The 287,741-nt window shown below is 49.2% G+C and overlaps 2 protein-coding genes and 2 long non-coding RNA genes across 11 annotated transcripts; 3 read left to right on the top strand and 1 right to left on the bottom strand.

The window, feature by feature from the left end:
* Positions 1-22,034: 22,034 nt before the first annotated feature.
* LOC139187182 (uncharacterized) lies at positions 22,035-28,467 on the top strand. Its single transcript, XR_011570794.1, has 3 exons — positions 22,035-22,215; positions 26,591-26,663; positions 27,016-28,467. It is a non-coding gene; the product is annotated as an uncharacterized lncRNA (long non-coding RNA).
* A 113,626-nt stretch (positions 28,468-142,093) lies between these two features.
* On the top strand, positions 142,094-184,272 carry SYT13 (synaptotagmin 13). 2 transcript variants are annotated; one of them, XM_019974550.2, is made up of 6 exons: positions 142,094-142,394; positions 169,039-169,264; positions 172,172-172,306; positions 173,792-174,093; positions 178,448-178,577; positions 180,382-184,272. In XM_019974550.2, exons 1-6 carry the CDS (start codon positions 142,212-142,214, stop codon positions 180,684-180,686), a joined length of 1,281 nt encoding a protein of 426 aa, XP_019830109.2. In that variant the 5' UTR covers positions 142,094-142,211; the 3' UTR covers positions 180,687-184,272. The 2 variants fall into 2 exon arrangements, with proteins under 2 accessions (XP_019830109.2, XP_070660215.1); XM_070804114.1 differs by lacking the exon at positions 142,094-142,394 and adding an exon at positions 164,670-164,795.
* Positions 184,273-190,364: 6,092 nt separating this feature from the next.
* PRDM11 (PR/SET domain 11) lies at positions 190,365-286,808 on the bottom strand. 7 transcript variants are annotated; one of them, XM_070804107.1, is made up of 8 exons: positions 286,028-286,808; positions 245,721-245,845; positions 245,271-245,374; positions 244,430-244,692; positions 220,204-220,271; positions 204,854-205,041; positions 200,322-200,948; positions 190,365-199,321 (listed from the first exon to the last, which is right to left on the bottom strand). In XM_070804107.1, the coding sequence occupies exons 2-8, from the start codon at positions 245,837-245,839 to the stop codon at positions 197,157-197,159; spliced, it is 3,534 nt and encodes a 1,177-aa protein (XP_070660208.1). In that variant the 5' UTR covers positions 245,840-245,845; positions 286,028-286,808; the 3' UTR covers positions 190,365-197,156. The 7 variants fall into 7 exon arrangements, with proteins under 7 accessions (XP_070660208.1, XP_070660211.1, XP_070660210.1 ...); XM_070804110.1 differs by having other exon boundaries at positions 286,347-286,808; XM_070804109.1 differs by lacking the exon at positions 286,028-286,808 and adding an exon at positions 279,072-285,457.
* LOC139187367 (uncharacterized) lies at positions 246,827-248,559 on the top strand. The gene is made up of 2 exons (XR_011570929.1): positions 246,827-247,776; positions 248,426-248,559. It is a non-coding gene; the product is annotated as an uncharacterized lncRNA (long non-coding RNA).
* Positions 286,809-287,741: the final 933 nt, after the last annotated feature.

The following is a 287,741-nucleotide window of genomic DNA, read 5'->3' as shown; positions in this document are numbered from 1 at the left end:
GGCCCTGGGCATCTAGAATGATGGGAGTGGTGACGTGAAGGGGAGCCCCAGCCCCTGACCAAGGTCACACCTGAAGGAAGAAAGACCCAGTGTGAAGGGTGCTGTCCACGGGACCCGAGCAGCAACACACCGTGCGATCAGTGACTCCGTGGTCAGAACTCTTCCACAGCACCGCCAGCCTTCCTTCTCCCCACCTTCCCAAGGCCGGGCTCCGCCGGCCTCCTCTGATCCCGTCGGTGCTCCTCTTGCCCACGGCCCTCCACACACGTCTCTGTGCCGGCACCGTCCTCTCTGCTTTAGGGTTACTCCCACGGCCTGTTTTGTACTCTAGTCGTTCAGTCGTGTCCGACTTTTTGTGGCCCCATGGACTGTAGCCCACCAGGCTCCTCTGCCCATGGGATTCTCAAGGCAAGAATACTGGAGTTGCCTTTTCCTCCTCCAGGGGTTTTATACTCTGTGCTCTTCCTGAGGACAGAGTCTGCCCTGTCCCTCCGCGCTTCCAAGCGTGTCAGCCCGTTCGGGCCTCAGTAAGCCAGGGATGGTGCTCCCCACTAGTCAGCTGGTTCAGATCACCTTGACCTGAGGGGCACCAGAATTCTGAGACCCAGCTCCATCCTGACTCTGTGCACCCCCTTCCCAGCGTCTCCCCAGCTCACTCAACACTAGGTTCTTCGGGCCATCCTGGCTCCACCAGAGGCATTAGTTCTGGGGTCACAGGTAGCTCGCTTAACTCCTCTGGGCCTCCATTTCCCCACCTGTCGCTGTTCAGTTGCTAAGCAGTGTCTGACTTTTTGTGACCCCGTGGACTGTTTATAGCACACCAAGCTTCCCTGTCCTTCACCATCTCCCAGAGTTTACTCAAACTCATGCCCATCTGTAGAAGGGGACAATCACACTTGCCGTCCTAAGCCATCTAAGGCTGTAATAAGCAGCCATTTAGCAAGAGCTTGCAAGGCCTGACACAGACACCCTGGGCAGTCACCAGTTCCCTGCTGGTCTTCCGTCCCAAACTGCCATAAGCAAGTGGCTTCCATTTGCCCTGCTGGTGTCTCTCTCTGTTTCTGGGCAGTGCAGGGCTCCAGACCCACCCTGCAGGCCCCCCTCTTAGCCCCCTTCTCTGTGAGGGGCATGGGAAGCCTGCCGCTTAGAGGTGTCCCAGGACTCCTGCACTGGACCCAGTTCCTCCACGGGGCAGGCATCTTGGAAGTGCATCCAGGGAGGGAGACATCTGGGCAGAACCTAAAACTGGTACTGGTGGTGGTCGAGTGCTCCCATCCCGCCCTGAATCCCAGCAAACCTCCTGAGAGGCCTCCAAGCTCCAGCGTCAGTGGCTGAAATCCCTCCTGTGTAGAATCGAGCCACACAGACAAAGCCAAGCAGGGACGTTTGGACACCCAGAGTGGCTTCCAGCCCTGGAACCCAGTGTTCAGAACAGAGCTCGGAGCAGGCTCTGTTCCACAGAGCGGGGAGGGAAAGCATTTGTCTTTTTTGTTTTTTTTTCCAAGCAAAAACAGAAACAGTTTTTTTTTTTTTTTTTCCCCAGAGTTTACTCCTCACCAGTTAAAGGAAGGTCTGCTTCTGCCACCTACAACCTGAAAACAAAAAATAAGGGGAGGAGGGGGCGGGACACAAAATTCAGCGAGGTGTTTTTTTTAATTCCGAAGACAGCCCTTCAGGGTTTGTTTTTACATTTACAAATCCCTTCTGTCCTCTGAGCAACACAGAGGGAGGTGAATGCAATTGGTTTTTTTTTGTCTAATAGATGGCAAACTGCAAGCTCTGAGAGGCTCAGGTACTTGCTTGGTGACCCAGCCAGTGAGTGCTGGACTAGGATTTATACCCATCTCACCACCAACTAGGGCCTTTCCAGATGGCACAAGTGGTTAAGAACCTGGCCACCAATGCAGGAGACTTATGAGACAGATGTGAGTTCGATCCCTGAATCAGGAAAATCCCCTGGAGGAGGGCATTGCAACCCACTCCAGCATTCTTGCTTGGAGAATCCCATGGACCAGAGGAGCTTGGCGAGCTACAGTCCATAGGGTCATAAAGAGCCAGACATGACTGAAGTGACTTAGCACACAGCACCAACCAGGAACTTTCTCATTGTGTCCTGGGGGTGCTAGGGATTCTGGGGGTTGGCAGAGGGAGTTGCCGGGAAAGAAGGAGCATGTCTGGGCTGTAGTGATTGCTCACACAGAGCAGAGCCCTTGAAAGGCTGTCCAGAAAGCAGAAAGCGTGGGATGGCAGGAGATGTGATATTCACACATGGGTTAATTTCTGTTCCTGTTGCACATTACAGATATTTATTCCTCTGACATATCAATTGGGCTTCTACATTAAATTTCATTTGAAAAAAGGGATAAACAGCTTAAAAATAATTGGAAACCAGTGCACCAAGCCAAGTCATGTCTGTGGCTTGTGCCTCCTGGATTGGTTTGTGATGAGGTGGTTTTCTGCAGGACGGTATGAGGATAAACTTACTGATCAAGAGATGAGGCTGAGTGGCAGAGAAGGCCCACACCAGTCGGGTAGGAACAGGGCCTCTTCACTTATTTCAAATTTAAAATCTTTAGCTGTTAAAAAATGGGCAAGAGTCTCCTTGATGTTGGCTAGACTGGAGTAGCCAGCTCCCAGGGCAAAGCATGCGGGAAGCTTTTGTAAGATCTGGGCTGCAAGGCGTGGCCCTCCAGGCAGGCCAGCTCCTGAGACTGTGCCAGTGTCTCTGAGCTCCTGGCTGAGCTAAGAGGCAGAACTGACAATGGCCAACACCCAGCCATCGAGCCCTGACCCTCAGGCAGTGGGAAGGGAGGTTGCCCTCCTCCAAGCAAAGCACTTCAGTCTTCTTGGGCCCCTTGGGTCAGCTGGGCAGATGAGCTGGCAAGGCCACTTAAGGAGTTTAAGAAAGTCTCTGATGTTGCTCGGACAGCTGCAGAGGCTAAAACAGCAATTTCCTCTCGGTGGCTGGACACGGCGTTCCCAGAGGAACACGTGGCCCCCAGGTGCTTGTGGGCAGCCCCTGTGGGTCCTGACCCTTTCCCTGCTGCTTGGCCTGCTCCCAGCCAGAGTCAACCTGCTCCAGAGCTGACGGTTCACACAGCAGTGAGAACCAGGGCCAGAGTCACCCAGATCGATAAGACAAGCCCGTGCCCCTGAAGAGCAGAGGACATGCCAGAAACACCCATCCACCAGACAGTGAGATCTGGAGGAGATGAGTATAGTCATGAATACAATTTATTGAGAGCTTTTTTTTTTTTCTTTTTGGCTGCGTCTGGTCTTAGTTTTGGCCCACGGGAACTTCATTCTTTGTTGAGGCGTGTGGGATCTAGATCTTTGACCAGGGATTGAACCCGGGCTCCCTGTACCAGGAGCATAGAGTCTTAGCCACTGGACCACCAGTGAAGTCCCTTTTGGGAGCTATTATTATCATGTGCTAAGTACTGTGTATGTATTACTTAACTGAATTATCATTAGCATCCAATGTAAGGGGAGTCCTGTTTCTAATTCCATTTACCAGATGAGGAGACTGAGGTACAGACAGCTTAACTCAAATAGTAAGAAAAAGAGTGGAGCCTTGAATCCAAGTCAGATGTTCATCCTTTACTTCAGGGTGTCCGGAGTGAGACCCCACCCCCACCAAGTCTATGAGCCTCAGTTTCCTACACTAGACATTCTCAGTAGGGGCCATGTCCCCGCCGAGCGGACAACAATCGATTTCGTGGGGGTTGCAAAAAATCTGACGTTTCCATATATAAAGCGTACATACAGATACATAAGGCTTCCCAGGTGGCGCTAGTGGTAAAGAACCTGCCTGCCAATGTGGGAGACATAAGAGATGAGGGTTCGATCCCCAGGTTGGGAAGATTCCCTGGAGCAGAGCATGGAAACCCACTCCGGTATTCTTGCCTGGAGAATCCCATGGACAGAGGAGCCCCATGGGTGGGCTACAGCCCATAGGGTCACAAAGAGTCAGGCACGACTGAAGCAGCTTAACACACACACACACACACACACACACACACATAGCATGTTGGTAGTATCAAAAAATTAATGTGGAATGCAATCAAGAACTATTAGCGAGTGCCTGGAACATAGTAGGAACATCATAGGTGCTCAATAAATGGTTGGTGCCCCCTTTCACTGCCCACTGGAGCCAAATGTGAATTGGTTCCACTTTGAGCTTTTGCGTCAGCCTTAGTCTCCGCCTGGTCCCACCCAGCTCTCCCCCTCCATCCTTTTATCCTTCATGCTGAGGCCCCTGCATGCTTCACACCTGAGTCTGCACCCAGTAGGACCCAAGTTCATTCCCAGCACTCCTGGTTCCTCCCTAGAGGCCCCTGCTCCTCAGAGTTCCCTGCTGGGACTTGTTACAGGTTAAACAGATATAGACTTAGCTCAGCTCAAATGAAACGTGAACACTTCAGGTCATTGTTGTCAATTCTCCCAACACAGGGAAAAAGGTAATTGTCAATTAATGAGCCCATCAACTGAGGCGGGAGAAAAATCGATAACACGGACCAATACAGAGTGTTCTAATGCCAGTGAGGCTTCCAGGAATGGGAGCCTTTCAAATAGGTACATGGAGTAACTGGCTTCTCCCTTGTGACCCATCCCGTGGACTCTGCAACTCTCCAATTAACATGTACCGTTGACAGGCACACAATTATTTGGGTTCACTGTGCCCCAGCCAGTATTTGTTCAATCAGAACTTGCAAATACGTGGAAAGTGCACAGAATAGCAAATGCAGGGTGGCTCTAGGCGAAACCGAACAGTGAGCGGAACTTAAAGGAACTCTGAACCTGGGATTTCTCTTTCAGAGAGCTGCCCCGAGTCTCCCCTCTGATGCTGGCTCAAGCCTCCCCGCCTCCCCATGCTGGCCAGTTTCTCTAGACCTGTCCCCATGTGTGTGTGTGTTAGTCACACAGTCGTGTCCAGCTCTTTACAATCCCATGGACTGTAGCCCCCTGGGCACCTCTGTCCATGAAATGCTCCAGGCAAAAATACTAGATTGGGTTGCATTTCCGGCTCAAGGGGATCTTCCCAACCCAGGGATCGAACTTGGGTCTCTGCATTGGAGGCAGATTCTTTACTGTCTGAGCCACCAGGGAAGCTCATTTTTCCCCATCCCCACTGACAAACTCAGAGAAGGTTGCCTATGACTTGCATGGCATTGATTCCTGCAATCTAACAGAGAGAAGGGGAAGCCATCCCCCTCCAAGTCCCATTAAAAAGGTGGGTCTGTGCCTTTGCACAGGAAGCTCCTTCTGCCTGGAAGATAATTCTGACCATCCATATCAGCCTTTACATCCTCAGAGTTTTTTCCTGGTCTGCCCCAGGCTACTTCTGGAGCCCTTCTCCCCAGTCAGCCATAGCACCACAGGCTCACTTTGTCCTTAGTACTGACACCACTGGGTTACCCCACTGGTTCATCTCCCGGTTTACCATCACAAGAGTAAGCCATTTGATGTCAGAAGCTAAGTAGCATTCATCTCTAAATATCAGCACTCAGCATAGAAGGTGCTTAGTGAATGGTTGTTGGGTGGATGGATGGCTGTGTAGGTGGTACAAAGGAGGGTGGGCAAGTGGATGGATAGATGTACGGGTACATAGAAAGGTGAGCTTCCCTGGTAGCTCAGTGGTAAAGAATCTGCCCGAAATGCAGGAGACCCAGGTTTGACCCCTGGGTTGGGAAGATCCCCTGGAGGAGGTCATGCAACCCACTCCAGTATTCTTGCCTGGAGAATCCCATGGACAGAGGAGCCTGGCGGCTGCAGTCCATGTGATCACACAGAGTTGGACACAAGTGAAGTGACTAAGCAGCAGGAGCAGAACAGGTAGAGAAACAACTAGCTGGGAATGAAGATGGGTGAGAGAGTAGAGAATGAGTGGAGAGGGATGCACGGGCTTGGGTGGATAGTGTGTGGGTACTCGGAAGGCCACTTAACACAGCGGTTGGGTGTGTGGGCTCTAAAGTCAGAGCTCTAGGTTTGAATCTTAGCTCTGGTGCTGTGCTATGCTGTGCTTAGTCGCTCAGTTGTGTCTGACTCTCTGTGACCCCATGGACTGTAGCCCACCAGGCTCCTCTGTTCATGGGGATTCACCAGGCAAGAGTACTGGAGAGGGTTGCTATGCCCTCCTCCTGTAGATCTTCCCAACCCAGGGGTAGAACCCAGGTCTCCCACATTGCAGGTGAATTCTTTACCATCTGAGCAACTAGGGACGCCCAAGAATACTGGAGTGGGTAGCCTATCCCTTCTCCAGGGGATATTCCTGACCAGTAATCAAACCAGCGTCTCCTGCATTACAGGCAGATTTTTTTACCGGCTGAGCTACCAGGGAAGCCCCTGGCTCTGGTATATCCTGATAAGTGAATTGCTCTTTTTGAGCCTCAGTTTTCTTATCTGTAAAGTGGAAACAACAATAAAATTTCCTCTTAGGCTTGTTGTGAGGACTAAATTCCACCTATGAAAAGCCTAAAACAGTGACTGGCACAAAAAGAGGACTGAATAACCATTAGCCATCATGATTTTATTATTATCATTATTGCTATTAATAAGATGAGAACTGAATCGATGCATGGAAGGATGGATGAATGTGCAGATGGTTGGGTGGATGGATAGATGGATGGATGATTTGATAGGAGAATGGGCAGATGGATGAGAACGCATACACAGATGGGTGATAGGTGAATGGATGGATGATGAGAATGGAGAGGACAGGATAGAGGAATAGATCTCTGGGCCAAAAGTAGCGGATGGACCTGTTGCACCGGAAGCCCTCCTCTGAACTCACCCCCAAGCTATCAGAGATGGTTGTCTACTGAACTCCCTCTACTTATCCAAGTTTTATTGTGGGAAGTTCTATGGGATTCCTGTCTCACAAATATCAAGGCTGGCTCCTTGTATGGTCCATGATAATTCACAAACCCAAGCTGTCCTTCTCTGAGGGTCCTACTGGAGCTGACAAACTAGCAACGTGGTCTCTGCCCTCCTCTCGTAGAGCCATGACCAAAGCCCAGGCTGACTCTTCCTAGAGACTGACACCCTGTGAGCCAGGTCTAAATACGTCGGAAGTCTTAAGTGTGGATGTGTGGGAGCAAGATACAGCTTTGCTTCCATCACTCGTTATTACTCTTAGGTCATGTAATTGTCCTCAGGCTCCCAGACAACTAAAGGAATTGACTGAGCATCTACTGTGTACCAGACCTGGCGTTTATTATCATATTTAATCCTTATTAGAACCCAAGAAGGTACAGTATAATTATCCTTGATTTAGACACAAAGTCAAGGGCTCATATCACAGCATAAGCGGAAGAGTGGGGATTTGGACGTGGGTCTTCTGCTCCAATACCAAGCCTCTTTCTACAATCCCAGTCTTCTTGGGGTCCTCAGGAGAAGGTCTCATCCCATTTCCAGGGTGCATAAAAAGTGCTGGTTGGGGACAAAAGCTGGAGCTGTGCCACAGTTCTAGACAAAACAAACAATGCCTTCTAGGCATAAAATTCTATTTCTTAATGATTTGATGTTAGAACTACTTGGCTGGAAGATGTTCTGTTTATCTGTTTAAAGAGTTTGACTGTCCCCCACCCTCCACCATCCTCCAAGCCGATTTGATATTGATAGTGAAGAATATGGACTTATAACTCCTTCGCTTGCCAAGGATCCCGTCATCTAATGTGTTATCTCCACAGCGGAAGTGGTCCTTGTGCTGGTAAAGTGAGCGAGTCAGCCCGTCTCTGCCCTGCCTCCTGGGACGCTAATCCTGAAATCAGCCCGTCTCTGCCCTGCCTCCTGGGACGCTAATCCTGAAATCAGCCCGTCTCTGCCCTGCCTCCTGGGACGCTAATCCTGAAATCAGCCCGTCTCTGCCCGGCCTCCTGGGAAGCTAATCCTGAAATTAGCTTCAGCTGTAACCCACTCTCAGGGCTTCTCGGATATTAATGGGACTCTTGAGGACCAAAGACCCTCAAGAATCATGGATATATTCTGAATTGTGGAATTCCAGGTACTGTGCCATCCAGGCATCTCACATTGTCTCATGTATAGAATCCAACATACCTTCTGGCCAGGTAGAGCTTCCTCTTCCTGAGCCAGTCTAGAGATTCTTGGAGGCAATTATTAATTATCTAAGTATTTGGAGTGCCATATAATGTTCAAAGCATCTTGTTATTGGATCTTCAAAACAGCCCCAATACAAAAAAGAAATTATAGATCTATCTCACTTATGAACTGGAGCAGGAAAATTTTAAATAAAATATCAGCTAGTGGGACTCAGCAATATATTTTAAAAAATACATCATGATCAAGTAATGTGTAACTCAGGAATTCAGAGTTAGTTCAATATCAGAAAATTTATTATATAATATAGCATAGTAACAGATTAAAGGAAAAAAATTAGAGGGTCATCTCAAATAATGCAGAGAATGCACTTAATAAAGTCAACACGTATTCATGATTAAAAAAAAATCTTGGCAAAGTAGGAAAAGAAGGGCATTTTCTTAATCTGATCAAGTGTATCTGCATTATTAAAAAAGTAAGCAAGCATTGTGCTCAATGATAGAGCTTTAGACGTAGTTCCACTAAAGTCAGGAACAAGATAAAGACGCCCTCTCTCATTGCTTCTGTACAACATTGAGCTAGAGACCCTAATCAGCACAATCAAGAGCAAATTGCACAAGAATTGGGAAGAAGGAAACATAACCTGCTTTCCTTAAATTTCTGTATAGATCCCAAATGAACTACAATCTTCTGGGATGATTAGGAGAGTTTGCCATGGTTGCCCAGAATAAGTTCGCTATCTAGGTATCAATTTATTTCCATTCACTTCCAGTGACCTTCCATTCTAGTAGAATGGAGGACTTGGAGGGTGGAGGGTAGAAGCCCCAAACTGAAAAGAAGGTGCTTCAGCTGGACACCAGGCCTAGCACAGATGCAACTGCCATTATTACTTCCCCGTGGGACCCATCCTGGGGAATATCCACTCAACTGCTGTGGAATGCTAACCCTCCAGCTAAGTTTTGACCAGGAATCCCCATTCTGGCAGAGTGCTCCAACCTTGCTGAGGATGCGGGGGCATCTGAAGTCAGTCAATCAGACAACGTCATGTCACACCTTTGTAGCATAACTGGCAGCCAGAAACTTGGCACATACTCGCTTAATTTTTGTTTACAGTTGGGAGCCTGCCTTGTGGAAATTAACTTGCTCCTGGCCTGTTTTAGCCCTCTTCTCTCTGAATCACAGGGTTTTAGCAACACAAGGGAATCCAGAAGCTATGTCATTTGTCACTGGAGAAGCTAAAGCAGAGTAGGAAGGTAACCAAGCAAATGGCTATAGCCAGAAGAAGCAGGGCCTGGGTTATCCATCCATCCGTCCATCCACCATCCTTTCACCCACATGTACGTGTACATTCAATATGCACACACACCCACCAAGTGCCAGGCACTATGGTAAACCCAGGGGAACTGCTGTGATTAACACAGACTCTACCCCTGATCTTTTAAATTGCACAATCGTGTAGAAAAGACCACCAAGAACAAATAAATTGCATTAATCAAATGTGCACAAAAAATTAAATAACCCCAAATGAAAAACGCACAAGTCCTGTAGGAGACATTCATGCTGCCCAGAGGCAGTGGGGTGTCAAAGATTGCTCCAAAATGGACCTAACGTATAAGCTGCAATCCAGAGAAACCTCCACTAAAAAACAAACAAACCAAACTGTAATAGGAAAAAAAAGAAATATTCCTTTTAAAATAGCAAGCCAATCTGAAAGACACCTAGGGATAAAGACAGCAAAAGACGTGCCTGACTTTTATGGAGAAATTTATAAAGCATTACAGAAAGAACTAAAAGAGCTGGGATGACGGAGGGGATGATGGGGAATTAGGAGGACAGAGAGAAGGCGGGCAAGGGGGTCCCCAGTGCCGCTGCCGGGTGGACTCTGCACGCACTGAGATGAAAGTCAATGGAAAAAGCAAAGAACAATTTGGATGCTGGACTCAGGGCTCTTGAGGAAGATTTTCTTTCTGGTAATGGACCATAAGTTCATGCTCACTTGTTACAAGCATAGCTAATGCACAGGCGATTTTGTAACCAGTTTTCTTCCCACTTAACATATAGCGTGGATATTTCCCATATCATTAAATAGCGTTTGATGAAAAACCATAAGAATGGTTCTCCAAGGCAGACAAGCAGGGATGTTTCCTCTATTTTAGAAATGAAGGAGGAACCTGAGGGGTGGAGGAAGGAGGTTCACATTCATGCAGCCTCTATTGTGGCTGCTCTTCAGTTGCTCAGTCATGTCCGATTCTTTTGCGATGCTGTGGACTGTAGCCCGCCAGGTGCCTCTGTCCGTGGGATCTTCCAGGCAAGAATTCTGGAGTGGGTTGCCATTTCCTCCTCCAGGGGATCTTCCCAACCCAGGGACTGAAACTGAGTCCCCTGCATTGGCAGGCGGATTCTTTACCAAGGAGCCACCAGAGAAGCTCACAGCATCTATTACATGCCATCTAATTCTCACACCCACACTGGGATGTGGAACTTATCCCTTTATGTTGCAAAGGAGGGAAGGTGGGTGGGGGTTCAGATTCCGGCTGCTCAGTCGCGGGCTGGGATTGGAACCTGGGTCTCCAGGAGTCTTGGCTCTGGGTGGTTTCCCTAGCTGAGGGAGGGGACACCCCACGCCTGTGCTTCTTGGTCTCACTGAGTGCTGTCCCCCTGCTGTGCAAAAGGACATTTGTTCAGTCACTCTGCATGTGGATGATCACTCTGCCTGGCATGGTGCTAAAACTGGGGATGCCACGGGATGAAACCAAGATCTCACCTGAGTTTCCTAGGACTGATACAAACGGCCCCAAACTTGATGGCTTAAAACAAGAGAAATGTACGGTCTTGCAGTTTTGGAGGCCAGCACTCTGAAGTCAAGGTGTTGGCCGGGCTTTGCCCGCTCTGCAGGCTCCAGGGAGAGCCCGTCTTTGCCCCTTCCGGCTTCTGATGGCTCCTGGAATTTCTTGGTTTCTGCCAGCATTGCCTCCTCTCTGCCTTCATCTCCAAGTGGCCTTCTTCCCAGTGTCTCTGTCCCTCAACTCTCTCTGTCTTTTCTTGGATTTGGGGTCCACCCTAAATCCAGCATGACTTTATCCTGAGACCCTTAACTTAATTACATATCTGTAAAAACTATCTCAAGATAAGGTCAAATTCCGGCCACAGGGCTCAGGACTTGAACATATCTTGTGTGTGTGAGCGTGCATGCTCGTTCATTCAGTCGTGTTTGACTCTTTGTGACCCCATGGACTGTAGCCCGCTAGACTCCTCTGTCCTGGAATTTTCTGTCTAAGAATATTGGATCGGGTTGCCATTTCCTACTCCAGAGGATCTTCCTGACCCACCGGTCGAATCTGCATCACTCGCATCTCCTACCTTGGCAGGCAGGTTCTTTACCGCTATGCCACCTGAAAGCCCTGGATGTATCTTTTGGGGAAACACAATTCAACCCATTATATAGACCCACATTCTAGTGGAGGGAAGTGAAGAACAAGTAAATATATAGCATGTTGGATGGCAAGAAGTGCTCTGCCACAGGAGGTGGGGTGGGGGGAGGAAGACGAAATAAGTGGGGGCAGGCATTGCAGTTCTAAATAGATGCTTAGGGTAGGGCTCACCATGAAGGTAACATCTGAGCAAAGATGTGAAGGCGGTGACAGAAAAAGCCAGGTAGGTGTCTGCATGGAAAGCATTCCAGGGAGAGAGAATAGCAAGTTTAAAAAGTCCCAAAGAGGGAATAAACCTGGAAAGACTCAAACATGGAGAAGTGAAGGAGGAAGGAAGTCCAAGCAGAGATGAGACAAGTACCAGGAGGGTCTGTGGAGCTTGGTTGCCCTGAGAGAGGCAGGGCCACTGTAGGGTTTGAAGTCAAGGTTGATATGACTGTTGCGGAGACCAGAGCGGAGGGAACTATAAAAATCCAGGTGAGAGATGCTGGCTTGGACTGGGGTGGCAGGAGCAGGGGTGGGGAGAGTTGATGGCAGTCCAGGTACATTTTGGAGGCAAGTTCAACAGGATTTCCTGATAGATGGGGAAGGTGAGAAAAAGAGAGGAGTCCAGATAAGAGCAAGCTGTTTGGGTCTGACCAACTCAAGGATGGAGCTGCCACTAACCGAGTTGGAGGAGAACTGCAGGGAGAGCAGAATTGTGTGAATGATGAGGATCTGAGTTTTGGGCATATTGAGTGTGAGGAGGAGATGCTGGTTGGGCAATCAGATATTTGAGGCTGAAGTTTGGAGCAAGGTCTGGTCTGGAGCTGGAAAGGTGGGCGTTGCCAGTCTAGAGACGTAGTTTATAGTCACCTCAACAGGGAGAGACTGAAGAGTGGAGCCAACACAGGAGGTGGGAAGGCAGGACCGGTGAGGCAGGAAGAAAGCCCGGGACGTGTGGCGCCTGGAAACCAATTAAGAGCGATTTCAAGAGGAGGCGGTGATAAATTATGTCAAACGCTGCTGCCGGGTCAAGGGAGATGAGTGTAGAGGAGTGGCTCTCGGGGTCTTAGAGGTCTTTGGTGTCTTTCTTGAGAGCAGTTCCACTGGAGTGGTGGGGTGGAAGCTGATTGGAGTGGGATTGAAAAGGACTGCAGGAAAGAAATCGGAGACAACCCGCAGGGACAGCTCTCATAGTGTTTTGATGACAAGGGGGAGAGAGAAGTGGAGTAGGACCAGGGTAAAGAGTGAGGTCCAGAGATGCTTTATAATTTTCTAGGAAGGGAGAAATAACAGCATGTTTGTATGCTGATGGTGATGATCCAGCAGAGAGCAGAATTGGCGACAGAGGATAGAACAGAAAATCTCCGAACGCTGAGCTCCAGGGAGCCAGAGGGGCTGGGTCCAGGGAACAGAGAGGGGTGGCCTTAGTTTCAGGGACAGTCCATGCTGGTAATGGGGGGAGCAGGGGAGGGAGGCAGAGGACTCGGACATATGCGCTGGAAAGTGGATACAGGGGAGGCAGGGGCTTGTGGAAAGCCTCTATTTTGATTGCTTCTATTTTCTAAAAGAACCGAAGTAAGACCTTCTGCTGAGGATGGGGCTGGAGGAGGAAGTGCTGGGGGTCTGAGGCAAGAGGAGATGGTGGGTCTAGGAGATGGGGGACCAGAATGTGATGGAGAAATAAAAACCTCAACTGCAGATACCATCAAGAGCCTGCTTGAGAGTCATTTTCTATGTGCTGCTTGGAAGGATAAGTGAATGAATGAGTGATTTTGAGATCCATGAGGTCAGAAAACCCTCTCCTGTGATCATGGCTACGTATGTTTCCAGCCCCCAGCACAGAGCCTGGCACTTGGTTCACTTTATTGATGACTGAACAGGTGAACAAGCGTGTGACTGGCAAAAAAAAAAGGGCTGTTCTAATCATTTGAGAGTGTTTTTCTCTTTGTTGTCGTTCAGTCACTAGGTCCTATCTGACTCTTTGCAACTCCATGGACTGCAGCATACCAGGCTTCTCTACAATAATTGTCCTTTATGGCATCAGACTTTACTTTCACCCCCAGACACATCCACAACGGGGTGTCATTTCTGCTTTGGCCCAGCCCCTTCATTCTTTCTGGAGCTATTAGTAAGGGCTCTCTGCTCTTCCCCAGTAGCATATTGGACACCTTCCGATCTTTTGAGCACAATAATCTCTAATAAGATGGAGCGAGACCCTGGGCAGCTGTAAGACCCACGGCACCAGCCATCTTGCAGGAAGTTAATTACCTCTGGGCATTTCTCCTTTCTGTTCTTAGTGGTGGAGAGCAAGCCTTTGTCCCTGACAACCTCAATTATTTCTTGCTTCTCTTGAGCTCCCCTCCCTGACTAGAAGGCTGACGTTCTGGTCACCAGCCTGCTTCTGGGCAACCAAGATAGCCTGGCTTCCCTTGAGGCTGACCCACCCTCTCAGACTCAAGACAGCCCCTGTGCTGGATGGGCCCAGGGATAACAGCAAGATGGTGCCTGACCTCACCCAATCCATCCTTGTTGGTCAATGGTTTGGACATCGAGGGACTGCCCTGGGCTCACAGCAAAGCCCAGGCTCCTGGCCCCACCCACCTCTACTACAGTCCTCCTCACTTGTGATGAAGCCCCTTTCCTGGGCTCTTCCCCCAACCAGGTCCTGCCTGAGCATTTGCTTTTTCAGCACCTTGGCAGCAATTCTCATCTTCTCCAGATGGGACCTTTGGCCAAACACACTGGGGTTAAACCCCAGGAAAAGTTGAGGCTTTAGGGGCACTCCAGCACCTGTAATTTAAAAAGTTCCCCAGATGTTTTTGAAACACAGCCATGGTTAAGAACCATTTCTTTATCCATAAAATCAGCCTTGTTGTTCAGTATCTAAGTCATGTCTGACTCTTTGCGACCATGTGGACTGCAGCACATCAGGCTTCCCTGTCCTTCTCTTGGAGTTTGCTCCAACTCATGTGCATTGAGTTGGTGATGCTCTCTAACAATCTCATCCTCTGCTGCCCTCTTCTTCTTTTGTCCTCAATCTTTCCCAGCATCAGTATCTTTTCCAAGAGTCAGCTCTTTGTCAAAGTATTGGAGCTTCAGCTTTAGCATCAGTCCTTCCAATGAATATTCAGGGTTGACTTACCTTCAGGATTGACTGGTTTGATCTCCTGGTAGTCCAAGGGACTCTCAAGAGTCTTCTCCAGCACCACAATTTAAGGGCATCAATTTTTCCACGCTCAACCTTCTTTATGGTTCAACTCTCACACCTGTACGTGACTACTGGAAAAACCGTAGCTTTGATTATATGGGCCTTTGTCAGCAAAGTGAGGTCTCTGCTTTTTAATATGCTGTCTAGGTTTGTCATGGGCTTTGCTGGTGGCTCAGATGGTGAGGAATCTGCCTGCAATGTGGGAACCTGGGTTCAATTCCGGGGTTGGGAAGATCCCTGGGAATAGGAACTAGAAGCCCACTCCAGTATTCTTGGCTGGAGAATCCCGTGGACAGAGGAGCCTGGCAGACCATGGGGTGGCAAAGAGTCAGACATGACTGAGCAACTAGATGACGTGATGAGGTTTGCCCGAGCTTTCCTTATCATTATGAGGATTTTTTTGTTGTTGTTCCCTTTCTCATTATGAGGAATGAAAAGCAAAGCAGAGTGGACACTGTTGATCCAGCAGTCTTGATGTACCCAGAATGTTAGTTGCTGCTGCTGCTGCTGCTGCTAAGTTGCTTCAGTCATGTCCGACTCTGTATGACCCCATAGATGGCAGCCCACCAGGCTCCCCCATCCCTGGGATTCTCCAGGCAAGAACACTGGAGTGGGTTGCCATTTCCTTCTCCAATGCATGAAAGTGAAAAGTGAAAGTGAAGTCACTCAGTCGTGTCCGACTCTTCGCGACCCCACGGACTGCAGCCCACCAGGCTCCTCCGTCCATGGGATTTTCCAGACAAGAGTACTGGAGTGGAATGCTAGTTACACCTTCTTTAACTTCCATAGCAGATGTGGGTAAATATCACTAGTCCTGTTTTACAGGTGGGGAAGCAGATTCAAAGAGGTGAGTAAACTTGCCCTTGGGTATTGAGCTGGTAAATGGCAGAGCTAGGGTTTGAACCCAGATCCACGTGCCTTCAAGATAGCTGTCCATCTGTACCTGGCACATAGTAGGCCTTTACTCACAGAGGATGTCTTCTTTCTCTTCTGTCAATTATCAATATATATAGATAATGATAATCCCAGGCAGGAAGAGTAAAGTGGGCTTTTTTTTTTTTTTTTTTCCTACTGGTCTACAGATACAGTCCTATAAAAGTCAGATGGTTGATGTAGTCCATCCTACCTAGAAGGTGTCAAGAAGGCTTTGTGAAGGAGGGAAAGGGGTATGTGAACTGGGAATTTAGGAACCACTGAAGGACTTGAAGGAGGAAAGGGATGTGATCAGAGCAGGAAGAATCAAGTTTAAGAAGGGAACGAGAACAGACCATAGGGAGACCAGTCGGGAGCCTACCGCACCGACAGGGTGTTCCAATGGTCCAGGCGCGGAAGCAGGAACAGACAGGAGTCGAGATGCAAACAGGCCAGCAAAAAAGGCATAAAGGGCAGGACCTTGTGCCTGGCTGGCTCTCGGCTGGACAGCCACACCGTTTTCACAAGGCAGCTGGAAGCGCTCTTGGGCAATCTCATCTCCAAAACGACCGCATTTCATTATCATTTAAGTCTTTCTTGGGCTCCACCAAAGGCTACGAGTGTCTTGAAAAAGAGAAGCGTCTCTTTCCTCAGGTGAGGGGAGAGCATGCCAGAGCTTTCTCTTCTAATATAAACTAGACAAGGAGATGCAGCTGAACTTGGCAGAGGCTGCCGGAGAACACTAATAGACTCGACGAGGAGAGAATTATAGGAAGAGACAGCTCCAGAGGGTGGTGAGGCAGGGAGAGGAAGCCGACCTGGGAGTGCCAGCCCCAGGTGGCCTCACAGGGAGCCGGGTCAGCGTGGGCAGCCCAGACAGCCCCAGGGCCTGGCCAGGCTCAGCTTTTCACCCAGATAGAAGCTTCTCCCTCAGGAGCAGAGATAAGCCCGCTCGCCCCCAGCCTCCTTCTTGGTGGGTTTCTAAGCAATCTCATTAATTATGGAGGCTCAGGGACTGGAATGGAATCCACAGCGTTTCCTGCCTGGGAGTTCCCATTGGGGGAGTATAGCAGTGACCTAGAAACATTTAGCTAGGAAAAAAAAACCAAAACAAACAAACCAGCCCCCGCAGGTTTGACACTCCCACCAGAGACAGGGAAGGGCTGGGGGTCTACTGCGTGCAAAATATCCTCTCAGGCAGCGAGCTGTCCCATGGAACGCTTGGCTTTGACCACGGTGCTTAGCTTTTATAAATCAGATTATTTTCCTTCTGCCTTTAAAAAAAAAAAAAACAAAAAACCCAGCTTTGGTCTCTGACTCACAGGCTCAAAACAGACTGCGCTGGTTACAGAGGTTGGGAATTTCAGCAGTGGCACAGGCTGGAACTGTTCTCCAATAGGAAATCGAAGACCGGGAGACAAAGGAGGGGAGGTGGAGCGGGGAGGGCAGGCAGAGCAGGAAATAGTGGCGGAGATAATGTTCAGCTGGGGAAGGAGCTGGCTCCCGGGTGCCCCCCAACAACCGAAAGGTTGCTCAGACCCAGGAGTGAGTGGGGCAGGGTCTTGGCTCCCCGCGGGTAGCCCGTTAGTCCCCTGTGGGCATCAGTGGGCTGCTCATCCCAGCTCCTGGGTCTTAGGCAGATGCTGAGCTGAGCGAGAGGCTGTCACCGCCCCCAGAGGGCACCGTCACTCACGGCTGATAAGGTGGCATCAGGGTTGCGATCAGCTGGGGGCTGCAGAGGCGGGGCTGGAGGTGGCGGGAGGCCCGGGGAGGCCAGAGCTGGCTGCTAAGAGAGGTGTCCCCTGTTCTGACTTGTGTCTCTCCTCTCTCTGTGCCTCGCTTTGTCCTCCTTTTTCTACCTTCCTTTGAGTCTCTGGCTCATTTTAACTTGCTGTCTCTCTCATTCTTTGTCTTCTCCCCTTCTTTTCTCTGCCTGAGTCTCTTTTACTCTCTGAAGAAAAATGGCTGAACTGGTGAAACCAGAGATCACACCGCCACCCCCGCCCCTACTCCCACCCCCAGGCTGGATGTGTGAGAAAGGAGCATGGCTTTCACCTCCAGGCTCTTGTTCTGCCGTGTGGAGGGTTCCCTAAGGAGAAGAGGAAGGGCTGGGAAAAATCAATGCAAACTCGTGTCATTTTCTGGGCCTGGTGACAGGGGGCTGGAGGGCTACGGCGGGCAGGGAAACCCGAGAAGGGCCAGGCACTGGCTCTGACCGAGGCTGGACACAGCCAGGGCAGGCCGCCACCCCGCGGGAGGAAGCTGGCTGTCAAGGCCAGGATGCCCCAGGGAAGTCAGGAGGCAGCGAGACTGCAGTCGGACGACCGGGCAACCTGGTCAGATCCCGCTGCTGTTGCACCAAGTAAAACAGGGCATTTCTGGGGGTGAAGTGCAAGGACAGAAGGCCCCAGAACTAGGGGCTGTAGGATCGTCATTGCATCAATCCTTCTAAGAGCCCCGTGAAGGGGCAGGGGTTCTCATCTGAAAGGTCAGGGAGGCTCAGACAGGCCACGGACAGTGTCCAACGCGCCCAGCTGGGAAGAGCAGGGCCGGCTCCTCATCGTGGGCTTTTCCTACTAGTGCTGCTTCCTGGAGGAGCCAGATACTCAGCCACTGGTAAGTTCAGAGTAGAGGGAATCAGGTGAGGATGAGCCCAATGGTGGAGAAGATGGAGGGAGGAGGAGGACGGGAGAAAACTGCCCTCCAGATCTCTCCCTCTGGAGACCGCTTGGGAAGGCAGTTCACAGTGTCCACGTCTGCTTTGGGAGATGGAAATATTCTGCCGCTCTGAAGAAAGCAGAAGGGGAGGACAGAGACAGAGAGAGGGAGGCAGAGTCCTTCCCGCTTACTCCGGTCCCCCGCTCTCCTCCCTGGAATGCAGGCCTGTGGCAGACAGGACAGACACAAGAGAACGGTTACTGAGCCTACTGTGAGCCTGTGCTGTGCTAAGTGTGATCACAAAGGGGCTCTTCTGTCATAACACCCCCATCTCTATGTTATAGAGAAGTGAGCTGAGGCATGAGGTGGCTTCCCTCGTGGTTCGGCAGTTGAGAATCCGCCTGCCAATGCAACCTACTCCAGTGTCCTTGCCTAGGAAATCCCATGGACAGAGGAGCCTGGCAGGCTACACGATGTCGCAAAGAGTCAGACACAACACTGAGAAACAACAAGAGGGAGGCACAGAATGCAGTTCGCTCACGATCACACAGCTAGGAAGTGGCAGAGCCGGAGCTGACTCCCTCCGTTTTCCTTGGCCCCAAGCTCTGTCTCTGTCCCCATCTTCTAGCATGGAGCTGGGGGTGGGTGGTCAGGGTGAGAGGGGACATATCAGCTGATCTGCTCAGTCCCCAGGGGGTAGCGGAGACTGAGCCAGGCCTGCTGGGGTGGTACCCTCCGCTGGGAGGGGAGGAGACCAGTGACAGAGCCAGCCCACGGGCAGTCCAAGCCGCCTCCTCCCCACTGCCCTGCGCTGCCTGGAGAGTGGCAAGCCTGTGTGGGGCCCTCCTTGGCCAGCTGGAGGAGCAGACTGTGTCCAGCATCTTCTCCAGGGAGCATAACAGAGGCTGCACGTGGCCGTGGCAGGTGGAGCAGCTGAGTGTGGAAGGGGGCTGCTATCAGGGGCCCAGGGAGTCCGTGCCACAGTTTCTGGTGGAGAGCTCTACTCTTTAACACCTTGGGGCCCCCAACCCTGCGATTCTACCTGGACAGGCTCTGAGAGGGAGAGGGGACCATCCACGACGGGCGCAGAGAGCCAGATGCGGGGCTGCAGCCGAGGGACATGCACCTCGCACCACCCTGTGAGCTGACATGCGACCCTGAGACGTTCACGTGACGTGAGTGCACCCACCACGTGGCTCGAAGATGAACCTGCCGCGTAGCACTAGCAAAGAGCTGATGTACCCCGAACATCACTTCCTCCCCTACCGACCCGCACCCAACTCAGACACACTGGAAAGGGTGTAACTCAAATATATTCTGACATTCAACGCTGTTTATTTAACCCATGACTGATATGTTGCTTTCACCCATATTAAAAAATTTTGGAACCGATTTTTCAAATTCAGGGTATTCACGTACAGATCAGAAGCTCTGGCTCTCCTGGGTGCCTGTTCCCCACAGGGCTGCACTGGCTGGAGCTGAGAAGGGCACCCCCTCCAGGCAGGGCAAGCTTTTGAAACTAACCGGGAACTCTGTCCTGCCCACTTCACTCTTTCCCACTGCCTGCGGGCCCCACAAACCCCAGGGCTTGGGACAAAAGTCTGACATACGCCTGTGGTGGCCTTCATAACACCGTCTTTCTGGTCCTTCTCAAAAACGCAGCCACTTTTCAGCTCAGGAGAGGATGGAGGCAGCCTGCTACAAGCTAGGAAGCCTTATCGCGGGTCCTTCATTTCTGCCACTCTGCAGATGACAGACAACGTATTTCTCCGAGGGACACCCAGAGTGGGCAGGCAGAGCCTGTCATGGTAACAAATGGAGTCCCCATTGCCTATTCCTGAGCTGCCAGGGAAGCCTCTCGGCCTGTCCATCATGCTCAGAGAGTCAGGCCAGGCCATCCTGGGCCTAAGGGGGTGGTTGCCATGGGAACCAGAGCTGGCGCTGGACTGAGGCAGTCAGGGTCTTAGCCCTTCAAAGGTTGCATCTCCTTTTTCAGTTCTGGTTTAAGGAATGTCTGTCGAGCGCTGGTGACTTAACAAGCCCTGTTTGAGATTTGGAAAAGAGACTAAGATTCATCCCCTTGCCTTAAGAAACCCATGGTTTGATAGATTAGGAGTTTAGGATTAACATATACACACTGATGTACGTAAAAGAAACAACAAGGACCTACCATATAGTACAAGGAACTATATGCAATATCTTGTAATAACCTATAATGGAAAAGAATAGGAAGAAGTTATATATACATACATGTGTATGCGTGTGTGTGTGTGTGTGTGTGTGTGTGTAACTGAATCACTTTGCTGTACACCTAAAAATAACACAACATTGCAAGTCAACTACAGGGGAGAGACGAGAATGGATCACACGTCCTGGCTGGGTTTACAGTTCAAGGTTGGGGAGAAGCCCAGTCAAAGGCTGAGGCTGAGAAAAGTCCTTCAACTGGGGCAAAATCAGGACAGTTTCATGGGGAGTATGGTTTTGAGCTGGGCCTTAAATATCTCACTAAGGAGAGGGGGTGAGAGCGGGTATTGGGAAGGGGCTGGGGTCTGGGGGAGTGAGAGGAGGAGAAAGTGTGGAGACAGCAAGTACAGGATAGGGAGCAGCCATCTGGCTACAGGAGCGGGTTCATAGGGACTGATCTGCAGGCTGTTACGGTCCTCCATGGTCAAACACATATGGGGAAGACTGGGTTCATTTCCAGGAAGGAAACAGAGACTCTTCCAGGTACATTTGCCCACAGGCCGTCTCTCTGCCCGTCCCTTTGCATTTGCAGCTGGGGGAGCACCACGGGGTAGGGGAAGGGAGTGGCAGGGGAGGTAACACACAAAAGGCAGGTCATGCAGAGCCTTGGGTGACAGGTAGCAGCTAGCTTTGTTCTGCAGAGAATGGGAACACTCAAAGTTTCTAAGCAGAAAGTGACTTTATCAGGCTTGCTAATATTTTAGAAAGATCAGGGACCCCTGGAAGAAGAAGAAGAACAAGGTGGGGAGGAGAAGGGGCAGGGAATGTGGACGAATCCTCCAGCCCTGGAGCACATGTGAAGGAGCCGGAGGGGAGAAGCGTTGGCTGGCTTCCCGCGGGCCTGCAGAGCCTACTCGAGGAGAGTGGCCAGTGGCTCCCTTCCCAGTGATGTGGAGCATGCCAAGGGTCTGAGAAGGCTGACCACCCACCTGGGAGAGCTGGGTGGTCAGGGATGGATGCCTCGTTTATAAGGGCATTCATCCCTAAAGGTCGGGATGCACCCCTTCTCTGCAGGAGTGTAGGGGCAAGAAGAAGGACTCCACAGCTGTGTGTGACCTCCTGTGCCTCCATTTCTTCAGATGAAACAGGGATAGAGACAAACTGGAGGGGAGGGGGCTCCTGGAGGGCAAAAGAGCCATGAGCGCCTTGTGGATACTCAGGGGAAGATACTCCCATGATGCTCAGCTCCTAGCCACTTCTTAGGTGCTAAGGTTCTGGAGTCAGGCAGAGTTGGGATCAAAACTTAGCTTTGCTCTGGGCTAACTGTGGGGCCCTGATCAAGTCACCTCCACCCTAAACCTCAGCCTCCTTGTCTGAAAATGGGGCCGCATGAAGCTCTCCCCTCAGGAGTGGTAAGGGTTAAGAGAGATTGCACTATCGTTTAAGGGGCTAAATGGTACCTGACATGGTAACTGTTCAATAAATATTAGCTATCATTAACTTTTAATATTAATGAAGTGTTAGACTGTTGGTAGTAAAAGTCCGATTTGGATTCTATCACAGAACTTCTAAAAGCAATTTTACTACTTTCAGGTACAAACAGCGACCCCTGTTGGACGACGACGGTGTTGGCAGGAAGAGTCTTGGGGGCCGTCTTGGCCCCTTTGAGCTGCTTACGGAATACCACAGACTGGGTGGCTGACAAATAACAGAAGTTTATTCCTGACAGTTTTGGAGGCTGGAGGTCCAAACTCAAGATGCTAGCAGATTCAGGGTCTGGTGAGTGCCCGTGTGCTGATTCGTAGACTAACATTAAACTCACATGGTTGGGGGATAGGGGGCAAGAAATCTCTCCTGGACCTCATTTAAAAATGGTATTACTCCCTGAAGGCCCACCTCCTCATAGCATCACAGTGGGCATTAGGATTCAGCCTACGAATTTGAGGGTTGACACAAGCATTCAGTCCAGAGGTCTCTGTTAATCACTGGATAATAAAAATTTGACTCATTCCTGTATCTTCAAAGGTGCTTCTCAAGTACTTAAAAGTTTCTCCTGTTTTCCCAGTCCCTATGAGCCCTTAGAACATGGACGCCAATGCTAACCTGCTGCCCAGGGTTCTTTACTGAGCAGCAGCACCAAGGCCCAGGTCTGGTTCAGGGTCACCACCAGCCAGGAACGAATGGTCAGCTGGGAGGGGGGCTGAGGAGAGGCCCGGCCACTGAGAGCATTGTTTACAGAAAAGAGCAGACTAAGGTCAGAAGAGGTGGGGAGAGAGGTGGTGGTCTCTTCTGAGGAGTGAGTCTCTTTGTTATGGCAGCTTAGCTTCCTCTAACTGATACAAGGAGCTTCCAACGAATGTGACAAAAAAGAGTAAGAAAGTGCTTGGCAAGTCACTTCTGAATCTGTGACTCTTGGTTTCCCTTCTGTAAAGCAGAGTTAATGTCCAGCATCACCAGCTCACATCTAGGATTTTTTCACTGAACTTCCACCATATGTCCAGGATGAAAAGAGGGCTAGGGATACAAAGAAATAGAAAACAAGAAAAATCTTCAAATTCCTTGACCCATCCCAGTAGGACCTTAGTGAACGACCCAGCTCACCTCGTCCAATCTCATGACTCACCTGTGTCCCAGTTTTGCGGGGTCCACACCCTCTCCCCACGAAGGCCTCTGCTCAAGCGGGGCGGTCTACCTGGAATGCCCGTCCCCTTCTTCCTTGCTGCAGAAACGTCCCTCATCCTTCCAGACTTCCTCTGGGATAGAGTCAACTCTCCCTCACTGGGTGATATGACCAGGAAGGTACCCGTCCTTCTGGCTTCTCTTTAGCTACTAATCAACTTTCAACTGTGCCAAGTCACTTTAGTCATTTCCGACTCTTTGCAACCCCATGGTCTGTAGCCCGCCAGTCTTCACTGTCCATGGGATTCAACTTTCAACTACTAAACGTTGAGTGACCAGTACTGAGCACAAGGCCTGTCAAAGAGCAAGTGCTGAAAAGTGTACATTCACTCAAAAGGCCCTATGAGGCCCTGAGCTACAGATCAGAGGCATCATCGTGAAGAAAGCACACACCTTTGCCCTCAGGCAGCTTATATTCTCATGGGGAAAACAGACATTTTCCCCTGGTAGCTCAGATGGTAAAGAATCCACCTGTAATGTAGGAGACCTGGGGTTCGATCCCTGGGTTGGGAAGATCCCCTGGAGAAAGGAATGGCAGCCCACTCTAATATTCTTGCCTGGAGAATCCCATGGACAAAGGAACCTGTCGGGCTACAGTCTGTGGGGATCACAAAGAATCAGACGTGACTGAATGACTTTCACTTTCACACACACACACACACACACACACACACACAAGCAGGTGTGTAATTACACACAGTGGTGAATGATGTAAGGAAACAGGTAAGGCGTGGTCCCAGAGCATCTCCGCGTGCTGACTGATTTTAGGTAGGATGTCAGGGCGGGCCTCATTGAGGAAGTGCCATCTAAGCTGAGACTTCAAGGGAGTGGGCTTTGAGAAGGTGGAGGAGGGTGTCTGGGGTAAGGATGGTGTTCCAGGCGAAGGCACAGTGTGTGCAGAGACTCAGAGTCAGACAAGAACTCCGTGTGAGATTATAGGCTGATGAGCAGCAGAGAGTGGAAGGAGCTGGGGCAGAGTGGCTGGAGGATTTGGGGTTTTATCTGCTGAGCACCCAGCAGCCATGGAAGGGCTTTAGGTAGTGGAGTGACCTGTGTGGCTCCCATGAGCAGGAGAGGAGGTTACTGCCATGGTCCAAACCCAGCAGGCTGCAGCCTTGGGCCTAGGAGGTGGCCGTGGGGGAGGAGACAGGTGGGCAGGGCAGTGCTGTGGGAGCAAATGGAGGTACTGAACGGGACCGTTGAGGGAGAAGGTTTCTGGAAGAGGGGAAGGACGGATATCAGAGAAATAATGAGGAAGGAGAGAGGACCTCCGTCTTCAAGAATCGTATCTAGAAAACCAGTTGGAGCTGGAACAGATGGTGCATGAGGAAAGCTGAATGACTAGGCAGAGCTTGCCAGAGAATGACACCATTGGCTTCTTTAAACAAATGCTGTCAACATCTGGGTGAGGTGGAATGGAATTTGTTAAAGACTCAGGCCTGGGACTTTCCTGGTGAACCAGTGGTTAAGACTCTGCCTTCCAGTGCAAAGGGTGCAAGACTGATTCCTGGTCAGGGAGCTAAAATCCTACATGCTTTGTGGGATCTTATACTATCTCACCTTAACAATGGTCCACATAAAAAAAAAAAAAAAAAGACTCAGGCCTGTAAGAAATGAAAACAATCAGCACATCCATCATTAGGTAAATACGCCAGGGGCCCTCTACAACAGACAGTGCGGCCACATCAAAGAACAAGGGGGCTCGACACAGACAAGCAACTGTCTCCAAGAGGGACTGAGGAAAGGCCGGGCCCAGATGGTGGGCATTGCACGTGGCCATTTATATTATATTGGGGGAAATGTACAAATGCTGCTTAGTGCAAAGTCACTTTAGTTGTGTCCAACTCTTTGTGATCCTGTGGACTGTAGCTCAGCAGGCTCCTCTGTCCATGGGATTCTCCAGGCAAGAATACTGGAGCGGGTAGCCATTCACTTCTCCAAGGGATCTTCTTGACAATATAAATATACAAATATAAACTATAACTATATTTTCTTCTGGAATAAAAGTAAACTATCTCTTAGAAGCACCCAAGAAACTGAAAACATTTGTTACCTCCAAGAAGTAAAATGAGATAGAGGAACACCTTTCACTCAATATCCTTTTGTGCCTTTTGGATTTTCAATCATGATAATGAATTAACTGTTAAACAATTAATAACTGTCATTAAAGAATAAGTTCTGGCTTAAAGATTAACTGGCTGTTACACAAAATGTATAGATCTAAGGAGCTGCTCTTAGGGAGGAAGTTTGCTTGCTCTGGTGAGGCCCCATCTACTAGCTGCCCCCACCGCCATTGCCTTACCCCCACCTTCTGGCGGTAGGGAGGCAACAGTGAGCTGGGGGTACCCTGGCTCTTTGCCTCCCTATCCCATAAACCAGTGTAGAGTAGGACAGGTACCAGTTGCAGGGTTCTATAGTTTTGATTGGTGCTATTAAAATTGATTTTTTTTCTTGAAATCACCTAATATTCAGAAAATATATGGCCAGTTCCACAGCAGCATAGAGCCTCAATCAACACACTCCAAGGTCAGAATCCCAAGCCAAAAAGTTTCCACTGAAAGCGGTCCACATGTCATCCAGAGGGGACAATCCTCCTCGTGCCCTTGGAGGCCGAGTCTGGTGAACCCAGGGAGGGCCCAGCCACTGCTGGGTAGCCCCCTGAATTCTGCACATGGGTGGCCCCTGGTGGACCAGTGATGGGCCCTGGTGCCTAATCCAGAGCAGGACAAGGCCGGAGATGGGAGAAAAGAAGGTGTGATGTGGTCTGCAGGACCCAAAGTTGAATGAAAAGGAGAGACTGCTCAAGACTTAGTAGAGATTCCAAGATGGCAAGAGCACAGCATGAACGCAAGTGTAGGGCTCTGTGTGATCGCAGAAATCCCACACCCACGAATCAGGTCTCGTAACGACCCTCTAGGGTAGGCCACCCAGAGGAGGCTCTGATGAGGTTCAAAGAGACGTCTAAGGTCACAGGCACCTTAGTGGAGGTAGCAGGATTTGAACTCAGGTAAAGGCCATGCTTCCCGCACACACTGCACCCTAACAATGGTAATCGATGTCATGGGCACTCACTCCATGCAGGGCCCTGTTCTTAACGTCAGTCACATATTCGTTTAATACACACAACCATCTGCTACATACATTAGTATCTGTTTTGCAGATATGGATGTAAGTACAGAGAAGTGCAGTAACTTTTCCAAGAACACACAGCTAGTGAATGGCAGAACAAGCATTCAGCCCCAGGTGATCTGATCCCCAAAGCCCAGTTTCACCACCACACTCTCCTGGGAAAGGTGGTTCAGGGGGTCAGGGGCCTGAAATCGACCAGTCATCCAGAGTGGGTGGGTCAGACTTGGGAGCAGAGAAGAAGACTTTCCTGTGACCAGATTCTAGATTAGTCTGGGACAATTCAGGAAGTTCTGTATCATCGCCGCAGGACAATCGTGCAGGTTCGAAACACTTCGTCTCTTTGTAGGAAAATGGGCAGGCACATCTTCACTGACGGCCTCAGACTGGTGGGACAGCCGCTTGCAAAGAGGAGGGATAAGGTAATGGAAAATGCTGAGAGAAGCTTGAATGTTTATTCCTGCTCCAGTGTTTCCTCCATGAGCCAAACAGTGACTAACACCAGGGGAAAAGTCCCCTCGCCTCCCCAGGTGGCATCCCCACGGGCACATCAAGGGCCCCCTCCCCAGCCCAGGGCCGCCTGCGTGTCCTTGCCCAGTCGACGGGACGCTGAAGTTGGGTGAGGACGAGGAGTGGGCATCTAGCAGTATAGGGCAGGAAACTCGCATTTTGTGCCTGTGGTTAATGGGAAAATCAGCACTTTCGTGGGAGACAGAGTGGATCCCAGAGAAACAAGAATGAGACTGACTAAATCCTCTCTCCTCCTCATCACAGTGCTGCGGGATCCCCGAGCTGTGCTCACCGTGTGGTTCGTGGCAGCCTCACCCAAACCTTCAGGAATAACTATGTGAGTGTTCCAATGCTCTCAGTGGGAAGGCTCATGCACTTGAAACAGGAAGTAACCTGTCCAAGAATACTCAGTGGACAAAGGCCAGAGCTGGGATCCCAAAACCGGTCTATCTGACTCCAGCTGGTGCATGGGTAACCACCATGTTATGCCCCAACACTAGGTCACCTGGGCAAGGTTCTACTTCCGCACCGGAACATGAAGACTGAATAGGTATAGCACGTGGAACCATGTGAAAGCTAAAATAAGACCCTGCGTGGAGAGCTCCTGGCACAGCAGCTGGTATACAGTAAGTGCTCAAGAAATGAGCTGCAGAAAAGAGCGCACTCGGCTCCTGGCTGCTCAGACCTCCCGTATTAGATGTGAACCCTCTTGTAGCACGTTGTATGATTTCATTTTATCTCAGACACCTGAAGTTTGGACCCTAGACTTCTGCACACTTGTGAATGTAAATGAGATGCAAATCAAACTGCCCCCCGGATAAACAGGGAACCAACTAGCTGGAGATCAAGGGGATGGGCTGCCTCTGAAGACGAGCCGATGCTCACATCTGTCTGGTTTATGGGTCATCACCAGTCTTCCCTAGCAGATGATGGCACCTCCAAGCACTTAGTGAGGCAGAGCTGCCTTCACAGCCCGATTCTGGGCATCTCCCTTCTTCTCTGTGCCCTTGTAGGAGCCAGGTCCTCACAGGTCTCCATCACACCTGCTCAGAAGATGTGGAGAGATTTCCTCTTGCTCTGGACTTAGTGACTGAGATTCACTTGAAGTGGCAGCCCTATCAGAAGTGTCCACACCACAAGAGAAGTTAGGACAATCCCAGGGGTAGATGGAGCTCTGCATAGAATGATGTAATGCAGAGAGGCAGTGTGCTAATGACATGCAAATACCCAGAGGTAACGTGGGCAATGAAGCCAGGTAGGTGGGAGGAAACCACCAGCGCAACCCAAGGACCCTCATGTCTGGAAGCGGTAGGATCTGGGGTAAGGTGAGCACCTTCCCTGTGCCCAGCCGGCCACCCCCACTGTGCAGAAGCTGCAGACCCAGACAGCCCAGTCTTTCCCAAGAAAACTGCAAATCTTTGAACGTGACAGTCTTGATTTCTGGTTCAGTTTGCTCTAAATACCATTAAGCTTAACAAAAGTTTGAGGTTTTCTGGCTCACAGGCCTCCTGCTTATAGAACTTCTTACATGAGTGGTTCTCAACCTTCCCTGGGGTCATGGGCCTTTTGAAATTACAGTGAATAAACTCTAAAGAAAAGCCATGGTGTGAGAAGATTCTTGCAACTCCGATAAGGGCAAAGGACTGATGTCTAGAGTACTTTAGTACAAGAACAAACCAAAAGTCCAATATGAATCGATCATTAAAAAATAATACAACTCAGTAAAGAAATGGGTAATAGACCAGAGCTCTGCTTTCCAGAAAGGAAACCCCAGTGGCCAAAGGCATAGGAAAAGTGACCACTCTTACTAATCATCTAAGAAATACAAATTAAACAACAGGGAATTCTCTGGATGTCCAGTGGTTAGGACTCCGAGCTCTCACTGCCAAAGGCCTGGGTTTGACCCCCAGTCAGGGAACTAAAATCCCACAGGTCACATGGCATGACATAAATAAGTAAATAACATTACCACCCCTCCACCACACACACACACATACACCAGATTGGTAAAATCAACAGGCCTGACAGTGTGGACCACAGTGAGATATCAAGGAATTGGAACGTTCCTCTACTGCTGATGGGACTATAAATTGGAAAAAACACTCTGAAAAACAATCTGGCAAGGCCTGGGAAAGCTGAACGGACACACAGCCCAGGACTCAACAGTACCCCCAGTTACTTTCCTTAGACAAACTCCTGCACGCACACAAGACAATGTCTACAGAACATTGCTCATAAAAGTCAGGCCCTAGAACTAGCCCTCATTTCCAGAAACCGGTGAGCTGCGGCTGAGTTATGCAGCACAAGACCACAGAGCAGAGAAAGGGAGAGAAAGTCAGGTTCACACTCGACTTGACAGATCTCAAAAACAAACGTCATGTGTTTCTTGGGAAGCAAGTCTGGATATTCACGGTCAGAGTTCAAAAGCAGGTGCCGCCGAACAAGCTGTCATTTAGGAATAGGCTCCTAGGTGAGAAAATGATAGAGGCAGCCAGGAATGATCATTAAAAAAACAAACAAACAAAAAAAACAGGAGAGTAGTTACCTCAATAGAGAGGAGGGTGATACAATTAAAGTGGGGCTCACTGGGGACCTCCAGCTATGGACAGTGCCATGTTTCTCAGTGCAAGGATTGATCCCCAGCACTGTCTCCATTATTCTTTCCATTATTTGCGACCCCATGGACTGTAGCCCACCAGGCTCCTTTGTCCATGGGGATTCTCCAGGCAAGAATACTGGAGTGGGTTGCCATGCTCTTCTCCAGAGGATCTTCCCAACCCAGGGATCGAACCCACGTCTCCTGTGGCTCCTGTCTCGCAGGAGGGTTCTCTACCACTGAGCCACCGGGGAAGCCCCCTCTTTATGTGTATTCCATCACAAAATAAACATAAAGATTATTCTTCTTTCTGCTATTTAAAAAAAGAAAAAAGATCTGATGAAATCTAGGGATCCTCCTTACAGAACTATGAAAAAACATCATAAATTTCATCTAAATGCAGGGGGCTCACAGGGCCTTTTGAGGTCCTCTGTAGGAGGAACCCACCTAGGCTGCCACAGCTGACTTACACACTTGTCATCCCGGGAGGTGAGCGGCCATCCTATGCCACTGGTGCAGGGACGCAGCTCAGGCAGCAGCCGGGAAAGGAATGTTCTAGGACCGGCGGAGCCAAGCTGGCACCCCGAAGAGAAGGTCTCCTCATCTGCACGGCTTCATGCCACCAACCTCGGCACACTTCCCTGCCTTCCTGGAGCATTTCTGCCTCCAAGACCCCAGTATTTCCGTTTGCCGGCTCTGGCTGTCACCCCTAACCTGCAGCTTCCCCAGAGTTCAGTCCTTTGGGGGAAGAAAGAAGTATGGAAACACCAGAAGGTAGCTAATTGCTTGTGTTACAAATAGTAATCTTGCTTTTTAAACCTTAGGAGGATAATGATCTGTTTTTGGTGTATTAAAGCTTAATTGTTTAAGTAGGGGAATAAAAATCAACTTCCAAACAAGGGAGTCTAGAAGCAGAACAGACTTCCTGCAGAAGCAACGCTGTGAGGCGCTGCAAGAAGACTCACCGTGCGGCTTGGGGAAGACACTTCTTCCCCTTGGGCCTCAGCTGCCCATCTGTTCAGTGGAGACGCTGGGTTTCTAGAAGACTCCTGAGAAGTCCCCAGCCCTGACATCCCGGGGTTCTGACCTCCAGCTTCGTTTGCTCCCTCCTGGAATTAGGTGAGGTGAGCATGGTCTTCCTCATCACCGTCCGGGGCCAGGCACATGGTGGATACCGACTGATAAGGCTGTTGACCTTACTCTACGTGCTCCATATTCCTCACAGGGCTAATCACAGACAGAAGCCTCGCTGTCTTCATCTATAAAGTGAGAAGTACCGTGTGGGGCCAACGTGAGCCACGCAGGGTGTGAGACCCCTTGCCCGGTTCCCTAGGACACAGTAGGTTCCATCTGGTTGGTCCCATCTTACCTTGGCCGCCTGAAACACTGCTCCTGCCCTGGCTGAGCTCACCCTCTCCCAGCACACACAGCGCAGCTGCTCACCCCTGGGTCCCACCGCCATCCCACTAGATGGGCCAGGCCATGGGCAGACAGGCCCTATGCTGTACTCCAAGTGCAAATAGAATACCAAGCCTCTCACTCCCAGGAGGTCCTAGGAGCCTCTGTTTGTTGGACATGGTTTCCAGAGCTTTCAGGGCCCCAATACCCAAACAACTAACTGCACACCCCTCTCCCTCGGGGCCAGGGGCCACAAATGTTGGGTCAAAAGTGAGGGCAGTAAATCCATCTAGTAAATGAAACACTCTGTAATAGACCCATCAAGCGCCTTGAAATGTAAAGACAAGTAAAATAATGAAATTAGCAAGCAAAAAGCAAGAGCAATTCTGACTGAAGAGTGGCTCTTTTGAGGTGTTGGCTATTAAAGGAGGTCAAAAGTGGGAGGTGGAAAGACAGAGAGGAGAGAAAAGGAAAAAAAGAAGAGGAAGAAGGAGGGGGAAAGGAGGCAAGGAAGCAGAGAAAAGAAGAGGGTAGAGGGAGACAGGACATAGAAAAAGATAATTTCAGGTCCTGGTGGTAAGGGCTTTGAATAAATCTGATTTGGTGTCAGCATCTTGCCGTGGCTTCTCTGTCTGATTTGTTTTGGGTGAGGAGGCTGGAGTCAAGACTGTGAGTCCATGCTGACCTTCAGGTAAGCTGATTGTTGGCTAGGGAGGTCCACTGCCTTGCTCACACCCCAGAGGAGACAGATACTCAGTCTCCTGGGGCATAGAGTGATGAATGGGGAAGTGGGGTAGCCGCTGTGTTTCTAGACTGAAGGTCACAGCTCCTGCCAGGTAACCTTCCCCACACAGGCCTGGGGTGGCAACGGGAACCACAGTCCCCCAGGGCACTGCACTGTTCATTGAGATTTCCCTGCATCCCACCCAGGTCTTCGTGAACAGACCCTTTATTAAACTCTTCTCCAGTCACCCAACTTGAGTGAGCTGTCTGCTTCCTGCTGGGACCTGCTTGAAACAAGCACACAGACAGTGATCCTCAAGTCAGCCCTGCCTGCAGGGTATCCCATTTCCAGGTAAGAACACTGAGCCCAGAAGCTCAGAGAGGGCAAGTGACTTGTCTGAGGTTGCACAGCTGGTAACAGAGGAGTGGGGTTACCACCAGTATCTACTGGTTCCCCAACCTGCCATGAGGTTTCCAAACTAGAGAGAGGGCTTCCCAGGTGGCTCAGTGGTAAAGAATCGCCTGCCAATGCAGGAGATGCAGGTTTGATCCCTGGGTCAGAGAGATCCCTTGGAGAAGGAAATGGCAACCCATTCCAGTATTCTTGCCTGGGAAATCCTGTGGACAGAGGAGCCTGGCAGGCTACAGTCCATGGCGTCACAAAAGAGTCAGACATGACTTAGTGACTAAACAACAGCAAACCAGAGAGAGAAAGAAAGAGAGTGGTTCAGCGATGAAAGACTGGGCCAGAAGTCGGGAATCTCGAAGGCTAACAGTCACTGCCCACTTGAGTCCTCTCTAAGCAGGAGCCTCAGAGGCTGCTGGGAAGCTGCCTTCCTTATCTCCCAAAGCCCTGTCAATTCCCTGCATCAAATGTCTCCATCAAATCTTCCATCTCCACTGCCAGTGTCCCAAAAGACTCTTCTTTGTCCCCTCCCACCTGGTCAAAGTCGCCTGGCTGCCTCTTACCACCATCAGCTTCTCTACCATGGGAGGGATCTTTCTAGAATACCCGCCTCACTCTGACATCTCTTCCTAGAATCTGTCTCTCCTTCTCCATTGCCTACGAGATCAAATCTAAACTCCTAGGCATCAAAACCCTTTTCAGCTTGGCCTCTGCTGACCTTACCTCCCCCAGTGACCTCCTCACCGCCCGGCGTGGCAACCTTTGGAATATCTGCAGTTAACGTGCGCACCCTGCCCTACCCACCTCCGGGCCTTTGTACAGACTCTCTCCTCCACTCGGAGTGCACTTCTGAGCTTTCTGTTTGGGGCAAACTCCCATTTTTCTTTCAAGATCAAGCTGAAGCATGATCAAGAGGAAGATCTCCTAAGTTCCTCCACTGTCATCCCTTTCTCTGCCCTCAATCTCCCTCCCTGACTATCTCTTTCACTATTGTCCTCAGAATCTTTGTTCCTGCCTCGTCACAGCTTTTGGTTTTTATTTTCTGCATCAAAAATCCTTCAGGAAATAAACCGTGGCAATAAATCTAAAATGAACCATGAATTTCTTTGCCCCACACAATAATTGCTACCCTGCCTTTCTCCCTTGCTGTTCTATGAACGTCTGAAGGCAGGGATGTATCTTCATCCTCTAGGTTCCCAGGTCAGGGCCTGGACACCTGTAGTGCTCAGTACATCTTGTTGACTAAGCCACTAAGATCACTGATCCTTGACCGCGTGATTAAAGAGCCTTTGGACCTGAGGTCACTGTGTGGCCTGGGGCAAGTCCCTGAACCTCTCTGTTCTTCTTCCTAAAGTCTCAATGGTAAGCCCTTCCACTTATTCTTAGATATATAACTACCCTTTTCTTCCTCTTCCTCAGAGCCCAAGCCCTCTCCCAAGTGCTATAGCACTTTATATTTTATGTTTATACCCAGAGCCCTCTTTTAAATTCTCCTCTTTGAGTTTCCCTAAGTTCTCCTGCTGTTGATTTATTTATGTTTGGAGGAGAGCTTGTTGGATCACAGAGGTGCCGCTGGCAGAGCCCGGGAGCCCCCACGCATGCCCACAAAGAGTTTTCTCATCCATAAAGGATTCTGGCTCCAAGGCAAGTGTGATGGGCCATGGGAACACACAGGCCTTCTTGGTACCCACAGGCGTGTGACGGCATTCTGGACCAAGACTCAGGACTCTCTGAAAACCCAGCTGGGGGTGTGGGGCATCCTGAGCAGCACTCCACCTCTTCTTAGGATCATCAGGCAGCATCTGGGGTGACAAATACCATTCTCTGCTTGCGATTTACTTTTCCCTGTTGCCACACCCCCATCCCACCTCCCCTAGTCTTCCAATAAATGTGCTAACCCCCCTGAGGCAGAAGTCATCCAGAAGCAGGGCTGTGTGAAACATCAGGCTGGTAGTAGACACCCCCTGGGAAGACCTGGCCTCTCCTGTCGCCTCATTATAGCAAGCCTTCCCACACACCGCCACCGAATCACCAATCCCAGGAAGCCAGGAAGCCATCCCCTTACAGTAACGTGACTTATGATTTATGGTTGTGATTGCGATTCCCTTCTCCACTCCCCCCCCCCATTTTTTTTTTTTTTTTTTTGCAAAACATCTGATTTAACGGAGAAAATGCTATTCAGAGGAGCCTTGAGCTGTAAAATGCAAAAGCAGGGGAAAATGCTAGTATATGGTCTCTACTAGTAACGGCTACAGGGATCAGCTCTCAGATCGGAAACAGAGGCTTCTCAGGAACTGGCCTGTGACATTCCTGCCGCTGGCTGAAAGAGACCCAGGCTCAGCCCCAGCCTGAAGAGGCAGTCTGGAAGGAAGGCCCGTCTCCGCCTCCTTAGCTGGCCCCTGCCTTTCATCACCTGCTGGCCCTCCCTGGCTTGCGCTGTCAGCAATGGGAGAGGGGCAGAGACCTTAGACTCTGGGGCCAGTAGCTTCCTGCCAGGCTCCTTGGCTGAAGGAGGCAGCCAGCAGCTGCTGACAGGGCTTTCAAACCTACCTCTTTCCTCCAATTACAAGGTGAACAACCTTGACTCAGAGGTGCGTTTAGCTACTTTAACTCCTATGAGCAGCCTGGGGTGATGGGAGCTCTGCTGGCTAGCGCCCAGGACACCTGGCTTCAGGGACTTGTGTGACCCTGGGTAAGTCCCTTCCCTCTCTGGGTTTGCTTCTCTGTAAAATGGGACAGCTGGACACAGTCTTGAGAGCCCCTTGGACTGCAAGGAGATTCAACCAGTCCATCCTAAAGGAAATCAGTCCTGAATATTCATTGGAAGGACTGATGTTGAAGCTGAAACTCCAATACTTTGGCCACCTGATGTGAAGAACTGACTCATTTGAAAAAAACCCTAATGCTGGGAAAGATTAAAGGTGGGAGGAGAAGGGGACGACAGAGGATGAGATGGTGGGAGGGCATCACTGACTCAATGGACATGAGTTTGAGTAAACCCCGGGAGTTGGTGATGGACAGGAAAGCCTGGCGTGCTGCAGTCCATGGGGTCACAAAGAGTCGGACACAGCTGAGCGGCAACTGAACTGAACTGGACAGGACCTCGGGGTAAGCAGGATGACCTCTCTTCTCTCTTCACTGGAACATGAGCTCCAAGAGGGCAGGATTCTCTAACCTGCTGAGTGTCCAGCACCTAAAGTACAATGCCTGTCACCTGGAAGTCACTCCAAAAAAAAAAAAAATAATAATAAAATCTGATGTATGAATTCTGTAGAGCCGCAGACTCATAGCCTGAAGGTTTATGAGCAGAGGTTTGAGAAGGACCTCAGAGTAACTCAGAGATCCCAGCTGAGGCGAGGGCTTTTCCAAGACTCCTCTGCTCCCTCACCAAACCCTTGTTCCCCCACAGGAAGCTCCTTCATTTTCCTTGAAGGAAAGTCCTGTTCCTGGAGCTGATGCTCCCAACCCCAGGTCAGCCAGTGGGGCTGACTCCTCCCTCCCACATCACAGGGAGAGAAGCAGGCCTGGCCAGTGGGCCTGGGTCTCAGGCCATAGCGGCTGCCGCCCCTTCTAAGAGGCTTGGTCCTGACTTTGAGAGCCAATTGCTCTAAGCCCATGTCTGGATGGGCCTCTTGAAGCTCTGCCTGCTTTAGCAAGCAGGATAGCAACTGGGCAGTTTCCAAAAATCTTAAACTTTGGCCTTTGATGGTTGAAGGTTGCGATGGACACACAGATTAAGGAGATCTCAGGACACAGGAGGATATGAGGCGCAGGGCCGTGACTATGCGGTCATTCAGTGCCCTGCTCCCCCGTGTGTGTCGGCGCCAGGGAGCTGCAGGGACCTGGAGGGGCTAAAGGAGAGAACGGAGGACCCCAGGGCCTCCTCCAGGGCCTTCCCCAACCCCTACAAGCGCCCACTCCCCAGGAGTGCAGGCATGGCTTGGCTGAGGGGCTCAGCGCTCCCTTTGTCCAGGCCTCTCTCTTGAGCTCTGCTGGTTAGACACTTGCCCCTTCTGCTCATCCCTGCAAAGTGTCAGAAATCAGACTCAGCATCTCCACCCAAACCTGGTCCTCTGGGAGCTCAAGATGCGGCTCTGCCTTGTGGTTGAGGAGAGAGATGGCTCAGAGATCAAGCTGGCAGCGGCAGCAACAACCCTAATATTAGCGTGAGGCAAGCCTGGACAGAGGTCCTTCCCGTGGGTCTGGGGTTGGGTACGCATTGTGCTCATGGCTGAGGGTCTCTAGACCCCCTGGCCCGGCCCCGCTTGAGAGGATCAGTCCCTTTTTCTGCCCTCGGACGGGGCGCTCCAGGGGCCTGGGAGCCCTGGGAGCCAGTTTGCAAAGCACAGAGCAAACAAGGGTGCTGCCTCTGCCTCCTCCCTGCATCCCGACACACAGTCTGGTCTTTGTAACAATCACTTGTTCACGACTGTCTCAAATTCTACGGGTGGAAACACCGTAATTGAACCAGCCGCAACAGGAAAACGCTTAGGACAGCGAGGGAAGAAACCAGACGGCCAAGTGGTACGTTCATTCCAGCTGCGCCTGTCTCACGGGCCACCCCACCGCACCCCTCCACCCCGCCCTGGAAGGGGATCAGCCAACACAAGCTGTTTTCCGCCGCCCTTTCCCACTGGGCTCTTTAATATTCTTGCTGCGCTGTGTTTTTGCTTTTGTTTTTAAATTGTGTTTCAAACCTTCCTGAAGCCGTGACAACCTTCCAGCCTCTTTTGCAAACTCTGAAAGTAACTTTTGGGGGAAGAAGAGGTGGAAAGAGGGCAGAGTTGGGTTTCAGTAGAGCAGAAGCCAAGGTTCCGAGTGAATAAATACAGAGACTGGTGAGAGTTCCCTCACCTCCTGTTTGCACCGTGTGAGCTGGGAGTGAGCTAAGGTTCACGAGGGAGAGAGGCAGGGGCAGAGTGCCCACGTCCCTAACCAGGCTCTGTGGGCCTCCTGGGGCTGGGCTGTCAGGGCAGGGAGCAGCCTTGTGACTGCTGGTGGCTTTCCTATGTCAGGGGTGCCAGCGAGTGCAAAGGGAGGACCCTGCTTAATAGCTTTTAATTTTAAAATCCCGACTTTACAAAAGGAATCTCCCACCATAATTCCCTAACTATTCCAGGGGCTCAGGGACAGGATGAGACACCTTCCCCTCCGGAAATAAAATCACATTTCCACAGAAGTAACTTTAGGACTCCGAAAGTGAAGATATAGCCCCTCATCCAGAGATCCCAGAGCTCAGACCCGCATCTCCAAGGCTGAGACTTGTCCCTCAGGAAGAGGTTGAGTCATCCAGGACAGAAGGCAGGTCTCCTCTGCGACCAGACAACCTGAAACCAAATCCTAGCTCCTGTAAGTCAGGGAACCTCTCTGAGCCTCAGTGTCCCCATCCGTAATATGGAGCTACTAGTCCCTGGCCTGACCATCTCCCGGAAGCCCTGTGAAGCTGTCAAATATGGGCATGCATGGATGTGGCAGTGCTTTGGCAGTGGTTAAAACTTGTGTGCTGTCAGAAGGGCTTGTTCCTCTGCAACTGGTAGGCTCTGCTCGCCAAAAATCACAGCGTTTGTGAAATCTGCACCAACCAAGTACACGTGGCTGCAGATTTTAGCTTGTCTCCTTCTGCTGTGGATGAGGGAGTGGCGGGGTGGCGGGGGGGGGGGGGGGCGGTCCTGGCAAAGCCTACAGGCAATCCGAGCTGATAGAGAGTAACGGAGGCTTTTGTGGGGGAAGGAAGGGTTGATCATCAAGCAGCACAAATAAATAATGACAAAAAAATGTTATTTTGAGCATTTCCTCTGTGCCATACACTTTACATCTGATATCTTTTCCAGTCCTCATCCCAACCCTATGGCAAAGGAACCATGCTTTTTTCAGATGAGGACATTAAGGCTCAGAGTGACTCAGTAACTACTTGCAGCTCACCACAGCTGGGATGGGATCCCAGCGCTGTCTGAGCCTGGAGGTCACACCCTCCACCACTAGGCAAACTGCCTCTCTGTTAGGACAATGGCCCTGGTGACCCCCAGGGAAGAGGACACCAAAATGTTGTTCTATCTCTTCAAGAAGAGTACAAAGATCAAAGAGGCTGTGGGGCAGATATAATCACTGTATCAGTTAGCTATTGCTGCGTAACAAATCATCCCCCAAATTAGTGACTTAAAACAATAGCTATTTGTTAGTGTTCACAGTCTGAAGTTTGGCTGGGTGACTCTTCTGTTCTCTGTGGTAAGGCGCAGGTGGGGAGAGCCCTGCTCTTCTGGGCTGTTGGCTGGTCTGAGATGCCTTGAGTCTTCTCCACAGTCTTCTTCAATCCTTCCAGCAAGCCAGCTGGGACATATTTGTGTGACCAAGGCAGAGGAGCAAGAGGGACATGGAAATACTCAGGTGCTTTTTCAAGCCCTGCCTTGCATCAAGTCTGCTGCTGTTCCATTGGCCAAAGCAAGTCCTGGCCAAGCCAGAGTCAGCATGGGAGGGTGCTACCCAAGGGCAAGGAGACTGGAAGCAGGCAAAACGGGCAACAGTATTGTCAGCAGCCCCGTCTGGCAGCACAGTCTCTGCCCGTTCACAAGACCCTCCTTGGTAGATCCCCAGAAAGCTCATCCAGGCTCACAGACGATACCCTTATAAGCACTGGGAAGTCTTTGCACTTTCCTAAGAGCCTCCTGGTCTTCACTCATCCACAGGACAACCCTGAGGGTCTGGGACCAGGAACCCTTGTTACTGGAGAAGAGACTGACAGACCTTTACAGCCAGTCACAGAGCTAGAAAGTGATCAAGTCTAGTCATGCGTTCATTCCACAAACGTTTCATCAGCACTCACTCTGTGCCCTTGACACCCCACTCCTGGTAGCTGAAGAGCCCAGGTCACCTGCTTCAGGGGCCAGAGCAGCTGGAGAGGAGTCTCCTGCAGGCAGGAACCCCTTCCAAAGCCTCTCCCACCCTCTCAGCTGTGAACTTCCCACTGCAGCTATGTGAAGGCCATTTCCTCTCATTTACAATTGACGACACAGAAACCCAGAAGGGACTAGTGATCTGCTTGCCTGGGGTCACACAGCAAGGGCACCAGAGGGTCCAGACTGAAACCTGGGTCTTCTGGAACCCACAAGGGCACTCTCCAGAACACCAGCGCTTGATTAGTCCAAGTCTGCAGATTCTTTTTTTTTTGTTGTTTTTAAAGAACTTCTGTGGAGTCCTATTCCCTCCTCCCCGACCCTAGTCATTCTCAGCCTCTCTGCCCTCCCATCCCTGTTGCTGCAGGATTCTGCAAGAGCCCGGCTGAAACAGGGAGGCATGGCCATGGAAGGGGTTAAAATCCTCAGAGTCTCTTATAAATATTTCATGAAAAATATCTGCTGAGATAACCCCAGACTGTTGATGTCGACATTATGGCACCTGCACATTTTAATTGGTCTGAGAGAGCTGGCCCGTAATTGGTGCCTGGAAATTGGCACAAACCTGACTTGGTTGTAAAAGGGAAGAGTGGATTCTCCAGAGAACTGGGCATTTTAACTCCTGCCTGGCTAAGGGATGGGAAAATGTGGAGGAGAGTCATCAGGGAGAGGAGGAGAGGGACAGGCCTGCCCGAATGTGCCAGCCCCCAAGCTAGTCCAAGCTTCTGACTCTGCTGGAGTCAGGAGAAAAGGGAGAAATGAGTCAGTAGTTAGGAGCGCAGGCTGGGGGCAGGCTGTCTTAACCTTTTCTATGTCATGACCCCTGAGACTATTTGGTCAAGACTGTGGACTCTTTCTCAGAGCAATGTTTTTAAATCATAAAATATGTATGATTACAAAACAAGCCAACTTTGTTGCTTTTTTTAAAAAAAGTTATCAAACAATTTTAAATTGGGCTATAGCAATGTATTTGTCGACAAAAGTCTGTAGAGTCAAAAGCTATGGTTTTTCCATTAGTCATGTATGGCTGCGAGAGTTGGACTATAGAGAAAGCTGAGCGCAGAAGAATTGATGCTTTTAAACTGTGGTGTTGGAGAAGACTCTTGAGAGTCCCTTGGACTGCAAGGAGATCCAACCAGTCCATCCTAGAGGAAATCAGTCCTGAATATTCATTGGAAGGACTGATGCTGAAGCTGAAACTCCAGTACTTTGGCCACCTCATGCGAAGAATGGACTCATTGGAAAAGACCCTGATGCTGGGAATGATTGAGGGAAGGAGGAGAAGAGGACGACAGAGGATGAGATGGCTGGTTGGCATCACTGACTCGATGGACGTGAGTCTGGGTGAACTCCGGGAGTTGGTGATGGACAGGGAGGCCTGGCGAGCTGCAGTCCATGGGGTCGCAGAGAGTGGGACACGACTGAGCGACTGAACTGACTGTGCTTCCTTATCCCTGTTACGTGACAAGATCCAATGTCAGGTGTCACAACCACTGTGCTTTCAGAGTAGAAATGAGCACAGATGGTATTTCAGGATCTCTGCCACGAGAGTGACATGGAAACACCTGTGATTCCGACTGGTGACAAAGTCAGAGGTGCTGTTACTATAACTGGGGTGTTGCTTACATTCGCACTTGAAGGAAATACTAAATTTCAGTTAGAGGAGAGTGAACATAAAGTTGTATTTCTTCCCACCCATGTTCATAGACCCCAAGCTAAGGATCCTGGCCTCAGAGCCTCACAGCTCTGATATTTCCTAGTGAGTGGCCTTGGCTTTCCCTGGCCTTGGTTTCTTCATCTGCAAAGAGGGCTTGGGAGGTGGGCTGAGCTGGCTTTAAAAGCGGCTCTGCTGCTCGGGTGTGTCTGCTGCTTGGCTGGGCCTGGCTAAGCCTCACTGGCTGCGGAAGGGGGCTCCTGGCAGTAGCACCCTCAGGCTGATCTGGGATGGGATGAGATCGTGCAGGCAAAGTGCCCAGCAGAGTGCCCAGCAGAGGAGCTCAGGACGAGGTAGCAACCCCAGGATGAACCCGGTGCTTTGGTGGCCAACCCAGCCTTCCCAGAGGAGATGAGAAGCCCGTGTTTCCCCCACTAGACCTCAGATGCTCAATCAATACACTTAATCTACCATCCTGTGCGCATCTACTGTCCTGGCCTCTGCTGCTTCCTGCCATAGCCCAAAGAGGGTCCTAAACTCCGGAACACATCACCTCCCGAGTAGGGCTGCTCTGGGATGTTTTCAAGTCGGTACTCACGAAGCCAGCTGCGGTGGGGAAGCCAGACCCATGTGGTGACTGATACATCCCTGCCTTGGGCAGAAGTGCCAACTTTAAGATTGTTCCTAAGTTCCCAGCTCTCCTGCAGCGTGGGCAGTGATGTCACCTCCCCTCCCATCCCCCATGCCTGCTGAAGGGCCTCCTGTGCAAGCCTCAGGCTTTACCCCAACACCATGCTAGTGATGGGGAGGCAGGACCATCCTCAAAAGAGTCAACCCCTTTAGGGCAGTAAGGTGGGAGCAGTGACCGACCTTGGCCCCACCAGTCCTCTCTGGGGCTTCTCCTAGACACAGGAGGTAGATGGACATCTCCTGTTTTGGAGTGACACGAAAGGTTGCCATGGCTACCTGCCTGTTCTGAATCCCATCCAGCCCAAGCCCCGCCCTCTTCCTTGACTGGCAGCTGCAGAGCTGCAGCAGCCCCTCCTGGTCTTCCTCTGCTCTTGCAAAGCCAGCCAGAGTCCCTGGAAGTCAACCCTCCACCCCCATTCCTGGAGAAACCCTCCATCCCCAGGAGACCCCTCTTCCTGAGACTTTCTGTGGGTTCTGGGGGAAGCCATACTCTAATTTTGGACGTGTTTAGAGCCCATCAGTGCCAAAGTGAGCAGAGAGACAGCGCCTTGGGAGAGCAGAGACTGTGGGCCTGAGATGGTGGGGGAGCTGGAGACATCCTTGCGAAGCCCAGGCTGGGTAACTGTGGAGACACAACAGGGGACAGATAGGCAGGGGGCTGGGGGGCCAATGGCCCTTCTGCGACCAGGTGCCCTGCCCTAGGGTCCTGGGCCTTTGCAGGCTCCTGCTCCCCGGCTCGCCACAGCCCCCCTGGAAGGAGGGAAAGGGGGGGCTACTGAGCCTGGATGCCTGCTCTGTGCCTGGACACCTCGTGCCACATCCCAGTGACTCTCTGGGGCAGTAGGAGGGCTGATTTGAGGCCCACTTTACAAACAGGACGCTGAGGCTCCGAGAGGCTCCGTGATTTGCTTAAGGTTACGGAGCTAGGAAGTGGCAGCCCCAGAACTCAAACCCAGGCCTCCCTGATGGGTGAGGCTTCCATGAACCACAAACTTCTCACTCCAAACCTGACCCTCAAAAGCCAGCCTGCCAGTTTCGGAGTTGTATCTGTGGGCCGGGCACTGTTCTAGACTCTCCAGACACCGTGGATATTCCACGTTAGCAAAGTGAAGAGGGACTCAGAGCCCAGTGTCACACAGCCTTGAACCGGAATTTAATCTGATGTGTCTGCCTCCAAAAACTATGATCTGAGTTCAATTCAACCAACACTAACTAAGCATCTAGTATGTGCCCAACCTTGACCTTAGTGGGGCTATGGCAGCAAACACAAAGGAAACACCCCAGGCCACCCAACCCTCGCCCCGTGGAGCTCACTTTCTCATTAGAGCTTACTCTCTTACAAAAATAGTAGACAAAAGGTAAATCACCTAATATATTAGGTGGTGGTAAGTGCTGGAGAAAAATTCACACAGAGTAAAGGAGGGCTGGTGGGCCCAGAGTGGGGTAGGAAGGGGACAGTATTCAAGACGGTGGACAGAGGAGACCCCAGTGAGAAGGTGACCTTCCAGCAAACACTCGAGAAAGTTGAGGGAGGGAGCCAGGTGTCTTAGCAGTACTTGGCACATAATAGATGCTCAGTAAATCTTTGCTAAAAGGAGGAACTAATTCCAAGACCCACTGGGTGATGGTATTTGCAGGTTACCACCCATCAGCATAGATCTGAGTTCCCTTCTGCATTCTGTGGACTTCATTTCCGGCATGTGTGGACACGGCATTCTATGCTCAGTAAACGTCTGTGGACTTGAACATGAAAGGTGGGCAGGCTCGGAGGGAACGCTTAGTGCATCACATGGAACAGCCCGGGTGCGAGTTCCCCCCCAAGATGGCTAAACCTAGTGCTGTCTGCAACTCCTGACTTTTCTGCAGGGTGAACCACTGCTAAACCCAGACATGCATGCTGGGCAGAAACCTGTGGACAGGCCAGACAGTCTAGGGTGGCTGGTAGGTGATTGTGGCTTTGTGGTTGGGTGCTAATCAGGGGACTCTAAAAGGGGACCCGGGTCCCTCTCAAGCCTGCTCAGGGCACTTCAGCACAGCCTGGCCCACTGTTTGCAGAGAGATCAGCTGAGATGGTATTTCTGAGGTTAATGCCCAGTGGGATGTGGGCAGGGGCCTGGGGGTTGGAATACTATCTGCAGACTCTGCTTGCAGGGGGAAATCCTGACAGTGCTACAAAAGTAGACTGTGCTTCCCTATAGTTAGATACATATTTATTTAAAGAGGTTATAATTTCCTACTGGTTTGCTGCTTGATAAATACCGAGTTTATTATTTTTTTTTTTTTCTTAACTGCAGCTTTGGAAAAAAACAAATCCAGGTTTGGACTTGAATAGGGATGTATGTCATGACGATCCCAGGCAGCAATTCTCCTCCAAACTCCAGCAAAGCCAAGAGCAAAATGGGGTGGAGCTGGAGTGAATGTGGGGTAAACAAGATGTGGCGGCAGGGGCTGGGGGTGGGAGGGAGGCCTGGGTGTAACTGGAGTGACAGCATTACTGCCCTGCAATTCCCTCCTCTGTGCTTCCACTCCTTCATCCCCCTCTGCCCGGAATGCCTTTCTTTCTCCATAGCTGCATGTCTAAATCCTACCTATTAATACATGGCTGAAAGGCCACCTCCTCCAGGAAGTCATCCTGGATTCCCCTGCTTGCCGAAAGCTGTCTTTAGCCTGATTTCCCAAAGTCCACCCTCAAGTCATCTAAGATGGTTGCCACAGTGCATTGTGGTTACTTGGTGTTGTGGGTTGAACTGCGTCCCCCTCTCAAAAAGACACTTTGATGTCCTAACCCCTGGTTCCTATAAATGTGATGCTATTTGGAATTTGGGTCTTTGCAAATGATGTTAGTTAAGAAGAGGTTATACTTAGTTTGGGGCGGGGGGCAAGTCTAGTAGTATGACTAGTGTCTTCATAAGAAAAAGAGGAGAGACACAGAGACGGACACACACACAGAGCCCCATGCGACCACAGACGCAGAGTTTGGACCCATGCAGCTGCAAGCCAGGGATTTCACAGCCTCCGCCAGCAGCTTGGAAGAGGCAGGACAGGATTCTATTCAGAATCTCAGGGGGAGCATGGCCTTGCCCACACCTGTACTTTTTTATTTTTAATTGAAGGGTAGTTGATTTACAATGATGCTGCTGTACACCTTCATTTTAGTTTTCCAGCCTCACGAACAGTGAGAGGGCAAATTTATGTTGTTTTAATCCATTCAGTTCATGCTGCTTTCTTACAGCAGTCCTAGGAAATGAACACCCTGGGGGACAGGCCTTTTCTTTCTCCTGGAAAGATCCTGGCTGTAGCACAGCGGGCACAGTATCGGTGCTCAGTTAACACTGATTGATGAGTGAATGGCTGGATGGGTGTCTCCCTGGAGACGGGGATCCACACCTGGTCTTTGTGTCCCCAAATGCCTTGTGTGGACTGAGGTCCTGGCCTAGTTCGTGTCCCTGTGGCTTCCAGTCTGGGTCACCACAGTAGATCCTCAACTGGCCTCCCTGCCTCCACTCTTGTCTTCCAACCACTTCCTCAAGCTTTGCTGAGCTCTTAGGTCATTGCACACTGAGAGGACTTCCCCACCTCTGGGCCTTTGCCCAGGCTGTGTCCTTGGCCTAGAGTGGTCCCCACCCCAGGCAAACCCCCACCCATCGTGCCAGCTACCCTGTGCCTTCTGTCTGTTCTGTTTCTAGGATAGCTCCTTTCACCCTGCGTTCCAGTTACTTGTCTCCTTCTCTGTCCACCCTCCTGGCCTGTTAGTACCTTATTTTCCGTCTGTGTCCCTGTGCCTTCCTACTGAGGAGGGGCTGGTGGAAGCCTGAGAGGTGAGCTAGGGCATGGATCTGGGCCGAGTGGTGAGAGGAATGGTCCTCCCTTACCTTAGCTTGTTGGGTGATTTTCGCATCTGTCTCACCCGCTTTCAGGGCTCAGGGTCCCAAAGAACAAGGCTTGTGGGGAGACCTGTTGGGCAGGGCTGGAAGTGGCTCTAGAGTGGCTTCCTGGCCACCCTTCTCAGGTCTGAGATCACAGGAAAGGAAGACACTTGTCCCCTCCCAAGGGACCATGTGCCCAAAGCCCCAAGATCTGCTTGGAGCCTCTGGTCTGCTTACTTAGTAAGACTCTCCAGCCTTAGAGGCTAGAATTGAGGGAGCTGATGGGGAACGAAGGAAGGAGAAGATAACCAAGTTCCTCAAGAGGAGATGAGAGTCAGACTTACATTACATCGGCCACGTGCCAGGCCCTGAGCAAGCTGCTTTGACACTTTATCTGGAATTCTCAGCATAGTCCTAGGAGGCAGGTACTATTTACAGATGAAGGAACTGAGGCTCAGGTGCCCCAGGTCCTGCAGCTGCTAGAACTGGGATTTGAACCCAAGCTTTCTTGGCCCAAAGGCTATGAGCTTCCTACTACACTGTGGTGTCTTCCACGAAGGGCACCAGCATCTGAGTCAGGCCACGGGCCCAGAGACGGCCAATCCAAAGGGGCAGCCAACCCTTTGCTCTCAGATGCCTGGAGGACCTTTGGTAACCTATGTTTTTCAAAATGGAAGAGAAAGTTCTGGGGTGCTCAGGCCCTTGAGGAAACTCTTCTTTCCAGTGGAACAATTAAGTCAAATGGAAGAGGGTAAGGATCCAGGCTCAGGGCTCAGACTTGGAGGATTCCATTCACAGCATTGAAGGGACTAATACAAAGGTCGCATTAATGGGGGTGTAGTATCCAGAAGGAGGAGGTGATTATTCTGCTGGCCTTGCAGGGGCCCAGCAACGGTCTGAGCAGGGTCCACTCCTGGGAACTCATGTTGCCTGGTGAGGGGGCTGGGGATTTTTCACCCAGAGAAGATACATCGGGAATTGAGAAATGTCATTAATACCTCAACGGCTCTCCAGTGGATGAGCAATTAGACAGATTCCTTCTGGTCCTAAGAGCTGGAGCGAGGACCAGCTGCTGGAAGGCACAGGAAGCCAGACCTCAGGTGTCTCCTCTAAAAACACAAGGGGCTCCCTTGGTGGGAATTAGATCTCTATGGCAGGAGTCATTCAAGGGAGATGGTAAAAAGTTGAATCGGCATGAAATTTTGAGTTGGACCAGGTGCCTCACCACAGATGAGAATGTCCGGCCTCAGGAGATGCTAAATAAGTCCATCCTCATATATTTTCTATCGCAATACATTAAGTGCTTGCTAAAAAGTCAGAGGCTCTGGTCTTTTGAATCAGGCATTTCCCTTGAGAGCGGGGTTCTGGGAATCTGCATTTTAAGGCGGTCCTGTTATGCATCCAGGTTTGAAGGTCACTGTCTGTGAGGTCATAGGGGCAGCAACATCCCTCAACCCCTTCCCCTAATTCACATCACAGAGATGCTCAGTGTCTCTCATTCAACCTATGAGCCTCTCAGGTCTTCTGCCCCAGACCTGATCTGCTGCAGGCCAAGGGACGCTGACTGCTCAGGCTGAATTTAAGCCTGCTCGTTGGTCCCTTTCCATCATGATCCTCTGGGGAAGCAGGAACCAAGTGTTGCTATTACCTGGTCTGGAATACAGGGTGAGGAGAAGCATCCTTGAGGCCCAGACTATTTCTCCGGTATGTCTGGCAATAACAGGCTGCTGTTGTTATTTATGTTGCTTTGGTCACGTCCGACTCTTTTGCGATCCCATGAACTGTAGCCCGCCAGGCTCCTCTGTCCATGGGATTTCCCAAGCAAGAAGACTGCAGTGGGTTGCCATTTCCTTCTCCAAGGTATCTTTCTGACCCAGGGATGGAACCCACAATTCCTGCTTTGGCAGGCAGATTCTTTACCACTGAACCACCAGGGAAGCCCCATCAATAACAGGGAATGGTGGTTAATTATCTGTGTCAAACTGGCTGGGCTGTGGTGCCCATATATGGGGTCCAACATCATTCTGGATGTTTCTGTGAAGGTATTTTCAGGTGATATTAACATTTAATTTGGTGAACTTTGAGCAGATTTGCCTTCCATAATGTTGGGCCTCATCCAATCAGGTTAAGGCCTGAACACAATATTGACACCCCTTCCCCCACCCCAAGTTCTGCAGCAGAAGCCTTCAAGCTTGAGTCACATCCTTGGCTCTTCTCTGGGTCTCTAGCCTATTGACCCATCCTGCAGATTTTGGACTCGCCAGCCTTCATAATTGTGTGAGCCAACTCGTTGAAATGAATCAAGTGTATGTACACACACATATGTGTATGTTGTTCAGTCGCCCAGTTGTGTCCGACTCTTTGTGATCCCACGGACTGCAGCACGTCAGGCCTCTCTATCTCTCACCCTCTCCCGAAGTTTGGGAACTTGAACTGCCCAAGTTCATGTCCATTGCATCCGTGATGCCGTACAGCCGTCTCATCTTCTGACACCCTCTTTTCCTTCTGCCCTCAATCTTTCCCAGCATCAGGAACTTCTCCAGTGAGTCAGCTGTTCACATCACATGATTGAAATAGTGGAGTTTCAGCTTCAGCATCAGTTCTTCTGTTGCAGGAAGGGGGTTCCCTTCCAGGGCCCAAAACTGGGCTCTCGTCTAACACTCGGAAATGAATTGTCCAAGGAGATGCATGTGCTGACAAAGCAAGAGATTTTATTGGGAAAGGGCACCCAGGTGGAGAGCAGCAGGGTAAGGGAACCCAGGAGAACAGCTCTGCCAAGTGGCTCGCAGTCTCGGGTTTTATGGTGATGGGGTTAGTTTCCGGGTTGTCTTCAGCCAATCTCTCTGACTCAGAGTCCTTTCTGGTGGTACACGCTTTGTTCAGCCAAGATGGATGCCAGAGAGCAGGATTCTGGGAGGTGGTCAGACATGTGGTGTCTCCTTTTGACCTTTCCCGAACTCTTCTGGTTGGTGGAGGCTTATTGGTTCCGTGTTCCTTACCAGGACCTCCTGTCGTAAAACTTATGCAAATGGTTACTATGGCGCCTGGCCAGGGTGGATGGTTTCAATCAGTGTGCTTCCCCTAACACTTCCAACAAGTGTTAAGGGTTGCTTTTCCTTAAGATTGACTGGTTTGTGTGTATGTACATAGATATATGTGTATATACACACACTCATACACCCCGATCACTATAGCTGGTGATGTAGTATATATATACACACAATGTCTCACACACACACACACACACGCACACACCCTATTGGCTCTGCTTCCCTGGAGAACTGTTACTGAAACACAAGATGACAGACCAAGGCAGTCCACAGAAGCGTCCGCAGAGTCGAGCTCCCTGGGCCCCGGGAGCTGCCAGGCATAGAGGCGGCACAGACAGTTGCGGAAACTCAGTCTGCAAAGCCCTGTGCCTCTGCTCTGAAGTCAGTCTCAGAAACACAGAGCGCTGGAAGGTGCGGCGATTCCATGAAGCTCCTCAGAATCTCCTCGGGAAACACAGAGTGAAGCAAAGCCAGAGGCCCAGTAATTGGGGAGTCAGCAGGTAGGCGGGGAGGGCTGATTGAGAGGCATGCCTTCACTTGTCCAGACACAGGAGGGGATGCTGAGAGCAGGGGATGGAGGAACGGAGCCTCTCGAGAACCTGGAAAAATTAAATAGAGACCCCATAGAGGCCAGCTTTCAAATCACCCCAAGAATCAAGGGAGGAAAGTTCACAGAGAATGTTCCCAAGCCTTTGAGGTCCCAGACTCCCAAATCAAAAAGACCCGGGGCGGGGGGCGGTCATCCAGTCCAGCCCTCTGCCTCCAGACTGGACGGCTGGCAGCCCAGGCCAGAGGGACCCCTATATTGGTAGTATTTGCAAAGGAAAGTGGAGAATCCTGATAACATGATGACCATGACCTTAGCAGATTTTGAGCACCCACTGGGTGCCAGCCAGTGAGCTCAGAACTTTTCAAACATCATCCCACTGAATATGGGCACTAATAATATGCAGTAGGTACTATTGCTGTGCCCATTTGACAGATGAAGAGACGAAGGCCCTGGTGAAGAAGCATCTGTCACGCGAGCGTATGTTCCTCAGCTCTTTGTCTCATCACAACAAAGATTTGGAATGACGGACATTAAAGCCCCCTCGGCGTGTCACAGCTCTCAGGTCTTGGATAGACCGTGTTATAGCTCTCAGGTCACGAAAGAACCATGTTATAGCTCTTAGACAAATCAGTGCTACAGCTCAGTGTCGCAGCTCTATTTTATTTAGAAGATAGCAGGAAAATCCATCTTCGAGGCGTGAGGGCACGGTGATCCAAAGACGTGAAGAGAAGAGCGCCCAGCGCGTGGGAGGGAGAGAGAGAGCGCTAGCTTTGGCTCCTCTTTTTATATGTTTATCTCTCCCTGGGCCTGTCCTATGTAAACTGGGCCAGCCAGGAGTGTTGTTTGTTTTACCTGAGGTCCTCACTCCTGTCCTCGGACCTTCCTTTGTTCTATTTTCATGGGCTTTCCCTTTCCTTGTCTTTTAGCCACCGCTGTTTTGGACTCCTTTTCCCTATTCTATCTACCTGACACATCCAAATAGAAAGCGATGAAACTGAAATTCACACCAGGTCAGCCTAATTCCGAAGCCCTGCTCTTAACCACTAAGGAAGGAGGATCAAAAGCGGATGGAGGGGAAGAAAAAGAGCCTAATCTTGCCGTTTCATGAATAAGGATGAGAGCCCAGGAAGGACAGAGAACTTTGCTGGGGACTTGAAGTTGGTGGTGCGGGCTTAGTGTGAAGGTAGGGGGTCAGTGCGGAGAGCGGGTGCAGGGTACATTCTTGAAGACTGCAGAGCTGGACAAGCAGGCAACCAGGAAAAGATGCCAGAAGGAAGGCTCCAGGCCTGACCGGTCTACCAACGCCAGCGAGTGTGTCCTCAGGCCCCAGAGACACGATGGGGTGACCCCCCCAAATCTCCCTCCTCACAACCCTGAAGTTCCACCTTTTGAGTAACTTGTCTAGATTTCTTTTTTGAAGTGCAAACACCGCAGAGAGGCAGCACACGCTGGGATCCAGTTTGAGCACCTTCGGCAGAGGTGCGTCTCTGCTCGCTTTTTACACGTGTCTGGCACCTGGAGGTGAAAAAGATTAGCCTACCTTCAGGCCACCCCTTGAACACAGGTATAGGCGGTAAGTCTGAGAAAGATCCACAGAGAGGGGTTCTGGGGAGAAAGGGGGAGAGGAGGCAGGGGCTGCCCCAGGCACCCAGGGGTATCTCCCAGGCTCCTCAGATCCGTATTTCCTAAACAAAATGCCATCTTTCCTCCCCAGACCTCATCTCCACCTTGGCCGACGGCACTGAGATTCTCGGAGTCATTCTGACCTGCTCTTTCCCTCACCCGTCCCGCCAACAACTTGTCCTGCAGATCCGCCCTCCCAGATGGTCCTTGAATCTCTCCACTTCTCTTCCCTCCAGCGCTATCACTGAGCCATCACGTTTCACCCAGACAATCGCTACCACCTCCTGCCTGGTCTCTCTGCTTCGCCTGTTGCCTTGCAACCATCCATTTCCACTCAGCAGCCCAAGTGGTCTCTTTAAAACACAGATCCAATCAGGTTCAGGCCTCCTAAAACCCCTTCCGTGGGGGCCCACTGCCTGCAGGACAAAGCCCAGACTGCTAAGCAGTGCTTACTGGGTCTTCTGCGATCTGACAGCTGCCCGCTTGCCTGATCCCACTTCCTGCCAATGCCTAGGACCCCCTGCAATCCAGCCATCAAAGCTCCTTGGGGCTCCTTCCATGAGAACTGCTCTCCTGCACCTCCCTGCCTTTGCAGGCGCTGTTCCACCCCGCCTGAATTTCTCCTTCTTTCCCATCCCCTGTCCTTTTGTGGAGCCCACCCTCTAAGGCATCGTCCCCTCTAGGAAGTCTCCTGGGTCTCCCCCACCCCCACCCCAACCCCAGGCAGATGGCCCAGCCGCTCAGCATTCAAGGCAATCTGCGCATTCCTCCACACTGCGTTTTAATTATGTGTTGACTTGTCTGTCTCTGCTAGACTGTGAGCATGTGCGCTCTTTAAGTAACACAGGAATTGTATCTTTCTCATCACCAGTGACTAGCTCTTGGTCTGCCACGTAATTGGAGCCCGATGAGCATCTCCGAGATGAAGGCAGGTGGAAAAGCCACCATAATGCCAGGTAGAAGGTGGGAAGAGGAGGGGATGATGAGGGGTACAAGAGAGAAAAATGGGATTGATTCTAAGTCTTTCTGGAAGTGGTCGCATTGGAGAGGGGGCCCAAAGCATGGACAGGGTTTCAACAAGCACAGATGGGAAGACAAGAGGCAGCTGGGGGTCTGCTGACCATTTGCACAAACATATCATAGATTCCAGGCTTGCCTGGTGGCTCAGATGGTAAAGAATCTGTGTGTAGTGCAGGAGATCTGGGTTTAACCCCTGGGTTGGGAAGATCCCCTGGAGGAGGGAATGGCAACCCACTCCAATATTCTTGCCTAGGAAATCCCATGGACAGAGGAGCCTGGTGGGCTACAATCCACAGGGTCACAAACAATCAGACACGACTGAGTGACTGACACTTTCATTTTCGCTGTAGATACTAGCACTGCAGGCTCAGAGGCAGGTCTGAGATCCCACCTTAGCACCCACCAGGGTCTCAGTCCTCCCCCTTTCAACCATGACGTAAGGGATCTGTATCTCCAGGGTGGACTGCTATTCCTTTGGGCCACTGGAAAAAGCAATACATTTGGGCCTTTAAATAGCTTGGCCAGATTCTCCGTTGTCCTGAGTTGCCTTTATTCACCATGCTGCTTGGTACTACTCAGCGCTCTTTTCTATTTCCTTATCTTATCCTCTGTGGGCCCAAGGCCTGCAAGCAGCTGGAAGGGAACCAGAGCCTCAGGGGGAACACTCAGTGACTTGGCCTTTCCTGTTACTTCTTGAGACCCTCTGCTCTTTGGGGCTATGAGCAGAGACTGATGAGAAGACCAGTTTCTGTGCTAAGAAGAGTATTTGGACATCTTGACCAGGTCTCTGTATTAACCAGGAACTTGAGTGTATCCAGAAAGCCACAAACAAGAAAGCATGTTTTCTCCCAAATTGGTTGTTTGTATTCAGGAAGCTGGCCATGGGCTGGGGGTCAGCACGCATGCGTGCAAGTAGAACCCAGGCAATCGTGCCCCTTGGCTGACTGGCACTGGGAGCTTAGCTGAGCACAGAGGCTCACCTGGTGCCCAGGAGCACAGGATCAAGAGATTTGCTTTGCTGGCAATTCGGCTGTGCTTTTGATCAAGGAACAAAAAATGTGAAAAGCCAAACCGACAACAAAACAGAGCAGAAAAGTGGTTTAAGGCGAAATGGTCGAGTTGGGTGGATTTCAGGTGTCTGAGAAACTCCAGCGCACTGTTTCTGGGGCCCGCCCACTCCTGGGAGCATGAAGTGGGTGGGTGAGGAAGGGAGGGACTCGCCAGGGAGGGAGGGAGGGGCCTTTCTGGAGCACCTACACGCTAAGCACTGGGCTTTGCCTAAATTGAGAGGCCAAGGGGCAGAGTGGTTACGGTGGTGGAATTCTCGAGCCAGTCCACCTGGGCTCAAAATCTGGCCCTGTCCTCCCCAACTGAGTGTCCTTGGACTCTGCTTAATCATTCTGAGCCTTTTTCTACAGTAGCGAAATACAAGTTGTTATGAGGATTCTACGTGTTTCCTAAATGTTCGTAGTGTTATTATTATAATATTCACTTGTTTAATCTTAACCATAACCTATGAGGTATGTGCTTTTATTCTCCTTGGTTCTCAGACCAGGAAACAGGCTCAGAGAGAGCGATTCCCTGCCAGGCCACACAGCTGGTAAGAGGCAGAGATGGAGCCATCCCCTTACACCTGCGGGAGGAGTTGACTCCACCCCGGCTCTGGTTGATGACGGGACTGGTCCTGGATCCTGCGACCTCAGTCCCATGACGGGGGCTCCACTGACCCCCCAACACGAGGCCCCACATGATGGGGATCATGGGGCAGAATGGGTCTCCCTTGATGACCCCCTTCCCCTATTCTCCTCACAGATGCAGGAATCATGGACCAGAAGGATCAAGAGAGCATCCTGCAGCCCTCCCTTCCCATCTGGGATGACAGAGCCGTGGGCTAGCAGTCAGCAGCTCTGCCACTAACCAAGGGTGACCTTGGCGAAGTCGTTTCCCCCATCCCTAAATGGAGCTGGACTCAATCCTGGGCCCTTTGAGGCTCTGCGTTTACAGTTTTGAGGATCAGTATCACATCTCACATAGGAAGATGTAAAAGTGAGTGTTTCAGCCAGTCTGCCACAATGAGAAGTGACAACCTGTTCGTTAAGTGCCCCTTGGAAGCATATGCACGTGGCACATACCATCAATTCCACGGGCTTCGAGAAGAGTTAGAGCAGGGAGAGGGTCAGCCGGGTTCGCTGCGTCCCCGCACCAGCACTCACATAATCCCCGTCCCCAGCAGCAGCCCGGTGACGTGGGGACTGTTCATGGTGCCATTTTACCGAGGAGGCAGCTGAGACTCAGAGAAGCCAGGTCAAACGCAGAGATGACCTTTGAGCCCGTGGATTTCTGACTCCAAATCTGTGCTGCTCACAAGATTTCAGACAAACCGAACATTGCAAGCAAACAAACGACTTCACTTTTTGTTCTTTTTTTAAGCATCTTGCTGTTCTTCCACAGTCCCTCCTCCACCGGCAAAGCAGGGCTGAGATCCAGTTCATGTTTTACAGCCCCAAACCTTGGCTGCCCTGAAACAAAACAGCCTGATCAGGGCCTGGAAAGCTTGAATCTGAATGTCTAGCACATGTCCGGCTGGTGTCTTCTGAAGTCCACCGCGCTGGAGCCTGCGTGGGGGCCGAATGGTCGTGTCCCCGGGGGCACAGAACGCACTCCCCACGTGTTTCCTCCTGTCCTATATGGGTCCCTTCTTTGCAGGCAGTTTCCCAGATCTCCAGCATCAAACATGTCCTGTATGTCGGGCCTGGTCCTCCAGGCAGCACGGGGAGCCACAGCCCCCATCTGCCCCTCCTTAGGAAGCAGAGCACCCACTGTCTTCCAGGCAGAGTTGGGGGCTTTGGAGTCAGGCATGCCTAGGTCCACAGCCTGGTTCTCCGTTTTATTCATTATTTTATTAATAATCTTATTTTATTAATCATGGGATCCTGGCAAATCACCTCACCCCTCTGGGCCTTAGCCTTTGTATTTGAAAAACAGGGAGACTATCTAATTCTTTTAAGAGTTGTATGCAGATAAACTGTGCATGATGCTTTAGATCCAGCTTGTGTGGAAGCACCAGGGGGGCTGCTGGGGGGGGGGAAGGGGGTGGGGCCATGAGGGGCAGGGTCCTCAGTGCCCATCCCCCACCCCACCAGAGCAGCTCCCCTGGTGTGTCTGGTTTAAGTAGCAGGTTGGGCTGGTGATTTTGATTGGCGGAAAGGGTGATGCTGCTGGAAGTATACAACTCATGGCTATAGCTATGTGGAGGTGCTGGGCACCCAGCGGGCACTTCATAAACCTTAGTGTTTTCCACTTCCCTTCTCCTTGCCCCCATCATTCTTTCCCCCTGGGCTTGTTATTCAGCGTGTGCTTGCTAAGTCGCTTCAGTCAAGTTTGACTCAGTGCGATTGATCCTATGGACCGTATCCTGCCAGGTTCCTCTGACCATGGGATTCTCCAGGCAAGAATACTGGAATGGGTTGTTATGCCCTTCTGCAGGGGATCTTCCCGACCAGGGATCAAACCCGCATCTCGTGTGTCTCCTACATTGGCAGTCGGGTTCTTTAGCACTAGCACCACCTGGAAAGCCCCCGTTATTCCGTGGCTCAGCTAAAAGATGAACCCAAATGAATGGAGAGAAGGCAACAGTAGAAAGAGTATGGAGTGCTTTCAAAATGTCATCAGCCCAGGGTGTTGCTGGGGGTCGGAGGTGTGGGTCCAGGAGGCTATGTCAGAGACCCCACGGGGCTCCGCACCAAGGGCCCCCTGCAGGCACTGAACACCAGGGAACACCAGCAAAGACCCCCACTCCACCCACAAGCCATTTGCAACAGGCTTTCTTCTTCCTCTTCTGAAGGGAGGACCAAGAAGGAAACAGACCCCTGAAGATGTGTGAAGGGGGTCCAGCAGGTGCGGAGGCCGAGCGCGCTGGCCCGGGGGCTTCTTGCAAACCAGTAGGGTCTGCTGGACAGCGAGGGCCCCGCGAAAGGAGAGAACCTGCCCTCAGCAGTGCCCAGTCCCCACCGTGCTCTGAAACACGCAGACCCGCTCCGGAGAGCAGCTCGGCAACTGGAGCCACAGCGCCACCTTCAGGCTTGCATCCACCTTGCATTTCCCCTGCAAAACCGTCTCGGCTAAAGCGAACCCTGCGGGGGCACTCAGATCCAGTCCACTAATCCTGCAAGATGTTGTGCTGCTGACGTGCTGAGACAGATGAGCTTAGAGTGGGGAGAAAATGTAACGGAGCTACAAGCGCATGGGAGCCAGAGTGTCAGGGCTATGCTCCAGGCAGACACTGTCAGAGCTGGAAGCCGATCTTCCCTCTCAAAGATGGGGAAACTGACCTTCAGTTACCTAGTGAGTTGCAGGCAAAGCTGGAAACTGAACGCAAGCTCTTAAGCATCCCATGCCTCTCAACTCGGATGGCTGTTTACCTCTTAATTGCAGAATGACTTTGCTGTGCAAGAGACACCTGCCACGAGCCTGCAACACACAACTGCAGAATGGTTTCTTTCCTCTCTGAAGGACCAGAAGATGAGGCTGAGGAAGCAGCCAGAGATGAACATTGGAACATGGACCCCAGGAAGCCCAAGGAGAGGCCTCCGCTCTCATAGAGGATGTGAAGAGGTTTCATTCACGGGAGTCAGCTACCTTCCTACATACCCTCGCGCGTGGTCTCCCCATCTGGCAAACTCCTACTCCCCTTCACGATCTACTCACAGATTTCTGTCCGCGAGGCCTTCCCTTTCCTCATTCCCGTGGAATGCATCATTTCTGCCTTGTACCACCACCGTACCCCCTTGAGACTTTGCATGTTGGAAGGATCCCCCTCCATTAGGATGATTTCTGTGTCTATTTATGTAGATGGGGGATTCTGGCCAGGAACCAGATCTTGTTATTCCCTGTGTCTCCAAAGCCCAGCCAGGCACAGAACAGGCGAGGACTAAATGATGGATAATGGATGGATGGATAGGTGGGTGGGTGGTGAATGGGTGGATGCATTGGAAATGGAGTAAGTCTAGAAGACGGGGTATCACTCTAAATTTTGTATCCTAAAAACAGTGATGGCATCTGTCCTAAGGAGACATACATCCAAGAGCATCTGTTTCTAAGTCAACATGAAAAAAGCATAACTGAGGATATATGTGTGAAGAGGAGTGGTGTGCTGACATCACCTATTAGCTCCTCCTTCTGCCTAACTCTTTCTCCTGGTTTCCCAGGGACTCTGTTGGAATTCGGTGATAGTGGAGGTGCGGTTCCTGAGATGCCTGTACCAGAATCACCTGGAGAGTTCATTAAAAGGCAGGTTCCTGGGCCCTGCCCTCAGGAATTCTGAGTATCTGAATGTTTAATTGGCCCCACCCAGGTGACTCTGATGCATAGGTAAATTGGGCCACCACTTACTAAAGAGGAACAGCAGGCAGGGACATGCCTTTGTTGCCTAGTCCATCCAGAGAGGTTGACAAATTGACCTAAAGTCCCACAGATATGACGTGGCAGGAACTGCCTGGAGAGTCCTCCAACACCTAGAGGCCAAGGGGAAAGGAAGGGTCTCTGACTCATTCCCGCACCCCAATGCTGACCTAGCCTGAGGAGGCTGGCACACTCCCTGAAGAGCTGGCCTTCCCCTACACCCCGCAGGCCATGGTGAGCAGGGCCTGCCTGGCGCTCCTGTCCCCTTGCAAAGCCCAGAGTGGCCAGGTTTACTCCATGTTTACCGCGGCAGAGAAGCCAGCAGCTGTTTTCAGTGTCTCTACCTAAACAGAGCTGTCTCTCCCAAATACAGGCTCTGCCAGCAAACATGTCCAGACCTGGAACACCAGCCCCGGCTGTGTTCAGGCTGGAAAGAACTCAAGGATGACAACAGAACCAGAAGACCATTCTGGACCCGGGGATGACCAAACATCCTAGCAACTCTGAGTGGGCAAGCAGCCCTCCCAGGCCAGCTGGTGAGTTCCTGGAAGGAAAGGGGAAAGGCCCGTTGGAAGGCAAAGGAAAATGCACAGCATCACCCAACCCCCTGCCTGCCGTGTGTTCCAGAAGGACCTACCCTCCTGCCATGGCGGGCCTTTTGTCGAGCACCTACTATGTGCAGGCCCTACATTTGGTGCCTCACTGTTTTGATTCATCCTCGTAATAACCCTCGGGAGACATAAGGCTGTTATGCTTGTTTCACGTATGGGGCTTCCCTGGTGGCTCTGTGGGGGGTGCCTGCCTCCAATGCAGGAGACTGTCTACACTGCAGGAGAGGCACATCTGAGCCCTGGGTCGGGAAGATCCCCTGGAGAAGGAAGCGGCAACCCACTCCAGTATTCCTGCCTGGAAAATAACATGGACAGAGGAGCCTGGTGGGTTACGGTCCATGGGGTCACAAAGAATCGGACTGAGCAACTAAACCACCACCAGCAATATCCAGAAAGGTAAAGTGACTGGCCTAGATCCTGAGCAGGTCAGACTAGGAGCAGGGTCAGAACTCGAATTCAGGCTTCTCTGCCTTTTTCCAGGCTCCCTTGCAGCCAGCTGTGCTGTTCCCCACATCAGCCCAGGCTGTCTGACCCCCCTGCCTCTGTCCAGCTGCTCCCTCAATCCAGAAGGCCTTGTCCCTAATTTCACTGGGAGTCATCCTTCGGCTTCTTCAGACCCACGTCACAGGCCGCTTCTTCCCTAAAGCCCTCCTGGATTCCATCTCCCATCAGAGTAGAGAAATTAATTGCTATGTTCCCAAAGCACATTGGGAAATTCCCTGGTGGCTCAGACGGTAAAAGGTTTGCCTGCAACGCTGGAGATCCAGATTCGATCCCTGGGTCAGGAAGATCCCCTGGAGAAGGAAATGGCAACCCACTCTAGTACTCTTGCCTGGAAAATCCCATGGACGGGGGAGCCTGGTGGGCTACAGTCCATGGGGTTGCAAAGAGTTGGAACACGACTGAGCGATTTCACTTTCTTTCTTTCAAAGCACATTGCTCAGACTAGTATTCACCTGCATTTTCATCTGCCTTCTAGTCTCTGATTTCCATGACCATCTGCCTAAATCTTAGTCTCCACCTCCCACCCCCAGTTCCTGCCCACCACACCCCTGCCCCAGGGTCTAACTCAGTCATTTTTTTTTTTTCCCTCAGCAGGCAGGCTTTCAGGCTGTCCCTGTGGTTGAATCACACATGGGGCCCATGTGTAGACTGAGTAATGTGTCCCCATCTCCCACCTCCCTGGCCACCAATGAGGGGGATATGTCTATTGGTCTAATGGAGGAGCCCTGAATTCTAAGTTAGAAGACCTAGGTTTGAAACTTGACTCTGAAGCTGAGTGACTTTGCCTAGGTCACTGAGCTTTCCTGGGCCTCAAGTTCTGTTGGTGGGATGTGTGGGTGGATGGAATAGATGATCTCTGTGCTCCGTGGCTGTCCTACACTGACCACGCATTGAGTGTGGCTTCCTACATGGGGCATTTGCATCTTTGATGTTGTTCTGTTGCTCAGTCTTGTCCAACTCTTTGCGACCCCATGGACTGCAGCACACCAGGCTTCCCTGTCCTTCACTATCGCTCTGAGTTTGCTCAAACTCATGTCCATTGAGTTGATGCTGGCATCCGACCATCTCATCCTCTGTTGCCCGCTTTTCCTCTTGCCTTCAATCTTTCCCAGCATCAGGGTCTTTTCCAATGAATCAGCTCTTTACATCAGGTGGCCAAAGTATTGGAGCATCAGTCAGCATTAGTTCAGCATCAGCCCTTCCAATGAATATTCAGGGTTGATTTCCTTTAGGATTGACGGGTTTGATCTTCTTGCGGTCCAAGGGACTCTCAAGAGTCTTCTGCATCTTTATCAAGAATCTAATCCCCTGAGCCCTCAGAGAGGCTGTGGGGTGCCTGCCTAATGGAGACTAAATCAGGCTCAGCCGGACAGGGGGGTTCAAGTGTGAAGAGATGACTTTGGGTGGGTCAGCTGAAGGGCCTTGAATGCCAAGGAAGAAGAGTGGGCTTGATGCAGTGGCTGCTGACCCCTAGCAGGGAAGGACAGGGCAGCGGGGCTGGGCGCCACTCACAGGGTGCCAGCATTGGGGGTGATGGGAAAGAGAGCTCCGCCCTCCCTTGGACACCACTCAGGAGCCTGAGAGACCAGGCTCTGGGCCAGCATGAGTGGCAGCAGGACTGAGAAAGGAGAGGTTCTGGAAACATCTCAAGAGAAGAATCTATAGGGCTCAGTGATGCCAGCATGGGGCAGAGAGGAGGAGGGGAAGCAAAGATGGCCCAGGGGTTTGATCCTGGAAGATCAAACCATTGATGAAGCCCGGAAGTGACAAACAGATGAACCCGTGGAGGAACAGCTGAGGGGCTGGGAGCCTGGTGTGGAGGGGAGAGGGGGCAGGGGGCGGGCCCAGCACAGAAGACTCAGCTTCCAGGCTTCTCTGTGAGCAGGTCAGTGTTTTGAACCTCTCTGTCATCCATGAAATGGGAGGAAGAATCCTACCTGACAGGGATGATGGGAGGCTTTTAGCCACTGAGGCATATACGGTGCCTTCCATGATAAGCCTCGTAAACAGTGACGAGTTCACCATCCATTTGTATTCCACGAAGTGATCATAATAATAGCTAGCATTAATTGACGACCTGCCAGGTGCCAGGCAGCGTCATAAGTGATTTGCTTATACACGTGATCTAAACTCTTCCTCCCCCAAATTCTACAAGACCCCCTGCATTTTCGTGGATGGTAATACTACAGACCAGAGAAGTGAGACGACTTTCCCCAAATCTCACAGCTCGAAAGGGGCAGTCACCTCCACCGAGCTTCAGTAAGCAGCTGGAACACGGAGGGTGAAAACCCAGCTGAGGTCTTCTAGGTACCTCGTGGCAGCTCCCAACCTACAGCAGAACAGGTCTCTGGGAGCTATTTGCTCTGGAATTCTATTCTCTCTGCCATGAACGCTGCTAGACAAGGAACAAATATCTCCTGGCTTGACTCTCTGCGAGCTGGGCACTGGGAAAGGATGTCAGGCCCGAGACCATTGTTCACGATCCGCGGCTGCACCAGCCCGCCCGCCCGCCTTTCATGCAACTTCGCTGGGTGCTATTATTCAGCTCTGAGCCATCACCAGGAGCTGCAAAGCAGTTAATTACAGAAGTATAATCCCCTTCTTCACAAGAAGCTGATCTTCGAGGGTTGCAAGAAGATAAGATTTATGCCTCTTTCAGTTCCTTTATTCTCTCATCAACATAGATTCATATTTCAGTTTCCCGCATCGGAAACAAAAGAGGAAACTGCTCAGCGCACTGCTGCCGGAGAGAGATAAATTAGGTTACACAAAGAGCCAGTCCTATAAACTCCATCTCTTTCCCTTCCTTTCATGTTGGTGATTATAAACAGAGTCAAGGGCAGTTGAAATAGATCCCTCTGCCTGCCTGCCTGCCTTGTCTACTCAGACAGGAGACAAATGGGATGATAGCGATCCGCATGGTACCAGGGAAAGAGGCCTGCCACGATCCAGTGCCGGCTTGCTGAACAGATCAAATAGAAAGACCTTTGTCTCCTGCCCTTCCCTGGTCACAAAATTGTTTCCAAAGGCCACAGAGAGAAGCTGGACGCTGTGCCACTGTGAATGCTTTCATTTTCTCGATGGCAGCATGTGCGATGCTATTTGCTCAAAAGAAAGGGCTTGCGATTTGGCGGCCCACGTGGCCTGACGGTGCCAGGGCCCCCGGCCAGTTTCAGTAAAGTGGACACAGGTCGCCAGCAGATCAGACCGCAGAACAAGGCCCGATTTAGCAGCCCTGGGGAACAGGTTCCAGCCTCTTCAGAGAAAAAAAAAAAAGACCCACTTACTGAGAGCAGTCGCCAGTGACATATTATCCTTCTACAAAGGAATCGGGGTGGGTTATTTTGATCATTGGCCTTTATGCCTCTTGTGGTGCTTTTCTGGGCTTCGCCGGAGCTATTAGCTGTCAAGAACTCCGTTGGTAGGAGGAACAAGGGGACCCCAGGATTGACCTGATTTGCCCTAGGAAACAGAGCAAGTTGGTGGCAGGGCTGGGGATGGCAGAGGTTCTGAGGGTAACAATTGACTGGGCATCAGTGCAGGGTGCCAGGCACAGTGCCAATGCCCAGAGTCCCTGTGCCAACCTGCCACGTGATGCCACCTCCCCAGGGTGCTCTTTTCAGACATCCTGGCTCTCCTTGGAGGTTTTCTTTATTTTATTTATTTTTTTAATTTCTGGTTGGGAGAAGGGAAAATCTAATATTTGAAAGATACAAAAGGGAAGAAAAGAAACTGAAAGCAAGAGCCAAGTTGGCCTCTGTAATAAAATGTCAACCCATAAGACACAAGACAAGAGTCTTTAATAGACTTGGAGATTCAATTATGCCTTTCTATTTCCAGCTGAGTCGTCATCATCTAAATCATTCTTTCACTGTAAACACACCCTAATTCACAAATAGAATATAAAACAAATCATGTTTGAAAGTCATGTCGCTTCTGAGCCATCCCTCTTCAAAGACACACACCTCGGCACTGGCTCCAGGGAAGAAGGTTAATGAAAGCCTTGGGCACTGTCTCCAGTTCAAAGCCTGTGGTCCGTCTCGCAGATGACTAGAGGTGTGCTCAGAGGCTGAGGCTGGATCCATCTTTCCCATTCTGGAACTTTTAAAGGCTGTTCTCCTCTCAGCTGCTCGTCACCCTTCCTCAAGCCCTCAGAGTGCGTGCGTGCGTGCTAAGTCGCTTCAGTTGTGTCCAATTCTGTGCAACCCCATGGACTATAGCCCACCAGGCTCCTCTGTCCATGAGATTCTCCAGGCCATGCCCTCCTCCAGGTTCCTTCCCCACCTGGGGATCCAACCCCGCATCTCTTACGTCTCCTGCACTGGCAGGCAGGGTCTTCACCGCTAGAACCACCTGAGATAACAGCTCCTGCCTCTGCCTGGATCGTTCCAATTATTTTTTCCAGAAGCCGTTTCAAATGTGATAGTGCAGGTGAATGCCAGCACAGTTGATTCTCTACCAGCTGCCAGGGGAAGGACACAGCCAACCCAGCCCCACTTGTCTGGGAAGAGGGGCCTTCCTCTATGGGATGAACCCATTTCGCCAAGAGGGGATACCCAACCCTGCAGGGCACCTGTCAACCAGCTCCCGAACCAAGTTCCCTTCTCAGGCCATTCCTCTCCACTATTTTTTTTTTTCCCTTTCTTGGGGCTTTCTTTTATTATTTTTTTTATAACTTACAAAAGTAATGGCTGCTCTTTGTAACACATTATTCAATTGAGTCGTGTAAAGCCGAGGTCTCCTCAGTCTTCTCTGACCCAAATTCCACATTCCTAAGGAGCCAGTTACCAACAGTCTCATGTATGTTTCTTCATGTATTTCTTTCAGTTCATGTAGATAGTAAAGAGTCCCCTGAACTCAGTTTTTGCCTTTTTTAATGTTTTTACAAATATGGCATCAAACCATACATACTTTTCTACAACTTACTATTTAGAATAACAAAAGAACCTGGATATCTTTTCAAGTCAGTACAGAGATGCTGGGCTGATTCTGTTTAATAAGGTTGTTTGCATGGGATTGGACGAGTATGGTATGAGTATGGCTGTACTACAACTTTCCAAACCAGCCTGGAACCCTTGACTCTTCTGGATGTTTCCTGGATATTTTGATATTGTATCATGTCTGACCCATCCTATCTAAAAAAGCCATGGTTTCCCTCCATTGATAAACTGTCTTTGGCAAGGCCTTTTCCAGGCTGACCCAGCCTTAGGAAGAAAATTCCTTACTCATATGGTGTTCCCCAAAGCAGTTCCTGCCAAGGGTCTGGCTTTTTGAGGCTGGACTCAGATAGACTTGTAAAAGCAGGTTTCATTGCCATGAAATCTGAACTTCCTTTTGGCAATGAAACACACACACACACACACACACACACACACAACCATAAGGCATAACTAAACCCTAAAGACATCATGAGCAGGCATGCGAAAATTCTCCATGCAATTCTAGACATAAACCCAATCCCCACCAGAAAGACTACTTCAGAAAACAATCCTTGAGAACACAAAAAGAGACTGTTTACCAAAGAACACTTTTTATAATGCTGTTGCCGCATTTTATTAGAGCAGGAAGAAGTCTGAAGTGGAGACAGGCTACAGAAGATTTCTGCGCTCATTTAAACTGAATGCTAAAACAGTCGGGGCCTGAAATGTTTCAAAACTGGAAGTAAATTCTTGGAGGCAATCTGCTTTCCTGGAGCTCTTTTATGGAAGTCACATTCAAACAGTTTTAGAAATCAAAATGAAATCTCACAAAATGTCTTAAGAGTTTGTATCCCCTAGAACTAGTGATTCCTTTTCTGGGGCTCTATCCTAAAAAATAATCAGCAGTGCCAGCAAAGATTCACATCAAAGGATGCTTATCCCAGAATTATTTATAATTTTGAAAAAAATAAAATAAGCAAAATGGTTTACAACGGGGAAATGTAATACTGCACAGCTATTGAAAAAGATGTGCGCAAAGGGTTGAACACTAAGAATAAATGTTTATGTTACAATGTTAAGTAAAAAAGAAAGATAAATTGCATATTTAAACTGTGCACGAATATACATAGAAACACTGGAAGGACATACAGCCACATACTAACAGTGGTTATCCCTGGGTGGTGGAGCGATGTGTTATTTTTAATTTTTCTGTCTTATTTTTCTGTAATTTATAAATTTTTCTAAAATGAGCCTGTGCTATTTTTATAATGGAGTAAATTAGATAGTCTTAAACCACACACAAAAGATAGAGCTGACTTTACCATTTTGGGGAACATAGGGTGGTATGTGTGAGAGGAGATGGGTGTGGTTAGTTAAGGGTTTTCTGGCTTTGGGGGGGCTGCAATGAAGCAAGTCCCCCCACTTTCTGGCATCTTTAAGAATGTGGGCCATAAAATGAAATATCTTCTGCAGAACAAGCAGCAGAAAGGCCAAAGTGATGATACTGTCCACTCACTCAGCATGTGGCGTGCACCAACTGCCTGCGAGGCACTTGGGGAGATAGCTAACTTTGCATTCTAGTTTATTAAAAAACAAGACTACATTTCATCTCCATCACCAAACAGGTAGGTAGCATTAATGATCTTGATTTTCCCTCTACTGTTCTCAGAGAGGCAAGCAGAAAGATAAATGAACAAGTTGTGATTTGTAATGTATTCCCTAAAGAACATATTGGAAGTAGCCCGTAGCCCTGGGACCTTCATGACTCTGCTAAGACTGTGCATTTTTCATTAGAGCCAGCTTGGGGGAAAGATGCAGGGAGGCAGTTATCATGCTAAGGTCTGCAATTTCTCCTGTCTGTTCTGAAAATTCTTGACTGATGGGTGATCTCAGTAGGACCAGTAAAGAGTTATTAACCCATTCATTTAGCAAATATTTATTGAATACCTATGATGAATTGATGCTATTCCAGGGGCTGGGCTAGTGCAGCAAACAGAATCCTCCACCTGACAGCATTTATATTCTAGTTCAGAAGTGGGCGATAAATAAGACCGTAAACTAAAATCAGCCAGGGCATGATCACTGTTATGAAAAAAATAAATAAATAAAGCCAGGTTAAGAGCAAAGACTGTGACAAAGGGTTATTTTCTAGATAGAGTATTTTAAAAAGTGCTCCCTACAGAGGGGACATCTGAGCCACTACCTGAATAAACTGATCGAGTGACACGACCATCTAGAGGAGAGTTTTATGTGGACAGAACAAATGCAAAGGCCCTGAGGCAGGAATGCAGCTGGAAAATCAGTCTGGCCGGAGCGCTGTGAGTGAGGAGGAGAGTGGATGGAAACTCAAGTCAAGGAGGCAGCCAGGAGCCAGATCATGTGGAGCTTGGTAAGGACTTCAGGTTTCATTCTAAAAGTCAAAAGGGGATGGTTTTGAGATGGGGAGTAAAGTGATCTACGTTTTAAAAGATCACTCTGGTTACCATGTGGGGGATGAGCATATAAACAAGAGTTCAGGCTAGGAAGCTATTGCAGAAATCTAGTGAAATGTGGTGATGGAGACGGCGAGAAGTAGTAAGATTCAAGATATATTTTGAAGATAGAATTTGTAGGATTTGGGGTTAGACTGAATGTGTGGCAAGAACAAACAGACACAAAACAAAACAAAAATCCAAACCAAAAAATATATCGAGGAACATTATAAAGTCTTCGGCATCAGAAGCTGGGTATATGGAGGTGCGTTTAATGATAGGGGGAGCCCTGGGGGAAGTTTGGATGCTTTGCTTGTTTTAAGGGAACACAGAGGATGTTATTCGTGCCCATCTCACAGCCTTTCCACTTCAGTGAACACTGGTTGGCTTCTGACTGCCAGCATTTGCATCTTTGCCTGAGAGCTCTCTCCCAAGCTGTGGAAAACACTTTGGGGCCCAGCACACCTCATGGGAACATGTCAATCCCTGACACTTTGCAGCTGATGGATAAATATCCCAGCTTCCTCCCCTGGCTGGGATGAGGGGCACTGGATGATTCTGACATGTGCCTGTGTGTGTGATCAGTTGCTCAGTCGTGTCTGACCTGTGGAATTTTCCAGGCAAGACTACTGGAGAGGGGTGCCATTTCCTACTCAGGGTAGCTTCCTGATGCAGGAATCAAACCTGTGTCTTTGGGGTCTCCTGCATTGGCCGGCGGATTCTTTACTACTGGCGCCGCCTGGGACCACTGCATCTCAGGGGTCACTGGAGCTCTAGTTCCTAGTCACCAGTATCAGCTAGCTTGATAACACACTCCTTTATTGACCTTTTTCCTTTTCCAGCTCATTCTCCCCAATTCCCTGCCTATGGTTTCTGCACCTTCCAAATCAATAACCTACACTTGAATCCTTGATTCTAAGTCTAGTCTGGGGGATTCCAAACTAAGATGAGGAAAACAAGAGCATCTTCCAATTTCTTATGCCCTGTTCTTTTTCACAGCCACTAATCATATTACCTTTGGCCATTCTTTCTCATCACCTCTACCAGAATGGTAGGAGTCAAGATAATCAGTGAACTATATGTGGTAGAGACAAAATGGAATGATTTTAATAAACCAGATAGTCAACTGACCTCCCCATCCCAATCCCTGGCCTTGTTAATAATCAGTTTTCCTTTCTTTTCCAACCACTAAGTGCAACTACTCCACGTTGCTTTTTCATTTTCAAAACTGATTTAAAAAACAAAATAGAAAGCTCAATCACCTAAGAACACCAAGGGAGATGTCAAAATGGAAGAGGCAGGAGAATGACAGAACTTTTCATCCCCTCCTTCACTGGACAGTTCAGCCAATGCCTGGCAACATGAAGGTCACAAAATATTAGCAGCAGCAGCAAATGTTATTTACTAAGCATTGACTCTATGGGCTTCCCTGGTAGCTCAGCTGGTAAAGAATCTGCCTGCAATTCAAGAGACCCTGGTTCGATTCCCGGGTGGGGAAGATAACCTGGAGAAGAGATAGGCTACCCACTCCAGTATTCTTGGGTTTCCCTGGGGGCTCAGACAGTAAAGAATCTGCCTGCAGTGTGGGGGACCAGGGTTTGATCCCTGGGTTGGGAAGATCCCCTGGCGAAGGGAATGGCCACCCACTCCAATATTCTGACCTGGAGAATTCCAAGGACTGTACAGTCCATGGGGTTGCAAAGAGTTGGGCAGAACTGAGCGAATTTCACTTTCACTTCACTTTCAAGCATTGACTTTAGGAGGAACTAGAATCTCTCATCAAATGCCAGGGGAAGGGAGACCTGACTTGCCCTATGCTGTACCTCTTGGGGAAGATGCTTGTTTGTAAAGTAGGTTTTATATGTCACAAATGATTCAGAGTCATCACTTTCCATTTTCCTTCTGTTGACATGAATTGACTGTGGGAGGAGGTGGTTTAAAAAAGCAAAAGCTGCACAAAGATCTTTCGGCTTGAACAAAAAAAGGCTTGTTGCAAATGCACTGCTGTCAGCGACCATCAGGCACAATGTGATCACCAGTGTCCTTTCTACAAATGAGAAGACGACAGAGGCACAGTCCCATTGGTGGCGAGGATGCTGGAATTCGGACCCCCTGGAGGACCAAGGGGTCCTGAAAACCTTGAAATCAGTCAGATCTGGGATCAAGCTCCAGTTTAACCACTTACCAGCTGGTGACTTTGCATATATTATCCACTCTGAGCCTTGGTTTCCTCATGATCTAAGTGAGGAAAACGTACCCACTTCACAGGGTGGCTGAGATAAATCACGGAGAGCAATAAGCACACCATCAATGTCAGCTCCGTTTTCTGGGTAACTATTTGTGCTGAAGGCAGCCTGGCAAGTCTACCCTGACTCAGTAAAAACTTGAGAAAAATCAGCTCAGTGATTCTCGGGCAAAAAAAGGATGACACCCAAGTAGTGGTTCCTCCCCAGGCCTTCTGCGCTGCTCCCAAAGCCCTCCCATGCGGGAACAGCAGCTCCTCCTGAACCCGCATCTTGTGCTTCAGTGTCCTCAGCACTGATCACGCGGCTTGGCCCGTAGAAGGGCGCGAGCTCGGTGTCGTGGAAATAACACGGTTTTGTGTTAGATAGGCCAGGGTTCAAGTCCCGGTTCTGCCACATGTCTTTGAGCAACTTGCTTCCTTAAACTTCAGGATCCTTATCTGTAAAACGGGTGATAACATCTACTTTTTAAAATAGAACTGAGACGACAGATGTAGAGCCTAATACCAGTGCCAAATTGTAGACACTAGAAAAAAAAGTTAGCATTTATTAACAAACATTTGCTGAATTAACTCATGGACCAAAGAACTGAACTCCATTCAGTTGTCAGTGTACACCCCCCTATCCAGACACAGTAGAAACCTGCCTTAATACCATTTTCTTTCTCCCTCTCAAGATGTAGCCACAGGTCTTTCTTACAGCAACAAAGTTTTGTTAAAAGCACACCACCTGCCCCGATGTGCACACAGAAGGAACATCGGGTTGCAAATAACACCCAGCGAGCCACACAGCCTCTCCCCCAGATATACGTTAATTACAAATGGAGTTCTCCACCTTACAGTGAAGATCCGACAGACACCTAAGCCCAGTAGTCACGGTTGTCATCACCAGAATGAAACATGCTGACATCGTGGGCCCCCAGCACGGTACACTGAGGACGCGTCACTTCTGTGAAGGTTTCTTGCAGAGACTTCAAAAACCCCGTCTAACCGTGAGAAAACATCAGACAAGTCCAATCTGAGGACAGTCTACAAAATAACTCAACAGAGCTCCTCAGAAGTGTCAAAGTCGTGAAAGACGAGGAAAACATGAGAAACTGGCACCGGTTGGAAAAGACCAAGGAGACGTGAAAATGGGATGCAACGTAGGAAGCTGGAGAGGTTCTGAATAAAGTTTGCGGTTCAGCTTTAAAAACAAAAATATACCGCAAGCAGCCTTGGAGGGGTAAAGATTGACAAAGGGTTCAACCAAGAGGTGAACAGAAGAGAGAAGGCTAATCCTAGTCTTCGTATATTGAAGACTATTTGGGGCTCTGGAGATAGAGTAACACACAAGAAAGACAAAGATCTTTACTTTCATTGTTTATGTATTATTAGGGCGGGGTTAGTCCATAAACAATCCATAGGGTCACAAAGAGTTGGACACGACTGCAGCGACTTGGCACGCAGTCAATAAACAAAGGAAGAAAGATACAAGAAGACAGCTGTAACGAGGAGTGTCATGATGAAAGGGAGTTGGGATGGTGTGACAGGGAGCACAGGGGGCCACTGAAGTGTGGCTTATTTGAGGAGATAGCATTTAAACTTAGATAGAAACCAAGAGATTCAGCTCTGCAAACATCTAGAAAAAAAGAAGTGAAACTCTCTCAGTCGTGTCCGACTCTTTGCGACCCCAGGGACTATACCGTCCGTGGAATTCTCCAAGCCAGAATACTGGAGTGGGTAGCCTTTCCCTTCTGCAGGGGATCTGCCCAACTCAGGGATCGAATCCAGGTCTCCCGCATTGCAGGCACATTCTTTACCAGCTGAGCCACAAGGGTTCCAGGTGAGTAATTCGTGCAAAGGCCCCAAGGCAGGTCCAGACTTGGAAGATTGACAGTGCGGTGGATCACAGTGAACAGAGAGGAGGAGGGTGGTCACAGGAAATCCAGGTCACGTAGAGTCTTATAGGGCTTGGCAATTAGTGTGGGACGACAAAGAGAGGTTCAAGGTAGAGGAGTTACAGAATATAGTATATCTGTTTAATTAGTCGTTTTTGGCTGTCCTGGGTCTTGGCGCTGCCCGTGGGCTTTCCCTAGTGTGGTGCGCAGGGGCTTCTCGTTTTTGTGGCGCGTGGGCTTCTCACCATGGGGCTCCTCTTGTTGTGGAGCACAGTCTCCAGGGTGCTCAGGCTCCGTAGCTGTGGCCCTCGGGCTTAGTTGCCCCACAGCATGCGGAATCTTCCCAGACCAGGGATAGAACCCGTGTCCCCTGCATTGGCAGGCAGATTCTTAACCGCCGGACCACCAGGAAAACCCCTAATACAAGTTTTAAACGAATATTTTGACTCTTATGTGGCAGATGGACTGAGTGGGTGCTGGAGGAAATGTGTCATCAGATTAGAAGCAGGGAGTCCAGATTAAGAAGGGTTGCAGTTAAGCAGGTAAAGGATGATGGTGCTTGAGTTACGAAGGTAGAGATGCAAAGAGCAGGTGGGTTTCGGATATGTTTTGGGAGAAAAGCTGATGGAACTTGTTAATGAACAACCTGGGGGGGAATGAGAGAAAGAGGATTTCAAGATTACTCCTGGGTTTTTGCTTTGAGCACACCAATGTGTGGTATTATCACTGGTTAAAAGGAACGAACCCTGGGAGGAGAAGAGGTTGGCAAATGGAAACAGAAAGTTTTATTTTAGACATGTTGAGTTTTTTATATTAATGAACTAACTTCCATCTCATACTTTATATGTATCACCAGACAAAGGACTTTGAGATCCCAGATGCTGCCTTCCTTTTCAATTCCTTGTTAAGCAGGAATAAAGAGAAAGATAACTGAGTCAAATATTCAGTCTTTTGCAAAACACTTTTATGTTCAGAGGTTTGGTAGTAGAGCCACATCCTTCCTGGGCAGGCGTAAGTAGCCAATCAATCACTGTGTCACACCAAGCAATTGTTCAGGGGGCAAACTAATTAAAAATTTAATCCCATGATTTTCATCTTAATCTCTTTTTCCCATTAGCTTTGATCAATGCCCACAAATACAATATAACAGAACTTTTCATTTAGATAAATGACTGAGTGGGGTTCCTAATTAATCTGTTTGTTACGAACCAACTGATAACTAAAATTATATGCTAATTACTAAAAATTTCACACTAATTTTTAAAGCACTTTGTTAGTACAAAAGCTATATTCCTGTTATCAAACGAAATGTCCTGTCTATGGTACGTTCACCCATTGTTCAAACCTATCTCTCTTGACCTTCTAAAGTCAAGTGGCAGCTTGCTGCATTCATAAACAGTGGCCTTGAGAAACGTCTGCTCACCCTTACCCCACACTATAACACAAATAATAGTGTAAGTTGTGCCAACGAAGAGATTCCATGAACTTCTCAGCTACTTAGGAACTTCTGCTGTACCCTGACAAAACTGCAAACAATCAGGCCGAGAACCATGTAAAACGTCAACGAGGATGTGACGAGTATCTGAGGAGGAGTGAATTTTACAGCCTGTCCCAACGCCAAGGTCATTGCTAAGGAGGCTCATGGATCCTCACTAGATCTTGAAGGCAGGGAATGCTCATTTGGTGACCATTTTATCATCTATAACAAAATGTCTACTGCCTTCAAGTCCCATAGCACCTCTTGGGATGCCAAAATCCTTAGGTTCCTTCAAGTAAAAGAGCTCTTCACTTAAAAAATAAAAGTGGCTCTGAAAGTGAAGTTGCGCAGTCATGTCCAACTCTTTGCTAGCCCATGGACTGTAGCCTACCAGGCCCCTCTGTCCATCGGATTTTCCAGGCAAGAATACTGGAATGGGTTGCCATTTCCTTCTCCAGAAGATCTTCCCCACCCAGGGATCGAACTCAGGTCTCTCGCATTGCAGGCAGACGCTTTCCCGTCTGAGCCACCAGGAAGGCTCTAGTCTCCTGCAGTCTTTTCAATCCTCTTTACAGTGATTTCTCCCCTTGGGTTTTCACTGCCATTTCAGCAAAAGATGAGAGGGGTGAAGAATGGTGCCTGCCATTAACGAAAACCCGTACAGACCCCTCCTCTTGCTGGACATGACCCCAAAGACAGGAGGAAAGCTTACCACAGGTGTGCCCGTTTCATGAATGACTCTTAAGGGAGAAGAGAATGGTTTTCAGGCTGCTGAATCCAGTGTACACATACATTTCATGGAGATAAGACCCGGCTACTAGGCATCATTGTATCTATCCATATATAGCATCTGCCATTTCCAACAGCCTGATAATCTCTTTGGGGTTAGTTTTCAACTTACTTAACCTGACTCCCTCCCCCACTTCTACCCTCTCCTTTCAGCCCCTCCTCTCATCACTGGCCTGGCTGCTTAATCAGGCAGGGTTGGAGCTGAAGAGAAAAGGAGCAGAGGCCTCTGAGGTTGTCAGCTTCCAGGGGGCTTCAAAGGGTCTCCCAGGAAACAGGAGAGGAAGTGGTCCAGGCTCAGCGCCAGAAAAGGAGGTTGGGTGGAGGGCCGGGTCACTGCCTTGCATGTGATGGTTGGGACCACACAGCCTGAGGTGCTGAGTTCCGGCTGCCCTGAAGAGGGTGGTAGTGCTCCCTTTCATTCTCATCCCATCATTCTAACCAGTATAGAGAAACCAAGAGAACTCGAGAAAAACATCTACTTCTGCTTCATTGACTACGCTAAAGCCTTTGACTGTGTGGATCACAACAAACTGTGGAAAATTTTTAAAGAGATGGGAATACCAGACCACCTTACCTCTCTCCTGATAAACCTGTATGCAAGTCAAGAAGCAACAGTTAGAACTGGACAAGGAACAACAGACTGACTCAAAATTGGGACAGGAATATGTCAAGGCTGGGTATTGTCACCCTGCTTATTTAACCTTCATGAAGAGTACATCATGTGAAATGCCGAGCTGGATGAATCACAAGCTGGAATCAAGAGTGCAGGGAGAAATATCAGCAACCTCAGATATGCAGATGATATAATTTTAATGGCAGAAATGGAAGAGGAACTAAAAAGCCTCTTGATGAGGGTGATAGAGGAGAGTGAAAAAATTGGTTTAAAACTCAACATTCAAAAACCTAAGATTATGGCATGTGGTCCTGTCACTTCATTACAAATAGAAAGGGGAAAAGTAGAAACAGTGACAAACTTGATTTTCTTGGGCTCCAAAATCACTGCTGACTGTGACTGCAGCCATGAAATTGAAAGACGCTTGCGCCTTGGAAGAAAAACTGTGACAAACCTAGACACCCTCTTAAAAAGCACAGACATCACTTTGCCAACAACGGTCCATATAGTCAAAGCTATGGTTTTTCCAGTAGTCACGTATGGATGTGAGAGTTGGACCATAAAGAAGGCTGAGCACTGAAGAACTGGTACTTTCAAACTGTGGTGCTGGAGAAGACTCTTGAGAGTCCGTTGGACTGCAAGGAGATCAAACCAGTCAATCCTAAAGGAAATCAACCCTGAATATTCATTGGAAGGACTGATACTGAAGTCGAGGCTCCAATATTTTGGCCACTTGATGCAAAGAGCCAACTTATTGGAAAAGATCCTGAAGTTGGGAAAGACTGAAGGCAGGAGGAGGAGAGGGCAGCAGATGGTGAGATAGTTAGATAGCATCACCTACTCAATGGACAAGAATCTGAGCAAACTCCAGGAGATAGTGAAGGACAGGGAAGCCTGGAGCACTGAAGTCCACAAAGAGTTGGATATGATTTAGTGATACAGAAACAATGCTGGGTACAGGGCAGTATGCTAGGCACCAGAACCCAGTGAACAGGACCCACTGGTCACTTTCCCTCCTTGCAGTCAAACCTCCTAAGACAGACCCAGAAGCACTCATCCCCTCAGGAGGATTTGGAGCACAAGGCTCAAGGTCTGCACAGGCCCAGGTGGTCTAGGTGCATCTTTGGAAGCTCCTTGGAGTTTGGTGTCTTGGGCTAGGGCCATGGGGTGGTGAATAGAAGCAGGTTTGGAGAAGAAGTTGAAATGGGTGCAAGGGTGATTTGAGTGTGTGGAATGTGAAGGGTTGGGTGACTGCTGAGCTTCTGGGCTGATAGCTAGGTGAATATTGAAAACTAAGATCATGGCATTCGGTCCCATCACTTCATGGCAAATAGATGGGGAAACAGTGGCTGACTTTATTTTTCTGGGCTCCAAAATCACTGTAGATGGTGATTGCAGCCACGAAATTAAAAGACGCTTACTCCTTGGAAGGAAAGTTATGACCAACCTAGACAACAAATTAAAAAGCAGAGACATTACTTTGTCAACAAAGGTCCGTCTAGTCAAGGTTATGGTTTTTCCAGTGGTCATATATGGATGTGAGAGTTGGACTATAAAGAAAGCTGAGCACCGAAGAATTGATGCTTTTGAACTGTGGTGTTGGAGAAGACTCTTGAGAGTCCCTTGGACTGCAAGGAGATCCAACCGGTCCATCCTAAAGGAGATCAGTCATGGGTCTTCATTGGAAGGGCTGATGTTGAAGCTGAAACTCCAATACTTTGGCCACCTGATGCGAAGAGCTGACTCATTTGAAAAGACCCTGATGCTGGGAAAGACTGGGGACAGGAAGGGACGACAGAGGACGAGATGGTTGGATGGCATCACCGACTCAATAGACATGGGTTTGGGTAGGCTCTGGGAGTTGGTGATAGACAGGGAGGCCTTGCATGCTGCAGTTCATGGGGTTGCAAAGAGTTGGACACGACTGAGCGACTGAACTGAACTGAACATACTGGAAGAGAACACAAGAGGGGAAGCAGATGTGTGGGAGTAGTTTGGTTTGGGAGCCTTGAGCCTGTGGGACCCTCTAGAGCAGAACATCAACAGTCATGGGATGTGCCTGTTTGGGTCCCCTTGACAAGAGACCTGAGCTGGAACTCTTCATCTTGGGTTTGGGGAGAAGGATGGAGTAGGTGCATGGAAGAGATTGCTTGATGGTGAGAATACTGTTTGAGAAAGAGTCCCAAAACAGCTCCCAAGAGCTTCTCTATTTAAAGGAGAAGAGGAGAAAGATCAGGCAGCCTTAGGAGAAAACCAAGGAGAGTATGACACTGCAGAAGGCAAGAGAAGAGCACTTCAAAGAAGTGTGGTAGGCTGAGTCAGTTTTCTTGAGAAATTAAGTGAGATGAAGGTTGAGAGACACTATGACTAGGCATTTAACTAGAGCAAGTTTATTGGAAGAGTGGGAGGAGGCCAATTTGAAGTGAGTAAGTGAGGATGGTGGTGAGAAAATGGAGACAACATAGACAGGCCTTCCAAGCTCAGTTCAGTTCAGTCGCTGAGTTGTGTCCAACTCTTTGCCACCCCATGGACCGCAGCATGCCAGGCTTCCCTGTCCATCACCAACTCCCGGAGCTTACTCAAACTCACATCCATCGCACTGGTGATGCCATCCAACCATCTCATCCTGTATCGTCCCCGTATCCTCCTGCCTTCAATCTTTCCCAACATCAGGACCTTTTCCAAGGAGTCAGTTCTTCCCATCAGGTGGCCAAATCCAAGAATTGGCCTGTAAAGAAATGAGAAAGGTCCTAGATGGAGGATGTTAATTTTTTCTTTTCTTCTCTCTCTCTAAGACTGGAGAGACATAAGCTTGTTTATATGTTGCTGATGATAAAATTCATATTTTAAGGTAGGACAAGACAAATTTCAATGACTTTTTTTCCTGCTCACGTTGGCCATCTTTGTCCCTGCTGGTGTGCATTGTGCATTGGCGTTATGCATTAATCAGACCTCCCTGATGGCAGAAATAGCTGCTCAACCATAAAGATCAATTTTTCTTCTTCTAGGGCGAAGTATGTAACTCCTTAGAAGATGACATTACTTACGACCATTTTAACATCACTAGGCATGGAGCTTGCACTCTGCCTACTTTACATTATGGTTTCACGTACTACCAGGTACCTGACTGAGTCTCTGATAAAAATAAAAATGACTAGGCAACTTGAAACAAGTGACCCAGTGTATAATCCTATAAGATCAATGATTATAACGTGTAACTCTAGATATGAGAAGAAGCAATAAGAGGGAACCATTTCCTGGACCGTGATAGACTGCTAAGACAAGGGATCTGGAGGCTTTGGGTTACTGTGAAGAGGATCCAGTCCAGTAACAGCACGTAGAATGACCTATCAATGAAATCCTTGCCTGACCTGGGAATGGGCATTCCTAGAGCTGAGAGACAAATTGGTCATGAAAACCTTGATCGAAATTAAGACCAAAAGGGAGGGGGGTTGTAAAATAAACAGTGTTGTCCACCATCAAGTTCTGCAAGAATCAAGTCATTTGCTACTGCAGTCACTGACCTGCAAAACACGGTGAAAGGAATTCAGGGCTAAGATCGGGAGGCGACCTTTTATGCTCCGGGAAAACTGGCAGAATTGGCCTCTGGATGGTTAGATATTTTCAAGAGAAAACTGTATGAACACGAATTCTCGCATGTTCCCATACTTAGAAAAGTGCTAAATCCATTAGCAGTGGTATCTATTCCTTACAAATAGCAGTAACCTACCAAGATGTGTGCTTCATTGCTTGTACTCCTTCACCAAAATCATATATATCCTGGTCTCCCCACTTGCCTCTTTGGAAGAGTCCTCAGAGCTTTCTGAAAGACCATCTTTTGGGCTATATTCCTCAGCATGGCTCAAATAAATGTTTCCATTTCTTTCTTAGATTGAGTATCAATTAATTTTTGTTTATTTTTTGGCTGAGAATGAGGAGGAGCCAAAGACTTTTGGTGTGGATTAACCCAAGGACAAATTGACCCCTTCCTAACAGTAGCTCATGAGAAAGATCCTTAGTAAGACAGGATGAGAGAAGAAGCAGGTATGCAGGAAACAGGTGGATGGATGGATCTCAAGTAGCAACAGGGACTTCCTGGGACAGGAAGATGGAAAGGGGCAGGCATGTAGAGTGTAGGATCTGTGCCATTGAGCAGGTTTTGCATTTCATAAATCCAGAGGGTACTATTGACTGCAAGGCCATCCTAATTTTGAATGGTAACTATGACTATTAAGGAAAGAGTGCTTCTTTCTAACTCACACCAAGTGGCCATAGCAGCCATGGGTAGGGGTGTTCGGTCCTGAAAGTTAGAGGTGCTTCTGCTCTCACGATGTGTATCTCACCTGGGCTAAAGTGTTGAGATCATTGAAGGAAGAGAATAGTGTCTTTGAGAGGTTTGGGGACAGTGGAGAAAGTGTGTGTAATTGTTGAAGTCGGAAGGCAGAGAGGAACAAGGGGATTTTAGCCGTGCAGATCCCAGACTAAACAGTAAAATAAAATAAATTCAACTACTAAATGGGCAATAGACATGAAGAAGCATTTCACCAAAGAGAACATATAGATAGATGGTACATGAAAAAACCCCAACATCATTAACCATTCAGTTCAGTTCAGATCAGTCGCTCAGCTGTGTCCGACTTTTTGCAACCCTGTGAATCGCAGCACGCCACGCCTCCCTGTCCATCACCAACTCCCAGAGTTCACTCAGACTCACGTCCATTGAGTCGGTGATGCCATCCAGCCATCTCATCCTCTGTTGTCCCCTTCTCCTCCTGCCCACAATCCCTCCCAGCATCAGAGTCTTTTCCAATGAGTCAACTCTTCGCATGAGGTGGCCAAAATACTGGAGTTTCAGCTTTAGCATCATTCCTTCCAAAGAAATCCCAGGGCTGATCTCCTTCAGAATGGACTGGTTGGATCTCCTTGCAGTCCAAGGGACTTGAAAGAGTCTTCTCCAACACCACAGTTCAAAAGCATCAATTCTTCCCGCGCTCAGCTTTCTTCATAGTCCAACTCTCACATCCATACATGACCACAGGAAAAACCATAGCCTTGACTAGACGGACCTTTGTTGGCAAAGTAATGTCTCTGCTTTTCAGTATGCTATCTAGGTTGGTCATAACTTTTCTTCTTCAGTGATTTTGGAGCCCAAAAAAATAAAGTCTGACACTGTTTCCCCATCCATTTCCCATGAAGTGATGGGACCAGATGCCATGATCTTCGTTTTCTGAATGTTGAGCTTTAAGCCAACTTTTTCACTCTCCGCTTTCACTTTCATCAAGAGGCTTTTTAGTTCCTCTTCACTTTCTGCCATAAGGGTGGTGTCATCTGCATATCTGAGGTTATTGATATTTCTCCCGGCAATCTTGATTCCAGCTTGTGCTTCTTCCAGCCCAGCATTTTTCATGATGTACTCTGTACAGAAGTTAAATAAGCAGGGTGACAATATACAGCCTTGACGTACTCCTTTTCCTATATGGAACCAGTCTGTTGTTCCATGTCCAGTTCTAACTGTTGCTTCCTGACCTGCATATAGGTTTCTCAAGAGGCAGGTCAGGTGGTCTGGTATTCCCATCTCTTTCAGAATTTTCCACAGTTTGCTGTGATCCACACAGTCAAAGGCTTTGGCATAGTCAATTAAGCAGAAATTAGGGAGATGCAAATTAAAACCATAATGAGATTTATCACAATCAAGATTTTTAATTATGATGAAAATCTGAGTCTAATAGGTTTAGCACTATTTATCAGTGGAAAAATATTTGAAAATAAAAGAATTTTTGGATTCTATAGTTCTTGATTAGTTCAGGTTTGAATTTCTTGTCTGAGACTCTGAGTTAGGTTGGAAGCTTTCAAGAGGCCTTTTGTAGGATCCCTGAACCAAATTCACTTCACTATCTGCCTAAATTTTTATGATAATTCCAAGAGACCTCTAATTATAATTGCCGAAGGCAAGAGAACACTGACTTTCTTTAATCAATGTTACATTTATGAATAAATTAACGAAATGTTGGGGTGAATTGAGTTCTCCACGAGAAGTGAGGTTCACCACGATTAGGTATGTTGTCCAAGGTGAGTGATGAAGGCAGAATAAACCCACGTCAAAGCTGGAGCTTCATAAAGTGACCCTGGGTCCTCTAACGGGCAGGGAGATTTCCCTCCGGCTCAGCTTGTGCTTCCTGGTGCTGCCACGAGCCGCCCTCTTCTGGGTTATTTGCTCTTCTGGACCTCTTTGGTTTGCCTGGCTCTCTCTGGTCAAGTCAGGCCTCTCCTTGCCATATCCAACTTCCCATCAGAGCCAAAGCCCAGACTCTGCAGCCTGTCCTGCTTTTGACATGGTTCTCCCTGCCCTATCCAATCTCACCTCTTCCTGTCCTGATAGTGTTGCAGGCAGGGGGACCCCTTACAGGGACCGAGTGGGCTCTTGTCTAAGTCAGAAATGAATTGCCCGAGGAGACACACAAGCTGACTAAGCAAGAGACGTTATTGGGAAGGGGTGCCCAGGCAGAGAGCATTGTGTGTGTATGTGTTAAGTCACCTCAGTCGTGTCTGACTCTTTGTGACCCTATGGACTGTAGCCTGGCAGGCTCCTCTGTCCATGAGATCCTCCAGGCAAGACTACTAAAATGGATTGCCATGCCCTCCTTCAGGGGATCTCCCTGACCCAGGGATTGAACACGCCTTTCTCACATCTCCTGCATTGGCAGGTGAGTTCTTTGCCACTAGCACCACCTGGGAAGCCCACGGAGAGCAGCAGGGTAAGGGAGCCCAGGAGAACTGCTCAGCCACGTGGTCCGCAGTCTCAGGTTTTAAGTTGTTGCTGCTGTTCAGTCGCTTGGTTGTGTCTGACTCTTTGCTACCCCGTGGACTGCAGCACGCAAGGCTTCCCTGTCTTTCACCATTTCCTGGATCTTGCTTGAACTCATGTCCATTGAGTCAGTGATGCCATCCAATCTCATCCTCTATCGTCCCCTTCTCCTCCTGCCCTCAATCTTTCCCAGCATGAGCATCTTTTCCAATGAGTCGACTCTTCGCATCAGGTGGCCAAAGTATTGGAGCTTCAGCTTCAGCATCAGTCCTTCCAATGAATATTCAGGACTGATTTCCTTTAGGATTGACTGGTTGGATCTCCTTGCAGTCCAAGGGACTCTCAAGAGTCTTCTTCAACAACCACAGTTCAAAGGCATCAATTCTTCCATGCCCAGCCTTTTTCATGGTCCAACTCTTACATTCATACATGACTGTGGGTTTTAGATAGCAGAATTAGCTTCCAGATTGTCTTTGGCCAGTCACTGACTCAGGGTCCTTCATGGTGGTGTGCCCATGGCTCAGCCGACATGGATGCCAGCATGAAGGATTCTGGAAGGTGATCAGACACCTTCTCAAACTCTTCCGGTTGGTAGTGGGTTATTAGTTTCATGTTCCTTACCAGGGCATTCTGTCACAGAATTCTGTCACACAATGGTTGCTGTGGTGCCTGGCGCCGGTGGGTGGTTTCAGTCAGTGTGGTTTCCCTAACAATAGGGGTTCTTAACCTCTGTCCTGCCAGGACCCCTTTGGCTGTCTGGTGAAGCCCACTGGCACCTCAGAATCATACTTTTAGATGCTTTTGATATCTAAGATGATAGTTATCCTGAAACACTGTCATCAAAATTTGTTTTTCAATTATGATAGAGTAATATGTATGCTTCTTTGTTATCTTAAATAACAAGTTCTGGCAGTGGGTTTTCTAACCAGTATTGAAGTGCAGCTGAGCAGAGACACTTTCAACCTGTCTGCAACCACTGTAATACGAGATGAAAATATCTGTGATTTCTAGGGAGGACAACAGAGACTGGTAATACTACTACACTTTGTGGTCTACTTTGCAAACTAAAGTGCCAAAATTCAATCAGAAACTAGTGAGCATTAACATATTTTTCCCCATCTAGGTTCACAGGCTCCTTGAATCCCTTCCCCAACCACGTTAGGGGTCTGTGGCCCCCAAGATAAGAAGCCCTGGGAACAGAACCATGGAGCAGAGAAGAGCTTGGAAGCAGCAGGTTTTGTAGGCAGGCAGCAGCTGATCCCAGAGCCCCAGCTTTAAGTTCACGATGATCATCTCTCCATTTCCCTGATCAAGAGCTTGAATGGGGCCTCATGCACTGCTTAACATTCCGAGGAACTTCAAAAACAGCTGCCTGGCAAGAATAACTCTTAACTCTTAGATGTGGGGCAGACCATGATATCAAAGGCCTAAGCAAAGCTTTGCAAATTTCCAGTTTTCAGTGATTGGGTCTAATTCCATGGGGCATTTATTACAGACATATTTTTTTCCCAAAGAGAATTATTTTATGGCTTAATGGGAAAGTAACAACCCAGGCCACTCCCCGCTGCCTCCACCAAAGCCCCTGGCAGGGCCCCTCTGGTTCCTGGCCTCAAAGAATGTCCTGCAGTTTGCTGGGAGCCCACGGGGTCTGCTTTAAAAAGATCAGGGCCTGTGTTTTGTCATCTATGAAACGCTTAGTCTCCCTGCGGCTCAATTAACTGCTGACAATTCCTTCCAGCGCACCAGAGCTCAAGGCTCTCTTCTCCCTGCCTCATTATTTTATATAGTTTGAAAAGCTGTTTTTTTAAGTTAAAGATCAATTTTACAGCTTTTTTTTTTTTTTTTGGTGGGGATGAAGAAAGCATACTTGCTCTTGGTAGGAAAACTGGAAAACACGGATAAGAAAAAAAAAACCTCCAACATGGTTATATCCATTTATAGCTCACCCACAGTATGTTAGAATATTAGTTCCACATTTTTTCAGCATTTGGTGTCTTCTGTCCCTTTCATTTTAACCATTATTGTTGACGTTCTCATTTCATGAGTTTTCTGGTCATTTGGCATCCTCTTTTTAAAATACCTATTCAAATCTCTCACACATTTTTCTCTTGTGTTATATTTCTTTCTTTTACTGATTTGCAGGAATTTGTTATAAATCTTGGATATATAACAATACAATAATACTTCATTGTCAGGTATATGAATTGCAAATATCTTCCTAATGTATCGTTTGCCTTTTCACTCTCTTAACAGCGTCTTCTAATGAGCAAACCTCTTAATTGAAACAAAACCCAGATTTTTTTTCTCTATGATTGTTGCTGCTGTTAAAATTTTTTAAGGAGGAATTTGGGCAGCCTCACTGAAAGTAAGGTGTGCTGATGCAGTGTTTAGGGCTTCCCTGGTGGGTCAAACAGTAAAGAATCTGCCTGCAATGCAGGAGATCTGGGTTCGATCCCTGGGTCGGGAAGATCAACTGGAGAAGGGAATGGCCACCCACCCCAGTATTCTTGCCTGGAGAATCCCATGGACAGAGGAGCCTGGTGGGCCACAGTCCACGGGATCCCAAAGAGTCAGACAGGGCTGAGTGACTAACACACACACACACACAGGCAGTGTTTGGTCTGCTTGGCCTGTCCTCTGTAGGACTTTGGTACACAGGAGAGGCCAGTGTGTTACTAGGAGGGCAAGAACTTTAGACCTGTATTGCCCAATAAAAATATGATGCAAGGCATGTGGGTCATTTAAATATTTCTAGTAGCCACATTTAAGAAAAGTAAAAAAGCAAACAAAAGTAACTGTGTGTTGGTGGAATATTGTATTGAATCCAGTATGTTCTGGAACCCAGGTCACTTTCATATTTTAAATTTTTTCCTGCTTTAGTTTTTCAATTAAAATTTTAGTCACACTGGCCACATGACAAGTCCCTGGTAGCTATATCTGCCTGGGACTAGCAGATCACTCTGGTTGAGAGTTTGATGATGAGCTTTAGAGGCAAATGACCTAGGTGCAATATGATTCTACCACTTAATAACAACGGATAACATCTATGAACTGCTTTCTCCATGCCAGGCTCTGTCCATAAGAACTAAAGGTCCTGAGTACTTAGGACATACCAGTACTATACATGCATTATCTCATTTAATCCTGCCCAAACCTGATGGTGAGTCTTCCCTCATGACTCAGAGGTAAAGAATCCACCTGCAATGCAGAAGCCACAGGAGTCATGGGTTCAATCCCTGGCTCAGGAAGATCCCCTGGAGAAGGGCATGGCAACCCACCCCAGTATTCTTGCCTGGAGAATCCCATGGACAGAGGAGCCTGGGAGGCTACAGTCCATAGGGTGGCAAAGAGTCAGACTCAACTGAAGCGATTTAGCATGCACACACACAAACCTGATGAGACGGGTAATAGTCTTACCACCTGTGGTGGTAACTTTTATGTGTGAGCTTAAGCTAGACTCTAATACCCAGTTGCTTGTTGCTGTGAAGGTAACTTTTTAGATATGATTACTACTCAAGTCAGGAGACTGATTAAAGCTGATTCCCCTCTGTAATGTGGGTGGTCTTCATATAATCAGATGAAGGCCTTAAGAAAAAAGATTCAGTTCGGTTCAGTTCAGTTCAGTCCCTCAGTCGTGTCCAACTCTTTATGACCCCATGAATCGCAGCACACCAGGCCTCCCTGTCCATCACCAACTCCTGGAGTTCACTCAGACTCATGTCCATCGAGTCAGTGATGCCATCCAGCCATCTCATCCTCTGTCGTCCCCTTCTCCTCTTGCCCACAATCCCTCCCAGCATCAGAGTCTTTTCCAATGAGTCAACTCTTCACATGAGGTGGCCAAAGGACTGGAGTTTCATCTTTAGCATCATTCCTTCCAAAGAAATCCCAGGGCTGATCTCCTTCAGAATGGACTGCTTGGATCTCCTTGCAGTCCAAAGGACTCTCAAGAGTCTTCTCCAAGACCACAGTTCAAAAGCATCAATTCTTTGGCACTCAGCTTTCTTCACAGTCCAACTCTCATATCCATACATGACCACAGGAAAAACCATAGCCTTGACTAGACTGACCTTTGTTGGCAAAGTAATGTCTCTGCTTTTGAATATGCTATCTAGGTTGGTCATAACTTTTCTTCCAAGGAGTAAGCGTCTTTTAATTTCATGGCTGCAATCACCATCTGCAGTGATTTTGGAGCCCCCCAAAATAAAGTCTGACACTGTTTCCACTGTTTCCCCATCTATTTCCCATGAAGAAAAGAGATTGATGTCCTCCAAAGAGGAAAGAATTCTGCCTCTGGATTGCCCTTTGACTTAAGACAGAAACATCAGCTCCTTCAAATTTCCAGCCTGCCAGCTAGTCCTGCAAATGTTGCATTTTTCAGCCCCGCAGTCACATGAGCAAATTCCTTAAAATAAAACCTCTCTCTCTCCATATATACACACTCATGCACACATATATGCATGCATATTGCACGTATGTGTATGTACATATATTTATGTACACATATATGTACATATGTATATACACACACATATACATTTAGGATATAAGTCTTATTGGTTCTGCTTCCCTGGAAAACCATACACCCCCACCTCTTCTAATTCCCCTTATTGCGGAAACAGAAGCAGCCTGGCTCCAGATTCCATTCTCTTAACCCCTCTGCCCCTTCCAGTCACTAGGAAAACTGCTAAACTTCTATAGATCCCAATATTTTCCATTGGCAACATAAGATGAATAATAGTACCTATCCTGTAGGGTCGTTATGAAGCTTATTCAAGATAATGTAAAGCAAGTGATTGGAGTCTGGTTACATGTTCAACAAAAATTACTGTTATTTGTTGATGTCTTCCATTTTCAAATACTCTGAGCAGGATTTATTACTGATTGTGCAATGGCACCCCACTCCAGTACTCTTGCCTGGAAAATCCCATGGACAGAGGAGCCTGGTGGGCTACAGTCCATGGGGTCGCTAAGAGTCAGACATGACTGAGTGACTTCACTTTCACTTTCATGCATTGCAGCAGGAAATGGCAACCCACTCCAGTGTCCTTGCCTGGAGAATCCCAGGGACAGGGGAGCTTGGTGGTCGGACACGACTGAAGCGACTTAGCAGGAGCAGAGCAGTGCTGTAGACGTCAAAGAATTAAAAGGAGGTTTAGAAACATATATTATTTTAGACTTACTGATGACCTTTGTTACAGGCACTTTAAGAATAAATGTTTGCTATGCTCAGGTCAATAAGAGTCCCCATTTTGTGCCTGGCACTTGCATTCCATTGCCTATTGAAATCCTCAGGTTAATCTTTCTGTTGAGACCACAGAGTCTGAGAAACAGAGGCTCTGAGTGACTGAGAAACTCACCCCGCTTCTAAGTGACAATCCCTCCAGGAAATCATTTCCCTCTCCCTCCATGTCATCAAAACATCAGGTTATCCGTTTTCTTTAATAATCCTTTACAAAGCGGCACATAAGTGAATTGAAATTAACATCAAGTCCTTGTGGGGAAATTGAAAACTTAATCATTCCCACCTTCTCCTTCATTTTTATCTGCTGCTAGGTGCACACATTTGTCATTCAGCTTTGAAATTGTTGTATGATCTTATAATTCTTTTCTTGGCAATTTTGTGCAGGTAATCCTAAAGAGGATTTTTTTATATTATTGTGTATGATTGAAATTGAATGTAGCTTGTAAAAAAAAATGAATGGTTAATAACTGAGTGAGCCTTGTGTTCTTTGGAAATATTTGTTGTTAAATGAAAAGAGACTTCAGAATGTCAATACACTTCATTTCATTTGTTTTCCTCTCCTCTTTATCCTTGTATTCTTCCCATACATTTCAAATTGCTGTAATCCACAGATTAATTTTAAGGTATTTCTTTGAGCTATGTTCATAAATGTCAGGTTTTACAGAAAGATTATTTTTGCATGTTTTAATACATTTTTCTCCTTCATTCTCCTCTCTTTGATGTCAGGGTTTGTATAAATCCACTTTAATATGACTTTCATTTGTGAGGCTTAACATGGAAACTACTGTAAGGCTGAACCAAACCTCTTTCTGTTTCTCAGTGATTATCGTCTTCTGTCAAAATGAACCAAGCCCTCTAGTTAGAGAATTTGTTTTAAGAAAGGAAAGAAAAAGAAAAGAGTCTAAAAACGAGAAATCAAAGCTTTGAGGGTGAGCTCAGACTGTATCTAAGTGCTCGTTTCTTTCACCCACACTTCTGAGAAGTGCTTTCTGTAGGCTGCTTATGTTGGCTATTTGGAGGGAGAGTGTATTTTTGAGTGGAAATTCTATGACGCTTATTCCAAGGTTGGATACTGCAGTGGTTCTTAACCGCGTGGTCTTTAACCTCTGAGTTCGGTACTCTTATGTGCATCATTTTTGCCCAGCATAGTTACATGAGGCTGTTTTAAATAATTTAGACTCTAATGTATGTTGGAACAGATACGTTCATAACTGGACCACTAAGACCTGTATTGCAATGAAAGTGCTGTGTGATGACCATGGCCATCACTCCCCTGTGATACTGTTCCTCTTCCTTTTCATGACTTCTTCCCTTTCTCTCATTATTATATCTTTGCTCTATCTCTGGGAGCTAACAGAATATAGCAGGAGAACTACAGAGAGAGTGTTTGGGGGAGTCTGAATTGATTACGCTCAAATTACAATCCATGCATATTTATTAAGCTCCTGCTATGTGCAAAGCTTTGCTCTAGATCTTGTGTTATAAAGATCAGCATGGTCCCCGTAAATATCCCTCCCTGAGGTATAATTTACGACTACTTTTCTTGGGATTAATTAAGCAATGTACATCAAAGCCTTAAAAAGACGCATGTCCTTTGATCAGGTAACTCTGTTTTTAGAAACGTAACTTAGGTAAGTGAATGAGAATGCGGGTTACTACTTAGTCAAAAGGATGTTCATCACAGTGTTTAGAATAATGAAAATCGGGGAAAAGCCCAAAAATTCAATAGTCAGGGGCTGATAATTAAGGCAATTATATGCTTTGTTCAAAGAAAACACACACAGAGACCAGACTTGAAAATTCCCTGAGCAGACAAAACCAGTTTAGTCACACAAGCAAAGCTTAATTTAGCTTATTTTGCAAGACAAATGAGGTGAACTTGCCCTGGGTCACTTCTTGCTTATTCCTCTAAAAATCATAATTGAAACTTAAATTGTTCCCCCAAATTGAAATGAGCTAACTGCTAACCAATCCCTTTCATTTAAGAAAACTCTAATTTTTAACCAATCACTGTGAAGAATAAACAGTCGCTGCCTCCACATTGTATAAACTGCCTTATAGCAATGCACCTCTGAACCTCATTTCATGTTTCGATTTGAGTACTCCCAGTTTGCAAACTATCTGTTTGCTGTGTGTACAATAAACTTTTAATAATTTCTACTTTGGTGATTCACTGGTTTTGCTTCTATTTTCTTTAAACTTTTGACAGTTCATACAATGGAATATTATATAGCCATTAAGAACAGGACTATAGACTGCTGACGTGAACAGACTTTGATTATATACTGCTACGTGAAGAAAGGAAAGGTTACACTGAGGATGCGGTGTGTGATCCCATTTTTATGAATGAACATATGAATATATTGCACTTTAGGAAAAAGACCAAATGGACACTGAGCCAATGTGAAGAGGGGTTATTGTTTGTTGATAGGATCATAGGTACATTTTTATTTTCTTGCTTCTATTTGCTTACCAGCATTTTCCAACTTTTCTCCAGAGATGAGGTGATGCTTTTGAAGTCAGAAAATCCTATAAAAGTTATTTTTCTTTATTTTGTTCATTTGTTTGTGTGAATCAGGTCTTTGTTGTATCATGTGGGATCTTTCGTTGCAGAGCACAGCCTCTAGCGTGGCTCTCAGTCTCAGTAGTCACAGGCTTAGTTGCTCTGCAGAATGCGAGATCTTAGTTCCTCGACCAGGGATCAAACCTACGTCCCCTGCATTGGAAGGGGGCTTCTTAACCACTGGATCACCAGGGAAGTCCTTAGAAGTTATTTTTTAATGCAAAATACAGTGGAGAGTCTAGACTCTGGTGGACACTTAGGTATCCTGCCTGTGCTTTGCAGTCTCCTCTGTCCTTTTCATCTGATCCTTCCTGCCCTGCCCAGGGCTTTATTTCTTGGCGTCAGAAAGCCACACCCTCCTTCTTGCTCAGTGCAAATTATAGAACAACCAGCTCAGTCTTGTCTCAGGCACAAACCTGAATTTCTTTTCCTCCTGTGATAAGAAGTCTAGCAGCTTGGCATGGCCTCTTGGACTGGGTCTTAGAAAACTTATGCTAGGCAAAATTCAAGATAAAATGAAACTGCTGAACCTGTGGAAATCCAGGCCTCCAGGCTCACAGACAATGTCACCTCTGGAATACGGAATCTTGGCTCTCTGTCACCTACAGGGAAACATGGCTTTGGGCCTGGCCACAAGTCTTGTTCTGGTCAATGGACATGATTTGACACTAGTGGAAGTGACATGTTCACACCCTTGCCCTGGGCTTTTGCACTGGGCCTGTCTTCTTATGCTCCACTGATTGCTACAAGATGGCATGCCCCAAATAGCCACTTCCCTTTCCCTTGGGCACCAGGATGAGACATGGAGAGCAGACCACCCACACCAAGTGGCCACTGGCCCGAAGAAAATGAGAGAGAGATGGAGCAGATCTGAACCCAACTGCAAACTGGACAAACAGGAGCCTGGGGTCCGGGGTCCAGCCCAGCCCAGCCAAGTTGCAGCTGACTTGCTGACCACGTGTATGAGAATAAAGGACTTTAGTTTTTAGCCACTGAGTTTGGGGGTGGTTGTTATGCAGCATTGTTGTGTTAATAGCTGACTGGTATAGTTTCCTCTCTTCTCCTTTTCTTCCAAAAATATTTGCGTATGTGCCAAGACTGGGCTAGGGGACAGAGATACTATAACCGTGTATGGACCATGTGATATGCACAACCACCTTATTTAATAGATCTGACCTCTATCATCTGTGTCCTACAGATGAGCAGACGCTGCACAAAGAGGCTGAGTCACCCGTGTGAGGCCACAGAGCCAGCAAGTGGCGGGCTGGAGTTCAAACCCAGGCCACATGCCTCGGGGATCCCTGCTTTAAGCCACTCTACTCCCAGCCTCCCATGGTCACTGTGAGTCAGCAAAAGCCGTGTGTGTGTGTGTGTGTGTGTGTGTGTGTGTGCGTGAAGTGATTCCGGTCTGTAGGTTGGCCATGACTGTGGCAGGAATAACATGCATAAAATAGGTTGTCAAGGAGCAGCTTCCCCCTGCCCTCTGTCTCCCCTCCCCACCTCAGCTCTCAGAGGAGACTCACTTTTATCAAAATGGTTACTCACAGGGTTAGCGGCTGGCAAAACACCTGCTGGCCAAATCCACCAAATCCACCTATTTTTATATGATCTTATTTTTGTACGAACAAGCTAAAGTGCTTTTTACATTTTGTAATGGGTCCAAACTATCAAAAAAAGAATATTTTGACACATGAAAATATATGAAATTGACGATATTTTCCTTTCTTTTTTTAATAGGCTTTATTTTGTTTTTTTTTTTACTAGTTTTAAGTTTACAGAAAATAAAGAGCAGAAAGTACAGAGTTTCCACATACCCACTACTGCTACCATTCCATTGCCTTCGGTCATCTTGCATTAATGGAGTACATTTGTTACAATGGATAAGCCAGTGCTGGTACATTATTATAACTAAAGTCTATAGTTTACATTAGTGTTCACTCTTTGGGAAGATTCCTTGGAGAAGGAAATGGCAAGTCACTCCAGTATTCTTGCCTGGGAAGTCCCATGGACAGAGGAGCCTGGTGGGCTATAGTCCACAGGGTTGCAAAGAGTTGGACATGACTGGGCACAAACACACAGGCACGCCTGGTGGTGTATATTGTATGGATTTTGGTGAATATATAAAGACATGTATCCACCATTACAGTATCGCACAGCATAGCTTCACTGCCCTAAAAATCCTCTGCACATATGCATAGCCTTCACTTATCCACCCTTCCTCCACCTTCCCAATTTGTGGCATCTACTGACCTTTGCACTGTCTGCATAGTTTTGCCTTTTCTAGAACATCAATCAGTTGGAATTACGCAGTGCATAGCCTTTTCAGGTTGGCCCCTTTCATTTGGTAACACACGTTTGAGTATCCTTTGTATATATTCATGGCCTGTTAGCTCATCTCTTTTTATTGCTCAATGACACACCACTGTCTGGATGGACCACTTGTTTATCCCTTCACCTACTGAAGGTCATCTTGGTCATTTTCAAGTTTTGGTAAATAAGAATAAGGTTGTTATAAACATTTGCATGCCCGTTTGCGTGGATGTAAATGTTCAACTCATTTGGATAAATACCAAGGAGTGTGATTGCTGGATGGTAGGGTATGTTTGGTTTTGCTAGAAACTGCCAGTCTTCCAAAGTAGCTGTACCATTTTGCATTCCCACCAGCAATGTATGAGAGTTCCTGTGGCTCCACGTCTTTGTCAGCATTTGATCTTGTCAGTGTTTGGGATTTTAGCGTTTCTAGGTGGTGTGTGGTGGTACTTGTCATTTTAATGTGCAGTTCCCTGATGACTTGTGATGTTGAGTGTCTTTCCATACGCTTACCTGACATCTGTGTGTCTTCTTTGGTGAGGTGTCTGTCCAGATCTGCTGCTCATTTCCTAATTGGGTTGTTTATTTTCTCATTGTTGAGTTTTAAGAATGCTTTGTATATTTTGCATATCAGATGCTTTTTGCAAATATTTTCTTCCAGTCTGTGGCTTGTCTTTTTATTCTCTTCACAGTGAAATTCAAATTTTAGTGTCCATAAATAAGTTTATTGGAACACGGTCATGGTCATTTGCTTACTCATTGTCTGTGGCCAATCTCACACTATGCCAGTATTGTTGCAACAGAGCCCAACTGTCTGCAAAGCCTAAAATATTTACTAACTTTCCCTTGACAAAAAAGTTTGTTGACCTCTTATTAGGGGGTCACCTTCATTTCCTCCTTAATGAGACATTTTCTGTCATTCCCAGAAAAGCAATTCTCATGGGCAACCATTCCTGACCACAAATTTCCTTCTGGAATGACTGATTTGAAAAGTGCGGCTCTCTTCTGCCCAGTGGCCGCTTTCTTCTTCTTTTGTACAGTTTCTCTTTCATGGTTTGGTTTTGACTTCAGAAGACCGTACTCAAGGCCTTTCTGAACAGAGAGAGCATTGCTGAGGCAGCCAGAGCTGCCCTGCCTTCGGGGTTCCAAGCCTACCAGGGCCTCTCAGTTTCCCACCGCTGGCCCTGGAGCCACATCTTTCTCGTACAGGAAGTTGGATGGCCCCCTGGAGGTAAATCCTTGTTACTACAAGGACATCAACCCTAGAGGAAGGGATTCTTGCCAGCTCCCCTCACGAGGGAATTCTCACATTCTTCACCTCTCAACCTGCCCTTCCAGCACTTTTGTGTCTGGGATTGAATTTCCAAAGTTTTGAGGATCTCATTTGCAGAATTCTCTCATCCCGTTTTCTCCTCCCAACAGCAGTAATCAATTCTAGCATGGGGGCGTCAGATAATTGAAACAAGCTCCATGTCATTTGCATTTTTCAATTTCCACATAGCTGCCAGTCTGATTTTTTTTTCCCTCCATATTTCTTGCCTTTTGATTTTTTTTTTATGTTTTTAACATTTGGTCCAATTTTTTTTCCCTTTCCAATAAGTGAAAAGAATGTAAATCTAGAAGAATGTGGGCAGACATGTGTTCTTTTTCTTGCTAAATTCCCACTCTTTAACTGTAACAGTGTGACAACAAATAAAGAGAAATAAAGACACTACACACTCTGTCTGATTTCTTCTCTCCTGCCAGTTATTTTTGATGGTTTGGCATCTGATATAAATCAATTTTCCCCCCAACTTGCATCTTCTACCTCCTACAGAACATGGCCACTCAAGAGGGTCATAGCCTGCCGGGTTCCTTGGTGTTAATAAAAATAACAGCAATTATTATACTTTAGTGAGCACTTACTATGTGCCAGCACTTAAGTGTTTTACATTTAGAGATGCTGAAAGGAAGACAAACTACTCAGCACTCTGCCCTGCCTTCCTTTACCGTGGCTGGAAGGGGTTGTTACTAAGCCTAGACTCTGAAATCCCATGGCCCAAGTTAAAATGTTGGCTTTGCCACCCAGCCGCACTGTCATTTTGGGCATATCACCTCACTTTTCTGAGTCCCAGATTTCCCCATCAATAAAATGAGGATTGATAAAGGGACTTCTAGGGCTGTTCTGAGGATTACATCTGTTAATATCGGTAGTGCTTTGCACAACGCATGGCATGTGGTGAGCATACTGTGAGGGTCGGGATCAGTAAGTAGCTACAGCGGCAAGCCGGTGCCAACCTGCTGGTGGTTGAGCGCTACTCTACCCCTCTGCTCCCTCGCCAACCTGCTGGGCACGGGAGCATCCCAGTAAGAGAGGATACACACACACACACACACACACACACACACATGCAGTCAAAGCTCTTATGTAAGAAATACATTTGGATTCATTTCTAAAAGTTACCTTTTCTGTAAAACTTGTGCAATAATCCCAGGAGCTTCCCAGGGGTTTAAGCCAAATATGTGGGTACCACCCTTGGTCTCCAGTTTCTCTGCCTTCTACCCCTAGCCAATCAGTCCAGCAGAAATTCCCCCAGAAAGTATCCAGAATCTGTCTACATCTCACCGTCTTCATGCTCTCAGTTCAGGCCATCCCCATCAGTCACTTGAGTCCTTACAGTTAGTCTCTCTGCTCTCCCACGCTCTTGTCCTCTTATAAACAACTGGGAGGGCTTCTGGGAGGGGCTTCCCGGGTGGCGCAGATGGTAAAGAATCTGCTCGTAATGCAGGAGACCTGGGTTCAATCCTTGGGTCAGGAAGTTCCTCTGGAGAAGGGGACAGCTACCCACTCCAGTATTCTTGCCTGGAGAATCGCATGGACAGGGGAGCTTGGCAGGCTATAGTCCATGGGGTCGAAAAGAAATGGGCACAACTAAGTAACTAACACACGCTCCACACACACACACACACACACACACACACACACACACACACACAGGGTTTCTGGGAAGTATTCTCTTCCTGGATAAAAGTGCATGGCAGGAGAGCTTTCCTCCCTGCTCCTTACTTATTGTAGTGAGTGTAGCTCGTGATTCATGGAACTGAGGCTGGCACCATGAGCCCAGAAGCAAAGGTCAAGAGAACTGCTGAGATATAGACCCAGAATGCTGTCATTCTGAGCTTCAAATAGCTTTGTTGGTTAAGTTGGAGGTTGGCTAACTTTTTCTGTAAAGGGTCAGATATTTTCAGCTTTTCAAGCCAATGCCTCATTTCTGCTGTTTTAGCAAGAAAGGAAGCATGGACAATACACAAAAAATGAGCTTGGCTAGATTCCAACAGAACTTGATTTTCAGGCACATATTTGAATTTCATATTTTTTCACATGTCATAAAACAGTTCTTCTTTTGATTGTTTTTCAGCCATTTAAACTGTAAAAATCATTTTTAGCTCAAGGGCTGCATGAAAACAAGTGTCAGGACAGATTTGGTCACTGGATTAAGTCACTGTCCATGGGTTTCCAGTTACTGGATTCTGTTCTTCAACTTTCCATTTCACAGATGACAAAGCTGAGGTCCAGAGAAGTGACCCGGACTGAGTGTGTGTCAGGGCTAATAAATCAGGTCCCAGAGCTCTGACAAGTCCAGGATTTTCCCCAGAAGACACTCCTTCTTGTTCACACACCATTCATGGCTCTCTCCTAGGCTGTGACATTTTGTTTTGTGTCGTGGTTGTTTAGTCGCTAAGTCACATTAGACTCTTTTGTGACCCCATGGACGGTAGCCTGCCAGGCTCCTCTGTGCATGGGGTTTCCCAGGCAAGAAGACTGGAGCGGGCTGCCATGTCCTTCTCCAGGGATCTCCCTGACCCAGGGAGCCAACATGTGTCTCCTGCATTAGCAGGTGAGTTCTTTACCACCGAGCCACCAGGGAAACCCCTGTCCTGTATGTAGGTGATCGCATTTCTTTCACACAAAATGTATCGAGTATTAGCCTTTGTTGAGGGCCTGCCACATGCCAGGCACTTTACATGGTTTCATCTCGTAGTGTGAGGCAAGTATTGTGCTCATTTCACAGACGAGGAATGGGCAGCTCCACGAGGGCTGCACCACGCCCAGGTTTATCCAGAAGCAGGCGGGGGACCAGTCCACCAGCCCCTCCTGCCGCACCTCGCCTCCCCTCCTGCTTCAGGGCTCAGCGCTGCGTGGCTGGGTGTGCCCTAATCAAGTGGACATAATCTCTCTTCTTGTAGGCGAGCCCTGGTAGAGCACACAGAGGCATTTCTTAAGTTTCATTCTGCTATAGTGTACAGCTTTTTACTGGTTCTTGGTGGAGCTGGGCTTCCCTGGTGGCTTAGATGGTAAAGAATCTGCCTACAATGCAGGAGACCTGGGTTTCATCCCTGGATGGAGAAGTTTCCCTGGAAGAGAGAATGCCTACACACTCCAGTATTCTTGCCTAGAGAATTCCATGGACAGAGAAGCCTGGTGGGCTTACACTCCATGGGGTCTCAAAGACTCAGATACAACTGAGAGAGATTCACACACACGCACACGCACATACACACTCACACGCACACACACACTCACGCAGGCACACACACACACACACAGAGGTACACACACACAGGCACACACACACGGAGCTAGAAACGACAGAGACAATGTGGTGACATTCACCATCCTGACCACTCGAGGGCAGCAAGAGGCCATGTTGCTAAAGTCTCTTACAGCCTCTGTGGCTATAACCTCAATTTATTCACATATTTATGGGAAACTTGGGGGAATACGTTTCAACCTTTTATTCCAACATCCTCATTTTTCTGACGGAAATAAATGGAATCCCACAAGAGTCAGGTTGTGACCTTGGGCATGTCATATAAGCTGGGTGGCTTATAACAGAAAAGTATTCTCTCACAGTTCTGGAGGCCAGAAGTCCAAAATCAAGGCATCAGCATGGCCGTGCTCCTTCCAAAGGCTCTGGGGGAAAGTCCTTGTCTCTCCCAGCTCCTGGTGAGTCTGGGCTGTCTCACTCCACTCTCTGTCCCTGTCTTCTCGTGGGCTTCCTCACCTGTCTCTCTCTGGGTCTTCTATAAAGATTCTTGGTATTGGATATAGGGCCCACCTGGTTAATCAGAGATGATCCTGAGATCCTTAACTCCATTATGTCTGCAAAGGTCCTTTTTCCAAATTTGGTCCTATTCACGGATTCTGGAGATAAGGATGTGGACATGTGTTCAGAGGGGTCCTCCATTCACCCCACGACAATCAAACAACAAATACATGTTACCTGCTCAACACAAAGCCAGGAACATTGTAAGAATTCAATTGATAGGAGCTATTACTGCCATGCATCTAGAGGCTGTGTCTGCAGTTAAACTGTGGAAACATGTCCAGCCCACGAACAGAAACCCAACTATAGTAATATCGGTCACCCTCTCCCTCAGGTCTCTAGGGCTACCAGTCCGACTTGCCACGCTACATTTCCCAACTTGACCAAACTCGTTTCCACTTTCAGATTCCCCCAACTCTCTGTCATAGACAGGTTTTTGGCAGAAACCACCGATTATCACAAAGTCTTCATTTGCCTCACTGAGATCAGGCTTAAGGTGATCACCGATCAGAGTCTGAGGAGTGCAGGTTATAAAACAGCCCACTTGCAGAATGGGGAGAAACAATCGGCAAAGCAATCAGGATGTAGCATCATCCTGTTTGGCTTCAGGCCAAAGCCAGCTTGGCCTCATTAGGTAATGTCAGGCATTAGGTTGGAAGGTCAAGGTAGACTTTCACCGAAAAGAAAGGATACTAGTTTTACCCTCAGAGTCAGTTCCGTGGCTGAGCCAGGTCAGATCAGTTCAGTTCAGTCACTCAGTCGAGTCTGACCCTCTGTGACCCCATGGACTGCAGCACGCCAGGCCTCCCTTGTCCATCACCAACTCCCGGAGCTTGCTCAAACTCATGTCCACTGAGTCAGTGGTGCCATCCAACCATATCATCCTCCATCGTCCCCTTCTCCTCCCACCTTCAATCTTTCCCAGCACCAGGGTCTTTTCAAATGAGTCAGTTCTTTACATCAGGTGGCCAAAATATTGGATCAGTCCTTCCAATGAATATTCAGGACTGATTTCCTTTAGGATGGACTGGTTGGATCATCAGGTGTGTTCAAGTGTCAGGGGTTTGTCTGGTTGAAGGAAAAATAGAGAAAAAAGAATGGGCCAGGGGCTGAGGAGGGCAGAGAGGTCTGTGGAGGCGGAAACAGAAAGAATAGCTCTACTGGTTTCAACCCTGCTGGGCCACATGCCTGGAACCTCAGTGTTTTCAGCTTTCAAATGGGGTCATAGCAGGAAATACCCTTTAGGGACTCAGTGATATGTGGATGCACAGGTGGCGCTAAAGGGCTATGGTTGCTTTTCCCACCACTACCAAAACAAAGAATAATGCGTGACAAGGCACTTTTGGGTGCTGGAAAGATCCAGGACAGTACGAGGACTTGAGCTCTGAACTAGACTTGTGTCTGGGCTGGAAATGAAGCAGAAGAGAGGCCCCCACAGTACGTGGGATGCACAGCGGAAGGCCTCTGTGCTAGGCGCCCATGAAGCACCTTCTGGAGGTGATATCAGAATCATAATGCTTTGTGTAGGGAGGCCTCTGTGCCAGGTGCCCATGAGCACCTTCTGGAGGTGATATCAGAATCATAATGCTTTGTGTAGGGAGGCCTCTGTGCCGGGCGCCCATGAGCACCTTCTGGAGGTGATATCAGAATCATAATGCTTTGTGTAGGGAGGCCTCTGTGCCAGGTGCCCATGAGCACCTTCTGGAGGTGATATCAGAACCATAATGCTTTGTGTAGGGAGGCCTCTGTGCCAGGCGCCCATGAGCACCTTCTGGAGGTGATATCAGAATCATAATGCTTTGTGTAGGGAGGCCTCTGTGCCAGGCGCCCATGAGCACCTTCTGGAGGTGATATCAGAACCATAATGCTTTGTGTAGGGAGGCCTCTGTGCCAGGCGCCCATGAGCACCTTCTGGAGGTGATATCAGAACCATAGTGCTTTGTGTAGGGAGGCCTCTGTGCCAGGCGCCCATGAGCACCTTCTGGAGGTGATATCAGAACCATAGTGCTTTGTGTAGGGAGGCCTCTGTGCCAGGCGCCCATGAGCACCTTCTGGAGGTGATATCAGAATCATAGTGCTTTGTGTAGGGAGGCCTCTGTGCCAGGCGCCCATGAGCACCTTCTGGAGGTGATATCAGAACCATAGTGCTTTGTGTAGGGAGGCCTCTGTGCCAGGCGCCCATGAGCACCTTCTGGAGGTGAGATCAGAATCATAATGCTTTGTGTCTGTGGTGTGACCTTGCTTTTACCCCTGGAGACTGCCCCCACCCCACCCCGCCCCCACCAATTACCAGAGGGCCGTTCAGGTAGCGATGACGTCAATATAGTGTCATTGTCGCCGGGCTGGTGGAGCACATTTACCCAGTGTCCCCAGCCCTGCATGAAAGAGCTGAACAGAGAGCAAAGTCCACACCCCACTCTCCTTACCACACCGGCTTCTGGGATCCTCACCCCCCGGAGGCCAACCTCAGCTGGTCTGGGCTGCATTTTAGAAGCTGTTTGCTCACCTGGATGGAGGGAGACTCTCGAGTTAAGAGGCAAATATAATTTTAGGAAGTGTTTCTTGTGTTCCCTGGGTTTACAATGACTGTGGTTGCTCTCTTTTCTGGAAAACTGCCCTTTTGCCCCAGTGTAATTATTCTCTTTTGAAGTTGAGAGGCACAGATCACCCTCATGGCCACTCCCTTAGATCTGCGGCAGCGAACCTGCAGAACGGTAAACAATATCTTAAAGCAGCCGGGGAGACAGAAAATCACGTCATGGGAAAAGACAATTACACCGCCATCGGACCCCACTACAATCCCTAATGAAGTTAGAAGACAGTAGGATATAGTCTTAAAAGTGCTAAGAAGAACTATCAACCTAGAGTTGTACAACCAGTGAAATGATCTTTTAACCACAAAGACAGAACACGAAACAGCACTTGCTACTAACAGACCTCCCCCCAAAGAACACAGATAACTTTTACTTCTCTCTTTGCAATTAGAGTGACTTTTATTTATTTTTCTTGTAGAATTGCTCTGGCTACAGTTTCCACTACAATACTGAAAAACTGGTGGAAGCAGGCATCTTTCTTTGTACCTGATCTTAGGGGGAAAACGTTCAGTCTTTCACTGCTGATTATGATGTTAGCTGTGGGTTTTTCATAAATGCTGTTTATTAGGTTGAGGAGTTCTATTGCTGGCTGTTGGGTGTTTTATTATGGAAGCTGTATTGTTGTTGTTCAGTCGCTCAGTCGTGTCTGACTCTTTGCAACCCCATGAACTGCAGCATGCCAAGCTTTCCTGTCCCTCATTATCTCCCTGAGTTTGCTCAAACTCATGTCCATTGAGTCAGTGATGCCATCCAACCATCTCATCCTCTGTCGTTCCCTTCTTCTCTTGCCCTCAGTCTTTCCCAGTATTAGGGTCTTTTCCAATGAGTCAGCTGTTCCCATCAGGTGGCCAAAGTATTGGAGCTTCAGCTTCAGCATCAGTCCTTCCAATGAATATTCAGGGTTGATTTCCTTTAGGATTGACTGGTTTGATCTCCTTGCAGTCCAAGGGACTCTAAAAGTCTTCTCCAGCACCACAGTTTGAAAGCATCAGTTCTTCGGCCCTCAGTTTTCTTTCTGTATGGTCCAACTCTCACACTATACATGGCTACTGGAACCATAGCTTTGACTGTACAGACCTTTGTCAGCAATGTGATGTCTCTGCTTTTTAATGCACTGTCTAGGGTTGTTATAGCTTTTCTTCCAAGGAGCAAATGTCTTTTAATTTCCTTTCTGTCACTACATTGATTTTGGAGCCAAAAAATATGAAATTTAACACTGTTTCCACTTTTCCTTTTTCCCCATCTATTTGCCATGAATTGACTGGACCGGATGCTGTGATCTTAGCTTTTGAATGTTGACTTTTAAGTCAGATTTTTCACTCTCTTTTTTCACCTCCATCAAAAGACTCTTTAGGTACTCTTTACCTTCTGCCATTAGAGTGGTATCATCTTCATATCTGGTTGTTGCTATTTCTCCCAGAAACCTTGATTCCAGCTTGTGAGTCATCCAGCCCAGCATTTTGCATGATGTACTTTGCATATAAGTTAAATAAGCAGGGTGACAATATACAGCCTTGACATACTCCTTTCCCAATTTTGAATCAGTCTGTTGTTCCATGTCAAGTTTTGCTGCTTCTTGTCCTGCATACAGGTTTCTCAGGAGGCAGGTAATGTGGTCTGTTATTCCCATCTCTTTAAGAATTTTCCACAGTTTGTTGTGATCCACACAGTCAAAGGCTTTAATATAGTCAATGAAGCAGAAGATGATTTTTTTTTTTTTGGAATTCCTTTGCTTTTTCTATAATCCAGTGTATGCTGGCAATTTGATCTCTGGTTCCTCTTTTCTAAATCCATCTTGTACATCTAGAAGTTCTTGGTTCACATACTGTTGAAGCCTAGCTTGAAAGATTTTGAGCATAATCTTGCTAGTGTGTGAAATGAGTGCAATTGCACAGTAATTTGAATAGTCTTTGGCATTTTGTGTTTGATTTTATCAAATGCTTTTTGGCATTAATTCATGTAGTTGTTCTCTTTATTCTATCAATATGGTGTATCATATTGATTTTAATATGTTAAATCATCTTGGAATTGCTGGGATAAATCTCATTTGGTCATGGTATGTAGTCCTTTTAATATGCTGTTGGATTTGGTTTGCTATTTTGTTGAGAATTTTGCATCTCTATTCATAAGGGATATTGATCTGTAGTTTTTTGTGTGTGTGTGATGCATTTGATTGCTTTGATATCAGGATAATGTTGGCCTCATGTAATGAGTTAAAATGTTCCCTCATCTATTTTGGGGAAGATTTATACATCAAAATGGAGAAGGCAATGGCACCCACTCCAGTACTTTGCCTGGAAAATCCCATGGATGGAGGAGCCTAGTAGGCTGCAGTCCATGGGGTTGCTAAGAGTCAGACATGACTGAGCAACTTCACTTTCACTTTTCACTTTCATGCATTGGAGAAGGAAATGGCAACCCACTCCAGTGTTCTTGCCTGGAGAATCCCAGGGACAGGGGAGCCTGACAGGCTATAGTCCACAGAGTCGCAAAGAGTCGGACATGACTGAGTGACTTTTTACTTACTTACTTTACTATACATCAAAAATGAAAAAAAATGCTGAAAGATATTAAAGGAAATATAAATAAATGGAAAAACAATGTGTCTATGGATTGAAAGAATTAATATCATTAAGATAGAAATCATCCCAACTGATCTACAGATTCACTGAAATTCCTTTCAAAAATCCTGGGTGCATTTTTGGCAGAAATGGAAAACCTTATCCTAAAATTCATATGGACTTGCAAGGGCCCCCAGTAATACTAAAAAAAAAAAAAAAGGAGCTGGAGGACTCATACTTCTTGATTTCAAAACTTACTGCAGAATTTGAATAATAAAAGCAGTATGGTACTTACATAAGGATAGACATATAGATTAATGAGATAGAATTTGAAGTCTAGAAATAAACTAATACATATATGGTAAACTGATTTTCCACAAGAGTGCCAAGACTAATGGGAGAAAAAATGGCCTCTTCAGCACAGGTGTTCAAACAAAATCTATACAAATTTCATAGCAGTGTTACTATGCTACTACAGTGTTACTATTGCTACTCACAATAGCAAATAGGTGGAAACCACCCAAATATCCTATGAATGACTAGAAATGTAGGCTATCCAAACAATGGAAAATTGATCGTTCACCCATAAACAGGAACGAAGTACTAATACGGGGGGGCAACATGGAGTAACACTGAAAGCATTGTGCCAAGTGAAAGAAGCCAAACACAAAAGGCCCAACAATTGATAATTCCACTTACATGAAATATCCAGAATAAGAAAGTCTCTAGAGACAGAAGACAGATGAGTAGGTGCCAGATGCTGGGTTGCAGGGGTGGGAGCAGTGGGGAGTCACTGCTTAATGGATGTGAGGTTTCCTTTCAGGGAAAATAGAAATAAGTTCTAGAACCAAGTTGTGAAGTCTTTACCACGTTGTGAATGTACTTAATGCCACCCAACTGCATACTTTTTAAATGGTTAGAATGGTAAGTTCCATTATATTTATTTTACCACCAAAATTTTTTCCCCAATAATTGAAACGAGTACTTCAAAGATTTTTCCCTTGTTATATGCAGAAGACTCTTGAGAGTCCCTTGGACTGCAAGGAGATCCAACCAGTCCATCCTAAAGGAAATCAGTCCTGAATATTCTTTGGAAGGACTGATGCTGAAGCTGAAACTCCAATACTTTGGCCACCTGATGTGAAGAACTGACTCATCAGAAAGACCCTGATGCTGGGAAAGATTGAAGGTGGGAGGAGAAGGAAATGACAGAGGATGAGATGGTTGGATGGCATCAATGACTCAATGGACACGAGTTTGAGAAAACTCTGGGAGTTGGTGATGGACAGGGAGGCCTGGCATGCTGCAGTCCATGGGGTTGCAAAGTCGGACATGACTGAGCGACTGAACTAGACTGACTGATGTGGACACAACTGGTTCACATCTTTTAGAGGAATGATATGGCTTTGAAACAAGAGCTTATTGGTTTCAAAACTATGACCAAGTAAATTTGCTAACTCTTGTGTCAACTCGATATTATTAACATCGAATTCCAAGAAGTATTGCATACTCTAAATTTCTCACTGTCAACAAAGTGTTCTCATGTTTCTTATGTAACCCTACCCATCCCTACAGCTGTACAAAGTTTTGGGAGAGAAGACATACTGGGTAAGCCTGTCTTGGGGTTGGGTCCACTGGATCCTCTCACTTTGACAAGCCCATGAGTGTTTTTAGTTTTCTTTTTTTTTTTGTCTTTTTCTTGGTGACTGTATTATGAAAAAGTGTTTAAAGAATAAGACATTTGAGCAGGTGCAAATGAAAGAACCGTGACCCTGACAGGCAAGTCATTTGCTGTGTCTAAGACATTCAGAAAACTAAGACCATGGCATCTGGTCCCATCACTTCATGGGAAATAGATGGGGAAACAGTGCAGTGTCTGACTTTATTTTTCTGGGCTCCAAAATCACTGCAGATGGTGACTGCAGCCATGAAATTAAAAGACGCTTACTCCTTGGAAGGAAAGTTATGACTAACCTAGATAGCATATTCAAAAGCAGAGACATTACTTTGCCAACAAAGGTCCGTCTAGTCAAGGCTATGGTTTTTCCAGTGGTCATGTATGGATGCGAGAGTTGGACTGTGAAGCAAGCTGAGCACCGAAGAATTGATGTTTTTGAACTGTGGTGTTGGAGAAGACTCTTGAGAGTCCCTTGGAGTACAAGGAGATCCAACCAGTCCATTCTAAAGGAGATCAGCCCTGGGTGTTCTTTGGAAGGGATGATGCTAAAGGTGAAACTCCAATACTTTGGCCACCTCATTCGAAGGGTTGACTCATTGGAAAAGACTCTGATGCTGGGAGGGATTGGGGACAGGAGGAAAAGGGGACGACAGAGGATGAGATGGCTGGATGGCATCACCTACTCGATGGACGTGAGTCTGAGTGAACTCTGGGAGTTGGTGATGGACAGGGAGGCCTGGAGTGCTGCAGTTCATGGGGTCGCAAAGAGTAGGACACAACTGAGTGACTGAACTGAACTGAACGAAGAACTGGTCACCCTTTGGAGGGGTAATTTCTTCCTGGCCATTGAGGACTCAAGATACTAGAACATCAAGACTAGAGAAAATAATAAAATAAAGCTAATAACAAGACACGAGTGGTCCCTGCCTGGGATTGTTGGGACAGAGAAGATGACATCAGATCAGCCTGAGTGACTTAAAGTGGGGCCTGGCAGTTGGGGAGAAAGTTGGTGGTGGGTGATGACAGGCAAATGAAATCAGTCAGCTCCATGCAGGATTTGGTGAGAGGTTGAGACCCTCCTGAGGGCAGTTGGAGGATCAACTGAGAAGGTGGGTGGGGGGCCTGGGCAGGTTAAGCTCTAGGGGCCAAGTGTGCACCTGCGGTTGGCTTTTGACAACAAAGTCAAGGTGTAGAGGTGAAGAATGTGGGGTCCAGAGGTAGAAGTGTGCTGGTGGAAGAGAGGAGCCAGTGAGTGAGTGAGGACTTTGGCCGAGTGAGAACAAAGGCTACGTGAAGGGCTCCTCGGGCCCCAGGAGAAAATGGAGGCCAAGGATGAAGAAGCCAGCGTTGGCAAAGGCAAATGCAGAGGAGCTGGGACATAGTGGGAGTAGCCCCATCAGGAGGCCCCCAGAGGGCAGCAGGACACTCTGCCACATGCTCCACAACAGTGATCTTGCCACAGCCGTTGCAGAAAGCTGCCCTCACAAAGGGGCTTGTCCCTGGGGCTGCAAGATGGATACACAGCTGTGTGGCCAGAATGGGGACAAGGAGGGCTTGTCAGGAGTCATATCCCTGACTTCTCAGGGCCCTTCTAGGCCTCATCCTAAGGCTCTCTTCCACATCCCCTTCTCTAGAGGTTCTCCTTCCGTGTCATCTGCTGGGAAGATTGGATCAGGAAAGAAGGTGGAGCAATGACCCACCTTTCCCTAAGACAAAGGGGCCCCCGGGCCACCTTGGCTTCTTCCAGGCAAGCTGATGAAGCTGCAGGAGCAAAGGAGGCCCAGAGGAATGTTCCTTTCGATTAGACCTGGAGAGCCCCAGGAATTCGCATACAGGATAAGATGATCAGTGATCACGGGGTTGATAGTGAGGCCCTCAAGTACAGTGGTGAGTCATGTTCACTGGCGGTCTCTCCTGTGATGCAGACCGGAAGTCATCCCAGAAAGGGAAGCCTGAGATGTGTCCTCCAGAATCAACCGCGGCAGCTCACAGCACCACCCAGTGGCGAGACGCACTGCCTAGCTCCACCTTCCTTCAGTCCCCTGCGTGGACAGCATGGATGGTCTCCAGATTCTTCTCCTGTGAGCCACCTCTCCAGGAACTTTGCCAGAAGGTCTGATCGGAGACTTTTTGAAGCTAAAGACTGCTCTCCAGATCAACCCTAACACAAAGGAAAGACTGTATCTAGAGATACTGAGAAGGAAAGTCAACCAATGCACAAGGTTCACTGATGACTAGGGGACTCTATTCCAGACTCTCTCAAGAATCCAATCCACGGCTACTGAATCATCCTACTTGAGTTGTTGTGGAGGCTCCCTGCCACACTCAGCCTGTGAGCCATGGATGGGAGAGCCCTAGTCCCTCCTCTAATCTCTGCCCTGCCCAATCTGTTCCCTGGAAAGTAGGCTTTCCTTATCTGACCTGTACCTGCATTTTTCTTCAATATTAGCAAAGATTGATTCCTTTATAGAAAGCAGAGAAACAGATGGAGGAACCCCCACCACACAGGAAGTAGAAGATAGAATCAATTCTCCAAGAAGCCAGGCTTGGGCTCAGCCATGGGACACTAGCCTGCTCAGAAGAGTCCTTCACCAGCCTCAGGCAGCTGGGCCTTGAGAATGTACTGGAGAGCTGAGTTCTAGGGCTGCATCACAGAACTATTGTGCCATCACAAAGGGTTCTTGAGGGGGAGAGTTGACACAAAGAGGAGGTGAACCCATGGCCCCCACCCCCACCATCCAACCTAGCAGATCCCCTTTCTTCTCTGGATTGCTCTATTTTGAAAAGTCATCCTGATTTTCTATTTAGTTCACATAAAACCAAGATGCCAACTCTGTCCACCATTTAGCCCACTCTGGATCAGATAGGATGGTTGATTTCATTGAGAGAGTCCCAGATCGAGGGTCAGGAGTCCAGAATTGGCCACCCATGGACAGAAAATCTTGAGCAAATTATTCCCTGCTCTTAGGCTCAGATCTTGTATCTGTGAAGAGGACTGAACTGGACCAGTTTCCTTTGGAACACTGTATCCCAAGAAGATAGTGAAACTGACAGGAAAAATTTCCCAGGTCAAATAGGTAATTTTGACTGTAGCCCCCTCTGTGCAATTCAAATGCACATAATGGTGTTAAGAGCCCTAGCCTCTTCAATTTTCTTCAATCTGACATTTCCAAACTTATTGACCATAGAACATCCTCCTTCATTTTTTGTGGAAAATCAACTAAGATCTTAAAGTGTATAATTTGCAATGGATTAATTTGGGAAACTATGAGATGATTGCTAAATTTTCTGTAAGCTTTAAACTCATCATACTTTTGAAAAAATAGTCCTAAGTTAGGAGATACTATCTCACTATAAAAATAAACTCATTATAAGGCAAGTGGGCAGGTGATAAACGAGAACAAACATTGGTGCTGACCCCAGAGCAGAACCATCCAGTATGTTGAAGAGGGAACCCAAACTTGCTGGAGGAGGGCAGGAATCAGCCCACATGTCCCCAGTTCCTATCCTGGGACCCCAGCGCACAGCAGTGTTCCTCTTCTCAGGCAGGAATCTGGACAAGGTAATGAGAGAGAGAGTGCAGCTTTTGTTTCTGCCCAGAGACCATCGCTTTCTTTCATTTTCATCATAACATTGGCATAGAAGGCCACTCCATTATTTGAAAGATGATTTCTACAGAACTGATCTCAGTTGGGTGTGTTCCTAACTGGGTTTCTTCCAGTTGAGAGAACTGTTTTACATTGACAGAAAATATACCCTTTTTATTCCCTTTGTTCCTTAGCCTCCTGTGTTGTAGATTTGGTTCATTCCTTCATCCTCCAAAATGTTATACCTGCCAGGCATTGGCCCTGAGGACTCAACGGAACCACAGAGACTAGTCCTGTGTTGGCTGTTTTAGTCTGTGCTTCACTCTTTAGCTCTCTATTTACAACTCCTCAAATATAGTGAAAGTTCACTGGGGCAAAGCCTCATTCTTTGGTCTCAGACAGTGCTGGTAACAGTGACATATGAAGACATGTGACAGTGCCCACAACAGTGACATATGAAGGTCGGCAGTCACGTGTACTAGGCAGCTCTTCACATGACTGCTGGGTAAGTGGCAGAAAGAATGAATAAATGCCTAGACCCTGGCAGACAGTTGGTCCAGGCTATGAGATGACATCAATGTCCCAAGAGCAAATCTTATTCTACACAAAGTGGATTTTTGACTATTTTTTATTTACTAATCCAAACGCTCTAATAAGAAAATGGGGGCCTGAGAACCACTGGAAATGAACTCTTAGATGCCCAGGTCCCCTTGGGAGAATGATACATAGAATTTCAGGGGTGGGACCCCTGCTCACTCTTCACTAATGATCCTGGGCACATTATTGCCTTTCTCTGTCCTTCTTTTCCTTACTCTAAAATGTGGATATTAATAATTCCTTCACAGAGATTATGGTGAGAATGAAATGGAATGACATATAAAAGAGTCAGCATGTTTCATGTACAGAGCAAATTCTGCAATTTCAACTCTATGTGTATGGCAGAAGAAAACACTTCTTAAAGAAAGGCAAGGAAAGAAAAATGCTTCCTAAATTAATAGAAAATATAATGAAAAAATGTAATTCCCTGGGACAGAGAAAACAATTTAAAATTTTAGATGGAAGAATAAACATTCAATAATTGCCAAGAATAATTTTGAAAAGTAATCTCGCTATTACTTTGAGAAGGAACTTGCCATACGAAATACTAAAACTTCAAACTAAGGGCACTGCAATGAATATAAGTCTGATTTTGACACCAAAAGACACAAATGCACCATTGGCTCATAATACAAAAGCCCAAAATAGATCCAAGTATATATGAGAATGTAATGTATAATAAAGGTGGCATTTCAACTCAATGTATTGCATAGTTTATTTACTAAATGGTGCCAGTATAATTGGCAATCTACCTGGATTGAATACAGTTAAATCCTTTCTATACATTGTCTATAATAATAAATTCCATATGAATTAATAGCTTAATGTAACAGCTTAAACTTTAGAAAATTAAAATAAAATGTAGGTGTGGGAAATGCTTAACTGGGTGAGGTATGACACCCAGAAGCCATAAAGAAAAAGAGGAACAGATTTAATTTTATTAGTGTTTGATTTTTCTCCATAAAAATGATGCCACTTGGAGAAGGAGAATGTAGGAGAATAGCATTGAAACATATACATTACCATATGTAAAGTAGACAATGGGAGTTCAATGTATGACACAGGGAACCCAAAGCCGGTGTGTTAGAAAAAAATGATGCTACTAACAAAGCTGAAAGATGAATACTATGCTAGAAGGATGTATTTCTGAATAAAATGGTACTTTAAAAGATCTCGTACATATTGGACAAACAGCCCTATTGAGTAGGTGAAGAAGAGATTTTCATTTTCAGAAATATTTTGGAACAAGTATTCAGAGGAACCTTTCTCAATACTCAAAGACCTAAGAATGTGTGATATTATAAGTAAAATACTTTTAAAATCATGACTGAGCTGGCAGTGAAGTCAGGGAAGCAATGAGAGGGCAGAAACAATAAGAAAATGCTACCCAGAGAGGAAACAAGTGCTGGAGTCATTATTTACTTAAAGGCTTCTTAAAAATGAACAGAACTGTTGGGGGAGTTTGCAATTTCCTCGGTTTTGTCTTGTCACAACAAAAATTTGAAGCAATGGATGGACCAGTATTACAGCCCCACGTAATTTCCTCAGACAGACCAGTGTTACAGCTCAGTTTTATTTAGAAAGAAAGGAAAATACATCCTTGAGGTGTGAGGGCTGGCCAACCCAAAAGACGTGAAGAGAGGAGAAGCCTCTGGCCCAGTTTTGGCTCCTCTTTTTAAGTTCTTTCTCCTCCCCCTGAGCCTGCCCTGTGTAAACTGGGCTAGCCAGGGAGGCTGTTTTACGCAAGGTCCTCATTCCCGTCCTCCAACCCTTCCTTTGCTCTATTTTCTTGGGCTTTCCCCTTCTGTGTCGTTTAGCCACTGCCATTCTGGACTCCTTTTTTCCTATTCTAACTACCTAACAGAACTATGCTATGATCCAGCAATCCCACATCTGGGTATAAATCCACAAGAAATAAAGTCAGGATTTTAAAGAGATGCCTGCACTTCATGTTCATTGCAGCATTGTTCACAATTGCCAAGTCATGGAGGTCACCTAAGGTCCATCAACACACAAAGGGGTAAAGAAAATGTGGTACCCACATACAGTGGAATGCTATTCAGCCTTTAAAAAGTGGGAAATCCTGCCACTTATGACAACATGAATAAACCTGGAGGGCATTACGTTAAGTGAAATAAGACACAGAAGGACAAAAACTTTAAGATGCTACTTACATGGAGAATCTAAAATGGTCAAACTCATAGAAGCAAAGTTTCAGTTATACACAACGAATAAGCCCTAGAAATCTATACACTCTATAAAGTCTATAGTTAGCAGAGTTGTTGTTGTTGTTGTTGTTTAACCCCTAAGTCATATCCAACTCTTTGCGATCCCATGGACTGTAGCCCACCAGGCTCCTCTGTCCATGGGATTTCCCAGGCAAGAATACTGGAGTAGTTTGCCATTTCCTTCTCCAGGGGATCTTCCCAACCCAGGAATTGAACCCAAGTTTCCTGCATTGGCAGGCAGATTCTTTACCACTGAGCCACCAGGGAAGCCCAATAGTTAGCAATACTGTACTGTATATTTAAAAGTTTGGTATATCTAATGTTGTGTTCTTATCACAAAGATTTAATAATATAGAGGGTAGAAGGAAACATTCAGCGATGATGGATATGCTTATGGCATAGATTGTGATGATGGTTTCTCAGATGTGTACTTATTTCCAAACTAATCAAGTTGTATACATTAAATATGTACAGCTATTTAAATGTCAATGCTACCTCATCCAATGAAGTGATTTAAAAATAAAATTAAAAATAATTTTGTAGAAGACATCTTTTTATTCCTAATGACTAAAGCCTGAGTTTTAACAGGAGGTGCCAAGGGCAGGACACAGAACCTGAGACCTAAGCAGTAGGGAAGTCACATTAGAGACCCCCATGTGAAGTCAAATTCTGCAGAAAGTATGTGAATTAGAACCCACCTTAAACACAGAAAGTTTAAATGAAAAGAATGGAAAATGCCACAGTATGCAAATTTGAACCAGATAAAAACCCATGTGACTATATACCTTAAATGCTATATGTCAAAGAAAGTATACAACGAGAAGCATTTCCAGATAGATAGAGGAACATTACGTAAGGATGAAGGGGTAAATACATGAGGATGGTATTACAGCCTTCAATCTCTGTGTCCCCAGTACCTTAACTTTAAAATGTAGAAAATACAGTTGATAGAAGTTTAAAAATAATTGGAGACTTCCCTGGTGGCACAGTGGATAAGAATCCACCTGCCAGTGTGGAGTGGATCCCTGGTCTGGGAAGATTCCACATGCTGCAGAGCAGCTAAGTCCGTGCACAGAAACTACGGAGCCTGTGTGCCACGACTACCATGATGAGGAGTCCACGCGCGCAACAAAGAGGAGCCCACACACCACAACCAGAGAAAGCCTACTCATAGCAGAGACACAGCAGAATCAAAAAATAAAGATAAACGTAAAAAGCTCTAGTTCTTTAACATAATTCTTATGTGTAAGCATACATACAGAAACATAGTATTTACTTGAAATAGTAAAAAATAATATTTCTTTGACTTATTTGAAATAGTAAATCAAATACAGCAATATATAAGAAAGACAGCACTTAAACAAGAGAGATTGATTCCAGGTATGCAAGATTACTTTAACATCTCAAAACTGATCATGTAATTTGTCATATTGATAGATCAGTGGTGAAAAGTTAATATTACCTCCTTGATAGATACATGAAAAATCATTTAATAAACATTCATACTCAATCACAATAAAAAAAATAAAGCTCTTAGCAACCTAGGCATAGAAAGAACTTCTCAATTTGATAGAGGGTAGCTACAAAAAAAATCTACAGAGAACATTATACTTAATGATGGATGTTGGAAGATGGATTGAAGGAAAAATGTTCACCCAACTGAGAAGACATCTTGAAATAGAAAAAGGAGGCAGGCAGCTCCATAGAGTCAACAGATCAGTTTATTATAGGGTAACTCACATAGTGGAATCTGGATCGGGCAGGCAGCAGTTCACCTGCACTCCATACCGTCAAAGGGCTGCTGGGGCAGTTTTATAGTTAACCAAGGGTATAAGGGTTGTTTTTGTTATTTTTCAGTGACTAAGTCATGTCTGACTCTTTGTGACTTCATGGACTACAGCACACCAGGGCTCTCGGTCCTCCTCCCCTATCACCTGGAATTAGTTCAAACTCATGTCCTCTAAGCTGGTGATGCTATCTAACTATCTTATCCTCTGTCACCCCCTTCTCCTCCTGCCCTCAGTCATTCCCAGCATCAGGGTCTTTTCCTGTGAATCGGCTCTTTTCATCAAGTGGCCAAGTATTGGAGCTTTAGCTTTCACACTGGTAGGTGCTTGGAAACAGAGCGTGCATTCCCAAGTCAAGATTTACAAATGGGTAACGAGTCTCCCGGGTGCTGACAATACATCAGGGAAGGTTTTCATCACTGGGGACTAACCGAGCATAGAAGCCATCTAGTCCTAGTGATTATTAAAGAATACTTATTAGCTACAAAGCTGTTGACAGCAGAGAAGTGATTTACTGCACAATACAGTCCCAGGTGGGGTCAGCACAAAGCCAGGAGAAACTAAGGACCCAAGATGGGGTCAGTTATGCATCCATCCAAAGACCCCCAAATTCCTTCCTGGGTAAATGTGCATGTTCACCAAGAGACAAGTACAAGCATATTACTAGCAATGCTAATAACAACAGGAAAATACCAGAATCTACCCAAATGCCCACCATGTAAATGGGTAAATAATTTGTGGAGCATTCACTCACTGGAATATCACACAGCCGAAAGAATAAATGAGTTCTTGCTAGGTGCAATAGCTTGGATGAAGTTCACAGTGTGATGATCACTGAAACAAATCAAATAAGAACCGGGGGAGTTAGGAAAACAGCTCTAGATTCAGGGAGACTAGAGATACATAGGCAGACCAAATGGGGGAAATTTGACTGAATTTCAGATTTTTAAAAAGTTATGAGGTTAATTGGAGAAGTTTGTATATGGACTGCGGAGAAGGCAATGGCGTCCCACTCCAGTACTCTTGTCTGGAAAATTCCATGGACAGAGGAGCCTGGTAGGCTGCAGTCCATGGGGTCGCTAAGAGTCAGGCACGACTGAGCGACTTCCCTTTCACTTTTCACTTTCATGCATTGGAGAAGGAAATGGCAACCCACTCCAGTGTTCTTGTCTGGAGAATCCCAGGGACAGAGGAGCCTAGTGGGCTGCTGTCTATGGGATCACACAGAGTCAGACACGACTGAAGCGACTTAGCAGCAGCAGCAGCAGTATATGGACTGAATGTTGGATGAAGTTATTGATATAATACTGATGTTCTTAAGTGTGGTAATAGTGATGAGGCTGAATAGGAAGATTCTTGGGAGATGCACACTTAAGTGTTCAGGGTTGAATACAGGCCGCAGTTCATGCGGTGGCAGAGTCAGACATGACTGAGTGACTGACTGACTTTTTTTCACTTCACCATGATGGTTACAGCTCACTCTTAGTTGGTTTGGTAAAAAGGAAGTGTGTGTGTATGTGTGTGCACATGTGTTTGTGTGTGAATTTGAGTGCATGTCCAACTTCAGTAGATACTTCTGGTTTTCCATAGTAGTTCTACCAATTTATTCCACCAGCAATATAAAAATGTTCTTTTTACTCTGGTAGATATCGTCTATCTTTTAAACTTTGGTCATTCTGATAAGTGAGTTATAGTTTCTTATTGCATTTTATTTTGCATTTCCTGATAACAGAGTTAAACACTTTTTCACTGTCTTTGGATAAATTTGGGGAAAATTGACATAGTTGCAATATTTACATCTTTAATTCATGTCAATAATTTTTCAATTGGTTTTCAGTGAAAATATCTAACACACATTTTATGAAAATAATCAGTAAAAGAAAAGTGGTGTGTGTGTGTGTGTGTGCACATGAGCGCGTGTGGTATCTCTACAGAGAGAGATGGAGCCAGTTCAACAAAACAACTGGTGAATCCAGGTGAGAAGGCCCAAGGGTACTTCCTGGATTGTTATTTTAACTTTTCTAGGCTCTTGAATTTTTTTCGAAAGACAATAAAAGGAAAAATGAATGGAATGCCTACCAATTATAGAAAATGTGTAAAACAGAACATAAAGAAAGAAAAAAACAATACAAAATCCAAATAGACTTTTAACCTGAAAATAAATTGCATCAGTAGAGCAGAAAATCTGCTATTCCTGTCTTAAATATTGAATTGAAGGCTCTAGTCACACAGTAATAAAAGAAAAAAGAAATGAAGTAAAGATTGAACAGGAAGAAACAAAATTATCTACATAGAAAACCCAAGAGACTCTACAGACAAATTATTAGAACTAAGAGAGTTTGCCCATGATTGCTGCATATAAGATCAATCAGCGAAAATAAAATGCATTCTACATCCTAGCACCACAGAGCTAGAAAAAGTAATTTAAGAAAGATTCCATTTATACTAGCTACAAAAATAAGTAAGCAAAAATAAATTTAGCAAAAAGATTTACTAGTTGCTTTATGTAGCAATCAGTGAAACTTTATTAAAAATCCATTAAAGAAGGACATGGCAAAGGAGAGATAAGCTGTGTTTGGAGATGGTAAGATTCAACATCATAAATATGTCAGTTTCTTCCAAATTAATTTCTAAACTCAATTCAATCCAGTCAAAGTCTCCAAAAGGGTTTTTCACTGCACTTGACAAATGGATTCTAAAAATACATATGGGAGAGCAAGAACAACCAAGACAATTTTGAAGTTAGTGACCTTTGTCCTGACAGGTGTTAAGAGTGATTCTGCAACCCCATGGACTATACAGTCCATGGAATTCTCCAGACCAGAATACCAGAGTGGGTAGCCTTTCCCTTCTCCAGGGGATCTTCCCAACCCAGGGATTGAACCCAGGTCTCCCACACTGCAGGTGGATTCTTCACCATCTGAGCCACAAGGGAAGCAATGCTTAATATACGGTCAGTGTAATTAAGATAGTGCGATGTGGGTGCAAGGTAGAAACGTGAACCAGTGGAACAGAAGAGTGAACCCAGAAACAAATATGGACACTTTATATTCCCACACGAATATGGAAACTTTATACTTGGCAGAGGTTGCATTGTAAATCAATACGAAAAGGATGGTCTAGTCAATTAATAGATTATTTTGATGGAAAAAATAAAATTTGATTCCGCTTCTGATCAAGCACACAAGTAAAGCCTGGTGAACAAATGACTTAAATATGGGGGGAAAACTTCTAGAATAAAATATTTATAGGTATATATGAAAGAAAGGCAATGCCAAAGAATGCTCAAACTACCGCACAATTGCACTCATCTCACATGCTAGTAAAGTCATGCTCAAAATTCTCCAAGCCAGGCTTCAGCAATATGTGAACCGTGAACTTGCTGAGGTTCAAGCTGGTTTTAGAAAAGGTAGAGGAACCAGAGATCAAATTGCCAACATCCGCTGGATCACAGAAAAAGCAAGGGAATTCCAAATAAAAAATCTACTTCTGATTCACTGACTATGCCAAAGCCTTTGACTATGTGGATCACAACAAACTGTGGAAAATTCTGAAAGAGATGGGAATACCAGACCACCTGATCTGCCTCTTGAGGAATTTGTATGCAGGTCAGGAAGCAACAGTTAGAACTGGACATGGAACAACAGACTGGTTCCAAATAGGAAAAGGAGTTCGTCAAGGCTGTATATTGTCACCCTGTTTATTTAACTTATATGCAGAGTACATCATGAGAAACGCTGGACTGGAAGAAGCACAAGCTGGAATCAAGATTGCCGGGAGAAATATCAATAACCTCAGATACGCAGATGACACCAACCTTATGGCAGAAAGTGAAGAGGAACTAAAAAGCCTCTTGATGAAAGTGAAAGAGGAGAGTGAAAAAGTTGGCTTAAAGCTCAACATTCAGAAGACGAAGATCATGGCATCTGGTCCCATCACTTCATGGGAAATAGATGGGAAAACAGTGGAAACAGTGTCAGACTTTATTTTTGGGGGCTCCAAAATCACTGCAGATGGTGACTGCAGCCATGAAATTAAAAGACGCTTACTCCTTGGAAGGAAAGTTATGACCAACCTAGATAGCATATTCAAAAGCAGAGGCATTACCTTGCCAACAAAGGTCCGTCTAGTCAAGGCTATGGTTTTTCCAGTGGTCATATATGGACGCGAAAGTTGGACTGTGAAGAAAGCTGAGTGCCCAAGAATTGATGCTTTTGAACTGTGGTGTTGGAGAAGACTCTTGAGAGTCACTTGGAGTGAAAACTGACCTTTTCCAGTCCTGTGGCCACTGCTGTTTTCCAAATTTGCTGGCATATCGAGGGCAGCACTTTCACAGCATCGTCTTTCAGGATTTGAAATAGCTCAACTAGAATTCCATCACCTCCACTAGCTTTGTTTGTAGTGATGCTTTCTAAGGCCCACGTGACTTCACATTCCAGAATGTCTGGCTCTAGGTCAGTGATCACACCATTGTGATTATCTGGGTCGTGAAGATCTTTTTTGTACAGTTCTTCTGTGTATTCTTGCCACCTCTTCTTAATATCTTCTGCTTCTGTTAGGTCCATACCATTTCTGTCCTTTATTGAGCCCATCTTTGCACGAAATGTTCCCATGGTATCTCTAATTTTCTTGAAGAGATCTCTAGTCTTTCCCATTCTGTTGTTTTCCTCTATTTCTTTGCATTGATCGCCGAGGAAGGCTTTCCTATCTCTCCTTGCTTTTCTTTGGAACTCTGCATTCAGATGCTTATATCTTTCCTTTTCTCCTTTGCTTTTCGCTTCTCTTCTTTTCACAGCTATTTGTAAGGCCTCCTCAGACAGCCATTTTGCTTTTTTGCATTTCTTTTCCATGGGGATGGTCTTGATCCCTGTTTCCTGTAAAATGTCACAAACCTCAGTCCATAGTTCATCAGGCACTCTATCTATCAGATCTAGTCCCTTAAATCTATTTCTCACTTCCACTGCATAATCATAAGGTATTTGATTTAGGTCATACCTGAATGGTCTAGTGATTTTCCCTACTTTCTTCAATTTAAGTCTGAATTTGGCAATAAGGAGTTCATGATCTGAGCCACAGTCAGCTCCCGATCTTGTTTTTGTTGACTAGCTTGTCAACCAGGAGCTGACTGTCAAGACCAGGAAAAGGAGTACATCAAGGCTGTATATTGTCACCCTGTTTATTTAGCTTATATGCAGAGTACATCATGAGAAACGTTGGGCTGGAAGAAGCACAGCTGGAATCAAGATTGCTGGGAGAAATATCAATAACCTCAGATACGCAGACGACACCACCCTTATGGCAGAAAGTGAAGAGGAACTAAAAAGGCTCCTGATGAAAGTGAAAGAGGAGAGTGAAGAAGTTGGCTTAAGGCTCAACATTCAGAAGACGAAGATCATGGCATCTGGTCCCATCACTTCATGAGAAGTAGATGGGGAAACAGTGGAAACAGTGTCAGACTTTATTTTGGGGGGCTCCAAAATCACTGCAGATGGTGACTGCAGCCATGAAATTAAAAGACGCTTACTCCTTGGAAAGAAAGTTATGACCAACCTAGATAGCATATTCAAAATCAAAGACATTACTTTGCCAACAAAGGTCCGTCTAGTCAAGGCTATGGTTTTTCCAGTGGTCATATATGGACGCGAAAGTTGGACTGTGAAGAAAGCTGAGTGCCCAAGAATTGATGCTTTTGAACTGTGGTGTTGGAGAAGACTCTTGAGAGTCGCTTGGACTGCAAGGAGATCCAACCAGTCCATTCTGAAGGAGATCGGCCCTGGGATTTCTTTGGAAGGACTGATGCTAAGGCTGAAACTCCAGTACTTTGGCCACCTCATGTCAAGAGTTGACTCATTGGAAAAGACTCTGATGCTGGGAGGGATTAGGGGCAGGAGAAGTGGACGACAGAGGATGAGATGGCTGGATGGCATCACCAGCTTGATGGACATGAGTTTGGGTGAACTCTGGGAGTTGGTGATGGACAGGGAGGCATGGCATGCTGTTATTCATGGGTTCGCAAAGAGTCGGACACCACTGAGCGACTGAACTGAACTGAACTGATAGATCATATATTTTAAAATACATAGAAATATAGTAATATATTTATTACTTCAGATAGGGAAGCCCTTCTTAAAAAATTCACAAAAAGTACAAGCCATGAAAAAAAAAATTGGACCGTCTTAACATTAAAAATATTTGCCTGCCAGAAGTCACCACCAACAAAGTAAAAAGGCGATCACTCATTGGGAGAGGGGAAGTGTCACACAGATGACAGACACAGAAAGAGGGCCAGTGACGCATGAGCAGCTTCTGTGAAGCTATAACAAAAAGACAAACAATGCAACAGTCACATGGGCGGAATCCGTGAAGAGACAGTTCTCAGATGAAGTATGAAAGGCCCTGCTAGAAAGATGATCATCTCACTGGTCATTAGGGAAATACAAATTAAATCGCATTATGGGTTTCCATTTTCCTTCCATTATTAATAAAAATGAAGAGTCAGATAACACTCTGTGATGGCAAAGGTGAAGAATCGTGGAAAATCCCATTTGTGGCCACGGGTGCAATCTATCAGACAGGGTTTCTCAATAACAAGGAGTGCAAATCTTACGACGTTACTGTCCACCCAAGTGCATTCTTGAGAAACTCTTGTGCAGAAAGAAGACAGACAAGAATGCTCAAGTCAGCATTATTTATTAGAGCAAAAACTGGAAACAACTTCACTGCTTGTCAGTGAGAGAACAAAGAACTGATGGTACGTAGGAAAAAAATCACATATTTCACAGCAGTAAAAATAAATGAGCCAAGGCTATAAATATGGCATGGGTAAATCTCACAAACATAAAATTGGGAAGAAGCCAGAGTTCGTAAACATACATACAACGCAATAATATTTATATAGAGTCTTAAAATTTGAAAAACACTATAAATGGTTTATGGATACTCACATATGTAGGAAAAATACAACAACACACATGAAAATAATAACCATCAAATTCCAGACTTTCCAGATTTCCTTTAGAGAGAAAATAAGGGTTGGAGAGAGCAGAGGGCTTTATTTGTATTAGGAATGGTTTCTCTTTTATCCAGGCCGGTGGGAACATAGATGTACATTATATGCTCCTCTGTACTATTTTTTGCTATGTCAAAATATTTCATGATTAAAAAAAAATGAAGAACATAAAACACAGAATCTGAGAAAATGAGCAAAGCAACTTGTAAATGCCAGAGATCGGGCCCACCATGAAGGGCGTGGAGAGCATGCCTCCGGATGGCTGGTTCCACCTTGGGCAGGATGGAGGATCCAGCCAGGAGAATGAAGCGCACACTCTTCATCTGGCTTCGGTGTTTGATGCATAGGACGGTGGCCAGTACGAGCCCTGGGACGGTGGGAGAGACTTGTGTCACATCACAAAGCTCAGACACCTGCCAGAAGTCACAAATTGTTTGAAGTCCTTTGCAGGCCCATCCCAGCTATAGGGAATCTCACCAGTCACTATTTGAATTATGAGGCATATTTATTGACTACTCACTATGTGACAAAGAAAGTGGAGAAAGAATAGAAAGTGAAATGGACACAGTTCCTGCCGACAGGGTGACAGGCTAGAGGCTGAGGTGGGCCTTAATCTAATGGTCACAGAAATAAATCTGCGTTTCCAGATTGTGATAAGTGCTATGATGGGAAAGTCACAGTGTGTTATGAGAAAGCCCACCAGGTCACCCACATATAGGTTGGGGGTCAGGAAATTTAGCTGAGGAGGGGCATGGGAGCTGAGATGTGAAGGTTGAGAAGGCATTCACCCAACAAAGATCAGGGTAAAGGATTCGAGGCAGAGGGCTCCAGGCAGGAGGAAGCACCTGGAGATAGATGCTAGGGGAAGAGAAGGGGGCCTGGAGTGCAGGGTATAGAGCCAGAGGAAGCCAGAGAGGAGACAGCAAGGCCAGGCAAGGTCTCCTAGGACATGTAAAGATCTTCAGCCTAAAAGCAATAAAAAGACATCAAATCATTCTCACATAATCAGAGCTGCATCTTGAGAAGTTCACTCTGTTGACAAGACCAAGTGCCAGCCAGAACGCTGAGCATCCAGAACCTTCCTCCACTGATGGTGGGCATGTAAACTGGTACAGCCACTCTGGAAAACAGCTTGGCAGTTTCTCATACAGTTCAACATGCACCTGCCATACCACCCGAGAGAAATGAAAGCTTGTGTTCACACAAAAGCCTGTGCAGGAATGTTTTAGACATCATAGCTTAGTGCTGGAAACAACCCAGATTTCCTTTAACAGGGGAGCGGATGAACAGTCACACGATCTGTGGTACACATGTCCAATAAGTAAAATCAAAGGGACAAGCCGCTGCTGTACGCGACAACATGGGTACATCTCAAATACATTTTGCGAAGAGAAATAAGCCAGACCCAGAGGGCTCCATTCTGCATGATTCCATTCATGACATCCTGGGCAAGGCAGAACTATAGAAGGACAGAAACTAGACCAGCGGTTGCCACATATTGGGGTTGAGGGGGGTGAGCTTGTTGATTACAAAGGGGCACAGGGCGAGGAACATTTTGGGGTGATGGAGATGTTCTCTGTCTTGATTGTGAGAAGGTCCACACAATTGTGTGCCTTTATCAAAACATACGGAGAAGGCAATGACACCCCACTCCAGTACTCGTGCCTGGCAAATCCCATGGATGGAGGAGCCTGGTAGGCTGCAGTCCATGGGGTCGCTAAGAGTCGGACATGACTGAGCGACTTCACTTTCACTTTTCACTTTCCTGCATTGGAGAAGGAAATGGAAACCCACTCCAGTGTTCTTGCCTGGAAAATCCCAGGGACGGGGAGCCTGGTGGGCTGCCGTCTCTGGGGTCGCACAGAGTCGGACACGACTGAAGTGACTTAGCAGCAGCAGCAGCAGCAGCAACAAAACATATAGAGCTATACACCAAAAATGGGGATTTTACTGCATGTAAATTATGTTTCCATAAGAAGAAAAGGAGGGAGGGAAGGAAGCAAAGGAGGGAAAAACCCACCCACCTGCCCATGGGGAAGTGATTAGAGAGAGTCTGCTCCCCTATCCCTCAACACATAGAATGCTGGATGCCCACTTCCACGGGAGGCAGAGCTGAACTTGAGACCAAGAGAGGAAAAAGTGCCAGGTGTCAGAGTCAAAGGAGGTTCCAGAAGCCTGGGCAGTCAGCCGGAGCTGAGGTTAGGGTCCCATAGGAGACCTACGGCCACCCAGCTCTTCTCACTGCCTGCTCCTGGTCCTGCAGGAGCTCTTGGTGCTGTTTAAGGCCACTGCAGAGGCAGAGGTTTAGAACGGTCCTAGCACTCTGGCACCTGTGCTTGGGGAAGGAGTGCGTATGTGAAGAAAGCCTGCCCAGGCAGCTCGCTGTCCTGTTGGGAGAAAACCATACCAACTCCTTGATGATATGGTATGAGGTTCCCTCCACGGGCATCATGTCCAGCTAGCAGACAGTCATGGATCCATTTCCAGGATTCACAAATGCAGCTTAAAGGTTTGTGTGCGCAACACGCTTCTTTTCCACGAGGAGAGGGGGATGTGCCCTGAGATGACCACTGCACCTGTCTGTATCTGTTTAATTACCCATCTGCCCACCTCGGCCTCGTGAAAAGCTCACCCACTGGCCAGCACAAGGGGTGGCGAGCCAGAGAAAGAGTTCACTCTGTCACATTGGCTTTAGCGCATAAGGAGGCCCTACAGGACCCCCACAGGCATCACCTTGAGTGGCCTTGGGAATGAAACTGAAACGCTGGGGCTCTGCTGAGCAGGGTCCACGCAGAGAGTGGCAGGAGCTGTGTGCCTGACCCACAACTTCAGGGCAAGTTCACACCTTTGCTCCATGATGCGGGTGGAGGCCCGGAGCTGCGCGGGGAGGCAGTCCTGTACCCATAGGCAGATCTGCTTCTGCAGAGTGGGGACCCGGTCCAAGCTCACGGCTCCTTGGGACCAGGTGTATGCCCGCAGCAGACAGACTGACCTCTGAGGACGTCTCCAGACTCACAGCTGTGAAAGCCCCCAGGTTTTACACGGTGGAGAGCACTCTAGTCACTTATGCACAGGCCCCGTCCCCATGCCCCGCACTGCCTTGGCAGTCTCTGGAGTGACAGGGAGGATGACCCTCCCACAGAGCATGAGACGTGATGTCCAGAGAGCAGCTGAGAGGGGCTTACCGCATGTCTAGGCCAACTCTTCCCCCAGAAGAAATTCCCTCACAGCTCCTTCCGGAGGCACTTAGAGCACTTGCCTAGTGCTTGAGTTCCCCCCTTGTCTGGTACGGGTGTGCACACTTCCCTCTGAGCTCAGATTGGCGCCACTCAGCATGTTTCTCCTGAAGAGAGGGACCCTCACCCATCCCCCCCCTCCAGACTCTGTGACTGGCCCAAGGGGTGGGCGCACCACCCAACCTAGGCCAACCAGGCACCGTCCCTAGGGTTTTACACGTGGCTGTTGAAAAGAGAAGACCGTTCTTTCCTGTTAAATCACAGCTTCAGGATTGGCCTCCAGACCCGTCGAAGGATTTTGAAGGAATGGGAGGTCAGGACAAAATGTGGAGACCCTGGGTCCGCAGACAGGATAACCCAGCCTCTGCCGTTCCGTGAGTTGGGTGGGTGAGTTAATGGTTTTCCTGTTTGGCTTCAACTAGAGTAAGATGAGTGTTATGTCCCTTTTCTCTCAAAATGACAGGGGACTCACTGCCCACAAGGTCGACTGTCCTCTTGGACGGTGCTCAGATGTGGGAATTTCTCCTCAGGCTGGAAGGAGCCAGACCCAGCCTCCCCCATCACTTCTCCCAGTCTCTGGAGGGAATTGGACCAAATGCCCTCACTCTCAGGAGAGTCTGCCAATGGCGGCCATAGCAGCTGCAGAGTCGAAGTGTGTGTACGGTAGGGATACAACCCTTGGTCCGGTCCTGCAGCTAGAGGCAGGGACCCTGAGACAGAAGGTGAAGGTGTGGGCCAGGCTTCTGAGACCTTTCAGGCCAGTAGACCTTCCTAATGTGAAGCCCGCAGTGCAGTCTGAGCAGGGCCTCATAGAGGCTGAGGCTTCCCTGGGGGCGGTGGCTTCAGCTGGCCCCTGGCCCTGAGACGAGCCCACCTGAGTTCTGTGTGGCGAGCAGAGAGGGCTGAGGCTACACGTTCAGGGTCAGACACAGCAGTCCCTTGAGACCTCTGCTCCCAGCACAGAGCCCTGCCTGTCCTGAAGGGCAAGGCTGGCAAAACCAGGACTGTGAGTCCACATCTGGGGAGCAAGTCAGAGGAGCCAGCAGGGCGGAGCAGAAAGGCAGGAAATGCTATCAGCAGGCCCCTGCAGGATGTTGGTGAACCAGCTCCTCAGACCTTGGGAGCCCGGCCTGCTGACCAAGGGGTGTTTACAGGCTGTAGCAAACGGTTATTTTATGGCTGGGAGTGCAGGCAGGAAATCAGGGTTTTACGGCTCACTAAACATCAGTAACAAACCCAGTAAGAGACCCCAGGGCCCTTCACAGGCCCAGAGCACTAAACAAACATTAAGAAGCCCATCCGTTCCAGCTCTGTCCTGGAGAAGCACCCTTGCCAAACACGCCAGCCCAGGGCTCCTTCCTCACAGTGGGAACCAGCCAGAAGACCAAGTCCGCTTACTTTGGTTTGGTTTTAGTTTTCCAAAGAAATAAATATTTAGTGATTCTTTTGGTTGGAGGGAAAATAAAGAAAAACCAACCCCAACAAAGGGACTAAATAAAAGCGTGAATCATTACAATATCAATTGTAAGGATATTGTAATGACTTAGTCACTCAGTGTGTCCGACTCTTTGTGACCCCTTGGACTGTAGCCCGCCAGGCTCCTCTGTCCATGGGGACTCTCCAGGCAAGAATACTGGAGTGGGTTGCCATGCCCTCCTCCAGGGGATTTTTCCAACCCAGGGATCGAACCCAGGGCTCCCGCATTGCAGGTGGATTCTTTATCGTCTGAGCCACCAGGGAAGCCCAAGAATACTGGAGTGGATAGCCTATCCCTTCTCCAGGGGATCTTTACCAGCTGAGCTACCAGTCCCTAGCAGACTAGATCACAGTCTAGGGACGATGCCCACACCAGGCCAGGGGTCACAGTCTGTGTGTCCTGTCCAGAGCTCACTCTGTGGCACAGAATCACTCATCTCTAGGCCCCAGCTTGATCGGGGACAGTTCTTGGTCATTTATGTGGTTCCCAAGTGACAGAAATGGGAATATCTCAAATACCAGAATTCCCACAATAATAATTATGTGCATTTATACCATTTTATGGGGTTTCCCCAATGGAGCCCCGATGGCTCAGCAGGTAAAGAATCTGCCTGCAATGCAAGAGACTTGGGTTTGATCCCTGGATTGGGAAGATCCCCTGGAGGAGGGCATGGCAACCCACTCCAGTATTCTTACCAGGAAATTCCCATGGACAGAGGGGCTATGATTCACGGGAACACAGAGTTGGACACAACTGAAGTGACTGAGCACACAGAGCATTCTACAGTTTTAAAGGGTGATCAAACTCAGCCTCTCACTCGAGCCTCATCACAACCCTCAAGGGAGGCCAGGATCCCAACCCTCACCTTACAGATGAGGACATCGAGTTTTAAAAGTTGAAAGGACTTGCCAAAGGTCAGTAGGTAACTGGTTAGTTATGTAATTTGGAGCTCTGTTGGTTGCAAATAATAGAATTTTTTTCAAACTGGATAAGACAAAGGAAAAAAAAATCAGTGACTCATTAAACCAAAGATTAGGCTGACTTCAGGCACAGCTGAATCCAGGAATTAGTATTTCCCAACATCTCTGGATTCTACTTTCCCTTGTGGACTTGTGTCTCAAACCTCTAAAAGGTGGCACCTGGCAAGGACTGATTTCCATTATTGTTACAGCCACAGATCCCATCAGAAAGAGCTTCTTTTTTCTTTTGGTCTCAGTAGAAGTCCCTGAGGGAAGAAAGGATGGAGGGAAGGAAAAGTGTTCATCAAACTGAGGAGGTGAAAAAATGAGTCAGGCAGCTCCACAGAGTCAATGAATCGATTTACTGTAGGGTAACCTGCTCACCTCATGCGAAGAGTTGACTCATTGGAAAAGACTCTGATGCTGGGAGGGATTGGGGACAGGAGGAGAAGGGGACGACAGAGGATGAGATGGCTGGATGGCATCACTGACTCGATGGACGTGAGTCTGGGTGAACTCCGGGAGTTGGTGATGGACAGGGAGGCCTGGCGTGCTGCGATTCATGGGGTCGCAAAGAGTCGGACACGACTGAGTGGCTGAACTGAACTGAACTTAACTGAACCTGCTCACACGGTGCGCTCTGGCTTGGGCAGCCAGCGATCCAGAAGCGCTTCCAGCCTCACTCCATACTGCCAGCGGCCCCCGGGACAATTTCATAGTTAACCTAGGGTATGGAGAAGGCAGTGGCACCCCACTCCAGTCCTCTTGCCTGGAGAGTCCCATGGACGGAGGAGCCTGAAGGGCTGCAGTCCATGGGGTCGCTGACAGTCGGACACGACTGAGTGACTTCACTTTCACTTTTCACTTTCATGCATTGGAGAAGGAAATGGCAACCCACTCTAGTGTTCTTGCCTGGAGAATCCCAGGGACGGGGGAGCCTGGTGGGCTGCCGTTTATGGGGTCGCACAGAGTCGGACACGACTGATGCGACTTAGCAGCAGCAGCAGCAGCATGGGGGTAGATGCTTGGAAACAGGACATGCATTCCTAAGTCAAGATTTAGAAATGGGTAACTAATCTCCTGGGTGCTGGGAATAATACATCAGGAAAGGTTTTCATCACTGGGGACTAACAGAGCATAGAGGCCACCTGGTCTTAATGATTATTAACCAAAGCTCTTAATGACAGAGAAGTGATGGGGAGAGTCAGTGAAAGGTCAGGAGAAACTGTAAGGGCCCAAGGTGACACCAGTTATGCTAACAGCCATACTGAAAGCATAAGATAAATAAATGGTAAAGTTAAATCTAAAGGAAATAGAGTTAGTACAGGTGATAAACAATAGTTTTCAGAATTTCTGCAGAAAAATTTGTGAAGGTGTTGCAACCAAGAAAAGCAAGAGTTGCTATAAAGATAACAGAGTTCTTGAAAAGTGAAAGGCCCATTGCCAAAATTAAAAATGAATTAAAAGTTTGATTTATAAAGACAAGGGAATTTCCAGATGGTAAAAGAAAAAGAGAAAAGGATAGAAAATATGAGAAAAATACGAAACATGAAAGACTGATCTAGAAAGTGTAACATCTAACTAATTGGAATTCCAAAAAAAGAATTGGGAAAATGAACAAAAGTATTTCTCAGAGCTAAGGACCACGTGGGCTTCCCTGATGGCTCAGATGGTAAAGAATCTGCCTACAATGCATGAGACCCAGGTTCAATTCCGAGGTAGGGAAGATCCCCTGGAGAAGGGAATGGCAACCCACTCCAGTGTTCTTGCCTGAAGAATCCCATGGACAGAGGAGCCTTGTGGGCTGCAGTCCACGGGGTCTGCATGAGTCAGACATGACTAAGCACTCAGGATCGGGTATTTAGACAGATGGGTCCACAGTATGCCCAGAACAATGAATAGAAAGGTGCCCACATCCACCGTGGTGAAACAAACCCCAAGCATAAAGAGCAGGTCTTCTAAACGGTAGGACTTTTTAAAGAGAAACAACAAGAACAAAGATCGCTGTTAAAGGAGCGAGACTCAGACTGGCCCAGAAACTGGGCAGCAGGAACAGTATGGGCACGCTCCTGAAAGCAAGAGACCAAACAGCGTCCAGTCCACATCTCTACGCCCAAGCGGCCGCAGCACTGACTACAGTCTGAAGTTCAGAAAACAGACATTTTCGGATTTACCAATACTAAGAACATTTGTCTCTCACAGTCACTTTCTGAGAAAGTTCTTCAGGATGTGCTCCAGCAAATGGAGTCCTCTTTCTTGCACCAAAGAAAGAGAAAAATGTGGCATACAACCTAGGAGTGTGATAGAGAGAAGTTCCAGAATTCCAGCTAACAGAACAGGCCGGCTGCTGCTGCTGCTGCTAAGTCACTTCAGTCGTGTCCGACTCTGTGCGACCCCAGAGATGGCAGCCCACCAGCTCCCCCATCCCTGGGATTCTCCAGGCAAGAACACTGGAGTGGGTTGCCATTTCCTTCTCCAATGCATGGAAGTGAAAGTGAAGTCGCTCAGTTGTGTCCGACCGTCAGCAACCCCATGGACTGCAGCCCACCAGGCTCCTCCGTCCATGGGATTTTCCAGGCAAGAGTACTGGAATGGGGTGCCATTGCCTCCTCCTCAGAGCAGGCCTAGAGAGCAATTAATCTCGTTAGAAAAAGAGCCGGATGATTCTAAGAGGAAGATACCTAGAAAAACAGAGTTGAGACTTTATATGTTCATGGAATTTGGTACCACATAATAGGGTATTACAAGCAGTTTGATAAATAAGTAAATAAGGCAATGAACCCCACAAGAACTTAAGGAATCTAACTCCTTAAAATGTTTGATACTGAGGGGAAGAAAATGAACTCAGAGCCAAACTGCCTAAACTGGTGAAATCCAGCTCTGGAATTTTCAGCTGTATTGTTTTACATAACCTCACTGTGCCTCGGTTTACTCATCTATATAATGGGGATGGCATTCATACATAGTACGACTATTGCAAAAATTACATGGATTAGTACATGTAAGTAATTAGCATAGTGTCTGTCACATAGTAAGAGCCCAATAAATTTTAGCCATTATTATTAGGGGTTTTCCTGAAAGGATTTATTTGTGAATAAAGTGTTAGTCGCTCAGTCGTGTCTGACTCTTTGAGACCCCATGGCCTGCAGCCTGCCAGGCTCCTCTGTTCATGGGGCTCTCCAAGCAAGAACACTGGAGTGGGTTGCCATTTCCTTCTCCAATTTGTGAATAAAACCAACAGTCAATATAAAAAAAAAACCACATATTGGAAAAACTATAGTGATTGTTGTGCCAATTTAATTATAGAACAAGAGGACTGGTTAAGGTCATGTTAACTACCTTAACAAACACATCTGGAATATATAAAGGCTCAAACGTGATAGAAGTTTCAAATAGTTGTTTCCTGATTGGCAGCAGCTCTGCCTTAATTGGTGATTGAGGGCTCCAGGTGTCTGCGCCCTGGCAGTCAGCTGGGGCAGGTGGCTGGGTTTGCACGCATCCAGTCAGTGGGACGGGGAGGAGCATGGAGGGCCGCCCACTGCTGTCTTCACAGGCCATGACGCTGACCCACAGCACTCCTGCCCGTAGGGCGTCACCTAAAGCGCAGGATCAACTCGATCACCAAGGACACTGGGGAGTGTCGTCCAGCTGTGAGGAGAGAAAGAGTGAAGGATTTGCTGAACAACGTCTCACAGAGCCTTGTGGGTGTCAACCTCTTCTGCTTCAAATTAAAACATGGAGTTTAAAAAAACACTATAATAGCTCTAATCTAATTTTTCCATGCTCTGCTTTTTCACCTTAAAAGAATCTCTTAAAAATAACTTGTAGAGAAGAGCGGTTATCTGATCAGAAACTCATTTCGCATAACCTCAGTTTCTTCTGTTAAATTTAAAATCAAATATTATACCTACATTTTTTTTAAATACATTTTTTTAAGTAAGCTTTTGATCACAAAGCTTACTTTGCAATTCCCGAAGCCTGAAAGTATTTACCAGTTCAGAGCTGCACTCCTGGAAAAGATCAAGCGAGATCCTGTTACCAGCATGAAAAGCCTTCGGTCACTACTTGGCCGGACGATGCTCTGGACTCACTTCCAACGTCTCTCTGTCCGCCACTGTCATGTGGACATGAAAGGAGGCTCAAGAAGATACAGTTTCGAAGGACGGCACCCCTAGTCTCTGTCTTGTGCCCTCACCATGCACGGGGGCCCCCTGCTCTGCGGGAAGGAGCGCGGGATGTGAACGGGACAGGTTGGGGCCTCCGCCCGCTTGTCTCTGCACAAGGGATGCTGGGCCTAGAGCGAGAGGGTTGCTGGAATTCGCTGATGTGGATTCCCTTCTCAAACTTGCAGAAATGCTGGGAGGTAGCACTTTTCAGGGCAGGAAGTGATCACTAAAGAAACAGGGAGATTGCTGAAATCAGCAGATCCTAGAGGATTTGTCCTAAGTGCTTTGCAGGCAACACTAGCACCACCTCCAGCCCCCATCAGGACCACTCAACACTGCTGATGGCAAAATAACCCGACTGAGGTGTTCCGGGGGCCTGCAAACCATGGGCCCTGCCTCCAGGAGGCTCCGAGGTGAATCTCTGCTCTGATGGCTGCTGTGTGAGAGTTTTCTGATGACTTTCCTGAATGCTACGCTTGGTGTAGACTGCATGAACCCATGATCCACCAGCCAGCTCCCAGAGAGACCTGCATCCCAGGGCTCACCCTAACCTACCCTTCTACTACCCTCTGGGCTTGGGACCCTTTCTGCCGGGTTTGATGACTTCTCAGGCAGGGGAGCAGGCTACAGCCAAACCACGTGCTCACCAGTCCCACAGACACCTCTACCCACTGAGAACCGTGATCATCATTCACTCGTGCCAATCATCCACTAAGCAGAGACTTATTGAGGACCAAGTGCTTGGCTGCAGTCTGGGGATACATCAATGGGCAGAGAGGCAGCCCCTGTCCTTACGAAGCTTATATTTTAACCAGAACAGGGATTTCTAACCTCAGCACTAATGACATTTGAAGGTGTTAGTCGCTCAGTCGTGTCCGACTCTTTGCAACCCCATGGACTGTAGCCCGCCAGGCTCCTCTATCGATGGAATTCTCCAGGCAAGAATGCTGGAGTGGGTTGCCACGCCCATCTCCAGGAAATCTTCCCGACCCAGGGATCGAACCCGGGTCTCCTGCATTGCAGGCAGATTCTTTACCGTCCGTGCCAGGACATATGTGAATTGACATTTTACCAGATGATTTTTTTGTCGGGGAATGGGGACAGTCCTGTGCCTTGTGAGATGTTTAGCAGCATTCTTATCCTTTACACGTAGCCACTCCCCTTCTCCCAACAGTGACCACCAAAAATGTCTCCGGACATTGCCAAGTGTCTCCTGGAAGGCAAAATTGCTCCCAAATGGGAACCACTGAATTGGAGAGGCACACACATCTCACACACACACACACACACACACATGCACACACACACACACACACACACACACCCCTAAAAACACATCTAACACAAGGTTCACCACAGAGTGGATCTTAAACAGCTTCTAAATCCCAGGATTTGCCATCAGGACACCACCTAACCAGAGCTAACACTATTTGTAGCCAGGCACTGTGGTGCAGAGTTACCTGACTCATTTCTTACAACATGATAATTCTGATATTTACCATCCTCACCCCATATTACAGACGAGAAAATTGAGGCTTAAAAGAAGTGGAGCAACTGGCCACAGCTATTAGTAGAGTAGCTGAGATGTGAACCCAGCTGTCTGACTCCGGACGTGGCCCTGTTAACCATATACATTCTGTGAACAGCAGTGCGTTGGCCTAGCCCGCACCCTCAGGTTGTCAAGGAGCTGTGACCAGATCAGGATGGGGAAGCCCAGGGCAAACTAGAGGGAGAGATGAGGGAGAGATGAGCGACTTAAAGGTGAGTATTTCCCATTTCTGTGCTGGACCAGCAATGACAGAAGCCATAGAAGAAATCTGGGACTAATTTTTGTTTCACCTCCTGGGCTCATTTAAAACACATTATTTCAAGGCCAATAAAAAATCCGTGGTGGATGAGAATGCAGAATCATACTTTCTCAGGGTAAAACTATAGAGACTTCCAAGAAACTCCACGTTTACTGCTATCTTCAGAGAAGCTCTGATTAATAATAATGACAACAATACAAATAACAACTAGTATTCCCCAGATGCTTCAAATGCAATGACTGCTGTTCTAAGCCCTTTGCTTGCGTTAATTCATTTAACTTTACAAAGGCCCATTAAATATGTGTGGTTTTTAAACATCAATTATATCCTAGAAAACAATTTTAAAAAAAGAAAGAAAATGAGGGCACTGTGAACAGATACACACTCATTACTGAGGAATCCTATTTATTTAACTATAAATATCACTTTTCTTTTTTTTAAATAAAGCCCTGTGGGTTTGATTAAGGCAATTAGGGGCTGGGCGAGGGAAGTGACTTTGCTGCCATTTCCTGCTATGATACCCACAGAGAGGGTGCCAGCTCGCCCACGCTGGGTACCTCTCGGCCCCTGAGGTTAGCAGATGGAGCTCCCGAGGGGCAGGTGGCTGTGGGTGGAGGGCACTGTGAGATGCCCAGAACAGAGCCAAGGGCAGTAGCGGCAGCGGGCAGGGAAGTGGGCAAGGGGGAAGCTTTCTGGCCAGAGTGTGCGAGGTGGAACCCCCAGGAGAGCAGAGAGAACCTGGTTCTTGATTCCTGAAAACCGGTGGCTTTCCTTCAGGGCAGGTAGAAAACGGGTGGGAGATAGACGCAGGCAGGGATAGAGGCGGTGCGCACTGATGGAGCCAGAAAGCTGGTGGAGCGGATGCAGGAAAACAACCAGGAAGAAACCAGGGCCCTGCTCTGCTCGCCTCCCCAGGCACAGGAGCACTCCGATGTTTCTCAAACTATGGTCCCTGGACCACCCACACCAGTGCCCCCTGAGGAGTTCACTGGAAAACATGCATTTCCCATGTTAATTTAAATGACAGACTATTCATTTATTAAAATAAGAAATCTAGCAGAGTCACAGGCTTGTATTTCTGTCCCATTATATAAGTGGGAGAAGAAAGTCCAACAGTCCTGTCCTGATTTGACAGAGCATCTTACAAGCATTTATGCTCTTTATGAATACAGAGATGTCCATTGCAGCATTATCATCAAGGAGAATGGTTGCACCAAATTACAGGTTTCTCTTTGAAGATTATTTTCACAGGACATGGGAAAAAAAGCTCTGAAGTCTCAGGAGATTTTTTTTTAATCCTTCTGTTTGAATTATACTTCTGCAGAAAGATTTATGTGAACAGGAGACAGAATACACTGGCAGTAGGTTCACAAATATTGACACGTTCAGATTATCTATTGTGATGTGACAAAGAGTCCCAGATCTCAGTGGCCTGAAACGGTACTTTGTAATTAGCTCTCATGTCTCAGCGGTTGATTGGACTCAGATGAGCAGATCTCACTTAGGATCTTTCAGACAGTTGCGTTCATTCAGGTCGTGGCTGGGGCTGCTGTCGTCTGAAGGCTCAACTGAGCTGGACATCCCACATGGCTCACTCATCACAGCCTGTGTGGGCTGTGGGCTGGGAGCTCAGCTAGGCTGTTGACTGGAGCTTCTATACAAGGCTTTCCCATGTACTTGGACTTCCCAGAATTTGGAAAGGGCTCGTAGAGGGAGCATCTCCAGTGAGCATTCCAAGAGGCCCAGGCGGAAGCTGGAAGGTTTCCTATGACTTAGTCTTGGAAGTCTCAGAGCATCACTTCTGTGGATTCTCTTGTCCAGAAAATCACCAAGGTTGGCCCACATCAAAGGTGAGGGAAGCAGCTTCTCCATCTCCATACGAGGAAGCAAGGAGTTACAGAGAGGGAAGAAATTGATGGTCATCTTTGGAGATTATCAGTCACATCCACCAGTTGCCATAGTACACAGAAACCAAGATTGGTATTTTCAAGAATGATCTTAATTTTACATTGTATCAAGTGAGATTATTTACAAAAGAAAGAGATGCCATTCTCATTGTACTTACAGAAAAGAGTGAATGTCACCTTCATTCATTCCTGACATGTATTTGCTAATTATGAGCACTTCAAATTTTGAAGGTAAGGCATCGAATGTAATTAGTGTTATCAGCAATCAATAAATAACTCAATTCTGTGAGCAGAAGAGGATGATGGATTTTCTTTATGAGCAGTGATGGAAGGTAGAGATCTCATTCATCTTTAACACAGGGAGACACCAGTGACCCTGGATCAGCCTCCCTGGTAGAAATGGGGCCCAGAGATTCGCATTTTGTTATTTTCATTGGTGGTGTTTTACTCACAGCATCAATTCCTCATCCTGATTAGGATCCCTTCCAGGCCTATTGATTCATATAAGGTGTCATGATAACATTGATGATAATAAACATCTTGTTTGTTTAGCACTTCAGTTCAGTTCAGTCGCTCAGTCCTGTCCGACTCTTTGCGACCCCATGAATCGCAGCACGCCAGGCCTCCCTGTCCATCACCATCTCCCGGAGTTCACCCAGACTCACGCCCATCGAGTCAGTGATGCCATCCAGCCATCTCATCCTCTGTCATCCCCTTCTCCTCCTGCCCCCAATCCCTCCCAGCATCAGAGTCTTTTCCAATGAGTCAACTCTTCGCATGAGGTGGCCAAAGTTTAGCACTTAGCCACCTTCAAAGTACTTTTCACTGATGAATCGATTTTGTTTCACAATAATTCCCTAAACCTTCTCTGGGGTTTTACCTCTTTGACACCTGGCTTTGCCTAAAGAGCTCCTCAAATTCACCAACTTGACTTGACTTTGCCTCTGAGATTTCTTCTCCAGTACGGCATGAAGTCTTCCCCAAAACACCTCCCCACGTCCTCCTACTCCACCTCCGCCTGGAAGTCCACCATGATTTGAATGAGGGGAAAGGAGACCATTCTTTGAGAGGGCCCCTTAGGCCCTTCACCATCAGCCAAGAAACAAATCTGTGAATGGTTTGTGCAGTCAGCAGAGAGCCTGAGGGGAGCACTGGATGTGGAGTCACAAGGTCTGGAGGCTCAGCCCACCTCAGTTACAAAGTCTGGTGACTCGAAGGAGTCCCTTCTCTTGTCTGGCCCTCGGTGTCCCCAGCTGTGAAATGAGGGTGTCAACCAACATCAGTGGCTTCATGGGTGCCTTTGAGCCACTTGGAAGCTCCTCAGAGGTGCTGCTGTGTGATGTGGGGATGGGGGACCCCACACGATTCTTCTCTCTGCTCCTTCTTCATCCAGAGCATCTTGTGTTTTGTTTACAAGTTCAATTTCTACATAAAACTTCATGCGGGGAAATATTTTTCTTTCTTTTTAAAAACGTATTCATTTGGGGCTGTGCTGGGTCTTTGTGGCTGCATGCGGGCTTTCTCTAGTGGCAGGAAGCAAGGGCTGCTCCCTAGCTGTGGTATGCAGGCTTCTCGCTGTGGTGGCTTCTCTTGTTGAGGAACACTGGCTCTGGAGCGCAGGTTGAGTGGTTGTGGAGCGGGGCTCAGTTGCCCTGAGGCATGTGGGATCTTCCTGGAGTAGGGATCGGGCCCATGTCCCCTGCATTGGCAGGTAGATTTTTAACCACTGGGTAAATCCAAGAGGTGTTTTTCAGTAACAACAATAAGCAGTGCTTCTCCTCCACCATATGACCTCTAGTTTTCCATTCGGCCCTAGCCTCTCAGCACGAGAGTCATAATTTCCAACAGTCTTACGCTATGAACCAGGCTTAGGGCCAAGCACTTCCTACCTGTTATATTACTTAATTCTCTCCATGTATAGATGGCAAAAACGGAGACTCACCCAGATATGACTCTAGGGGTAAAGTACCCTCTCTCTTACCATTGCAGGAGTCACAAGAGACACAAGTTCGGTCCCTGGTTCCGGAAGGTCTCCCTGGAGGAGTAAATGGTAACCCACTCCAGTATTCTTGCCTGCAGAATCCCATGGACAGAGGAGCCTGGTGATAGGGTCGCAAAGAGTCGGACAGGACTGAAGTGACTTAGCACACACGGATAAAAAGTGCTTTGCCACTGCCCCCTCAGCTGGTTCCCTGGTGGGACCAGAACCACTCTGGGGTAGCTTGTGCCACCCTCTGACTTGACCACTACACAGTACTACCTTCCAGCCTGACCACTGGTCCAGACCACCACAGAGGACTGTCTGGCCACAGCTCCTCCCACAGTGAAGACCTGGAGGAGAGAGTCCATTTCCTCCTGTCTCCTCTAGGTGGCAGCATCCTCCCATTGGTGGACAGCACAGACACGTCCTCTTGTCTGGAAGCTTCCTTTCCCCTGGAAACCGGGACTGCTCTGTCCATCTAAAAATGCTGGTTAAAAATGGGAAATTTTAGACAACAATGCATAAAGAATTCCTGGGAGGTGAACATTGTTCTGTTTTTTTGATATGGGTGCTAAATAGAACGGATGTGTCCTTTTTGCAAAATGAGCTAAATTATAATCTGTGCACTTCTTGCCCATAGGTTCAATTCAGTTCAGTCGCTCAGTCCTGTCTGACTCTTTGTGACCCCATGGACTGCAGAATGCCAGGCTTCCCTGTCCATCAACAACTTCCAGAGCTTATTCAAACTCATGTCCATCGTGTCATGATGCCATCCAACCATCTCATCCTCTGCCGTCCCCCTCTCCTTCTGCCTTCAATCTTTCCTAGCATCAGGGTCTTTTCCAATGAGTCGGTTCTTTGCATCAGGCGGCCAAAGTATTGGAGTCAGCATCAGTCTTTCCAATGAATATTCAGGACTGATTTCCTCTAGGATTGACTGGTTGGATCTCCTTGCTGTCCAATGGATTCTCAAGAGTCTTCTCCAGCACCACAGCTCAAAAGCATCAATTCTTCGGTGCTCAGCTTTCATTATAGTTCAACTCTCGCATCCATACATGACTACTGGAAAAACCATAGCCTTGACTAGACGGACCTTTGTTGGTAAAGTCACGTCTCTGTTTTTTAATATGCTGTCTAGGTTGGCCACAGCTTTTCTTCCAAGGAGCAAGCATCTTTTAATTTCATGGTTGCAGTCACCATCTGCAGTGATTTTGGATCTGTACTGATTTGATCACTACTAACATAGCTAGCATCACTTCATGGGAAATAGATGGGGAAACAGTGGAAACAGCGTCAGACTTTATTTTGGGGGGCTCCAAAATCACTGCAGATGGTGACTGCAGCCATGAAATTAAAAGACGCTTACTCCCTGGAAGGAAAGTTATGACCAACCTAGACAGCATATTCAAAAGCAGAGACATTACTTTGTCAACAAAGGTCTGTCTAGTCAAGGCTATGGTTTTTCCAGTGGTCATGTATGGAAGTGAGAGTTGGACTGTGAAGAAGGCTGAGCGCCAAAGAATTGATGCTTTTGAACTGTGGTGTTGGAGAAGACTCTTGAGAGTCCCTTGGACTGCAAGGAGATCCAACCAGTCCATTCTAAAGGAGATCAGTCCTGGGTGTTCTTTGGAAGGACTGATGCTAAGGCTGAAACTCCAGTACTTTGGCCACCTCATGCGAAGAATTGACTCATTGGAAAAGACTGTGATGCTGGGAGGGATTGTGGGCAGGAGGAAAAGGGGACAACAGAGGATGAGATGGCTGGATGGCATCACCTACTCGATGGACGTGAGTTTGAGTGAACTCTGGGAGTTGGTGATGGACAGGGAGGCCTGGCGTGCTGCGATTCATGGGGTGGCAAAGAGTCGGACACGACTGAGTGACTGAACTGAACTGAACTGAACATAGCTAGTGGAGGTAATGGAATTCCAGTTGAGCTATTTCAAATCCTAAAAGATGATGCTGTGAAAGTGCTACACTCAATATGCCAGCAAATCTGGAAAACTCAGCAGTGGCCACAGGACTGGAAAAGGTCAGTTTTCATTCCAAGCCCTTAGGTTATGCTTCAATAAAAAGTTAAAAATGACACACACTCCTTAAGGATTCTGTTTTAATGTAAATCATAGTTTTCATTATTTTTCCCATATTTTACTGACCAGAGCTTTGTGAAATCTTTCTCAAAGTTTCTGAAATGTGTTAGTACAGATAAAACGCTCAGAGCCCTGCCTGACATGCAGGAAGTAGTTCATAAACGTTAACACTGTTTCGTTTTGTATATATCACAATGCATCGCCTGTGACCTCTAGGCTCACTTTCTTTACGGCAGAGGAAGAGCTTAAATACACTTGCCTAACAATTTGATGGCAGAATCCTAGACTTTTATAATTTCCTTCAGCACTTTGAAGGTAACCTGCTAGTACTTATTTTAATGGAAGTCCTGAAAGCAGCTTATCTGTATGGGTCTTTCCAAAGTACTCACCTTTGTTTTTATAGAACTAACTCTGCTTCTATCTCACTGTTGTTTAGTTGCTAAGTCATTTCCAACTCTTTGTGACCCCATGGACTGTTGTCCGCCAGGCTCCTCTGTCCGTGGAATTTTCCAGGCAAGAATACTGGAGTGGGTTTCCATTTTCTTCTCCAGAGGATCTTCCAGACCCAGGGATTGAACCCGAATTTCCTGTGTCTCCTGCATTGGCAGGTAGATTCTTTACCAGTGAGCCACCCAGGAAGCCCCTCTATCTCGTTAGTTGACATATTATATACATATAAATATGGAGAACAACTGGCATGAAAAGATTTGGAGACGAACACAGCAATTGGACTGGAGACACTGGAGTAATCTGGAAAGTTGGTTCTGTGGAGGCTGGATCAGGAAGCTATCACCATGTTAAGTGTTAAGGTCCCCAGGATTGACTCTTATAGGATTTTAATGGCTAGCGCACTCATCAGGCATTACTGAAAGTTCTCGGTGAGGATGTCTTAGGGAGGCAGGAGTAATGATCGAAACCAGTCATATGACTTCGGTGCACCAGGCTCTGCGCTGGGTGCTTTCCAAACCCTCCTAGCAACCCTGTGAGGCACAGAATATCATCTACACTCGAAGCTCTGGATGTGTAGCAAACACTCCAAAAGTCAGTGGCTTAAAAGGACTCCAAACCTTCCTTCAGCTCTTAATTCTGTGGGCTGGCACTCTGACTGGGCTCAGTTGGGTGGTTCTTCTAGTGTTAGCCGGGCTCCGTCATGCGTCTGCGGTGAGCTGCCGTCAGCTGCACGGCTCAGCTTCTGGGTGGGCTGTGGTCATGCAGACGCCTGGGCCACTTGCTCTCTCATCCTCCAACAGGTCAGCCTGGGCTTCACATGCTGGCTGGTCAGGATCCCACGACAAAGAGCAGAAGCATGCAAGGTCTCCTTAGACCTCAGAATCAGCACATGTTTCCACCAGTCTGTCAGCAAAATTAAGTCACAAGGCCAGCCCTGATGAAGAAGTGAAGCAAGAGACCTCCAGTTTTTGGAAAGCCATAATATTGCAAAGAATGGTGAACACAGGAAAGGGAATAATTGCAGCCACCTTTGCAAATATACTACACTCATTATATAAATGAAAAAAAGTAAAGCTCAAGCAAGCTAAGCTGACTCATCTATCCAGGGTCTCTCAGTTCATAAGCAACCAAGATAGAATAATACATACCTGTGTGACTTCAATAGCTACCCTTTCACTAAGCTAAGCTGCTTTATTGAGAAATTAAAGGGTCTGGAGCAAATAGAATCATTTTAATTCTTAATATTCATTGAGTATCCTCTATTATTTATACAGCACTATGCTTTTTGGGCTCCAAAATCACTGCAGATGGTGACTGCAGCCATGAAATTAAAAGATGCTTACTCCTTGGAAGGAAAGTTATGACCAACCTAGATAGCATATTCAAAAGCAGAGACATTACTTTGCCAACAAAGGTTCGTCTAGTCAAGGCTATGATTTTTCCAGTGGTAATGTATGGATGTGAGATTTGGACTGTGAAGAAGGCTGAGTGCCGAAGAATTGATGCTTTTGAACTATGGTGTTGGATAAGATTCTTGAGAGTCCCTTGGACTGCAAGGAGATCCAACCAGTCCATTCTGAAGGAGATCAGCCCTGGGATTTCTTTGGAAGGAATGATGCTAAAGCTGAAACTCCAGTACTTTGGCCACCTCATGTGAAGAGTTGACTCATTGGAAAAGACTGTGATGCTGGGAGGGATTGGGGGCAGGAGGAGAAGTGGATGACAGAGGATGAGATGGCTGCATGGCATCACTGACTCGACGGACGTGAGTTTGAGTGAACTCCAGGAGTTGGTGATGGACAGGGAGGCCTGGCGTGCTGCAATTCATGGGGTCGCAAAGAGTCAGACACGACTGAGCGACTGAACTGAACTGATGCTTTAGATCCTCACAATATCTTCATGAAGTGGAGATGATTGTGTCCACTCTACAGATATGGAAATCAAGGCTCAGAAAGCTTGAAGTTTTAAAAACTATCTGCCATTGGATCATCGCTGTCTAGTGTCCATAAAGACAAAGGATTAGAACCTCAGCCCATCACATGATTATATGTCATGACAGAAGCTTGGCAGCCCTCCCCTGCATGCCCACTGTGGCCCCCAGTCCAATCCACCAGCATCCACTTTGTCCCCCTCCAATCTGTTTGCAATACGGCAACCAGAGGAGCTTTCTTCAAGCATAGGGTGGACTATATCCTGCTGCCCCGCCTGAGAACACACTCCGTCGTGACCCACAAGCCCGGTGCCCCAGCCCCCGTCTCTCCCTTTAGTCTCATCTCACACAGAGCTTGGGCCAGTTGCGTGCTGGAACTGCTCCTACTGGTGAATGCTCGGGAATTTGTTGGCGGCTGGAAACTGACCACAACAGGAGTATTTACACCAGAGAAATCAACAAATGCGAAAAATCAATTCCCCCCTCCTCCAGAGTTGGTTGACCAGCACACTGCTGACTCTCGCCCAGCATGCAGCTCCGTCACAGGGGCCTTGCCTGTACTCTTTCTCTGCCCAGAACACTCTTCTTCCTTCTTTGCTGCATGAGCTTTAGTCTTTTAGATCACTGCTTCCTCTGTGCTTAGTCACTCAGTCGTGTCTGACTCTTTGCAACCCCATGGACTGTGGCCCACCAGGCTCCTCTGTCCATGGGGATTCTCCAGGCAAAAATACTGGAGTGGGTTGCCATGCCCTCCTCTAAGGGACCTCCCCAACTCAGGGATCGAACCCAGGTCTCCCACATTGCAGGCGTATTCGTTACTGTCTGAGCCACCAGGGAAGCCCACTGTTTCCTCTGGGAAGCCGTCACTGGTATCTCAGAATAAGTCAATCTAGACCTTGAACCTTTCCTTCTTAGCTTGTATCACAGTTGTCATTTCACATGTACTTGTGTGAGGAATGATTACTGTCTGTCTTCCCTGGGGGAATGCAAACTCCATGGTGAGAGGGACCATGCCAAAATTAGGTTTTTGCCCCCTAACTTTGCTCTTTCATGGGCTTCCCAGGTGGTCCTAGTGGTAAAGAATCTGCCTGCCAATGCAGGAGATGCAAGAGACACGGGTTTAATACCTGGGCTAGGAAGATCCCCTGAATCTTCAAGCTGGCTTGAAACTCAATATTTAAAAAACTAACATCATGACATCTGGTCCCATCACTTCATGGCAAATAGAAGGGGAAAAAGCATGAACGGTGACGTGTTTTATTTCCTTGGGCTCCAAAATCACTATGGACGGTGACTGCAGCCACGAAATTAAAAGACGCTCAGTCTTTGGAAGGAAAGCAATGACAAACCTAGACAGCATGTTAAAAAGCAGAGACATCATTTTGTCGACAAAGGTCCATCTAGTCAAAGCTATGGTTTTTCTAGTAGTCATGTAAGGATGTGAGAGTTGGTCCATAAAGAAGGCTGAGTGCCAAAAAATTGAATACTTTTGAATTATGGTGCTGGTTAAGACTCTTTGGACTGAAAGGAAATCAAACCAGTCAATCCTTAAGAAAATCAACTCTGAATATTCATTGGAAGGACTGATGCTAAAACTGAAGCTCCAATACTTTGACCACTTGATGCGAAGAGCCAATTTATTGGGGAAAAAAAAACCCTGATGCTGGAAAAGATTGAAGGCAAAAGGAGAACGGGGTGGCAGAGGATAAGATGGTTAAATTGCATCACCAACTCAATGGACATGAGTTTGAGCAAACTCTGGGAGATAGTGAAGGTCAGGGAAGCCTGGCGTGCTGCAGTTCACGGGGTCGCAAAGAGCTGGACACAGCTTAGCAACTAAACAGCGAAAATAGCTCCTTCACTGAGCACAGTGCCTGGCACGTGGTAGAAACTCAAAAACTTTCTCGAGAGAATGAAAGCACTAGAGAAGAAGTCCTAAGCTCTGGCTCCTGGGCCAAGACTACTTTTGTTTATGCTTCTCCTCTGTACTTCCCAATCTCCTCTGTCATATTATGAGATGTCATGCTATCAAATTCTGACTGATCAACGGGGTGAAAGGTAGGTACTGTTTTCATCCATGGCCTCGGAAAGGTCACAGATGGTCTTCAATCCCCTCTCTTTCCTCTGTCTCCATGGCTGAAAGCAAAGGAGTCTCAAGACAGAAAAAGCCCAGATTCCTGATTAGAGATGAGCTGCCCACCCAGGTTCTCTGGCCTTCCTTGAACTGTGATAGAAGCAAGATATACTTTTATTGAGTTAATCTCAGAGGTTTGACGTTACTTGTTACTGCAGCAAAATCTAATCTACCCTGATGGAAAACACCTTCCCAGCTCTGCCATTAACTCCTTCTACCCTGCAACCAGCCACAATCTCTCCAGCCTCCAGGCCTCCTCTTAGTAAAATGAGGGAATTCCACACAGTGATCTCTGAAATCCTTCTGATGCTAAAATTCAGTTGTCCTGCTTCTAAGTTTCTTCCCTCCTGCCCAGCACTATAGGCAGACATCATAAATGTTTGCTAAATAAGAGTACCTCCTATATTTGAAATCCTTTCCCCAAAAGCATTTTAATATCTTAAAAATTCAAAGCAATTACTCAGAATACTTAACAAAATTCAACATCCAACAAGTAAAATATGCATCAAAATAACAATGGCATTTCATCAAGAGGCTGGGGAATCTTCAGAGATCTACTCCTTGGCCCTCCAGAAGTCCCCCCCCCCCCCCCCCCCCGCCCCAACCACCACCGCTTCCCAACCCGAACATCCTGCTCTGTCTGCACTTGGCATTCTGGTGGCCCCAGCATTCCAATTATTTGCAAACCTCATGCTCAGACTGTCTTAGTGTTCCACTCTGTCAACTGCCTTTCTCAATAGTGATGATCTCATTTTTCAAAGGATCCCACTAATGCCTTTTCTTAGAGAGTTGTCATTAAAGGCTGCTGCCTGGGTATCAGTAACCAAGAAGCAAAAGTCACATCTTTGATGAGATGTAGCCAAGGTGACCCAGGGCCCTAATGACTTAACTGGGTTTCAAATCTCCAGAGGTCTAGCTGAGCTCTGCCATGGGTTCACTGTGTGTGAAAGAGGCAAAAGGCACTCTGTTCTTCTTGGACTGGAGTCCCTCTTCCTGTTAAAAATGAAGGTCACTGCAGCTGCTAACATCTCAGTAACCATAGTAACAAGGGACCACATGACAGATGTCTGATCCCCATCAGAAAATGTCTGATAGTAAGTGTTCTTCATCCTTTTCCTCACCCCCACCCCAGATCTTGTTAGGTGGCATTGAGGGTCTCCCAGGGGAGCAGCTCAGGCATGGGAAGTCCAGACTGAAAGCATTAATTAAACCTCTTATTTCCCCAGGACATTTTGCATCGCCAGGCTCAAAAGCCAAGAAAGCCTCCCAGGGAAGCTCTTTTGAGAGAGAATGCTAAGTCTATCACCCGGGAATAAAGCACTTCAGCCCCACAGATGGCAGCAAATGAATCTCTGTAGGAAAATATGCCTGGGCATACAGCAGGTACAAAATAAATACTTACAGAAGAGTCCATTTAATCAAATGGAGCTCATTTAGCAAATGGGATTCCTTTCAAGCCACTGGAAGTCCTACATGAGATGTTGAACCATTCACCCTTTCAACAGTTACTGAGGGCCTGCTGAACATACCAATGGGTGACAGTATGGAAGCTCTAAAGATATTCACTTGCTGACTGAATCCAATTGTCCCCTGGAGTGTCTGGGGCTCCAGGGAAGGTTGGGAAGTGTGTAGAGGGCTGGGATGACATCAGAAAGGGCTCTGGATTCAACTGGAGTCTCTCGAGTTTATTACTGGAGAAACTGTGGAAGCTTCTATGTGTGTGAGTGACAAGATCAGCTCTGCATTTCACAAACATCCCTTTTGATGCCCTGTAGAGAAATGAGTTGGTTGGATGGCATCACCGACTCAATGGACATGAGTTTGAGTGAACTCGGGGAGTTGAACAGGGTGGCCTGATGTGCTGCAATCCATGGGGTGAAAAAGAGTTGGACATGACTGAGCGACTGAACTGAACTGAGAGAAAGGATTAGAAGGAGACAATTGCTTTAACCAAAGAAATGACATTCAAGGACTGATAAACCCAGGCCTTAAGAGAACTGGCAATTTCTGCTTCTTTCCTCTTGGAAGCTGGCTGCGATGCTGTGAGAAGCTCCAGTCGCATAAGGAAGAACCCAAGTGCTCCATACACAGCCCAGTTGTGCCCTGAGCAATAGCCAGTACCAACCACTTGCCGTGAGGTATGCCATCTTGGGTGTTGCAGCCCAGCTGACCGTTGTCCCAGGAGATACCATGTTGAGCAGCAAAACTGCCCAGCTGAGCCCAGTCAACACACAAACCACATGAGAAGTCACAGAAGAATTGTTCTAAGCTGCTACATGCTGAGTTGCTTCAGTCACGTCCGACTCTTTGCGTCCCCGTGAACTGTAGCTCACCAGAATCATGGGATTCTCCAAGCAAGAATAGTGGAGTGGTTTCCTTCTCCAGGGGATCTTCCCAACTCAGAGACTGAACTTATGTCTCCCACGTCTCCTGCACTGCAGGCAGATTCTCTACCCTCTGAGGCACCTGGGAAGCCCTCTGATAGAGTTATGGGTCTATTGTGCAGAAGTGGATGACAAACACTGGGAGGTATCAGATGTTGGTCACGTCTGCATCTCGACAGAAAAGGTCTGGCTAGAATGATCATAGGTTTGGGAGTCATCAGCCTCATGGGAAGCCTAGAGCCCTGTTTGGAACGAAATCACCACCAACACCCAGCAAATGCTCGCTGAATTAAATGAAACTTTCCACATAATGAAAATCACTGGAAAGCCCTGTTTGTGATCTGAGACAACCCTCCTCATGCCTGGAATTCTAATTTTCCCTCACTCTAAGCACACTAAATTTCTTTCTCTGGATCGAAGCATGGAATCCTAGCTGCTGCATTTGATACTCTTTATCCTTCTATGGTAAGTCCTTTCCTTTAGGGTGGCATGTGGACTTGAAACCTGCAAACTTGAGTTTGGATTTTTCAACCTGCCCTACATCCTCTCTGAGTCTAGGCTTCCTCATCTGTAAATGGAGATGAGAATACATGCCAATCTCATGGCTAAGGAAGTGCAGACAGATGTGAAAAGAATCATTGCAATCATCCTCTCCAGGACAAGAGAGGTATAGTCTCAACCCCAGACACAGCATCAATGCCCTCTCCCTGGTCGCCAGTCCCTCTCCCTGGAAGTAAACACATGGCAAGTTTGGGAGATGGGAAATCTCCAGCTTTTTGTGTTTGAAAAAGCTCATGCAGGCCTCGATTTTCCAAAGCCTCCTTGGCCAGAGGGTGAACAAAGCTTTTTTGTTCAGCCCTTAAGTCGTATCAGACTCTGCAAACCCATGGACTGCAGCATACCAGGCTTCCCTGTCCTTCCCTATCTCCCAGACTTTGCTCAAATTCATGTCCATTGAGTTGATGATGCTATCTAACCGTGTCATCCGCTGCTGCCCCCTTCTCCTTTTGCCTTCAATCTTTCCCAGCAGCATCAGGGTCTTTTCCACGGAGAGGGCTCTCTGCACCAGTTAGTAGTCTGATAAAACGACCCCCTATCCAGACAGAGCTGCAGGCCAAGGTTTGAGTCCTGGTTTGCCGGCTAACCTAACGCACAGTGTGACCTTGGCGAGCTCCTGTTCTTGAACCCAAGTGAACCCAAGAGTCCTACTTAAAGCTAAAGCGTGAAGGATGACTCGAGACGAGAGGACGATGCGCTCAGGTTCCTTCCACCTGAGCGGATCCACCTTGGGCCGGGGTGGGGGGTCGGGTCACGTGCTGGGCTGACGCGCTGCCGCAACAGCCAGCTCTGGGTCCAGCCTCCCGCTCTGACGTCCTCGGGCCGCCCTCCCTGCCCGCCCCTCCGCCCCTCCGCCCCTCCGGCGGCGGCGGTTGGAGAGCGGCTGGCGCGCCTGGACCCCAGGTCGGGGAGGCACGCGGCGGCGGGACCGAGCCCGGTGCGGGGAAGCGGGGCACCATGGTGCTGTCGGTGCCGGTGATCGCGCTGGGCGCCACGCTGGGCACGGCCACCAGCATCCTCGCGCTGTGCGGGGTCACCTGCCTGTGCCGGCACATGCACCCCAAGAAGGGAGTGTTGCAGCGAGACCTGGAGCCCGACCCGGAGAAGGCGAAGCCCAGCGTGCTGCGGGCCGCCCAACAGGTGAGCGGCCGTGGGCCTCGGCTTCCCCGGGGCTTGGGTGGGGGGTCTCCCTGGCGGCTGCGGCGGGGGGAGTGGATGGGAAGGAATGGTTGGCGTTCTTCTTTGCGCGACAGAGCCCGGCTGGGAGTGGGGACAGCGGACGTGTTTGGACAGCGGATGTGTTCAGAGGCCCTGGGGCGGGGGCGGGGGGTCCCAAAGGCCTGGGGGGTGGGGGGGTGGCGGCTAGGGTACGGGAGGAAAGGGGCCAGCAAGCCTAAGGTGCAAGCATGGGAGTGAGTGGGAAAGGGGGCTTAGATAGAAATCGGAGCTGGGAGGCGAGTTGGAGGGGTGAGTAATAAGACAGGGAGGCTCTGAGGGTTTGGGGCAGGGGGCTGCGAGGCTTAGGGGAGAGGAAGAGGGGAATGACCGAGAAGGAGAAGCTCCAGGAACTGGGGAGAAGAGAAAGGGTGATAGAAAACAAAGTGGGCCCGTTGTGCCGCTGGCGCAGGGGAGCTCACTGACCGAGCTGAGAAGGGAGAGAGGGGGTGGCAGCCGGGGGCTGCAGTGGGAGCGGGGCAGGGGCGGTTGGGCTGGGGGTGCTGGGGTCTGGAGAGGCAGGTGAGTATGGAGGGCCTGGGCGACCCTCACCCTCCCCCTAGCAGCCCTCAGCTCCAGCCAGCCTGAGGGAGTAGCTCTGAGCCCCCCTCCAACCCTCCACTCCCCACCGATGTGGCTGCAGATGTCTCTGGAGACGGGAGGGCTTTTATCTCCACATGAGCTCGTCCCCCAGGGCCTCTCTGGGCAGAAAATGGGTGGGGTCCCCATTGTACACTGCAGCCGAAGGGGGTCTGAGAAAGGTTTGGGAGGACTGCCCTACATGGGCTGTGAAGTCCAGGACATATCCCCAAAGTGGCAGAGGCTAAGTCCTCTGCAGACCTGGGAGGGAGGGTCTGGCCAGAGAGACTGGAGGAAGGCAGGCCCCCCCTGGGGAAGAGGGAGGTGACTTAACGACTTCCCTGGGCCCCCTCGATTCCTTCCAGGGCTCAGAGTTCCAGGACCCGCACTACAGAGCCGTGCCCCCGCCTTCCTTTTGCCAATCAATTATTCAAAAGCTCAGGCCCAGCTGCGGGGGCCCTGTCAGTCACTGTGAGAGGGGAAGGAAATGGCTGCTGTCCTTGAGGGACTTGGGATCCCAGCAAAGTGACATTGGTGCCGGCAGGATCCGGGGTCAGCTGGGCAGGGGGATGTGGGATCCAGGGCCGTCTGAAATGGGAGCAGCGGGCTCCCCACGGGGCCTGTGCGGGGGTCCGCGGTTGGGGGCTGCTGGACAAGCTCTTCTCCAAACATGGAGGCCTCAACCTCCTCTCCCACTCGGCACACTTGAGGGACAGCCATTCATTCTTCTGCCTTTCTCCGTGGCAGCTCTTCAGGCATTGTCTGTCCCCCACCCCCGCCCCTTCCCAGAAAGAATCACTGGGACCACTGTTGGTGCAAATGACCTCCGGGATCACTTCCAGCTCTTTGTCTTCTTGAGGACCAGTAGCCCAAGCAGCGGCCAATGATCTGTTAAAGACAAACCAGATCCTGCGTCTCCCGGGCTTGAAATCCTCCCCAGCTTCTCACTGAGCTTTTGAACAGACCACAGCACACCGTAGCCTGGCACTTGCCCGGGGCTGGGCTCTAAGTGCTGTACACCTAATGCAATTAGCCACTCAATGACAGACGTAGATAATGCGGCTAAGGTTCAGAGAGGGTGGGTGAGTTTGCCCAGGGCCACACAGCCCGAGAAGTTCCTGAGCCTGATTCTAAGCTGGTCTGGTTCTGGAGTCCGTGCTGTGAGCCACTCCACCCCACGGTCTTGCCTGTCTGGTGTGGCCCGCGTTTGCCTCTCCAGCCAAGCTCGTGTGAGTGCCCCCCATCATGGATGGTCTCAGCTCCCCTGGGTTTTTATCCTTCTTGAAGACGCCAACCCCTCCCATTTTCCTCTGACTTTTCACAGAGATGGCTCCTCCTCATCCTGTGGGTCTCCTTCTGTTTGCATTTCACCTCTTCAGGGGGAGGATTCTGCCCGTGGCCACATGTAACAAAGCCCCCCTCCCCCATTATACCCTCCATACTATGCCTTCTTATTTCTGTTTGTAGCGTTTGTGACAGTTGGATGTGATTTTTCGTATCTGCTTACTTACAATATTCATTCCCAGCACCTACTCAGTGTCTGAAACCTAGTAGGTGCCCAATGAGAAATTATTGACTAATATTAAGGCATCCCATGCCCAGCCATTGGAGATTATTGTCTGAGTTATTTCTTCAAATGTAGATATATTTTGCAACCCAGAGCTGGCTCACAGGGTCACAATAAATGCTTGTTGATATGTGCGTGCTCAGTCACTCAGTCATGTCCGATTCTTTGTGACCCCATGGACTGTAGCCTGCCAGGCTAATTCTGTCCGTGGGATGGTTTAGGGAAGAATACTAGAGCGGGTTTCCATTTCTTTCTCCAGGGCATCTTCCCGACCCAGGGATCGAAACAGTGTCTCCTGCCTTGCAGGCAGATTCTTTGATGCTGAGCCACCTGGGAAGCCCCTGTTGATACGTGAGACCCATCCATTCACATCCCTCACTTGGTTCCCTCAGTGATGAGGATTTGGGCACCTGGATGTGAATCTGTAGGTGTGAACGTGATGCAGCTGAGATCTCACAATGTTGGTTTGGCTACCGTTGTGCTCAGACTGATTCAGCCGCTGACCCAGATAAAGTACACAGAGAAAAAAGACAGCATGTTGACATTTCAAAAAAAGTAAAGGGAGGTGGTGATAGGGCAGATGGCAGCAGGGCGAGGGGCTTGGCACATGTCGACAAAGAGGAGAAGAGTCTGGTAAGGAAGGTTCTCAGAAGATGCTTCTTAAACAGAGAGGGCATTGGGGCTGGGGAAGAGGATTCTGGATTCCTGAACCAGGAGAACTGGGGTGTCTCTGTAAGTTGCTGGTTGTGGTTGCTGGAAAAAACTCCTTGGATTTCTTAGCTATGCCTGGGGAATCTAATTTCTGGCCATGAGTGGTCAGCTGAAGTTAAAGTTTATAGTGCTTTTGAAAAGAACTTGAAGTTTTCCTTGCAGGTTCTTCACCTGAGATCCACAGATCCCAACAGGGAGTCTGTAGCTAAAAATGGAAGGGGTTCATGGTCTTGGAGAGGAAAAAACTCCATTTTCATGAGCCTCTACCTGAAACTTAGCATTTTCTGTAAATAGGAGTATAAACAACACGTCACAGGAATATGAACAATACCTGTGACTTGGTCCTCAAGGGAAATCACGGGTAGTTTCAGAGTACCTCACAGCTTTTCGATAGTGTTTATGCTCATCCCTAATTCTAAATTATGCACTTATTAAATCTCCCGCGAGATCCTTTTATTTAATGAAAGAATAAAGAGGCACATGTGTAGCTATTTCCAAGATTGATTTTATTAGGTGGACTGTTGTAGTCCTGTGTCTTTTATTTGCTGCTTTTTCAAGCACTCAGAGGAGGTACCATAGGCTTCTCTAAACAACCGTAGAAACTCATCCAATGTCTCTGCTGAGTGGGAGGTGGCCAAGGTGCAAACTCTCACTGCTGTTCACGCCTCCAGCTGGCTTCAATTCATTCTTTTTCTTGGTTTTTCCGAAATGTACATCGTGGACCCTTTTCCTGCCTTCTTACACAATCCCTCAACCCCTCCGCCCCGTTGTGTGCCGTCCTTTATGGAGGGGGAGAGGGATTCAGTCTCACTACACCATCCTTGTGACCTGGGATCACCTGGGACCTCGTTTTCTGTTATCAGCCCAGCTTTCAAAGCTTGGTTATTATGCAGTGATGGCCGAATGCTTGAGCCACGAGACAGAGGAGGGTCAGATGTGGGATATGTGTATGTGATCATTTTAATTCACTGCTGCTGCTGAACCTATTAGTGACAGGCAGCAAGACCCATTGGTTCCGTCCCCCAGAATTTCCTTTTCATGCTTGTCTGCACAGGCTGCCACTCACTGCATTTCTGGGTCCTTGCAGATGAAGCCCTCCTTTTGGTGAACCTACATGACTACTGAGCAAGCGGGGGAGCTGTCCTTCCCCACAGCTTGGTGCCCCGGATGCCTCAGCGTGACTTGGGTTCTGTTCTCAGAAAGCTTTAGTTTCAATGTGTGATTTTTCTTCCCATCTGGCGCTTATCTTGTTGTCCCCTTATGTGAATCTTCTCAGATGCGTCTCAGAGGTTCCCAGAGTAACCCTGCTGCTGTCCCCTAGCGGTCAAAGGCTTCCTCCTAGGGCCCCCCAGCAGTGGTCCCCAGGTCTCTTGTATCCACGTCTCCCAGCTCCTACTGCTACTTACTACCAAACTCTAAAATCCTACCTTCTTTCCAGCAGAGTTGAGAAGCAAAGTGACTTTTGATGGAACACTGTGTTAGTTCATTCAGGTTATTATAACAAAATACCACAGAGTGGGTAGCTTATAAACAAAAATTTATTTCTCATGGAGCTAGAAGCTGGGAAGTCCAAGATCAAAGCTCTGGCCAACCCAGTGTCTGGTGAAGACCTGCTTCCTAGACTTTTGGCTGTAACCTCACCTGGTTCCCCAGTAGCTCAGCTGGTAAAGAATCCACCTGCAATGCAAGAGACCCCGGCTGGTTCAATTCCTGGGTCAGGAGGATCTGCTGGAGAGTAAATCTGCTGGTAGTCTACCCACTCCAGTATTCCTGCGCTTCCCTGATGGCTCAGCTGGTAAAGAATCCACCTGCAATGCTTAAGACCTGGGTTCGATCCTTGGGTTGGGAAGATCCCCTGGAGAAGAGAACTGCTACCCACTCCAGAATTCTGGCCTGGAGAAGTCCACGGACCGTATAGTCCGTGGGGTCACAATGAGTCGGACACGACTGAGTGACTTCCACTTTCACCTTTCACGGGGTAGAAGGGGCAGGAAGCTCTCTTCTGTCACTTTTATGGGGACACTAATCCCTCTTATGAAGGCTTCACCCTCACAGCTGCTAACCCCAATGCCCCACCTCTTAATAGCATCACCTTTCAGGTTAGGTTTTAACATATGAATTTTTCGAGGGGCATAAACATTTTGACCAGAGCAAACACCTAATAGATTCGATGTTTTTAAGAAATAATTTAAATATGTGCTGTATTTTTATCAAGCAACATATGTATAGTAGAGTCTTTCCCCCTCTCTGAGATTAAGAACTGTGTTTCATTTTCCTTGTACCTCTGACGATATCCAGTAGATAACAGGCACGTGACGGTCAATGTATATTTTGATTTAAATCATATCAGAACATCTGAAGAAGAGAGTAAAGGTACAAAGGAATGCACATGGTTAAGATTCCATTTCCACTAGATTTGAAATCAAGCCCATTTATGTCTGGGGTTTCCACTGGGGACAGGTAATGCCTGGGGCAGAGTGGGGAAGCTTCTGTTTATAAGCTCTGCCTCTTGACATGGTACTGATTACACAGCTGTGTCCACTTTATGAGAGAAAGCATATACAGCTCTACATTTATGATTTGTGTATTTTCTGAATGTAGTTATAATTCAGTAAAGTTCTTATCTGTCAGGTTGTGATGTAATGTTTATGAATACTGTTTTAGTATCAAGCCAGTGTTTTTTAATAGGAGGATTTGGGGGCTGTCATCAAGACACGGCCCTCCTTTTTGTGGTCTGTTATTCACCACCCCCCGGCCCTGTCTGCTTTCTGCTGCTACTCCTGCAGCTGCCTCCTCCCTCAGACCAGGGCCTGGGGAACATCAGTGCGGCCTGATTAATGCTTCTGCCTGTTTTCCTCTTCCTTAGACCCCTGGAGCAACGTCTTCTCAGAGTACTTGTCTGAATGTAGACTTGGCAGAGAGGATGGATCAGAGCCCCAGCACTACATTTCAGCAACTATTAAATTCACTCATTAAAGGTTAATGAACATATTCTAGGCACTGGGCCATAGCGGTAAAAAGACAGGTGTATGCTCTTCCTTGTAAGCAAGGAAGCAGACAATGAAGCCAGCAGTTGTCATTAAGCATATCACAGGTGAGGTTCAGGGGGCCATGGGAGACCCTTAGGATAGGCACCTCCAACTTTGCCCCAAAGTAGGGCTTGTCTCCAGTTCTTGTTGGCTGCCCTGACGAGGTCTCCTGGTACTTCAGTGATCACAGGAGGCCAACATGAATTGCTAACCCCGCTCCTGGAACTGATTTGACCCTGGACTGCCGGAAGGCCTGACCTTGGATTCTCAATCCTTTTAAAGAGTTGATTTCTTAGCTGATCTCCCAGCCGATAAACTCTCCTATTGATATAAACAAACAAAAAGTATATCCGTTTCCATAGAGTAATAAAGAATAGTGATAGTATAGCTAACGTTTATTGACTTCTTGTGTGCCAGGCACTATTCTAAGCTCTTCAATCATATTAATTTTATCCCCACAATAGCCCTGATATATGCATACTTATTGCATCCATTTTACACATGGAACTTACTCTGTAGCAACTTATTCCGTAGCAGAACTGGGAATCACATTTAGGAAGTCGGGCTCCAGAGTCCACATCCTTGTCCACTAGGCTGGAGATTAGCAGGAAAAAAATAGTCAAAATTTTACTTGAGCCACTGCATTTCCCCAGGTATGGCCTAAAAGTGTCTACAATATATGGATCTTTGCAGGTCAGTTTAAAACCTTTCCCAAAGCTTTGGCTGGCTTCTGTGCCTCTTGCATCCTTTATGCTTCGAGCACTGGGTGCGGCCCCAGGCCCTCCAGAGAAATTTACACAGTAAACATGTTTGGGCTGGTTGCTTAGTAACAGGGAAGACAGTATGAATTTTGCATCAAGAAATCAGCATGGATTATTTCAGGGAGATGAGCACATGCCCACTGGAAGCACTAGGCTCTTTGAAACATACTGCGGACCTTTGGTCTGTGTCCATTGGTCCTTCTCAGTGACAGGTCCCAGACCCGTCCCGTCTTATTCCCTCTCTAGTTTCTCCTCTGGTTCAGCATGTAGATAATTCAGGCTCATGGCTCCTCTCTTCATGTGACTGACGGCTCAATAGCACCTTTTGTTCACTCCAGCAGAAAATGCTGCTGCATCTTTCGACATTTTTAGATTTTCAGATACTGGCCCAGATTCCTCTCATGTGCCTGGAGTACAGGAAGAGAAAGAGAGAGACCAACAGAGCACAGTGGGAGAAACACCCGAACTAGAAATCAGATGGGCTTAAGGGGGAGGCAGAAGGAAGGGGAGAGACCGGTAGGATGGGGAAGCTGCAGACCCAGAAGACAAAGAAAGGAGGCAAGCTGAAAGGAGACCGACCACCCCAGAGTCAGAAGGAGAAAGCAGACTCTGTGTGGATGATCCCCGTGCGTGTTATCATCGTCACCTTCCTTATCCTTTCCCCCCAAAACTTTAGTCCCTCAAGGGTCCCCATCTGCTTCACCTAGGTTCCTGGGGGCTCTAGAAACTCAGGTCTAGTTGAGGTGGCATTTACTACTTCTCAGCGACATTTCTTCACATGGGCATCACTGGGCCAATGTGATGCCAGGAGGAGGAGCCTTGATTGCTTACCATGTCTATTCACTGCACAAAAATAGACCTTCCCACTGAGGAGTTCCCTAAGTGCTAATTAAGAAAAGGGTGTTTTAATTGATTCATATTATAGAACATTCCTAGGAGAGTTTTACATGGTGTTTAAGGGCATTGCAGTGATTTATAGTGATATTTTGGGAACCTGACTGATGTTTGGGGTGGACTCGGAATGCATTTTAATTTTTCCCATTTAAAACAGTGGAATGCAAGTGACTGCTCTCTGAAATTCACTGGCCCGGCAGGCTTATTTCCATGAACAGATTAGAGTCAAAGAATGAGGGGTGGTTGCATATATGAATACATGCACACATGGATGGGAATATGTATACGTGCATATACAAATAAGAGAAAAGGGGAAGAGCGTCCCATGGAAAATCTGTGAAATTGAGTCTTAACCCATCTGGCGGAGACCCTAGGGTACTTTGATATATTTCATTGACTCTGCCCACCCTCCTCTCGTTAATTCAAGACGTACTTTTCCTTCATAGAAAAACTGAGCAGGATGGCAGAGAGCAAGAGAAGTGAGGAGAAACACTGAATGACTGACTGCATGAGTCATTGGATGGACGGATAGATGAATGGGAAGGAGACTCCTGGGGCCACCGCCTCTGCTTGCAGCCAACGTAAAAATCACAAGCACAGAAATAAAAGCAGGAGAAGGTGCTGAGCTTGTGGAAGAATCTCTGTGCTCACCCCCAGTGACAAGGCAGGGCATCAAGACAAGCCTGGAGGACGTGGAGTCTTCCTGCCCTTCAAGCATCGGTTCACACAGCTGACATTGGAAACAGTTTTAAAAATCTTCTATTGCAAAGACCAATGAGATAATACCCCGGGGGAGCACATTTTACTTGGAAAATCATTATAAACCACACAGTTTTGAACTTGCTGCTAAAAGTAGCCTGATGAAAGGGATGTGAGTTATGGAGGCAGCATAGTGAAGACTGCTTTTCAAACAGAATTAAGATTGATACTTTCATGAGTTCCCTGGTGGTCTAGTGGATAGGATTAGATTATTTTACTGCTGTGCCTGAGTTCAGTCCCTGGTGGGGGAACTGAGATCCTTCCCATGAGGTGCGGCCAAAAAAAAAAAAAAAAGAAATAAAGAATGATGTTTTCAAGAGAACTGCATTTGAAGATGAGGAGGTTGGGGAAGAGTGGTTTGTTTGGGCAACTAGATGACTTATTAGGAAACAGTTGCAGAATGAAGCTGAGAATAACTTCAGTGAGCTCTAAACTCCTGTGTTTCATATCCGAACCCCCATCCTTTCTCACAGTGCACCCCCCAAGCACCTTAGATGGTGTTTTTGTTTCCAGCACAGTCAATTCACAAAGAAAGGGCGAGGCTCCCAGAAAGACATACAGTGAAGGCAGCAATGGCACGAGAAGAGACGAAACTGCCTGGGAAAACATCAGCGTGGTCTCGGGGCTTTGGGGCATATTCCCTGCAGATGCATGATCTAATAAGTTGCCTACCTCGCGAGTAGGCTGAATCCATTAAGTAGCGACATGACTGTTGCTCTTCCTGTAACAGCCTCATTACCAAACTCAGAGAGACAAAGGATCAGAGGATGAAAAGGAGCGAAGAAGAGCGTAGGTATCTCATTGGTAACCACTACTTGGTAGACTTGTGTGTATTTGGATATTCACCAGAATGAGTTTAAGTAAAAACAGTCTAGTCTTTGAGACCATGTAAGAGAGGAAATTGCCTCTTAGAACGAAAATGCTCACTTCTTGATCAAATCGCTGAGATGTAATAGGAAGCAAATTAGACTTAGACTCTAAACCTGAATTTATTTTCTTTTTACAATTTTATTTATCTTACGGCTGCACTGAGTCTTCATTGCTGCACGTGGGCTTTCTCTAGTTGCGGCGAGCAGGGTTACTCTCTTGTGGTACATGGGCTTCTCCTTGTGATGGCTTCTCCTATTGCAGGGCGCGTTGCATGGGCTCTGGGCACACAGGCTCAGCAGCTGTGGCGCACAGACTTTGCTGCTTTGTGGCATATGGGATCTTCCCAGATCAAACCAGTGTCCCTGCATTGCAAGGCAGACTCTTAAACACTGGACCATCAGGAAAGCCCCTAAACCTGAATTCAACTTCCAGTGTTTTCCAGCTCAATGACCTTGGCCATTCTGAATCCTGCTTTCTTCACCAACAAAACAGAGGTGATAGCAATAAGGTTCTCCACGGTAATATTAAACACTAAATGAGACAATACTTTTGAACACACCCAACACATTCAGTGCCTGGTCTCTCTATTCAGTATATTTTAGGTATCTCTGAATCCTTTAGGATATTTGTTTAGGTATCTCTGAGTCCTTTAGAGATAACTGAATCCTAGGATATTCATTCATTCAAAAAATACTTCCTCACTCTGTAATAATGTAAATGGGAAAAGAGTTTGAAAAAGAATAGATACACGACTGTGTGTAACTGAACTGCTTTGCTCTATGCCTGAAACTAACACGAGGTTGCTAGTCAGCTGTTGTTGTTTAGCCGCTAAGTCATGTCTGACTCTTTTGTGACCCCATGGACTGTAGCCCGCCAGGTTCCCCTGTCCATGGGATTTCTCAGGCCAGAATACTGAAACGGGTTGCCATTTCTTTCTCCAGGGAATCTTCACAACCCAGAGATCAAACGTGTGTCTCCTGCATTGGCAGGGGGATTCTTTACCACAGAGCCAACAGGGAAGCCCTAATCAATGGTACTCCAGTATATCAATAAAAACCAAGCACAACAAATCAAAACAAACCAAAACGAAAGACTTCTTCATCACCTATTATATGCAAGACCCTGAATTAACACTGCTGCTGCTAAGTCGCTTCAGTCGTGTCCGAACTAGGGACACCAAAGTGACCAGGCAGACAACACCCTTGACTTCCTGAAGCTCATGTCCTCGGGGTAGAGAGCTTCATCACACGGTCGTACAAATGGATATAAATCTAATGCTATTAGGTGCGGTAAGGTAGGTAAGAGTTCTCTCAAGAAGTGATAACTCATTAGTGCTCTGATCTTAACATATTTGGAGACTTAGTAAAGAATTTTGAGCCTAAAATATATACCCTTTACACACACATACTCAATTCTTCGCAAAGCATATGTATGTTTATACGTTATATGTACATGTTGCCCTACTGTTATATCATGTACATGATAAAACATACACAAAATGGACCTTTTAAAACAGTAATGTAAAAATAAATTATAAAATGAAATTCTGTTATTTTCTTCCCATACCCCAAATGAACTGTCTTGCACACCCCTGTGGCATAAAGTTAGTGTCATTTACTAAGTAAAGGTACTGGAGTTGAGGACTTGAAGTATTCTCGGCATAGGGTATGTGCAAAGGCCCTGTGGCAAAAAGAAATATCACTAAGGAGGGACTGAAGGAAGGCTAAAGTGGGTAGAGCTCCAAGGATACAGGAGAGAATAATTGCAAGTGAGCAAGGCAGGTCCGGCCAGAGAGCACCACACAGGACCTCTGGGCCAACAGAAGTGTCGGGCTATTTTCCCAAGAGCAATGGAAGCTACTGAAAGGTCTTAAGTGAGATGTGACATAGTTGGATTTAAGGCGCAGCATCATCTTGGATGGGAGAAGACTAGAAGTGAGGAGACCAGGGAAACTCTGGACAGAGACCATGATGGCTTGGACCACTGTCATTGTGGCAATAGTTTGGAGAGGTGTTTAGGAGATAAATTGACTGGCTTTGCCTCTGAGTTGGCTGTAGGCTTCAGGAAGAGGGAGGAGTTGGAGTTGGGGATGAGAGCTAAGGGTTTCACTTAGGGTGGTGGTACCACGTGGTGAGACAAGGATGAGGCTGTATATTTTAAGTCGTGAGTTCACTTTTGTGCAGGGGAGTGTGAGGAACCTTTGTGCTATCTCCATGAAGTGGTTCTGCAGGTCTGGAGCTCACCCTCTGGGGGGGATGTATATTCGGGAGTAGAAAGCCCAGCCATGAGCATGGCTGAGACCACCTGGTTAGAAATCAGAATGAGAGGGGAAAAGGCCCTGGGAACAAGTCCTGAGGAATGCCAGTGTTTCATGAAACAAGGAGGGGTGGCCAGAGAGGAAGGAGAAAACCTGGAGAATGTGATATCAAAATACTAATAATGACAAGAGAAAAACTTTTGAAGAAGAAGGGAGTCACTGAAAAGTCAAGTAAGATAAGGCTGAAAAACCCCATAGAATGAAACAATAAAGATCCTCAGTGACCTTGGAGATCAACAGTGACCTTCAGTGGGCTGATGGGGCCTCTGGGAAAGGGGTGTAGAGGGGCGGAAGGTGATGGAGGAGGACAGTACCAAGTACAGGCAGTTCTTCTGAGTTGCATGGCTGCCAAGGGGTGGAGAGGGCTAGGGCCTGGCTGAGTGAAAGACAGAGGTCAAAAAATTATGGAGCACCGTTGGAATCTGATGGGAAGGAGCCAGTTGAAAGAGAAGAATGAATGTTCAAGAGAGAGGGAGAGAAACAGACCGAAAATAGCTAGGGTAAGGCTCTCATGTGTGGGGACGGTGGCACAAGGCTGGGATGGAAGGACTGATCCTGGAGGGAGGGAGAGAGGGGAACACCTCCCGCAGTGTCACAAGACACTGGATGGGCCACAGCATCAGTGCGGAGAAGAAAGGCATTTCCATGGGTCTGTTAACAGGACACTAAGTGTCCAACTAGTCCATCCTAAAGGAAATCAATCCTGAATATTCATTGGAAGGATTGATGCTGAAGCTGAAACTCTAATACTTTGGCCACCTGATGGGAAGAACTGACTCATTGGAAAAGACACTGATGCTGGGGAAGATTGAAGGCAGGAGGAGAAGGGGACAATAGAGGATGATATGGTTGGGTGGCATCACCGACTGGATAGACACGAGTTTGAGTAAGCTCTGAGAGCTGGTGATGGACAGGGAAGCATGGTGTGTTGCAGCCCGTGGGGTCACAAAGAGTCGGACACTACTGTGCGACTGAACTGAACTGAACTGAACTGAAGCGTCTTTTGTTCTCTTGGTTTCCTTTTTCCTCTATGAAGGCAGTCAGAGGAGACAGAGAAATTCCAAAATGTGAGCTTGAAGGAGTAGTTAAGGAAACAGTAAGATTTCTGGGAAGTACTGAGTTTAAGGTTGGTGACCATGACTTTATTATGGAACCATCTGCCCTGTCGCATGACTCTTCTGTGGTGCCCAGCTACTGGATGCAGACACCATCCAGTGATTGACCTCGAGAGATCAGGGAAACAATGGGGAGGCGAGGGAGATCTTTAGACTTTGAAAGGGTGCTGTTGACATCATGGCCCAGGTAACTGAATCAGGAAAGTTGCAAACTGCAGAAAGAGGAGAAAGAGTAGAGGCCTCCGAGGTCTGAAGATTCCTTGGGTTTGGAAGAACAGCTGAGAAGGGCTGGTCCCGTGGCTGGCCATGGGCACCCTGAAGGCAATATGCCCACCAGGGTCAAAGGTGCCAGAACCATCCCTTCCTTCCTTCACAAGGCCTATAGGGGGCAGGGTCAGGGCACAGAATTTGAGTAAGTAATTGACGGACTTAAAGTTGTTTCAGCTAGCTCTCCACATCCACGGATCTGAAAGGCCGACTCTTCTATGGCATTTTATATGAGGGACTTGCTTATCTGTGGGTTTCATGTCTGAAGGGTTCCTGGAACCAATCCACCAGAAATCCTAAGGGATGGCTACGTTCAGAAGGCCAGATGGATCAGCAGCTGGTTAAGTCAGCAGTCACATCAGGTCAGTTCAGTTCAGTCGCTCAGTCGTGTCCGACTCTTTGCGACCCCATGGGCTCCAGCATGTCAGGCTTCCCTGTCCATCACCAACTCCCAGAGCCTACTCAAACCCATGTCCATCATGTCAGTGATGCCATCCAACCATCTCATCCTCTGTTGTCCCCTTCTCCTCCTGCCTTCAATCTTTCCCAGCATCAGTCTTTTCTAAGGAGTCAGTTCTTCGCATCAGGTGGCCAAAGTATTGGAGTTTCAACTTCAACATCAGTCCTTCCAATGAATATTCAGGACTAGTTGGATCTCCTTGCAGTCCAAGAGACTCTCAAGAGTCTTCTCCAACACCACAGTTCAAAAGCATCAATTCTTCAGTGCTCAGCTTTCTTTATAGTCCAGCTCTCACATCCATACATCACTACTGGAAAAACCATAGCTTTGACTAGACAGACCTTTGTTGGCAAAGTCATGTCTCCGCTTTTTAATGTGCTCTCTAGGTTGGCCATAGCTTTTCTTCCAAGGAGCAGGCATCTTTTAATTTCATGGTTGCAGTCACCATCTGCAGTGATTTTGGAGCCCAGGAAAATAAAGTCTCTCACTGTTTGCATTGTTTTCCCATCTATTTGCCATGAAGTGATGGGACTGAATGCCATGATATTAGTTTTTTGAATATTGAGTTTTAAGCCAGCTTTTCCACTCTCCTCTTTCACTTTCATCAAGAGATGAAAGGTTTTCTTTAGTTCTTCTTTGCTTTTGCCATAAGGGTGGTGTCATCTGCATATCTGAGGTTGTTGATACTTCTCTCGGCAATCTTGATTCCAGCTTGTGCTTCATCCAGCCCAGAATTTCACATGATGTGCTCTGCATGTGAGTTGAATAAGCAGGGTGACGATGTACAGCCTTGTCATACTGCTTTCCCAAATTTGAACCAGTCCATTGTTGCATGTCCGTTCTAGCAGTCAAGTGTCATACGGTGTTTCTGGAATTCTTTATTGTAGGGAAACAAGAGACTAAAAGAGGAGTGCCTTGAACCTGTAACCTCTGTAGCCCACAGGAGGATCAGGCAGGGGCCTGGCTCCCCTGAGCTGGGAGCCTGGCTGTCCCAGTGGCTTAGAGTCTGGAAAGCAGAGTCAGCACCACTGGTGTGCTTTCCTTACTCTGGGCTGTGGCCTGAGATCTGGGCAATGTCAACTGCATGGACCGCCCCAAGGAGGCACACCAGGGCCTCGGCTCCTCAGGAGGAGAGGAGAAGGGGTGGCTCTGGCTGACACTACCGCTGGAAAGAAATGGGGTTCCTGTGACTCCCATGGGTGGCCTTGGGAGGACGCGCTAATTGCAGCAGCACGTGAAATGGTTAATGCATTAATAAATAGTATGAATAATCAAGTTGTCCTTATAATGATTCTTTTAAATGACTGAACTTCACATACAAGATGTATGGAGGGGATGAAGCACTTGGGCTTTGGGTTTCAGTTCCAATCTGCCCCTCACTTCCTGTGTGACGGTGGGTTAGTGACTTAACCTTTCTGTGCCTCAATGTGACCATCTGTTAACTGTCACTGACACTGGATTGTCATGAGGATTCAGTCAGCTAATTCGTATAGGACAGTGCCCAGAACATTAGTGCTGGGCCGGAAAGCATCCAGAACCACTTTCCAGATCCTTCTCCCTGCACCCCCACCCCCAATCCCACCCAAATGTACCCCATTGTCTATTCCCTGTGCCCTTGTCCCAGGGGCCAGTTCTAGGCATGTGAACATTGCCCAGTTGCTCCTGGCCCCAGGATATTTCCAATGACTTGTTAGTTTCCTTAACCTTCCACACCTTTGTCAATATCTGCTTTATGAAATTCCCCTCAATTACCTGCTTTGAATGCGCCATCTGCTCTTGCCACAACCCTGTGGATAAGGTGCTCAGTCAACGTTAGCTACTGTTACCAACCTTAATAAATAATAAGAGAGGGGGAGTCAGCGAGTCAGGAAGAGTGTGTACAAATTGGCAAAGGTCAGGGCCCACATGTTGAGCCCTCTGTTTGCTCACAGCTTGATTGTTTAGAAACCACTTTCATTTTCTGATTTGATCTAGTATGATGCTTTACCACTGAGCCACCAGGGAAGCCCGTACAGAAAAAGAGAAAACAGTAGGCGCTCATCTCTAGGGTTGTGTGAGGATCAAATACAGTAAAGTCTGTTGCGTTTTGCAGAGCATCTGGTGCAGAGGAAGAGGTGGAGAGGTGGCAGCTGTATTGTCCTGTCCGGTTTTGTGATGTGACTGATGGAATCAATGCAGACACCACCTACATACAAGGTTCTCTGGGTGGGATCTTGCCACTCTGTGGCAGCCCGGTGGAATTATTATTTTAAAAATCAGTTTGAATTCTGTGTCCTCCAGAAGTGTGGGGATACTGAGAGCACTCATGGTCCCTCCTCTTCTCACGGGGCTTAAGGCTTTGGTGGTACCCATGGTCCTCTGAACACACTGCAGACTTTCAAGCTGCTGCCTTGACCCAAAAAGCCCTTCTGCCACTTCTCCACTTGTCAGAATGCTGCCTTGGATTTGGGGCTGGGGGGGTGCAGCAACCAAAATCAGAGTCTCTGAATCATCGTGAAATCCTGTTTTCACTCCCCCAACTCCACCCTGTAACTCTTCCCCCAGGTAATGTTTGATGGGCTCCTATGTACTCTATCTCATATTTAGCTGGTCTCCTCCCCTCAAATTTTAGCTCAGGAAGCCTTTCTTGATTTCATATTCCTAGTGGACACAACCTCGTCACCATCTGTCCCTGTCTTGAAAGGACTTCTTACCTGAGATTGCTTTTTTGCACTAACTGGTTTCTTGTTCCCACTCCACTGGAAATGCCCAAGCCACGAGAGAATGATAGGACAGTGTTATTCCTGAAGCTGATAAGTATCTGGAGATTTAGTAAATGTTGAACGAATGAATGAATGACTGAAAGTAAAAAGTGAAAGTGTTGGTCACTCAGTCGTGTCTGACTCTTTTGTTATTGCATGGACTGTACCCCATCAGTCTCCTCTGTCCATGGAATTATCCAGGCAAGAATACTGGAGTAAGTAGCCATTCCCTTCTCCAGGGAATCTTCCTGACCCCAGGATTGAACCCAGGTCTCCTGCATTGCAGGCAGATTTTTTACCGCCTGAGCTATCACGGAGGCCCTGGTGAATCACTAGCAGCAGAGAAAGGGTTTTCTGTTATTCCCAGTTGTGGTTCATTCCTGCTGGTTTGGGCGAGGTGCGTTTACCTGGCTGATAGATAAGCCTAGCTGGCAAGTCTACCCCACAATAAACCCCCTAGTGTGTTGCCTTAGATCCAGCTATGGGGCAGGGAGTGTGCTAAGTCAATCACAGACTGGCCTTTTTAGAATTTAAAATAATCATGGAAGGGAAAGAGACCAGCAGGGGGTGAGTCTCAAGGGAAGGGGATTTAAGAAGGCACAGATCTATAATAAACAGAAGAAGAGGTGTTGGAAGGGATAACAAAAGATGTGTGGTGGCTGGGTTACCATGGAAACACTGCAAGGCGCCTGGACTGGAAGACAAGCTGCTTCTTCAAAGAGAATTTCGAATTTGCAAGTTGAAATAAACCCTTCCGCCAGGACCTGACCCTGTGGATTCACCCATAAGTAGCCAAGAACTGGAGATCCTGGTACGAGCAGCTCCCCAGGAGCTGTCTACCAGACAAATAACTGTTTGTTGGAAGCCAGGAGAACTTGACTGAGAGGGAGGTCATACCTGTGAGCAGCTCACCTTATCTCTCGACCTTGCCTGGAATTCTCTGACCTCCCCCAAACCAGAGGGTTCCCATGTGAGCTTCAGGGACCACCTGCATCATAGTCACCTTAGGAAGATTCTTAGATGCACAGATTCTTTAGGATCCAGCTAGGACTTCTGAGACAAAGCGGGGAAGGAACCTGGGCATCTGAATTTTACATTCCCCCAGGTGCCATTTCTACGGGTTGAAGTGTGGAACAGTGCTCAACCCTCTGCCTCTGACTAAAGGCACGCAGGGGTGGAGTAAAGAGTGGTGCAGCCGGGCAGTGGTCCAGGCATCAGTCTAAGGGGCACTAAAGTGCGGGTGAACAAACGGTGATTCCAAGTGTGACGCGGTGGTAAAGGGCTGCAGGCACAGCGGAACAGTTAAACAGAGAGCTCTGGCGGGGCCAGCCTGGGTTGAGTCTCACCTTTACTGCTCACCAGCTGGCTGTGTGTCCTCATATGTAAAATGGGATTGGTCATAGCAGCACTTCCTGATAGGGTTATTACGAGGATTTGTTGAGTTCATATCTGAATGGTACAGGGCACAGGTGGGCAGAACCACAAGATGGAAGGGGCTTGGAGGACTCTGAGTTTGTAGAAGAGCGAACAGATTCTTGAAGACTAGAGAAACCAGTTTTCATTGTGTTCATCCACTGAGGTGAGGTTGGGTGTTGTTTGTTACAAAGCAGTTGGTCTTCCCTGACTAATACAAGGTCATGAACAAGTGGCCCGGGAAGGTGCAATCCGGTGTAGGGGTGTGTAAGGATGCTTTATAGAGGGAATGGGCAAAAGGGATCAAACCTCTGGGTTGGTTAAGAGCTTCTACAGCTGTACCCCAAATTCTCTCTAGGGGAGTTATCTCTATGGTTGGAAGGAAAACTTGGATGGAGGGCCATTCACACAGACTGCGCTTCTACGAGTTGTTGCTTTCCTGGAGACAAAATGACTTATTCTCAGTTAGCTTTCAGCTTGATTTATTGTATGTTGTCCAACATACAGAGAGAGGAAGAGTCCTGCTTCTCCTCTAGGGCCTCTGCGTGTGTGTGTGTGTGTGTGTGTGTGCGCGTGTCTTGAGGAGCAGAGGGAATGTGGTACTAGCCAGTGTTATGGAAAATATTCCACATCACAAAATAAACAAGAAAATTTTTTGTGTCCTTTCTTGTGGTAATTCAAAATATTTTAATACTGAGACATTTATATGGAGCCAAATACAAAAAGTCACACGAACTTTAAGATAGAACGAGAGATTTCAATAAAGAGATCCGATTGTTCTAGACTTCCCATTCCCTGGAGCATGTGTTACCTTTGTCTGCCTTTGGTGTTGCTTTGGAAGTGAAGTTTGAGAAACACTGATCCAGACACCAGAAAGCCTAATTCAGCAGGTGGGCTAGAGGTGTGGTGTGGTGTGTGTGTGTGTGTGTGTGTGTGTGTGTGTGTGTGTGTATCTCTATCTAAATTTTATTGCGATGCAGTCGTCATACAGTGAAATGCAAGCATCTGAAGTCGCTAGTTTATGATGATCAGTGTTGACAAATATATATCCTCTAGGCTGTAACCCACACTTCTGCTGTGCCTCTTACCACTCAATTCTCCCTAGAAGCAATCAGAACCACTGTTCTAAGGTCTATCCTCATTGATTAGTTTCACCTGTTCTAGAGGTTAATTTCCATCAGTGTTTCTCAACCTTGGCACTGTTTACTTTGTGGTGAGATAATTCTTTGTTGTGGGGAGCTGTCCTGGGGAATGTAGGATGATAGCTAGCAGCTTTCTGGCCTCTTAACTGGTAACAACCTCCACCCCCAGTTGTGACAAACAAAAAATATCTCCAAACATTGCAGATGTTCCCTGAGTTGCGAACCATTGATATAAATGAAATCACATAGTATAGATGAATATGTATTATGACTTTTGTTCATCATGTTTTTGTGGTTTTTTTCCCTGTTGTTGAGTGTATTGACAATTCATTTCTTTACTTTTGAGGAATATTCCATTGTAAGAACATGCCATAAGGCATCTAGCCATTGTCCTGTTGATGGCCACTTGCCTGATTTCTGGTTTTGGCTAGTATGATTCAAGTTGCTATCAGTATTCATGAGTAAGTCTTTTTGTCAACAAATATTTTTACCTTCCTTGGGTCAGAGGGTACATGTATGTGTAAGTTTTAAGAAACTACTAGTTGTTGTTCATAGTAGCCAAGACATGGAAGCAACCTGAATGTCCAGCGACAGATGGATGGATAAAGATGTGGTACTCCTTCTCCATAAAAAGAATGAAATAATGCCATTTGCAGCAACATGGATGAACCTAGAGAATATCATACTAAGTGAAGTAAGTCAGAGAGAGAAGGACAAATACTATATGATATCACTTATATGCAAAATCTAAAATCTGATAGAAATGAAAAGCCGAAACAGACTCACAGACATAGAAAACAAATTTATGGTTATCAAAGGGGAAAGGGGTTGGGGAGAGGTGAATTGAGAGTTTGGGGTTAGCAGATACAAGCTACTGTATATAAAACACACAGGGCAGCAAAAGGGACACAGATGTAAAGAACAGACTTTTGGACTCTGTGGAGAAAGGTGAGGGTGGGATGATTTGAGAGAATTGCACTGAAACATGCATATTACCAGATGTAAAATAGATGACCAGTGCAAGTTCGATGCATGAAGCAGGGCACCCAAAGCCAGTGCTCTGGGACAACCCAGAGGGGTAGGGTTGGGGAGGGAGGTGGGAGGGAGTTTCAGGATGTGGGGGACACATGTATACCTGATTCATGTTGATGTATGGCAAAAACCATCACAATATTGTAAAGTAGTTATCCTCCAATTAAATTAATTAGTTAAAAATAAGCAAGGTTCTCCTGCAGAGTATAGGAAACTAACACAATCCTATAAACCAACTATACTTCAATTAAAAAAAACCAACTTTGAACTAGTAAAATCGGATTTTTTGTAACCTAGTGTCAGAAGGCACTGGCGACCCCACTCCAGTACTCTTGCCTGGAAAATCCCATGGACGGAGAAGCCTGGTAGGGTGCAGTCCATGGGGTCACTAAGAGTCGGACACGACTGAGTGACTTCACTTTCACTTTTCATTTTCATGCATTGGAGAAGGAAATGGCAACCCACTCCAGTGTTGTTGCCTGGAGAATCCCAGGGACAGGGGAACCTGATGGGCTGCCGTCTATGGGGTCGCACAGAGTCGGACACGACTGACACGACTTAGCAGCAGCAGCAGCAGCAGCAGTGTCAGAAGAGATATTCCATCCTGTTTGCATATTTTATTCATCAGAAGCAATTCACAAGGGTCAGTCAATAATCAAGGGTAAAGAATGACACAAAGGTGAGACCTCTGGCAGGTGAGGGTCCCTGGGAGCCACTGTAGCACTTGCTCCAGCAGCCCTGGTGTGAGAAGCTTCTTGCAGACCAGAGCTAGACCAGAGCTTCTCAAGCCATCTGGGGGAGGGAGCTGTTTTGTTTTTACACCTGCTTGTTTCATCACAAGGGCTTTCTTGATGGCTCAGACGGTAAAGAGTCTGCCTGCAATGCCAGAGATCTGGGTTAGATCGTTGGGTCAGGAAGATCCCTGGAAAAGGGAATAGCTATCCACTCCTGTGTCCTTGCCTGGAGAATTCCATGGACAGAGGAGCCTGGTGAGCTACAGTCCATAGGGTTGCAAAGAGTCGGATATGACTGAGCAACTGACACACACATATCTCATCACAGATGAAGTTAAAAAATGTTGATGGACTGGTCCCAATGCATGAATCCACGTTGCAGAGATGCCAGAGTCAAATAAGTATCTCCAGTGTTTCCAAGGGCTTGCCATGCCCGCTTGTGTGCTAAGAGCTTGACACCCAGATGTCTTTTCTACTCCTCAATACAGCCTCGGAGACAGATGCTATTGCTAACACCCCCTTCTTTTACAGATAAGAAACCAGGGGCACAGAGAGGTTAAACAGATCCAAGATCAACCAAGCCATCTTGTTTTAGAGCATCAACTCTGATGACCAGGCTATATTTCAAACGCTTTTACACATGTTAGTATACATAATTACCAGTTTTAGAGCCCAGAATGACAGAGATTGTCAGGTCCCTGGCCTCTGACCCAGCTCCCCCCTGAGGGGGGCTTTGCTGTGCTGAGCTGCAGACCCCAGCCACAGTGGCCCATGTTTGACCTCATCTGAGTACTCTATGTTCAACTCTCTCCTCTCTGCCATCTCTTTTTTTAAAAGTTCAAATATAAAGGGTGAAGCCATCTGCTTCCATTTCTATCTGGGTCTGTTTCCCTCACCAGTAACTTCCTGAATGCTGTGATGCTTTAAGATAGACGTCCCAGCGCAAAAACTCGAATTAATAAAACAGTCTTTAGGTGAAAAAATTAATCATGTCACAAAAGGGGTCACCTAACATCTCTAGTAAGGTTAAATGTTTGTTTACAGATCATTAACTTCATAATTAATCTCCTTTTTTTTTTTCAACATGAGCCCCATAGGAAAGGACAGCATCTGTCTTGTTTGCTTCTGTGTTCCTGCCACTTAACAGAGGACCTGGCCTGTCATAGGGGATCAATAAATATTTGTTCATTAAATGAAGGTTCGCCCCTCCTCTCCCTGCCATCTGTCTTAGCCTGGATGACGGGAAAGCTGAGCCTGCTGAGCCTCTGTTAATTAGCAAGCCGTCCAGGGATGTAGGAGGGAGGTGGGGAGGGGCGCGCACACAGGGAGTGTGACAGAGCTGGCCACCAGCCAGTTCCAAGGGCGACTGCTGGATCTCCATGTGTCACCTTCCGAAAGGCTGCTGGACACCTGTGGGAGGAGTAGTGAGGAGGAAGGGGGGAGCCCTCGGTGGCCGAGTTCCCCCATGGAGCTTTAATCCTTGACACATCGGGGTTGCCTCTGGGTGCACCCACTGTGTCCCTGGGTGTCTCAGACCTCAGAAGCCACGAGAAGCCCCAAGGCAGGCGGCAAGAGGGGTGTGGCACGGACGTGACATGAGGCACTTTGGGGCTATGCCCACATGGAGCTGGTCAGTGACCATGAAGATCTGGCCATGTGGGAAGGAGTAAGCGGCCCACAGCTCCAGAGACAGGTGAGGAGGGAGAAGCCAAGGAGACACATCACAAGGGGCTGATGCCACAATGGGGGTGTCTCTCCATCTCTGTACCTGCTGTGCTGAGCACAGCTGGGCATTCCCTAGTTGTTGAACGCCTGCCTCCACTGGAAACCTCCCTGATTCTCCCTGCCTCCCTATTTCCAAGCCCTCTTCTCTGGGCCAAGGGATGCTTAGAAGAGGAACCCACTTTGAAAGACTGCCCCGCCAACATCCACAGCGTAAGGCTTGAGCTCAGGTCCTTCCTTGGCATCTGCTCCCCGACCACCTCTTTCCTCCCAAGCATTCTTGCCCTCCACCTCTAATCCTTTTCCAGGCTCCCTCCCTCAGCGCCCAAACCTCTTTTCTGCTTCCTGGGCATTGATGTTTAAGCTATTTAAGTGGAAACAGATGCATTTGTAAGATGAGGTGGAACCAGGGTTTCAAAATGCAATAAATAAGATTGTACACGGGAAGGAGATAGGTCATCAGAGGCTGCTTTCACCACTTGGAGAGGCTCATGGAGTGGTCAGCAGGCTCTGCTCTCTGTGGGGTCTAGGGCAATAAATCATTCTTCACCAAAGGCAGCCATGGCTGTGCAGGATCTTACCAACGCTGAGCAAGAAGCAGCAGTCAGTGAGGATGCCTTTGGCTGGACGCACAGGGGTCTGGGGAGAGGTTTGCGTCTAGGCAGTTTCTCTACATCAAGGTCATGATCTCCTGTGTTGCTCGATAAAAATGCATGGCATCTATTCAGGATGCTTTTGGCCACAATTCACAAAGACCTCAATCCAAAGGGGCTTCAACAATAAGAACAATATTGTTCATGTAACCGGAAGTGCAGCGGTAAGACAGCTTCCAGGCTTGGTTGAGTTGGTGGCTTAGTGACACTGTCATCAAAGACACAGCTTCCTTCTGTCCACCCTGCAGTCCACCTTGGCGGCTCTGTCCTAAGACTGGCTCACCTTGCAGTCGCCAGTCAGGGCCATGTGCTTCCTATTCAGCGGGGGAGAGCATCTCTTCTATTGCCGTGGAAAGCAAGTCCTTTCATTCTGTCTGGGTGGTTTCCCCAGGACAGTCCCCAAGGTGATGCCGAGAACAAATAGAATCAGACCAAACAGTACCCCCTCCCCACCCTTGCCCTGGAACTGGGGTGGGACCCAAAAGAGCCGGGTGACCTGGAGGGAAGTGGGAGGAAAGAGGGGATCAATGTTGATGGGCACCCAAGAAAAACCCAGCCAGATACAGGCTCCTGAGGTCCTCAGGGGCCACACAAAGTGAGACCCACTCAGTAGGGAGGAATGCGAGCCCAGGCTCTGCAGGGGCTGGGGGTGACAGACTGACCCTCACTCAGAACTGAGCCCAATGACCATTTCCCCTCTTAAAAATGCAGTCAGCCTGATTTGACCAAATTGGGAATTAATCAACACAACCCTTTTCTGAGAAGGGCATGGCAACCCACTCCAGTATTCTTGCCTGGAGAATCCCGTGGACAGAGGAGCCTGGCGGGCTACATTCCATGGGGTCTCAAAGAGTCAGACACGACTGAAGCAACTTGGCTTGCACACACACAACCCTTTTTTAAAATGATTGAACTAAGGTAAAACAAAATATAAAATGTGAACATGTTCCCCAGACCAGCCCGACAGCCTCAGTTCTGGCCCCAACAAGTGACAGAAGAGGACGACTCTGAGAAGAGGATGTGGTCCAGTCGCTTTGGGAAGCTGTGGGATGCTGCAGTTGCCACTGAGAATCCAGCATCCAAAACAAACAGGGATTTTTTTTTTTTTTTTTTTGAGAAGCAGCTGCAAGGCAGTGGAAATGACACAAACTTGAAGTGAAAATATACGGAGGCTTGTTGGTATACCCCTATTCAGTTGTATGACCTTGAATTTCCTCCATCCTCCCTTTCCTTATTGTGAAAGGGAACAGTTAGCATAACTCAGACTTGGATGCAATGTTAGAGGTGGGCACGACTTTGTGGAGGACAGAAAGACATGGGGACATCAGTCATTTCTCTGCGTTTCTCCTTCTGGGGCCTGGCCTTCCTCCCCACTCCTCCTTCCACCTTCCAGACACCCTCTCCTTTCAGGTCTAGCTCATGCCCTGGCTCCCAGGATGGCTCTGCTTGCCTCCTTGGAGGTGTCATCTGCTCTCTCCCATCTGTTACTCACACAGGCTGTCTGCTGCCCGCCTCTGTCCCACCTGCCAAACACACTGTTACTTACTCTCTGTTTCTGGTGGTCTCCCCAACTCATTTGCGAATAAAGAACTGTGTCTTCCACATGCTCAGCATGTGGGAGTGAAACAAGCCTTGAAATCACCTCTTCCTTGAGTGATATAATTGAGAGGCGAAATGATCTGCCCAAAGTTGCTCAACTCAGACAGTTAGGTCAGTACTAGAAGCCAGGTCCCTGGATGCCCAGTGGCACTCTCGATGGGGTGAAGGTGCAAAGGGGACCTGACTTTGCAAAGCATACAACTCCTCCCAGGGTGATTCGTGGACATGTGTGATCATGACAAGCGTCTCTGATGGGTGGGTGCTGTCTGGTAAAGGCTTGAAGGCAGAGAAAAAGGTGGGGAGCCACTGGGGCAGTGGGCTTTGGGTCTAGGCTGGTCTAGGTTCAATCCTGTCCCTGCCCTCACTGTCTGGCCCCAGGAAACCTTCGTCCGTGGAAGCCAGCAAGTGCTTTTCCAGCTCATGCGTGCCTGATGCACTTGGCAGAGATCAGGGTAGATGTGTTTGGGCTGTATTACAGCCTACTGGGCAGTGTTCCCAAGGGAGGATGAGGTGTTCTATCCCCTCTGAGCCCCTTAGGGAGCTCTGATGGATGCATGATGCAGTGCGGGGACAGCAGCCCTCAGGTATCTGCAAGAAGTGGGTGTTGTGTCTCGTCTCTTTAGCACCTTCTCATGGACTCCGTCCATTGTCCAATCAATGAGGATAGTTAGGAATGCCCACTATCATCAAGTTCCAGCCTTCCCCAGGAATATCTGGGGACAAAGTTTCAATCAGGTCAGAGTGTCCAGGAGTTGTCCTGGGGTAATGAAATGTACAGAGGGCAAGCACTAAACATGAGCTTTGAAACAGTGAAACCTCTGTCCCGCTCCAGGACTGCAGGGACTTCCCAATCTCCGAGTCACTCCTGCCACTGTGCAGAGCCACCTTGACCCCTGGCCAGCCCTTCCCCCAGCCACAGAGAGCGGAGGGGCGGGAGGAGAGCCTGGAGCAGGCAGCTGCTTGGGGGCCCTGCTGGGCCCTGCCTCGGTCTGAGGGCTGTTCTGTGGGCGGCCCACCCAGTGTGCCAGCGTTTCAAGCTCTAGATCTGGTTATCATTTCCTATTTCCTGGGGACTGGGCAGGTCCCCAGTATTGCCGCCTTTTATGTAACTTTGAATCTGTCAAATAAGAGAAATCTCAGTCCCCAGTGGAGGCAAAGATAGAAGATTCCACTCCTGTATGAGGGAGCTTTGCTTACTTAAGGCTTGACAAGCAGGTACATCAAGAAAAGATGCCCTTTCCTCCAGGTGGAACTAAGCCCTACCCCAGGGCACATAGCCAGGCAAGTGGAGCACAAATCGCATTTTGGTCCTTATCTGGGCATCTTTGCACAGTGCACAAACCACACAACTGGACATGGGAGCCCTAGCCATAAGTATGTATTGCGTGTTCCCCACGAGCAGATGCTGCAGGAGCAAGGCAAGACATAATCCCTGTGCTTATGGAGATTGTGCACTAGTGGGAGAGACTGACCACAACAGGCCAGGCAGTGATGGAGACAGTACAGGGTGAAAGCCATGCTCTAAAGCAAAGCGCAGAATGAGGTGGTAGGAAGGGACAGACTTGGAGGAGGGACTTAATTTAGAGCCTGTGGAGGTGGAGGTGGAGGTGGGTGGTTTGGCGGGGAGGAGTTGGGAGCCAGAAGTCAGACCCAGAAAGAGTTCAGCCTGTTTGAGAAGCAAGTTGCTCAGTGGCTGGAGAGGGGTTTGGGGGTGATGTCAGAAAGGTGAACACAGCCAGGCTGGGCAAGCACTTACCCAAGGGAGTTTAGATCTGGTTCTAAGTGTGGTGGGACCACATTCATTTCTGAGTCATTGAGTGCCAAAGGGGAGGGGGAGAAGGAATAAGAGAGGAAGACAAGGAGAAGAGAAAACAAAGGCAGATGAGAGCAGTGGGGGAGGGTAATCATGACAGGCCTGGGGAACTCCTTTGGACACAGCAGCAGGGCGCCCGGGCCACGGATGCCCAGGGGCTGGACTGACAGGGCTGACATCTCGGCAGGCCCCGGCGTGATTCATGTTGGTGGAGATTATGCTGCACTTGGCAGTGATATTTTGCCTCCCCAGGTCATGTTCCTTGGAGCAGAAAGGAACCCCAGCCTTTCCTCTGCCTCCGCTGAAAGCTCAGGTCATCTCCTCTCCCTTCTGTGGTGGAAACAGGCAGGAGGACCTCTTGTGGACTAACTGGAGTGATTTGTGTTTGCAGTTTAACGTCAAAAAGTCCACAGAGCCCGTCCAGCCCCGAGCCCTCCTGAAGTTCCCAGACATCTATGGACCCAGGCCAGCCGTGACGGCCCCCGAGGTCATCAACTATGCCGACTACACGCTGAAGACCACGGCAGAGCCCGCTGCACCGGCCAGCCCCCAGGCCCCAAATGACAGCCGCCTCAAGAGGCAGGTCACAGAGGAGCTGTTCGTCCTTCCTCAGAATGGTAGGGCTCTCCTGCTCCTCACTCTTGTGTGGACGATACCCAGCAGGGTTGGAAAGCATCTCTAGCTGGTGGGCGTGGCCAGCCCGTGTCCGCAGCGTTGGACACTGGGCGAGCAGAGGGCACCAGGCTTTGGAATTACACTCCGTTATTCCCCACGTGTTCCCACATTGTGTCTTTGCAAGGCCTCCAGCTTTCCACTGGGAAATGGAGAGTCCCTTCCAAGCTGTGTGTACAACTACAAAGAAGGGATAAAGAGTTGTGGTTAAACTATGGGCTTCATTCAGAGTCATGGGTTTAATTCTCTCCCCTTTTATGTACCCACTGTGTGACCCTGGTCATATCGATCATCTTTCTGGGCCTCAGTTTCCCTGAGTATAAAATAAGATGGCACTATCACCTGCCCAGTAAGGCTGTTGTAAAATGTAAATATAACAATGCATATGAAGTGTTTAGATCAGAGCCTGGCACAAGGATATAATCAAAGCATCGTTAATATTATTATTTCCATTCTCCTTCTCATCAACATCGAGAATGTAACGCCTTTTCGTGTAAGGCAATTTGCTGGGCCCTGGGGCAGATATGGAAACAGAGACGGTCCCTAACCCAAAGGAACAGAGCACACAGACTTTTATAAGGAGATAAAAAAAAATCCAGCCAGGAGAATGGATTGTTATGTGGTTTGGGGTTTTGTTCTGTGTGGTTAGAGAGGGGGATGGTGGAAACCTGCTCTGACGCTGACCTGACTCCTAAGGCATCTCTTGGTCGGGGGCCAGCACCCACGCGCTGGCCAGTGAACAGGTGGCCCCTCCTCCAACCCGGCCCAGGACCACAGTGATTACGCTGGCATTTCTTCAAGAACAAATTCAGGTAGTACCTGAGGCAGGAAGGAATCCTGGTTGGCCTTTAGCCTCCAGGTTTGCCAGCCCACATTTTAAATTAAAATAGACCCATCGAGGACTTGAGAGCTAAGCTGAGCTCTCAAGGTGGGTGGGGAACAATTTGCAGGAGGACCTTGGGAGTGGTTATCAGAATCAGACTCACAGGATGGCTCCATTGTCTTGGGAGCCCCAGTGTCCTTGCCTGGAGAAATCCCATGGACAGAGGGCCTGGAGGGCTCACAAAGAGTCGGATGTGACTGAGTGACTAACAAACACACACCAGATTTCTTAAAGTTGGGATGAAGCCAGGCATGCGCACTGTCCACCAAGCACAGTAGCAGAGCACTTCAGAGTCTGGAACTGAAGGATTCAGAGCACATTTGTCTTCCCTTTCCGGTTCCTCATTCCTTTCCCCACTGCAGAAGGCAACAACCAAGTTCTGATTCCACTGATTCATCAGTGGAATCCTGATTCCAATCTGCTGCTGCTGCTGCTAAGTCGCTTCAGTCGTGTCCGACTCTGTGCGACCCCATAGACGGCAGCCCACTAGGCTCCTCTCCCTGGGATTCTCCAGGCAAGAATACTGGAGTGGGTTGCCATTTCCTTCTCCAATGCATGAAAATGAAAAGTGAAAGTGAAGTCGCTCAGTCGTGTCTGACTCTTAGCGACCCAATGAACTGCAGCCTACCAGGCTCCTCCGCCCATGGGATTTTCCAGGCAAGAGTACTGGGGTGGGATTCCAATCTAGCAAGGGTGAATTGGCTCAGCAAGTACTGAGCAGAAGCTAGAGGGTGCAAGGGAGGAGAACGCTGGATCAGTCCAGCGTTAACTGGATCATGTCCCCATGATGTGCCGAATTCAGTCCGCTCCTACAAGCAAAGATCCTCACTGGCCCTTTGTCGGGCTCAGGGTCCTGATTCTTGAAGCTGCATCCACTCCCGCATTTCCCAGGGTGCTGGCTTTGGTTTGGTCTTGGTTTGGTTTGGAGTTTGAAGGCTGAGGCAGTCTGAGAGCTGACAGCGCTGGGTGCCAGGCGAGCCCCGTCTGGCGCTGACCCCGCTGCCGTTGTCCAAGCCACCTGGGTCCTGAGTGCTTGTGTGTCTGGCTTTCCACATGGCTGTTCACATCCTGGTCAATTCATTCCTTGCTTAGACACACCAGGGAGATTCTTCACTACTCGCAGGAACCCGATAATGAACCATTTTGAAAATTAAATACTCCTCTATGTCTTTACCCTTTAAATTAATTCTGAAAATTAAAAAAAAATTAATTCCAATTTATTTCAAGTGAAGTCTGCTGCAGCTGCTGAATCCTTTTATCCTTGAATTATGCTTGACTAATGAGACTCTTCCAGATGTTTGGCTGCAGTCCAAGTTAGGGGAAGAGTGAGTGATAGCTGTAGTTTTACTAACTGAATTAAAGATAAGGTCATTCATTTATTCAGCAAGTAATCACTGAACATGATTTAGAGTGAACTAAAGTCCACTCTGCTCTCCCTAAGCTTGACTCATTGTTTGACATTTATTTCCAGCCATGAACTCCTGGGGAGCATGGACTGGACTCTGTAGAGAGGTGGAGCTGGAGATGGGCTTGGGAAGGGTTTGCCTGACACAGGCTGACTAGAGCCACATACGCTGTGACAGTTTCCCCTGCTGAAAACTCACCAGGGGCCAGGCCCTGAGCTAAGGGCTTTTCTCACTTTATTTCATTTAATGCTCAAGGAACCGCTGTCACTCCCATTCTAAAGATGAGGAAACCGAGGTTCAATGAAGTCAAGTAACATGTCCGGGATCCCATAACTGTTATGTAGCAGCTCATGTCTGACACCAAAGCCCAGGTCTTGCCCACTGGGCTGTGATGGTCCCTGGAAAGCTGATGCCCAGGACCGCAGGTGGTGCCACCATGCTTTTGCACCCAGTTAGGAAGATTTTGGTTTGGGTTCGTGGCCTAGCTGGCAGAGATGGAAAATTATGGGCTAGAAAACAGGATCCCAGTGTGGGTGTCAGTAATGACTTTACCTTCTTGATAGGTGTGGTGGAGGATGTCTGTGTCATGGAGACCTGGAACCCAGAGAAGGCTGCCAGTTGGAACCAAGCTCCCAAACTTCACTACTGCCTGGACTATGACAGGCAGAAGGCCGAACTATTTGTGACTCGTCTGGAAGGTATGCTCTTAGCCGACTTTCACGGCCTTCTGTGTGGTCTGCCTGAGCATCTGTGGCTGCAGGGAGCACTGGGGGCTAGAGGAGCACTCTACAACAAACAAGCCCCTGAGGCCTGCGATCCTCAGATACACAGGGGTTTTTCCTCTCTCTCATATACCAGTCCAAACTGGGGATTCCCAGTTGGTGGCCATCTTTCCTCCAAACAGTGATTCAGGAACCAGACTCTTTCTCTCTGAGGCCTCCTTGTGGCCTATTCCCAGCAGGTGGAAAGATGGGGAGAACAGGAAGAGGGCACAGCTGTTCCTTAGAAACTGTATCCTACGTATGCTTACTTCCCATTGGCTGAAACCAAGTCACAGGACGGCTGACTATAAGGAAGGCTGGGAAAAGTGGCTTACTGGGTTCCCACTTAAAAGAATGGGTTTTTTGTTTGTTTGTTTGTTTTGGTAAACAGCTAGTCATCTCTGTCACAGATGCCTTTGACATTGAACAGGGCTTTGCACTGGACACAGAGGGTGTTCTAAATGGTCAGCAAAGCTTCTGTAGTCCTAGAACCCAGCAGTCTTTCCTATGGGATCAGATCGTGCCTGGTCTCCTTACCCTGATAATTCATTTTACCATCAGCAAACAAAGCTAAGACTTTGCAAAGGACATGGAGCTAAAAATGGGCTACTCTGTGATGCCTGGAAACTAGAAGCTGGGAACAAGAAAAACTGGAGTTTTGTATTTAATTTTGCTTTTTTGATGGAGTATTTTTCCTTTTAGTTTTCTTTTATGATTTTTTTTTTTTTAGCATTTCATAGACTTTCTGACGTTTTGTCTTAACAATAGTCCCATTTTACAGTTTTGAAAACTAAAGTCTAACAACATCAAGTGACTTGTCTAAGATCACTCTGGCTATTTGGTGCCAGAGTCAGGACAAGGCCAGTTTCCCTGAAGCTCAGTTCAGGTTTCTTTCTATTAGGACACTGGCCTCTGTTCTTTATCTTCTCGTTCTGGGTAACACTAGATACCACTTCACACATTGTCACTGAGGAACCAGTCACGAAAGCTCTCCAGGTGCAAACTGGAAAGCTCCACTGGGAAAGCTTTAAAAACACTGAGGTTCAGAACATAAAACAACACTCATGAGGTTGTGGCCCAGCGATTCACATCACAAGTGGTTATGTGATAAATATTTAAAATAGAGAACAAGTGAGTTACGGTATCCACAGCAACCCTAATAAAAATCATCAGCAGTCTGTGGGCCCAAGCCCCTTGGAGAAGTCTCGGAATAATGAGAAGGACCTCCTATTTCCGAACGGCTTCCCCAAAGGCTATCTCACAAAGCCAGTGCGGTCAGCCAGCCCCAGTGGGGTCTCTTTCAGACCCCCAAGGTCATGGCCGCGAAGGCAGATCCTGCAGCTCACAGCAGGGCCATGCTTCTCACCTCCCCTTGTCCCTGACAAGCCCCCCGCGTCTGTGCCTGTTTCTCCCTGGCTGCAGCTGTGACCAGCGACCACGATGGAGGCTGTGACTGCTACGTCCAGGGCAGCGTGGCCAACAGCATGGGCTCCGTGGAGGCCCAGACGGCCCTCAAGAAGCGGGAGTTGCACACCATGTGGGAGGAAGGCCTGGTGCTCCCCCTGGCCGAGGAGGAGCTCCCCACAGCGACCTTGACACTGACCCTGAGGACCTGCGACCGCTTCTCCCGCCACAGTGTGGTCGGGGAGCTGCGCCTCGGCCTGGATGGGGTGTCCGTGCCCCTGGGGGCTGCCCAGTGGGGCGAGCTGAAGACTTCAGTGAAGGTAGGGTCGCCTCTCCCTGGGGTGGCAGGGCATGACTGGGCCAGTGCTCATGAAACGAGCTTGGAGACCTTCCCAGCCTGGGGATGGGAGTCTGGGCAGGGAGGCGGGGTGTAAAAGTGAGGTGGAGTCTTGAATAGGGTGGGCGGGGGGCGGTTAGAGGAAACTGATAGCCCAGGATTTGGGGATTCCTGGGGTCTAGTCTTGCTTCTAGCTTGCCAGGCACAGACACCCCTACCCCTGGCCTCACCATCATGGAAAAGATCTCACTGTGAGCGCCCTGACTCTGGTGCTGACGATATTTATCCCCATCTAGAACCATTCACACTCCCTGTTGCATCCGCTGCGTGCCAGGCACTGCAGGGGAGAGGAGCACCTCTATTCGTAGCGAGTACAGGCCCGAGGGAGAAACTGGCACAAAAGACGGCGATGATGGTGGTGGCTGTGATACTGAGGATGTCTGACACAAGACGTCTAAGAGGGGCCAAACTGAAGTGCTCTGGGACAGAGAGTTCTAGAAGGCCTGGTGTGCAGTGCCATTTCTGCTGGGCTCTGAAGGAGTGACCATGGCTAGGGACCCAGGTTGGGTCTCCCCACCCCTCCCCGGCTGCCGAAGCCGTGAGTGGAAAACAAGCGTCTGCTGAGATGTCGCGCTGTCCAGAGAGGTTCCTTGGAGAGCCAACCACCAATCCCCACAGGCCAGGGCAGTGAGCAGGTCAAGGAGGGTCAGGGCTGCGGGGCAGTGTGTGGTTATTTACGCCCTCATCCAAGGGCCCGCCATGATGGTGCCTAGAGGGACCCTTCTGGATGGCCAGTCTCTCAACCAGCTGGTCAGTGCCTTCTCTGGAGGCTATATAGCCTGCCAAGCCTAAAATAGTTACTATCTGGCCCTTTATAGAAAAAGTTTGCCGACTCCCATGAGTAATAAAAATAGGAAGAAGAGTAGTAATTTTTGAGCGCTTACCATCTATCAGTTGCTATGCTTGAAACTTTACCTAAGTTCTGCCCCTAATGAGCAAAGCAGGACTGATTACAGGAGTATGCGTTGATAGGCAAGAGCAGTGTGGCTTAGAGAAGCTCAGTAACCAGTGTGGGGTTGCCCAGCTGGAACCTGGCATGCTCGGCCTTGAGGCCAGGTCAGTCTGCTGGTAAAGCCCGCGTTGTCCTGCTGCTGCCGTGGGACATAAGTGCCCGGAAGCACAGGAGCTGTGGTCAGCAGGCGCCTTTCCTGGTGGACACCGCTGGGGGAGAGTATGCTTTCGCTCCCCATCTGCTGCGATCTCTTCTTTGCCTCCTTTTCCTCTCTTTCCCAGGCTCAGAAAATTGATAAACATTGACAGCCACTCTCAGCTGGAACCAGGCTGTTCCCCAGCACACTCTGTAATTAGTGTGCAGTTTGGGACTTGTGTGGAATCACAGCCGGGGCCCCTGGGAGGATGCGCCCAACATGTGGGTTTCTTCAGCTGGTAACCCAGCTTCCTCAGGAGACGGAGGGCCTCCCCCTCCAGGCCTCTGGAGTGTTTGGTGCTGCCCGCAAAGGGTGGCAGTCCAACAGGTAGAAGTCTCAGGCACCTAGCCTGCCTCTACCCTTTCCCCTAGAAGAAAACTTACCCATTCATTCCACAAAGGTCTTGTCCAGTTTCCACCACGTGCCAGGCAGTGTGCCTGAAGCTGAGAGCTCAGGAGATGAGGACAAAGACCCACCCTCGTGACTCACTCATCTCGATCATCGCACTCACTGTAGCCGTCACTGTTCCACAAATACACTCCTGCATGCGCTTGGACCCCTGGCCTGTTTGCCACAGATAAGAACAATGTCAGAGGGCAGCATGGAGTCAGAAGTCAGAGGCGCTGCTCTCGGTGTAAGTGGTAAGGGAGAGCCCCAAGGCCCGGCTACGGAGCCCCTCTGCCTGACCATCCAGAGCAGATCCTACGGGCTGATTTGAACAAAGTGGGTGGAGCCATCAGCTGCTGTAGCCCACGTGTTTTTCCTGTCTTGGTCAGAATGGGTTAAAGGAAGTGCCGGCCGTGCCCCAGTTCTCACCGGGAGATGGCCTGTCAAAAGCAGCATGTGTGTCACCGGGGACCACGGGGTGGCCCACACCAAGGACAGCTGGAGCGATTCCCTGAGAGCCCGTGAGAAAGATGGGGAGCAGGAAAAGACAGGGAGAGGATGGCGAAAGAAATAGGGTTCTTTTTTGTCAGCAGGTACTTTCAATAGCAGAGCCGAGGGGGCAGGTGGCTGTGGTGTCGCCGCCTGGGCTCGTCTGGGGCTTTGGGCACCCTGCACAGAGCTGCGGAGCCCTTCACAGGTTGCGGGGTCCAGGCTCCTCTCACTTGGGCACCATGTGGCCAAAGCCCAGGCCAACACCTGTGGATGGACCTCCAAGAAGTGCCATTGAAGCAGAAGCCTGGTGCTCATCCCAGGTCAGCAACACCCCGCTGGGCGCCTGGACAGGCGCCTGAGCTCAGCTTCTTCACTGTGAAAGGAGAGGTCTGTCCGTCGAGGATGCTGGAGGACCACAGGTTTAGGACTTGGGCTTTGCCATCAGACCAGACCCCCCATTCGAGGCTCAGTTTCACTACTTAACTGGCTTCATGGGGCTTCCCTGGTGGCTTAGACCATTAAGAGTCTGCCTGCAGTGCAGGAGACCTGGGTTCATTCCCTGGGTCGGGAAGATCCCCTGGAGAAAGGAATGGCTACCCACTCCAGTATTCTTGCTTGGAGAATTCCATGGACAGAGGAACCTGGCGGGCTACAGTCCGTGGGGTCACAAAGAGTCGGACACGACTGAGTGACTAACACACACACACACACACACACACACGCACTGGTTACGTGAGCTCAGGCAGTGAAGCGCACTCTGAGCATCAGGGACTCAGACTTAAAATGGGAACCAGGTCAGTATCCCTCTTACTCTTGGATGCCTCGCCCTTCCTTCTCACGACACGTATCATGTGTCAGCTGTGAACCAGGTGCTGGGAATACCTTTGTGCGGATGACAGCCTCAGTGGATAGGTATCGTAACTGCACCTAGCAGAGTGTGTTGTGTTAGCTGCTACCCTTAATGCCGCTACCAAAGTTCCTGGCAACTCCCAGAAACATTCCATCACACGACCAGCCACCTAGGGCTAATTGAATTGTTGCGGTCATACTGAAGACATGTTTTCCGAATGTATGACCCAAGCAGAGGGCTGGCCAGCTCCTCCATCCTCCAGCTTTACTCCCCAAACCCTGTCTCCCCTTCACCCGGAAACATTGTTCCCAATTAATATTCTCAAGAAGTAGTGACTATCCTTTCTTGATAACTGATGATAATCATCAAAGCTAGGGTAAAGATGCCGTCGTGTGCACCAGCCACTGTTCTAAGCCGTTAAATAATTCCTCATTTAATTTTCACCACCCTATTGGGTGGAGATATTATGGTTCCCATCTTACAGATGGGGAAATGAAGGTTTGGGAAAGTGAAATAACTTGCCCGAGGTCACATGGCTAGTAAATGGTGAGATCAGACTTGAGACCCAGCTGGTCAGATTCTGGAGTCCATACACTTCTCTCTACCCTTAGACTATGACCTGCCTCCTGTGGGGACTCTCGCTTATTTTTTGCCCTCAGTGGATTTGTTGAAATTCCAAACAAACTCTTGCAGGAATCTCAATGGAGAGACTCTGTAAAGCTGCAGACGGTGGGGGGTGGGGGAGGGGCAGGCGGCTGGACACGCTGGATGCTTCTTGGAGGCTTCAGCAAAGCGCAGTTCCTGGGAGTGTCTGTGGCGTGTTAGCTCCCACCGTATGCCTGGCCTTTGTTGACATGGTTGGTCGTTCTGTAGGCCAAGCCAAGCCCTGCTCAGCATTAGTGCGTCACATTATTGATGTGATCACATCACATCTCTCAACCCTGCAGGGGCTGGAAGGGATTCTTTTCCAGAGTAATGCCTTGCAACATCCCGCTGCTCCAGGAACCTGATCAGTCAATGCAGTGGTTTTCAAACTAGAACTCTAGGGTTCTGTGCAAAGATGCCTGAGGGGGTCACAGGTGATGAACTGAGAGGAAGTCCTGGCCCTCTGTCCTGCCCGTATCCTGAATGGCATCTCTTTGATCTGTTTGGTACGTTGGGTTTGAATACGAGCTGTTTGGAAAATGACGATTGTGGCGAATGAAACAAACTCATATTGAAACACATGCTGGCGTAGGATCTCTCTATGCCCTCCTCCCTTCTGCAGCCCTGATGGGTAAGTGATTTCCAGGATGCCTCCTGGATACAACTCCAGGGTGACCCCAGCCTCAGCGATAGTGACGGGGCCAGAGGGCATCCCTAAGTGAGGCTGCCCTCCTGCCTCCCCGATTCTGTTTCAGGAGCCGTCTGCGGGGACAGGAGAGGTCCTTCTCTCCATCAGCTACCTCCCGGCCGCCAACCGCCTCCTAGTCGTGCTGATTAAGGCCAAGAACCTCCACTCTAACCAGTCCAAGGAGCTCCTGGGGAAGGGTGAGTGAGGTGTGAGAGGGGAGCCAGGGCCCCTCTAGGGATGTGCACAGATGGAGGTGACGCTTGGGAGGCAGTGGGGATGGGTGAGCAGGGCCCTGGAACTCAGTACCTTTGTAGAGTCAGCCTCAGCTGTGTCCTCCACCCCCAAGCTCACAAACCAGTTCTGAAGGACACCCTCACTTCCCTAAAGTCATGTCCATTAACTCCCGGGCCAGTCCTACCCGTTAGCGCCCAGGGGTCAGCTTCCTAGGGCTCCCACCTTGCAGATCCATTGTGAGAAGAACAGCCTGATCCACGGTTCACAGGAAGCCCAGGATCAGACTGTAGCCAGGGAGTGGAGAATCTGGGCTGTAGGGGAAGCTTGGCCCCACTTTGTCACCCAGACCTGGCTGGGCACATCTTCTGGGCAGGTGGTGGGATTTCCCTTCTCCAGTCTCAGCTAGCCACCACTCTGCTCCCCACACCCACCCTAGACTCCTCTCTCTTCCCAGCCTTTGTCGACCTGCCATCCCCACACCAGCTGGGTGTGGGTGACGGCAGAAGGCGTGTGGGCGCACAGGCTGAGGAGGCGTCTCTGCCCCATATACGCAAATAAACATCTCTTCAATGCCCCGGAAGCCTTGGCTTTTCCCTCTGGATACTCCAGCACAGGCCCCAAGGCTTAAGGACCAAACAGCCTCTCTGGTCAGAGCAGGAAAGAAAGCAGCATTGGTCAGCCGTGTGACACCCGGACTGGGAGCCAAGTGCTCAGAGCAGGATATAAATACATAGATATTTATAGCAGGAAGCAAATAAAGAATTGCCTCTGCAGTCAGGACCTTTGGGCAAGAGATTTTTGACGAATGAAAAATCACCCAAGTTGGTCTGGCTGACAGATCCCTGAGCCAGAGGTCAGAACTCAATGCCTTTGCCTCATCCCCTCTAGACAATTCTTTGCCTCCTGCTTCTTTCTTTTTTTTTAATTTTTATAGCTCCTGTCAGGACAATTACAGCTCAACACTTTATCACTCAAATATCTCTGTTGAAATAACAAAGTAACCACCTGGGGGTGATAATTATAGCAATAAATATAGAGTAACAATTATTCTCACATTAGCTTTGGAAATCCTGACTGATGAAAACACGATCCCAGTCTAGAGCCTCAAGATGCTATGTGAAAGCTCGTCTAGTAACCTGCTGCCTGATTTCTGGGGTGTGGGTTGAGAGCCGGGCAGCTCTACTGGGGTCAAGGCAGGCTGCCCTCACCCTCCACGTGGGGTGGGATCCTCCAGTAAAACTTGCAAAAGAACAGAAGAGAAAAGCTCAGTCAACCAGCAGGAGACCTGCTATCTCAGGAAGAGACGAAAATGCTTGGATGAAGAACTAAGCGGATGAAGATGTAGGGATAGCGTAGTGTTCCTGGTCCGAGTTTAAAATCAAGCTGCAGGATGTCTGAACCATCATCCTGGGCCTGGTTTGATATGGGACATGAAGGCATTCAGAGGGGCTCTTGAGAAAGGTTTCCTAGCGGTGCTTCAGCGTGACCCTATCATGGGCCACCCAATGACCAGCCATAGGTACTATGCTCTGATCTGGTTTCCATAATCCAGGCAGGAGCTTTTGCTGTATCCCTCTGTTGAATAAATACATGGCCCATGAGGTAGGGGGAAAGGGATGGTGGAGCAGAAGCCTCAGTGAGGATCTAGAGCCAGAGACCCTGTCTCTCCATCCCCAAGAGGCAGCTCCACCCCAGCTCTCCCCGCCCCAGACCCCAGAAGCTCACTCCTGTCCCCTTTCTCTGTCTCTTTCCTCCGTCCCTCCCCAGATGTCTCTGTCAAGGTGACCTTAAAGCACCAGGCTCGGAAGCTGAAGAAGAAGCAGACGAAACGAGCCAAGCACAAGATCAACCCCGTGTGGAATGAGATGATCATGTTCGAGCTGCCAGATGACCTGCTGCGGGCCTCCAGTGTGGAGCTGGACGTGCTGGGCCTGGGCGCTGAGGGGCAGAGCTGCGTGCTTGGCCACTGCAGCCTGGGCCTGCATGCCTCAGGCTCCGAGCGCAGCCACTGGGAGGAGATGCTGAAGAACCCACGCCGGCAGATCGCCATGTGGCATCAGCTGCACCTCTAGGCAGCCACCCAAGCCGCCGCCCTCCTGGGGTACAGTCTGCGCCCCCCACCCCACTACCCTCTGTCCCCTCCTCTTGTGCCCCATCCGCATTCTGACACCAGAAGACAGACGTGTGTGCAGAGACCAGGACCCTCTTCCTCTCCCATCACACTCCTATTTCTTAATGAGCAAGGACGGAGACAGGACATGTGGGTCAGAAGGAACACATTTTGCTGATCTGTGTTATTGAAAGAGACGCTTATCAAATATGATCCGTGTGCAGGTTTTGCAGTGGGTGTCAGATGCACAGAAAGCTGAATTGGGGAAATCACAGATGCAAAGAATGTGGCTTTTTAAAAATAAGCGTGTCAAGAAGGATGACGGAAATGCTGTATCCTGGATCATCTCAAAAGAATTAGAGATGGTCAGGGCGGGATGGAAAATCAGCCGACATGAAATCGTGCTACTGACCCAAGGCACTAACCCAGCAGTTCCCAAACAGTGTGTGAAGAATCACCAGCAGATTCCCGGACCCTGCTTTAGACATTCCAAATCCATCATCCTGGCTGGACCCCAGGAGCCTGCGTCTTTAACAAGCACAGAGTGGTTCGGATGAAGAGGCTGAAGCACTGCATTTGGAGATATCCCTTTCGCAAAACCCCCAACTCGGTTTCACAGTCCTTGTCGGGCCCCCAACTCCCGGGGCAGCCAGTGCCAATTGCTGGACATTTCAACCACAGTGTGAAATTTAGGAGCCTCCGTTTTTCATTTTAATCATTTGAATTCTTAACGTTCTCTTTTGCGCTTTTTTTGGATCCTGCTCTTGGACTGAATTTTGTGCTTTCTATTGAATAAGTGTATTGTTTCATCTCAAAATCAGTGTATGTTATACTTGGGGAGCCCTTCCCTGACCAGGAGTAGGTGGGATTCCCCCATTGGTTATTGGGCACTAGTTGTCATGTCCACCAGCATCACCAAAGTGACCCTCTGAGTCAGACTCCTTCCTTCTCAGCCTACCAGCCGCGTGAGAAGGAATTCCATCCGGGGCGCACGTTAATTTAGTCCGGGTCTGTGGAAGGGGAGGAGGGTAGGAGATCTTTCAGAGTGTGCCTCTGTCGCTGTGTTTAGGACCTATCACATTAATTAGTAAATAATCAGCAGCTAGGATTCACATTGCTACCTGATTATTCCACATAGCTGTCCACATCATTAAGTATAATATTATGAGCCTTGCTCGAGTGGATGTAATATTTGCCTGGGTACCAGGATTTCTGGGTTCTGTTGCTGACCATCCATAAAAGCAGCCTAATGGTGTGGCAGCTTGGTCTCTGTGAATGATGCAATAGATGAAATTGTACTCCCATGCCATAGGCACCCCTCACTAGAAACAAACTCCGAGGCCACCAGCAGATCATTTTTAAGTTTCCTGTTGGCAGCTGAGCATCCCTGGCAAGTGCCAGACATTTCTAGAACCACGGACTCTGCATCTGGACTTTTTAATACTGACAGCCAAACTCTGGGCCTTCAGAGGTCACCCTGGGCCCCTGATCTAGAAGAGAATTCCTTTCCTTCAGTCCTGTAACAAGTCAAGTCATTCTTGGTCTCTGCCTGAGAGTTTGAGCAGAGACGTGTCATCTTTTGTCATCACTTTCCCTTTCTGGACAGCAGTAGGAAAGCATTTAGAGATAACTTCTGCCGATCCCCTGAAGGAACAGAAACAATATCTCATTGCTCACAAATGAGAAGATCTTTCACGTAATCGGACATTTCTCCCATTAAGTCTGGCCACCTCCTGCCAAGTGTTTTTTAGGCAAGGCGTGTGTCACGGACTTCCCACAACACATCTTTCGAGAGCCCTCTCACCACTTTGGCCTCCCTTTTTTGGTTGGCATGCCGAAACAGAGCAAAGCCTCCCCTGCATAAGCTGACCAGCACTCAGTTCTTGGTGACAACTGCTACTCTGATCCAGAGGAGTCTGGATCCTAGACTTAACATCAGGAAAGGTGGGTTCTACTTCCTTCTAAGTCCACGAGCCTGCCATACAGTCACACCAAAGGATGTTTGCAGTGAGCTCTCGGGGCCCCTGATGCCAGAGTATCAGGTCCACCCACAGCCGTCTATCATGAGGCATTCATTTCTTTGGTGTCAAAGGTTTTGTTTTCCAGAATCCAGACAAAACGGGTGTCCTTGAAAGGAGTCAAGTGTCTCTGCCAGACATGTTCGGTGTCAGCCTTCATCTCACTAAACAGAGATAAGACAGGTTTTGCAGGGGGGGTTGCCTGTTGTGTGCACTGGTGTATTCCAAGCACCTAGAATACAGTTGACTCATTGACCCTTAATAAAAATGTGTTGAATGAATTAGTGAATGAAGGGTGGGTAAAGGAGTAGGAGGAAAAATATACATTTTTATCTAACTTGAATGCAAATCCGAGTCCTAGTTGAGTTCTCAGTGGTAAGGTCATCAGAAACCTCAGCAGCTGGCCTAGAAATTCATAATGTTGAGTATTACCATTCACCTAATGACAGTTTATAGCTCACTATGTAAATAATTGGGCTTCCCTGGTGGCTCAGATGGTAAAGAATTTGCCTGCAGTGACAGAGACCAGGTTCAATCACTGGGTTGGGAAGATCCCCTGGAGAAGGGAATGGCAACCCACTCCAGTATTCTTGACTGGAGAATCCCATGGACAGAGGAGCCTGGTGGGCTACAGTCCATGGGGTTGAAAGAGTCGGACACGGCTGAGTGACTTTCCCTTTAATTTTACTTTATGTAAATAATTAACATAGTGAGCTATAAGGATGAGGATATATAGATGAGAATATAAAAGCTATGTTTCCCACCAGAACTCCATCTCAGTGAATTTTAAATTCCCAGAGATATCAGACTTGCAGATGAAAAAACTTCAGTAATCTTTGCATCCGCTTACCTTGTACCAGATACTTTTGCAATTGACTATCAGATTAGAGTAATTGGGTCTGTGCGAATGCGTCCGATCTTTTCTTTAAAAGAAACACTTGGTCCTTTGCCAGGGAGCATTTTCTAAGTGCATGAAGCAGAGGTGAAAATAAAGGGAGAAACCGTCTCCGACTGGGCTGTTGCCCACAAGGTGATCTGGCTTTGTCACAGATACAGCGATGGGGTAGAAAACTGAGAGTCTAATCTCATTCATCTTGCGACTCACTTCTTACATCAAGTCCGTATGTATTTGTTGAGTGCCTATTGATCAAGACCTTGCCCGCGTCTGCCCATTTCAATTTGAGATATGACTCTTGGTGTAGATTGAGTAATGATGAATCTCCTCCAGTCAGTGCTGTATAGAAAGAGCTGGATGGGAGAGCAGTCCTCTGGGGCAGCTCCTCTGGGATATAAAGGAGTCCTGGGCAGCAGGCGACTCCAGCCTACGCCAGTCGGAGGTGAGGACCACCAAAAAAGACCTAGTCCTTGTGATTTGTTTTTGCTGCCTGTGTTTCCTGTTGTCAGTGCCGTGTCTATTCTGTGATCATGAACCGAAGCACAAAAAGACGCATGAGATGTTGTACTCATATGTCTGGTGTCATACTTTGGAGTAAAAACCTCTCAGTGGTTAATAAATAACTTCTAACAGGGCCAGCTGCCTAGTGTGTGCATGTGTGTGTTCGAGTTCCTGTTTCTTAATACTCGGGACATGGATTTCCCTGGTAGTCCAGTGGTTATGAATCGACTTCCTAATGACCCCTCGCACCACAGATACTGAAGCCCGCACACCTAGAAGCTGTGCTCCACAGCAGGAGAAGTCACCACAGTGAGAAGCCCATGCAGAAGACCCAGTGCAGCCATCGGTGAATGGACAAATATTTTTTAAAAGGTGAAGCATAAAAAAATAATAAATAAAAAACTTTAGACATAGGCAATGCAGAAAAATAATCCGATAAACACACGTGAACTCCTGCCAAGTTTTATAAAACTTGACAAATATAGTTGAAATCCCCTTAGCCTCTCACTCAGGACATCACCATCCTGAACCTGGGGTTTCTCACCCAAACCTTTCTGTTTTTACTACATGTATGTGTAAACCTCGTAGAGTAGTTTGTGTTTTTAATTTCAAATTGTATCACATTATTTTTGCTCCACGTTAAAATTTTGAGCTTCCTTGATGCAGATTTATGTAGCTCTAATTCCTTTACTTTTTGCTGCTGTTATTTTCCATTGCATGAATAGGCCACAATCACATTCCCCTATTGACATATGTTTAAATATTTCTCTCTTTTTTTGTGTGTTGGAGGAACTGCTGCTGTGAATGTTCTCAGGCAAGGCCTCCTGGGGCTTGAACTTTATTCTTGAGAAGGAAGGGTGGAAACTGTTTCTCTAACATACACCCAAAGAAATACCCCCATCACTGGAAGAGACAGGGCAATGCCCGAGCATTCACCTGTGCTCCAGGTGGCTAGCAGGGACAAGGGATCTTCAGAGTCCTATCATCTTAGGGCCTCCTTGTGGCTGCTGCCACCCTGCCTTCATGAGGAAGAGGCTCAGACATCAAGCCAGGGGAAGGGCCTGAATTTTCAGGTCAGTAGGAAATCAGGCAGGTTATGTGGAATTAAAACCAAAGGCTCTGAAAAAGGATGCTGCTGCTTAATCACTCGGTCGTGTCCGACTCTCTGTGGCCCCATACACTGTAGCCTGCCAGGCTCCTCTGACCATGGAATTTTCCAGGCAAGAATACTAAAGCAGATTGCCATTTTCTACTCCAGGGGATCTTCCTGGCCCAGGGATCGAATCCACCTCTCTTGCATCTCTGGCGTTGGGAGGCATATTCTTTACCACTAGCGCCTCCTGGGAAGCCCTCTTAAAAAAGGATAAATGAGCCATAAAGAAAGGCTTCACTTTCCAAGTCTGTACATGTAATTCCTTATTTTGTATTATATATATTTGTTATATTTTAATGGCAGCCAGGATTTTTATTTCCATATTAAAAGGAAAAGTGGCTCTTATCCCATGTAGCCAAATATTGTGTAGACTGTGTTTGACAGGTAACTGTGAATATGGCCCCTGATATGCTCAGTCACTCAGTCCTGTCTGACTCTTTGCAACCCCATGGATTGTAGCCTCCAAGTCTCCTCTGTCTATGGAATTTTCCAGTCAAGAATACTGGAGTGGGTTGCCATTTCTTTCTCCAGGGAATCTTTTCAACCCAGGGATCAAACCCAAATGGCCTCTGAAGCCCAAAACTAAGATTTGAGAATCTGGAATTACCAAAAATAGAAATGGAAGAGGCAAGAAGAGAGTTTAGGGATGATTTTATATGGGCTTTCCACTGAACCACCTTAAATAACAAACTCTGCTCCAGCCTATGAAATGACTCAAGTCTAGAGCACTGCATTTAGGAGCTGGGCAACCCAGCTGGTCTCTGTCACTGCCCCCTTCATGGCTCTGGGTAAGTCACTTGCCTCTGGGCTTATGCCCACGTCTATAAAATAAATTCGGACAAAATGGTCACTCTTCAAAATTTAATGTTTTATGATTTGGTAATTGAGACCTCATGTGTATCCTTGGCCCCCAATCTCATGTGTAAAATGAACTGAACCCACGTGCATGGATACCTGCCTTCCCTGCCCTGGGCCAGGTTTCCTGACAGCCACTTGCTCTTCCAGACAGTATGTGACGTTACCTGAGGCTCTGAGTCATACTCTTCTCATGTGCTTAATTGCTAATGGAGCCAGTGGTGACTTTTCCACACAAGAGTTTCTGTTTCTTAGAGTCAACTAGAAGCAACACCATTTCAAGAGCTCAGAACCCTAGCATCTGTTCTCTCTACCACCCTGGGCAGATGCCTGGCAAGGGGAGAGCCATAGGATGTGGCTGTGGATGGATTTAGCGGGTGGGGCTTTTCTTGGTACCAGCCTTGGAGAACTGCCCTCTGCACCCATCCCTCATCTCCTAAAGAGCAGCCAGCACAGTTAGTCCCTGGCAGGGCCCTCAGCATCATCCTGAAGCCAGAGATGGAGACAGGTGCCTACCTGGGAGGAGGTGGGAAGAAGCCAGACTTAGGACTGGAAGTGAGACATTGCCATAGAAAGCAGTCTAGTAGTGGCTTGTCCTCAACCGGGTGACGTGTCTTCCCAAGGCAGACTAGGCTGGAACCTGGCTTCCCATCCCAGTTTCCCAACGTTCTTCCTTGGTGTCTCAGGACAAGTGGATGATGGCAGAAATCCTGTTTTAGGAACGCAGGGATTCAAACCAGGAACAAGCCAGGAGAAACCTGATTTTCCCACCAAAAACAAACCAACCCTCTTTGTGGTCTCTTTGCCCTCAAGTGTCAGGTGAATTGAGCTGTCGACCAGAAGAGGGTGCCCTGAAGTTATCTCTCCAGACTGAGAAGGAAAAGAGGGTTGAGGCAGAGGTTGCCACTCCGGCTGTGAGATAGGTATTGGTGGCTCTGTATTAAAAAGTAACAGGCAATCCCTCAGCCAGGCTAGCCCCTGGAATTCTAGGTGAAAAAAAGGGAAACCTAGGCTTCCTAGCATCTACTTCATCCTGATGTGAAAGGTAACAGTAATGATGATAATGACCCTGGTCATCATGTTGTAAGTCTCTGCTCTGTGCTGAGCCCTGAAGGTGCAGACTCAGAGAAGTGACTTGTCCAAAGTCTCGCAGCTTGTAAGAGGCAGAGGGGGAAATTTGAAGCTGGTACCACTCAAAACTATGACAATCTTAGACAGCATATTAAAAAGCAGAGACATCACTTTGCCGACAAAGTTCCATATAGTCAAAGCTATAGTTTTTTCAGTAGTCAGGTATGGATGTGACAGTTGGACCATAACAAAGGCTGAGGGCTAAAGAACTGAAGCTTTTGAATTATGGTGTTGATGACCCTTGAGAGTCCCTTGGACTGCAAGGAGATCAAAGCAGTCAATCAATCCTAAAGGAAATCAACCCTGAATATTCATTGGAAGGACTGATGCTGAAGTTGAAGCTCCAATCTTTTAGCCATCTGATGTGAAGAGCCAGCTCATTGCAAAAGACCTTGACGCTGGAAAAGATTGAGGGCAAGAAGAGAAGGGGGCAACAGAGGATAAGATTGTTGGGTAGCATCACCGACTCAATGGACATGAATTTGAACAAACTCTGGGAGACTGCAAAGGACAGGGAAGCCTGGTGTGCTTCAGTCCAAGGGGTCACAAAGAATCAGACATGACTTAGCAGCTGAACAACACCACCGCTCTAACCCTAAAGTCCAGGCTGTGGTTTAGAGCCTGTGACCAGAGTCTTTACTGGAAAAGTCACAGATGCATAGGCAGTCATTTAAAAAGGCCATCTGAAACCACGAACTCAGACAGTTGCCATGCTGGAGGGAGCTGGAAAGATTCTCTTCCCTAAGAGGACCCGGGAGCACCTGTCCGAGGGGCGTGGGACATTGTCCAAAGGGCAAGTGCAAGTGGAAGAGAACTCAAGTAAGTGCTTCAGGCACCACCTCAGCTCTGTAGAGAAAGGGCTGGGTTGGGGCCAGATGTTGCCAGGGGCCAGGTGCAGGGGTCCCCTCGTCAAGTGAGGAAACTGGGACAGAGACAGGCAAAGTGGAAGCTTCTGAGGTCTCGACTGTGACCAACACAGCATTGCTGGGACAGCACTTTCATCAGGCGAGTGAAATTTACACTCATTCATTCATCCCTTCAATAAACACGGATTCAATTCAGTTCAGTCGCTCAGTCGTGTCCAACTCTTGACGACCCCATGGACTGTAGCACGCCAGGCTTCCCTGTCCATCCCGGAGCTTGCTCAAACTCATGTCCATTGAGTCCGTGATGCCATCCAACCATCTCATCCTCTGTCATCCCCTTCTCCTCCTGCCTTCAATCTTTCCCAGCATCAGGGTCTTTCCCAATAAGTCAGTTCTTGGCGTCAGGTAGCCAAAGTACTGGAGCTTCTGAACACTGATTAGGTGCCTATTATGTGAGAATGTGACAGCAACCGCACACAGTGGTATTAAAAAGTCTCTACTTTTCTACTGTGGACTTCATGGTCTAAAGGAGGAAGACCAGACACAGAATACACACACGCACACACACACATCAGTTACATAGTTGAAAACTGGAGATAAGAGCTGTGAATGAAAATATCAGGAGGAAAGATGAATAATGCCTCAAGGTGGCTATTTAGAGGGTGTGGTCAGGAAAGAGCCCCTGAAAAAGAGACATTTTATCTGACACTTAAAAGACGAAAAGAGCTCAGCCAGGCAACCGTCCTGGGGAAAACCATCTCAGGCAGGGGGCACAGTGAGCTGGGAGGTCCTGCAGTGGCAGGGAGCCCCGTGAGCTTGGGGCAACAGACAGGAGGCCAGGGAGCACGGGCAGAGAAGGAAACAGGAGGCTGGGAGGCTCGGGGCTGGACCATGCAGACTGATGGGTTGTGATCAGGACTTTGGGATGGGAGCGATAGGAAACCTTTAGAGGCTCCTGAACCAGGAAGACACCACAGCTGGATCTGTGTTTTCAAAGGGTCACTGTTGAAACTGTCACGCAGCAATGGGTCTTCAGGCCAGTTCCCTAAGTCTTCTCTCTGGGGTGAACTCAACTTGTCTTTTGAACCTTGGAGAGGGAAGCTGGGGGCAGCTGTGGAGAGGGAGGAGAGGAAGTGAACTGGGCCTCCCCCCTTGCCACATCCTCCAGGCCTTGCTTTGGGGAGTCCCAGCTCAGGGCCAATGGAAGATTTATCTTTCCCTTGCCTCCCAGCTGCAAATGTAGGTCAGATCCAATGGCCAGCGGTGGGGCGGGGCCGACCCCAGTTCACCTGGGCTGATTAGACGTGGACAGCTGTACCTGTTTGCTCTTTCTGCCCTCTGCCCTGGGAAAAGAAGAGAACCGAACGTCCGCGGAGACTGGAATGGCCTTCACGACAGGAAGCTCTGAGTCACCGAGGGGCTGGGGGGGACACAGGCTGGAGGGACGATGGCAGGCACTGAGCAGGTAGAGGTTCAGAAGAGAGGAGAGGGATGGCCCGTGACCAGAGGCTGGGCTGGAGCGGGCAGGAGCTGAGAGGAGGGCTCAGCACCTGGGAGGAAGCACGACAGACAGTTTTCTACGTCTTTCTGCAATGTATGCCCGTCTTCTTTCTAAGACATTTGGGCCAACACCACTTATCACCCATCCCCGTACCAGTGCCATTAGCAAAGTGTTGGGAAGGACCCTCCCTGGGGGCGGAGTTTGCCAGTGGAGAATCATGCAGGTAGTTGGATGGAGAATTAGAACACTGTTCATCCAAGATCCCCTGCAGGGGGGCATGGCAACCCACTCCAGTATTCTTGCCTGGAGAATCCCATGGACAGAGGAGTTTGGCAGGCTGCAGCCGTTCATAGTGTCACACAGAGTCAGACACGACTGAAGCGCCTTTGCCTGCCTGCCTGCCTGTCTCATCTGCAATACTTTTGAGAATTTTGTGGGGTAAATGTGTGTGGGGGCGAGAGATTTATTTTAAACGGTTTTGGTGACACCTCTTTTTGGCCAGACGGGTGGGTGAGGTGTGTAGGTTACCAGCTGGAAGTGGCCTTGAATAGTGGAAAAGTAAGAACACCAGGAATAGGACTTAGAAGGCCTCTCCCAGTTGCTTCTGACCAGGGAGCACGCAGGCAATCTCACCTGACACCCAAGCATGGGACTCATTCTGAATCACCCTGGGCACGGGCTGGGAGAAAGACAAGAAGGCAGAGATCCAACCTCAGTGAATAAATTTAAATGCTTTTATTAACAATCTTCTTACATTACAAGGATAATATGACAAAAGGAAAGTTTCTGCGTACATATTATGATAAACCAACATAGCTCTATTTGTATCCAGTGTTCTAGGTCCCGTCACACAGGTACTATAAAGCGTAGTCTGCAAAATAATAACATCGAGGGTTTGTTTTTTTTTTAAGAAAGAAAGTATTAACATATTAATATGTATGTGATAATAGACTCCTAGGTATTTCCCCCCATCCCCACTTTATTTTCCTCTGTGATTGAAATGAAACGGTTCAGCAGCGTGGGGGTGGAGAGGAGGAGAGAGACAACGGGGCTGAAAAAGACGGAATCAGACTGCTGGCTCTTCCAGAGAGACAAAAGTGAAGAAACTGAGGGTGCCCCGAGGGCAGCCTGGCCCTTGTCTTTTGGGGAGCAGTGTAGTGACCGGCCGTCCTCCTCTGGATGGAGGGCCCGGCGCCCTTGATGCCCCGAGGATGCTCTCTCTCTGAGGTACAGTGCATTGTGGGATTGCTACCCGAGGATGCCCATCCCCTGGCCACGGGTCTGACCCCCTGCAGCAGGAGGAAGGCTCTGGCCGGGCCTGGTCTCTCTTGAGCCAGGCACTGGAGGGTGTTCGGAGACCCGGTTGGCAGCTAGCGGTGGCTCAAGGAGACCAGGGTGGACGTGGAGTGGAGAAGAGGTGGGCATTGGCAGAACAGACACCCCCCGCCCCAGACTGCGGGTATGGGGGGGGTGCTCTTCTGGAGACTGAGGTACGTTGGTAAATGGTATGGAAGTGTAGGACGGAGGTCAGAGGAGGCTGGGAGACGGGAGACGAGGCAAAAAGGCAGAGGCTGACTTAGAGGGCAGAGGGTGTGGCCACCCTCTATCTCCCATCCTCTGTGGCCCCATCGGCCCTTCCTCCTCTACCTCCCCGGCGGGGAAAGAACCTGGAAGTGAAACGGATTTCTGATCCCGTCAGGGCTGCACAGGCCCTTCGTCACGCGGCCGGTGGCTCCGGTGCCCCCTCGGGCCCCCAGACGTCCCGGCCATCCAGGAGCGGGGGCTGGGCCAAGCCGAGGGAGGCGCCCTCCCCGGCGGAAGTGGATGAGCTTGGATGAGCTTGGGGCGTCTGGCTCAGCCTCTGCCTCGAGTCACAGAATCAGAACAGTGTATGTGAACTAGACCTGCCTGTTAACGGCGGCGCAGGTGGGGCCAGGGGTCACTGGGCACGGGAGAGGGGTGGGGGGCGCTGTCCCGAGTGCAGCCAGGAGCAGCCGCTGTGCAAAGTGGGCTGGGCCAAAGCCCTGCTTCTGAACTTGCGTTGCCACTGAATTTATGAGTGTGCGGATATGTCTCTCTCACCCTTTCCCATTAGTTGACACCCCCCCTGCCCTGGATGGTGGGCAGCGCTGACTGGTGATGCTGCCCTGGCAGGCGATGAAAGAGTGGGTGAGGGAGGCCAGGACGGCTGTACTTCAGAGGCTTGGCCTCCAGGGCGGGGGTGGGGGGCAGCAAAAAGCGTCTAAAGTGGGGAGGTGGGGCAGCGGCATCTCTCCTGGACCCGTCTCGGTCCAATTCGCAGCTCTCCTATCGCCACCAGTGCTGCCCGTTCCTGCGAGGGGGGCGGCATCGGGGGAGATTGTGCAGTGTCCCTCTCCCAGGGGGTCAGAGGCCACACCCTACTGCCGGGCAGCAGGGACCACCCAAGCGGAGGCTTGTTGGGGGCCAAAGGGGACACTTTGGAGGGAGCCCAGCGGGTGAGGATCTCCTTTCGACCTCAGACTAAGCCTGCGTGCAGGAAAGGAGAGAAAAGTGCACGGGAGAGGGCCAGGGCCTGGCTACTCTCCTCTCCAACACTCCGGGTAGGAGGCCCCATTCCCAGCAAACCCCGCCTGCTCAGCTGCCCCGGGCGCCCCTGCAAAGGCTCCATGTCCTCCGTCTTCTCACAACACAGCGACAGCCTTTCCCGGTGCTCTCCCAGCTCTCTATAGACTCTATTTTTTATATCTATTTAAAACATAGAAATGTATAAATATATAGGATATTATTTATAGATATATAGACGTGATTTCATCTCTTACTCTGTGGGTACACGTACTGCATATGTCCATATATACAATATATATGCTGTAGCATTTTTATTCTACACTGCACATACCCCTGCTTCCATGCACTCTCCTAGGGAGACTGGATTGCATAGGTATTTCCAGGGCGATACCACTTGAAGGGATGGGGTCGGGGTGGGGAGGACCAGATGAAAGAGGAGGGCCGTACCATTTTTCCTCCCGAAAGGGCACTTTTTCTCCCTCTGGCTAACACACAAAGATCACCTCAAAGGTTTCTTAAAATATTACAGCTCCAGACACTCAGCTAAAGCACCTTGTCCACAGAGAGCAGAGAGAGGCCTTCCTCCAAGCAGGAGAAGGGCCCCTGCGGATCCCTGGACATAATCTTCCCTCCTCAAGACTGGAGGAGGAAGCCAGCCTAGAAGCCATGAGCCAGCACCGCCTCCCCCGGGGGAGGCTGGCGGTGGAAATGGGGCTGTCCCAAGCTCACCTGCCTTGTGAACATGCCTTTCTCATCTAAGGAGGTCTGACCTCCCTGCTTTGGCTGTCCCAGGCTGGCCTGCTGCTTGAAAGGGTGAGAGGGGATGAGGGCCTGAGCCTTCTGTCCAAACTGGATGTAGGGACCAAGAAAGAACATGAATTCTACTTAGAAATCAGACCGGAAGCCACAGCGAGCTCTGGATACAGAATTCCTGTTCCCACAGGTGAGAAAACAAAGGGGAAGGAATCGAGAAGTTGTTTCAACCCCCAAGCCACTTTCTGGACCCCATGAGGCTCCAATAAACAGCCAAAACAGCGCCCACTCCACAGCCTGGTCTACTTCAGCCTCTCTGAGATCATTTTCAGCACTCAACACACTTTTGCCTATTTTTTCCTTCTTGGCAACACTTCAAAACAAATGGAAAATATTTAAACATCACCTTAAATAATTACAAGGTCCTTTCTCCAAGTCAAAGGGGCAACATAAGCAAGTCAAGGAGAGGGGGCTCAGCAAGCCAACTCAACATGGAAACACTAAGCGGGGACCAGGGTGGAGACCTCCAACCGCCCTGGATTCAGGGCTCAGCACTGAATGCAACAAACCAGGGATCCAGGAGACAGAGCCTCCGCCCATCCTTCAGTGAGGATGAGGAAATGAGGGTCTGCCCAGCACTAGACGTGCCCAGCGGCCATCCAAGAAGAAACAAACAAACAAAGTAGCTGGTGTCGGGGGTGCCCAGACTGTAATACCCACCCAGGCAGCTGAAACTTGGAAATTGGGAAGCGGCAAGAGTTGTAGACAGGGCTGGGCTGCCTCACATTTCACAGACAGATACAAGATGGCAATGGGTCTTTTTGTTTTTTCCCTCCATTGAGAAAAAGCAGACCATGTTTAATCACAAGGGTTTCTGGCTCCCAAGCTCTGTGATGTATCTGCTTGGCACCATCGGCCACAGACCTGATCTCATTTCCCACCCACTCCATGAACCGAAGAAAAACACTAATTGGTCAACCCAATGAGGACAAGCTTGACTCCAGAGACACGAACATTTTTTCTAAGTCAATGGTTGTCACTCGTAAGCCAGGGGTTGAATTTAAGGGCTCTGTCTCTTGTCTATCAGCATACAAGGATCACCTGGCCACAGCTTTTAATACTCATCAACGAGAGGTTAGACTGCCCAAGCATATGGGCAGACCCCAAGAGTCCCCACACCCCAGGAGTCCTTCTCGAAGGCAGAGAGTGGAAACGCCTGGGGTGAAAACCATGGGTAATTGCACGCAGCATTCACAGGATAGAAACACTGGAACTTCTGAGGGTAAAGACTCTGTATCAATTGTAGTGGTGTGTCACCCAAATTGCTCCCTGTCCCCAGGCAAAGTGGCCTTCAGACTGCCATGAGCACCTGAAGTTTTCGAGATGCCTTCCCAAACTTCAGGAATCTCCAGAGAGCCCAACCTCTCCGAGGTGTGCAGCCTGGGTGGCCGGCTCCCACTCCTCTGAAATGGTAAGGTAGACACTGGCATTGGCCCAAAGGATTCTTTCCCCTCTGGATAAAAATTTGAGCTAATTTTGGCCATGGCCTCCTGAGAGCAAACGGTTGTGGCCCTGCCACAGTACTCAGGCGGCCATCAGAGAGTCTTTCCTCCTGGTTTTCAGATGAGTGGTGGTCTAGGGGATGACTCCCTGTCTCCTGATGTAGTGGGTGGGGAGGCACAGGGGTGGGCAGGGGGAGACGTAAGGCATCTGTTGGCTAGAAGAAAGGATCCCGACTGCTGTTTCTGATCCCTATGGAGGCCCACCTTGCCAGTCATCTCTGCTCCCCCTCGACCCATCTTGGTCCGTGTGATGTCCAGAGGGAGCTCTCCCACAGACCTGGTAGATTGGGTGCGTGGTGGAGAGGAAGTCGAGGAGGGAAAGGTGGACCCTTGTGCTTTGCACTTGACCACAGATACTGACCCTGATCGGACGAGGGGGATGGCAGGAGAAGACATCGGCTTAAAGTGACGTGCATGAGGTTGGGAATTTCAAAGCTGGAGAAAGGGCTTTGGGTCTTTCCTTGAAGGCTCCTGCTAACTCTCTCCTTGTTCAGAGGAGGGTGGGAAAGCGTGTGAGACTGGGGAGCGGGGGTGAGGGGTGAATGTCACCAGGCAGGGGTGCATTGATTTGTTGAAGAAGGCAGCATATGAGGCCTGGCAGTGGGACAGTCGGAGAAAACCAGTTGGTTTTGTTTTAACATGCTACATCACTGTTGAAAACAAAAAAAGTTTCAAAAATAATATATAATATATATAATATATTTATATAATGAAAAGCTATTGACTAGCAGCAATGATTCTAAAGTTATCATAGCACCAAGACCATGGGGGTAGGGGGAGGGGGTCTGTGGGGGGTGAAGGTCTGGCGGGACAAGGAAGAAGGGGTGACGTGTTCAGTGTCGCTGACAGTTCCCCTCCGGCTCTCATCGGTGGCATGAGGCCTCAGAGACAAGATAAACCAAGAAGGGAGGGAGCCACCACAGTTTTCTAACGTCTGAGCCGAGCAGGCTGGGGACACCGAGGCCTTGCCTGTGGCCAGATCATCCCGTCCTTTGCCCACCCTCTGCCAAATGATCGGGGTGGCTCCTATAGACAGACTATAGAAATGCAGGTCTTCCTCCCTTCCCCCAAATATAACCTGCATCCACAGCGCAGGACCTCTGCAGATCAGATATGCATACTTCAGATGTGGAAACACGGACAGAAGTTTTTAACAGCTCACGCACATTTGTTTAAAAAAAACTCCCTTGCGAGGTATACTGGTAATTAAATGAACAAAAGAGCATTGATCAAGACTCCTCTAGATGAAACCACTACTTGCCTCAGGGAGTAGGCAAGTGGCTATTTCTAAAGCTTATATCTCAGCTGTGTGTGTGTGTGTGTGTGTGTGTGTGTGTGTGTGTGTGTGTGTGTGTGTGTGTAGGCTGATGCCTTGAGAGTCCTGTCTGACTTCTCGTTTATTCCTTTCTTTGAGGACATCTCTACCCTGTTCAAAAAAGGAAGCGTTTGCAGGCATAGACGCATTCCCCACTTTTCCACTACCTCCCTGCCAGGCTTCAGGGCTTGTCATCAGCCTTATTGCAAAAGCAGAACCCAATCTCTAGAGACTCTCACAGAGTTATGCATAACCCAGGGCACAACTTGCATTGACATCTCCTGCCACTGAACTCTAGCAGGCATTTCTCAATTATTAAAGGAAAAAATAATATACCCTCAAACACATTATACGATTATAAAGACAGAGTATAAATAATTCATGTAAATTGAATACACACTTTTCATTTTATGTGTTTTTAGCCAAAAATCGTTGCCCTACTGGGGTCTGGACTTCTTGGCTCTGCATTTCCCCCACATTCCCTGGATCTGAATGGAATTCTGTTATGGTCTCCCACACCAGGTAAAAAACAGGAATGCAAAGGGCTCACGTCCTCCCTTTGCCCCAGGATTTCAAGCTCCGTCATGAGGCAGTTTTGCCTTCGATACAACAGGTAAAATGTTTAGCATCAGGGGACTGGAAGGAGGGACTCAACAGCCCAGGGACGGGAGAGGTGACACAGGTGGGGACTGGCAGGTGTCACAGTCTGACCGACACTTCTGATTCAGAGACAGTGAAGGAACGCTCATCAGGGAATGAATGAAAACCTCTCAAGCCGGGTGGGAGGGGGAAAAGGTCGAACACCCTGATCCGGATACACAGCTCACCCTATCCAAAGATCAGAGGTCTGATTCTGCCGGACCAGCGTGTCAGCCAAGAGGCCAAGAGATCCCCCTCGTAAAACCAAACAAGAAAAAATAAAAAAGGCAAGAACATACACCCAAACCCAAACCCCTCAACCCCCAAACAAGAACATAAACAAAATGAGCTACCTAAAGGCGATGACAGACCCGTCATTTTAGCTTATGCGAGTTGGTTGACAGTCAGGTGGGAGCCCGTGTAGCCCCAGCACATGCTTCTGTGAGTGAAAATGAGTTTCCACGTGTGTTACAGCTGCCAAATTTTGTAGACAAGAGTCAGTTTCCAACATTATTCCAATCTGAAAACTCCCAGTAGCTTCTGGTGGATGTGTCCCCTTGGTTTTTAAAATTTTTTTTTCAGTGTGGGTTTTATAGATATATATAATATAATATATATTTATATAATATATCAAAGCTTATGAGTATAGATTAAAAAAATATTCAACAGCTTAGTGAACTCTGCAACGCCAGCTTCCTAAATATCCGGATAAAACTCTGACCCGTGGTCCACAGTCTGCAGCACCGGCTTCTGCTCCAGGGCAGACATCCTGCTGAGGACCTCGGCGGACAGCGCGTAGCTGTTGCCAGACTTCTCCTCGAACCAGCTGTCCAGGGCTCGCTTGGCATCGAAGTTGGCGATGGGAGGGCCGTTGACAGCAATGGTCAACAGGTCGCTGAGCTGCTCCAGAGTCAGGCGGGAGCGGTGGTTTTTGCGAACTCGCTGCAGGGCGTTTCGGCCTTTCTCGCAGCAAGCGGTGGAGGTGGGGAGGACTTTGAGGACCTGGATGATCTTGTTCAAGAGCGGAAACCGCTGCTTGTACTTGCAAATGTGGCCGATCAGGTCTTTGAAGCCGTTTTTGGTATAGTAATCAGCCTTGAGTTCCCGCCACTCCATCAGCAGACTCCCCCGGGGGTCCAGCCCTTCCCTGCAGACATCCCGGGAGAAGGTGGGGATGGCCTCCAGGTGATCAAATATCTGAACCATGTCCTCCTTGCCGTAGCTCAGGAGCTCGTCGCTGCTCCGGGGCCAGGCGGCCAGGTCGAACACCTGGCAGGCCTTCACAAAGATCCGGCTGCGGGAATCAAACCTCTGAGCTAGGATCACCTGGGTCTTCTGGCAGATCTTCTCACGGATGGACTGGAACTTGGCTTCAGCCACCCTGAGGTTCTTCATGGCGATCCCGTTGAAGCTCTCCCGGAAGTTCTCCTCGAACTCCTGCAGGTATTCCCCGGGGGAGTCGGCCAGCCGGCTGATCTCCTGGATGGCCTCCTCGATCTTGTCGTCCACCTGGGAGACCAGGAGGTACTCGCCCTGGAAGACGTAGGCCAGGCGCGAGAGCACAGCGATCACGTCCAGGAGGAAGTAGATGAGCTTGATGGACTGGTAGTCCATGAGGAACTGCAGCAGAGCCAGGGCGATGGCCGAGGCGTCTGCCCGCTGGGTCTGGCTGCTGACGTCCTTGAGGTGGGCGACCACCTCAAGGTAGTCCTTGATGAGGGCGTTGAGGACGTTCTGCTCGCCGATGATCCACCGCACGGCCCGGATGTCCCCCAGGAACTCGGTCTCCTCGCACAGCGTAGACGCCGTGGACCGCAGCTCGCACATGAGGCGCGGCGAATAGCGGTAGAAACTGAGCAATTGCTTCAGGTTGTTCTCCAGCTCCTCCAGGCAGGGGAGCTCCTTCCCGCTGATGGCGTCCAAGATCTCTAGGTGGGGCCGGTGTACCATGAAGGGCAGGCACAGCAGCCAGGGCAGCGTCTTGCGGATCGTCATGAACATGCTGGCCCGTAGGCTGGCTGTGACGTTGGCCCCGTCTATGCCCAAGCCCACGGTGGGCTTCTCGTCCTGCAAGCGGATGCCCAAGGCGGAAAAGGCCCGGTCCAGCGCCTGCAGATAGCTCTCTGTGCTGGAGAACCCCAGCTCCTGCAGGGACAGGAACTCCGTGGCCGGGGGCCCGTCGCTGCTGGTGTACTGGACATAGACCGCCACCGTGTCAGCCAGCAGGTCATCGCTCTGCCCGTCCAAGATGATGCTGAGGCATGGCGACTGGCGGATGCGCTCCACCAGGTCTTCGCGCAGCGCCCGGGCGATGTGATGGATGAGGATCTGGCAGTCTCCCTCGTTCATGTATTGGTCCACCACCTTGAGCTCGCATTTCCGCAGCAGCTCTGCCAGCGGCCGGAAGTCCAGGTAGGGCCGGCCCTCCAGGGCCAGGTGGTAGGCGGTGTTGAAGAGCAGGGTCATGTTGCGACACATCTCCTCCGTCTTCTCGGGGTGCATGCGGAGCTTGTAGAGCTGCAGGCACTTCTTGTGCAGGTTGCTCTGGCTGTGCAGCTTGATGGTGTGGATCTTGAACTGCTTGGAGCCGATGATGAAGGCGGAGGTGCGCGAGGACTGCACCGTGTACTGGCGGCAGACGTGGCACCACATCTCGTTGAGGGTCGGGGAGTACCGCAGGAACCAGAACTTCTTCAGCCACTCCTGCTTGAAGCGCCGGATCCGGCGCCCGGTGGCCGAGGACATCTTGGAGGGCTCGTCGGTGGCCGTCATAATATCGTTGGAGACGGACTCGTCTGCGGAATCGACCTCCTGGTCGTCGTCCTCCATGATGGCCGGGCCGGAGACCATGCTCTCTGAGGCTGGAAGACAAATGGGAAAGGAACCCGTTACATCTGCTGGGAAGAGAAAACAAACAAACACGTAGATGTTTCCAAAATGAAGGAAATAAGGTCCAGAAGGCAGGTGTCATATTCTGTGAAACAGACTGAATTCCAGCCTGGAACTCATTTATAAGCATCCTTGTCATCCATGCACGTCTCGTCCTCTTTGTGGATTAGCCCCGGTGGCCACCACCACGCTCCAGGCTGCCCGCCCTCACCCTCCACGAGCATGAGCTCAGGGAACTTAAATGTTCTGTATCCACCAAAGAGGAAAACTAGGAGAGCCGAGCCCGTGGAGGAATACAGCACATCCCAGGTTTCACAGCGGGACCATGAGGACATGGGACTTGTTTGTCCCACCGCTAAGGTGCCCTCAAATGAAGGCAGCTGGGGCCCCAAGCGAGCTGGGGATCAGAATGCAGTTAAGACACAGGCTTGGAAGAGCTGCAACACCTGAGCTAAGGGGTGTGGTTAAAAAGGAAGTGCTGTGTAAATCTCTAATTCAGCTGTGTAGTGAGAGGCTTTCCTCGTGGTTGAGCAGCCCTAAAAGATCCAGGAGCCAAGAGAAATGGGCAAGGGGAGGTCACTGCCCTGCATTCCCATCAGGAAGGCCGGGGGCTCTCCCCCATGGGACACCCTGCCTGGGACTGGGAGAGAAGAGAAAGATTGAGTTTAGAAGTCGGGCTTTGGGGTAAGACACCGGAGAAAGGCAACGGGTCAAGAACACAGCACACACCCCCTCCTGCAGCGGAATTTCCTTTATTGACGAGGAGGATACAAGGGCAAGACACGAAGCCCCCAAGGGAGCTGCAGGGCGGCCTGTCGGAGGCAGCTGAGGGCGTGGACTGCGACCGGTGCCCACCTCTGAGTTCCCAGGCCTCTCCCTGAGGGGGGCATCCCCAGGGAGCACCTGGCCCCCCTCCACACTGTCCACCGCACGTTCCTCCCTCGGACAACAATTTCACCCACACCAACTTACCTGCGGGGTCTGAGAACTCGGGGAGCTCCAGGACCTGCGCTGGCAAGGTGGGGGGCTCAGGAAGCGTGCCAGACTTAAGCATGTCTAGTTCGGCCTGGAGTTCCCGGACCTTCTTCTTTAGGCGAATACAGTTAGGGCAAAAGGAGGTGGTGGGCAGCTCGGGAGGGTCGGACGCAAGGGAGGCCTCAGCGGGACTGTCGGCCTTGAACGACGAAGGCTCCTCTTCTTCGTCCTCCAGGGGGCCTGCCTCCTTGGAAGCCCCTTGGGGCACCTTCCAGTCCCCGTCCCCCTGGGTCCGACTGGCATTCTGCACGCCGTGCGACATCGTCATTGCACACTGACCGTAGGCGTCATTCTGGCGCTTGGGGACCTTCCTGATGACCAGGGAAGTGCTCAGTGCGAGCTGGTGGGCTTCTACCTTTGCGGATTCCAGTGAGGCCTCTAGCACATCCTTGAAAATGAGGTCAATCTTCTTCTTCTTGGCCTGGGGGTGCACGTCCCCCTCGTCAAAGCCACGCTTGTAGGGACTTTTGCCCTGTCTCAACACAGGGAGCTGAAGGGGACCCCTCAGGTCTTCTGGGTTATCCAGAGCCTGCTCAGACTTCTCCTTCTGCAACCTCTTCTCTCCTAGGAAGGAAAACCAGGGTGTGAGGAAGTGGGGAAAAGCCCCAAAGAGGAGAAACCAACAGAAAACAAAGTGCTCCTGTCAGGAAGTCGCTTGACGCATCCCTCTGGGCCCGGCCTTGTGCAGCAGGTGTGGCAAAACTGGGGCAGATTACTCAGTGAAGAATCGGGCTAACCTAACATATGGGTGGGGACTTCACCAAGGTCTTTGACATCATTTACGTGATAGAAAGAAACAGAAATGGATCACAGGGTCTGGAGTCAAAGGACCCCAAAAAGTGGCGAGAACTCCTTTTAAAGAGGCAGTTTCAATGTAGCCTTATGTGTCAAAAAGTGAAAGTGAAAGTCGCTCAGTTATGTCTGACTCTTTGCGACCCCACGGACTATAGAGTCCACGGGATTCTCCAGGCAAGAATACTGGAGTGAGTAAGCCGGTCCCTTCTCCAGGGGATCTTCCCAACCCAGAGATCAAACCCAGGTATGTTTATAAGTTGAGCAAATGCTGTAGGCGTGGGGATTTGGCAGTTAAGGAACTCGCCATCCTGTCATCCTAAAAGATGACGTCCCACGTGATAAGCTGAGTGGGTGGTAACGTAGCTCAGCGAAGTGCATAAGGAGCTCTCGTGCCTACAGGCTTCCCCTCGTCTTAGCAATTGGAAGACGGCCACTTCCACTTGACAGTGTGTTAGTCGCTCAGTCACATCTGACTCTTTGGGATCCCATGAACCGTAGTCTGCCAGGCTCCTTTGTCCATGGAATTCTCCCGGCAAGAATACTGGAGTGGGTTGTCATTTCCTTCTCCAGGGATCTTCCTGATCCAGGGATCAAACCCGTGTCTCTTGCATTACAGGCAGATTCTTTACTGTCTGAACCACCAGGGAAGCCCAAGTTGGTAAAAGGTACACAAAGCACCGAGTCCCACTTCTTCCTCCTCCCTGACTATCCCTTAGGGCAAAGTCCATCTTATAGCAACTGTCCTTTCTAATTCTTCCAGTAACCAGAAGATAGGATGATGTGAGGAAGCATGGCCTGAACCTCTGTGGGTCTCACTGATCACCAAGGCAGGAAGAAAAGGGAAGTCAGGGACACCGACAGCTGCGGGGGGCTCCAAGATGACAGCCTCTAGCATGATAAAGAAGGACGCGTGGACACAACGCACGCTCAAAATACAGCCGCTGTGTTTCCTTATCTGACAATTCTGACGTTTCCTCTTCTATTTCTTTCTATCGTGTAAATGATGTCAAAGACCTTGGTGAACTCCCCAACAATACATTATGTTAGCCTGATTCTTCAAAATGGCTAATACAGTTGCACAAATTGCTATAGATGTGTGGATGCTGCCTGCTCAAGGACAAGGTTATTCGAATTTTCTGGGATGAGCAGGAGATTTCTTTGGGGTCAAGGCTCCCCAAAAAAAATCTGTGGGTCAAAGAAGACCTTTAAACATTATGAAATTGATTCTAAAGCCTCCACAAAACATGGGGGAAATACCACAAAGTAAATCAATGACCCAAAGTAGACCAATAAATAAAGTCTTTGAATACATGTCTAGATGCATCCTGTTCTTAAAAGATAACCACAAAGGAATAATTTATGCTCTTTAGGAAGCAGTTCTGGCCTCCAACTAATATTCCTACTTAATGCTGCTCAGTTGCTCAGTTGTGTCCAACTTGTAGCCTGCCAGTCTCCTCTGTCCATGGGATTTCCCAGGCAAGAATACTGGAGCAGGTTGCCATTTCCTTCCCCAGGGGATCTTCCCAACCTGGGATCGAACCCGCATCTCTTGCACCTCCAGCTTTGGCAGGAGCCACCAACCACTTGAGCCACCAACTAGAGTTCCTACTTAATAAGGACTAATAATTCAAGCTCTGGACTTTAGCAGGGCTCCAACCTCCAATTACAAAGAAGTCTCCTTCCATGTAAGACCTTAATTGGTTGAGCGTGGGGGATTCCCCCCTCCAGAGCAGGACAGGTGCACAGATCTCAGACACCACTATCAGAGACCGCCAAAGCTACAGGCTACATGGACACATCTAAAGGACACTGAGCCCCATGGCTGCTCCCAAGGGCGTCAGGGCCAAGTCCACCCTCTGCTCTGACCCTGCCCATGGAGGCTTCAGTTCCCTCCCTATTTCCTACTTCTCAGCCTGGCCAGGAATCGACATTCCATCCTCCTGTAACTGCACACATCTTGGCAGACAGATTTCAAGTCTGTCTGCCAGGCTCCTTTGAACCACTCCTGAAAGCTCAAGCCTTTCTCTGAGCATTCTCCTTGGGTCTCAGGGCTCTCTGAGGATGATGTAGCTTGTGGTGCTTTGGAGAAGACACTGGGGAAAAAAGATATTACAGATCCAGAAGAATTCAAGAAGATTCTGGCCAAGGGATGGAACCTGTGTCCTCAGATACAGCTTGGTTTTCTCTTCTTCTGATTATAAGATTCTTTTGGAAATTTCCTGACAGTCTTCATTCATTTCTTCTTTTATCCATTCAACAAAGATTTATTGAGCACCTAATCTGTTCCAGACATTTTCATCATGGCATCTCCGGAGATCAAATGGAAATCATTGCAATCATGTCATGGAAACATGCCTTCCCAAGTGTAACTGGCAAATATGTGCCCAACACCCAGCTCCAAAGAAGACAAGAGATGAGCGTATCTATTGGGTCTCTTCTCACTGCCCATCCAATCACCAGATACCTTTTACCAAGTCAGGTAGCAGCTGTGTTCTCAGTGTTCACAATTTGCTTTGCTCTGTTTTGATTTTGAAGATAGCGTCATTCCAATGGGTCCTTCTCACTCCTTTTTTATCATTTCTCTTCATAGTCCAAATGAAGCTTTATTTACAATAAGTAGGTTGGTCAGAAACATGATATAGTGAGGCTTGGGTGTAGGTTTGGTTCCCAGGGCCAGATGGACTCTGGGTCTTTGGATATGTGGTTTTAGTTCAAGGAAGGTCCCGTTGGAAAAATGACCTGGGCTCACCCATTTGTGCTGGCGTGGCTGAGGATGACCAAAAGAGGCAAGGGGCTAGGAGCTGGCGAATATTTTAAACCACTTTCAAATGATTCCTTTAAATGGAGCCTGGATGGACACCCACCCACCAGGCTATGATCCATACATAAACTCACCTTCCCACCTCTCTCCAACCTTCTTCTTCTAAGAGAAATTGCTCTTTCATAGCGTATCATTAGAACAGCTAGGAAGGAGATGAGGAGGAAGCAGGGAAGAAACTGGTTTTGTCCGGGAGGCCAGACGACACTGTAGGTTAGAGCTTAGACCCTGGACTGAGACAGACGTGGGTTAGGAGCCTGGCTCTGCCTCTGCTGAGCACTGTATTTATCTGATGAGTGAGTCACTATATTTATCTGCTGCTCAGGGTCTATACTTGTAAGATGGAGAGAATAATCCACATGCTACCATTAGCGTGTATATTATTCATCTAATTCTCACCACACATTCACAGAGCAGGTGCTAATGGGAAGGATTACATGGGACACTGTAGAAAACACGTCTAGCACGTATGAAGTACTTAGTAAGTACCACCTGTTATTGCTGCTATTATCGAGCCAGCGGCAGTTTACAACATCCTTCCATCAATCTGAGTTGGGGAAACAGAATCGATTTTGATTATATCATTGGCACTGGAGACTCGTCTCACTCCCTCATGCTCTGAAACATCTGTAATAGGGCTCCTGACCCTGTCTGGGGGAGGAGGACACGCTGGGGTGCCACTGGTCCATCCCAGAGCAGCTGCTCCAATCTAGCCCATCAGTTTCCCTGAGTTCCTCTGGGTCTCCCACGTATACAGTATTTCCCATTGGATTTCCTAGAAGCACCTACAGAAGCATTTCTGGCCTCGCTAGGGCTCGGCGGCGGGCGTGGCCCACCCCCACGTGTGGACACTCACCTCGGGCCAGGTTGCGGTGGATGGTCTCCTGGGACATGCTGTGCAGGCGCTTCATGTAGTCCTCGCTGTACCAGACGCGCAGCCGCTCCCCCGGCCGGATGTCCCGGCAGGCCCGGAAGTAGATGCGCTCGCTGTGCTGGAAGGCCAGCAGGTTCTGCTCCCTCTCCTCCCGGGAGATGACCACGTACCTGGGGGCGAGGGGGACAGGTGAGAAGGCGCGGGCCACTCTTTGGTGAGTGCCTGCTGGTACCAGGCACAGTGCTGGGCAGGTGCCGGTGGCTGGACGTCCACGAGCATGTGGGCATCTGCCAAACCCTACAGGGAAGCTGCCCTTCGAGGACAGGCTCCCCAGCTGGAGCCAGTCCCTAGTCTCGCTGTCTGGTGTGACTTCAAGCAAGCCTCTGTACCTCTAAGAATCTGTTTGCCGAAACTGGAAATGACACCTGCCCTGCCCACCTCCTAGGTTCTGGTAAACATAAGATTCAACCCCAGATAGACAGGTGACTAGAAAACTATTTTTCACTAACTTTTTTTTTTTAAGTCTTTATTGAATTTGTTACAAAACTGCCTCTATTTTATGTGTTTTTTGGCCACAAGGCATGTGGGAACTTAGCTCCCCAAGTGGGAATCAAACCTGCACCCCTGGCATTGGAAGGCAAAGTTTTAACCACTGGACTGCCAGGGAGTCCCCCTCTTCACTATCTTTTAACTTCAGGGGCTCCCAGATACCCGCAGGTTTCTGATGGTGGTAAGGGTGAGGCCCTTGAATTGTTTCCGGTACGTCACAAAGCCTAGCAGAAGGAACCATGTGACAAGGGTGCCTGCAGGATCAATGAATGAATCCTAAAGATCAAAGTCTTAAAAGAAAAAAAAAAGGATGCCCAGGGGAGACAGGAGAGGTAGGTAAATAAGGGGCAAGGGAAGGTGAGCAACCACCTAATCTAAGTCATTTTCAGGTAAGGAAACTGAGACGCAGAGAGGCTAAGTCACTTGCTTAAGGTCACACTGCTAATAAATGGGAAATAGAGCACTGAGGTCTATGCTTTTCCTGCTAGAACTCATGGCTCCTTTGTGGGCATGTAAAGCACCAACTTAGCAATGCCCAGAAAACCCTCAAAGTTCTGTCGAACCCTTAGAATTTGCAGCTCTCACCCATTCTCTCTGAAATGACATCCCCAATATCCAACCTGCCACCTCACTCACCTCCAAAAGGTGAGGTGATGCAACATTTTCAGGCAGGTGAAGATGTACAGATCAAATGGACAAGAGGACATTATTTGGCGTTTTAGGGTTCTGCGCTATCCAAGTGCCTAGGAAATTTGCAGTCAAAAAAGGGAGGTCCAAGAGGGAGGAGATGTATGTACACATATGGCTGATCCACTTCACTGTACAGCTCAAACTAATGCAACATTGTAAAGCAAGTATCTTCCCCTCCCCCCAAAAAACCCCTTCTTTTCCTTATGCTATGATTTGTCTTAAAAGCTAGGGAACAAATCAAAGTCTCTCTGACTGGCCCAGCCCAGAGAATTGTAGTTGGAACAGTCTGAGGGAAACTGTAGTTCACAGAAAAAAATCCAAATGGATGATGAATAAATGAAAGTATTCAGCATCACTGATAAGAAAAGAGGCGCAAAGTAGCACATTGTATCGTTGGCACACATAATTTTTTAAGTGATCAGCTCTGTACTGGTAAAGGTGGCAAGACTAGGGTTTCCCATTCTAATGGTGGAGAATAAACTGGCACAACCCTTTGGGAAGCAAGTTGGCAACACGGACTTCAACAAGTATTTGTTCATTCACGTTCACAGCAGCATTATGCAACAACAGTCAAAATGTGGAAGTAACCCAAGTGTCCACTGATGGATGAATGGATAAGCAAGATGCGGTATAGACACCCAGTGGAATAATAGCCATAAAAAGGAAGGAAATTCTGATCCACACTACAACATGAACGATTCTTGAAGACACCTACTAAGTGAAATAAGCGGGCCACAAAACAACAAATAGTATATGATTCCACTTCTGTGAGTAGTCAAATTCACAGAGACAGAAAGTAGAATGGTGTTTGCCAGGGGCTGGGGGAGGGGGCAATAGGGAGTTAGTGTTCGATGGGTACAGAGTTCAGTTGGGGAAGATGAAAAGGGTTCTGGAGACGGATGCTGGTGCTGTTTGCCCAACACTGTGAATGTACTTAATACCACTGAACTTTACACTTAAAATGGTAAATTTTATGTTATGTGGATTTTCCCACAGTTTCTGTAAAATTAAGGAAAAAAAATATCCAAAATGTTAGGATGTGAATCAAGAATGCAAACTCTGCACACCACAATGCTGACTTGTTTCACTGCTTGTAATAGTGCAAAAGTATCTAAATGTCTAAAACCAGAGAAACGATTTAATAAACCGTGGTATATTTGTATGCTGGAATGTTACTCATCTACAGAAAAATCTTTTCAAAGAATCTTTTATGACATGGAAAAACGGTCCCAATATAATGCAAAGTGGAAACAACAGGACTGATGTATTGTGGTTCTAATCATGCTTTAAAAACAAGCCTGGTAAACCACTTGAAATACACCAATGTTTTAACAGTGATTAGCCTTTATAGATGGTTCTACTTCTTTATAATTTTCTGTACTTTCCAAGTCTTCCTCAATAAGCAATTATTACTGTTAATCCCTCTCCCCCACCCCCTAAAAAAGCCAATTCCAGTACAAATGCCAATTCCAGTACAGGCTGTCAGTGGGGACAGTCATGGTGGCCAGCGGCTTTGGGAATCCACATCTGTGGTACCCCAGGCATAGCGCCCCTCACATATAATCTCAACTCCCCAACTGTAGGAGTCTATTTTTTCTTCATACGTGAGATTTCTTCTAAATGTGCAAACTCTTTTCCCAGTCCCCATTTTAGCAAAAGCCTGGGATCTGACATCCAAAATTAATCAGCCTAGTGGTCAGCACAGAGCAGAACTGAGGCAGATCAAACTTCTCCACTCCCTGACCCAGAAGGCAAACCATTCATTCATGTTTTGTTCTAACAAGAATCACTTGAATCACAGAGCCCAAGGGGAAAAGTACACAATCTTTCCTTTTTCCAGTTTCTAAATAGCTATCCGGCTCTAAAAGATAGAATTATTTTCTCTGACATTCAACTTGAAGAGAAAAAAGTAGATGAGGAACACGAAACGATTAGGCATTTAGTCCAAAGAGCAACCTGGTGAAGATGTCAGGTTTAGAAAGATTCAAGTCCATTTCCCTTTCTACCTCTTCACACTTTCCGAACCCAACAAGAATCAATACTTAGGGGAAGAGAGGTCCTACTGAGCCTTTCCCTTCTTCAGGGGATCTTCCCAACCTAGGGATCGAACCCCGGTCTCCTGCATTGCAGGCGGATTCTTTACCAGCTGAGCCACTAGGGAAGCCCACTGTTTAGCACAGGGAACTATAATCGATATCCTGTGATAAACCATAATGGCAAAGAATATGAAAAAGAATACATATAGCTATACATACACACACATATGTAGGTATAACTGGATGACTTTGCTGTACAGTAGAAATCAACACAACACTGTAAATGAACTATATTTCAATTAAATAAATTATTAAAATATTTAGGAAGAGGACTCCAAAACTTTGTATAGATCACAAAGTATCTTCAAAGATCAAAACTGGTTCAGCATCCTGTTGTACTTGGTGATTCTGAAAGTTGGCATTTGAAATAAGATACACATGGGAGCTCTCAGTGAATCATAAACAATCCATTCCCATGAAAAGATGTTTATGTTAAATCATTTTTGAAGTAAAGCTAAATGGAGCCAGCTAAGTCCCAACATCAACTATTTCTAGCCAGGTCTCCCACTTTTAAGTATTTTGCGGTAACACCCAAACGGCTGGATCCACGCCTAGAATCCCTCTGTCCCCACTCAACAACCCCTGTATGCAGAAGCACGCCTGTTCCATTACACGGCTGCAGGTGAACAAGGGCCCTTCCTGGAACCGAAGGCTTCCAGGGAGTGAAAATCTATTTGTTGTTTCCAGTCACTACCTCGTTGGCTGGAAGCACAGAGTATGTCAGAAGGATGATAGAAAATGCACAGCATAGGCTGATCTGTGAACACTAGGGCTTATTTGACGGTTTTTCAAACCCTTTGAAGCAATCAAGGGGGTGGGTGGTGGTGGTGGTGATGGTGGTGGGGTGGTTCTGGACTGAAACTTTCATGATGACAATGGATTGTTTTTACTCTCAACTCTGCTGACTTTGGGTATTGGCTAGATAAGCTCTAAGACAACACTTTTCAGACCTCACCCACTGAGTCTTATCAAGTGCACCATATTTTCTAACTGGCTCAGGAAATGAACTATCAGTTTCAACTCAAGAGAGAAAACAATCTACAGGGCATCTATTTTGTCGGCAGGGATAGATGAAGGCCAGGCTCAAACTCTCCCACCCAGGGGCTCTGTCTATGATGGAAAGGAAGCAGCCCAGTCCCCGAGGCAGAGATAGGAAAGGAATGACTAAGGAGAGGCTGGGCTCTGTATTCTGGGCTGGGAAGGTCTTTGGGTTAGGCATTCACCCCCTAGATCCTCACCTAGACTTTAAGAGAACACCACCCAGCCAGCCCTCCCTCGGCACGGCTGGACGCCTCAGACTCTTAGGAGCGATGTCCCCATCTAAAAGCTGAAACTGGCTGCTCATTCATTTCCATCCACTGGCACCAGTTTCTCCTTCCTGTTTAACTTGCTAGCCCCACATTCCCACTGAAGCCAAGAAAAAGAAGCGGAAAACCTTTCCATCTGAAGTCGACAAGTCTCTGCATCTCTGTGTCCCTTCTGCTTCCTACATGCCCTCTTCTCTCCCCAGGGCCAGAGGGAGAGGCCAGCCAGTCACCACTTAGCACCTTGACCTTGGTGGGAAAGACCCCCAGGCCTGGTTTCACAGCATCTTTGCATCTCCTGGAGATTGGATAGTCTTCATTTCCATGACCCTGCTTTTTTGGTCAAAAATGGTAGAGGAGGACCTAGATTCCAAGAGATCAAAGACAGGCTGGAATCTTCCAGAAAGTGGATGGATCCTTGGTCAGGACCTGGGCATTTCCTGCCTGGGAGAATCTCTCCCTGTGACTGGAAATAAGCCAGGGCAATGCATAGGTCAGGGGGTCCCTTTCCTGCTGAAGAAACTCCCCAGGGGAGCCAGAGGAAGTCACTTCATGAGAAGCCTCAGAGCTGGGTGAGAAGGGCTTTACCTGTGCCAGTCAGACACCCAGATCAATGCGCAGGTGAGCAAAAAAAATGAGTGTCTCAGAGGGGGCTCTGAGGTACCCTAGCAAATGGACAGCCCCTGACCCTTCCAGAGTTTCCTGCCAGAAATGGTGGGGCTTTCTCCCCCAGGACCCCTAACACACTTTTAGGAGACAAAAGGTAAAATTCATTGAGCAACATCTCACTTTTGATGAGCAGAGAAATTAAACACAGTGAAAACAATTTCTTATGTGGATGCTTTGCCTCCCTCAGCCTATCAATTCCTTTCCTTTCCTTTAAGGGTGCTGAACACAGGGCGTCTGAGAGCTGATGGGACCTGGAGAATGCCAGGGGCACTCAAGCCCCTCTCACCAACATGTTTTCCCTTGGTCATCTAACCCTTGCTTCGGGGGCCTTGAGGTTTTCACAGGAAGCGAAGAAAGAGAATATACACCAAAGAAAGATGCTGGAGACCAAGTGTGTTCCAAGTGTGAGATCAATTCTTTTTATTGCCATCTTAACAAAAATACTTGGGAAGGCAATCTTTGATTCCAGCATCAGAGGGTGGGGCAATGCCAGGCAATATAGTCAAGCCATCAGGCTGTCAGACAGGGGAGTGTTCACTTTTGGGGATCGGGAACCCCCAAAGAACCACAGAATGGGAGAAGGAGCCCAGGACACTGCAGTTGCCCTCCATTCTCCCAACACGGGGCAAAGCTCGGGCTGGGTTTAGAAGCAGCACTCCAGGAACGGCCATGGCGGGCACTGGGCACAGCGATCCTCCCAGCCCCCTGGCTCTAGGAGGCTGGTGTGGAAGGGTGGACGGCTGGGGATATATGGCAGCCTCAGGCCAGGGAGCAAAGAGGACACAGAGCTGAGCTGCACCCATGTCAGAGCTAAGCTTGCAACTGCCACACCCCCCACCCCCAACTCCCTCCCTAACTCGAAGAACCCGGCTCTTTCCCCACACTCCAAAACCAAACACAAAGCTTTGAGATGTGTGTAGCTAATGCATAGGCAGCCCAAGCAAGCGGAGGCACGGCATGCTAGAACCTGGAATGGGACAGGAGCCCTGCTGGGTTCTGGGTTCTTTTAGAAGCCAGGGGAGGGGTTGCCTTCTAGATCCTGAGATTTGGACCCTACTTCTTCCCAGCCACTGGCTGTCAGCCTTAGTGTTGGGGTTGGGGGTGGGGTGGGGGTCGGGGGGTGGGGGTGGGGTGGAGGAAGGGGTAGGTGGGAGGCCGGGGGTGGACTCACATCCTAAATGCTGCTGTTGCCTCCCACTCAAAGCCCAGAGGGCTTGGCAGGGGCAGGAAAGGAGTAATACCCGTCCCAAGTCTAGATTTGGCCTCTGACAGGGGAGCTGGAAAAATCCACAGGTTCGACTTCCGGTTCTGCCCTCACTCCCGAATAGACGATACTGTTTCATTTGTCATCTATGAAATGCAGATGAGGATGGTGGTAATGATGACCGTAACCCCCGACTCAGCTGCCTCTCCCGCTCTGTCCTGAGGACCCACCGAGTTCACACGCTCGGAGAAGCGTAAAGTGCTCTACGATCACCAGGTCGTGTCTTCCCTTTCCTCTGACGTCATCTGGCTCTCCTCCCCGCCCCACAAAAGGCAAGCACGGCAGCTGAGCACACGCGCGCGTGCGCGCGCATACGCACGGAGGGCAAGCAGAAGGCCAAGGCAGGGGCTCAGAGCCCTGGGGGAGGGGAGGGCAGACCCCTCCTGGAGGGGCTGAGCTCTGCCGGCCCCTCCGCAGGCCTCGCTGCCCCTTTCCCCAGCCCCCCGAAAGCAGCAGAATCAGGGCCTGGGAGGCTGGTACAGCAGCCCTGAGGATGGAGAGCAGGATTCCATTGAGATGCTCTTGCAGCCCCCTTCCCTGCAAGGCCTGCTGCCGCGGGATGCAGACCAAGAGGAGGCTGACCTTCCAGGACAAGCAAGCATTGAGCAGGCAGTTTTTCCTGCATCTTGAGCACCTGCCAAAGATGAGGGAGTCGGGCTGAGCCCAGGGCAGCCAACCTGTATTCAGTGAGGAGATGACAGTCCCCCCAGCACCCTACAAGGTCATCGATGGTGGACACGAGAGACTGCTCCCCCGTCTCAAGGCCAGACGCCCCTCCTCCAGCTTTCTTCCTCCCAGTGCAACTGGCCGGCTTAGAAATTGTGCTTTCTCTTCCGAGACCTGGTAGTCCGTGCTGGAGCTGGTACCGGGGGCGCCTCTGGGGGCTCCACTGGGCGAGCCTCGGCTGGGGGGCTGGGGCCCACGGGGGCGGCCCCGGCAGGCCCCCGCTGAGATGCCTGAACCCCATCCCGGATCTCCATCAGCGTCTGGCACGCCTGGCTGACGCGGCCGCTCAGCTCGGCCATAGCCTGGCCGATGGCCTGCATGCTGCTTGCGAGGTCCCGGTGTGCGGCCACCAGCTCCTGGCAGAACTGCCGAAACACCTCAGTCTGCTGGGCGTGGGCATGGAGGAGCTGCCAGTCCAGGCCCGCGCTGGGCGGGCCGGGGTGCGGCCGAGGGGTCCTGCAGGCAGCCTGGGGCGAGGGCCGGGGCAGGGCCTCCGGCTTGGGGCCCACGGTCTCGGACTGGTCGGAGGAGGAGGAGGAACGGAGCAGGGTGGGCCTGGCCAGGCAGGCCTCTTCCTCTGGCGAAGGCCGCAGGGGCACCCGCAGTGGCTGCCTCGAGGGCCCGGGGGTCTCCTCGTCTTCATCATCTTGGGGGATAAAAAAACAAAGAAGGGCGAATGATTACAACCGGGAGAAAGACGGCAGCTCTGGGCTTGGACACCCCCCCACCGGCAAAGTTACCAGCTTCCCCCACCCCACACCCCGCTACCCCTCTGCCTAGTTTGGCCTCTGCTCGCTCCCCATCCAGCCGTGGAAAAGTATCTGCTCCCTAGGCCCCCAGGGTGTTTGGGCCAAGCACCCCAGGGAGACAGGTGAGCACAAACCCCCCCAGACCTCAGGCCCCCTTCCTATCCCAGGCACAGCGACACTCTAGAGCGACCACGGTCCCAGGGACGGCATGTCAACCCACGGGCTCATTTCCTCTCTCTGCAGCTCAGTTTCTCAAAGCAAAGATAACAACTGCTCTACCTACCTCCCCGACCTCTTGCCCATCTAGCAGGGCTGTTAAGAAGACTACACAAGAGGACAGAAGAAAGCCCTACACTGCCAGGATGGTGCTGTGATGCTCTTGGCCACTGCCCCCGAAGTCCAGCCCCCACGCGGCCGTTTCTGCGTTGCTTGGGGCCACCTTGTGGCCTTGCTGGAATCTGCCACTCTTGGTCATGGTGGGGGAAGCTGACAAGACTGGAGAAAGGAGGCAAGGGATGGCGGTGCTGGGACAGACAAGCCCAGGCAGGGCGGAGCAGATCTACCTGGACGACCAGCCCTGCTGCTCCCTCGGTGCCTCCAGGCGGGCTCCCGGAGCAGACACATCCCATCTACCCAGGAACACCCGATGGCCCACAGGGAGCATCAGACAGACCGCTCCATGCGGCCCGTCACAGGGAGGGGCCCAGCCCTGCACACTCAGATCTCAGCGGCTCTCTCATGACCAAGGTTGTGTTGAGCAAATTCCCACAGCAAGAGCGAAAAACATACAGGCTGACCCTTCAGACAGGCTCATCTCTCTGCCTGTACGCGGGGTGGGGGGCTGAATTCAGAACCACCCCAGGGAAGGTGACCGGATCTTGGGCTGCGTGCCTCCCAAGGGTCCTACCGTCTCCTTAGGGCCAGCATGGGAGAGAGCCGAGTGCCTTGTAGACCCCCACTTGGTGGACTCCCACTCTGTGGGAGAGGGGCGCTGGAAGGACCAGGATGTACTGTGGTGACGTCGTTTCCCTCCCTTTCAGGGCCTCGTCCCACCCAACCCCTGGCCAAGTGCCGCAGCAGCTGGGAAAAGGAGGGCCCGTCCCGCCTGCGGTGGAGGGGTCCTGGGCCCCCTGCCCAGCTCATGTCACATTTGGTAACCTCATTACCTTCAGTCTCCGGGAGACAGAAGGATGAGCAAGACAGAATTTAAGAAACAGACTTCACCTAGATAGCCCCCTTCTTTTTCTCATAATTTGGTAGCATCGTCCTGAAACTTGGGAGCTGGGATTCTCGGGGACCTGGCAGACCCAGGTTTGAATCCCTATTCTGAATCTAGTCCTGAGACTACCTCTGCGTCTGAAGCTTAGTTTCAGAGGAAGCTTAGCTTCATCTGGACCACACGGAGGTCAGACCGGAGGGTGTCCTCCTTCGTCCTTAGTTCTTAATAGCTGACTCTTGAGTAGCCCCCTGTCAGGAGCCCTCCCCAGGCCAGACAGGAAATTAGCACGTTCCCTGCAGTAGGGGGCCTGGGAAGGGAAGGCTGGGTCTCTGTGAACCATCTTCCCCTGGGCTGGCCTGGCTGGCATCCTTGGAGCCCTCCTGCCCTGCTGGTCACTGGGAAGCCGGACGGCCTCCAGCTGGGACCGCACGTGGGGACAGATGTGTGGAGAAGCAGAGCTGAAAGGGGGTGGCAGCCCCAGCAAGGAGTAGGGGTGGGGGGGGGGGGGTCTCGAGTGCTCCCCCTTCTGGTGAGCGCCAAGAACTACAGCCCCAAAGGACAGCCGCCCCGTCTAGGCCGGGAAATTCCACACCCATCCAGCCCCTGGCATCAGCGTTCATCCTGAGCCTCTGCTTCTTAGCAGAGGGGGAAAGAGGAAGATACTTGCTGAGGGAGAAGAAGAGGTGGAGGGGGCCATGGGGAGAGGAACCAGAGCGCAGAGAGAGGGATTTTAGAGACAGCCTTGGGGCAGGCAGAAAGAGGCAGAGGACACAGAGAAAAGAAGCCAGCAAGGCACCACAGAGGCCCCGCGGAAATATCACAGAAACAAAGACCCTGGGAACAGGCACACAGACAGGCCTGAGCTTTCGGGGGCCCGGGACTTGGCCGGCTTCCTCCGACGCCCCTCCCCCTTCTCCTGCTGCACGGGGCTTCCCTGGCTCCTCTCTGTTCCTGGAACGTGCCAAGCGCCTTCCTGATGCGGGGCCTCGTACATGCTGTTCTGCCTGTGAGGCCCTCCTCCCCTCCCCTGCGCTGCGCCCCACGCACACCCGTCGGGTTAACTCTTCCCCACCCTTCATCTCCATTCAACTGTCTCTCCCTGGGGTGGGGGGTGGGGGGCCTTTCCCAGCCAGTCCACTCCTGCTCTCAGACCACCACCGGCTGCTCTCTAATCTACAGGGCTGAACCCAGCAGGAAAATGCGGGTGCTTGCTTCAAAAACTTAGTCTGAGTTTCAGGAAGGCGAGAGTCAGCCCAGCTCCCAGCCCTTGGGGGAAGACAGGTCGTATGCCCACCAAGTCAGCTCTGTTCTCAGGACTTCCTGTATTCATCTACTGATCCTTCTTTACTCATTTCCTCGTGCAACTGTTTAATGAAAGGTTTCTTATTCTCAAGAGTCTAAGGAACTTCCCAAGAGCAGGGCTGGGGGAGGTTTTAGAATCAACTCTGTCTTCCCAGCTCCCAGCATCATGTTCAGGACATATTCTAGAATGAATGAAGGGAAAGAGGCGGGGAGAGGACGGAAGTGGGAGAAGGAAGGAAGGAAGGATGGAAGGGCTGGGCGAGGCAGAAAGGAACAGCAGAGAGAGAGAGAAGGCAGGTGCGGGGGACATCGCCAGGAGTGAGCGGGAGGCAGGCAAGGGGGGTGCGGGGAGGGGGGCAGGGGGCGCGGGGAGGGGAGCAGGGGGGAGGTACTCACAGCTGGTGGAAGGGCTGTCCGTGCCGTCAAGTTCCACCCTGGGGAAGCCGTGCCCGGACCGGGCCGTTAGCAGTGCCGACTCGATTGCCCTCTCGTGGGCAGTGAGCACGATAGCAGGGGCTCGGCCCCCGGCTCCGGGGCCCGACAGGGACTGCTGCATGAAGGCCAGCTTGTCCTTGGTCCTCCGTTTCATGTCATCCCATCTGTGTTTAATGTCCTTGACGGAGCGCGGAACCTGGCTGACGGAGGTGATTTTCCGAGCTATGCCTTCCCAAATCTTGTCCCTGTCGGCATGGGACAGCCGCATGGTCTCCCTCCCAAAGAGAACCGCTTCGTGGTGGGTCACCTCGGTGACCAGAATGTCCAGCTCCTCCTTGGAGAACTTGGGCTTCCTCTTACGCTCGGCCAGGGGCGCCACGTTCCTTGGGTTGAATATCCCACAAAGCACAATGGGGTAAATGACCGTCAAGGCGGCAGGCCTCCTCCTTCCTAAGTGCCGGCCCCCAGCCGAGGAGCCAGGAGGCGTCCGGGCGCCCTCGCCCGCTCACCACCACCACACCCAGCTCCTGGCACCAGGGCCCTCGCACTGCTGCTTGCGGGGCAGCAGGAGCCGCGGCACGCGCGACGGGAGCGCGGACGGAGCCGGACGCCTTCCGTTTCGGGTCCCGCCTGGCCTCTGACTAGCTGCGAGGAGCCAGGGCAGGCAGCTCGGCAGCCTCCCCTGGCCCCCTTCTCCCCGTCCTAGAACCAGGGGTTGTTACCGAGGAGGGACAAGCACGCTGATGTAAAGAGCTTTAAAGCCCTCAACAGGCATGAAGGATCCTTATTGGGGTTAGGACGAGGCCACAGCCTGAACTCAGAGATGTTGCACAGACCTGCAAACCCAGGGGCTTGCAGGAAGATTCTTTCAACAGGGAGACTATTTACAGTGGGCTTCCGAGGGGTGTGGCCTTGCTGGTGACGCCCACGATTAAGGCGTGGTCACAGAAAGCTTGTTCTGCAACCCCGTGGGTCTCTTCCCCTTTCTAGTCTCCCAGGTCCCCACCTTTGGGTGTGGGCAGGCTCCTCCCTGTTCTGACCGCCACTCCACTGCAGTGCTGGCAGCAGCTCCTTTTTGGCAGCTCATGGGTAGGACGTGAGGAGACCCTGAGCATCCATGGGGAGACAGGGTCCACTTTGATGGAGACCAGGAAGGCCCTTGGCTTCCATCTGCACAGAGGGTCCTCGGTCATGGGCACAGCACAGCCCTTAACCCCCTGGCTTGGCACCTGCTCTGGCTCTGCGACTCATTCTTTCCCACAGTGTGGTTCTGTCCACCCTTTATCTTATGTCCATGGTCCCAAAGATCCGCCCAGGAGAGCATCCCAGAGTATGATGGGAGACCCAGAGTCTGATTCATTCCCTCTGGCTGCTGCCAAAGCCACAGCAAGGGACAGGGCGCAAAGATCCTTCAGCCCTTGTCTCCCCACTCCACCCACCCAGAATACCACAGCCCCAGTGGCAGAAGAAGAAGGTGGAGGCTTTGTCACCCGCCCAAGACAGTGGCCAGGGCCTGGGCCTTGCACTCAGACAGACTTTGGATTAGAAGCTGAGTCTCCTATGCAAACCTTGTCCCCCGCCCCCACCCCCGTCTCCCCGGTGCCACCTCCAAGGGCTGCCACAAGGAATCTGTTCAGGACTTCTTAATCTCACCACTACTGGCATTTAGGATCAGAAATTCTTTGTTGGTAGGAGAGAGGGCATTCTGGACAATGTAGGATATTTACCAGCATTCTTGGCTTCTGCTCGATAGAAACCAGCAGCATTCACCCGCAGAGTTGTGACAACCAAAAACATTTCAACACACTGCTTCCAGGAGACAAAAAGAGCCCCTGCAGGGTTGTGGACCACCGATCTCATGAATGCACAGCACCCACTATGGGGCTGCCATAGAGTCAACAAGTGGGTGTCCATTCTATTCCCAGCCTAAACTTAGGTTTTGAGAAAATTAATCAACTCCATTCGATCTTCTGCAAGCCCCTAAGCTAGTGAACGTGTCCTCAAATTAGGAGCTGTACAAATGGAAGCCGTACATTAAGGGGGAAGAAGAGGGTCCCAGGATGAATTGGCTTTCCCCTCAACCCAGGAACCACCCGAGGGCTATCTCCCCGTCAATAAACCATAGACCCAACCCCAGCCTACCCCTTGAGTCTCTAATGAGATGAGGGCCCTCCAGCTGTGGGCCACCCTGGCACCATCTTGAATCAGAATGGGTCCTGGAGCAGGAACAGGACAGATGCCAGGCCAGCAAGGCAGCAATAGCAGAACCCACCCACATGAGGCCCCGGAAGCCAGGCTTGGCCTGGCCCCTCATGCACAGAGAGAACACTGGCCCAGACGCTCAGAGATGGATTCCAGTCCTGTTCTGCCGCTGACCACATCATCTTGACCCTGCTCTGCTCCGGGCCTCACTTTACCAATGGAGCATGAAGATCAGAGCAGAGCAGTGGTTCTCAACCCCAGCAGTGCATCAGAATCACTCTGGAGAGCTTTACAAACTGCCGACGCCCTGGGCTCAGTCCCAGCCTGATGAAGTCAGAATTGTGGGAGCGCCAGATGACCACTTAGTTAGCACAGGTGATGAATCCCCTTCTCTGCAGTGATGGCAAAGCCTTGTCCCCAAACGGAAAGATCAGAGATACATGGAAGAGCGGAACTGAATCAGCTCTCCTGGCCAAAACTTCAGTGCAGAAAGGCCTGACGCAGATCACACTCACAACACTTTCCTTTGCTTGCCTAAAGCCAGGCCAGAGCCACGGGCCAGGGGTCTGGGCCATGCAGCCCATCTGATCGCCCGCTGGACACCTGGTCGCCACTCCCCACTTCTGAGTCTTTGCTTACAAGTGCCCTCAAATGCCTCCCCTGAAGGCCCAGCTCAAAGGCCCTCCCCACCCTCGCTTTCATCTGAGTCCCCACAGCACATCGCCCTCACTTCCTTGGAACAGCCTCATTAGAAAAAGCAGTTTCCACAGCAGAAGGTGTGAGTCCTGGGAGGGCCGGGGAGCAGGGCTGGGCCCATCTATCTAGGACGCCCCGTACAGGCTCTGACTCACCGCAGGTGCTCAGGAATAAGGGCTGAGTTGCACGTGCTCATCTGACCTGAACCCAGTGATCGAGGAGAAGAGGGCAGCCAGAGATGTCCACCCACCTTCTTGGAGCCACTTTCAGGGCACAGCTGACCTGACTGTGTGAAACGGGGCAGGTCCCCATGGCACAAGACTGGGCCTGCCTGTTCTCAGCGGTTCCACTTCTGTACCTGTTCAATCACAATGAGGACAGCAGCTCCGACAAATCAGGGGGCGAATCCTTAAGTGTCCCGGAGAGTGTCCACAGCTGCCTGGCTGCCAGCCGGCCTCAGGTGGGAGACCCGTGGGCAGTGGGGCCCAGGGAAAGGGGACCAGACAACTCACCGCAGCCTCCCCACCTCAAACCAGTTTCTCTGCATTTGCTTGGCAAGTCTCAGGGTTTAAATCCAGCAGACTCCCCTCAGGGAGGCCCTAACTGCCCTCCCTCCAAGTATGATCTCTCCTCTACCCTCCAGCCCCCAGCCCTACGGGGCACAGACACTGACAGAGGGCCTGATCCATGGTGCGGTACTGCCTCGGGTTCAGGCCTCCAAGACCCAGCTCGCAACCCAGCTACTAACCTCTTCACAGCTCCTGAATCCCAGAGACAGGCCACCAAGGAGGCAATGAGGCAAGACTGACCTCCCATACCGCCCGCTGATGCCTCCCAACTCCCAGGCACACCACACAAGCCAGCAGCACAGAACCCAAAGGAAAGCTCGGCGCAGCTGCCTCGGGGTGGCCCTGGGCCAGTCTCCTGCTCGCTCTGGCTGGCAGTGAAGGATCCTTCTGGTGCAAACTTCTGTCCCCAGCAATGGACAAAATCACTCTAACAATCAAAAACTAATCTAGGGACTGCGCCCTTTTCCCTGGGGGCCTTTTAAACAATGGCTGGGAGTTGCACTTTGATGTGTCCTGCACCCCATCCAGCCGGAGTTTGCCTGCGAGAGGTGTCACAGTCCAGGGACACCCCCACCTCCACGCGAGAATGCCAGCAGGCTGGGGCCTGGGGCCTCCAGAGACACGGACATGTGTGTCCCCGTAAACAGCTGGTCCACCACAGGCCTCCTCCAGACCCTCTGATGGAAGCCTGGGGGAGTCAGAGGATTGGTCCCCCGGAGCTAGACATGTTCCTGCCAAGAGCAGTCCCGGGGCCTTCAGGGACTTCCACCACTGGAGACTCTAAAGGGCCAACGTGCTCCCTTGGCCTCCTTTCCAGAGTTTGGACAAGGCTCTTGGGAAAGCAGCAGAGAGCAGGACTCACCTCATCCAGTTGGCTTTAGTCTCATCTGACCCATCTATGGACTTGTAGCGGTTGTTTTTGTCCACAATCTGGAAGAAAGAGACAGTCTTGAAATGGGCATCTTTGAGGGGTGGGCTCTCGCGTCCCCAGCCTCCTCCCCAGACCAGGGCCCAAGGCCACCACCCAGAACCCTCCCTGTGGCCTCCCTACTAAGCCCCCATTGCTGCAGGACCAACCCGGAGCTGGGCAGGGATCCCATCTCCCTTCTCTGCCTTGAAGGAATACCCAGCACATGCCAACAAGCGGCATTGCCAAGAACATCACATTGCAACAGCAGTTGAATTCAGGCATTCCTCTCTCTCCACGGTTTCTGCGGGAGATAGAGGCTGACACCAGATGACCGGGCACACGTGATTCCAGCGGGTCCTTCCTCTCCCCAATCTCTAAATATTCAAGAACCTCAGGGTTCGGGGTGGACCCCTTCATCTTCCATAAAACTGTCTTTATTTCATCACCATTTCTGAATCACAGTTCAGCTGGATATGGAATTCTAGACAGATGAAGTTTATTTTCTTTCAGAAAATAAAGACTGCCAAAAAGGCTGCCATAGGCTCTTAAGCAACTTACTATTAGTCTCTGCTGTTCTTTTGTGGGTAATCCGTCTACAGCAAATTCTAAGCCTTCCTCTTTATGCTTGATGTTCTGCAGTTCACTATGTGGTTTTAAAGTGGAGATTTACTTTTTAAAATTCTCATTAGTTGTCAAGCATATTACTCGATTAGGATTTATACCTCCTTTTCAACTCTGGAAAATTCTGAGCTATTACGCTTTTGAGTACGGCTTCTCAGTCATTTTCTCTAGTCTCTTCTTGCAGAAGTGCCATTAAACACATATGGTCGGAACCCAGTCTATTCTCCAGGTCTTACAACTACTCTTTCATAATTTTCTCTCTATGTCTTTCTGGGTGATGTTCTCAGAAAATTTCTTGGGATGCTCTTTCAACTCACTCATTCTCTCTTTGACCATGTTCATTCCAGAGTTTATGACTATTGATGTCTTTCCTTTCTTTCCTTCCTTTTTAAAAGATGTTTAATGCAAATAATATTTTTCATTCCCAGAAATTTCTATTTCAATTAGTTCTTTTTCACACTCATCTTTTCTTATTTTGTTTCATAATGCTGTGCTCCTTCTTTCTTTTTCTAACAGCTTTATTGAAATATAATTAACATACAGTATGTCGTGATAAATTTTGACAAATGTATATATTATAGTCAAGATAATAAACATATCCATCATCCCTAAGAACTACTTTATGGCCTCTGTGATCCCTCGCTCTTGCCTCTCTCCATATCTCCCATTCTCAGTTCCACAGGCAGCCAGAGAGCTGCTTTCTGTCACTACAAATTACTTTGCACGGTCCATGCTGCTGCTGCTGCTGCTGCTGCTGCTGCTGTGTCGCTTCAGTCGTGTCTGACTCTGTGCAGCCCCATAGATGTGGTCCATAACTTTATACAAATAGAACCAAATGGAAGGCATGTCTGCCTTCTTTCACTCTGCACAGTTATTTTGAGATTCGTCCCTCCTGGTGTGTGTACCAGAGTTCATTTCTTTGTACTGGTGAGTAGTATTCCATCGCTTGGATGCGTCATTATTTTTTTTTTAGTCTACCTATTGCGGGACATTTGGGTTGTGGCTAGTTTTGGCTATTACAAATAACGCTGCTAAAAGACATCACTAGCAAATCTTTTTCTTTTATTGGAGTACAATTGCTTTACAATATTCTGTTAGTTTCTGCTGCACGATGAAGTGAGTCAGCTATATGTATACATATATTCTCTCCCTCTTGCACGCTCCTCCCATCCCCCACCCACCCCCCTAGGTCATCGCAGAGCCCTGAGATGCACTCCCCGTGCTGTCCAGCAGCCTCCATTGCTGGCCGCTTTACACATGGCAGTGTACGTATGTCAATCCTGATCTCCCCGTTCGTCCCTCTCTCCCCTTCCCCACTTTGTCCACACGTCCCTTCTCTACACCGGTGTTTGTATAAATACATACACTTATTTCTGTTGGGCAAATACGTAGAAGTGGAATTGCTGGGACACATGGTCAGAATACGTTCAACTTTTAAGAAACTGCTGAACTGTTTTCCAAAATGGTTACACTGTTTTATATTCCCCTCAGTCGTATGTGGGATTTCCAGTTGATCCAGATTCTTGCCAATACTTGGATGAACTGGCTTTTCTGTTTTAGCCATTTTGACAGGTATGAGGCAGTATTCATTGTGGTTTTAATTTGCCTTCTTCTGATGACTAATGACACTTGAGCATCTTTTTGTGCACTCATTTATCAGCTGCATATCTTGTTTGGTGAAGTGTCTATTCAAATCTTTTGCCCATTTTTAAAATAGTGGACTTTTTTTTTTCTTACTGTTGAGTTCTGAGAGTTTGAAATGGACTTCCCAGGTGGCGCTAGTGTTAAAAAACCCACCTGCCAATGCAGGACACATAAGACACGTGGGTTGGATCTCTGGGCTGGGAAGATTCCCTGGAGGAAGGCATGGCAACCCACTCCACTATTATTGCCTAGAGAATCCCATGGACAGAGAAGCCTGGCGGTCCAGAGTCACAAAGAGACACAATAAGCAACTTAGCACACGCGCACAAGAGTTTGTTTTTTAATGCATTTTGGATATAATTCCTTTATCAGAATATGACTTACAAAGACCTTCTTCTAGTCTGTGGCTTGTTTATTCACTCTCTTAACACCATCTTTCTAAGAGAGAGGTTTTAAATTCAAACAAAAAACGCCAGTCTTATCCTTCTTAATGGATGTTATCCTTACTCTTTCTTTGAAGATCCCAAAGCTGTGAGTGTTAATGATATATTATCCCTTTCATCCATAGTAACAGAACCCCTGGATTATAACTGAGTGCCTAGCTATCTGTAATAACAGAATACATTTCTTGACTTCTCCTCTGGCCAAGTTCTGGCCAGTAGAGTGGAGGTGGAAGTGTCATGCATCATCTTCCTGAAAACTTCTTTAAAAGTCAGCTGATATATACCCTTTTACCATCCTATGGCCTGGAATGCAGATGTAATGGCTGGAGCTCTAGCTATCACCTTGGACTATGAGGCTATAATCCAAGCATTGAGACAGTGACTAGCTGGATCAAGCTAGGTTCCTGAGGACTTAATACAGGCTCAGAATTTATTCATAGAAGAACACAATTCCTGTTTTGCATGAGCCACTGTTATTTTGAATCTCACAGTCAAACCTATTCCTGACAGATCCTAAACAGTTGTTTTAAATTCATTTTCAAAAAAATACTATTTTTATATTTTAATTAGAGTGAATTCAATTGTCATTGTTTTTGAAGGCTCTCTTTGTAACATTAATTGTCATTAGTTTTGGAGGTTGGGTCCAGAGGCTCATCTTGAATAGGAGTCTGTCTGCCTATTGCTTGCTTTTTCTCATTTTAAGCAGTCAACCTGGCACCCCTCTCCACCTCACACAAACACTTCTATTTCTTAGTGCCCCTCAGGAGCTAAAACTGACGGCTGTCTCTGCCTGTACCAGATGACAGCTCTATGGGCCTTTGTTTTCAGCCCGGCAGTCACTTTATGCTTCTCTCTTTTCTTCTCCTTCCTTTTATCTGGGGGGAGGGGGCTCAAAGCATGAACTCTCCGTCCATCTGGACTGGAAGCCTCACCGCCTCCTCCACACACACCTTCTCTAACTATACTCTTTCTTTGGGTATTTACATCTATTCCCACACTCTCAATTTGTTCACTACTCACAGATTTTCATCTCAAGCCCCAGGCATGAATATTTAATTTCCCACACGACGTGATGTCTTACTGGCAGTTCAAACTCACCTCAGGCCCTACCCCCAGCCTATTCCTCCCTTTTTCTCCTTCACAGCATTTGGAGCCACCATCTACTCAGGTTTCAGAAAGAAAGCCATCCCCACCAAACCCCAGTGAACTGTACACTTTAAATGAATGAAGTGTATAGTACGTGAACTATATCTCCACAAAGCTGTTAAAAAAATTCATCCTTCATGCCTCCCTATTTTTTTTAATGTATTGAAGTACAGTTGATTTGCAATGTTGTATCTAATTTCTTCTGCACAGCAGAGAGTCATATATATACACACACAGATATATATATATATCTGTTTTCATATTCTTTTCTATTATGGTCTATCACAGGATATCAAATATAGTTCTCTGTGCCATATACTGTAGGACCTTGTTGCTTATCCATCCTATAGGTAATAGTTTGCAGCTGCGAATCCAAAACTCCCAGTCCTTCCCTCCTCCATCCCCTCCTCCTTGGAAATCACAAGCCTGTTCTCTATGAGTCTGTTTTTATTTCGTAGATATGCTCATTGTGTCATATTTCCTCGTATAAGTGGTATCATATGATATTTGTATTTCTCTTTCTGACTTACTTCACTTAGCATGATAATCTCTAGGTCCATCCACGTTGCGGCAAATAGCATTATTTCATTCTTTTTTGTGGCTGAGTAATATTCCATTGTGTCAATATGTATATACTAGATACATATTTACTTTACTTCTTCATCTCTCAGTGGACTTTTAGGTTGCTTCTGTGGCCTGGCTATTGTAAACAGTGGTACTATGAACAAAGGGGTCATGCCTCCCTCTCTTGATCCCCTGTATCTAATCCCTCAGCATGTCATCTGAACCTGATTTCAAAACTGCTCCTGTCTCCACTGCTTCCAGCCATCATCAGCTCTCCTCAAGACGACGACAAGAGATCCCAACTAACCTCCCAGTGCCTTTCTTAACTCTCCTCTGATTCTCCTCATAGCAGCCAGAGAACCCTATTAATGTAAACTTTAGAACATGCCGCCCACCAGCTCAAGAAGGCATTCACTGTACTTAAAGCAAAAATCATACTTAAGGTCATCATCTTCAACTCTTTACAACGTGGTCCCTGCCTACCTCCCAACTCTCTCAGGCCTCTCCCCCATTCACTCTTCTGCAGCGACTCTTTAAAAAATAATAATCATGAAATAGTTCAGGTGTTGAGAAATTATAAAGAGCAATGCAATTGATCGCTCTGTATCCATCAGCAAGAGCCAGCAAAAACGACCACCAGCCAATTCTGTCCCAGACCTCGGTCTCCCCTAACATCAGGAAAATACACGGATGTCATTGAAGACCATCTCTGCCTCCAACTCACTGTCTTTCCCACCCTCCTTCCAAGGGTAACTACCCTGCTGTTGAGGCTGGAAGGGAGCCTTCTTGATTCTTACTATTCCAGGACTTTTTCTTAAAAAATAACACACAGAATTGCTGTGCATGTTTGTAGAGTTTACAGAAATGGCACCCACATGAATGTGTTATCCTAGGGCAACTCTTTCCCAACAGGTTTCGCGTGGCTGGTCCCATCTTATCTTTGGGGTCTTGGTTTCTGTCAGCTCCTCGGAAGAAGCTTTTCCCGATCTGAACCTCAAGGAGGTTCTCCCCTTCCACACCCTGACCTCCACACGCCCGCCCTTCTCACATTGTCTGTAAACATGGTCCTGCTGCTTCCTTTGAGAGGCCTAACTGCAGGGTGTGTCTACTTGTCAATGCGGTGACTGCTCCTTCATTACACCGAAAGCTGATGAAGACCAAGCACATGGCTATCTGCTCATGACGGTGGCCTGGCCCTGGTCCCTAACACAGGCCATGGCATGCAGTAGAGTCCTAGTTGAATGAATGATCTGATGAAGAGCCTTTTAAATAACAAGCAAGCTAAAGGGGAAAAAAAAATTGTATAGGGTTCATACTCGAGTGGAAAGGAAAAGAGTGGCTAGAACTGGCTTGTCCTGGTTACCGAGAACTGACTGTGAAATTTTCCAGTCTCATGAACCAGCTGTGAAACACGGTCATTATTAAAAATTAAATTATATGAACTTAAATTCAGTATATTCTAATTTTTAATAGGTAACAAATGCCCAAAGCTTCCTAATTACTTTACTACATTTCACAATGTGGATGTTCTTGAGGATGTTGGCATCTGTAAAGTAGAAATACTATAGATTAATTGTCATTAATTAAAGACAGCTCTTCCCATCTGCTCATTTAGTGCCTTCATGTTGGCGGTCTGAAACCAGACATGCGGGGAGCCTTGACACCAAGGAAACTGGCACATGTATTCCCCACCACAACCATCGCCAGCAGGTTGTTAACTATCTGCCAGCACATCACTCTGTGTGTTTATCTATGCACAGAAAGCCTGGGAGATACACTTCAAACTCTCATATCTGGTTACCTCTAGAGGGGAGATAGAGGGAAGGAGGATGCAGCTTTTGCTTTGTCTATTTTTGAGACTTTACTGTCTCCGTGGTTTAAAATTCATGGACAAAAAGAGAAAACATGCAGGCCAGGTCTCCCCTCCCCTGCCAGTCTCCCCAGATGACACCCCAGTCTTCAGCGACCTTCCCAAGAATCTCATGGAACCATGTACGTTATCATAATATTAATCATCCTTCATTAGCACTTTCTGATTGCTCCTTTCTCTCCGGGGGGGAAACAGAAGTGTCTGTAGGTCCCGAAGCCAGCTGCAAGAATGCCTAGTGGGAAGTGAGAGCCATGGAGCCTGAGGTATCGGCTGGAACTTCAGCATCACCACTGACAAGCTAAGTGGCCTTGAGCAGGTGACTTCACTGGCCAGCCTTCAGTATCCTCATCTGTAAAATGGGGAAACCAACCTTGCAGCCCTGCCATAATGATTGATGTGGAAGGCACTCCGTAAACAGTCATGATTATGTTTATTAAAGGGACCAAATGTCAGTTATGATTCATTCTGGGTGGTGGGAGGTTTGCGTAAAACTCCATGTATTACAACATATAGCTGTAAAACTATATGCATTATTGTTGTATAGCTATATGTATTACAACAAGCAGTTATAATCAGACTTTTTGCAGCCTCAGCTGGGCTGAGAGTCCTGGGTGGGGAGCTGTGAGGGACTCTGGAGCTCCCTAGGATCTCTGTTGCTAGGTTCAGATCCCAGGTTTGCTGAGGGATGCTTCTTGACATATCTTTCTTTCCCAACAGTCAGGCTTTTCTCCAATCAAGGATTCATTCATTTAACAAACATCACCCAGGGAGCAGCTACAAGGACAGGCTCCGGGGATAAAATGGTGATTTGGGAATGCAGTGTCTTTGCTCTCACAAAACTCACAGTCCAGCGGACATGGAAAGAGGCCACTGTGCTGTCCTGCGGTCAGAACTACGGTGGGGAATTCTGTGGAACATGGGAGCACAGAGCTGGAGCCCTGTAACTGGTGGTCATCGAGGACTTTCTTGGGAGGTGTGGAATCTTAGCTGAAGTCTTGGAGAAGAATAGGGTGAGGGAGTTCTAGTGGAGGAAGCAGGGGGCGAGCAGGATCACAGAGGGTGTTCAGAGCACATCACACGCTACTGATGAGCCCCCATCATCCAAGTGGAGAGCAGGCTGTAGACCTCAAGTCCTGGGACTGAGATGGTCCAGGAAGGGCCAGCCGGGCCAGAGACATGCTCAGGACCAGGCCCCAGGAGACTGGGTACCAGCACCCTCCCTTGCCTTATCCCTCAAGGTCAACTCCTTGGCCACTCTGAACTCAGCACTTCTTAGACCAGCCCAGGCTCTGAACACTGTGATGTGAGAAGGACTCTGACAACCTGGGTCTGACCAGAGAAGGGCGGTCCCTTAGTCCTTTGGAAGAGGGTCCCTTAGCCTGGAGAAGAAGAGGCTGGAGTAAGCAGACACATCATAAAATGTAGGAAGGACCCTCATGTAGGGGAGGGCAGGCAAAACCAGGACCACTTGAGGGATGGAGGCCTGAACTAGGCATGAAGAATGTGCATGCAGAACAGTCCTAACATACATGTTCTAACATGCAGAATAGTCCTGCAATAGTACAAGCAGCCTTGTGAGGAGGTGAGTTTCTTGTCACTGGGGGTGTTTAGGCTGCCATCTACGGGATCGCACAGAGTCGGACACGACTGAAGCGATTTAGCAGCAGTAGCAGCAGGACAACCCACTATCAGGAGAACTGAAAAAAGAATTTTCCCACTGAGTGGAAGTCTGTCCTAAATGACCTATAAAATTCTGTTTAAGAATTTTATGATTCTACATGGGCATACCCTCAGAAAATAATATAAAAAACATGAGGTTTGCCTCCCTGGGACAGGCATGGGTCCATGTAGACTAGAATGTTACTTCTGACCATGGTAATAACAAAGATATCAGCCTTAAAACATTACCCACTGCCATTGATGGAGCAACTTCACTGTGCCAAGTACTCTGGTACCCTGTTTCATGAATTCTCACAACTCAATGAAGGTAACTACAACTATTATTCCCATTTTACAGACTAGGAAACTGAGGTTTAGAGCCAGTAGGCAGCTTGCCTGAGGCCACAAAGGAAATGTGTGGGGCAGCTGGAGTTCAGACTCTGTAGGTATAGCCCATGCTCTTGAGCACTCGGCCGCGTGACAAATGTCAGCCCAGGCTTCCCCGGATGACCTTATGAGAATTAATCAGGAACGTCCTGGGGTCCTCTCTGAACTCCTGGCTTTGCTGCTGGTTTTAGCAAATCTGCTACAGAAAGATGGGCAGTTTAATAGGGAAGAACAATCTGCTTTGCTGCACAACGTCTGCCACCATTGACAATTCACTGCTGGGTTCCTCTAAATGGTTCCATAACCAGATGCTGCAGAGATTGGATTTTTAAAAACCTGATTTGCTTGCAACTTTCCAGGAACCCATTGATTCCATAAAGAATTCGGATTTTCAGCTCTGCAGCTCCTCTCAGGGCAAAGCAGTTACAAAAATGATTTGTGAAGCCATCGACAGTTGACAAAGCTCTTTCACACAGATGCTCCTCCCAGAGGCCCAGGAGGTTGACGGCATCACAGTGCCTTCAGTCACTTCCCAGAATGGCAAACTGAGAGGGTGACATTCCCAGGTGGTGCTAGTGGTAAAGAACCTGCCTGCCAACGCAGGACCATAGGAGATGCGGGTTCAGTCCCTGGGTTGGAAAGATCCCCTGGAGGAGGGCATAGCAACCCACTCCAGTATTCTTGCCTGGAGAATCCCACGGACAGAGAAGCCTGGCCAGCTACAGCACACAGGGTCTCAAAGAGTTGGACACGACTGAAGCAACTTAGCAGCATGCAAAGAGGCTAACCTAGACATGAACTTGAACTCTGACCTCTGCTGCGCCCAGAAACACAGAATGAAGAACTTTTAAAGGGGCCTCTGAGATTATTCAAGCCATGGATTCCTGACTTGGTGTCGATGAATTCCCTAAAACGTGTACAGCATTTTATGAATATTGGTATATGAGAATAACCTGCTCGGTGACTAAGGAGGCTCAAGAACCACGATCTAAGCCATCCCCACACCTCCCCACCACCATTTAACCAACAATGGAATTAGTACAGTCGGCCCTATCTACGTACCTGGTTCGATCCCTGGTCAGGGAACTAGATCCCACATGCTGCAACTAAAGAGACTGCCACATGCCACAAAAGACCTGGCACAGCCAAATAAATAAATACACTGTTTAAAGTACACAGGAAGGTACGTGTAGGTCGTTTGCAAACACTGCACCATTTTATATAAAGGACTTGCGCATCCATGGATTTGGGTATCAGTGGAGGTCCCTGGCACCAATCCCCATCAATTCTGAGGAAAAACTTTACATGCTGCCTTTTATTATTCTAATTATCAAATTTCATAAGGCCCTGGGGACCTGGGAAATGAGGTATGCTTACACACAACCACAAATCCCACATCTGTAATCTCACTCATCACCCCCAGTCAGTCCTGAGACCCACAGGAAGCTAACTGGAGATAATCAGGCTGCAACGGGCTCATCACCTGCTAGGCACCGGGCATGCCACAAGCATGAACACTCACAATTCATGGGGGATGTTCCCCTAGACTGGGGGTGGGGTCTCCATTTGATGGATCAGAGAAATAGAGCTCAGAGAGAACGGCGACTAGCCCAAAGACGCACTTCCCTCAAGTGGGAGGAGAGAGACTCCAGAGCCCTGTCACCAACGCAGACACCTCTTCCCTTTCCAAGTCCCTCTGCTCTGCCTGGAAAGGGAACTGGCCCTGGATCCAGCCGCAGAAAGGACCACCCCCTACCCTGCACACACTCGGCCTCACTCTCTGCGGTAATAAATCTGGCTGTTGGAGAAACTGGTGAAATGAATCCTCGGGCCAGGACTTGAGGACCAGTGTGAGGAGACTGGTCTCCTCATTATGCCTGACATGAGGGTCTCAGGGCAAGGGTTAGGGAGAGAGCCAGGAGAATCTGCCCATCTCAGGGACAGCAAAAATGCAAATAAGAATGGGCATGTTGGACTTCCCTGGTGGTACAATGGATGGCAGCCTGCCTGTCAATGCAGGGGACATGGGTTCGATCCCTGGTCGTGGTGGATTCCACGTGCCTTGTAGCAGTTAAGCCTCTGCACCACAATTACTGAGCCCACACTCTAGAGCCCTCGAGCTGCAATTACTGAAGCCTATGCAGCCTAGAGCCTGCGCTCTGCAACAAGAGAAACCACCGCAATGGGAAGTCCATACACCTCACCTGGAGAGCAGCCCCGCTCTCCTCAACTAGAGAAAGCCCGCACGAGCAACAAAGAGCCAGTGCAACCAAAAACAAATCAATCAGTCAATATTATTTTTAAAAGAATGGGCATGTCGCCAGAAAGAAATCAGCTGGAAACAAACTGTGTACCTCACACTACAGATCGGAAAGCTTCCCAAGGGGTCAGTGGTAAAGAATCTGCCTGTCAATGCAGGAGATGCAGGTTTGATCCCTGGGTCAGGAAGATCCCCTGGAGAAGGAAATGGCAACCCAACTCAGTATTCTGGCCTGGGAAATACCATGGACAGAGGAGCCTGGTGGGCTGCAGTCCGTCCATGGGGTCGTGAAAAGTGGGACATGACTGAACCAACAGACACAGGCTTCCCTTGTGGTTCAGACAGTAAAGAATCTGCCTGTCAATGCAGGAGATGAAGGTTCGATCCCTGGGTCAGGAAGATCCCCTGGAGAAGGAAATGGCTACCCATTCCAGTATTCTTGCCTGGAGAATCCCATGGACAGACGAACCCGACGGGCTGCAGTCAGTCCACGGGGTCGAGAGGAGTGAGGCACGCCTGAGCAACGGAACAGCAGCAGCTCTGGGCTTGTGACTGAGTTGGCACCTGCTGCTGCTGCTAAGTCGCTTCAGTCGTGTCTGACTTGTGCAACCCCATGGACAGCAGCCCACCAGGCTCCTCCATCCACAGGATCCTCCAGGCAAGATAACTGGAGTGGGTTGCCATTTCCTTCTCCAAGTTGGCACGTGTGGGAGACTGAATTGGTCCAGCTCTCGCCCTTCCCTGTTACCCTGGCCATGAGACTCTGCACTACACTCTGTCTTACAGGTGGCCTCTAATTCTTCACTCCTTGACTTTGGGTTCGGTCATCTAACTTGTTTGGCCAATGGGATGGTAATAAGCATGATGCAAACACAGGCTTGACATGGGCTCGTGAGGCCCTGCCTGCAGGGCCTCTGCCTCCACAGAAGAAGAGCTTCCCCAGGGAGTCCCTGGAGTCTGGGCCCAGAACAGACACACTTGGAGCAGACCTGGCCCTCGGTGAAGAGCCGGGTTCACCCTGTGCCTGGAGGCTGAGCAGCACCGAGGAGCGCAGCTAAACCAGCCCAACCACAGGCAACCAGCAGACACACCAGAATCAGTGAGGAGCTGCAATCAACCGGCAGATACCCCAGCAAGGATAAACGATTGCTGTTCTATATGCCGGCGCCTGCGGGCTAAATCCAGCCCGCCACCTGTTCTGTATAGCCCACCATCTGAGAATGGTTTGTACATTTCTAGATGGTTGAAAATAACTCAAAAGAAGACTATTTTATCATGTGAAAATTACATGGAATTCAAATTTCAGCCTCCATAAACAAAGTCTTAGAACACACACACCTCTGGCTGTTCTCACACTGATGGATGGCAGAGTTGAGTAGTGTGACAGACACATATGGGCCACAAAGCCTAAAAGACTTACTATCTGGCCGTTTACACAAACATTTACAGACCCTCATTCTATTGCACTGCATTTGGAGGTAGCTTGTTACACTGTAACAGCTGACTGACTGTACAACTATTACTACTTGCCATGAGCTAATGACAGAAGAACAAACTTTAATATGTAAATAATGCATCCTGGCAAAGACGAAGAAACACTGCGGCAGTTGTACTAACAAAAGATCGCCCCGTGTTTTAAATAGAGACAAACAAATAAAGAAAATAAAAGTGTCCCATGGCACACAAAAGCAGAGAGGCATCCCAAACTCAGAAGAATCTGTGTCGAAGTCGTCACTGTCGTATTCACCCTATAAACTGCGATTTAGTTTCAGTAACACATGATCCAACACAGGACACTGATTTTGTTCATTTGAATTACGTTGGTTTGTGTAGTTCTGTTCATTTTATATTCGTAAGTTTGTCTTGGTTTAATAGTTGTTTAAAAGCTGTGTGAAATGTTGTATTTATTTAGTTTCTATGTTTAAACCTTTTAAAGTAACTTTAGAGTAAAATTAATATAATCATAAATAATTGGGACTCCATAAATGATAAACGCAAAAGTTGGACATGACTGAGCAACTGAACTGAACTGAAACGATAAAAGTCAGACACCTGACCAACACGTCCTTGAAAAAATGTTCAGCATCACCAATCATCATGGAAATGCAAATTAAAACCACAATGAGATATCACTGCACACCTGTCAGAATGGTTTTCATCAAAAAGACAAGAAATACCAAGCGCTGACCAGGATGAGGACCAAAGGGAACCCCTGAGCGCTGTTTCAGGAACGTAAATTGCTGCAGCCACTATGGAAACCAGTATGGAAGCTCCTGCTGCTGCTGCTGCTGAGTCGCTCAGTCGTGTCCGACTCTGTGCGACCCCACAGACGGCAGCCCACCAGGCTCCCCCATCCCTGGGATTCTCCAGGCAAGAGTGCTGGAGTGGATTGCCATTTCCTCCTCCAAGGGATCTTCCCCACCCAGGAATCGAACCCGGGTCTCCCGCATTGCAGGCAGACGCTTTACCGTCTGAGCCACCAGGGAAGCCTCCAATATAACCCAAGTGAGAAACAATTGCAGTAGAAGTGCTGAGGAGGCAAGGAAAGTTGAAGGTCAAGTTAGCAGTTGGTTTATATTGAAAATTCAGAATAGTTTTTCATGTTTTATTTTTGTTCCATATAGTAGATTTTAAGAATTAGAGACAGTTCCAGCCAAAACTAGTTAACTAGAGTATTTTTGTGGAGAGTGGGGATATCTTTGGTTTGGTTCATGATTTAATAACAAAACTACCAGCATTTACAAAAATTATACAAGTCATGCCATTTAATGCTTCTGACATTAAGAGGAGCCTTAGGGTTGAGGTCCATATTTTCATTCCTAGAAAAGCTGACACTGTCATTCAACAGTGTTCTAAGATCCATAACATCTTAGAACGTGAGCAAAGCAACTGTTTTCCAGCATCATCTTCACTTTTCCGTCTCAGCACACCTTGTACCTCTATCACCCTATTACAGGGCACCCTGTGCCCTATTACCACCCCCACCTCAACATTACACACGTGCCCTTAGACCTTGTACATGCTATCCCCACTGCTTGTGACTCCGTGTTCCCTCAGTTCCTGACTCTACTGGCCACTCACTTTAACTCACCCCTCAAAACCTAGTTCAGGCTTAGAAGCAAGGACACCCCAGGAGCAATGTGCACATCTAGTGCCAGAGATTTGGTTTCTAGAGACTATTTCTCACTAAATCACGTTTGAGCTCCTACGAGAGATGACTAGAACATCTTCTTTGGGACTTCCCTGGCAGTCCAATGGTTACGATGCCGTGCTTCCGCTGCAGGGGGCAAAGTTCAATTCCTGGTCAGGGAACTAAAGACCCTGCATGCCCTGTGTTGGGGCAAAAAAAACCAACACAAAACTTTGCATGAAAAAGTAAGGAAACAGTAAAAGGACAAGAAGCCAGTCTGAATGGGTTTTTGCTGGCCAACTCTAGGGCAATTTAAAGCTCAAAACGCATAATGAGAGGAATGGACCATAGCACAATGAAGGAAAAAAACATCCGTGAGTCCATACTGGTAGTAAAAATAACCTTAAGGGATGGGGTGGGGGAGAAAGTTGAGCACTTCTTCGAAACAGAAGAATATTCAGTCGTAAGTGTAGAAGGAATGATTAAAAATCCTTTCAAGCCATGAAAAATAATTGATATAGGCAAGAATCACCAATAGTTGCTGAAAGCACTGAGTTAAAGGGAAGACAAACGGACATCACAGGCTCTCGCTAACTGCAGTGAGAGACACAACATACCCAGTGCCAAAAATCTATAACCTGAATCGATCGGGAGGAAACAATCGGGCAAATCTAAACTGTGGAAGGGTCTGCAAAGAACTCTCCTGAACTCTTCCAAAGTAGCAATACTGTGAACGAGAAACACAATCTGGGCAGCTGTTTCAGAATAAAGCAGACTAGTGAGACATGACAACCAAATGCGATGTGTGATGCTTGAGTGGGTCCTGAATGGCGGGAAGACTATCCGGGCCATCCTCAGGGCAATTGGGAAAATCTGAATAAGGACTATAGTTGAGACAGTACTGTATCCTGAGTATAATAACTATACTCTGATTACATAGGACAGGGATCAACAAACTACCGCTGGCAGGTCAAATCCAACCCCTCATCTGTTTTCACAGCCTGTGAGTTAAGCATGGTTCTGCTTGTTTTTCATAACTGAAACCTTTTCCATATAATTTCATTTGTATGATTTTCAGAACTTATATAAATTCAAATTTCATTTGAAATTATACAGAATTCACATCAGTGTTTATAAATAAAGTTTTATTGGAACCCAGCGACACTTGCTCATTCATGTACTGTCTGTGAATGCTTTCACAGTACAACTGCAGAGCTGGATAATGGTGACAGACGCTGCATGGCCACGAAGCCTGATACCTGGAACTAGGTCTCAAATAGTTCAGGAAAAAAAAAAAAGAATGTGTGTGTGTGTGTGTGTGTGCGTGCCTGGAGGTAGCTATGCTGTGCTGTGTGGTGCTTAGTCATTCAGTTGTGTCTGACTCTTTGCAATCCCATAGACTGTAGCCCACCAGGCTCCTCTGTCCAGGCAAGACTACTGGAGTGGGTTGCCATTCCCTTCTCCAGGGGAGCTTCCCGACCCAGGGATCGAACCTGGGTCTCCTGCACTGCAGGCAGATTCTTTACCATCTGAGCCCCCAGGGAAGCCAGGACACACAGACAGAGACTGAAGCAATTGTTATAAAATGTTAGCAACAGGCGGGGCTAGATGCAGGGTGTGTGGCTCCTGATCATACAATTCTTATGCTTTTGCAGAGCTTGAAATTTCAGAATAAAGAGTAAATAAGCATGAAACTCAGTTGCTCAGATTCTCAAACACACCCAGAAGCCCGACCTGCTTCAAATGTGCATTCTTCCGTTCCTGGACCAGCCCGTTACTCTTCTCTTCCCTTCTCTGAGCCCTGCCCACCCCCAAGCCCGGTCAGACCTGCCTGCCTCCCCTGACGTCTTGCGCTGTTGCAACCATCTGCTCACACTTCATCTCTCCCATCAACCCGGGGGGTTTTCAGATTCTGTTCTGGAGGGCGTGTCACAAGCCTTTGCACACCCAATCTTTTAAGTTTTAAAATAAATCTCCACTTTATGATGGAAGCTGAAATGGAAAACCCTGAAGTCACATTTTACGTCTGCTTCTCCCTAGAACAGTAGGAATCTGGCAGGCGGAGAGACCAGCTGACAGCAGGGGAGCGATCCCACCGCACGGTGTCCTCTTTAAAAGGGGCCCTGGGAAGCCTCCCGCCCAGGATCCACCCGGAGAAGCAGGCCTCCTCGGGAGCTACCTGCAACTCCTTACGCTATGGCCAGAAAGCACTGGTAGCCGAGTCAGCTTGCCTCTTCCCAGTGGCTGCCAAATTTGGAACCTCTATAGCTAAAAGTGCACGCACAGGTCATCATGGTATGCATTTTTAGCCTCATTCCTGGCTCCATTTAGGATCTCCACCCTTGTTTTTCTTTCTTCTCTCTCTCCCAGTTTTAATATGCTATCGTGTTATATTTTATAGATCCTGCTAGGCTGCCCTAAATCCCTTCTGGAACCAGACTGGGCCTCAGTGAAACATTTAAATAGAAACCCTGTGCTGGACTCCTCTTTCTTCTGCCTCTTTCCGAAACCACATGGCTGCCTGGTACTCTCCAGGCACCTCATGCCTGCAGCATCGTCTCCGGCCTGTAGTGTCTGAGGGCAGCCTGGCAAGCCTGGCAATGATTTATGGAGTCTGTATATTTCCAGGGAGATGAGAAAGTAGAGGAAGGGGCATTTCTTTTCCAAACATCCAGAAGTGAAGGCAAAACTCCTTCCTAGGGACTTCCTGGTGGTGCAGTGGATGGGAGCCCACCCCCGTGCAGAGGACATAGGTTTGATCCCTAGTACGGGAGGATTCCACATACTGCAGAGCACCTGGGCCCATGTGCCACGACTACTGAGCCTATGTACTACAGCTACTGATGCCAGCATGCCCAGGAGCCCACACGCTGAAACTACTGAGCCTGTGCGCTGTAACTACTGAAGCCTGGGCACCTAGAGTCCGTGCTACACAATAAGCCACCACAATAAGCCCGCACGCTGCAACCAAGAGTGGCTCCTGCTCCTGGCAACTACAGAAGCCTGGAGCAGCAACGAAGACCCAGTGCAGCCGAAAATAATAAATAAAACTCCTCCCGAGGAGGTCAGGCCTTGAAGGAGAGATAGAAAGTGGAGATGGCCATTTGGTTCATCTCAATCTGGGCCCCACACCTCCATCACACTGTAGCCAATGGGACCAGCTTGCCTCCACGCTGAGGGGAGATGAAGAGGAACCTTGTACTGGGCTGGAAGGATGAGAGGAAGAAAGTCAACCGAGGCCAGGAGGCAGGAATAGGCCAGACAAGTACGGGAGGAGGAGAGGACCAGGAGGCTGAATGAGAGAGTGGGTTCTAGAGTCAGACTGCTCAGGTTCGACTCTCAGCTCAGTTACTCAGTAGCTGTTCAGCTGTGTGCAGAATGACTTCTCCTCTCCAGGCCTCAGGCTTCTCAGCAGAGTAATGGTTAGACTAATACCTGCTTCACAAGGGCATCGCTAGGATCAAATAGGATCATGATGTGAAGTGTCGAGCACAGAGCCAGATACATAGTGGGCACTCAATAAACATAAACGGCTATGCTTATCCTTAGAGCACCATCATTGCTTCCACTGAGACTCTACATACTGAGTTATGGGAGGAAATGTGTTGTGTTGGATGGAGGCCAGGGCTTTGGAAGGCAGGCAGAAGGTCAAGAACAGACAAGATCAAGTATGGCTTTGGGACAGGATCTGACACGTGAATGCAGTTTACTCAGGAAGTGGGGCTTCTAGATCCTGGTCCAAAATTGGGGCCATGGTTCAGGCCATTTGTCCTTTCTCACACCACTGAGCCAACCCAGCGTTTGAGCAAGCTGTTCCTCATTCCTGCTTTGCCCCAGCTGAGGCCCCAGTTGAGAACACACACACCCACCCACACAGGCACTGCTCAAGCCATTTTGTACTTCTGTTCTCTCCAGGCCTTCAACACCTCTCGTGTCCCTGGATCACCAAAGTCAAAGTCTCCATGTGGTATGGTGACCTCCAGCCACACCGTCCCTACACCCATGCCGGGGGCACAGCTCAGAGGCCCTTGGGAGGAACCTCCAAGGAAGCACCATAGCTGCCTCTGGCCACGCCCCTAACTGAGGGCCACGCCCACCCTTGACAGGAAGAGCTGGTCTAGGACCAGGCTGCAAACTCCAGACCTTGCTATTCTCCCTTTTCTTTAGACCCCAGACCCATGCCAGGCCATGAACCTGGGGAAGATGCCTGCTTTAGAGATCCCAAGCTTGCCTGGCTGGGACGTCCCAGGAGTAGACTCTGGTGGAAGAAAGGGATCTCCCCTAGACCTTCCCTGGGTATGAGATTTTCTCCCCTGAGACTTTCCCACAGGCTGAGAAGGCATCGGCCTCCTCTACTGAACTCCTACCCATCCTTCAAAACCCATCCCCAATCTGCCCAGCCAAAACCGACTCCTCTTCTCCCCGCCCCTCCTGTCTACTGCAGCACCACGACTACCAGCAACGCCCTGGGCTGGGAACAGGCCTCCCCCCCTCATCTCCCTTGGCTCCTGCTGCCCATGGCGGGACCACAGACTCTATAAGAGCAGAGAGCAAACTTCGTGCATTTCTGTTACCTCTAGAGCTTCCTGTGCAGTACCTAGTACATGGGAGTTGCTCTATGAGGCTGAATTGAATAATTGAATTTAATCACACAACCACACATGTCTTCCCACGAAGGAACTCCTTAAAGCCCCAGGCATCACACATCCTATCTTTGAAGGAACCCAAGGTCTGCCAGGTACTACCTACAGGAGCTGGGGGTCGCTTACTGAACCTCTTCAGTCCCAGCACCCTCCATCTGAAGGGCAGCCACCTCCACCTGCGGGACCATCTTGAGGAAGAATGAGGTAAACACCTGGCATATAATAATTGATCAATGAGCAGCCAGACTTTGAAAACAAGCTGATCATCCTTGCTGGCTTCCCCTCCTCTCCTCCTACTCACACCTCAATCCACAGCAAGGTGGCAGCAACCGTCCCTGCCAAGAATACCAGGACCTGTGTGCCCCCCGAGCCAATGGGCTCTCGAGCCTCAAGCTTCTCGCCCTCTGCCCATCCCTTCCCAGGGCTTCGGCTGCATAAGTTTATATGCTTGGCTTTCCCCCCTAGGCTGCAGACCCACACACACCAATGTGCCTTGGGACAGCTCCATCTGGGCATCTCGTGGGCACCTCCACCTCTCCCCCCACCCCAGCCTGAACTCACTTTCTCCTCTGTCTCAAGATACCTCTCTCCACCTCTCCACATACTTTAGCAGCCATCCCCTCCCAAACACATAAGTTCACTGGATTAGAGTCCCACTACTGCTATAATGGAAGAAATATCAATAACCTCAGATATGCAGATGACACCAGCCTTATGGCAGAAAGTGAAGAAGAACTAAAAAGCCTCTTGATGAAAATGAAAGAGCAGAGTGAAAAAGTTTGCTTAAAGCTCAACATTCAGAAAACGAAGATTATGGCATCTGGTCCCATCACTTCATGGGAAATAGATGGGGAAACAGTGGAAACAGTGTCAGACTTTATCTTTTGGGTCTCCAAAATCACTGCAGATGGTGATTGCAGTCATGAAATTAAAAGATGCTTACTCCTTGGAAAGAAAGCTATGACCAACCTAGATAGCATATTCAAAAGTAGAGACATTACTTTGCCAACAAAGGTTCGTCTAGTCAAGGCTATGGTTTTTCCTGTGGTCATGTATGGATGTGACAGTTGGACTGTGAAGAAAGCTGAGTGCCGAAGAATTGATGCTTTTGAACTGTGATGTTGGAGAAGACTCTTGAGAGTCCCTTGGACTGCAAGGAGATCCAACCAGTCTGTTCTAAAGGAGATCAGCCCTGGGTGTTCTTTGGAAGGAATGATGCTAAAGCTGAAACTCCAGTACTTTGGCTACCTCATGCAAAGAGTTGACTCATTGGAAAAGACTCTGATGCTGGGAGGGATTGGGGGCAGGAGAAGGGGACGACAGAGGATGAGATGGCTGGATGGCATCACTGACTCAGTGGACGTGAGTCTGGGTGAACTCCGGGAGTTGGTGATGGACAGGGAGGCCTGGCGTGCTGCGATTCATGGGGTCGCAAAGAGTCGGACACGACTGAGTGACTGAACTGAACTGAACTGACTGTTATAACAAATGGCCACAAACACAATGGCTAAAACAATACAAATGTGTTTTGCTTTTCTGGAAGTAAGGAATCCTAAAATCAGGTGTTGGCAGGGCTGAGTGTTTTTCAAAAGGCATGAGGGAAGAATCTGTTTCCTGGCCTTTCCTAGTTTCTGGAGGTGCCTGCGTGCCTTGGCTCCTGGCTCCTTCCCTATCTTCACGGCCAGCAGGACAGCATCTTCCAGTGTTTTCTTTCTGACGCTGCCTCTCCTGCCCTCCTCTTATAAAGATGCTTGTAACTGCACTGGTACCACCCATGTAACCCAAGACATTTCTCCATCTCAAAATCCTTAACTTGATCACATGCGCAGTCCCTTTTACCATATAAGATAACACATTCACGGGGTCCAGGGGAAGAACCTGGCCATCTTTGGAGAATCATCATTTAATCAACTATAGCTAACTCCCTTCATCAGCTCCAAATCTCTAAGACAGTCCTCAAGGGACAGAAAAAACATTGACCTACCACCTCTCCACATCAAATGTCTCCATGTGAACCTTCTCAGGCAACATAAAAGCTTACCCATCATGCCTATTTCTACTGTATATTCAGACAGACTTCCTCCACTGGGTTTTTTAAGGAAGTTAAAGTCTCATTAACAAACTCCCTTAGGGACTTCCATGGTGATCCAATGGATAAGAATCCATCTACCAATGCAGGGAACATGGGTTTGATCCCTGGCCCAGGAAGATCCCACATGTCACTAGCAACTAAGCCTGTGCACCACAACTACGAAGCCGACGCACCTAGAGCCTGTGTCCCACAAGCCACCGTCATGAGAAGCCTGCTCATCGCAACTAGAGAATAGCCCTGGCTTGCCCCAACTAGAGAAAGCCCACATGCAGCAGTGAATGTGGTTCGTTCATTCACCCAGTGAACAACACAGTCAAAAATAATTAACTTAAAATATAACCAAGGAAACCTAAGTAAAGTTAACCTGTGTCTGAGACTTAGAAGCCAACTCAGATGCATGTGTCTGAATAAAGGGCACCCCACTTTAAAAAATACAAAAACCTCCTTAACCCCAGTCTTCCCTTAGCCATCACCCTTCCTATGTCTCTCCTCCACTTCTTACTTCTCATCAAACTTCTGAAAGGTGACTAAACCAGTCACCTCCATTCTAATGAGGTTCTTATTTCATTACTCTTCTTCAGGATTTCTCAACTCCCATCTATTGACAAGCGAGGCCACACCACTCTTTGTTGTAGGAGGCTGCCCTGTGTATTATCAAAGGTTTAGCAACATCCCCGGCTTCCCTGGTAGCTGAGACAGTAAAGAATCTGCCTGCAATGCAGGAGACCCAGGTTCGATCCCTGGGTCGGGAAGATCCCTTGGAGAAGGAAATGGCAATCCACTTTAGTATTCCTGTCTGGAGAATCCCATGAACAGAGGAGCCCGGTGGGTTACAATCCATGGGGTTGCAAAGAGTTGGACACAACTGAGTGACTTTCACTTTCGCTGGCCTCTTCCTTCTAGATCCCAAGTTGTGATGGCCAAAAAATGTCTCCAGATATTTACAAATATCCCAGAAAGGGGTGAGGAGGTATAAATTGCCCCAGGTTGGCAACCGTGGTCTTATAGTATCAGCTCTTGCTAAAATCACCAGTGACTTCCCCGGCACTAAGTCCAGTGGGTACTTTTGAGCCCTTTCCTCACTTGGCTTCTCAGCCCAGTTGGACACTGCTGGACATTCCGGCCATCCCACCTCTCAGGAGGCTCTTGCTGTGTCTCCCGTGCAGATCAAGCTCCCCTTCTGGACCGTTCACTGTTGAAGTTCCTCAAAGCTTAGCCCGTAGGCTTCTCCACCTCCCACTCAGCCCGTTCTCCCTGGGTGCTGCCCTCCAGCCCTCTGGCCCCACTGACCGCTTAGGCACAGGTGACTCATGAAGTGACATTTCTAGACCTCCTTTCCAAGATCCCAACCCATAATCTAACTTCCTAGTTGATATCACCACTTGGATATCTTGACATCACTCCAAGCTCAACAAGCCCCCAAAACCAAAATCAGGATCTTCCCCTCAACCCAGTCTCCTTCTGGTATTCTCCATTTCTCACAGAAAGACACCATTCCTGACCTGGAGGCAGAAGAACACCGCAGGAGTTGTTCTTGATACTTCCCTCTCCCTTACTTAGGCCAGTCTCTTTCCAAGTCAGATCTCCCTCACCTTGGAAATATCCACAAAGCAGTTCACTTGTCTCTATGTCTCTGCCCACCCAAGCTCAAGCCTCCACCGTCGCTGACTTAGAGAATGACCACATCCCTCTGACTGGGGTGCAGATGCTCATTCTTTTATCTATTTATTGGCCACAATGCTCAATATGTGGCATCTTAATTCCCTGACCAGGGATTGAACTCAGGCCCCCCTGCACTGGAAGGCAGAATCTTAACCACTGGACCACCAGGGAAGTCCCCTGGATGTCCATTCTTGACCAATGCCCCTACCCCATCAGTTCTCCAGCCTGTAGTCAAACTCACCTTTTTAAAACATAAATGAAAGTTCCTCATTGTTCTTAAAATGGAGAACAGAAGTCCCAGTCTGGCCTGCTGGGACCTACATGGCCACGTCTGTCTCTTCCAGATCCCTGGGTTTTCGGCACTCCAAGCGCAGTGGCCTTCCAGGTGGGCACACACGCCACGGTCTCTCTTGCCACAGGACTGTTGCTCATACTGCCCCGTCCATCCTGACAGTCCTCATGATCGTCACTCGGTAGGAATTCTCTTCCTTCAATCACAGCTCAGCTATTAGGAAGCCTTACCTGACTTCTGGCCACATCAAATCCCTTTGTTGATCACTTTTCTCCTAGCCTCCCTGTCTCTTCATTACCTTTCAGAGTCATCATTTTACATTTACTTATCTTATTCTTTAGTTCATCTTCCCACAGTAAACTCTATGAGGGCAGCACTCATGTCTGATCTGGTTCACCATTGTGTCCCCAGAGTCAGCCCAGTACTTGGAACAAAGGAGACCCTCATAAATGGTTAAGGAATGATTTTCCTACTTGTCCCATGTCCCCCTGATCTCTGTCCAAGTTTGATGCCTGAAATTCCTTTTCAAATCTGAAAATCCCTCTTCTTCATCTTTACATCCTGTCCATCAACAAATCTTAGGAATTTTCCTCTTTAAATCTCTCTCAAATGTCCCCACCTCTAGCACCTGAATTTAAGCTGCTATCTTTCCTTATGTGAATCTCCACTCCAGCCTTTGACCCAGAATCCCACTTCTCCATTCTGCAACCTTCCAGGTCACACTTCTGTCTGAAATGTTCCGATGGCTTACCTGGCCCGCAAGATGAAGGGCGTACTTTCACGGTCTATGGAACACAGCGTGATCTGGCCCCATCTCCCTCCCCGGCTGATTCTTGCCTCTCTGCCTCTCAGGCTCACTGCTGCTGTCCTACCAGACTTCCTGGGGTCCCTCTCTCTCAGCTCTTCTGTCTACAGGGAGCAATTTTTCATCCCCCTGTGACTAACTGCTACTCATTCTTTAAGTCTCAGATCAAAGGAACTCTTGCCCAAACCCCTTAAGTAGGCCAAGAACAATAACAGCAATAGCTGATATTCATTGCACGCTTGCTAGAGGCGAGCACGATTCTAAGAACTTTGCAGCGTCGACGCATTTCATCTTCACCATCAGTTACGATTATCCTGTCGCAGAGAGGTTCAATGACTGGTCCAAGGTCACATTAGATAGTAACTAGCAAACCTGGCTGACATAACGAACGCGGGCTCCAGGCCCCAAATTCCAGAGCACTGTGAACGCTGCTGTCTCCCTAGAGCATCTTGTATTCTCTCTTAAGCCGCAACTGTCATATGTGAATGTATTTGTTCACTGCCCGCTCCCCCCACCAGACGGTCCACTCACTGAGGGCAGAGACTGTGCCTGTCTTGTTGGAGGCTTTACCTCCAGCTCTGGATTTTACTGCTTTTTTAGCTGAATGTCATGCTCTGCATCCCCACAGCCCCCAGCCCCAGGTCATCCACTCCAGAGGAGGGCTTGGGGAAACCCTTTGTAAATGTCATACAATGGTCCTCCAGAAACACACTGGAGGATTCAGGGAGAAATCGCTCCGCTGACGATTCTGCAGACTACTGACAGAGGCGGCTCCTCCGAATGGCCCTCAGCCACCAAGGGTCACAGGGGCAAAGGGACAGCAAGATCCATCATCAACTTGTCCAGCAGTGATGGCAGAAAAGCTCTGGGACCAGGCTGGGCCAGCATATGGCTCCCCCTGCTGGTTTCCTTCCATGTTCGCGGCACCCTTTACCGAGGCACAGCCCAGGAGACACTCACCAGCCACGAGAAGAAGCCAGCTGATTTGTCCTGGGTGGAGATCTGCCCCTCATAGGGGCCGAAGATGCGGCCCTTGGGGATGACCTCATTTATGCAACGCACGTCATTCTCCCCACTGGCTTCCTTGACAACCTCCATGCCCTGGGGGATGGTGAGGGCGGCCCGGTCTGGGATGCCCACGGGCACCGGTGTGTCAGACACAAACACTGGGGGACCGTGGTTCGGGCACTCATCCACAAAGTACTCCTGGCAGGACTCACAGACTGCAGGGATGGAAAGAGGAAAGAGCGCTTCAGTTGTTGCAGAGGGAGAGAGCCCCATGAGGTGGCTGAGGGGCTGATGAGAAACCCACCCTGAGCACAGTGTAGACCAGTGGCAAGCACACAGCGTGAGACTCACGAGTCCCAGCCCTGGCTCCACCCCCAGAGCCACAGGCCCCTGCATCTTCAGTAGCGATACCCCACCCGCCTCCCTGGCGACTCAAGGGGCACACCTGTCAATGCCAAGGAAGCCACTAGCCCCCTTTGTTTCAAATTTGAAACAACAGAAGAAAGCCTATGACTGGAGTCAGATGGGTGTGCATCTGTGAGCCGGGGGAGCTGAGCCAGGAGATCCTTAACCCTCACCAAACCTACCAGTGTCCTCCCCTGGAGAATGGGACCAAATAATAGACAGCTCAGCGGTAAGGGTGAGGATTCACTGAGGCCTGGACCTGTGTCTTATGTACACAATAGGTGAGTGCCTATCGTCAGAGTTGCCTCTGCAAATCCCCTAAGCAGAGATGGGGTGGGGGTGGGGGTGATGGTCAGCATGGTCAGGAATAGCCCCAAGCTCCACTTACACCAGAAGTCCACTTGCTGGAAGCTTTTGGGCATGATGAGGTCACGTTTTCCCTTCAGTTTCCTGGGCTCCACTTCCATGACCGAGGGGTCTGATCTCCTAGAGCTGGCCAGGACAGGGGCCAGTAGAGAAAAAACAAAGCCATCAGAGTGAGAGGCTGGTGGGCAGAGAAGCCAAGAACTTGGCCCAAAGGCCACAAGGACGGGGCAGGTAGAGGAACCCCAGGCAGCCTGCTCGTCTGATGCAGCAGATAGTAGAAAGACAGGGGTCCTGAGACCTGGGTTCAGGCCTTCTTGGGTCACTGCTTGGGTTTTTCTAGAGCCCGTGCCCACCCCTGGTCCTAGGAGTTGCCCAGAGGAGGGCAAGAGAGAGCTCTCTTCCCAGGGTCTCCAATCAACGCAGCCGGGCGATGCCCCCCTCTCCCTCGCCTGTCCCCACACTGGGGCCTCACCAGGGCTGGCCACACTCCTGGTCCCGGAGCGGAGAGCAGACCTCCGTCTTCACCACTGTCACCATCTCCCCCACCGCCGCCTTGGTCTGTGCCAAGCACTCCTTCATGTTCTCAGTCATTCTGTCCTGGGGGCGCGAAGGCGGGAGGAGCGCAGGAAAAGGATCAAAGAGACAGGGGAAGAGGGGTGAGTGGCGAGAGGGCAAGCGGGGGTCCCATGGAGTCTGGTTACCCTCCCTGCCATCCCTAGAGGAAGCGCTTGAGAACACAGACAACAAAAACAGCTGTAGCCGGGCCAAGAGGAAATGCCATTTCTACCCCGGGCTGGTCCTGGGGACGACTGGAGCCACCAGCCCCATGGGGTCAGGGGCCGGGAGGAGCTCAGGCCAGGAGGCAGGGCTTCGAAGCACAGCCTGGACCCCAAGCCCAGAGAGCAAAGGGTATGAGGGACCCATAGGAGCCTCCGCACAAAACTTTGCAGCGTGGGGAAACAGGGGGGGGGATCCGCTCAAGTCCAGTGGGGGCCAAAGCGGGGCAGGCAGATGAAATGGGCCCTGAGCGCCTGGCTGCAGAGCCCCTCACCCAGGGCTGCCAGGGAATGCAGCCAGGCACGCTTTGCCAGCTCAGAGCAGGTACAGGCGGGGCCTGGTTTGGGGGGGGGGGGTCCCCGCGTGGGCGGCCCTGACTCCAAGCCCCACCCAGCTCTCTCTAGGGGAGTCTCCCTAGCCCGTAGCTTACCGCCCTCCTCCACCACCGCGCTGGGCTTCAGCCCCTCCCTTGGCACCCCAGGGTCCTCATGCCAAGCCCGGGGACACTCTTCGGGTCAGGGCAGCGCTCAGCTCGGGCTGAGAGCGCGCTCGGCCCCGGGACTGGGCGAGCAGCGTGTGTGACTCACTACCCGGGGCCCCGCTGGCCACACCCCTGCTCCTCTGCTAATCAGCCCCCTGCTCCCCACCGGGGCCCCAAAGCCGCCGGCAGCGGGGAGGGGTGTGGGGAGACGTGCCGGCCTGCCCCCTTCTCCGAGCCGGCGGGGACGTGTTGGAGGGGGGCCGCGGGGAGGGGGGCGCGGGCGGCCCGGGTTCGGCCGAACCGCCCCGCCCCAGCCTCCCCCCACCACCCCCGGTCCCCCGGGCACCCCCGCCCCCGGAGCTCGCGGGTCGTCCCACCAACGGGTCCGGCGGGGAAAGTGTGAGACGCTGCGATTTGGCCCGCGCGGCGCACCGGCCGGGCGCAGGGGCGGCGTTGGGGACCGGGAAGGGCGCGGGCTCGCCCTCCGCCGCCTCTCACCAACCTTCGCGGCGGGGCGCTCCCGGGCCGGCCCGGCCCTGCCCGGCGCCCGCCCCCCGCCCGCCCGCCGGGCCCGGCATTCCTTGCGGGGGCATGTGGCTTCTTGCCGGCCCCGGGGGCACGTAGCTGGCTGGCGGCCGGGAGGGGGGCGCGCGGGGAGAGGGAGGAAGCGGGCGCTCGGGAGGGCCCCCCCCGCCACTCCCCGCCTGGGAGGGATTCCAGCCCCTCCCGCGGGGCTCGGCCCCCACGCGGGCTGGGGGGCGCCCGGCGGGGCGTCTGGGGAGGACGAGAGCGCCTCGTGGCCCGCCGCGGGTCCCCCCACCCCCAGCCTCCGCAGCCCACTCTGCACGGCCTACGGCGCGGCCAGAGCGACGCCGCCGACACTCAAGTTGCCAGCCACGCACCGCAAGCCCGCCCCTTCCCCACCTGCGCGGCATCGGGTGGCGACCCGCATCTGCGAAGGGCCTCACGCCAGGATCTTGGCTGGCCAACCAAATGGCCCCCAGCCGCCAGTGATGGTGGCAGGGGTTGTGGGGGGAGGTGGGGCGGTGGTCACCGAGGCAGGAACCTGGGGCTGGAAGTGTGTCAAGTGACTCGCCCAAGGTCACACAAGCCATTCGTGGTGACGTCCTCACTGGAGCCTGGGGCCTCCTCTGAGTTCATTGGAAACAGGAGGACCCCCAAAGGTAAACGTCTTGTCTGGACTGGTTCACTTCTATGCCACAACCTCAGCCCATTCTTCCAGAAGGATCATTGAAATCACCAATCCCAGGTGGGTTCTGGACTGCAGGGTGAACCCAATGCAATTTCAAGGGATCCCTGAATACCCCTGCTCTGAGGCTCACTTCTCAACTGGATGGACAACATGCACACACAACACATTCTGAGCCAGTTAGTCTAGAGTTTAGGAGTCTGGGCCCCCAGCATCCACCGCTGCTGCTGCTGCTAAGTCACTTCAGTCGTGTCCGACTCTGTGCGACCCCATAGACGGCAGGCTCCCGTCCCTGGGATTCTCCAGGCAAGAACACTGGAGTGGGTTGCCATTTCCTTCTCCAATGCATGAAACTGAAAGTGAAGTCGCTCAGCCGTGCCCGACTCTTAGTGACCCCATGGACTGCAGCCTACCAGGCTCCTCCATCTATGGGATTTTCCAGGCAAGAGTACTGGAGTGGGGTGCCATTGCCTTCTCTGCTGCCTGTGTTCAAACCCCTGTGACTGGCTGTGGGACCCTGAGCAGGTGTTAAGGACTCAATGTTCTTCAACGTGCCTATATTTGGAGAGAGGGCCTGTAAGGAGGTGATAAGTTTAAATGAGATCATATGGATGGGGCCCCAATCTAATAGGGGTGGTGCCCTTTAAGAAGAGGAAGAGACACCAGAGTGCTCTTCCTCTCGCTCCCTCCTTCTCTCTCTCTGCACCAGGTAAGGGCAGTGGGAAGGTAACTGTCTGCAAGCCAAGAAGAGAGCCTTCACCAGGAACCAAATGAGCCAGCACCTAGATCTTGGACTTCCCAGCCTCCTGAACTGTGAGAAATAAATGTTTGCTGTTTAAGACACCAGTTTATGACATTTTGTTATAACAGCCTGAGCTAAGACAGTGGGTTTTCTAACTTCTCTGTGCTCCCATTTCTTCATTGGGAAAATGTGGCAAGTATTAGGTTCTATCACAAACATCTCTGTGTTAAATGGACGGAGACGAAATTGGAGGGATATGGTCACCATCTCTGCACATCAACTGTAGAAAGCTCGTTGGGCAGGTGGGTATGAGTGATGTCATGAAGGAGTGGCCTTGAATTCTCTCCATTGGATTGGATTTAAATCAGTCATTTGCAAACTCTAGCACTCTATTAGGAACTGACTGGTGGGGACCATTTTGCATTGAGCTCTCCTGTTCTAGCCCCTCGGCCCACCCCCGGCTACACCTGTACGGCATCCTCCACCTGTACCCCATGCTCCACCTTGCCAGGGAGCCTGTGAATTTGCTTTGTATTCCATCTGCATTTCACCTGGAAAACTCCTACCCATCCTTCAGCTCTCACTGCCACCCCCCATAATATCCTCTCTAGCCTTATGTCCCTTTACTCATGGCCCCTGTCATCCTTAGAACAGTCTCTTTTTAACATGATTGTTTGATTGATATCTGTTTCCCATAATAGATTAGAAGCTCGCCAAGGGCAGAGTGCAGGCCTTTTTGCTCACCACTGAATGGTCAGCATTTGTAACAGTGTCTGACATCCCAGCAGAAATAAGTGAAAGACAAGCAAGACACTAGAAAATAGATGTTAAGGAAGCTCTCATTCTCAGGGTCATGTACTTGCAGGATTGGTACCTGAGACTGAGTGCCTCCTTAAATTTTACACTGGCTTTCCTTACCTGGTCTCAGCCTGGCCTAGCAACACAGCGTATTCTCAATAAATATTTGTCTAGGGAATAAATGGACAAATGAACCATGTCATAACTCACCCCACCTCCACTAATATGTCCTTTGGTCCCCATTGAGAATCTCAACCCTATAAGAGATGTCAAGGGGGTGACAGGGTGGGTGGGATATTGTTTTGAACCCTCTTCTTGGGGCACTTTCTCATGACCTCTACTAGACAAGGTGGGTGAGGCTGGTATCTAGAGGCAGTGAGGGAAAGTGAGAGTGTGAGGGAATTAGATTCCTGAGGCCTGGAGCTTGGATTTGATAAGTGTAAAGCACAAACTGTGCGACCACAGGCACGTGACTTCAACGCCCTAGGCCTTAGTGTCTTCCTTGCTGCTGCTAAGTCACTTCAGTCGTGTCCGACTCTGTGCAACCCCATGGATGGCAGCCCACCAGGCTCCCCCATCCCTGGGATTCTCCAGGCAAGAACACTGGAGTGGGTTGCCATTTCCTTCTCCAATGCATGAAAGTGAAAAGTGAAAGTGAAGTTGCTCAGTCATGTCTGACTCTCAGCGACCCCATGGACTGCAGCCTACCAGGCTCCTCCATCCATGGGATTTTCCAGGCAAGAGTATTGGAGTGGGGTGCCACTGCCTTCTCCGAGTGTCTTCCTTGGCAAAATGGAAATAATCAAAATTGCCCAGAGAAATCAATGAGACAAAGACGGGGTCAGGGCCCTGGAAAGAGCCAAGTGCTGAGGGTTTATAAGAGATGTTAACAGTAAACTCCAGCTACTCCACATTCAAGGTCAAGAGGGGTGGCAGTGAGGAGATTCCCCTCATTCAAGGTAAGAGAACCCCAAGTAAGACGGCGGGTGTTGCAAGAGGGCATCAGAGGGCAGACACACTGAAACCATACTCATAGAAAACTAGTCAATCTAATCACACTAGGACCACAGCTTTGTCTAACTCAATGAAACTAAGCCATGCCCTGTGGGACCACCCAAGACGGGTGGGTCATGGTGGAGAGGTCTGACAGAATGTGGTCCACTGGAGAAGGGAATGGCAAACCACTTCAGTATTCTTGTCTTGAGAACCCCATGAACAGTATGAAAAGGCAAAATGATAGGATACTGAAAGAGAAACCCCCCAGGTCAGTAGGTGCCCAATATGCTACTGGAGATCAGTGGAGAAATAACTCCAGAAAGAATGAAGGGATGGAGACAAAGCAAAAACAATACCCAGCTGTGGATGTGACTGGTGATAGAAGCAAGGTCCGATGCTGTAAAGAGCAATATTGCATAGGAACCTGGAATGTTAGGTCCATGAATCAAGGCAAATTGGAAGTGGTCAAACAGGAGATGGCAAGAGTGAACGTCGACATTCTAGGAATCACCAAACTAAAATGGACTGAAATGGGTGAATTTAAATCAGATGACCATTATATCTACAACTGTGGGCAGGAATACCTTAGAAGAAATGGAGTAGCCATCATGGTCAACAAAAGAGTCTGAAATGCAGTACTTGGATGCAATCTCAAAAACGACAGAATCATCTCTGTTCGTTTCCAAGGCAAACCATTCAATATCACAGTAATCCAAGTCTATGCCCCAACCAGTAATGCTGAAGAAGCTGAAGTTGAACAGTTCTATGAAGACCTACAAGACCTTTTAGAACTAACACCCAAAAAAGATGTCCTTTTCATTATAGGGGACTGGAATGCAAAAGTAGGAAATCAAGAAAAACCTGGAGTAACAGGCAAATTTGGCCTTGGAATACAGAATGAAGCAGGGCAAAGGCTAATAGAATTTTGCCAAGAGAACGCACTGGTCATAACAAACACCCTCTTCCAACAACACAAGAGAAGACTCTACACATGGACATCACCAGATGGTCAACACCGAAATCAGATTGATTATATTCTTTGCAGCCAAAGATGGAAAAGCTCTATACAGTCAACAAAAACAAGACTGGAAGCTGACTGTGGCTCAGATCATGAGCCACTCATGAGCCAAATTCAGACTGAAATTGAAGAAAGAAGGGAAAACCACTAGACCATTCAGGTATGACCTAAATCAAATCCCTTAGAATTATATAGTGGAAGTGAGAAATAGATTTAAGGGCCTAGATCTGATAGATAGACTGCCTGATGAACTATGGACGGAGGTTCATGACATTATACAGGAGACAGGGATCGAGACCATCCCCATGGAAAAGGAATGCAAAAAAGCAAAATGCCTGTCTGGGGAGGCCTTACATATAGCTGTGAAAAGAAGAGAAGTGAAAAGCAAAGGAGAAAAGGAAAGATATAAGCATCTGAATGCAGAGTTCCAAAGAATAGCAAGAAGAGATAAGAAAGCCTTCCTCAGCAATCAATGCAAAGAAATAGAGGAAAACAACAGAATGGGAAAGACTAGAGATCTCTTCAAGAAAATTAGAGATACCAAGGGAACATTTCATGCAAAGATGGGCTCGATAAAGGAGAGAAATGGTATGGACCTAACAGAAGCAGAAGATATTAAGAAGAGGTGGCAGGAATACACAGAAGAGCTGTACAAAAAAGATGTTCACGACCAAGATAATCACGATGGTGTGATCACTCACCTAGAGCCAGACATCCTGGAATGTGAAGTCAAGTGGGCCTTAGAAAACATCACTACGAACAAAGCTAGTGGAAGTGATGGAATTCCAGTTGAGCTATTTAAAATCCTGAAAGATGATGCTGTGAAAGTGTGGCACTCAATATGCCAGCAAATTTGGAAAACAGCAGTGGCCACAGGACTGGAAAAGGTCAGTTTTCATTCCAATCCCAAAGAAAGGCAATGCCAAAGAATGCTCAAACTTCTGCACAATTGCACTCATCTCACACGCTAGTAATCAGATCAGATCAGATCAGTCGCTCAGTCATGTCCGACTCTGCGACCCCATGAATCGCAGCACGCCAGGCCTCCCTGTCCATCACCAACTCCCGGAGTTCACCCAGACTCATGTCTATCGAGTCAATGATGCCATCCAGCCATCTCATCCTTTGTCCTCCCTTTTTCCTCCTGCCCGCAATCCCTCCCAGCATCAGAGTCTTTTCCAATGAGTCAAGTCTTTGCATGAGGTGGCCAAAGTACTGGACTTTCAGCTTTAACATCATTCCTTCCCAAGGACACCCAGTACTGATCTACCTTCAGAATGGTCTGGTTGGATCTCCTTGCAGTCCAAGGGACTCTCAAGAGTCTTCTCTAACACCACAGTTCAAAAGCATCAATTTTTCAGTGCTCAGCCTTCTTCACAGTCCAACTCTCACATCCATACATGACCACTGGAAAAACCATAGCCTTGACTAGATGAACCTTTGTTGGCAAAGTAATGTCTCTGCTTTTGAATATGCTATCTAGGTTGGTCATAACTTTCCTTTCAAGGAGTTAGCGTCTTTTAATTTCATGGCTGCAGTCACCATCTGCAGTGATTTTGGAGCCCAGAAAAATAAAGTCTGACACTGTTTCCACTGTTTCCCCATCTATTTCCCATGAAATGATGGGACCAGATGCCATGATCTTCGTTTTCTGAATGTTGAGCTTTAAGCCAACTTTTTCACTCTCCACTTTCACTTTCATCAAGAGGCTTTGTAGTTCCTCTTCACTTTCTGCCATAAGGGTGGTGTCATCTGCATATCTGAGGTGATTTATATTTCTCCTGGCAATCTTGATTCCAGTTTGTGTTTCTTCCAGCCCAGGGTTTCTCATGATGTACTCTGCATATAAGTTAAATAAGCAGGGTGACAATATACAGCCTTGACGTACTCCTTTTCCTATTTGGAACCAGTCTGTTGTTCCATGTCCAGTTCTAACTGTTGCTTCCCGACCTGCATACAAATTTCTCAAGAGGCAGATCAGGTGGTCTGGTATTCCCATCTCTTGAAGAATTTTCCACAGTTTATTGTGATCCACACAGTCAAAGGCTTTGGCATAGTCAATAAAGCAGAAATAGATGTTTTTCTGGAACTCTCTTGTTTTTTCCATGATCCAGAGGATGTTGGCAATTTGATCTTTGGTTCCTCTGCCTTTTCTAAAACCAGCTTGAACATCAGCAAGTTCACGGTTCACATATTGCTGAAGCCTGGCTTGGAGAATTTTGAGCATTACTTTACTAGTGTGTGAGATGAGTGCAATTGTTCAGTAGTTTGAGCATTCTTTGGCACTGTCTCACGCTAGTAAAGTAATGCTCAAAATTCTCCAAGCCAGGCTTCAGCAATATGTGAACAGTGAACTTCCAGATGTTTAAGCTAGTTTTAGAAAAGGCACAGGAACCAGAGATCAAATTGCCAACATCCGCTGGATCATGGAAAAAGCAAGAGAGTTCCAGAAAAACATCTATTTCTGCTTTATTGACTATGCCACAGCCTTTGACTGTGTGGATCACAATAAACTGGAAAATTCTTTTAAAGAGATGGCGATACCAGACCACCTGACCTGTCTCTTGAGAAATCTGTATGCAGGTCAGGAAGCAACAGTTAGAACTGGACATGGAACAACAGACTGGTTCCAAATAGGAAAAGGAGTACGTCAAGGCTGTATATTGTCATCCTGCTTATCTAACTTATATGCAGAGTACATCATGAGAAACACTGGGCTGGGAGAAGCACAAGCTGGAATCAAGATTGCCAGGAGAAATATAAATCACCTCAGATATGCAGATGACACCACACTTATGGCAGAAAGTGAAGAGGAACTACAAAGCCTCTTGATGAAAGTGAAAGTGGAGAGTGAAAAAGTTGGCTTAAAGCTCAACATTCAGAAAACGAAGATCATAGCATCTGGTCCCATCACTTCATGGGAAATGGGGAAACAGTGGAAACAGTGTCAGACTTTATCTTTTTGGGCTCCAAAATCACTGCAGATGGTGACTGCAGCCATGAAATTAAAAGACGCTTACTCCTTGGAAGGAAAGTTATGACCAACCTAGGTGGCATATTCAAAAGCAGAGACATTACTTTGCCAACAAAGGTTCGTCTAGTCAAGGCTATGGTTTTTCCAGTGGTCATGTATGGATGTGAGAGTTGGACTGTGAAGAAAGCTGAGCCCCGAAGAATTGATGCTTTTGAACTGTGGTGTTGGAAAAGACTCGAGAGTCCCTTGGACTGCAAGGAGATCCAAGCAGTCCATTCTGAAGGAGACCAGCCCTGGGTGTTCTTTGGAAGGAATGATGCTAAAGCTGAAAGTCCAGTACTTTGGCCACCTCATGCAAAGAGTTGACTCATTGGAAAAGACTCTGATGCTGGGAGGGATTGGGGACAGGAGGAAAAGGGGACGACAGAGGATGAGATGGCTGGATGGCATCACTGACTCGATGGATGTGAGTTTGAGTGAACTCCGGGAGTTGGTAATGGACAGGGAGGCCTGGCGTGCTGTGATTCATGGGGTCGCAAAGAGTCGGACAGGACTGAGTGGCTGAGCCACTGAACTGAACTGAACTGAACTGAACAGTAAACTGGCTGCCAGAGGCAAGGGAGTGAGCAGGAAGAGGGAGGAGACAGGGGAGGGAGGTTATAGAGACAAAGGGGGAAAGGAAAGGAGGGAGAAGTAGGCAATAGTAAGAGAATGAAGGCTGGAGGGGAAGAGGGAGAGGAGAGGAAATCAGAGAAAAAAAGATGGAAAGAAAGAGAGAGAGACCAAGAGAGAGATGGAGGGAAATGGCCCACAGACACTTCTGTAAGTCTGAAATGGCCCTGCAGAGACCATCCTTTTATGAGAAAAGCATTCATTTGAATCTCAAAGTGAGATGTCTATGGACCACTTCCTTTCAGGTCTTATTTTTCATTTATATCCCACCTTCATCCCATTCTTTTTTTTAAAAAAATTGTGATGATTTATAACATAAATCCATACTCAGCAGGACAACTGAACAACCAGAGACCTCGTGGAGAAGGAATGATGCTAGTTATACCCAGAATCTGTTGTAAGATGGTTGGTGATCTAGTTTTCCATTCAGTTCTGAGCCTCCTGGCAGCAAAGGCAAAAGGGAAACACAACGGGTTACATAACACTCACTACTGATACCTATTGACTAACTACACAATTGCGTTCTCCTCGTTCTTGGAGGGGTCCAGCTCCCGGGAGAAGCGGAATCAAGCCTCACTTATGTGACTCACATGTATTACAATCCTCTGTATCTGTAACAAGGGCCATGGGGGCAGGGAGGGAGAAGATGGGATATGACAGGACTGAATGGACCTCCTTGGGAAGAGAGGGAAAGCACAGGCGTACGTCCTTCACTGGGTCCATGTCGGCAGGCACTGTAAGGCCGGAGCCAGGTGAAGCTCCAGCAACCGTTTCTTCGGATTGTTCTGGCTCTGCTTGCCTGGGGAGGGACCTGGGGGAGGGGTGGTCGGCAGGCCTCGTGGAGGACTCCCAAGCTGCTGGCAATGCTCCCTCTCAGCTGGCTCCTCGGAGTCTGCACACGCGGAGATTAGGCATGTTGCAAACCCAGCAATGAGATGCAGGCCCAAGAGGAGGGGACAGAATGCAGCTCAGGAGCCTGCAGCTCCGTTTTCACCCTTGGCAGGATGCCAAGGGCCTGGAATGCCCAGCAGCAAGTGTGGCCAGAGGGACTGGGAGTCTGTACCCACTGGGGTACCCTAGAGGCTGGCACCATGAGAATCTGGCGGGCCTCGCACCCCCGAAGCATCCTGCATTGTCTCCTCTGATGACAAAGGGACGTGTAGTAAGGGGACTACCCGAGTCACACAGTGACATGGGCTGGGTCCCAAGCCCTGGGTCTCAGTCCTGACTGTGCCATAAACTTTTTAGGGGTCCCTGAGCGAGGTCCTGCTTGGCCCTGAGTCTCAGTTTCCTCCTCCTGAAAAATAAAAGGTCTGACATGGTTCTTAATCGTAGACCGTGGGGGGTAAGCAGGAAAAAGCATGAAATTATTACAGGGAGTTGTTGGATGTATATGTCCAGCAAGCACTGCCTATAGAAAAAATAAATTATACACCTAGCGCCTATACATCAGATGAATTTGCAAATGTATTAATATGTAGATACTTTTGTGACGAACAAAAGGTAAATTTATTTAAAAGTGTTATTGACTCACAGAAGCTCTGCCACTACATGTGCTGTTACTCAGTTGATACCAGCACAGCCATTCACAAGCTGTGTAACCTTGAGAAAATTCCCTACCCACTCCTGCCTGTTTCCGCATCTGTCCAATGGGACAGATATCAGATCCTATCTCACAGGGCTGTTTTACACAGCACAGTGCCTGGCATAGAAATAAGTACTCTATACATATTCTTCTTATCCATTTTATTCATTATTTTAAAAGTGTAGCACACATTAGGTATGGGGCTTCCCCAGTAGTTCGGCAGTAAAGAATCTGCCTGCAATGCAGAAGATGCAGCTGGAGCCGCGGGTTTGATCCCTGGGTCAGGAAGATCCCCTGGAGAAGGAAATGGCAACCCACTCCAGTATTCTTGCCTGGAAAATCCCATGGACGGAGGAGACTGGTGGGCTACAGTCCATGGAGTCCCAAAGAGTTGGACATGACTTAACGACTAAACGAAAAAAAAAAAACAAAAAAAACCAGCCACAGCACATTAGGTGGTGATGTTGGTGACCTTTTTTGACATTAAAAGAAGGCCTTTACAAGCAGTCAATACCCTTAATAGAAAAACACTTTTAATAAACCTATGCTATAAAGATGATTATTCCAATAGAAAAAAATGGAAAAGTTGTAAAAGAAAGAAAAAAAAAAGACAAATGGCCAGTATGCTTTATGGAAAACCACAAAACTTTAATACTCAAATAAATATAAATTAAAACAAATAAATACCATCTCTCCTTTATTAAACTGGCAAAGGTTAAAAATCTCAATACCAGTCAGAGTTGGCAAGTATATGGGGAAATACCCCACATACTCTAGCAGCTGGAATAGAAACTGATGTACCCTTTCTGCAGGGCAATTTGGCAGTGCCTTGAAATGAGCAAAACCTTTGTAGGAGCAATCTCAAATCGAATAATTTACCTAAAGGACATGATTAAGCTGTGTGCAAAGATTTACCCACAAGGCTGTCCTCTGCAACACTATTTTTAGTAGTAAAAAAAAAAAAAGGAAATAACTTAAACCTCAAACACAGAGGTTAATAGACAACATACAAGGGAATATTAGCAACTAACAACGCTTGAGAAGAATACTTATTGACATGGAAACACATGCTCAATATACTGTTAAAAGAAAAATGAAAGTTATGAAGTAAAAGAAGCGAGTCGGAAAAAGCTACATCTTGTATGATTCCAACTTACGACATTCTGGAAAAGGCAAAACTATGGAGACAGCAAAAAGAACCGTGGTTGCCAGGGGTTGGAGGGTGGGAGGGGTGAATAAGTAGAGCACAGAGGATTTTTAAGGCAGTGAAACCACCCTGGACGATACTATAATGGTGGATACATGTCATTATCCATTTGTCCAAACCCACAGAATGCATAAACCGGTGAGCCTTAATGTAAACTGTGGCCTCTGCATGATAATGATGTCAGTGTGGGTTCAGCAGTCGTAACAAATGTACATGCCTCTGGGTTTAACTGTATAACCAACAGTTGAATGCCTGCTGGGGTGGCCCCTGGACCAGCCACGTAGCTGAGGACTGATGGGTCCCAAAACACTTCCAACTCTTGGAGTCTGGGCTAGTCCTAAGACTGACACTGCTGTCCACAGTGGGGAAGGGGGTGGGGGGCAGGGAGCGTAGGAAAACTCTCCACTTTCTGCTCGATTTTCCAGTGAACGTAAAATTAGTCTAAAAAATAAAGTCTATTTTTTAAATGAAAGTTGCAAAAAGATAGATACAAAACAATTGCATGTAAAATGTGTATTTAGCTATACGGATTTGCAACACAGGTCTGGGAGGATATATTTTGGGATATCATTAGTGATTAGTTTCGGATCTTACGTTAAAGAGTTTTCATTCTTTTTTGCCTACATCACTTAAAAAAAATTGTAAAAGAACTCTTTTTACTCATTTAGTTGAGAAACTGCCAGAGAAGATGATAACTAATGTTCTTCTATCTTTATCCACTTGTCATTAGATGCTGGGACCTAACCAACTATTTAGGGCTTCCAGCGGTGCTAGTGGTAAAGAGCCTGTCTGCAACGCTGGACACCTAAGAGACCCAGGTTCAGTCCCTGGGTTGGGAAGATCCCCTGGAGGAGGGCATGGCACCCCACTCCAGTACTCTTGCCTGGAGAATCCCATGGACAGAGGAGCCTGGCAGGCTACGGTCCATGGTGTCGAAAAGAGTCAGACACGACTGAAGTGACTTAGCACTCAAGCATGCACAACCAACTTTTTGGGAGGAAGGAGGAATCTAGATTAAAGATAGGCATCTAAGTGTCATATATGTGCCACTTGATACACACTGGATCAATGAATCGATCCATCGCCCAACTGAGCAGTAAAGGCCCCAATATTGTTACCACAAAGCACCTCTGTTTTAATTTCTATATTCCCATTTGAAAGGTTTTGTCCATGAAACATATTGCATGGACTCTGTAATAATTCATTCCTTTTCCTAATGTTCTTATAGGTTATGTGAGAACTTGGGTGAACACATAGGTTCATTGCTATCATTCTAAGCAAAAGCAAAGAAATCTAACGCGGTTCAGTCACTTGTCCTGCTGATTACACAGAGCCATGCGATTTTCATTATACTTCTCTATGTTCAAAAACTAGCTTGGTGGATAGAATACTATGCAGAAATGAAACTGGGCCACAACTGCACACTGTAGAGTAGATGAGTCATGATGCTTAGAAAGAAACGTGACCCCAGAGAGTGCATGCTTTGCGGCTCGATTTATATAAAATTTAAAAATAGTCAAAACTATGGTGGTTAAAGGTGTAACTGGTTATCCTTGCAAACAATTAGAAAGAGCCAAGAAAGGCAGTTCTAGGATGCTTGTCACGCCCTATGTCTATCTGAGGACTGGTCCTATCTGAGTATTGGTCCCATTTTCTAAGTTTGTGAAAATACATTGTCACACTTTTACTTTTATATATGTTGATAAAAACAAAGAAAAAACTCTGCAGGGGCTCTCAGGGCAAGGAGTTCCCAAGGGGAGACCTCTAACCCCATCCAGCCTCTGATTTTGCAACTGGGGGAACTGAGGTCCAGCCAGTCGAGGCTCCTGTCTCAGTCACAACAGATCTGGCTTCAGGACTTTATCTACACATCAGTTTTCACTGAGCACCAGCGGTGCAGCTGGTTGGGGGCTGTGGAACACGTACTCCCAAGGTGGTTCCTCCTGAAGAATCTTTTGGAGGTAATATGTTGACTCCTTCATGGTAAGACTTTGATAAGGAGTTGGAAGAAACAGTGTCAAGGTTCATGAGTCAAGTGGAGAAGCTGGTGAAGGATGGCACCTATTTAATGAGCTGGCTTCTTACTGTTGGTGGCGTACCTGGATCCCCCTCTCCTCCCACTAATGAAACCAGATTTTGCTCAGATGCTGCACCTCCCTCATGGGAATGACTGTCCTACCCTCTGGAGAAAGCACGAAGCCATTATTGCAAATGGCAGGCACATCCTGCAGAAGACCCCAGCAGGAATTCCCCCTAGGATGAAGCTAGCACAGCAAGTAGTGGAGAGGTGTGGTATAGTAATAAACATATTTGGTCTTTGTCTTAAAGACCTGAGCTCCTAAAACCCTTGGCATTTCCCACTAAGAGTGTCTTGTTAGTCACAAGGAGCCCCTTGCTATCACACCTGAGTCGATGCTAATGAGGTAACATAGAATGGGGTCCCTTGATGGACTTAAGATGGGGCTGATCACCAGAAAGACCAAGAAACTCAAGTCATAACTTTCAGTCCCATCCACCGATGTAGGGATCGGGGAGAAGGGTAAGAGGAGGCAAAGATCGAACTCTATAAAAATTCTATTTTTTAAAGATGTTTTTATGTGGACCACTTTTAAACTCTTCATTGAATTTGTTACAATATTATTTCTATGTTTTGGTTTTTTTGGCCATGAGGCATGTGGGATCCTAGCTCCCTGACTGGTGACTGAACCTACAACCCCTGCGTTGGGAAGTGAGATCTTAACTACTGGACCGCCGGGGAAGTCCCCTACAAAAATCCTTATGATTCAGAGAGCCTCCTGGTTGGTGACCACACCAGGTGCTGGGAGGGTGGCATGCCTGGAGGGCATGGAGGCTCCACACCCCTCTCCCCATGCCTTGCTCTTCCATTTGGCTCTTCCTGAGTTGTATCCTTTACAGTAAACCAAAAATAGTAAGTAAAGCACCTTCCTGAGTTCTGCAAATTGTTCTTGGGAGTTACAGCATCTGGGGAGGAGGTCGTGGAAATCCCTGATTTATGTTGGTCATAAGTATTGCATGGGTGGCCCAGGAATTGCAAGTGGCATTCGGAGTGGGGACAATCATGAGGGAGTGGGTCCCCAACCTGTGGGATTCTGTGTTTATTCTGGATCGTTCGTTTCACTTGGTGCCAAAGAATCAGAGGACAGAGCGTGGTTTGTTTGGTATTGGAAAGCATCCCTGAGGTGGAGACTTCAATCAACCTGGTTAAGGTATTAAATCAAATGGTCCTAAAATCTCCCCTACTTCTGCACTTCCCGTCACATGTTTTCACTCAAGCCTGACTAGGATGGGGTCTCTGTTACCTGCAGCCCTGGCCATCCTCACTGGTACCCTGTCCCACCAAAGGTACAGGCTCCACCCCCATCCGCAGGTCCAATCAGGCTGGCACCCCCAGCCACCCTCTCCCTAAGTTTCCCACGTGGCACTAGAGGTAAAGAACCCACCTGCCAAAGCAGGAGACGTAAGAGACGTCATTCCGTCCCTGGGTCAGAAAGATCTCCTGGAGGAGAGCATGGCAACCCACTCCAGTATTCCTGCCTGGGAAATCCCCTGGACCGAGAAGCCTGACAGGGTACAGTCCATGGGGTCGCATAGCATTGGAATTGACTGAAGCAACTTAGCACGCCAAGCCCAAGATCTTACCGGATGCTCTAACCTGAGCTCTCTCTAATGCACTGCTGCTGGGAGCATAAACTGGACCTCTAGGGAAGGCAATTTGGCACTGGGGACCTTTCAAAAAATACCCATGACCTTTGGTCTTGCAATTCCACTTCTCAGAATTTCTCCAAGACACATGGGTAAGGGTATTCATTGCAGCACTGTCTGGAATGGCAAGGACCAACCACTGTGTCCATCTGGAGGTTGGTTAAGTAAATGAGAGTGTATCCACGCTACAGGCAGTTTCTTCAAAGGAGGAAGCAATGGAACAAACTCCACCCCCTGCTTCCACTCCGCCCCTACTGTCCATTCTCCACCCCACAGCCGGATGAACCTGTGACCACCTAAGTCAGATCAAATGGTCCCCCACTCAAAACCCTCCTTGGAGCCCCATCTCACACGGAGCAAACAGCAAAGCTCCTCAGGGGCATGCCAGCCAGACCCAATCGGTACCCACCCCCAACTCACTCTGGACCTCATCTCCTCCCAGGCCACTTCACTCTCACCACAGCCCCAAAGGCTGCCCTGCACAGCCTGCGGCAAGGCACATTTCGTCTCAAGCTTTTGCACAGGCTGTTCCCTCTGCCTGGCATGCTCTTCCCCCCAGGGACCCGCAGGGCTCAGCCCTTCACTCAATATCACATTCTCCGGTCGCTTGTATAAAATTGCGGTTCCCTTACGCTTTCTACCCCTCTTTCCTTGCTTCATTTTCCTCCAGAGCACCATTCACCATCAAATATATGCAGTACTTATCTCTATTACTGGCTGGCTGTCTCCCTGACTAGAATGTAAAATCCAGAAGGTCAGAGATGTGTGTCTGTTTTGTTCATTGTTATATCCCCTGCCACTAGAAGAATGCCTAGTGCAAAGTTAAGCACACATTTGTTGGATGGATTACATAATTCGTAGTGAAAACAAAATCCCGAGGTAAAGAAGACTATATATATAATTTGAGAGGCAGTAAAAAAAAAATGGTGGTTGAGACCAAGCTGCCCAGGTTTAACTCCCAATGAGGTCAACCCCTGTGTGATGTCATCAGTTCAGTTCAGTCACTCAGTCATGTCTGAATCTTTGTGACCCCATGGACTGCAGCATGCCAGGCTTCCCTGTCCATCACCAACTCCTGGAGTTAACTCAACCTCATGTCCATTGAGTTGGTGGTGCCATCCAACCATCTCATCCTCTGTCGTCCCCTTCTCCTCCTGCCTTCAGTCTAAATGAGCGTGATGTCATAGGAGTTCCTTAACCTCTCTGTGCCTGAGGATATTAATAGCACTATGAGGATTAAATGAATTAATATTTGTTATCTACCCAGAATGGGGTCTGATACAAAATGAGAAAGCTACATTAATGTGTGTTTTATAAAATAAACATGCCCCATTTTAATAAAATTAGGAGAGCATATGCATTTATCTGTGCTCATGCATGCACAGAATGGCTCTAGGCTATGACAGCCACTGCTCCTGAGACTGAGGGCTCAAGCGGGGAACGGGACTTACTTCTGAGTTGTACACCAGATCCATGCATTTCTAACTTAAAAAAATAGCTCAGTAACGTATGCGTGCATGCTTAGTCACTCAGTCCTGTCCGACTGCTTGTGACCCCATGGGGCGGACTGTAACCCACCAGGCTCCTCTGTCCATGGGATTTTTTCAGGCAAGAATACTAGAGTAGGTTGTCATGCCCTCCACCAGGGGATCTTCCTGACCCAAGGATTGAACCCAGGTCTCCTGCATTGCAAGTGGATTCTTTACTGCTGAGCCACCAGGGAAGCCCTAGTAATGCCTAAGAGTTACTAACTGTTGAGGCTGGCTGACAGACGCATGGAAGTTTATTATATTCTTCTATCTTTTCTGCATAGTAAAATGTTTCAGAGTACATATCAGTATTTATAGCCTAAAAAATTAGTCCCAGGCTGCCCTAACCCCCGCCACTTCCAGCATGGCAGCAAGTGGTGCAGAACGGGAGGCGGTATCTGCTGATAGACAGAGGGTGGACAGGGGTGGGGGACTCCTTCTGACCCCCTCTGTCCCCATGGAAGGGGACCCTGAAGTCCATTCCCTGAGACCCAGTTGGCCCCAGGATTCCAAGCACCAAGTCAACCACAGCCAAATAAGGCTGGGGGAGAAGGGGGTGTGCGTGCGGCGGGGGGTCAGGCTACAAACAGCATAGGGCCTCTGGGCTGAGCCACCAGGGGCCAAAGTGGGAGGAAGGCAAGGTCTTGATGGGCAAAGGCCTGGATATGTACATCCATTTAATGTTCTGCATTGATTGCTGGCTGGGCGGCAGACAGATGCTGGAGACCCAACGTGTCCTCTGGTGTCCCCAGCTCCTTACCTCTATGATGCTAATGCAGAAGGCAGAGAGTCTGTAAGCAATCTGCCCCTAGGTCCCACCTGTGGCTCTTAAGAGCCAGTGCTGGCTCTCACATCTCACTGCCTCCTACGGATTGTCAGAGCTGAAAGGATGCACCCAGGCTTCAAAAGTGTTAGTCACTCAGTCCTGTTCAACTCTTCTCGGATTCTATGAATTGTAGCCCACCAGGCTCCTTTGTCCATGGAATTCTCCAGGGCAGAATACTGGAGTGGGTAGCCATTCCCTTCTCCAGGGGATCTTCCCCACTCAGGGACCGAACCCAGGTCTCCTGCACTGCAGGCAGATTCTTGACCATCTGAGCCACCAGGGAAACCCGGCCCAAAGCCCTCCTTTCTAGACGAGGAAATGGAGGCCCAGAGGCAGTGACTTGCTCAAGACCTCCCAGAGTAAGACTCTGGGAGATGCAAACCCACCACCACACAGCCTGCGCGTGGCAGCCCCTCCCCCAGCTCTGTTCTCCCTGCCCCTCTCCACGGTGGTGTCCTTGGCATCCTCGCCGCTACACTCCTCCACCGATCCCTAAAGCCTCTACACCACCGGGTAGGACCCTGATGAAACACCATGTGCTGTTCTGGCTGAAAGGAAAGGGGCACCACTGTCTGCACCACGAGACCAGGGAGGGGGAAAGACTGTGGAGAGAGCGGGCTGCAGGGCCAGCGGGGCCCGGTGGGCCTGACCCCAGCCTTTACTTCTCCTGCCGTCCCCTTCTGCTCCCTCCTTTCCTCCCTATTCCGTCTCGCCCTGCCATTCTCTGGCTGTTCACTTACCCAGTTTATTTACCCAATTCTGCCCAGAATTTCAGAATTACAAGACACCTCACAAGTCACCTAAATCCCTCCTTCTCCAGGTGTGGTCCACAGACCTGCAGTAGGGCCATTACCTGGCGCTTGTTTGAAATGCGGAGTCCGGGACTCCACCCCCAGACCTCCCAAATCAGAGTCTGCTTTAAAACAGGGGGCTCCCCAAGTGACCTGTATGCCCAGTGGAGTCTGAGAAGCACTAATCTACATTGCCAGAGGCTGGAAGCCATGGTGTATATCATCCCTGAGCACGCACGGATACCTCTAACAGGGAACCAGGTAGCCAGGCCACCCTTCCATCCTGGGACAAGTAAGGCTTGTGTGTGTGTGTGTGTGTGTGTGATGGCCTGGGACAAGTAAGGCGTGTGTGTGGGTGTGTGTGTGGGTGTGTGTGTGATGGCCTGGGACAAGTAAGGCGTGTGTGTGTGTGTGTGTGTGTGTGTGTGATGGCCTGGGACAAGTAAGGCGTGTGTGTGTGTGTGTGTGTGTGTGTGATGGCCTGGGACAAGTAAGGCTTGTGTGTGTGTGTGTGTGTGTGTGTGTGTGTGTGTGAGAGATGGCCTGGGACAAGTAAGGCTTGTGTGTGTGTGTGTGTGTGTGTGTGTGTGTGTGTGTGTGTGATGGCCTGGGACAAGTAAGGCTTGTGTGTGTGTGTGTGTGTGTGTGTGTGTGATGGGAGGGGTGGTCCACCGTGGGCCCTGAGCATCCCCTGCGGAGTCTGTCATACTGTAAGCCCACACCACCCTCACACCCTAAGCCGTTTCCGTAGCTAGTCACAGAGGTAACTAAGCCAGTCGTGGCAACACAGCACAAATACCACACAACTGCTCGCTCCCCAGAGAAGGGGAACTGACTTGATTACTGCTGGCTACAAAAGGTGCCAAGTCCTCAGCCCTGAGTCCTTCCAGTGCTGCGTAACCTACAATGCCCACCTGGGCCCATTATATTGCCCCGTGAGACCTGGGGGCAGAATAACTGGTGCCACCGTGCTGATGAGTCTGCTGATTCTTGTGCTGGGGGTAATAAATTGTCTGGCTGATCCACGGAGTCTTGGCCACATGTAGCCTCTATGCCAAGAGATCAGGGTTCTTTCCTAACTGAATATGTGTACAGGTGTGATTTATGTGTATGAGTGCACCATTAGTGGCCACTTGTGAAGAATTAACTATCTTCCCACATTCCCATGAAACGGCTTACACATGTGGGTTTATTCACACACTAGGACCTGGATTTGAGGGGATTCAAAGGGAACCTGGCTCTTCTCGAGCACCTCCATTGTGCCAGCACTTTGCCCAGGAGCTCCACGTTTTTTTAATCTCACTTAACCCTCTCCGCAATCCTGCAGGGTGGATTCTATCCCTGTCTTACCCTTGAGGAAACTGAGTCTCTAGCAGCAGCTCAAGCTTGCAATGGTAAAAAGCATAAATGATCCGGACACAGACAGTAAAGAAGTAAATAAAGAGTGAGCTGATTTCAGAGCACACCTGTGAAGGCAGGTGCTGCGATTACTAATTATTATAATGACTGTATGTCAAGTTGCACCAACCGGTGTTCTGGGGCTTCCTGGGCTGGGCTGACAAGCTCCACACTGAGGAGGCACTTACACTCCACAGGGGTAAACATCGCAAGGACCAAGGATGCAAGACCTTCATCCTGGTTTTCCAGGAAGGAGCAGGAGGGGTATGGATGTGGCTGATGCCAGGCTGTGCCTGGGGTCCTACACGTGCTGTGGAGGAGATCCATTCATTCACTCCTGACCTTTGCATGCTGTGGAGTGCCAGGCACTGTCCTAGGTGATGGGAACCCGGGCTGAACTAGGTCCCTGCCCTCATGAGGCTTGCAGCCCGGGAAGAATGTCTGTAGGCTTCCCTGCTGGCATCCATTCCCCCTTCTGGCACCAAGCCCCCGGGTGTCCTTTTCTAAAAGGAGAGCCCCCTTTTTGAAATGCTTCACTCTGATTGATTGGCCCGAGGACTGATCCACAGCAGATGTATCTGCCCAGCAGAGTGAACGGTGCAGGGAAGGGAAAAGGGCCCAGCTAATCAAGAGCTGCAGTCTGGGGGCTTTGGAGGAACCTGCTGGGAAGAGGAGGCGCTGAAAGAATAGAACATAAGCACTGATCTGCTGGCAGCCAGCCACTGTGCCACCGAGTCCAGCAGCCTGCCTGTGAGTGGAGCCAGTACAGAAGAAAGCAGAGTCAGCCAGACAGGCCGAGTCCTGATGACGCTGTGTGAGCCCTGGACCCAACTGTGCCTGAAGCTGTGGACACGCGTGAACTTCTCACTTTGCTAGGTCCATAAATTCCACTTTTGCCTAATTCTGCTTAACTGGGGTTTCTGTCTGATTGTATTTACTCCTTTCAACAATCTTCTGAGTTCAATTTTACTGTACTTGTTTTTTCAAATTTAAAAAAATGGAGGCTCAGGAAGTTAAGTAGCTTGAACAAGGATGTAAAGCAACTATCTAGAGACTCTCCAGGTCAAAGCCCACGCCCCTCTCCACCACTCCAGGGTGGCAGTCCAGTGCTGAGGGTGATAAACGGCAATTGCAGGTGGGGTAGGGTCTTCCATGGCAGGGAGTGAAGGGACCTCCTCAGAAAGGTGGCCCCTGAGGAATGATTAGAACAAGACCTTGCTCTAACCAGAGACAGGCTTAGAGAGAGGCAGCAGAAGTATGGATCCACAGCTTACAAACGGATGGCTGACTTTCTTCCAATTTTTATTTTTGCTTTGGGTGCCAGCTCTAAAGAAACAGAAGATTTCGTGTGAAAACACGGATGTGCAGCTTCTCTGGAAAATCGGAAGCGTTCGCAACGCCAGGCAGGGGGTCCCACATGGCAACAATTTGCCAGGGCTGGGTGCTGGTGGCCAAATGGGCAGGGCACTTACTTTCCACACCTCCGGCGGACCCGTGTCCCTCCTGCCTGGGCTGGGCCGCTGAGTGTGTGGCAGAGACCAAAGTGCTGTGTAGACGCTGTCCTCTGGGAACTCAGCCTCGGGTGAGATGGGGTGCTGGGGAGGGGCCTCACCGGCGCCAGCCTCTGTCCAGCCTGGCTGCACCCAGGAAATGGCCCAGAACGGCTCTCAGCAGGGGCTCAATACACATTTGGTGAAGGGAAGAAGAAAACGCGAGGGTGAGCTGGGGCTTTCCAGGAGCACTCACAGTGAGCTTATAAACCCACTCCAAGAGGCAGCTTGGTGTAGAAGTCAGGAAAAACTCGGGCTCACAAACTATGGCTCTACCACATACAGCTGTGCCGTCTGGGGAGTTTATTTCACCTTCTGGGCCTCCAGTTACCCCTCCATAAAATGGGGATAATAATACTCAAAGAGAGGTGTTGTGAGCAAAATGGTGAGCAGTCAGTAAACAGCCATTAGCCTGACTTCTTCCACAAGTCACTTTCCTGAGCTAAATTCCTTCCTCTTTCTGAGCCTCAGTTTACCCAAGGTGGTTAGGCTGGACTTTCAGCCAGAGCCGACCAGCTCTGGTATTCTGTGACTATGAAAATTCCTGCAAACTTCCAGAGCTGGGCCACAGAGAAGCACCCCAGCAGGTCACAGGGGTCTCTCTGCTGAATCACTCCACCGCTAAGGGTCAAAATAGACCCAAATGTCCATCACAGTACAATCATGTGATTCTAAATTCATTTAGATTCAGCCCAAGTTTCAGCTCCAAGGCCTGCAAAATCATAACCCAAAGGCACAGGGACACAGCTGGAAGGAGCCGGCCCTCGGGGGCCCTTTGGGGGATTCCAGGGTGTCCAGTCCTTGCTTCTGAGCACGCAGGCAGGGCTCCGCACAGGCGCCTCGCTGTGGCTGGCGCCCGGGCACCCAGCTGGCAGAGCCGTTTCCATTCCTCGCACACGCCCCCGGATGGGAAATGATTCATGAAAACCAAGAAGGTAAAATTAGCCCAGAGGCTGCCGAGTAATTTATGCAGCCAGCAGCCCCGGGAGGGAGGGGAGGCCCCCGCTGCCAGCTCACTGTGGCCTCCTGGGGGCTGGCGGAGGCCAGCCTGGCCCTCAGCAGCCTCTGCCTCTGGGGTCTTCTATTTCTGGACTCAGCCTCCAGAGGCTTCCGGAACTTTCTCTGACCCCCCTCCCCCCAATTTTCCAACCCTTCAACAGATCCGTGCATGCCACTGGGGAACCAACTAAGTGTCAGCAGGTAGCTGGGGAGACATGCCTGCATGTCATCCTAACCTCAACTTAGGGGGACCACGTCACCTCCTGTTTCACCAGTGAGGAAACTGAGGCTCAGAAAGGCCAAGTGGGTGGCCAGAGGTGAGTGGGAAAGCTTGTATTCAAACCCAGATCTTGCAGCCTCCAGAATCAGTGCTTGCCTCCCATGCGGGGGTGCTGTCTGCCGAACCCGTTTCCCAGGGCCCACCCGGGGGAGTGCAGCCAGTGGAGTTCCTTGGCAAGCCCCACCCCGCCCTGCCATGTGCGTCTCACAGTCCCAGGACTGTCTGGGACCAGAACCTGGTCCTTGATTCCAAGTCCAGTTGTCCCCCAACTGGCAAGGCTGAGAGTCCCCAGTAGCCTAGTGTCTTCAAAAGGGGTTGAGAAAATGCCAGTCTGGGTGCTAAGGCATAAACCATACCCCTAAAAGGGAAGGGCAGAACAGCAGTGAGCCCTATGGTCCCACTTCACAGGGCTGTACGCCCAGGCCCAGAGAAGGGCAGCAGCTTACTCAGGGCCACCCAGCAGATCTACGGCAGATCCTGGGATGGACCCCGGCATCCCCGGAGTCCCCCTGCAGAGAGCCTACCGTCAGAGCTGCCCACCAAGGGAGCATACCAGAATGCGGGCTCCTGCCATGCAGGAGACCTCCAGGGGCCCTTGATCTGCCTCTGCCCCAGGCACCTGCCCCACTTTTGAAACCCACAGTGAGGAGCTGGAGGGGGCCCTCAGAAGGCGGTGGGTGAGGCCTGGAATCATGCTCCACACCTGTGGGAACCTGGGTGAGTCACCTCGCCTCCCGGAGCCTAGATGAAAGACAGGCACGGGGAAATGACAAGAAAAATGAGGGAGGGAGCTACCCAGCTGGCTGTGAGCGACCTAGAGGAATGCAGGGGTCTGCACGCACCCGCTCACAGGGCTCACCCTCCGCCCTTCTGGCCCCAGGCTCTGCTCAGAGGAAGCCCAATGCCAGCCATGGGTGACACCCCACAGGCACCCATGCAGGCAGAACTTGCCTCCATCCCCCCCAGTGAGACAGCTCAGAGCCGCACCCCAACTCCCAGGATGGTTCAGAGCCACTTGGAGGCACCATCTGCCCAGAGAGACTGCAGCCGCCATGGACCAGCCCTGACCTCAGCACTCTGAAACACCTCCATGCGGTACTCTTCCCTTCGACGCTGGAGAAAAGGTGGCCCCTTACTTTCCTGCCACTCAGAGAGGCCGAGTCACTTGTCCAAAGCCTCACATCTATTCACACAATTATTCCCAACAGATGCACACCGAGGTCCGCCATGGCTCAGCTACCAGGATAAGACAGGCGGGTGTCGCTCTCCCGGCTGTGAGAGGCTTGTCGTGGTGCAACGGGCAACTCTGAGCCCCTCTGCTGGGAGTGCAGTCTCAGCTTCAGCCCCCACCCCCACCCCACTGCCGATATGTCCACGGGAAGCCACCTCTCTGTGCCAGTTCCCCACTAAATGCAGATAATAATGGTGTCTATCTCCTGAGGCTATTCCAAGGATTGAGTGAGATATTATGAGTCAAGACAGCATAGCACCTGCCACATAGTAAGTGCTCAGTAAACATGAACAGTTCCTGTGGAGCCAGGACCCAGCCCATCTTCCTCTTCTGACACCAGCATCCGTGCTCTTAACTCAAAGCTGGGCCAGCTCAGTGTCCTCGGTGTGACCTGCAGCATGACTGCGGAAGGTCTACGGGGAGAATCAGGGAGTGGGTTCCAGTTTCCCCTCTGCCAGCCGCCAGTTCAGACTAGCCCCCTGTGCCTTTCAGAGCCTCGCTTCCTCCAGTCTTAAAACGCATCCCATGATGGCTACTCTCCCGCCTCCCCGGAGAAGCACCCAGGGTCCCCAGGGTGGCTGCAGACCCCCGCCCACACCACAGGACAGGCCCAGAGAGAAAGCTGCTTCCCCTGCAGGGGCACATGGCCTCAGCTGAAGCAGCCACTCTCTGTCCTGCCACCTCTGGCTGCTGAGAGCGTTTGCGGCTGGTGCTGGGAAAGGGCCGGGCCCCGGGCCAGCGTGGGTGCTTCTCGCCTCTCAGGAAATAATTCCAACCCTCTGTGCTCACTGACCACACATGCCACGGACCAGAGGGCAAGAGGACAGGCAGGGCTGCCCCACTGGGCACCTTCTGCCAGAACTATCACACTGGGTGGCCTCATGAAAAAGAACTGAACGAGGAGCCAGTTGGCCTGGGTATATTCCCTTAACCCTGCCAGCGCCTAACTGTGCAGCCTTGGGAAAGTCACTTGACATCTCTGGGCCTCTGTCTGCACATCTGTGAAGTGGCCTTGACCAGGCTTCCTACTTCAGAGGGTGGCTGTGCAGAGCTGGTTAGATGGTGGCATAAAGGTGGTTTCAAACCTAAAAGGAGGGGAAGAGGGATGGAGGTGTGAGAAAAAGAGCAAAGGGGCCATCCTTTCCAGCACTAACTAGATGATGAGCTGCAGAGATTTACCCCAGGGGCTGAAAGGTAAACCCAAGCTTGGACCAGCCAGTGTGGTCCAGAGGGGCCCCAGGGCTCTCAGGGGAGAGCTTGGCCCTGGGCGGCTTTCTTCTCCTGCTCACCCTGCAGGCCAAGGGAGATCAAATCCCTGGCCACAACAGGCCCCATTGAGAGTCGGCAAATCTGCCCAAGGTATGGGGTTACATTACCAGGTTCCTGGCCACCATCACCAAGCAGAGGGTCAGGCTGACCTCCTTCCCTCCCCGCAGGCCTCCATCCAGAACCGACAGGGCCGAGCCAGGCAGAAATCTGATCGTCCGCTGCCTTCCCAGGCAGCAGCCTCCTCTGGGAAATCAGTGGACAGCGGGCTGAAGCTGTTGCAAAGGCTGGAGCCATCCCAGGCGGCCCACGGGAACACGGGCCCTCTGCCCTCAGAGGTGGGTCTGGAGCTAACACAGACAAGAGAGCCCAGGATAATAACATTCTTGGAACTGTTACCAGCATCGTGCACATTATACGTGTTAGTTCACTTGGTCCTCATGGAAGTGCTACACACGCCGCCGTGAGCTGTTTCACAAAGGATGAAACTAGGCACAGAGGGGTTAAGTCAATTTCCCAGAAACACCAGGATCTGAACCAAGGCACTTGGATTCCAAAGTTTACTTATCACAACAGCCAGCAGGAGACACTGAAAAACACACCTTTTGAGTAAGGGTAGAAAAACCCAAGTGTGAAAGAGGAAAGACTCCAGGGGCCATGGCTGTTGTTTCCAGCCCTCTGGGGACTGGCAGAGGGCAAGGCAGCAGATTTTCTCTCTGGCTAAAGAAGAGATGAAGGAATAGTTGGAGATCCTCAGGGAGACATTTGGTTCTGGGCAAAGCCTCAGTGGACAGACTTTAAATATTGCACAGCAATTTTTAAAAAATGCAACTGGCTCCCATAACCCAGCGGCAGCACAAGAATAAAATTAGAATTAAGCTAAATGTACAGCAGTAAGAGAATGGCTAGATAAATGATAATCCTCTCCACTGATACAGTACTGTGTTCAGTTCAGTTCAGTCTCTCACTTGTGTCCCACGCTTTGCGACCCCATGGACTGCAGCACGCCAGGCCTCCCTGTCCATCACCAACTCCCAGAGCTTGCTCAAACCCATGTCCATCGAGTTGGTGATGCCATCCAACCATCTCATCCTTTGTCATCCCCTTCTCCTCCTGCCTTCAATCTTTCCCAGCATCGGGGTCTTTTCCAACGATTTACTACTTGTTGATTTACAATGATTTACAGTGATACACTATTGTGTATCAGTTTAAAAAAAAAAAAGATAAAAGAAAAAAATTATGGTAAGCTCACTACATAAAACTATGACTAGATCCAAAGTTAAATGAGAAAAGCAATTTGCAGATGAAACCGCTTGTTGAAATGTACATACATACATATGTATGTACATGCGTATACACATGCTATAATGGTACATGTTCCCATAGGCTCTGTGTGCAACGTACAGACGGAGATCTAGACCAAAGTAATAACAGCGATGATAAGCCCTGCGGAGGAGGTTGGAATGCTACGGTTATCGAGGAAAATCATGTTTCACTTTTTAAATAATACTTGATTTTTTTATAGCAAAAATTTTTCTGTATATTCTTTATATAATTGAAATTTAGTAAAACAACATAATAAAAATACAAGGAGATGTCTTGGGAACAGTGAGCTACTGGTCCCTGGACGTGTGCAAGCCCATGCATTGGGGTGGAAGGATTTACCACAAGGATGGAGGGGTCCAGCCCTTCTGAACCTCACAGCCTCACCAGAGGAGGAGGAGAAAAGCCCTTACTGTCCCCGCACTGTGAATGTTTTTAAAGCAGCACGGAATCTCAGGCCCTGGAGGAGGGAGAGGCCAGGAGTTGGGGACCCTCACAGGGACACCGGTGTGTCAGAGGCCCACAGGCCAGCTTCCGAGTCCACCTCCTGCCACCAGCTCCCCGCCCGCCCCCCCGTTCTCCTTGCCCCAGTAATGCCGTCCCGGCCCCTCTGTCCCAACAACCCTCAGCCCCCAGCCAGCATGTCTGGGATCAGGCTTAGACTCTCAGGATCGGGGCCATGTCTTTGGGAAGACCTCACACTGGGGGGCAGGAATGCAGGAAGGAAGGAAAAACTGACTTACAGGCTGAACGCACCTGACTGTAAACTGAGCCCAGACAAGGGCCCAGGCCACCAGGCCACACGAAGAGCCCTGCCTAATCCAACAGCCTGAGCCCCAGCCCGCAGAGCCCTAGTCCTGGTCAGGCACCTAGCTCCTGACACTAACAAGCCGAGATCAGTGCCGCTCTCACCTTCAGGACAGCTACCGGGCCCAGAAAAGAGCCAGGAGGCACTCCCCCGGTGGTCCAGTGGCTAAGACTCCACGCTTCGAATGCAGGGGGCCCGGGGTTTGATCCCTGGTCAGGGAACTAGATCCCACATGCCGCAACTAAAGATCCCACATGCCACAGCCAAGTAAATAAACACATATTTTTAGAAAAAGGAAAAGAGCCGCGAGGTATGGGTCCAAGTTCCAGCTCTGCCCCTGACTTCCTACAAGATCGTGGCAAAGTCACTGAACCCTATGGAGTCTCAACTCCCTCATCCACAAAACGGGCTCACAGTATCCACCTCCCAAGCCTACCGTGAAGATGAAATGAGACATCATCCATGTAGCTCCTTTGTGAACCGTACAGACTCCCCACAAAACACAAGGCCTCATCCGTACCACGGATGAGAAAAGGAGGCGGCCACACCTGAGGGCCAAAAGCAGCCACACTTGCTGCAAGACAGGCGTGAGTCCATCCAAAGGGGCAAAAGAGCCTTTCTTGGGCCAGTGTCCTTGACCGAGAGCCAGGGTGCTCGGGGGGTGGAGGCAATCAGGGAGCCGCCGAGAAGTGCCAGGGGGGAGTCCTGGTTTCCACCTGAAACTTGGGAAGGGAACCCTGCCAGCAAGTCCTGGCCTCACCAGCCCAGGGAGCCAGAGCTGGGGCAGGTGACAGGGCTACGGGGAGGCCGGAGGGAGAAACAGCAGGGCTCAGTCCCTGCCAGAGGACGCTGGAGCAGAGGGCCGGCCTTGGAGCACCTGGGAAGGAAGGCCACACAGCCCATGAAGAACAGGCTCAGAGGGGCGCCTATGAGGAGAGGGGCGGCCAAGAAGCAAGATGGTGCCACCCACTGCTCACAGAGAAGCGCCAGCTCTGAGAGAGGCCGGGGCAGCGGGACAAAGCCTGGAGAGCGGGAGGCGGGGAGTCCAGCTGCCCCAGAGTCGCCCTTTCCTGCCTCGGGAGAGGCAAGCCTCCAAGTACCACCAGAGTGAAAGTGACGTTGCTCAGTCGTGTCCTACTCTTTGCGACCCCACGGACTGTAGCCCACCAGGCTCCTCTGTCCATGGGATTTCCCAGGCAAGAATACTGTAGTGGGTCGCCATTTCCTTCTCCAGGGGATCTTCCCGACCCAGGGATCGAACCCGGGTCTCCTGCACTGCAGGCAGATACTTTTGCTGTCTGAGCCACCAGGGAAATCTCTTCCAGCACCACCAAGACCACAGTCAAAACCAGAGCACCCCGCGTGACTCCTGCAAACGCCTGCTGGACTCCCCGCTGAACGGCAGCCAGACAGGCCTGCAGCGTGGGGCCCACCACCAACAGGGAGCTGCAGGGAGGAAGCCAGAGCCTGGGCCACCCTGCACAGGGCCCCGAGGAGGAGAGAGTAGGTGGGGCGGACGGGAGAGGTCCTCCCTGCAGCAACGTGATGGGGAGGACCTGTGGCCACATGCAGGCCCAGGAGCACCGTGGTCTGTTCCCAGGGGCCCCGGGACAGAGCAGTTGCCTCCTCTCGGAACAGGAAGCTGGGCCACAGCAGGAACTCTGCTGCCCCGCCACCGTGCCTGCTGCTCCTGGGTGCTGGCCTCGTGGGGACAGCAATCCTGCCTTGCCACTTCCATCAAGCGTCCAGCCCTCAGGCCTCAAAAGCAGGCCTCAGCTTAGCTCTGGCCCATCAGAAAGGGTTCGTGCAGGAAGCAGCTTCAGGCTTTCGTCCACGGCTCCCCTCTTAAGCGAACCCCAGGCTCCTCACATACCAGGCTCCTGGGGCCTGGCCAAGCCCCCAAACTCAGCCCGGGGCCTCAGGCCTTCCCCCTCCCAAATGCGGCCCTGGACTCCTTCAGGCGGCCGACACACCCCGTTAGCTCGCAGCACTGGCAGCTTAGGGCGGGGTGGGGGGGGCACAAAAAGGTTCCGCCACGGCCATCCAACCACACCAGACACCCACCCACTGACCAGGACGGCCTGGGAAGGCCCGCCCCTCACACCGGAGAACAGCCTGCCTGTCCAGCCCGGACTGACTCCCGGAGCAACTAGGTACCAGGCAAACTCTGGAGTCTGCTTACCAGCCACTCACCCCTCTGGGGACCACGAGGCAGCCTCCCTCAAGGCCAAAGACCAAAGGGAACTTCGGCACAGATGGCCCCTTCGGGCCTTAAAGCGCCCGCGCAGCCTGATCTTATCCCCCACCACGCGACCTCTGACCCCGGGCCAGTCTTGAGGTCTTAACTCCTTAGCTGAGCAGTCAAGGCTTTCCTGGGCTGGCCCTGACCTGCCTCTCCAGGGCCCATCCACCACCTCTTCTCCAAACACTCTGATCACCTGCCATGCCGGAACCCTCAGAACCGCACGTCACCTGCCTTTGCACATACTGTTCCCGGCACCAACAACGTCCTTCCCTCTTCCTCCACCCGGCAAACTCCTACTCCTCCTTCAAGGTCCAGCCCAACAGCACTTCTGGAAGCCTAACGCCACTCTCCCCTCCCCCGCCACCAAGGCAGAATACTTGCTCCTTTTCCCACCTTGTCTCTGAGCAGCAGGGCACTTCCTACCTTCAATCACAGTTAGGATCTGGGCCAGAGCTGCTCAAGCTATTTATGGTAAAGAGGCTTTTTTTTTTAAGTTTTCCAATCTGTTGCCAACTGATGCTTTTGTAAATTACAATAAGAAATGATGCAGCGGTGTCAAGTCAAGCTGCCGATATGAGTTTCCCAACACTTACTCTAAGGTCTGCACCTACCGTGCTACGGACCAGTAACAGGAAACTCACGGATGGGCAGTGGTTTGCGGACCACCCTCTCCCTGGCCCTGGGGGACTCTGCCCCTGGTGCTTCCAGTTCAGGGCCCATTCAAATTACGTTTATGTTTGGATCTCCAGAGCCCAAAGGGGTGCTCCCTGAACAAGTGCCGACCCAAATGCTGCAAGGGAAGGTCCCAGCAACCCAGGAACAGGGGCAGCACCTGCGCCAGGCACCCCCATTCTCAGGTGAGCCCGTAGACACACAGAGAGGGTAACTGGCCTGATGCCTGGTCCAGGCTGTTCTTTCTCTTACTGCCTGCCATCACAGGGCACACTTCTGGAATCCGCAAGCCCTCCAGTCCACTGTCCCTCCCAGCACAGGCTCCTGACGGCAGTGCCCACTGCAGGAACAGTGAGGCAGCCCCTCACAGCGATGAAGAGCTCGGCCTCTGGAATCAGACCTAACCAGGATGCAAATCCTGGTTCAGCCTTTAATAGCTGTGTGACCTTGGGTAAGTCACCTCACGTCTCTGGGCCTCGATATTTGCTCTGTAAACTGAGGCTGATAAGATGATTTGGGCAGCACCCTGCTACAGGCAGGGCCCATATACACCGACAAGCTTTATTCAAGTTTGGCTGTCACTGATGTTTATAAAGGGCTTCCCCAGTGGCTCAGTGGTAAAGAATCTCCCTACAACGCAGGAGCCACAGGAGATGTGGGTTCGATCCCTGGGTCGGGAAGATTTCCTGGAGAAAGACACGGCAACTCACTTCAGTATTCTTGCCTGGGAAACCCCACGGACAGAGAAGCCTGGCGGGCTCCAGTCCGTGGGGTTACAAAGAGTCCGAACATGACTGAAGCGACTTTGCACGAATGCCCGCACGATGTTTATAAAACACCTGGGATCGCCCTGTCCAAAATTCTGACCTGGATCTTCCCTTTCTGCTCATCCTCCCTTTGCAAGACCCAACATCTCTTCTTGGGGGTAAATTCTGCTCAGTTGCTGAGTTGGCTGATTCCCTCTGCAGATCCCATTGCCCTGCCCTCCCCCCACCCCAGGCTAAGGGGCTTCTGCCTTGACACCTTCAGCCTCTGAATCTCTTCACCTCCTCCCCAGATATCAGCCCCCTCTGACTTTTCCTCTGGGACACAGCTGGTCTGAGGAAGGGCCTTGACCCACCCCAGGAAAAGCCCCATTTGCTGGGGTTGGAGCAGTGAAGTGCTGGGTTGTGTGGCTGAGTGGGGTCCCAGCCTTCAACTCCTCCCTCACCCACCCAGAGCCCACCAGCCCTGTACCTTGGGCCACGACAATGCCGAGTCCAGCCCAGCCGGGTCCCAGTCGGCTGCCCCGACGAGAGGCTCACTCCCTGCTGAGGCTGTGGGTTGGGTGGGCCGCTCCCCACGCCCCGCAGCCGTCCCGGAGCCTCCCAAGCCGGCCATGTCCATCCCCTGGGCATCGGGCAGCAGGATCCCTCCCCGGCCCTCAGCACTTTTCCTTGGGGAAAGTACGAGATAGTGAGAGAAGCTGCTCTGGGGAAGCTGACATCGTGGGGGTGGTTCCATATATACTTGCTCAGTGACGTCCACAGCAGCCCAGCCCAAGACAAGCTGATAGCCTGCCTGCTGATCCCTCTCGCCCCCAACCCTGCCTGGAAGAAGCAGTCTACCGGTCAGCACATCGCTGACCACCCCCATTCCTTCACGCACATCGTCTGGGGTCTGCTGCCTCGGTCCCCCCAGAACGGGGCGAGCTCCAGCCACCACAGATATGTAGGCAGGGGCTGGACAGTCTGCCCTTTGGGAAGGACTGGGCCAAACGCTCTCAGAGGCCCCCCCTTGTGCTCTGATTCCAGGAAGTGGAGGCCTGGGGTGCAGAGGAAGAGGTGCTAGATTTGGAGTTAGAATGTTAGCTTGGTCGGTCCCTAAGTTGCAGGACCTCCAGCAAGCCACTTCCTGTCTCTGAGCCTCAGTTTTCTCAACTATAAACTGGGCGTTACGAGAGTGGTTCTGCTCACCTCAGAGGCTAACGATAAAGGATGTGGGAGTAGTGTGAAGTTGGGGAGAGGTCTGGGTTGCCCTTATAGGTCAGGTTGGGGGACGTGGGAGAGGGGTGTCAGGGAAAGCCCTAGAAGGCGCCGAAGGCTCCAGAGGCCTAGGGGCACCTCACTTTGCAAACAGGGCTCCCATCCGTCAGCATCCACCCTGATCTGGGGCTGGTACTGGGGAGCAAGGCAGCGAGCGGCCCTCTGTCCTTCACCTCTGCTCCCCTCACCCAGAGTCGTTTCACTGGAGACTCTTAGTTGGTCCAGATATACCAGTAAGATTTGATTCGTGAGGTTCCAGGTGGGGAGAGGGTCCCGAAACCAAGGGCTTATCAAACTCTGGGTTGAAAGCACCCAGGGGTCCTGCAGGGAAATTGTGAAACTGAAAGTCACTCAGTCGTGTCCGACTCCTTGTGACCCCAGGGACTGTAGTAACCCCAGACTCCTCTGGCCATGGAATTCTCCAGGCCAGAATACTGGAGTGGGTAGCCTTTCCCTCCTCCAGGGGATCTTCCCAACCCAGAGTTCAAACCCAGGTCTCCCACATTATAGGCAGATTCTTGACTGTCTGAGCCACCAGGGAAGCCAAGAGCTTATAATCAAATCCTGGGTTGAAAGCATCCAGGGGCCCTGCAAGGAACTATCACATAACACAAGGAAACCTCCTTCATTAAGGTGGGTTTCTTCAGGCGTTTGGAAAGATAAGATGACGGCTGTGTGATCTGAAGCTAGTCACTTACCTTCTCTGAACCCAAGTTTCCTCATCCAGAAATGGATGAGGAAGAGACCTTATGGGGCCGATGTCAAGTGCCCTGATGCTCGATACATGGTCCTCTTAAAATGTGGTCCTGAAAAAACACGGAGGAAGGAGTTTTTTTCCACAGCAGGTAATACAGGACTGACATGACCGTCTCTGTTTACAGCAAGGGAGACTGAGGCCCAAGCATGTTTGGCTTTGAACACAAGCCCGCTGGGGGAGTGTGTCTGAAGGTATGGTTAGGTCACCTTTAAGTCGAGACCCCTGTGACTATGCACCCTCCCATCTCCGGGCAGTGCTGTCCGGCACAAGATTATGTCAGTGCCCTGGGAGATGCCGCCCCTGTGGTTCCGATCTCACATCCACGGAGCTGGCCCCCAGAGCTGGCCCTGTGCCGCACCGGTACTCGGTGCTGCTTCCCGGGGAGCCCTGTGAGGCCAGCACCATTATCACCCCGACTGTGCGGATGAGGAGACAGGCAGACGCACAAGGGGCAGCCTCTTACCGCCATCTCCCAGCTGCCGAGAGCAGGGGCAGGGCTGGACCTGAGGCCACGCCCCCTCCAGAGCGCCCCGCCCACACACTCCCTCTCCATCCCACCCCGCTGCCAAGAGGCCAGTCCAAGGGACTTTGCCGCATCTTATCTGGGGGTGCCATGGCTACTCAGAAGTGAAGTCAGACACACTCCAGGAAGCCTTCAGTCCCCAGAACTGTGCTCCAACCTAACTGCACTGACTCTCAGTGCGGAGGGGCAAGTCCTCTCCCCGCGCCCCCACCCTCCCTTTTGGAACGGCCTCCACCATGCCCTCATCCTCACCGTCTCCTACCCTGACGCTGTAACAGCCTCCCAACTGGCCTCCCTGCCTCCAGCCTCACACCCAAGCTGCCGCTGCTGTTGACGACTGGGACCTGGGCCTGCTCTCCATGTCAGCTTTCTCCTAATAAAACTTTCTGTGGCTCCCAGAGGCCCCACAGACAGAGTATAAACTCCTCTGCAGAGCGGTCATAACCTTTTTACAATCTGGCTGGGATAGAGTCTCCGTGTTAGGTGGGATGGTTCAGGAGCCAGAAAACCTGGGTTCAAATCCCAACGCTGCTGCCAACCAAAGGGGAAACCTTGGGCAGGTTAGTCCACCTCTCTGAGCCTCAGGCTCCTAAAGGGAAATAACAGCACCAATGTCAGGGTGCTGCTGGGAAGATGAAATAGAAAACACGTCATGAAGGACTTTGCATCCATTAATAGTAAGTGCTCAACTCATTCATTCATTCCACAAATACGAGGCCTTACTATGTGCCATGCACCGCTCATGCAGCCCTGAACAAAACTGACAAAACTCCCCCCTCTGGGAACTTATAGTATAATTAAGGGAGGCAGACAAAACCAACATAAGTAAAACCCAAGGCGTGTTGTACATGCTGTGCACTATGGAGAAAAAAAAAGGCAGGGAAACAGTGGGATAAGGGGACAGGGGTTGCGATTTTAAACAAGTGCCCACGAGAGGGTGACATTTGAGCAAATCCCAATGCAGGTGAGGGAGCCTACCATGGAGAGCACCCACTCTACCAGTGGGTAAGAGTGTTACGGCAGTGGGAACACCAGTGCAAAGGACCTGAGGCAGGATCAGAACTGGTGTGTTAGTCATATTACTTTTATCATCACTATTCTTTCTTTCCAGTTTCATCTCCCTTCACCTCCTCCCTTTCCTGCACCCTTCAGCCAAATGAACTACCAGAGCCTCCCCAAGCCCTTCTGTGTGCACATGCCTTCGGACAAGTCACACTCCATGCAGGAATGCCTTCCTTTCTCTCCAACTTCTACTCATCCTTCAAAACCCAGCTGAAAGGCCTTCTCCTCAGGGAAGCTTTCCTTGACTTAGAGTCCATGGCCCACTCTCTTGTCCCCTTCTGCTGTAACCTGAAACTGCATGGTTAACTGCCCACCTCCCCAGACGGATCAGTGAGTTCTGGAGGGATAGGACTGGCTTTCGCATTGCACCCCTAAGCACAGCACAGTGTGGTTCTGTGCACTGACCACCTGATGAATGAAGGCAGAAACGAAGGATGCCCCAGGCCTCCCCCCTTACAGAGCCCTCGCCCTGGGCATGCCACCACAAATGACCGCCTCTGTGAATGCTGGCCTTTTCAACGCAGATATAAATCTGCAATATGAAACAGGCTTTTTAAAAATAACAGCACATTTTTCTTTTTCCTTCATTGTTTTTTTTTCTTTCTGCACGGCTTATTTTTCCAGTGCAGCCCTGGACCAGCTGTAGGGAAGTCCCTCCCAGGCCCACTCTAAGAATACAGGGCTCTGGGGCCTCTAAGGACTCCTAGGCCCTAACAGGGATGGAGGAGGCACCAGACGGTTCTAGACGAGCTCTGGCACCAAGGCTACCAGGCACCTCTGAGCCAAGAACCTTTTTGCTCAAACGCGATGTTAGGTGGGTTACCTCTGGGAAACCTTATAGCCCCATGTGACTTTTCCAAAGCGGCTTCTCCTTGATGAGACCCACTCTAAGAGGGCATCCTAGAGAGATGGCATCAGATCCAGGGTTCCAATTCTGGCTACATCATTGGGTAGCCCTGGATACTTTCCATCACCTCTTGGAGCCTCAGTTTCCCCATCTGTGAAATGGAAATAATAATAATACCTATCTCTGTTTTCTACATATGGTATGTGACATGCTTAGGACCATACCCTAGGACACAGTAAGCATTCAGTAAATATTAGCTGCCTTCATCACCGTGACCTTCATTTTCATCAGCCCTGGATCTCTTATTGTGCAGTTCCTTCACTAAATCATATACTCTCCAGATCAGAGACCTCAACGATCCGCTAAATCTCACCCTCTTGGCCCTCCTGGAATTTTCTCTCATACATCCCAGAAACACAGTCCTTCTGGGGGTATGAACATCTGTAAATATGGAAAGCTTGGTATCCATACTCTAAGGGCCAATCACTTTGCCTGCCACACCTGACACCTCCTTCCTGCTGGACCTACCTGCCCACACCCCAGGGAAGCAACGTTTATAAGGAATCCTGTCCTTAGCTCCCAGCACACCATGAGCCTGCAGCCAACGCTCAGAGATTCGTCAGAAGATAGTTACTGAGCAACTCACGTGCACAGACAATGGAGACACAGCAGCACGTGCACACCAAACCAGGCCCTACTCTCACACCAAACCAGGCCCTACCCTCACAGAGCTTATGGTCTGATCAAAGAGTAAGACTCAATCAACGTTGTTGTTCTTCAGTCGCTAAATTGTGTGTTTTGTGACCCCATGGACTGTAGCCCGCCAAGCTCCCCTGTCCATGGGATTTCCTAGGCAAGAATACTGGAGTGGGTTGCATTTCCTTCTCCAGGGGATCTTCCCAACCCTGGGGTTGAATCTGAGTCTCCTGCATTGTCAGGTGGGTTCTTTACCACTGAGCCACCAGGGAAGCCTGCAATCTGTAAATACACCAATAAATATAAAACCACCACTAAGACGAGTGCTATAAAGGAAAGGCACATGGGCCATGAGAGATTGCTGTGGAGGGCTTGACCTAACCAGGGAGGGCTTCCCTGAACAGGTGATGCTGAAGCTGAAAGATGAAGGATGAGGAGACCCACACAGATGCAATGGAACACATCACCAGGGCAGGGAAACATGAGTAAAGTACTACGTTCGGCTGAACATGATGAATGGAGGGATTCAAGATGGTGTCCCCACAGTGTCTAAGGGCAACTGAAGGATTCCAGAAGGCTTTTCGGGCAGGGGTTGACAGACTCAGATTTATGTCAAAAAGATCACCCTGGCCACTGAGGATGAGCTTTTCCAAGCCTGTGTGTGTGTATGTATCTCTGCCTAGAATGCTCCCCCAGTCTGTATCAGTCAGGACAGGCTAGGTTATGCTGCAGTAACAAACAACGCCCAAATCTAAGTAGTTTGAAACAACAAAGGCTTAACCATCACTGATGCTGCACGTCCATTATGAGGCACCAAGGGGGTTCCACTCAGGGAGCGACACAGGGACCCAGGCCAGCAGAAGCAGCCACCAACCCTACCTCCTGCCAGTTGCCACACCACAGGAAAAGAGCACTTAGGAGGGTCTCAACACCAGCAACCAGATGCTCTGGACCAGAAGTGGCATGGGCCACTGTAGTTCACAACTCACGGCCCCAGCCAGCACAAGGGGAGCTACAGTCAGTGCTACACGTGCCTGCCTGGAGGAACTGGAAATATTTAGGGTGTAGCATTAAGCACCACCAGACACTCACTCCATCTTGCTGTCCCCCAACCTTAACTCATTCATTAGACCACAACTGTTTCAGTATTCCAGAAGGAGGGACCGACATGTGCCGGAGAGATCAGAGAGATGCAGGGAAGATGGAAGACGAGGCCAAGGAAAGGATAGGCCCACATCACTCAGAGGCTTCTAAACCATGGGAACAATTTGGTTCTTTACCCCACAAGTACTGTGAAGACTTTTCAATGCTTTATGCGGAAATGGGGAGTCTGCTGTGATCTTCTTGGGAACAGATCACTCTGCCACCCTAAGACTGACGTGGAGGGGAGGTCACAGGTGGAGTTAGGAGGCTCATGCTATTGTCTTGGGAATAGACAGTGGTGCTTGACCAAGACGCTCGGGAAGAGAAGACAGAGAAGATGTAGATGGAGTCAATTTAATCGGCTGGAGTTCCCTAGATCTGGAGATACAGTGGATTGCAGTGTGGGAATGGAGACACCAAGGTTTCTGCCTTAGGGACTAGCAAGATGGTGGCAGCCTTGGACAAGATGAGAGCCCTGGAGGTGGTTTAGGGATGAAAATGATGGAACAGCCTCGGACTCTGTGTGTGGGTCATAACTATGAGATAGTCAAGAGAACGAGCTGAGGAGGCAGCTGAATAAACAGGAATGACTCCTGCCTACTCGTCCAGTGGTCTTCACTTCCTTCACACTTGCCAAGAACTTAGAACCAGGGGAAACCCTTCCCCCATTTAAGTCCAGGTGAGGAAACATTCAGAAGTCTTACTTGACACCAAAGACAACAAATTTTTGAAACATATCAATGCAAAGGGTCAAGAGGACAGAACTGTAACTCAGGTCAGAGTAGTATGTAAGTGATAGCTGTGAGGGCTGGTGAAGGACTCCTGGGACCAGTGAGGGGAGCCCCTCACCTCTGAGCACGTCATTAGGGTAGGCAGCATAGACTCTGCCTCAGTTGCCCCTTGGAGGCCCCAGCAAATTTGGGACTGAATGGACCTGGGTGGAGCTTGTTGGGCAATTCTGATATTCCCTGGAGAGTGTTCTGCAATAATCCCAGGAAGAAAAATACTTCTTAACTCACTGTGGGCTATGGGCTAGGCACTGTCTCTGTGCTGTCTCATTCCATCTCACAACTGCCTGCCCAGACAGGCTTTGTTGGCCCTACTTTAGGGATGGAGGAGCAAGATCCAGAGAGGTCAAAGGCAATCGTGCCAAGTCCAAAGTCCCAGGTCAGTATGAAGGGGAAGGAGGACTCCAATGGAGAAGCCCTGTTTCATTAAACTAAAGCAACCGGCCTGGGCTCTATTCCAGAGAGTAAGGTTTACAGACACGTGCCTACACAGAACTCTGCTCATCCACCTCTGAGAAAGTCAATGAGCAAAAATCATGCCCCACTCCCCAGGGAAGAAGAGTTACATCTGCCCCATGGACCTCATAGCCCCAACCCCTTCCTTTCTCTCAAGGGGAAATGAGGGCGAAGGACAGCTTGGGTGCCACAGGCATCATGCTTCATGGAAAATTCTTTTGCTACAGCACAGACAGAACCCCCAGTTTATAGGTTTACAGGCATCAAGAGCCCTGTCTCATTCTTCCCCCTGTCCCCGCGGACAAAGAGCTGGGTGTGTTTCTTTTCAGCCACTCTAAATTATATACAACAGCCTTACTCCACATGAAACAAGCATCTGAGAAAGAAGAGAGGTTTAACATTTTTCTCCCTGAAGTCCCAGCCCATCCCGGGGGTGGTCTAAGCCCCTATCGCCCAACAACACCCCGTACAAGACACGAGCAACTTTTCCACCGGCACCGACCAGCGCTCAAGACAATCTGTATTCTCCTTGCAGCCACTTGCCTGGGGCGTGCTGGCCTTGACCGGAGAAAGGTCATCGGCCGCCAAGTGCCTGCAGAGGAGACTACCTTGGGGATTGCGGGGGTGGGGGGTGGGAATGGGGGGTACACTCCGGAGAGATTTCCCGAAGAGTCTACACCGCACCTGGGATGCGAAACGTGTTAAAAGAAATGCCCCCGGCGCGACCATATTTACCGGGAAATCGTGCACCCCGTTGGAAAGAGGGCCCCCCACCGCACCCCGGCAGGACTCATGCCTCCCACGTCCGCCGCAACCCCCGTGGCCGAGCCCAAAGCGCGCCGCCCCCTGAGAACTAGGCCAGCAGCGGCTGCGGCGGCCGCGACGAGCAGTCCAGCCTGCGGCGCCTCGCCCCGCCCCGCCGGTGTCTCAGCGTTCTCAGGCCGAACGCCCGGGGCCCGGGCGGCCGCTGCCATTGGTCGGCGGCCACGTCCGTCAGCGGGCGGCACGCCGGCGCAGAGCAAAGGCTACATTGTAACAAGGCAGGCAAGCGAGCGAGCGGGGCGCGGGCGGGGAGGAAGGAGGCGGAGGGGCGGCCCCCGAGTCCCGCGGCGGCGGCGGCAGCGGCGGCGGCAGCTACCTGCCGAAGGGTTAACCCACCTCGGGCCGGGGCGAGCCGCACCCCCACCGCCACCACCCCGCTCCTGCGCCGCCCGGACCCCCCCGCGCCGCGGGCGCTGCACCCCCGGCCGCCCGCCGCCCCCGCGGCCGCTCGCAGCCCCTGCCCCGGCGGCCCCCCGCGTGCGCGCGCGCGCGCTGGCAAACTGCCGAGCGCTTTCCGAAGCCATTTTCAATGGCCACAGTGGCTACCGGGGCTGACTCACCTTCCCGGGAGCGCCGCGGCAGCCGCGGGGCCCGGGCGGCGCGGGCGGGCCCGGGCGGGCGGCTCGGCGGAGGCGGCGCGGCCCCGGCTGGCGGCCCCCGCGGCGGGAGCGGCCGCGCTGCGGGCGCGCTGGGCCCCGGCAAAGTTTCAGCGCCAGCCTCGGCGCGGCGGCGGCGGCGGCGGCGGCGACTCGCTGCTGCTCTCCTCCCCTGCTTTGACCACCATCTTATTAGTACAGGAAATGACATGGAAAACGGAAGAAAGCGGCGTTTGGGGCAGACGCGGACCCCCCAATTCAGGGGCCCGGAGCCGGGACTCACCAGCCGCGCGTCCCAACCCGGCCCCGGGAGAAAACTGCCGGGGTCCTCTCGGCGCCCCCGCCCCGCGCCCTGCCTGGAGGGGAGCGGGGGTGGGGGGAACCTGGTTCCTCGAACCCAAAAGGACAGGGCGACTTTTATAAACCAGCCCGGGAGAAATCGAGAAAAAAAAAAAAAAAAAATGAAAAAAAGAAGAGGTTAAAAGAACTTTCGAACTGGGACACTTTTTTTTTGTTTTTGGTCGGAATTAAAAGTTCTAGAATTTTAAAAAGTCATTCCTTGAGGGGGCTCCCTGGCTCCCCCACTCCTGTTGCTGCCCCTTGTGAACCAAACTGGGGAGTAAACGTGTTGATATTTTTAACCCTTTCTTGGCTCCACTGCCCGCAACTGGCCCCCTCCTGATCCGGTTTAACCCTTTGAATGCCCAGCCATTCGGAACTCCAAACGCCAGGTGCATCCCGCTGCAAGCTGGGGGAAGAGGGCTGGGGGGGGGGGGGGGGTTCATTTGAAACGTTTAACTATTTACATGGGGCAGCGGTTTTCACGTCGCGAGCCGCACGTGTTCTTCAAATCGTAATTTTTTTTTACCGGGATTGAGATCCTGAGAACCGGACTTGCTGGTCCCGGGCTGTCTTGGTAAAGGTGTTTAAACCGAAATCGCTTGCTTAGGTCCTCAATTTCTTCATCTGTGAAATGGGATTCAACATCGCAGAGCAACAAGGTAGCAAAGAAAAGAGCGGGCAGAATATTCATAAAGACGGTGTTTAAAAGCTTGAAAGGCTTTACTCCACGCTTGGAAACCTGACGGGTTAGGATGCAGCAGAGAACACCGCGGGATGGCGTAACCAAGACAACTACTCCCAAAATAACAGTGTTCTTCTGGCGTTGTCTGCAAGGCAAGGGGCCGAAGTGCCAGATCTCTCCTGTCAGGGGAGGCTATGCTGCTCTGGCTCTTAAACCGAGGTGTAACCTCTAGTAGAAGGTTGTCAGGAGGAATTTGACCTCAGGACCGCGCCGGGGCGGGGCGCTGCTTAGGGAGGGGCTTCCCGACCTTCAGACATCCGTGGAAGCCCTGAAAGTCTTGGCGCAGGAGGTCTCCAGTGGGTACCGCCCCGGGGAGATGTCCTCTCGGGGATGGAGGTCCCTGTCAGTTTACCTGCTGGCTGGGAGCCTGAGTCCCAGATGGCATCCATGGTCAGACCCCAGGACATGCTCCTAGCTCTTGGAGTCTGGAAGTTGGGGGTTGAGGGGAGAAGCTCTGTATGTACCACGTCTTCTGTTTCCCTTGAATCTGGCATCACAAACACACCTTCTTGAAGTCCTTCATCTTGTACTTCCTGTGTGATCTTGAGTAAAGGACTTCCCTTCTCTGAGCCTCAGTTTCCTATCTGCAAAGTG

Source organism: Bos indicus, chromosome 15, assembly GCF_029378745.1.
Source record: "Bos indicus isolate NIAB-ARS_2022 breed Sahiwal x Tharparkar chromosome 15, NIAB-ARS_B.indTharparkar_mat_pri_1.0, whole genome shotgun sequence".
In the NCBI taxonomy this organism is placed as follows: Eukaryota; Metazoa; Chordata; class Mammalia; order Artiodactyla; family Bovidae; genus Bos; species Bos indicus.
This window is presented reverse-complemented; position numbering and strand designations above follow the sequence as displayed.

Coding starts and splice junctions, on each gene's coding strand:
- SYT13 (XM_019974550.2), top strand. CDS start 142,212: ATGGTGCTGTCGGTGCCGGTGATCGCGCTGGGCGCCACGCTGGGCACG. Junction 172,307..173,791: donor ATTTGTGACTCGTCTGGAAG/GTATGCTCTTAG, acceptor CCCTGGCTGCAG/CTGTGACCAGCGACCACGAT. Junction 174,094..178,447: donor AGCTGAAGACTTCAGTGAAG/GTAGGGTCGCCT, acceptor ATTCTGTTTCAG/GAGCCGTCTGCGGGGACAGG.
- PRDM11 (XM_070804106.1), bottom strand. CDS start 277,984: ATGGGGGTGGTCAGCGATGTGCTGACCGGTAGACTGCTTCTTCCAGGC. Junction 244,693..245,270: donor CCAGCAAGTGGACTTCTGGT/GTAAGTGGAGCT, acceptor CCATCCCTGCAG/TCTGTGAGTCCTGCCAGGAG. Junction 200,949..204,853: donor CCACCGCAACCTGGCCCGAG/GTGAGTGTCCAC, acceptor TTTCCTTCCTAG/GAGAGAAGAGGTTGCAGAAG.